General features: G+C 46.0%; 7 protein-coding genes across 9 annotated transcripts; 4 read left to right on the top strand and 3 right to left on the bottom strand.

Moving 5' to 3' along the window:
* The first annotated feature begins 17,028 nt into the window (after window positions 1-17,028).
* Window positions 17,029-22,363, top strand: LOC309332682 (lysozyme C-like). Its single transcript, XM_081845800.1, has 4 exons — window positions 17,029-17,197; window positions 19,802-19,963; window positions 20,649-20,730; window positions 22,175-22,363. The coding sequence occupies exons 1-4, from the start codon at window positions 17,059-17,061 to the stop codon at window positions 22,239-22,241; spliced, it is 450 nt and encodes a 149-aa protein (XP_081701926.1). The 5' UTR covers window positions 17,029-17,058; the 3' UTR covers window positions 22,242-22,363.
* A 19,300-nt stretch (window positions 22,364-41,663) lies between these two features.
* On the bottom strand, window positions 41,664-47,473 carry LOC309332024 (uncharacterized protein). The gene is made up of 4 exons (XM_081844678.1): window positions 47,034-47,473; window positions 45,852-46,284; window positions 42,722-42,785; window positions 41,664-42,245 (listed from the first exon to the last, which is right to left on the bottom strand). The coding sequence occupies exons 3-4, from the start codon at window positions 42,731-42,733 to the stop codon at window positions 41,793-41,795; spliced, it is 465 nt and encodes a 154-aa protein (XP_081700804.1). The 5' UTR covers window positions 42,734-42,785; window positions 45,852-46,284; window positions 47,034-47,473; the 3' UTR covers window positions 41,664-41,792.
* A 9,940-nt stretch (window positions 47,474-57,413) lies between these two features.
* ARAF (A-Raf proto-oncogene, serine/threonine kinase) lies at window positions 57,414-79,461 on the top strand. Of its 2 annotated transcripts, XM_081844617.1 has the most exons (16): window positions 57,414-57,490; window positions 62,294-62,532; window positions 64,407-64,513; window positions 69,242-69,344; window positions 69,883-70,037; window positions 70,146-70,250; window positions 70,947-71,097; window positions 72,168-72,195; window positions 72,956-73,110; window positions 74,000-74,202; window positions 74,286-74,462; window positions 74,975-75,021; window positions 75,313-75,431; window positions 75,590-75,721; window positions 75,953-76,087; window positions 77,084-79,461. In XM_081844617.1, exons 2-16 carry the CDS (start codon window positions 62,302-62,304, stop codon window positions 77,222-77,224), a joined length of 1,989 nt encoding a protein of 662 aa, XP_081700743.1. In that variant the 5' UTR covers window positions 57,414-57,490; window positions 62,294-62,301; the 3' UTR covers window positions 77,225-79,461. The 2 variants fall into 2 exon arrangements, with proteins under 2 accessions (XP_081700743.1, XP_081700742.1); XM_081844616.1 differs by lacking the exon at window positions 57,414-57,490 and having other exon boundaries at window positions 61,364-62,532.
* A 2,930-nt stretch (window positions 79,462-82,391) lies between these two features.
* SYN1 (synapsin I) lies at window positions 82,392-204,738 on the bottom strand. 2 transcript variants are annotated; one of them, XM_081844614.1, is made up of 13 exons: window positions 203,762-204,738; window positions 180,375-180,432; window positions 172,288-172,379; window positions 167,421-167,577; window positions 166,135-166,224; window positions 101,488-101,550; window positions 99,481-99,623; window positions 99,084-99,158; window positions 91,502-91,604; window positions 89,649-89,798; window positions 85,331-85,394; window positions 84,343-85,024; window positions 82,392-82,578 (listed from the first exon to the last, which is right to left on the bottom strand). In XM_081844614.1, the coding sequence occupies exons 1-13, from the start codon at window positions 204,109-204,111 to the stop codon at window positions 82,443-82,445; spliced, it is 2,163 nt and encodes a 720-aa protein (XP_081700740.1). In that variant the 5' UTR covers window positions 204,112-204,738; the 3' UTR covers window positions 82,392-82,442. The 2 variants fall into 2 exon arrangements, with proteins under 2 accessions (XP_081700740.1, XP_081700741.1); XM_081844615.1 differs by having other exon boundaries at window positions 82,394-82,540; window positions 203,762-204,734.
* TIMP1 (TIMP metallopeptidase inhibitor 1) lies at window positions 153,229-163,848 on the top strand. Its single transcript, XM_081844670.1, has 6 exons — window positions 153,229-153,385; window positions 153,918-154,082; window positions 158,386-158,483; window positions 159,284-159,401; window positions 162,271-162,392; window positions 163,572-163,848. Exons 2-6 carry the CDS (start codon window positions 153,953-153,955, stop codon window positions 163,776-163,778), a joined length of 675 nt encoding a protein of 224 aa, XP_081700796.1. The 5' UTR covers window positions 153,229-153,385; window positions 153,918-153,952; the 3' UTR covers window positions 163,779-163,848.
* A 23,446-nt stretch (window positions 204,739-228,184) lies between the features above and the next one.
* Window positions 228,185-239,254, top strand: LOC309332019 (uncharacterized protein). The gene is made up of 5 exons (XM_081844671.1): window positions 228,185-228,501; window positions 233,029-233,197; window positions 237,350-237,527; window positions 237,613-237,684; window positions 239,015-239,254. Exons 1-5 carry the CDS (start codon window positions 228,435-228,437, stop codon window positions 239,177-239,179), a joined length of 651 nt encoding a protein of 216 aa, XP_081700797.1. The 5' UTR covers window positions 228,185-228,434; the 3' UTR covers window positions 239,180-239,254.
* Window positions 239,255-243,000: 3,746 nt separating this feature from the next.
* On the bottom strand, window positions 243,001-269,399 carry CFP (complement factor properdin). Its single transcript, XM_081844637.1, has 10 exons — window positions 269,254-269,399; window positions 262,708-262,858; window positions 255,376-255,548; window positions 254,203-254,373; window positions 253,174-253,371; window positions 252,204-252,377; window positions 248,013-248,207; window positions 244,741-244,852; window positions 243,651-243,790; window positions 243,001-243,543 (listed from the first exon to the last, which is right to left on the bottom strand). The coding sequence occupies exons 1-10, from the start codon at window positions 269,324-269,326 to the stop codon at window positions 243,539-243,541; spliced, it is 1,392 nt and encodes a 463-aa protein (XP_081700763.1). The 5' UTR covers window positions 269,327-269,399; the 3' UTR covers window positions 243,001-243,538.
* Between the last annotated feature and the right edge of the window lie 17,896 nt (window positions 269,400-287,295).

Here is a 287,295-nt window from a genome sequence, read left to right as displayed (position 1 = left end):
CATGATTAAATGGGCACAGGACATAGGTCATAACATTTTGTTTGCTGACTGGGAAAAGTTGTGGACCACCGGTATGAAATTTACGGCATGTAATGCCCTAAGAGAGAATATTATGAAAATGATTTATAGGTGGTACATGACCCCAGTCAAGCTTGCTAAAATCTATCACCTGCCTGATAACAAATGTTGGAAATGTAAAGAAACTGAGGGTACTTTCTTTCACCTTTGGTGGACGTGCCCGAAGATTAAGGCTTTTTGGGAGATGATATATAATGAACTGAAAAAGGTATTTAAATATACCTTCCTTAAGAAACCAGAGGCCTTTCTCTTGGGTATAGTCGGCCAATTGGTGTTAAAGACTGATAGAACGTTTTTTATGTATGCAACAACAGCAGCAAGAATACTTATCGCAAAGTATTGGAAGACACAAGATTTGCCCACCCTGGAAGAATGGCAGATGCAAGTAATAGACTATATGGAGATGGCAGAAATGACTGGCAGAATCCGAGACCTGGGAGAAGAAGCGGTGGAAGAAGACTGGAAGAAGTTTAAAGCCTATCTACAGAAACACTGTAAAGTTTATGAATGTTAAAACGATGTTGGATTTAAAAAATAACACGGCATTAGTGATATAGGTTTAAAAGTTAGGTAAAATGTAAATTGAAAAAAGGTGAAAGGCTAAAGTTATATTATGTCAAAAGTAAATAATATGTTAAAGGTGTTTAAACATAAGGAGGAAGGGTTGGAGACATAATAGAAAGATTTTAACAATCGGAAATGAGCTTTGAAAGTGGGTAAGGATTTGCTGTATTTGATTGAGTAAAGAGGAACACAAAAAAGGGAGGCGGGACGAAGTCAGGAAAGAAAGTTTTGCAAATATCAATTTAAAAGTTGGAATTTTTATTTTTAATTTTTTTCTGTTTTTCTTTTTCTTTTTCTTGATTTTTTTATCTTCTGTAAAAGCAAATAAATATACTTAAAAAAAAAAAGAATCTTTTGAGTGTTATGGCAAATGGAAAGGGAAAAACAGACCAGTCAACTGCTGAAAAAACATTAAGGTCTGGGAGGACTTGGCAGCAACCCAGGAGAGGCTCAACACCAGGCCTCCCTGCTTCTTCTGCGGCTGCTTTTGCACCAGTACACTCAAAACCAAGAACAAAAAACAGAGGAATGTTGACAGAAGAGGCCTTAGCGGTTGCATTAAATAAGATAAATGATTCTGGAACAGCTTAACAAGAAAACAGATGTGATAAATGTGAAAGTGGATGCTGCAACTGTGACTATGCTACCACTCTATGCTACGGACTTGACTATGCTACCACTCAGTGGATTTGTAACTGGCTGACTGACCGAACCCAAAGGGTGCTCATCAATAGTTCCTCTTCATCCTGGAGAAGAGTGACTAGTGGGGTGCCACAGGGTTCTGTCTTGGGCCCGGTCTTATTCAACATCTTTATCAACAACTTGGATGATGGACTCAAGGGCATCCTGATCAAATTTGCAGATGACACCAAACTGGGAGGGGTGGCTAACACCCCAGAGGACAGGATCACACTTCAAAACGACCTTGACGGATTAGAGAACTGGGCCAAAACAAACAAGATGAATTTTAACAGGGAGAAATGTAAAGTATTGCACTTGGGCAAAAAAAATGAGAGGCACAAATACAAGATGGGTGACACCTGGCTTGAGAGCAGTACATGTGAAAAGGATCTAGGAGTCTTGGTTGACCACAAACTTGACATGAGCCAACAGTGTGACGCGGCAGCTAAAAAAGCCAATGCAATTCTGGGCTGCATCAATAGGAGTATAGCATCTAGATCAAGGGAAGTAATAGTGCCACTGTATTCTACTCTGGTCAGACCTCACCTGGAGTACTGTGTCCAGTTCTGGGCACCCCAGTTCAAGAAGGACACTGACAAACTGGAACGTGTCCAGAGGAGGGCAACCAAAATGGTCAAAGGCCTGGAAACGATACCTTATGAGGAACGGCTAAGGGAGCTGGGCATGTTTAGCCTGGAGAAGAAAAAAAAAAAGAGAAGAGGAGGTTAAGGGGTGATATGATAGCCATGTTCAAATATATAAAAGGATGTCACATAGAGGAGGGAGAAAGGTTATTTTCTGCTGCTCCAGAGAAGCGGACACGGAGCAATGGCTCCAAACTACAAGAAAGAAGATTCCACCTAAACATTAGGAAGAACTTCCTGACAGTAAGAGCTGTTCGACAGTGGAATTTGCTGCCAAGGAGTGTGGTGGAGTCTCCTTCTTTGGAGGTCTTTAAGCAGAGGCTTGACAACCATATGTCAGGAGTGCTCTGATGGTGTTTCCTGCTTGGCAGGGGGTTGGACTCGATGGCCCTTGTGGTCTCTTCCAACTCTATGATTCTATGATTACTAAAATTGACTTAATTACAGAAAGTATAAATAATCTGGGACAAAAGGTGAATACCAATACAGAAACCATCCAGAAATTGATACAGGAATCTACTTTGATATGGCAGACTGCGGAAGAAGCCAGGGAGAAAGCCGTTGCTGCTGAATGCAAAGTAACACAACTCAAGAGAGAGAGAGTCCCAGCCCTACAGAGGCAACTTGATGAACATAAGTTGACGCTTGCTATGATTGAACTTAAAGAAAAACAGACGAATTTGAGGATCAGAGCCCTCCCTGAATTGGAGAAGGAAAGCTTGACAGATTTTCTCACACAGGAATTTGCTGACTTTTGGGACTTGGACTTGGGCCAAGAAGAGTTTAGAATTGTGAGGGCCTTCAAACTTGGAAGAGGAGGGAAAAAAGAGAAGAAAAGAATAAGAGACTGCTTGATCACTCTTCGAACTAAAGAAGAGAGAGATAGAATCTTGGGTTGTTATTACCAGAAGAACCTAGAAGTACAACAGTCAAGAGTGGAAATTTTTAAAGACGTCCCGAAATATCTTTTGGATTTCAGGCCTAACTATGGAGATATTGTTGCCCTGCTGAGAAGGAATAAAATCATCTTTAGGTGGGAGTTTCCCCAAGGTCTATCCTTCAGTTTCAAAGGAAGGAAAATAAAAATAAGATCAGTAGAAGATCTCCACCACCCTGCTCTCCGATGGCAGTTCCCTGACATCCACCTCCCCTCCAGGACCCCCCTCACCCCCGGTCCGTCCCCTTTCTTCGTCCGGTGATGCTGGGAACCCCCTGAAGGAGCCTTCCCCATCTTCTGATGACTCGAACACTGCTCTCCACCTGCTACTGTTATTCTAAAGCAGCAATGCTGCAGCAAGCAAAGGCTCTAACAGCTCAAACAGCTGCTAGTGGCACCAAAGCCAGACAGGATGTGTGTGACTGCTGCCATGGAAACAAAGGGGCAGTCCATCCTTATTGAGCACAGGATATGAGCTCAGTGTGTGTCATATGACCTGTACAGGATGTACATGGGTGGAGTTTGGAGTTTCTCTCTGTTTGTTGAAGAGAGCAGACATCTTTGACTGTATGACTGCTATAGACAGGAATAAAGCATGTAGTTACATTTCTGTCTGTGTCTGATTCCCCTCCCTGGGGATATGCAGGGAGGAGGAGAAGGAGGAGAAGCAGTTGGTGTGTTTTTCTCACAGCCTGAGGAAAATCGCCGGAACGGACCTCGTGTTGTTTTTCCCTGCCGGGAGTCGCCGGAGGGAGGTCAAAGGAATTCAGCCGGTGCCTGCTGATAGGCACATACCTCTGACCGAGCCTGAATTCTAACAGTGGTAGCAAGAGCCAGATGGTTTCTTCGATCTATGGGAGTCTGCATCAAGGAGTGGCAGAGCTGCTGTTTCCATTGCTCCATGGGAGCCTGAAGTGAGAAGCTGATTCTCTGCAGCCAGGAGCTGACCAGAAGAAGCTGAAAGCCAAGCTACGGAGCCCAGGTATGAGATTTTCGGGCTTAGAAGTGTGTATGCAGATTGATTCATTCTCTGCTTCGAGGGAGCCGCGTTTGGGAAAAACAGCTCCGAGAGAGAAGGACTCTGCATTCCAAACATTCCTGTGGTTTTCCTGTCCAAGGAAAAGGAATGCAGTTGCTTAGCAACACAGGCCAGTTTCTAGATAAGGGCTGGAAGTCAGGCAAAAACAGCTAGTGTTTAGACTAGGCCCTTAGAAAGAAACTCTTGAAAGCGATTTTGCAAGCAGCAAGTGTTATAGCTGCCAGGTGCACAGAGTGTAAACAAGCCAGCTATTGGATTTTAGAGGCTTGTGTTTGAGAGTCAGTGCAAGGACTCAAAATGGATGCTAAGAAGGGGGGAGCCCTGCCTTCTCCGCCCCTTTTGACCAGTGACAATTATGCATCTTGGTCTATTAAGATGAAGGCTCTGCTGCAGAATCAGAGACTGTTTGGGGTGATTGAGAACCCCATCCCAGCAGCACCAACGCATGCTTGGGAGTCACAGGATGTGAAGGCCAGAACTGCTATAATTCTGTGCGTGTCAGACTCGGAGCTTATCCATATACAGCATTTAGAGCACGCGAGAGATGTTTGGGACATGCTGAGAAGGACACATCAGAGAGATGCAGGTTCTTCAGCGTTGCTGTATTTTGAGAAGCTGACCAACCTGAGGCTTGCGCCTGATGGAGATGTTCAAGCGCACCTGACGGAAATGAAATTTCTGCGTCAACAGATGGTGGAACGCAATTTCCGTCTGCAGGAGGAAGTGTTTTGCTTCATGGTCATCAACAGTCTGAATCGGACTTACAAAACAGTTGCCAGGGTCCCTCCCAGCAGCTGATCTAACGTCGGAGAGGGTCTTTGCCGTGGTTCTTTGTGAACATGACAGACTTGCTGCCCTGGAAGTCAAGGACAGGGGGAGACAAGAACGGAGTTCTGACACCCCCACTGCTACAGCTACTGGAGAAAATGCCGTAGCTTTGAACGTTGTCCGATGCTACAATTGTGGACAGACTGGGCATCTTCAGCGATACTGTAAGAAGCCACGTCAGAACAAGGGAGCCAAGGGCAGCTCCATGAAGTCTGAGGCGTCAGGCAGAGGTCATGCCAAGTCACAGACGAAGCCTGCAAAGGCTTTGATGTCGAAAGGAACCAAGCCAGAAGTGGAGAACGTTTTTATCATAGACACTGGGTGTACATTTCACATGACCCATCGTAAGGATTTGTTTTCGTCGTTTAAGAAGCAAAGCTTTGTTGTACAACAAGCCAACGGTCAAGAGCTGGAAGCCACCGGAATTGGGACTGTGTATCTTAAAAGTCAGAACTTGACTATAAACAATGTTTATTTGGTTCCAGAGTTGAAGTACAATCTGCTCAGCGTATCGCAGATTGCCAAGAAGGGACTAAAACTGTCCTATGATGATCAACACTGCGAGATCTACAAAGATGGAGAGTTGTATCTTTCTGCCGAAGAGAAAGATGGACTATATTTGTTGACTTTTGATCAAAGTGATTACATGGAATGTAATTCTTGTGATTCTAACATGATTTCTTTTGCAGGTGTAGCCAAGAAGAACGCCAACCAGGTCACCTCGAGGGTCGACAAGGCATTTCAGCGGGTGTATGCTGATGTGATTGGTCCTTTAGCACCGTCTAGAGGCAATGCAAAGTATTACCTAATATGTGTTGATTCTTTCACAGGTTTTGTCTGGATTTATCTTTTGGAAAGACCGAAAGAAGCCTTAGAAAGGTTTAAAGAGTTTTGTGACAAGGTTAAAAATATGCATGATGCTGACATAGATTGTCTTTGCACAGATGAGAAGCCAATTTTTCTTTTACAGGATTTCCAGAGGTTCCTGAAGAAGAAAGGGATAAGACACAAAATTGCAGCTTCAGAAGAAGCTTGGAACAGATGTGTCTGTGTTAGGGTGAACAAAGAATTGCAAAAGGGAATGGAAGCGCAATTGCTTAGTTCACATCTGCCACATGAGTACTGGGCTGAATCGCTAACGTCGTTTTGTTATACGTGGTTGAGAAAGTTTTCAAAAGAGTTGGGAAGTTCTCCTTTTGAGAAACTGTTCCACAGAAAACCTTCTGTTGCCCATTTCAAGGTTTTTGGGTCTCATGTGAGGACAGAAGCTCCGGGTGGAGTAAAGAATGCCAGAGGCATTTTTGTGGGTTATGAAAAGGGTCTCTACAGAGTAATTTTGTCTGAATCTGGTAAGGTGATTCTCACAAAATTTCTAGAGAGTGCTCCTGAACAGGAGCAAGTGATTGTTCACACATTTCCCACAGGAGATGATGATGATTCTGATGATGATGATGATGTTGATTTTGTTGAGTTCAGTAGTACTGATGACAGCGATAGCTCAGACAGCTCAGATGTCACAGTCATTGAGAGGAAATCTCACGTAATGACTAGACCCTCAGAAGAGGAGGAAGACGAACCACTGTTTACAATTGGTACTGGTTCTCCTAAGAGTCCAAAGGTTGAACCAGAAAGCAAAGAAGAGCAGCACTTCTTACGTAGGTCTGAGAGAGCAACGAAGGGTGTACCACCCAAGAGGTATTCAAAGGAGTTTGCTAACCTAGCTGTTGCTATTGTAAACGACCAAGGTCAAATTGAAGCTGTGTCTGAGTCAGAGACAAAGGCACAACAGAGAGTTGTTAACCAAGGTAATGCAGAAGCACTCATTCCTTGGAAGTCACATAACCAGAGAGGTACATTGGTAAAACCAATGGCGGGTAGTTCCAAGGGTGGAACTGAAACAACAGGGGAGTGTTACTAGTATAACGACTGTTTGTTTTCTTCTCTGGATGACGCTTTGCTCGCAGCACGCATTGATACTTTAGGGGGAGTATGTTATTCTAAAGCAGCAATGCTGCAGCAAGCAAAGGCTCTAACAGCTCAAACAGCTGCTAGTGGCACCAAAGCCAGACAGGATGTGTGTGACTGCTGCCATGGAAACAAAGGGGCAGTCCATCCTTATTGAGCACAGGATATGAGCTCAGTGTGTGTCATATGACCTGTACAGGATGTACATGGGTGGAGTTTGGAGTTTCTCTCTGTTTGTTGAAGAGAGCAGACATCTTTGACTGTATGACTGCTATAGACAGGAATAAAGCATGTAGTTACATTTCTGTCTGTGTCTGATTCCCCTCCCTGGGGATATGCAGGGAGGAGGAGAAGGAGGAGAAGCAGTTGGTGTGTTTTTCTCACAGCCTGAGGAAAATCGCCGGAACGGACCTCGTGTTGTTTTTCCCTGCCGGGAGTCGCCGGAGGGAGGTCAAAGGAATTCAGCCGGTGCCTGCTGATAGGCACATACCTCTGACCGAGCCTGAATTCTAACAGCTACTACCTCTTCCCACTGGAGAATCTTCCCAATCCGATTCCACCCCTTCAGACACTTCTCCTCCTTCCTGCCCAGACGCTGGAAAGCCCACAAACTCCTCTTCATCGTCCGTGGTGCCAAATTGCTCCTCCCAAAATCTCTCTAAGGGTCTGGGCCTCCTTGGGAACCTGCGGTGAAACTCTTCCAGGAGAAACTCATCCTCGATGGTTTCTGCTGGCACCCATGCATTTTCCGACTCAGGTTCCCCCTCCCAAGCCACCAGATACTCCACCTGTCTTCCCTTCCACCTTGAATCTAGTATCTCCACTATGTGACTGCTGCGCTCCCTCTCCTCTACCTGTGGGTGTACGGGAACCTCTCCTTCTCGTCCCTGAAATTCCCTCCCTCCCTGGTATGGTGAGAGTAATGACCTATGGAATACCGGGTGTAGCTTCATGTTGTCAGGCAGTTTGAGCCTAAAAGCCACCGGGTTCACCTGCTGTGTTACCTTGAAGGGTCCCAGTCGCTTGGGCCTTAATTTCTTGCAACCTCCCTTGAACGGTAACCCTTGGGTTGACAACCGCACCCGGTCCCCCACCCTTATGGTCTCTCCTTCCCTCCTGCTCCTATCTGCCTGCCTTTTGTACACTTCCTTAGCCCTCTCCAAGTTCATCTTAAGCTGTTGGTGTAAGGCTTCCATCTCCTCCACAAACTGTTCCGCTGCGGGCACACTCCATCTCTCCTCCCCTTCCCCTGGGAATGCTCTGGGGTGACAGCCGTAATTGGCCATGAATGGGCTCATCCCTGTGGATACATGCTCCACATTATTGTAGGCAAATTCGGCCAAAGCCAATTTCTCTACCCAGTCATTCTCCCTCTCGCTGACGTAGCACCGTAAGTATTGTTGGAGTATACTGTTCGCTCTTTCTGCCTGCCCGTTGGTCTCCGGGTGCCTGGCCGTCGAGAAGTTGACCTCTACATGAAGTAGGCTCATGAGCTTCCTCCAGAACCTGGAAGTGAATTGTTTCCCTTGGTCTGATAAAACCCTCAAGGGGGCGCCATGCAACCTGAAAATGTGTTCCACAAACAGCTTGGCGGTTTCCTCCGCCGTCACCGCATGTGAGCAAGCGACGAAATGGCACATCTTAGTTAACAAGTTGACCACTACCATGACGGCCGTCTTGCCCCTTGACTTGGGCAAATCGGTCATAAAATCTATGGACACTGCCTCCCATGGTCTTTCTGGTGTGGGTAATGGTTCCAGTAACCCCGCGGGTGCCGCCCTCTCCCCTTTGGCTCTCTGGCAGCAGTCGCACCCCCTTATATATTCTCGTACATCTTCCCTCACCTTTGGCCACCAGAACTGCCTGGTGACTAACAACATGGTTTTGTGTTGCCCAAAATGTCCCGCCGTGGGGCTGTCGTGCAGTTGTTTGAGTACTCTACTCCTCAAGTCCCCCTCTGGTATATACAATGCCCCCCTGTAATACAGTGCCTCATCCTTTTCCTCAAAACCCCCCGGGTTTCCTCCTGCCCTCCTGAGTTCCCTGATCTTGCTTTGGGCGTACTCGTTGTCTGCCGTCCCCTCTGCAAGCTCCCGTCGCCCTACCAACACTCCCCCACACACCCATCGGTCCTCGGGTATCACATGTCGTTCTTCCGGCGCTCCCTCTCCTTCCAGGTACTCTGGCTTCCGGGAGAGGGCGTCTGCTCTGACGTTTTCCTCCCCTGGTACGTAACGAATCTCAAAATGGAATTTGGAAAACTCCTGAGCCCACCGCACCTGTCTCTGATTGTACCCTCGCCGTTCTCCAGTATTCCAGGTTCTTATGGTCCGTGCACACCTGGATCTTGTGCTGCGCCCCTATCAGCAAATGTCTCCAGCGTCGAAACACTTCGTAGATAGTCAGCAGCTCCCGGTCATACACCGTGTAGTTCTGCTCCGACTTGTTCAACTTCCAGGAGAAAAAGGCACACGGTCTCCAACCGGACTGGTTTCTTCCCCCCGGCTGGAGCAGTACAGCCTCCACCGCTCTGTCCGATGCGTCGGTCTCCAGCCTCATTGGCTTCTGCAGATCCACGTGCAAGAGCTGCTCCTCCGAAGCGAACGCCTTCTTTAGCCTTTCAAAAGACTGCTGCGCTTCCTCCGTCCAGACGAACTTCTTCTTGCTACTGAGGCAATCTGTGATGGGTGCCGTTAAGTGGGCAAAGTTCTTGATGAACTTCCGATAGAAGTTCCCAAACCCCAGGAACCTCTGCACGTCCTTCCTGGTCTTGGGTGTCTTCCATTCCAGTACCGCTTGTACCTTGCCTGGATCCATAGCTAGGCCCTTGTCTGACAATCGGTACCCCAGGAACTCGACCTCTTGGGTGTGGAACTGGCACTTCTCCAGTTTGACCCACAGCTGGTGCTCCTGTAGCCTCTTGAGCACTTCCCGGACATCTCTGACATGTTGCTCCTCGTCCTCCGAATAGATCAATACATCATCTAAAAAGGCCACGCAGTTCTTGTACAGCAAGGGCCCCAGAACGTGATGCATGAAAGATTGGAAACCCGCTGAACCCGCTTGGAGTCCGAAGGGCATAACGAGATACTCGAAGGCCCCCAGAGGGGAGAACATGGTGGTTTTCCATTCATCTCCCTCCCTCATCCTGATCAGATTGTACGCCCCTCTTAGGTCCAGCTTGGTGAAAATCTTTCCCTTCCTCAAAATGTCGTCAATCCTGGGCATGGGGAAGGTCACTGGTTCCGACACCGAATTGACGGCCCGGAAGTCCACTACCAACCTGGGTTTATTCGTGTCCTTCTTGTCCACAAAGAACACTGGACTGCCCCCCACCGCCCTTGATTCCCTTATGAACCCTCTTTTCAGGTTCTTGTCTATAAATTCCCTCAACTCCTGCATCTCCCTGTCTGACATGGCGTACAGTTTGCCCACTGGCAGCTGGGCTCCTGGGAGCAGGTTGATTTGGCAGTCAAAGGGTCTATGAGGGGCAGTCTATCCGCTTCTTTCTCACTGAAGACATCTTGCAAGTCAGCGTACTGTGGTGGTACCTGCCCCTTCTCTCCCACCGCCATCCCTGCCACTCTGGCTATTGCCATCCTCGGGGTTCCCCCCCCCCCATGGCAGTGTTCCAAGCAGTGAGCTGACCCGAATGAGACCGTCTGCTGGTGCCATCCCACTAACGGATCATGTAGCGCCAGCCAGCTCATTCCCAGTATAATCGGCGGTCCTGCCAGAGTGGCTACATGAAAGGCAATAATTTCAGTGTGCCTGGCAATCCTCATTCTCATGGGGGGCGTCTGGTGTGTTACCCCCCCCCAGGAGTTCCCTCCCATCGATCGCCGTGACTTGTAAAGGACTCCCTAGTGGCAAAGTCTGCAGCTGGTGTTCTAACGCAAATTCCTTGCTAAGAAAATTGCAAGAACTGCCTGAGTCCAACAGCGCCTTTATCTTGAGTGGGTGGCCGTTAGGGAGCTCTAGCACCACTTCTATGGCAATGGCTGCTCGGGGGGGGGGGGGGCTCTGGCTTGGGCACATTTACTGGTTGTTCGCCTGGCTGCTGGGCCCTATCGGCAGCCAAGCGTTGGCTTTTCCCTGCTCCTTAAGCCCCTCCTCCTCACTCCTGGCCGCCCCCACCATTCCTTGCCATGCTTTCCTTTGAGGGCAGACCCTGGCAAAATGCCCTGGCTGTTGGCAGAGGAAACACTTCTTGGTCGTTTTCCCATCCTTCTTTCGAACTTCTCCAGCGTTTGAAAACCCCCCCCCGCGCGCGCCTCCGATCTCCATTGGCTCCACTGGCGGGGAAGGTTGCTCTGGTATTTCAGGAATGCGGAAGTCATTCCAACGCTCTCCTCTGCCTTCCCGCTTTTCCAGAGCCCGCGCTTCCTGCCTTGCTCCGATGGCAAGCGCAGCCTTGGTTAGCTGATCCATCGACTGCGGGCGGGGCGCGCGGGAAAGTTCATCTTTTACTGCGGAGGCCAGGCCTTCCTCAAATAACATCTGAATCGGTTCTGCAGTCAAATCCCAACCAAGTCGGTGTATGAGCATGGCAAATCGCGACCAGTACTCTCTGACTGATTGGTTCCCTTGTTTGCAAGCCATCAACTGCCTGCGTACCACGCTCTGCTCAATCTGGCTGGAAAACATCAGATCCATGGCTGCAAAGAACTTCCTCAAGTCTTTTAGGGCATCATTATCAGCTGCCATCAGTGGTCTAACCCACTCTCTGGCTCCACCCTCCAGGTGTCCGACCACAAAGGCAACTCTCCCCCCCTCGTCCACAAAGTCGTCATATTGCAGATCCAGTGCATACTGCACCTCTGTCTTAAAAGCCTGGTAGTCCCTCGGATCGCCCCCAAACTTATGCACCAGTCCCGGTACTTTCCTTGAGATGGGGGTGGGTTTCCCCTGCGCATCCTGAGCCCGCCTCTCATCGAGCCGCGCTGCTAGGAGAGCCAGCTGTTGCTCCAAATCTCTGTTTCTCTCCTCCAGAGTTGGTCCTCCCCTGGCTCCCCCTCCGCCTCCGGCTCCTTCTGCGTTGCTCATAATGCCTCCTCCGCACAAACAACGTCGGTGACTGATGGATTGCTGTAAAGGGATTAGGGGTTGCTTGTGCGTAAGCGCCAAACCGCTCCAAGCTGAGTAGTTGGCTAAAACTTTCCCTGACCGGACAGCCTTTACTTCGTGGCTGCCTTAATCACTGGCAGAATCCGTCAGTGGGCGTTTCCTGAACTTCTTCCAACATAAGAGCTCCTTGACAGAAAGTCTCCGCCTGGATTCCCTGCACGACAGCTTTCTGCGCAGAGTGGGCGTCCCCAGGGGAGGTCCTGAGCTCTCTCCAGTTGTCTTGCTGGAAGCGTCCCTGCGCCTTCCCTCCGACTCCTCCTCCTTCCCTTCTTCCTCAGCGGAAGATCTCCCTCTTTCCCTGCTGGTTCCTTCCCCAGCGTCTGAGAGCCTCTCCACCACCCTGCTCTCCGATGGCAGTTCCCTGACAAGTAATAAATATTATTTTCAAAAAAAAAAAAAAAAAAAGGGAAATGCTGTTTAGCTTTCCACTCCAGTGATATCTATTTATCTGCTTGTGGTGGTATGCTTTCAAACTGCTAGATTGGCAGCAGCTGGGACAGAGCAAGGGGAAGTCACACAGATTTGAAACAGCAACCTTCCGATTGGCAAGCCCAAGAGGTTGAGCACCACCCGCTCCCATCTGAGAAAAAAGAACAAGAACGCAAACATTATTATATTTCCCTGACCTAGCAGGCACAAGCTGAAGCAAAACAAAAGGAAACTTCTATTCTGAGACTGGCTGAGACATACACTGGTGTCGGAGTGAGCTTAACCCTAACCCCAACCCCAACCCTAACCCTAAAAGTCTTACTCTAACCCACTAACCCTAACACCTAACCACAAACAAGCAAAACCACCAAACCCACAAACCCATCAAAATTATAAAAGAAGCACAACCACCAAATCCCCCAAACAAGCAAAACCACCCTGAATTGAAGCCAAACCACCAGAAATGTAAAATTCAATCAAAGGAGAGGGGAGAACCAATGGTAGCTCACTGTGACCCTAAACCTAACCATAGCCCATAGCCCTAAACCCACACTGAAATTTCCATGGGGCTGAAAAGCATTCCCCAAGCAACACCCTCTGGGAATGACCATCCAAGTAGGAACTGGAACCACTGCAAAGCCGTGCCACCCACCCCTAGTTCAGACAGCCACTCCAGAAGGATACCATGGTCGATGGTACTGAAAGCCACTGAAAGGTCAAGGAGAATTAACAGGGACATGTTTCCCTTGTCTCTCTCTCAACAGAGGTCATCATATAGGGTGACCAAAGCAGTTTCTGTGCCAAAACCAGGCCTAAACCCTAAACCCCATTTGAAATGGATCCAGAAGATCAGTTTCATCCAAAAGTGCATGGATCTGGTCTGTAACCACTCACTCCAAAATCTTGCTCAGGAAAGGGAGATTAGCAACTGTCCATTACTTAGTAAGGTTTTCCGAATCCAGGGAATTCTAAGGAGAATAACAGGAGGAGTCAGAACCTCATGTCAGCAGCTTCCATGCAAAAGCCACTGTGTCCTCCTTAGACCTTTCCACCTCTGCTTTTCAACTTGTGAAGGAGGATGCCCTGTTTCCCTGAGCAATTTGGCAGAATCTCATCCTCTTCTTGCAAACCATGAACTCAATGGGGTGATATGGATGCCCGAATGGGACTCGGATGAGTTCAGCACAGTAGCCGGCTTTTGCCATCTGGAAACTGCCCTGCTGTAGCAATTTGTACTGGGTAGTGGGAGGATGAGTGGCACCTTGGGACTGTAATAATTGCATCCATAATATTAGTATTGGATTCACAATGCATTAGAACCCAGCAGCCTTGTACTTGCCATTCCTTGGGATTTCTAAGAAATAATAGTAATAATAAAATCAGTGCAGTTTTGCAATCTGCCACCTTGATTCAAAATGGCATTGATCTGCGTGAGAGCATAGATGAAGAACTGCTCCTTGATGTCAGGAATCATCACAGAAAATTTGGTTGTGGGAGTCCAAATGCATAGCAAGCAAACAATTTTCCAAAATATATAGTAGATGGATATATTACAAATATTTTTATCCTGTCTTTCCAATCTGCTCAAGGCAGATTACAGTCTAAATAATATATTCAACCGAACAGTAAAATACAAAATATGTAAGGCTGTAGCCTGTAGGTGGAATGTTCCAGACTCCTTCTGGGCATTCTCAGGACAGCTGGCTATTAATTACAAGAAATCTAAAGTCATGGTGTTTTCAAGAACTATAGGGCCCATAGATGCTATATGGAGAATCAGTTGATCAAACAAGTTAAAGTCTTTAAACACCTTGGCCTTATTTTTCAGTCAGCAGGGTCATGGGGAGCACATCAGAAATATGCAAAGGAAAAAGCATCTCAAAGTGCCAAAATTCTGACACGCTTTTTCCATACAAAGGGTGGCAATCACATACCATCAGCGCTTGAAGTGTTTAAAGCTAAACCCCCAGCACAGTTATTATGTGGGGCTCAGATTTGGACAGGCGTTCACCTTGGATCTACAGAAGCTGTCAATCTAAGTTCCTAAGGCAGTTTTTTTCTGCTCCATCCTGTGTTCCAAGTGCTTCATTGTGCTTACGGGCTAATTTCCCCTCTGTTGAATTACAGATTTGGTGTAGGGCATTTAATTATTGGCTTCGCCTAAATTTAAACCCCACTGGTCTATTACCTTTAGTATCGCATGAGAGCACTTGGACTAAGATTGTCAACTAAAAGCTTTACTTTTCTGGTTGATTACCACAACAGTTATTAACACTGGGCTTCTGTAAAGCAAATAATTTAATTAGACAGTGCCTATATGATACTGAGTGACAGAACACTTTGGTCACAATAAGGAAATTTTGTCCATGGTATGATTATTTTCCACCTAGTCATTTTGACACTTTGGCACCCTATTTGCAAAATGTAACAATTCCAAAATACAGATGCGCTTTCACTTTTGCACTTTTGCACTTTCATCTTCGGCTGTACTTGAGGGTCAGTTTCAAAAAATCCTGCTGGAAAAACAGTCATGTCCATGTGGAGATGGCAGTATTGAGTCAGTGGCCCATGTGCATCTGGCTTGCACTCTTTATAATGATTTGAGGCGTGAGGTTATGACCCCTCTATTATTGTCCATGCCAGGTCGCCCAGCCACTGCCACAGTGTCCTTTCTCTTGGCAGATCAAGATGAGCAGGTGACAGCAAAAACTGCAAGGTTTTTAGCAGGGGTAATTAGAATAAGAGCTATTATTTGATTATAGCTGTAAGCCTCTAGAATGTATTTTGTACAGTTACCTTTTTACCTCTATCTTCAGTACATTGTATTTTATTTTATCGCTGTGGCTAGTGGCTGATGCAAATAAAGATTCTTCTGATTCCGGACTCCTTCTCTTTCTAGCTTTCATTTTACACACCCTCTCCCACCCCAAAAATCATTCGGACAGTACTTTTTCTCTGTAGACAAAAAGCAAAAGTGCAGGCAGTCTTCCACCTAATGGTCCATGTCTATACAGGGCTTCCCTTGTACTTGGTCTGGAAAATCCATTTACTACAGAAAGCTGCTGCTTAACTTCTTTCAGGCCTGAGATCCTGCCTGCATGTTACACCTCTAAGTAAAGATTTGCACTGGCTGCCAATCTGCTACCAAGTTCAAGGTTTTAACATTTGTATGAAAATCCTGGAAACGATGCCTTATGAGGAACGGCTAAGGGAGCTGGGCATGTTTAGCCTGGAGAAGAGGAGGTTAAGGGGTGATATGATAGCCATGTTCAAATATATAAAAGGATGTCACATAGAGGAGGGAGAAAGGTTGTTTTCTGCTGCTCCAGAGAAGCGGACACGGAGCAGCAGAAACAAACTACAAGAAAGAAGATTCCACCTAAACATTAGGAAGAACTTCCTGACAGTAAGAGCTGTTCGACAGTGGAATTTGCTGCCAAGGAGTGTGGTGGAGTCTCCTTCTTTGGAGGTCTTTAAGCAGAGGCTTGACAACCATATGTCAGGAGTGCTCTGATGGTGTTTCCTGCTTGGCAGGGGGTTGGACTCGATGGCCCTTGTGGTCTCTTCCAACTCTATGATTCTATGATTCTATGATTCTAAGCCAGTTTATTTGCACCATAACTGGCCATTTCAGTCTGCAGAAGTTGCACGTTCACACTTGCCATATAATGTTCTGCATCCATGAGGATGCTTCCCTCAAAGAATTCTGGGCACTGCAGTTTACCCCTCAGGGAGTTACAATTCCTGTCAAACTACCATGCCCAGCATTCTTTGAAGGAAAAGATGTGCTCCGAAGATGCTTTAAAGGCAGGGTCATGCCACATAATATAGGGCTGCTTTCTGTTTATGGAGAACTAATGTGCAAGTATGAAGCCGCTTGGCACCCCTCCCAGCGGTGAAGGAACAGTCTGTGCCGCTGGAGCCAGAGGACTCCTTTGCAAACAGCCAGGTGCCAGTTTTTTCACTGGACACAGAATAAGAAGCAAGAATCAAGCCACCTCACTGTTTGCTCTGGGTTCAGAAGGTGGGAAGATAAAAGTCAGGAGGCAATCCTAGGAAAGTCCTTTTGACTAGGTCATGAAAGTTGTCAAGGATAACTCTGCAGGCTCATAGAGAGGTAACCAATCACTATAAGAATAGGAGGAGGAGGCGGCCATGTGATTGTCAGGTGAGAGGCCCCACCCATTTGTCAACATTGGCTCACAAGGCTGATTGTGGTCAGGATCTGACCCACGGAGTCAAAAGGTTTCCATACCCCTGTGCTAGTGCAACGATTTCATTGAATATAGCCTGTTGAAATTAATGAACATGACAAAATGAGGTCCATTAATTTCAGTGGGTCTATTCTGAGTAAGACTTGGTTGAATACCACCCATAGAAAGTTCCCATAAACTGCCTTATTTGTGCATTAAAATTAAAATTCTAATACAGGAATAAAATTGATTATATTGTGAATTTATCAAATATAGTATGGCAATACTTTTTTAAAAAATGAATTAATTACAATCTAGTAATACAACCTGGAAGCTGGAGCTACAGCTCTCAGCCCTCTGCCACAGGGAGGGGGGGGGGGACCCAGGGAGTCCATGCCTGCTGCTTCTTGTTGACACACACACGCTGATTAGCTAAGCAAGGTCAGGGCCAACGTCCTCAAAGGTCTCTTGAAGTCCTACCGACTTGGCTGCTTTCCAGAAGAGTGCCAAAGAGCCTCTATAAAAGTAGGCGTGACACCCTCACCTTGCTCCTTGCCCTCCTGAAGTGCGACGATGAAGGCTCTTTGGCTGCTGCCCTTGCTCACCGGTCTCCTCGCCACAGGAGAAGGCCTGGTCTATGGGCGCTGTGAGCTGGCTCAGAGGCTCCAGCAGCTGGGCTTAGATGGTTATGCTGGCTACAGCCTGGCCAACTGTGAGTCCACTGGGGGTCATCTGGGTCTTGACTAGGTAGGCATGATGAAAAGACAGAATTTATCTGAGAGTGGGGCATGCGGGGTGAGTATTTGATCTTCTGGGTCTCCCTGACCATGTGTCTGGCTGTCCTTATGAGGGGAAGGTGGCCTCCCTCCACATTTCTATAGCTAATCTGCAACATGCTCTGCTGCATCCTGCTAGAGCAGGGGTCCTCAAACTTTTTAAGCAGGGGGCCAGTTCACTGTCCCTCAGACACTGTTGGGGGCTCAACAACAGAGGTGCCAGAAACATGCTCTTTTTCATGTTGTTGTTGTGGTTTTTTTTTTAAAAAAACCTTGTTTCAAAATAATAGCAAGAACAGACACACAACAGGCGCTATCAGTAATAATATAAATTACCTATACCTCACCTTTATACTTCATTTCTTCTTTTGATGTTGTTGTTCCTCATGCATGTGACTTTCTCTGCATTGAAGTTTATTTTCAAACTTGGGGAAGTTTGGGTGGAGAGCTTTATTTTAAAGATTAACCCACCACTATTTACATGGAGATTCCCTTGCACAATAAACTGTTGTGATTCAGACGTCTCTTCTTGTTTTTGGTGCTTCCCTAACTTTTAAGGTTGCCCAGATTGCTGTGTGGGACTTGTGTGCGCAACCGGTCGGTGAGGCGCTGCTCTGGCGAGCATGGAGCCAGCCGAGGAGGGCAAGGGCTGGTGTGGAAGGGGGTCCTTTGCAGCCGTCCCCCCCTCCGGTGGCTTAAAGGGGCCGTGCGCCGTTATCAAGCAGCTGGTGCTGGCAGTATCAACCGCGTTACCAGGCCTTTGTTACATTCACGTGTTTTACCTCAGGGCTCTTCCTGCCCAGCCGTTTCCGAGCCTCAGGCCTTGCAGGCGGGCCAGGTTCAGGACCCTGGCAGGCAGATCCAGTGGCGTAGCGTGGGTTGTCAGCACCCGGGGCAAGGCAAGTAATTTGCGCCCCCTAACCCATGGATTTGTGCCCCCAACCCATGGATTTGCGCCCCCTAACCCGTGGATTTGCCCTAACCCCAGATGTTGCGCCCGGTGCGGCCGGCCCCCCCTGCACCCCCCACGCTACGCCACTGGCCAGATCTGGCCCGCGGGCCATAGTTTGAGAACCCCTGTGCTATAGGGTTGCAGGAGTAGGGTTTAAATGATGGTGTGCCAAAGAAGGATAGAACTTTCTTTATGTATGCAACAGCAGCAGCAAGAATACTCATCGCGAAGTATTGGAAGACACAAGATCTACCCACCCGGGAAGAATGGCAGATGAAGGTGATGGAGTACATGGAACTGGCGAAAATGACTGGCAGAATCCGAGACCAGGGAGAAGAGTCGGTAGAAGAAGATTGGAAGAAATTTAAAGTCTATTTACAGAAACATTGTAAAATTAAGGAATGTTAGAGGGAGGTTGGAATGAAGCGAAGTGGTTTTAGCAATAATCTTATTAAGAGATATGTAAAAACGGATTGTTAACATGTAAAAAATGTAAAGTTATAATAAATTACGATAAAGCAGTAAGATAAATGCAAAAAGGGTAAGGTCTTGCTGAAACAACTATTGAACTAGAATACAAAAGAGGGAGGTGTGAGGAGGTCAGGGAAATAAGTAAATGAAAGACAAGACATGGAAAGATTGAAATGTTTTTAATTGTTTTTTATTTTTTCTGTATTTGGTATTTTTTGCTTTTTTCTTCCTTTTTCCATTTTTGTAATTTTCTTGAAACTTTAATAAATATTATTTAAAAATAAAATAAATGATGGTGTGAATGAGTGAACTGGGGTGAAGAGGATGGCTTGTGCATCCATCTAGGGAGAAGTGGAAAGATGCAGCGTAGAGGTGAACGGGATGAAGCCTGGGGCATTTCTTGGAGATGGAATTGTTCAGAGGTGGAACAAAATTGAAATGACTACTGTAGTAGTCTGAACTCTAACAGCATGATTTCCATTCTGGTTTGTTTTCTGTGTCCTCCCCCCGCCCCAGATGCTGTGTCAGGTGTGGGGCAGGTAGCTGACACAAGAAGCTGCATTTTATGAAATCCCGCCCCCCTTTTTAGGCAACTATGGAAAGGTGCAGGGGTTCTGTCTTCTTTTGCACCCGGCTATTGTTAAAGGAGAATTAGTGGATACTCTCTGGAGACCGGCCCCCCAAAAGATATCTCCCTCAAGGCAGCTGCAGCTGTGGAAAAACCAAAACACCCTGAGTGGCTTCACACACAGACCTGCTCCAAACCGAGCATGATCCCAGGGGCAGAGGGGGGGATGCAGCTCAGCAGAATCCCAGATCCAGACATGCATTGGCCATCTGGTAGCATGAGGTCAGCTATTGCCGTTCCTGCTTGTGAGGAGGAGGCCAGGCTCCTCAACTGTCCTGGAACAGGCGGAGAAGGGTGGGGCAGCAGTGCCCTGTGACTCCTTGCTGGGCAGCTCCCCTGCCCCCCCCCCCCCGTGTCTGGATCACTGACTCTCTGAACAGCTCCTGATAAGGCAGGGTTTTGAAACACCTGCGGGGAGGAGGTGAAGAATGGGGCATACTTCCCAGACTGTGTGCACTTAGCTCTGACCTGATTATGTGTCTGTCTCAGGGGTCTGCACGGCATGCCACGAGAGCAGCTATAATACTGCTGCCATGCACTACAATGACTACGATGGCAGCACTGACTTTGGTATCTTCCAGATCAACAGTCGTTACTGGTGCCAGGATGGCAGTCAGCCGAGTTCCAACATGTGCAGAATTCAATGCTCTGGTGAGAATTGGCTTCCCCTGGAGAGAGTTTTGCCTCATTCAGAGATGGAGAACCTTTGGCCCACCAGATGTTGGCTGGGGCTGATGGAAGCTAGACTCTAACGACATCTGGAGGGCCACATGTTCCCCACCCTGATCTAAATTGTGATGTAAGCCACATCAAACACTTTTGGGAGACAGAAAGGACCAGTTGTCCTTCCTCACCTTCTGCTCTTTGCAGGTGAGGAGTCCACAACCCCAAAGGTAGAAAGTAGGATAGCTGTGGGTCAGCAGTCTAGCCTGACCGTGTTTATACATTGATGTATCTGCTGGCTGGGGCTTCCTCCCTGAAATGCCACCCCCCCCCCAAACCAGGGGATTTCAAGTTACACATATAACTGAACATTGTAGGAGTGAGACCTCAGCAAATGCATTTATTTGACTTGGAATTCATAAGGGTATAGAAATATTGCATCCTTCTTGATGCAACAGGGCATTTCAAATTGCATGCTAATGGGCAGTGGGTCAGTGACAACCATGGATGGGTCAAGCGATATTGTTTGGCCTACTTTACACCCTCCCTTTTTACCTTTTTAATCCTTTTTTTACCTACCTGCACCCACGCCCCGTCACCGCAAAACTTATCCAGACCTCTAGCATCCTAGCAGGGACCTTTCATGTCTGTATTCCATCTTCTTTCCTTGCAGAACTGCTGACAGACAACGTCGCTCCAGATGTGGCTTGTGCTAAGATTGTGGTTGACAACTCAGAGGATGGAATGGGTGCCTGGTAAGAAGTCTGTTGGGAGAAAACTCTTAGTGGCGTTTCCTTGCAAGAGGTGGAGGCGTCTGCCCAGACACCCAGTCACTGCAGAAGCACAAGGTCACGCTGGAAATGGGAAATGGCCTGTAAGATGGTTGTTCCCAAAGTGTGAGCTGGGGAATACCGTGAGGCCATTAGATGATGACCATGGTGTGCAGTCACTGGACTAAGGGGTCTAGGCTAGTCCACTAAATGTTCCCCTGGTGCCCGCGAAGCTCCTGCCTGGTGTGATGCTCACATGTGCAGCGTCAGGACATCACAGTTTCACATGCATGACATTGCCCCCCCCATCTCCCTCACAAGCTGTTGCCTCTGACCCTAACTGTTCCCCTAGGAAAACTTTCAGCGCTCGCCACTGGACAGTGGTGGCCTTTGGGCTCTCAATTTTCAGCAGTGTCTTGTGCTACGCTAACATTTAGGAGGGGGATACCTTTGGCACTCCATTCTACATCATTGTTTTGGTGCCCTGTGTGGTTGAACTGGTCACACTACCAGCCTTAGCATTAGAGAACTGCTACTCTGACACAGTAGGGATGTGGGTGGCGCTGTGGGTTAAACCACAGAGCCTAGGACTTGACGATCAGAAGGTCGGTGGTTTGAATCCCTGCGACGGGGTGAGCTCCCATTGCTCGGTCCCTGCTCCTGCCAACCTAGCAGTTCAAAAGCACGTCAGAGTGCAAGTAGATAAATAGGTACCGCTCTGGTAGGAAGGCAAACGGCGTTTCCGTGCGCTGCTCTGGTTTCGCCAGAAGAGGCTTAGTCATGCTGGCCACATGAACCGGAAACTGTATGCCGGCTCCCTCGGCCAGTAAAGCGAGATGAGCACCGCAACCCCAGAGTCGGCCACGACTGGACCTAATGGTCAGGGGTCCCTTTACCCTTTACCTTACTCTGCCACAAGAAACAAGTGACTGTGTCACCTAAGGGCTTCTCTGAGTCCACATCTGCCAGAGAGGCCTGCCTGCTGTACCTCTGTCTGATTCACTGGTCTTGGTTCCGTATGCAAAGCCTGTCCTGTATTTAGGGGATTTCTGTCTTATACCCATGCGGGGTCTGACCAGATCATTAACATCCCCAGCAGAATCACCCTCCCTCTGCGGAGGCTGCCATTTTTTGTTAAGTCTATTTATATTTATATCTGACTCTTTGTATTAGGGACAATGTTCAGGGCAGCTTGTGTGTGTGTGTGTGTGTGTATTTTAAACCATCATAAACATTTTAATAATAATAATTAGAGAGGGGTGAAAGCAGATAAAACAAAGGCTGAGTTCAACACATTCCTCCAGCTTCAGGTCATGGCCAGCTTCAAGCCAAATTGAGAAAAAAAGAACAACTAGCTATGTTTTAAGTTGGTAACATGTAAACAGCGTGTTGTTGGATGTGTCCTAATCTGTTTTATTTTCATTTCCAGGGTGGCATGGAGATTATATTGTCAAGGTCGGGACCTGTCTCAATATGTTGCAGGATGCAACGTGTAGAGAAACACTGCCCCCTGGTGTCAGCAGCGATGCTAATAAACCAAGTCCACACTCATTATTAGGATTATTATCTGGCAAGAAACAGCTCTGCTGAGTTCCAGAAATAAATGCATTAAAACACAGTTGAGACCTGTCTTTACACTGGAGGAGGCACACCTTGGGAGGAGCTTACCGTTCTAAAAGCTCTTGTGGACCACAGCCAGCCATATGCAAGCTAAAAAAGGAAAAGGTGTATCAAGTTTATCCATGACATTATTCAGAAATTTAGGCGCAGGTGGAACAACCTAGGAGCCCAGCTGCAGTCCCATCTTGCAGAGCAGGCAAATGCACAGGAAGCCCTCTCACCCTTTGCATGGGGCATCTGAGAACAGAGACGACGTGGGGGTGAAGTATGCACCCTTGGGCCACCTTTACCTGGGAGAGGTGGGGTGTGCATCAAGGGTGCCTTTCTTGGGGGCCCTCACTGTGTGACAGAGCACATGCTCTACAAGCAGAAGGTCCCACCTTCAAATCTACACTTAGGACTCAGAGCGCCGCAACCCCAGAGTCAGCCATGACTGGACCTAATGGTCAGGGGTCCCTTTACCCTTTACCTTTTTACACTCATCAATTATATCATTATAACTGCATTATAAACATGTGACACCAGATGGCGGTGTAGAGCTGTGATCTGTCACCAGGGGGATTTTGCATTGAGAGCTTTTATAGCATTTTTTTTCTATAGCGTTTTTTAACAATGTAGATCCAGTCTAAGAAGGGATCACGAGCTGATACTGAGAAAGACCATTGCCCAACACACCTCGGAGAGCCCCTGACAGTAATAATAAGCAACACCTGGTTGACACCACATTTGGGTCCCCTCCACAATGCAAGAACAAGCACCAATGCCCGTCCTTAAGCAAGTTCAGGCCTCCATTTGGAGTGAGCTCCGGGGAAGCCTCACATCTGACCCAGTATCTGAAGAAGTGTGCATGCACACGAAAGCTCATACCTAGAAATAACTCAGTTGGTCTTTAAGGTGCTACTGGAAGGATTTTTTTTATTTTGTTTTGACCATGGCAGACTAACACGGCTACCTATCTGTAATCTGACCCAGGAAAGAGGGGAGTGAGATATTGAGAGGCAGGGGCAGCCCACAGGATTCTGGAACATGGTTCTGTTTCCCAATATACTTGTACAGCGGTCACACTTCTCCATGCATTTTACTGTTTAAATCTGACTTACTAGATTCTATTCATAGAATCCTAGAATCATAGAGTTGGAAGAGACCACAATGGCCATCGAGTTCAACCCCCTGCCAAGCAGGAAACACCATCAGAGCACTCCTGACATATGGTTGTCAAACCTCTGCTTAAAGACCTCCAAAGAAGGAGACTCCACCACACTCCTTGGCAGCAAATCCCACTGTCGAACAGCTCTTACTGTCAGGAAGTTCTTCCTAATGTTTAGGTGGAATCTTCTTTCTTGTAGTTTGGAACCATTGCTCCGTGTCCGCTTCTCTGGAGCAGCAGAAAACAACCTTTCTCCCTCCTCTATGTGACATCCTTTTATACATTTGAACATGGCTATCATATCACCCCTTAACCTCCTCTTCTCCAGGCTAAACATGCCCAGCTCCCTTAGCCGTTCCTCATAAGGCATCGTTTCTAGGCCTTTGACCATTTTGGTTGCCCTCCTCTGGACACGTTCCAGTTTGTCAGTGTCCTTCTTGAACTGTGGTGCCCAGAACTGGACACAGTACTCCAGGTGAGGTCTGACCAGAGCAGAATACAGTGGCACTATTACTTCCCTTGATCTAGATGCTATACTCCTATTGATGCAGCCCAGCATTGCATTGGCTTTTTTAGCTGCCGCGTCACACTGTTGGCTCATGTCAAGTTTGTGGTCAACCAAGACTCCCAGATCCTTTTCACATGTACTGCTCTCAAGCCAGGTGTCACCCATCTTGTATTTGTGCCTCTCATTTTTTTTTGCCCAAGTGCAATACTTTACATTTCTCCCTGTTAAAATTCATCTTGTTTGTTTTGGCCCAGTTCTCTAATCCGTCAAGGTCGTTTTGAAGTGTGATCCTGTCCTCTGGGGTGTTAGCCACCCCTCCCAGTTTGGTGTCATCTGCAAATTTGATCAGGATGCCCTTGAGTCCATCATCCAAGTCGTTGATAAAGATGTTGAATAAGACCGGGCCCAAGACAGAACCCTGTGGCACCCCACTAGTCACTCTTCTCCAGGATGAAGAGGAACCATTGATGAGCACCCTTTGGGTTCGGTCAGTCAGCCAGTTACAAATCCACTGAGTGGTAGCATAGTCAAGACCGCATTTTACCAGCTTCTTTACAAGAATATCATGGGGCACCTTGTCAAATGCCTTGCTGAAATCAAGGTAGGCTACATCCACTGCATTCCCTTCATCTACCAGGCTTGTAATTCTGTCAAAAAACAAGATCAGGTTCGTCTGACATGACTTATTTTTCAGAAATACATGCTGACTATTGGTGATCACAGCATTCCTTTCTAGGTGCTCACAGACTGTTTGCTTAATGATCTGCTCCAGAATCTTCCCTGGTATTGATGTCAGACTGACTGGGCGGTAATTATTTGGGTCCTCTCTTTTCTCCTTTTTGAAAATAGGGACAACATTTGCCCTCCTCCAGTCTGCCGGGATTTCGCCTGTTCTCCAGGAATTCTCAAAGATGACTGCCAGTGGTTCTGAGATCACATCTGCCAGTTCTTTTAATACTCTTGGATGCAGTTCATCTGGCCCTGGAGACTTGAATACATCTAAACTAGCCAAGTATTCTTGTACTATCTCCTTGGTTATTCTGGGCTGTGTTTCCTCTGCTGAATCATTTGCTCCAAATTCTTCAGGTTGGGCATTGTTTTCTTTATTGGAGAAGACTGAGGCAAAGAAGGCATTGAGTTCAGCCCTTTCTGTGTCCCCTGTTTGCATTTCACCATCTTCTCCTCTGAGTGACCCCACTGTTTCTTTCTTCTTCCTTTTGCTACGAACATACCCATAAAAGCCTTTTTTGTTGCTTTTAACCTCTCTAGCAAGCCGGAGTTCATTCTGTGCTTTAGCTTTTCTGACTTTGTGTCTACATGTGCTGGCTATTTGTTTGCATTCCTCTTTGGTGGTTTCCCCCCTTTTCCATTTTTTGTACACATCCCTTTTTAATCTTAACTCAGTTAAAAGTTCTTTAGATAGCCCCCCTGGCTTCTTTAGGCACCTTCCATGTTTCCGTCTCATTGGTATTGCCTGAAGTTGTGCTTTTACTATCTCCCTCTTAACAAACTCCCAGCCATCATGAACTCCCTTTCCTTTTAGTATTACTGTCCATGGGATCTCACCCAGCACTTCCCTAAGTTTTATGAAGTCGGCTTTCTTAAAGTCAAGAAATTTATTCCTTTTTTTAGTTTTAATAGAAATGTTGTTTGGATCATATTTTTATCATTTTATATTTTGTGTTTGTATCAGCGGTGGGTGAACCATCTTTAGTCATAATTTTTTCTGCACCACCTTGATATCAAACATTTAATTAATGAAGGGCAGCTTAAAATTCTTCACAAATAAAGAAAGGTGTCCCACTTCACCTACAACAGCCATTCATTGGAAGCACTGCCTGGTCCCAATCCACTAGAAGAACTATAAGGAAGGAGAGGGCCTTGAAGTTGTTCAACAGCTGGCAACAGCTGGACAGCAGATGAGCAAGCATTTTAGTCAAGGTAAAGATCTCCCCTGCATTCCCAGAAGCCTGCTTTTAAATTTGAAAGCATAGCTTTCTGAATAAACATCCTTGCCGTCATCAGAAACAGATTGTGCCTGAGGAGTGCATGCGAGAGATTATGAAAACCGGGCTAAGAAAGGCATAAACTTACCATAAAAAACCACAGCCCAACTATAGAGGGAATGAGACTTATTCAAGGCTTCAAATTATTAGAGATTCCAGAAGCATCATTATTCAATTAAAAAAAATATTATCACCATTAGCAATACAGTGGTACCTCGGGTTAAGAACTTAATTCGTTCCGGAGGTCCATTCTTAACCTGAAACTGTTCTTAACCTGAAGCACCACTTTAGCTAATGGGGCCTCCTGCCGCCGCCGTAGTTCTGCAATTTCTGTTCTCATCCTGAAGCAAAATTCTTAATCTGGACTTCCGGGTTGGCGCCTCCCGCTAATGGCGGATTCCCTCTGAGTAGCTCCACGAGATCGGGTCCTGCCGCTGCAGCGAAGCGGGGACCTCTGAGAATCACAGGCGGGTGAAGCCTGTGAGCATGGGGGCTCAGCGGGCACCTTTTGCGCCCCCTCCGACCTGAGAAAGAGCCTTTTTAAAGGCTCCGGAACGGATCAGAGTGAGCGGCGCGGTGCTGAGAGCCGACTGTCATTTTCGTGGAGTGAAGCTGCGCAGCTGTGGCCGGAGAGCGCTGACCTTTTCCTGGACAATTGGACGCTAAAATATTCACCCGTGAGTAGGCTTTTTGAATCAAATCGGAGAATAAATTGAAATAAATTCGGTGCTGAAAGGGGAAAGCATAAACAGGAAGTCTGCTTCCCCTGCTTGTAGATAGAACAAAGCAAAAGAGACTTTTAAAGCGGAAACCCTGAAAGAGTTTGCTTTCAAAAGATATAAAATCCAACACCAAAAAGTGGTCTCCCCCCGAGTTTGCAGGGGCGGAGGGGGGAAGATTCAAATTATATTCCTGCATGAAAGCTGACGTTTGAAAGTTAATTCCGCTGTCTCAAAGCCCTGGAAACGGACTGCCTTTTGAAAGGGGCTTGACTTGAAGGGGAAAGCTAAGACCTCTATGCAACTCTGCGATAAAAATACAGTGTTTCTGGACTTCTTCTGAATTTAAAGTAACTCTTTAGGGTTTTACAGTAACTATTTGAGACTCTGAAACTGTGGCTTTGAAAGGCTGGGGGGCTTCTTAAAAGACTACATTTGTTGCTAAAGATTACATTTGTTGCTGAAGTTATCCCCCTAGAGGAAAGTGACATTGTTGCAATAACAATTAAGCCACTGGAAAATTCCTCTCTTGTAATAACATCTACGCCACTGGAAAATTCCTTCTCAAAACAAACTTTTAAAATCTCCCAGGCGTGGGATTTGACCTTGAATTCTTATGAGAAGGCTATGGCAGATGGTAAAGAAAAATTAGACCCAGCACATCATACCAGGTCAGGCAAAACATACCATCAGTGAAGGCCTTCAACCCCGGGAGTAACAGGAGGGGCAGCTGCCACGCAGACTAAATCAAAAATTATGTCAACTGACGATGTGTTAACTCAGGCACTTAGCAAAATTAATGACTCTTTGTAAAATCTAGCAAAAGAAGTGGCAGACACAAAAAAACAGGTGGCGGTAGCATCAGCAAAAATTGATGTGAATACAGCAAGTATTAATGATTTGGTAAAGAAAGTGACTTTTAATAAAGAATCTATTGAAAAATTAATTGAGAAATCAGCTACGACTCGGAAGGTAGCTGAGGAAGCGAAACAGATTGCATCTGCTGCGGAGGAAAAGATTTTACCTGCATATAAGAAATTGGAAGATCACGATTTGGCATTGTCTTGTATAGAATTACAAGCCAAGGAGAAAAATCTGAGAATTAGAGCAGTGCCTGAAAGTGTGAAGGAGAATCTGGTGGACTTTCTTACAAAGGAATTTACAGATTTTTGGCAAGAGGAATTGGGGAAGGAAGAATTTAAGATTGTGAGTGCTTTTAGAATTGGGTTACGACAGAAGAAGAACAGGGTAAGAGATTGTCTGATTACCTTGCGAATGAAAGAAGAAAGAGACAAAATTTTAAACTTGCACTACCAAAGAACTTTGGAAATTGGAGATTCATTTGTGGAGATCTTTAAGGACATTCCAAAACACATCTTGGATATAAGGACATACTATAGAGATCTCGTGGTATTGTTGAGAAGAAACAAGATACTTTTCAGGTGGGAATTTCCCCAAGGCCTATCGTTCAAATATAAAGAAAGGAAAATAAGAATAAGAACAGTAAACGACAAAGACAAGTTTCTGAGAGACTACGGAGAACATCTTCAGAAAGAAGCAGAATCAGAAGAAGTGCCAAAAACACTGGAAAAAGGAATCTTGGGCATAGCAAATCTACCATTTGGACTCCCTAGCCCAGAGAAGGGAAAACCACCGACAGAAGAAGAGCAACTACTTGGAGCAGTGGGAGGTGAAGCGAAGTAATCCCATCATGGCTCTGCAACTTCTAAGTTGGAATTGTAATGGACTGAATTCCCCTCGAAAAAGAAGAAGTGTGTTTCATATATTGAAAAAAGAACAATTGGATTTGATTTGTTTGCAAGAAACACATGTAACGAGGCAACACAGGAAATTACTTACTAACAAGAGATTGGGACAAGAGTTTATTTCATCGGATAAAGTTAAAAAAAGAGGAGTTGTGATATACGTAAAGGAGAGACTTTTACCAAAATTGATTTTTAAAGATGAACAAGGAAGATATTTGGCAGTTGAAATTCAATATCAAGGAGAAAAATTTTTGGTAGTCGGAATTTATGCTCTGAACGAGGGAAAATCTGAATTTTTTAGGAAGTTGCATGAGACTTTACTTGAACATTTGGATTACAATTTAATTTTGATGGGAGATATGAATGGAGTGGTATCTACAAATATGGACAAAGCACAAAAACAGGTAGTCACCAATGATGGTAGACTACCTAAAACTTTCTTTGAAATGACTGACAATATGGACTTGGTGGATATTTGGAGAACAAAGAACCCTTTGGGAAGAGCGGGAACCTTCTTTTCCGAAGCCAAGATGAAATGGACTAGAATTGACCAAATATGGATAACTAGAGGGATGGCACCGAAGATAAAGAAAGTGGAAATCTGCCCAAAAACTTGCTCCGACCATAACGCTGTAAGGATGGAGATGAAACAAATAACAACTGGTTCTTTTAGATGGAGGATGAATGACACCTTATTTAGAGATGAAGAAGTTTACAAAAAGGCCCAAAAAACTCTGAGAGACTATTTTGAAATAAATATGAATACCGATGTTGAAAAAAGAATAATTTGGGACGCAAGTAAAGCTGTTATGAGAGGGTTTCTGATTCAACAGAATGCAATAAAAAAGAAAAGACAAAATGAGAAGAAAGACAAAATTCTAAAGAAAATAGAAGAAGGGGAAAAGAAATTGAGAGTAAAACCAAAGTCTCAAGAAATTCTGAGAGAAATTAAATTATATCAAACTCAATATATGGAATTGATGAAACAAGAAATAGAATGGAAGATTAAACAAATGAGACAAAAGACTTTTGAATCGGCAAATAAGTGTGGGAAACTTTTGGCCTGGCAAATGAGAAAAAGACAAAGGTTAAATACCATTACAAACATAGAAGTGGAAGGGAAGAACATACATAACCCAACTGAGATCAGAAACTGTTTTCAAAGGTATTTTAAACAATTATATTCACAAGGGCCTCAGAAAGATATAGACATAGAACATTTTTTAAAGGTAAATGGATTACAAAAAAATTCACAAGAAAGTAAATTGATGTTGAACTACAAAATATCAGAACAGGAAAAAGAAGGTGCCATTCAAAGTATGCAATTGGGCAAGTCTCCAGGACCAGATGGGCTGACCTCCAGGTACTACAAATCTTTGAAAGACTATTTAATACAACCTTTGAAGGAGGTCTGCAATGAGATTTTGGAGGGGAAAAGGGCGCTGGAGTCGTGGAAAGATGCATATATTACGCTTATACCGAAAGTAGAGACTGAAAAGACTCAACTCAAGAACTACCGTCCCATATCCTTATTAAATGTGGATTACAAAATTTTTGCTGATATTTTGGCCAGAAGATTGAAAAAAGTTTTGATGGATGAGATTCATAAAGACCAGGCGGGCTTTCTCCCAGGAAGGCATCTATCTGATAATTTGAGGAATATAATTGACATTTTGGAAAAATTAGAAGTGAATATAAACACGAAAGCAGTTTTTATATTTGTGGTCGCGGAGAAAGCCTTTGACAATATTTCCTGGAGTTTTATGAAAAAGAATTTACAGGGTATGGGGGTAGGGCGCTGGAGTCGTGGAAAGATGCATATATTACGCTTATACCGAAAGTAGAGACTGAAAAGACTCAACTCAAGAACTACCGTCCCATATCCTTATTAAATGTGGATTACAAAATTTTTGCTGATATTTTGGCCAGAAGATTGAAAAAAGTTTTGATGGATGAGATTCATAAAGACCAGGCGGGCTTTCTCCCAGGAAGGCATCTATCTGATAATTTGAGGAATATAATTGACATTTTGGAAAAATTAGAAGTGAATATAAACACGAAAGCAGTTTTTATATTTGTGGTCGCGGAGAAAGCCTTTGACAATATTTCCTGGAGTTTTATGAAAAAGAATTTACAGGGTATGGGGGTAGGCGCAATTTATTCGGAACAAAAAGCAAAATTAATTGTAAATAATGTGGTTACGGATGAATTTAAGATAGAAAAAGGGACACGACAGGGGTGCCCAATTTCCCCATTGCTTTTTATATCGGTCTTGGAGGTTTTGCTGAACATGATTAGAAAAGACCAGTTGGTCAAAGGGATACAGGTCGGAGCCAAACAGTATAAATTGAGAGCATTTGCAGATGATTTAGTTTTGACGTTACAGGAGCCAGAATCTAGTACGTAAAGGGTTTTAGACTTAATTAATGAATTTAGTCAAGTAGCAGGATTTAAACTGAATAAGTCAAAAACTAAAGTTTTAGAGAAAAATTTAACATCAATGGAAAAAGAAAGGTTTCAGAATGAGACTGGTTTGATTGTGGTTAAGAAAGTGAAATATTTGGGGATTAAGATGACAGCGAAAAATGTGAATTTATTTAAAGACAATTATGAAAAATGCTGGTCAGAAGTGAAAAGAGATTTAGAAATATGGTCAAATTTGAAGCTTTCCTTGTTGGGCCGAATTGCAGTTATAAAAATGAATGTATTGCCTAGAATGTTATTTTTGTTTCAAACATTGCAAATTGTGGACAAGATGGATTGTTTTAAGAAGTGGCAGAAAGATATCTCTAGATTTGTCTGGCAGGGCAAAAAGCCCAGAATAAAATTTAATATTTTAACTGATGTAAAGGAAAGGGGGTTTTTTGCCCTGCTGGACTTCAAACTTTACTACGAATCAGCAGCTTTCTGCTGGTTGAAAGACTGGCTGCTTCTGGAGAACACAGACATTTTGGATTTGGAAGGTTTTAATAATGCTTTCGGGTGGCATGCATATCTGTGGTATGACAAGGTTAAGGTTCATAAAGCATTTAAAAATCATATTGTCAGGAAAGCACTGTTTAATATTTGGATAAGATACAAAGATTTACTGGAAAATAAAACCCCAAGGTGGTTGTCACCAATGGAAGCTAAAGCTTTCAAAAGACTTAATATGGAGTCCAAATGGCCAAAATATTGTGAGATTTTGGAACAAGAGGGAGACAAATTGAAATTGCAGAGTTTTGAGAAACTAAAAAGTAAAGTACGAGACTGGCTTCATTATTATCAGATAATGGAGGTTTATAAATTGGATAAAAAAAAAACTGGTGGAGGAGGACTGGAAGAAATTTAAGGATTATCTACAAAAACATTGTAAACTGTATGAATGTTAAGAAAGATGTAAGATTTGTAATAACACAGCTCCAACAAATTAGTAATAAGGAATATAAATTTGAATGTAATTGAAAGAAAAGACAAATTTTGGATAAACAATATTTTAAATTAAGATCTCGAAAGTGTGATTTAAATTCTAAAATTTGAGATTTAATATTGGATAATTATATGATATGAATGGAAACAAGTAAATAATTTGCTAGCAAAGTTTGTGAGTTCAGAATGCAGGAACAAGAGATGTGAGGAAGTCCAAAGAGGAGAATGAAATGTGGAAATTTGAAAAGACTATGTTATTATGTATGTTTTTTGCTTATTGTTTAAAAAACTTTAATAAATATTATAAAAAAATATATAAATTGGATAAAAAAAATTGGATTCCAGGTGGAAAAATCAAAATTAGAAACAGAATTGTTAGAACCTAAAACAAAGAATTTGTCAAAGATGTATAACTTGCTGTTGAAATGGAATACTCAGGATGAAACGGTGAAGTCTGCTATGATTAAATGGGCACAAGATGTTGGACATAACATTATGTTTGCTGACTGGGAACAGTTATGGACCACCGGTTTGAAATTTACGGCATGTAATGCCTTAAGAGAGAATATTATGAAAATGATTTATAGGTGGCACATGACCCCAGTCAAGCTTGCAAAAATTTATCATTTGCCCGATAACAAATGTTGGAAATGTAAAGAGACTGAAGGTACATTCTTTCACCTTTGGTGGATGTGCCCAAGGATTAAGGCCTTTTGGGAAATGATTTATAATGAATTGAAAAAGGTACTTAAGTACACCTTCTTGAAAAAAACCAGAGGCCTTTCTTCTGGGCATGGTTGGCCAATCGGTGTTAAAGAAGGACAGAATTTTTTTTATGTACGCGACAACAGCAGCAAGAATTCTCATCGCAAAATATTGGAAGACACAAGATTTACCCACTCTGGAGGAATGGCAGATGAAGATGATCGAATATATGGGACTGGCAGAAATGACTGGCAGAATCCGAGACCAGGGGAAAGAGTCAGCGGAAGAAGATTGGAGGAAATTTAAAGACTATCTACAGAAATATTGCAAAATTAATGAATGCTAGAATGATGTTGGACAGAAATTAAACGGTTACCAGCTGTAATGTAAAGGTGGAATAATAAGTTAAAATAAGTTATATCAATGTTGCAACAAGGATTTTGCTGAATCAAGAATTTGAACTGGAATACAAAAGGGGGAGGTGAGAGGAGGTCCGGGATATAAGGTAATGGAAATAAGAATTGGGAATTATATTTGTTTTGTTTTGTTTTAAATGTGTATTTTTTGTTTTTGTGTCTATTGTTTTTCTTTGTGCATAAAATTGGAAAATCTTAATAAATATTTATAAAAAAAAATAATTCTTAATCTGAGGTAATATTTCTGGGTTAACGGAGTCTGTAACCTGAAGCATCTGTAACCCGAGGTACCACTGTATATCAACAGGTACATCAGCTGATTTCCCACAACCCTTAGAGGTAGAAGACAGAGGGGTTGGGGGAAGAACCAAGCTTATTCATTAATGACCTCTATACCTCCCTCCTCAGATGTCCATCAAAGTCAAATAGACACTTGTTGTTTAGTTGTTTAGTCGTGTCTGACTCTTCATGACCCCATGGACCAGAGCATGCCAGGCACTCCTGTCTTTCACGGCCTCCCACAGCTTGGTCAAACTCATGTTCATAGCTTCGAGAACACCGTCCCACCACCTCATCCTCTGTCGTCCCCTTCTCCTTGTGCCCTCCATCTTTCCCAACATCAGGGTCTTTTCCAGGGAGTCTTCTCTTCTCATGAGGTGGCCAAAGTCTTGGAGCCTCAGCTTCAGGATCTGTCCTTCCAGTGAGCACTCAGGGCTGATTTCCTTCAGAATGGAGAGGTTTGATCTTCTTGCAGTCCATGGGACTCTCAAGAGTCTCCTCCAGCACCATAATTCAAAAGCATCAATTCACAGCTGATGGCAATTAAAAAGCCCACACCTTGTCTCTGATGGGAGGTGAATGAAAGGGAGCTCCCCAATGGATCAGTGGTACTTTAGGCCTAACAAAAGATATATACTTCTGTGTCCTTGTCTCACTGCATGTCCAATCCAACTTGGGCATCCTTGCCATTTATTTGGACGTAGGGTGCTGCAACAAAATGTAGCAGTGTGTTCCTGATGTGCATATGTTAGCTGGGCCTGTGGCTGAGGGCCCTGGCAGATAAAAGTTAGAACCAAAGACAGGAGTTTTTGCTCAAACTTGGATCTATTCTTAGTACTGTTACTATTTTGCATTTAAAGTATTTGCCTATTATTCAAAGTCTTATTACAAGGGTACCCACTCTACATGAACTCAACAGAGCATGAGGCTTCCGAATGGAACTGACTACCATATTTTTCGCTCTATTGGTCGCAGTTTTCCCCCTCCAAAAATTGAGGGAAAATGTGTGTGCGTCCTATGGAGCGAATGCAGGCTTGTGCTATAGCCGCGCGCAACCCCTCCAGCAGGGAGAGGCTGCACGGGGCTATGGCTACTTTAGCCCTGTGCAGCCGCTCCCAGCAGGGAGAGGTTGCGTGGGGCTAAAGAGGAAGCCAAAACAGCCAGTGCGATCCATCCCGCTCGCTGCATTGGCTTGTGCCATAGCCGCGCGCAACCCCTCCGGCAGGGAGAGGTTGTGCACAGCCTGTACGCTGCTCTTTGGGGCTGGGGAGGAAAAATATTTTTTTAATTGATTTCCCCGTCTAAAAACTAGGTGCGTCCTATGGTCCGGTGCACCCTATGGTGCGAAAAATACGGTACTTGCTTTGGTCTGGGGGAAAATCAGGGAGGGTTCAACTGTATAACTACTCTCACTGCCCTGCAGGGATGGCATGATGGAATATTAATATTAATTAATTAATTAATAAGTCACTCTTTCCCAACCACATCTGACCTACAGTATGAACTGCATTTGCTTTGGAATTTGGATCACCAGCCTTTTCTTATACAAAGGGTGGGGGCTCCAGTCCCTTTAATGCATATGTAGCAGCAGGAGTATTAGATGATGATGATGATGATTTCTATACTGCTCTTTAGATTTCAGGGCTGTTTACAATAAAAACACAAAGTACCACCTATTGAACTTCTACACAGCTATTAAAGGGACAGGAGTCTTGCCTTCTTTTGCCCCTTGAGATGACTCTATTAATTTCTATGAACATCTCTCACCTCCATCCATTGAGTCATCTCAGAATAGATTCTCAGTGTGGAGTAGGAAATGACCTGGTATCTTTCCCTCTGACCTCCTGTTCCAGCTACTCCATACTATTTTGCCCTGCACACACAGGCCAAAGGTGTCATAGAAAGTTGCATTGTTTTGTTTCTAGGCTGCCAAATGGTGGTAGTGACGTAACTGGAACTTGGGGGAATTGACTGCATTGCTGGACATGCTCACTGCCCTGCCATGATGGCTCTCCCTGCTCCATTGGAATAGGAAAGATGCAGCGGGAACAGAATTGCTCTGAGCAGCAGGAGGGCAAGAAATAAAAAAAAAGCAAGACATTTTTAAAAAGGGGCAGGCTCTTCCTCTACAGAGCTGCTGCAGATAGCAAAACCAGGCTAACTAAAGGATTTAATTCTGAAAACATTTCAGCTGCATGCATATAAGACAAATTATGTTCCTCAAAGAATCCTGAGAACTGTAGTTTTTTAAGGGTGCTGGGAATTGTAGCTCTCAGGGTTGCGGGTGGCGCTGTGGGTTAAACCACAGAGCCTAGAGCTTGCCGATCAGAAGGTCAGCGGTTCGAATCCCTGCGACGGGGTGAGCTCCCGCTGCTCGGTCCCTGCTCCTGCCAACCTAGCAGTTCAAAAGCATGCCAAAAAAAAGTGCAAGTAGATAAATAGGGACCGCTCCGGCGGGAAGGTTAACGGCATTTCCGTGCACTGCTCTGGTTTGCCAGAAGGGTCAAGATAGATCCAACGTTAAAAACTACAGACCAATCTCCCTACTCAATGTGGATTATAAAATTTTTGCAAATATACTGGCCAACAGGCTAAAGAAGGTTTTATCTGAGTATATTCATAAAGACCAGGCAGGATTTCTGCCTGGAAGACATATGAAATACAACATTAGAAGCAAGAAAGAGCTGTAAAGCAATGTTAATGTTTATTGATGCAGAGAAAGCCTTTGACAATGTTTCCTGGAGTTTTATGTTACATAATTTAGAGAATATGGGGATAGGTCAGGATTTTTAAAATGGTATTAAAGCGATCTATCTAGAACAAAAAGCTAAAATTATTGTAAATAATGTGGTTTCAGAGGAAATTAGAATTGAGAAGGGAACCAGGCAAGGGTGCCCACTTTCCCCTCTGCTGTTTATTTCAGTACTGGAGTTCTTGCCGAGTATGATTAGAAAAGATGAACAAATTAAAGGTATTACAGTAGGTTCAAAACAATATAAATTAAAAGCCTTTGCTGATGATCTAGTTCTGACATTACAAGATCCAGACTCCAGTGCAGTCAAAGCACTGGAGCTAATACATGAGTTTGGCCAGGTAGCAGGATTTAAATTAAACAAGAGCAAGACCAAAGTAATTGAGAAAAATCTGGATAATGAAGAAAGGAAACTATTACAAGAAAAAATGGGCCTAGACTTTGTGAAAAAAGTTAAATATTTGGGGGTGAACCTGTCTGGAAAAATTTGAATTTATATAAAGATAATTATGAGAAATTATGGAATGAAATTAAGAGATTTAGAGATATGGTCAAACCTAAAATTGTCATTAATAATAATAATAATAATAATAATAATAAATTTTATTTATATCCCGCCCTCCCCAGCCGAAGCCGGGCTCAGGGCGGCTAACAACAATCAACAATCAAACCATCAGATATTCACACATTCTAAAAATATTACATTATAAAAATCAATTAAAATCAAATTAATGGCAACTAATTAAGCAAGATTCTAAGCAGGTTGCCAGAGGAGGGAGTCAGGCTGCGCCCTGACCAAAGGCCTGGTGGAACAACTCTGTCTTGCAGGCCCTGCGGAAGGATGTCAGGTCCCGCAGGGCCCTAGTCTCTTGTGACAGAGCGTTCCACCAGATTGGAGCCGCAGCCGAGAAGGCCCTGGCTCTAGTTGAGGCCAGCCTAACCTCTCTGAGGCCTGGGACCTTGAGGATGTTATTATTTGCAGACCGTAGGTTTCTCTGTGGGGCATACCAGGAGAGGCGGTCCCGTAGGTACGAGGGTCCTAGGCCATATAGGGCTTTAAAGGTTAAAACCAGCACCTTAAACCTGATCCTGTACTCCACCGGGAGCCAGTGCAGCTGGTATAGTACCGGTTGAATGTGATCTCGCAGCGAAGACCCCATAAGGAGTCTCGCCGCGGCATTCTGCACCCGCTGGAGTTTCTGGGTCAGTCTTAAGGGCAGCCCCACGTAAAGCGAGTTACAATAATCCAGTCTGGAGGTGACCGTCGCATGGATCACAGTGGCTAGGTCAGGGCGAGAGAGATAAGGGGCCAACTGCTTAGCTTGGCGGAGATGAATGGGCCGGATTTCTGTGATTAAGATGAATGTGCTGCCAAAGATGCTTTTCCTGTTTCAAGCCCTCCCAATTATAGATAATGCTCTATAGAGCAGCGAACCTACCTTCGCTTCCATTAGACTGGTTTGAGTTAAAACGCAGTTATAAAGCTTTGATTAACAAGAAAAAGCTCCAGGCACAAAGGGAGGAATGGCAGTGCCTAGTGGAGGCCTCCCGAAGGAAAGATTCTGCCACGTTCTGGAAAACAATTGCAAAAAGCTGGAGAGACTCCCCGATCGAAATCGAATACTCTATACCTGCTGGAGCATGGGAGGCCTTTTTCCTCTCATTATATTCATCAAATCAACTGGTCCCAGCTCTGCTTCCCGCTTCAAGTGAATTTGGCAAGGAATGGCCCCCTGTAACCACAGAAGAAATTACTGGCCACATTCAATCTCTTAAATCAGGGAAAGCCCCGGGTGCTGACAATATCCCACCAGAAATTCTTAAGGCAAATGTTGAATGGTGGGCCCCTGTGCTAGCCGCCTTATTCACTAGTATAAATCAAACAGCTATTATCCCTGAGGACTGGGGTTTAGCCATCATCATTCCAATATTCAAGAAAGGAAACAGATCTGAGCCAGCTAACTATAGACCAATCAGTCTATTAAGTATTATCAGCAAACTATACGCTGCTCATTTATGTGACAAATTAGTGGAGTGGATGGAAAGAGAGCATATTCTATCAGAAGCTCAAGCTGGTTTTAGAGCAAAGCGTTCAACTATAGACCAGGCCCTTATCCTTCAACACCTGGCAGACAAATACTCTAGAAAAGGGGGGTCTTTATATGCAGCTTTTGTGGATTTCAAATCGGCCTTTGATCTAATACCAAGGGATAGACTCTGGGAAAAGCTTGGCGCTACAAACATAGATAAACGCTTATTACGCCTTATCCGTGGTCTATACGAAAACACCAGGGTGAGGGTAAGATGCGATCGGTCAGGCCATCTAACTAAAGAAATTAAAACACACTATGGGGTTAAACAAGGATGTGTCCTCGCGCCAATGCTATTTAATTTTTATATTAACTCTCTAGCAGTAAATATGGCGAAAGAAAATGCCCACCCTCCCAAACTGGCAGGTATGCCCCTCCCGGTGCTTCTGTATGCGGACGACACAGTCCTACTCTCCTTTTCCTGCGTTGGCTTGAGGAAGCTTTTGAGATCACTTGCTGATTATTGTCAAGCAGAACAACTATTAATAAATTACAGCAAATCTAAAATTATGGTGTTTTCAAAAAAAAGAAGGAAACACAAATGGAGAATTAATGGTCAACCTATTGACCAGGTAGCAACTTTCAAATACCTGGGAATAACTTTTCAGGAAAGGGTCTCGTGGCACCAACAGATGATAAACGCCATTGCCAACACAGGAAGGGCCAATGAAGCCCTTACAAGATTCTTTCATGGGAAAGGGGGAAAATACGTTCCAGCGGCCTCCCAGGTTTTTGCTGCAAAAATACTCCCACAACTCACCTATGGATCCCAGGTTTGCAGTTTTAAAAATTTTGCGCCTATGGAGGCATTTCAAGCAAAATTCTATCGGTGTTTATTGGGGATCCCTCCCTGTGTATCTAATATAGCTGTCCGCTTAGAAGTTGGACAACTACCCGTTAACGCGCGTTTGTGGATTCTAAAGATACACTACTGGTTAAAACTTATTTTTTCCCCGGCCGGTTTGGCGCCCTTAACACTCTTAGACACCTTTCATTCTACCTGGAAAGCTTCCCTGTTTGAAAAGATAAGAAGCTTGGGATTCTCCCCGCAGATCTTGATAGCGGCAGGATATGAGAGAGCCAGAAGTCAAGTGCTCCAGCGCATTAGGGACATAGAGCTGCAATGTCATATGGGCAAAATGGATAAACATGCCACAATTAGAGACTTTGGGAGAGGGTTCTCACCCGCAAACTATCTGGCTGATTTACAAATACCTAAGTACAGACATTCCTTTACCCTGGCCAGATTAAACGTTCTGCCCTCTGCCCTGCTGTTAGGCAGATATGAAGGCAAACCATATGAGTCACGTGTTTGCCCATGTGGCTCATCGGAAGTGGAAACAAGTTTGCATGTATTGCTGCACTGTAGCTATTACGAGGATCTACGCCTGACCTTTATTGCCCCAGTTCTACAAAAGCTTAAAAATGAATCAGAACTTCAATGTATGAGAGCCTTGGTAGAAGATAAGGTTCCTGTAATTACGATCAATGTTGCTAAATTCTGTGCAGCCGCTATCAGGCGCAGAAAACAAGAGCTTTCCAATGTCAACATGCAGGCGAAGGCAAATACTTAATCTTATTCATGCTGTCCAATCTTAAATTGTTGTTATGGCCTAATCTGTATTGAAACTGTCCTTTGTTTTTTCTGGTGTTATGTTTCGCTGACTAGCTGTACGAACCAATCTGGTCTGTGACCGTTTAATAAAATTTGATAGATAATGCAAAATGCTTTAAAGAATGGCAGAAAGCACTCTTTAGATTTATCTAGCAGGGGAGGAAACCCAGAATTAAATATAAATTACTTAGGGATTCTAAAGAAAGAGGGGGATTTTCCCTGCCAGATTTAAAAATCTATTTTGAAGCTGCTGCACTTTGTTGGATTAAAGAATGGGTGCAAATAGAAGATACAGATCTATTAGATTTGGAGGGATTTCACAATGTGTTCGGTTGGCATGCATGTTTATGGTATGAGAAGGTAAAGGCTCATAACGCATTTAAAAACCATGTAATTAGGAAATTGTTGTATAATGTTTGGATAAAATATAAAGATCTCATATTTTAGCCATCTCAGATGGCTTTCACCAATGGAGACAAAGGCCCAGAAAAAATTAAATATGGACACGAAATGGTTGAGATATTATGATTTATTAATAGAAGAGGAGGAAGGTTACAAATTAAAACCATTTGATCAAGTTAAAGATAAGCTAAATTGGTTATGTTACCACCAGATCAATGAATTGGATAAATTGGATAAGAAAAATGGTTTTGCTTTTGAAAAATCTAAGTTGGAAACGGAATTGTTGGATACTAAAGGTAAAAAATTATCTAAAATGTACAAGCTATTGTTGGAGTGGCATACAAAAGATTAACAAGTTAAATCTGTGATGATAGATTGGGCAAGAGATGTAGGACATAATATAATGTTTGAGGATTGGGAAAGATTGTGGAAGAAAGGGGTCAAGTTCACTGCATGTACTTTGTTAAAGGAAAATATAATGAAAATGATGTATAGATGGTATTTGACTCCTGTAAAATTAGCAAAGATATATCATAATTATGACAATATATGTTGGAAATGTAAAGAAAAGGAAGGAACCTTTTATCATATGTGGTGGACCTGTCCCAAGGTGAAAGACTTCTGGGAAAAGATTTATAATGAATTGAAAAAAATGTTGAAATATACATTTATAAAGAAACCAGAGGCCTTTCTTCTTGGAATAACAGGTTTGGAATTGCCCAAGAAAGATGTTAAATTATTTTTGTATGCCACAACTGCTGCTCGTATTTTGTTAGCTAAAAAGTGGAAAACCCAAGAATTACCAAGAATAGAAGAATGGCAGATGAAGATGATGGATTTTTCGGAGCTAGCCGACCTAACCGGAAGAGTCCGCGACCAGAAGGAGGAGGAGTATCAGGAAGATTGGAATAAATTTAATGATTATTTATGATTATAAAAAAATTTGGGGGGGGGGAAAGAAGCGGCTTAGTCCTGCTGGCCACATGACCCGGAAGCTATATGCCGGCTCCCTCTGCCAATAAAGCGAGATGAGCGCCGCAACCCCAGAGTCGGCCACGACTGGACCTAATGGTCAGGGGTCCCTTTACCTTTAGGAGTAAATGACAGTTCCCAGGATTATTTGGGGGAAGCCACGTGCTTGAAATTTATGGTTTGTGTGCAGCCAAAATGTTACTTTAAATATTCTCCATACAGCTTTCCCATTGAAATTGGGATGTTTTCCAGCAGCAGCAGTGACCCTTTCCCCCACAAGTGTCCCTACTCTAAACCTATCCACACACACAAAGAGGCAGAAGGCATTTTTTCAGAGACAAAAAAATAATTCACCATTTTATTTAAGTTGCGTTAATTATGCTAAAAAGGCAAGGAGCTCTCTTCCTCTTTGTCGTAAAAAAGGTAGCCATCATTTTCAGGCACCTAGGAGGTAGAAAGGATCTGCCAGAAGACAGCCAGGAAGCAGTCCTTGCCTGCCCTGATAAGCACGAATAATCTTCAAAGTGACAACGGACCAGGATGGTCCAGAATCTGAGCAGCCATAGCTATGTTTCTTCAGGGGTGAGCCACCTGCCATCCAGTCCACGTGGCCCCCTTGGAAGGACACCACTCCCCATAACATCACAGGAGGGGGCATTCCTCAAGAGGTCTGCGCTCACTCAGCTTCCGCTTGGTGATCTCCAGACGGACCCCGTGGTAGACAAGACCCTTCCAGAGCCCACCTTTGTTCAGCATCACCACATCCCCATTTGATTTCACCTTTTGGATGACAGCTGTGAATGACACAGTAGCCGTAGAATTTCTGTGGACAACAAGCTTGGCCAAGACTTCAGTGTGGGGGGGCACCAGCACCTCCTGGGTGAGCCTCTGAGAAATATTCCTCTGCACAAGGACGGTCCGGTCATTGTTCTCCGTGTACTCCAAACGAGGCATTGCATCTTCAACAGTGAAGTGGCAGGAAGTTTCCACACCAAGCCCCCACAGACTGTTCCAGAAAACGGTGTCTGCAACGGTAGTCTCCCAAGTCATGTCGAAAGTGTGCCTCACTGCTGCTTCCCCCCGGTTGGCGTAGACCTGCTTATCCGAGACAGAGTGGTGGTATATCATGTGAGAGAGATCGCTTGTGATCACCCTCAGTATTTTGAACTTTGGGGGGAGGAGGTCTCCAATCAGGGGGCGGAAATAACAGGAATCATCAGCGACCAACTTGGCTGCTTCAACTGAAGTGAACCCTCTATATGTCCTGGTCAAGAACAGCCCATTGTAGGCCTGGAAAGCTACCCTATTGCCCTTGTAAAAGACCTCAAACTGCAAAGATGGATCTTCTGAGTACTGAACAGGCTGGATGGGGAAGTTTACTGGGTTTTCTCCTATAGCCACTGCAGCGAGATACTTCCCTGCCCAGTTTCTCAGCATAACCTTTCCCATAGGCAGACAAGTGACCCAGAATTTGCTAGATGCCAACTTTTCAGTTAGACCCTGTATGGCCCATGTGTATTGGCCATCCAATGAGTCCCAGATCAGGTTGTTATCCATCTGGAAAGCCACACCTTCTTCTGCATCGATGTAGGCTTCAAGTTGGCCCAGGCCTTTGGAGACTTTCCGCAAGCAAAGCTGAAACAATAATAGATGCAAACTCATTTCAGGGGTGAAGTGCAAGCTTGTGGATTGGTTATTCCCAATAGGCTCCCAATCCAGCGTCTGCCATCTCTGGTCTTGATCTTTAAATCAGACTTTGGACAAAAACATCTGGTGCCCTCCAGATGTTGCAGGACTACAACTCCCATCCTCCCTGTCATGCTGGTTGGGTCTTTTTAGAGTTATAACTTGAAAACATCTGCAATGCAGCAGGTTGGACAAGGTCCAACAAACATTCAGTAACAGGTTGTCTTACTGCCATGGAGTTCATTGAGCTCCATGGCCGAAGGAGGATGTAAATCTGGGTGCTCCCCCTCAGGATGGGAGCCCTGTCCCTCCAGTTGTTGTGGGGCTCCAAGCATCCATCAGCTTCAGCCAATATGCACCAGAATGAGTCCACTGCTCTAGTGCCAGTGGGGCAGCTCCCTCCTGTGTCAGCCACGCCTGCTGGGCTGGATGAACCAGTGGGACAAGACACTGCCTCAGCAAAACCATTAAAAGCTATTAGGTTAACCTTCTCAGAAGTTTTGAAACTTACCCTGAGACCCCTGACCCTAGTTCAAGCATGCATGTAGGACACAAGTTGGTGAGTCCCAAAAATGGAGCACTCTGCACATGCTCCACACCCATCAAGTGGGGACACTCCATGATCCCAAACATGCTTACTTGAAATTAAACCTCAGTGAAGAGCAATCAGACCTGCTTAGGTCTGCAGTCTTTAATAGCCCATTTTCAATCTGCCTCAAATTAAGCAATTTGATCTGCTAAGAGCCAAAAAAAAAAAAAAAAAAAGTTTGCCAACACCCTGAAATTGTATAGATAATCACTGCAGATAGGAAGAGGAGCAGTGGCATAACTATAACATGGGTGTCACCAAAGACATGCTTATTCAGGTCACAATTCTTTTCTTTGGTACTCTGGGCTCCACCACGCTTGCCTTTTGTACCGTGCTTTCTAGACGACAGGTCTGTGCTTTAAAGTTCTGTGTCCAAGCGCTATACACACACACACACACACACACACACAAACCTGGCGCTTTCCCCAGGAAGACCTGCTGTTTAATGTTGAATCAGAACACATGACAATTCAGGTTTTTCAAAGATTGCCATTTCCTTAGAATCAGCAGTAAAAAGCGGGTTTTCGTGGGGAACGTGCCAGGGTAAAAAACCAGAAAGCACTTGGAAGCCCAGACCTGTGCCTAGAAATGTGGCACAAAAGTAAGTCTGGGTGAGCCTGAAGACAGAAAACATCGGCTCTCAGAAGCTTTCAACATCCAGGGCCAAACCACATCCTAGACACTGTCTCTCTTGCACCAGAAACCATTCTCCAAACGACTATCAGTAGAAAGGCAAGTGTTTGGTCTCACAGTTCCACCAATTTAGCCAGGGCCGGACTGAGGTTTGATGAGGCCCTAAGCTCCTGAAGGTAATGGGGCCGTTTAAATGTCCAGCTGTCCTTTGTCAACAACAAATTGTCGCTGTTTTTTGTTGAATATGCTATATGGTAATTTATGGACCTAACAGGTATCTAAAGCCATTTGCACATAACAAAATATATTTTATCAAAGTAATTGTTGAACTGAAATACAGTTTAGAAGAAGTATATTAATAGTGGAAATTTTGCGGGGGCCTTCAAGAGAGTGGGGGCCTAAGCTATGCCTTGTTTAGCATATACATAAATCCGGCACTGAATTCAGCCCTCAGTTCACCTTAAAATCAAAGTGTTTTTTTATGTTGTTACCAATTTAGAAGCTTTAATGGTCCCTCTCAGGGAGTCCCTGGTAAGCTAGACAAGAAAGGTGTGTCAGGTTCATCCACAACACTCTTGAGAACCATAATGAGTTGCAGCCCCATCCTGGGCAGCAAGGCAAGCTCCACAGAGCTGCAAGTCTGGGCTTCTGCCATGACTTGCAAGAGCAGGACCATGCTAGCATCCCACTCTGAAAGAGATTGCACCCAAAGATTTGATGCCAGAAAATGGTGGTGGTGGTAAAACCAGGCAGAGAAATTTACAAAGCAGAAGATACCCAAAATAGTACTATAAAACTCCTACATGGCTTCAAAGGATTAGAGATTGCAAAAGCATAATGGGGGGGGGGGGAGGTACTTACCATGAACAAGCTACCACAAGGCCCACCTACAAATCCTTCCTGGCAGAAGACACTGGGTGGAGAGGTGGGGAAACCAAGCTTCCTTATCAAGGGCCTTTTATACCCCTCAAGACCAATTTCAATGAGATGCAAAGGGACACAGCTGATTGCAATTGAAACTACACTCTCTACCTCTGATGGGATGAGAATGAGAGGGAGGTCCCAAATGGATGCATCATATTATATTTTAAGGTTTGACAAAATGTACTTTTGTGTCTTTGTGCAAGGACACAAATGTTGGCAAATCTGACCTAGCTTAGGCATCCTGGCATTAGTTGGGACTTGGATGTTGCAACAAAATGTTGCAGTGTAACAGTAACTGGGCACAATAGGGACCAATGTCAGGTTCTGCACTTAGGCAGGAAGAACCAGATGCACAAATATGGGCTAGGGGACACCTGGCTTACTAGCAGTACATGTGAAAAGGTTCTAGGGGTCCTAGTAGACCACATGCTTAACACGAGTCAGCTGTGTGATACAGCAACAAAAAAAGGTAATGCTATTCTTAGCTGCATCAACATAAGTCTGGTGTTCAGATCAAGGGAAGTAATTCCTTCTGCCTTGGTCAGATCACATATGGAGCCAAGTGTCCAGTTCTGGGCACCACAGTTTAAGAAGGACAGGCTGGAACATGTGCAGAGGAGGGCGACCAAGATGTTCAAGAATCTAAAAACAAAGCCTTATGAGGAGTGCTTGAAGGAGCTGGGTATGTTTAGCCTGGAACAGAAGAGACTGAGAGGAGATATGATTGCCATCTTCAAATATCTCAAGGGCTGTCACATGGAAGAGGGAGCAAGCTTGTTTTCTCCTGTTCTGGAAGGTAGGACTCAAACCAATGGCTTCAAGTAGAAACAAAGGAGATTCCAACGAAACATTAGGAAAAACTTTCTGACTGTAAGAGCTGTTCAGCAATGGAACATTCTCCCTCAGAGGGTGGTGGACTCTCCTTCCTTTGACATTCTTAAGCAGTGGTGAGATGGCCATCTGTCATGGATGCTTTAGTTGAGATTCCTGCATTGCAGGGGGTTGGACTAGATGAACCTTGGGGTCCCTGGGCTTGCGGCTGAGGGCAGGGGTTCCTGCTCTAACTTGAGCCTCCAATTACAATGTTGGGTCCAGGTCCAGAAGTACCCTCAAGCTTTGACCCCGCTCCTTGCAAGGGAGTGCACCTCCTAAACTCAAGTACTTGGAACATATAATGCCTCTGTCTTACCAGGATTCAGTTTCAATTTATATATTATTCAAAGTCTTGTCAAAAGGGAAACTGCTCTACATGAAATCATTAGAGCATGAGGCTTCTGCATGTAACTGATTGCTTTCTTAGGCCTGGGAGAAGAATGGAAGGAACAATTTAACATTTTCTTAAAAAACAAGACAAGACAGTCTAAGCAATATATAACATATAACTATATAATATAATTAGGTTTAAGTTGTGACATCCACAGGCAACATAAATGGCTTTAGCACTGAGATCTAAAGTATTGTTGCACCTGCCCCAATCTCCAAGTGGTACTAGGTTCCAGGGGTTTGTGTTTCCTTTAAGAATGAGTAATTTTGTATGAAAACTGTTCTAATGCAAGTTTACTAAGAAGTAAGTCCTACTATATTCCATAGGATTCACTTACAAGTAGGACGGAGGGAGAAAGTTGATTCAGTACACATTTAAAGGTAAACTTACCTAATTTGCAAACCAAAACGCAGCTGTGCTTTGAAATTCACACTTCTCCACTTCTCCAAATTTGGTCATAAATAATGTGTACAAAAATGCACATACTAGGGGAAAGTGTGCATAAAAATGCATATATTATTGAATATAATATACCAAAATGCATTGCATCAGGGGAAATTGCTTTGCAAAAATGCATATATTAGGAGAAAATTGCATTAAATTGCTGAAGACATTTTTTAAAAATGCAAGATCTGAAAAAAGAAACAATGCACATACTTTTGTTACCCAAGAAAATCTTTAATATTTTTTTTTTTTAATGCAAACTGCTGTGGAAATATGGAGAACATAAAATTGGGAAAATGAAAAAATGAGAGAAACCAAAATTGACAGCTTCATTCATCCTTACTGCATAGTGGACTGCAGCCTACTGAAACCTTTTGGCAAGGATGTTGCTCTTTTTTGGGCACCAGAATTTCTCCTGCCTTAAGCAGCCATTCTTTCCACAACTGAGTCACCTTCCATTGCTGGCTCCTCCTCCTTCAGCTTCTAGTCAGTGTCATTGGAAAAGGCTGATAAGGAAAAAATATTGGGGCGCGGGATTACTCCGTTGCCCAGCTTGTTGGGGTGCCACTCCCCGCGAGTCCCTCTGGTCAGCAAAAGAAGGAGTCTCCAGTTAGATCAAAGAAGCAAAACAGCAGTCAGTAAACCTGATCTTTATTTGTTGCAACAAGGTTCAAATACACAAAGAGTAGGAACCCCGAGCGTGGGGTTGCGTGGACTTTTAAGACTCCCTTCCCCTTTCCCATAATACATTTCCAATAGCAGCATCAATACATCACAGATATGACACAGAAGAGGAGTGGTTGGCATAAAGAAACATGAAACTGTCACTCACCCCTGTCAGTAACCCCAGTTTCCCACACCTTTTAACTACCCTCTTCCTCAAAGAACAATAGAAGTCTTTACTCAAGCCCCCTAGCTGCAAGGCTTTCCTGCGCTTCTCCTTTGAAAGTATCAGGATTCGACCCACCATCCCGATGGGTTTCTGCCAGGGGTATGTGCTGCCTTTGATCGCCTCCTGAGGCAGGGGAGACCTGGATTCCCCCCCTCTTCTGGAGGAGTCATTAGCCCTTGGAGCCAAGGAAATCCGTCAAACCATTGAATTTTACAGTTTTCTATATTGGATCTGAAGAAGTGTGCAGGCACACGAGGGCTCATACCAATAACAAATTTAGCTGGTCTCTAAGGTGCTGCTGGAAGGAATTTTTTTTATTTTGTTTCTATATTGGATAGTCCGAGGAAACAGAGGATACACGGTATCCACTTCAATTTTATAGACGGCTTTTCTGAGCCTCTTCAGGCTCATTGTTCTGACCTTAGTTCAAGGCTGTGGTGGGGACTTGGAATTTTGGGGGAGTTGTTTAACTGCCCTCCCCCATCCCTGGTTTTAACAGTTCCCTCCTTTGGAGAGAAATTTGCTTAGGTTCTGCAGGAACCACAAACATTTTCTCTGCATTTAACTACAGTTCAGACATAGATACTACATTGGAACCTTGGTACTCAAACGCCTTGGTTCCCAAATGCCGAAAACCCGAAAGTAAGTTCTGGTTTTCGAATGCTTTTCAGAAGTCAAACATCCAATGTGGCTGTCGGGTATTGTTTCCGGGCCGCCTGCTCCAGTTAGAAGCTGTGCCTTATTTTTTGAATATTTCAGGTCAAACAGACTTCTGGAATGCATTAAGTTTGACCTTTTTGTTGAGGACTTCCGGGTTGGCGCCTCCGACAATGGCGGAATTCCTCTGATCGGGAGGAATTTGCTCTGTGGAAATCAGGGTCTGGCCGCCACGGCGAAGGCGGAGACCCACTAAAAATCACAGGCGGGAGAAGCCTGTGAACGTGGGATTCGGCTGGCACCTTTTGAGCCTCCCCTACTCGCGGGGAGACCCGGTTTCGGGGATCCGGAGCGACGTGGGGTGAGCGGCGCGGTGCTTTGAATTGACTGCTTCTTTCACGGAGTGAAGCCGCACTGCTGTTGCCGGAGAGAGCTGACTTTTTCCTGTGGACAATTTGATCCTAAACAACTACCCATGAGTAGAACGGAAAATTGGATTTTTAAACGTCTTAATTTGGCACCGAAACGGGGAGGTTTCAAACAGGAAGTCCGCCTTCCCCTTTTGTAAATAGATTGAAGCAAAGAGCTTGCAAGCTAAAGTCTTGGAAAGTCCTCTGTAAAGGATTAAACTTCCATTGGCTAAAATCATTAAACCCCCCTTGGAAGCAGGAGAAGAGGGGGGAAATTTGGGATCGCGTAAGCCTGTAGGAGAGAGTGAAGAAAGTTAAATTACCACCGCTCTGAACCTGGAAACGGGCTGCTAATAAGACTGACGTTTTGGGAAAGTTCATTGACTGTGAATAAAACGTATCTTGACAGCTAGTTAAATAAGAGAAATACATTGTTTCCATTGTCTCCTTCTGCGTTTAAAAAGGAGTAAAAGTAACTGAAAATTGAAACTAATTTTATTGCTTGAACTGTGCTTAAAAGGATTGATACAAATAGAAATTGTTTCCCTCTAGAGGGAGCCTTTGAAACTGTTACAAGAGTTGAGCTGGTGGAATCTCCAGCTGCAAGATAAAAAACCGTGAGAACCAGGGATTGACCTTGGATAGGTTAAGAATGTCAACAGAAGAAGCCTTAGTGATTGCATTATGTAAGATAAGTGATTCATTGGAACAGCTCCACAAGAAGACGGATCTGATGACTATCAAAATTGATAACTTGGGACAAAAAGTGAACATCTATACAGAAACCATTCAGGAATCGATACAGGAATCTTCTTTGACATGGCAAACTGTGGAGAAGGCGAGGGAGAAAGTTGTTGTTGTTGAACCTAAAGTAATACAAGTGGAGAGGGAGAGAGAGCCCCAGCCTTACAGAGGCAATTTGATAAGTTGTTGCCTTCTATGATTGAATTCAGAGAAAGTCAGATTTTGAGGATTGGAACCCTGCTTGGACTGGAGAAGGAAAGTTGGATAGATCACCTCATGCAGGGATTTACTGACCTTTGGGACCTGGACCTGGGTCAGGAGGAGATTGGAGTTGTGGGGACTTTCAGATTTGGAGGGATTTTGAAACACACCCTGAAATATCTTTTGGATTTTAGTTTTAATTACGGAGATTAGGCTGACCTGTCGAGAAGGAATAAAAACATTGTTAGGTCGGAGCTTCCCCAAGATCTACTCTTCAGCATCAAAGGAAGGAAATTAAGAACAAGATCATTGTAAACAGGCTAGACAACTTCTTGGTAACATCTACAAAGAGTATAAAGCCTCTGGGGCAACGGTCTTGCCAAAAGAATATTTCCAAGCAAAATCGGCCTACAAGCAAATTCAAAAGCGAGCCAGACTGGAATGGCAAGCGAATCAATGGCGGGCAATTATAGAAGCCTCATCATCACGGAACTCCAGACAATTTTGGCTCCTGGTAAATAAAAGAACTAAAAGATACCCTCTAACTATCATTCCCGCCCCGGTTTGGGAATCTTACTTAAAAAATTACTTTGCCACAACTGACTGTATTGTTAACACAAGAGACGAATCTCAAGATCAGCTTCCCCTCTGGCCCCCCACCGATCCGGAAGACATCCATGACTTGATCGTTAAACTCAAAACACGGAAAGCGCCTGGGCCAGACCTGATCCCGGCAGAAGCTATAAAATACCACGCGGACTGGTGGGCCAAAGTCCTGGCGACCATCTTTGATGCCGTGAACAACTCTGGAAAGATCCCGGAAGTATGGAAGGATGCTGTTATTGTTCCAATCCACAAAAAGGGCTCACCAGATGACCCGGGGAATTACAGAAACATCAGTCTGCTCTCAATAGTGGGGAAAGTGTATGCCCGCTCCCTGTTGAACAGACTCACCCAATGGGCCGAAGAGAAAAAATTAATTGGGCCCGAACAAGCTGGATTCCGCCCAAAACAGTCAACAATTAATCATATTCTAATTTTACAGCATCTTGCCTGGAAATACTCCACCCCAAAGGGTGGTCAACTCTGTGTGGCATTCATTGACCTAAAGGCAGCATTCGATAGTATCCCCAGGAGCATCCTCTGGGAAAAACTCACCCGCTGGGGCATCGACAGAAGGCTTCTCTGGCTAATAATCAAACTCCATGAGAACTCAGCGGCTAGAGTGAGATTCACCCCGGAGGGTGATCTCACCAATTCAATTTCCATTAACAGAGGTGTCCGACAGGGTTGTATATTGGCTCCACTCCTGTTCAATCTGTTCATAAGCGACATGAGGACTCCCCTAATAGAGGCCCAAAAAAGGATTCATACACCCCGCCTAGCACTTTATCGCTGCCCTTTGTTACTATATGCGGATGACGCAGTCATTCTTTCCTTTTCTAGAGTAGGTCTCAGGAGGGCCTTAAAAATTTTTGGATCATATTGTAACGCAAATTCCCTTACAATTAATTATGGAAAATCTAAGATCCTCATCTTCTCAAAGAGCCGGAAACTCCATAATTGGAGAATTGATGGGAGAGTCATCGAACAAGTCTATAGATTCCAGTATTTGGGAGTTTGGTTACAACATAACCTTAGATGGAAGGCCCACGTAGCCTATGTTACAAATAGAGCCAAAGCTATCTCCTGGGCGATCTTGCGATTCTTCTTCACCGATGGGGCTCTTCATATCCCATCGGCGCTGAAAGTCTTCAAGGCCAAGGTGATCCCGACAATTGCTTATGCCATCTCAATTTGAGGGACTTTTGTCAACCTATCTCACCTGGAGGTTATTCAAAATCAGTTTTTAAGAGGGATATTGAAACTGCCCAACTGTGTAAGTAATACAGCGTTACGCATGGAACTTAATACTGTATCCCTGGAAAATGCTCTGTGGAAGCACATACTTTGTCACTGGTTATCTCTATGGCACAATCTCCCAAACTTGTACTTGATACAATGTATGTGGAGAGATGATTTCCAGAGCCCATGGGTAAAAAATTTACAGCTGAAAATTACGGCAATGGGAATTTCCCCATCCAAATTACTAGAGCAGGACATAGTTCCAGCTAAAAGAACAGTTACCTGTAAACTAGAGGAGATGGACTTGCAGCAGAAAATGGTCTTGGGCAATGGTACCTGCTCACCTCTAAATCTTGGTTTATTACCCCTCTTAAGGCTCCCAAACTATTTGAATTCCTTAACTTCTTCAGCTCATAGATATGCCTTTGTAAAGGCAAGATTCAACACCTTCCCATCGAACGTGCTGAGAAATAGATTCTCCAATGGACAGATATCGCTCTTATGTGATTGTAATTGTGGGGCACCGGAATCGTTGCATCACATAATTCTTGACTGTGCTTTTCACTTACCGGCCAGGAGCAAGTTTCTTGCTCAATATCTAAAGGGAATTGCCGATGATACGATTGAAGCCAAACTGAGATATCTACTAATTGATGATGACCCCCTAAGATCACTCATGGTTGCCAGATTCTTGATCAGCGTCCTATCCCTAAAGAAGAGAAACGGTCTCCTGTGTGGCTCGGATAACCCCTTTAAACCATGATCTATGTTTTAGGATGTAATTAAGTGATATCACCATTGATATCCTTGATTAATTTATGAGCAGAGGGCGATGTTTAGGTTACAAATTTACTGTAATGTATGATGGTGGTCCTTGTTTTTGGTTCTGCTTTGGCTTCTGTTTGTCTTTTGTAAGTTTTAGTGATTTTAAATTTGGAGGTTTAAGTATATTATGTTGATATGAAACTGTCGTGTGACGGGCCAATGGCCGTAATAAAGATTAAAAAAAAAAAAAGAACAAGATCAGCAGAAGACAAAGTAAAGTGCATGTATAAATATGAAGAAGACCTGCAGAAGGGACTTGGAAAAGAGTTAAGAGCCTCGGACAGAAGATCACCAGGTTGATGGACTATATGGAATTGAGGGAAATGACTGGCAGAATCCGAGACCAGGGAGAAGAGACGGTGGAAGAAGACTGGAAAAAGTTTAAAGTTTATTTATAGAAATACTGTAAAATTAATGAGTGTCAGAAAAATGTTGGAATGAAATTATATGGCTTTAGTAGAAATGTTATAAGGAGTTAAGCATAAACAAGTATTATAGTATTAATGGAAAATAAGGTTAAAATAAGTTAAGATAATTATATGACAGAAAATATAGAATGATGGAAAGGAATTGCTGAAACAATTAATAGAAGTGGAATACAAAAAGGGAGGTGAGAGGAGATCGATGAAACAAGGGAATGAAAGATAAGGCACTGAAATGGTATGATGTATGTTTTTAAATTGTTTTTGCTTTGTTTTGTTTAGTCTAATGTGTTAATGTTGCGTTGTGTACTGTTTATATATTGTATTGTATTGTTTTTTTCTTTCTTTTGCTTCTTCATTTTTCTTTTTCTTTTTTTAAATAATATTTATTAAAGTTTCAAAAATTACAGAAAGAAAAAGTAAAAATACCACATTAAACAAAAACAAAACAACACATCACAATATAAAAAAAGAAAAAAGCAGAGAAATAAAACCCATTAAACAAAAACAAAAACACAAAGAAAAATGCATCAGATCTCCTCATTACTAATCTTTCATTAGCTTATTTCCTTGACCTCCTCACACCTCCTTTTTTTGTATTCTAGGTCAATTATCCATTTCAGCAAATCCTTTCCCTCTTTTAAATTTTTTGTCCTGTAAATTGTCTTAATATAATGTAACTTTACTTTTCCTCCTTTCACCAATTAACAGTCAGTTATTCCCAAATCCTTTATATCATTCCTGCTAAAATCATATAATGTTATTCCAACATCCTTCTAACAGATATTAATTTTACAATGTTTCTGTAAATAGTCTTTAAATTTCCTCCAATCTTCCTCCACCGACTCTTCTCCCTGGTCTCGGATTCTGCCAGTCATTTCCGCCAATTCCATATAGTCCATCAACTTCATCTGCCATTCTTCCCGGGTGGGTAAATCTTGTGTCTTCCAATACTTCGCGATGAGTATTCTTGCTGCTGTTGTGGCATACATAAAGAAAGTTCTGTCCTTCTTTGGCACCAATTGGCCAACCATGCCCAGGAGAAAGGCTCTGGTTTCTTCAGAAAGGTATATTTAAATACCTTTTTCATTTCATTATAGATCATCTCCCAGAAGGACTTAATCCTTGGGCACGTCCACCAAAGGTGAAAGAATGTACCTTCGGTCTCTTTACATTTCCAACATTTATTATCGGGCAGATGATAGATTTTTGCAAGCTTGACTGGTGTCATGTACCACCTGTATATCATTTTCATTATATTCTCTCTTAAGGCATTACATGCCGTGAATTTCATACCTGTGGTCCATAACTGTTCCCAGTCAGCCATCATAATATTATGTCCAACGTCTTGTGCCCATTTAATCATAACAGATTTCACCGTTTCATCCTGAGTATTCCATTTCAACAGCAAGTTATACATTCTTGACAAGTTCTTAATTTTAGGATCTAGCAGTTCTATTTCCAATTTTAATTTTTCCACCCGGAAGCCAATTTTTTTGTCCAAATTATATGCCTCCATTATCTGGTAATAGTGAAGCCAATCTCGCACTCTATTTTTTAATTTTTCAAAACTCTGCAATTTTAGTCTGTCTCCATCTTGTTCCAAAATTTCCCAATATTTCGGCCAATTGGCCTCCATATTGAGCTTTTTCTGAGCCTTCGCTTCCATTGGTGATAGCCACCTTGGGGTTTTATTTTCAAGCAAGTCCTTATATCTTATCCAAACATTAAACAGTGCTTTTCTGACAATATGGTTTTTAAACGCTTTATGTGCTTTGACCTTGTCATACCACAAATATGCATGCCACCCAAAAACATTGTTAAAACCTTCTAAATCCAACACATCAGTGTTCTCAAGAAGCATCCATTCAGCAAAATGCAGCTGATTCATAATAAAGTTTTAAGTCCAGCAGGGCAAATCCACCTCTTTCTTTAGCATCAGTTAATATCTTAAATTTTATTCGAGGCTTCTTGCCCTGCCAGACAAATCTAGAAATATCTCTCTGCCACTTCTTGAAACACTCCATTTTATCCAAAATTTGCAATGTTTGAAACAAAAACAACATCCTTGGCAATACATTCATCTTTATCGCAGCAATTCGGCCTAGCACTTCTTCTTTTTTTCTTTTCTTTTTCTTCTTTTTTGTAAGGTTTAAAAGTAATAAATATTATTTTTTTTTTAAAAAAAAGTTTGACCTTTTTGTTTTTGAGGATTTTTTGCTTATTTTGTTTTGTGACTATGTGGAACCCAGTTCGGCTATTGATTGATTGTGTGACTGTGGAAATGGATAAAGGCCCCCCCATCCAAAGAATGACTATCATCATTGTAGGTAAGATTTTTTTAAATTTTTTATCATCTGCAATACTGTCTTATTTATTTTATAGTACAGTACATTTATTATTGCTTTCATTTTATGGATCAATGGTCTTGTTAGTAAAATTCATCTTAAACTGCTGTTTTAGGGGTTGTTTTTAAATGTCTGGAATGGATTAATCCATTTTGCATTACTTTCTATGGGAAAGCACACCTTGGTTTTGGAAGGCTTTGGTTTTGGAACGGACTTCCAGAATGGATTAAGTTTGAGAACCAAGATACCACTATAGATATTTCCCACCCCCCTTTGATCCCATAAGTTATATAGATATTCAATAAATAATAACCTGGTATCCACCTTCCCAGATGTGTGGTTTCATGTAAACCTGAAAGGGACTCACATGTCATGCCTGTTAAGGCTATTTGCAAGTGAAGCCATACCTGTAGGTTGACACAGGATATAATGTACAGTAAAAATGACATATATCACATTGTCTCATTAGATTACATATGTCATTCTAGCACTCTGGGAGAGACATTCTTTCAGTAATGGTCTACCCTTTATGCTTGGCAGGAAGATCCAGTAATAATTGGGAGTTGCAGTTTGGTGTGCTTCTGTTTTCTCAGAACATCCCTGGTGTTAGGGCTTTCATTGACCATGTCACCTCCCACCCAGCACAGGTTTGAACATGTTGTGAGATAATAGTAATAACCAATGAAGGAAGGCGGTGAACGTCCTGTGTGAATGTCTGGAGGTGGTTGGAGGATGATGGTGGCTAACAGACTGAGGTTGAATCCTGACAAGACAGAAGTACTGTTTTTGGGGGACAGGGGGCGGGCGGGGGTGGGGGACTCCCTGGTCTGAATGGGGTAACTGTGCCCCTGAAGGACCAGGTGCGCAGCCTGGGAGTCATTTGGGACTCACAGCTGTCCATGGAGGGGCAGGTCAATTCTGTGTCCAGGGCAGCTGTCTACCAGCTCCATCTGGTACGCAGGCGGAGACCCTCCCTGCCCACAGACTGTCTCCCCAGAGTAGTGCATGCTCTGGTTATCTCCCGCTTGGACTACTGCAATGCAAGGTTATAAATGCAAATATTGGAAGGGGGAAGGCAGGTGGGAGGGAGAGATTTGCAATAGAAAGACTGTGGGTGGTGGAAAGGGACACACTCCCATGGGGACTTCTCTGCTTCAAATGACCTCCGCCCCCAAGTCTCCCTCTGACTGGGTGCCAAGGACAACTAAAATGAAATAGGCATCCCTTTTATGAGCTGCTTGCATCTTTTCCACAGGTTTCTGGCAGCTCTTTGTCAGAAACGTAACGCGGGGCTTAGATGGACATTTGCTCTGGTCCAGCAGGACTCTTCTTTTGCCCTTGAATCGCCAATGCTGTCGTTTCAGCACCGGAACTGAACTAGCTTGCAACTCATTGTGATTTTTTTCTTCCTGGTCTATGTATCGTGCCTGGTAGTGCCATTGTACAGAGGTTGATGACAGGATATCTTTTTACATTTTTTGTTAGTCCGTAACATGGTCAGTGGGTGAGCTGAAGCGATTTGCTCTGCTACCAGCTGCATTTACTAACAGTGTGTTGGCTTCGGTTGCGTATATATAGATGCATGGTTCTGCCATTTGGCAGCGTGGTAAGCTATTTATCATCATCGTCGTGGTCCTGGTGGTCTGGTTTTGCAATGCCCAGGTGGCTCAGCACCCATTATGTGCTCAGTTACTGGGGCCCACCCACGCAATCCTAGCCCCATGCCAGGGCGACTCTCGGGTCTTGCACGAAGCTTTGCAGGTGCCTGCAAACCCCTTTTGGCACAGCTGCATCTTCATGCACCCCACACCTGATGTTAGATGGGTGTGGCTTTGCCACGGGCGTAGCCAGGATATTTGTGGATGGGGCAGGCTTTTGTTAGGGGTGCACCAAGGGGGTGCAGAGTGGGCAGCTGCCCCCCCATTAAGCAAAACAATAGAAATACGTAACTTACTGACCAATCTCGTCGGTTCTGCCCCCCCCGCAACAGAAGTCCTCCCCCCCAACAAAGTCCTGACCCCATGGGGGGCTGACTTTTGTTAGGTGGACACACAACCTAAGATTTGTGTTGATTTGTATTGAATTTTACTGATTCAGTTGCGCCCCCCCCCCCCAAGGGCTTGGCCAGCCTGGCCGCGCAGGCCAAACGGGGGAGGTCTTAGATGGGGCTCGTCTGCCCGGGAAGGGAGCCCATCTCGGAGAAGGAAGACTCTGATCCTAAAACTCCGCCCCCTTCTTTGGGAGAAGAGGAGGCTGCGGAGGGACTGGATGACCCTCGGGGGTCCCTTCCACACCCTTCCGGCGAAGGAGGCGTTAAGCGCCCTTCCCCGCCCCGCCCCGCCCCGCCCCCAGGGAGTTCCCTCCTCGGCTTGCGACGTCAGCGCCCGGGCCCCGCCCACCTCGGAGGCTCGGACAAGATGGCGGCGGCGGCGGCGGCGGCGGCTTCGCGGCGGCAGGTAGGAGGTTCCCTTCCTGGCTCGGGGCGGCGGGGCGGGAGCGCTGCGCGGGGCCTCGGTTCCCAGGACAGGCGCCCCCCCGTCTTCCGCGGGAGGCGCGCGCGGGCCCCTTTCCCCGAGGAGGGCGGCGTCGGGGCAGGTGCGGTGGCGCCGCCTCCCCGTGCCCGGCATGCTGCCCGGCTGGCCCGGGGCTTGGCGGGGCTGGAGCCGCCTCTCCGCCCAGGGCAGCCCGAGAGCTGGCAGCCCGGAGGCCAGCCACAAAATGGCCAAGGGAGGAAGGGCGGAGACCTGCGGATCCTGCTGCGCCCTTAGCCTCGGCTCCTACCTTTCCCTGGCCGGGTTTAGGCCCACGTCGACCTCTGTCTCCGCTGGGATGAATGCTGGTGGCCTGGGCCGGGGCTTCCTGGCACGAGGGGTCCCTCTCACCCCCAGGCTGCCACCCACTCTGCATGTGGACGCAGCTGCATTTCATGCAGAAAGTGTGCAGGGGGGGGGGGGGATTGAGGCTTTCCAGATATTGTCAGACACCAACTCCCATCAGCCCCAACCAGCATGGCCAGTGGTCAGGACAATTGGCAGCTGTAGTCCACCTCTCTGGGAGGCAACATATTGGCTGCCTGTGGACTACAGGATCAAGACTGACAGTTGCCTGCAAGAGATATTTTCTTTCTTCAGTCCTTGCCCTAAAATCAACTGGCGTTTCCTCTCCAAATTAGAGATCCCAATATAGCAATTGCCCTTGTTCCAAAAGCAGTGGCATTTTTGGTGTTAGACAAGAGACCCCTGTATAAAGAGGCAGTTGCATCTTAGACACACTAAGCAGTTGTGTTGCAGCTTTGGTGTTGGTGTGTGTGTGTGGGGGGGGTTGTCAGCAATGCAGCAGGTGCATTCATGAGATGCAGCTTTTTGAGCAGTGGCTTCCAAGGTTTCGATAAAACTTCAAAAGCAAGTTATAGAAGTAAGCAGCCTCTTACCAGTTTCACTTTTTTATTTTTTTTAAAATAATATTTATTAAGACTTTAAAGATTACAAAAAGAAAGAAAAAGAATTAAACAGATCAATATAATACAATACAAAAACAGAAACAAAAACAAAAACACTACATAAAACATTGAATTAACAAAACAAAACAAGAACAATTAAAAACACTTCTAATATTTTCAAGCTTATCTTTCATTCACTTGTTTCATTGACTTCCTCACACCTCCCTTTTTGTATTCCACTTCAATTAACTGTTTCAGCAACTCCTTTCAATCTTCCTCTGTTTTCTGTCCTGTAATTAATCTTAACATATTCTAACCTTGTTTTTTCCCTTTAATACATTAACAGTCTATCTGTACCTAGTTCCTTATAACATTTCTGCCAAAGCCATATAACTTCATTCCACCATTTTTCTAAAGCTCATTAATCTTACAATATTTCTGTAAATAATCTTTAATTTTTTTCCAATCTTCTTCCACCGACTCTTCTCCCTGGTCTCGGATTCTGCCAGTCATTTCCGCCAATTCCATATAGTCCATCAACTTCATCTGCCATTCTTCCCGGGTGGGTAAATCTTGTGTCTTCCAATACTTCGCGATGAGTATTTTTGCTGCACCAATTGGCCGACCATGCCCAGGAGAAAGGCCTCTGGTTTCTTCAGGAAGGTATATTTAAATACCTTTTTCATTTCATTATAAATCATCTCCCAGAATGTCTTAATCCTTGGGCATGTCCACTAAAGGTGAAAGAAGGTACCTTCAGTCTCATTACATTTCCAACATTTATTTTCGGGCAAATGGTAAATTTTTGCAAGCTTGACTGGTGTCATGTACCACCTATAAATCATTTTCATTAAGTTTTCTCTTAGGGCATTACATGCCGTAAATTTCATACCAGTTTCACTTTTAGTCAGGCAGTGATAGTGTTATTCCTGCAAGCTTTTGCAGAATTTCATGATAAATAAATTGAGGTTCGATAATAAATAAATTTGTTCAGATAAATTCAAGATCTGCAGGTGTCCTCTAGCCTACTCTGAAAGAAGTTGTATTTCAAGGTCAAGGGATCCCAGAGCCAGCTTCATTTTAGCTGCTATATCCTCACTTCATAAGTCTTGTAATAATCCCAGTTCCCAGCTGCAAACCTGTGTCGTGTGTTTTCTGTTTCAATATTGGGACAGTAGCAGCATGATGCGCCTAATGCCTGTGATTAATTGGCGCCTGAGTGACGGAAGTGCTAATTTATTTCTTTCAAAAGAACACACTCCTTGTGAACAAGCCTCCCACACTAGCCTCTGAGGTCTATCAGAGAACAGTTTGACAGCCAAGTGGGGAGGGTCGGGGACACCCCTTTATTCTGATGGGAGGTAGCCTGCTGTTGCTGGAGCTGTAATGACGCTGGAGCTGCAGAGTGGAGCTTGCAGCCACCAAGACTCCCTGAGGGTGGACCTGAAGCAAGCTGATACTGGCAACTCCAGGAAGCCCCAATGTTTATTCTCTCTCCACCCCACCCCCCCCCAAAAAAAACTGGAACTGAGCAGATGAAATTATCCAGGGTACAGCTGCTCAAATGTCAAGTTCTCGCTGCTCCAGGGTACTATTCCTGCTCAAACATTATTGCACAAAAAGGAGGAGGAAAAGCTTGTTTGCTGTCACTTGCCTTTGGTTTTTCTCCTCACTTTGCTGGTAGCATTCAGCATCTTCAGGCCCTTCATGGTGATTGGCTGTGTGCATGGGGTTCGTGAAAAGCTGCAAATGACTTGGGCAAAGGAAGGGTAAGCTTGCAAGGGGTAGCTAATGCCGCAGAAGACAGAATTGGAATTCAAAATGGCCTTAACAGATGGGAGAACTGGGTGCAAGCTAACAAAATGAATTTCAGTAGGGACAAATATAAGCTGCTGCAGTTAGGCAGGACGAACCAGATGCACAAATATAGGATGGGGGGTACCTGGCTTACTAGCAGTACATGCGAAAAGGATCTGGGGGTCCTAGTAGACCACATGCTTAACATGAGTCAACAGGGTGATGCAGCAGCATAAAAGGCTAATACTATTTTAGGCTGCATCAACAGAAGTCTAGTGTCCAGATCTAGGGAAGTAATAGTACCACTCTATTCTGCCTTCGTCAGACCACACCTGGAGTCCAGTGTCCAATTTTGGGCACCACAGTTTAAGAAGGTTGTTGACAAACTGGAACAATGTGCAGAGGAGGACAACCAAGATGATCAAGGATAAAAAAACCAAGCCTTATGAGGAATGGTTGAAGGAGCTGGGTATGTTTAGCCTGGAGAAGAGGAGACTGAGAGGAGATATGATAGCCATCTTCAAATATCTTAAGGGCTGTCACATGGAAGAGGGAAGAAGCTTGTTTTCTCCTGCTCTGGAGCGTAGAACTCGAATGGCTTCAAGTTGCAAGAAAGAAGATTCCAACTCAACATCAGGAAGAACTTTCTGGTTGTAAGGGCTGTTTGACAGTGGAATGGTCTCCCTTGGGAGGGTGGGGACTCTTCTTCCTTGGAGGTTTTTAAGCAGTGGTGGGATGGCCATCTGTCATGGCTGCTTTAGCTGAGAATCCTGCATTGCAGGGGCTTGGACTAGATGACCCAACTCTACAATTCTATGGCCCCCACAGGCCTCTGAGCAAAAGAGCATCATGTAGTTAAATAATGGTTAGGTGATTTTATGTGACAGAAACTTCTCTTTAGAACAGGAGTGGGGAATTTTGGCCCTTCCAATTTTCCCTGACACCTGCCTTGGGAAGGTGGAGGTAGTGGGCTCATGGGAAAGTTTTGCTTAGCTGGGAGGTTGGCGTGGCTTGGAAGTAGATATGGCTGTTTGGCTTTAGAACCAAGGCAGGGTTAAGGATTGGCTTGTGCTGCAAGGGGTGAGGGAAGTCTTTTGTGGTGAAGCCAAATGCATAGCAGATGGGGATTGTGAAATTAGATAGTGAAATTTCAGGATAACGGAGGCTGAGCCTTCTCAGACCCCTGCCGTTCCCAAAGTTGCAATCTTCCAATGCTTTTTTAGCAAAACAAAATTGGCTGTTGTGGGGTTTGCATGAGTCTACCTCTCTATGGTAAATGGCACTGGCATGTTCAGCAAAATGTACTATGCAGCACAGGAGCAGAAAATGCATTATAGGAACAACATTTATATGTGTGTTTTCAAGCACGAAAACATTTATGTCCAACACATTTCTTTGGTGAAACTTGGTGCTGTGAGAAGACCAGGTATTTGCTAATACTGTTGCCACCCTGGAGCTGCTTACACTTTAATTCAGAATGCAGTTACTTTCCTCTATATCAAAAGAGAATGTGCTTCTCTTAAGCTGGGAACACAATAAGAAAATGTCCTCTGTTAACATGACTCGTCGGGGTGCAAACGAAGTGTTGTCTTCCTGACTAGCTCAGCACTGTGTGAACACACGCTCCACAACAACAGCTCCACAACAACAGTCATGCGAGGGATGACCCCCAAAAGCGGGGGGGGGGGGGCTTTTTCACATAAAGGAAGTCTTGTTTCAAAACAAGTTAACATATAAAGTGATCACAGTGAGCTTGTTACCTGCTGCCAGCGATATGCTTTTCTGGGAGATTGCGTCAGACAATCATGAGGGGTTAGGAAACTGCTGTTTGTTTGAAAGCTAAATCTGGGAGCCTGTGGGCGCCAGCTTCATGTGCTGGGTAGCAGATTGTGCTCCATATGAAAATTCTGTGGGTGTGCACTTCTGTCTGTTCTTTTATATTTGTTGCTAAAAAGCATGCATACTGTGACAGGGACCTGGAGGCCACCCCTTTCGTTTGCCTCTGGTATCTTCCTCCTTGCAGGCCCCTGGATGAGGCGCAGTCAGAACTCCTCCTGCGGCACGCTCACGAATGGCTTCTCCTCCTCCTCCTCCTCTCCAGACCCCGGCCCTTCAGGTGGGGGTGGGAGGGGAGACCTCCTGCCTCTCTCCCACAGCATGACGACGATGCTTGCCTCTCGCAGGAAAAGGCTCGGAGGCAGAGCCATGGCCGAGGCTCGGAGCACCATCAAGGTGGACCTCCCCAATCAACAGCGCACAGTGGTGAGCGAGACTTTCTGGCCATGAGAGGCTGTGTGTGATCATAGCTATTCAGACAGCGTCTGGCGAGGCAGCGGGGAGGCGAACCTGTGGTCCTGCAGGTGTTGTTGGACCCCCGGCAGCACAGCCAACAGTCAGGGATGAGGATGAGTCCAGCAAGAGGAGCACAGGTTTCCCAGGCCCCATTCTTGCTTTAGGGCAGCCATCTTCCATTGCTGGATCACAACCCAAAACTGGGTCAAGCACTGACCTAAAGTGCGCCACAGTTTAGGGCAACAGAATTGCCATTCTTTTCATGTTTGCTTCCTTTTTTTAAGAGAAGGAAAGAGATGGAGGTAGAGAGAGAGAGAGAGAGCAGGAAAAGAGCAGAAAGGGGGAGGAACAGAAAAACAAAGAGAAGGCATGAAAGTGAGGAAGGAAGACATGCATGGTAAAAAAAAAAAAAGATAAATAAAAGTAGGTCCCGTTGTTTGCAAGTTGGGTTTCCAGGTAAATTTTGCTGGTTTGTTGTGATTTTGTTTGTTTGTTTAATCATCTGCTTTTGCTGTATTTTCATTGCATTCTGGTGTTGGTTGGTTTTTAATGTGCTTGAGGAGTTCAGTTTTGAACTATAAAGGCAGAGTATAAATATTCATACTAAATACATAATCCTGGGTTTGGAAAGGTTGAGGACTACTGCCTTGGAACATCTGTATTGAAAAGTGGGATTTTATTTATTTATTTATTTAAAATAGATGTAATTGGGGTTCTTTAATAAATCTCCAAGTTGAGTTTTTTTATTCCCATTTTATAGGTGGGAGAACTGAGGCTGGGACTGACCATGTAGTGAGTTCAGATATCCTGAACAGTTCCTAACTGGACTATCATATCATAGAAGGGTATTCAACACTAATCTTACTCAAAGCAGACCCACTGAAGTTAAGGGACATGACTACTCTAAGTTCACTAATTTCAGTGGGGTTCCTTGGAGTAGGACTTAGCTGAATATGTGTGCACACTATATTTTTAAAGCACATCCCACCCCCCCAAGAATTATGGATACTTTAGTTTGCTGAAAGTTGCTAAGAGTTGTAATTCTGTGAGGTGGTAGAGCCCAAAACTTTTTGGGTCTAGGCCTCAGAGGCCGCCATGACTGGATTTTAACCAAAGATGGAACATCTGTCAAAGACTATCAGAAATTCCAACAAGTGTCCTTGCATTCTAAAAAACTATTTCTTGTCATCTTTTAAAAGAATATCATTCTGTGTCAGCTGTCAAACGGTACAGAAAATTGAAAACAAATGCTGAGATGATATATAGCAGTGCATCAGATATGGCTCATGTTTGATAATAAAAGCCGCAGAGGAGGATTTAGAGTTGGTTCAGGGGCGGAGGATTTGTTGAAACCAGTTATCATGGATCCTAATTGGCCTGTTGCCATGTAGTAAGTCTCAAAGCAAGCAGGCAGGTGCCAAACCAAGGATCAGAGCCAGAAAAATTGTGTTGCTCAGCCAAGACCCCAGGAAGCCTAATGACAGGCCTTCTTTCCAGGAGAGCCCAGTGGCCAGTCCAGGGCCTGAGAGTTCTTGCCCCAGGAAGATGCTCAAAGGTGCATCTTACAGCTTGCCACATGGGGCCAGTGGCACCCAGAACCAAAGGATCCTGCTTCTTGCCCCGATACTAACCAGATTGCTCTAAGTCCTGGCAATCTATTCTATTCTATACCTGTCCATATTGGGCCTTCTTCAGACTAATGGGAGGAAGGCAGAGACAGAGTGGAGTTCAGAGCTGCATGTTGAGAACAGTGTCTGTAAGGTCAGTTCAGCACCATCTCCCTCTTCACCCAACTGTCTATATCCTGTCTTGCACACACCGATTGCTTCCCTCCTTCCTCTCAGGTGACTGTCCGGCCGGGTACAACTGTCTACAGCTCCCTAGACAAGGCCCTGAAGGTCCGTGGGCTCAACCAGGACTGCTGTGTGGTCTACAGGAAAAAGAGCGATGGGTGAGTGGCTCCCGTCAGGGAGAGGAGGTGGCTGCTGAGGTTGGCCGGGGAAGCAAGGGAAGGCAGGCAGGGAGCTGAGGGTCTTCAACCTGACTGGGTATAGGAAAGAGCAAACGAAATGTAGCACACTGTACCCAAGGCCTGCCCTATCCACACGCAGAAATTCTGCATTATGGGTGTCCAGATCTGAAGTTTTACATGCATCTAGTCCGTCATCCAAAGCAGTCCATCTCTGGAGGCCAGTGTAGATCGAGGTCAGCAGCAGGGAAGGCTGTTGCCTTCATGCCCTTGTGGCAGAATCTCAGAAGCATCGACTTCCGGTCGGCGCCAGCGCTTAATGGCGGTCCTCCCTTCGATCTCCGGAGGAGGACTGCTTCACGAGTTCGGGTCTGACCGCTACGGCGAAGCGGGGACCCCTAAAATCACAGGCGCGGAAGCCTGTGAACAAGGAGACTCGGTGGGCACCATTTGCGCCCCCCTTTACCATTAAGGAGCCTTTTTAAAGGCTTCGGAGTGGCATCGGGGTGCGTGCGGTGCTGAGAGTTGTTACCCAGCCCGTGGAGTGAAGCCGCGTCGCCATAGGTGGAGAGCGCCGATTCCTTCCTGAAATTTGAACTGAAATTGAATACACGTAAGTAGGATTGGAAACCTTACTGGGACTATAAAAAAGTATTTGAAATTTGGCCGAAATCGGGGACGGTAAATAAAGGAAGTCTGCCTCCCCCGGATTGCATGACTCTTAAAGCAACGGAATTAGAAAGCTGCAATTGAAGGAAAAGCAACTCTGAACTTTTTGAACTGTTTAACTTTGACATTGAATTTCAACTCCCCCCCCCCCCAGCAAGCAGGAGCAGGGGGGGAAGAAAAGGGAATTTGGCTTAACCTGCGTGAGAGAAAATTTAAGGGAAAAATTTCTGCTGTCTCTGACTCTGGGAACAGACTGCCTAGGTGAAACATTTTGACAGGGGACTGTCAGATAAGACCTGCTGCAAAGCGGAGACTTTATTGGATATAATTTTTGGGACTCTACGGAAGCAACATTGTTGCAATTAGAAGATTGAAAGATTGTTGTTAAAAACTTTCTCCCTCTGAGGGCTTTTGGTTTCTTTGTTTCTTCTGCTTACTGGATACACTGAATTGCTCCCTCTAGAGGGTTGAAAGGTAACAGATGTAACATAGACTGTCAAAATACAAGTCACTGGATTTTTCCACTCAAGAGCTGTTCCTGTGGGAACGACCTTGGGACATGAGCGGCTCCGCAGAAGAGATAGCAACAAGATCTAAAGCTAAAGCTGCACAAAAGAAAAGGGGCTCAATATCAGGCTTATTGCCAACAGGCACAGCTGGACAGGAAAAAGGAATAGGTGTATTCATGGATTCAGTGACACAAGCACTACTTAAAATAAATGAATCCTTAGAAAACTTGACAAAGCAGAGCACGGAAAACGCTAAACAATTGACAGAACTTACAAAAAAAATAGATTTAAATACCAAAAGCATTACATCTAATACAGAAACTATAAATAAATTGGTTCAAGAAAACGCCACAATCAAAAAAATTGCGGAAGAAGCTAAATTTACTGCAGAAACCACACAGGAAAATTTAATACCAGTTTGCAAGAAGCTTGACCAACATGAGGCGGCCTTGTCTTTGTGGGAGATGCAGAGGAAGGAGAGAAATTTAAGACTTAGATTGGTCCCTGAAAGTGAAGGGGACAACCTAGTGGACTTTCTCACAAAAGAATTTTCAGAATTTTGGCAGGTAAACTCAGAGGAAGAAGAATTTAAGATAACATCCGCCTTCAGATTGGGCAGAAGGCAAGGCAGGAAGATTCCAAGGGATTGTCTGATAACTTTGAGATCTAAAGAGGAAAGAGATAAAATACTAAACTTGCATTACCAGAGAACTCTTCAGATTCAAAATGCTTCTGTGCAAATTTACAAGGACATCCCAAAATACATTCTGGAGGTAAGAACTTTTTACAAGAATCTGGTTGACCTGCTGAAGAAGAACAACATACCTTTTAGGTGGGAATTTCCACAAGGTTTGTCTTTTAACTTCAAAGGAAAGAAAGTTAAAATAAGAACAGTGCAAGATAAAGAACAATTCCTGGACAGAAATGAGGAGGACCTTTTGAAAGGAGTGCTAGACTCGACCTCCGATACAGATCTTGGAAACCTGACATTTGGGCTTAAGTCACCAACGGAAGAAGAACAGCCGCAGGGAGCGGCTGGAGGTAACTAATTAACAATGTCTCTGCGATTTTTAACTTGGAACTGTAATGGATTGAATCTTCCCAGAAAAAGGCGTGAGGTTTTTCATATTTTGAAAAGAGAACAATTGGATTTGATTTGCTTACAAGAAACCCACGTGACAAGGGCACATAGAAGATTGCTTATAAACAAAAGATTAGGACAGGAATTTATTTCATCAGATAAAGTCAAGAAAAGAGGTGTGGTGATCTATGCAAAGGAGAAATTGGCCCCAAAACCGATTTTTAAAGATGAACATGGAAGAATTTTGGCAATTGAGATACAAATCCAAGGAGAAAAATTTTTGACAGTTGGCATTTATGCACCAAATGAAGGGAAGGCAGAGTTTTACAAGAAATTGCATGAGATGTTAATGGACTATCTGGATTACAAGGTGATTTTGTTAGGAGATATGAACGGCGTGGTTTCTACCAATATGGACAAAGCACAAAGACAGGTGGTTTCTAAGGACGGGAGACTACCTAAGACTTTATTTGAAATGACTGAAAATATGGACTTGATTGATATCTGGAGAACAAGAAACCCTCTTGAGAGAGAGGGAACATTTTTCTCAGAGGCACAGATGACATGGACAAGAATAGACCAAATATGGACCACTAGTGGAATGGCTCCAAGGATAAAAAAAGTGGAAATCTGCCCAAAGACATGCTCCGACCATAACGCAGTAAAGATGGAAATGAAATTAACAACAGCTGGTTCCTTCAGATGGAGAATGAATGACACCCTATTCAGAGATGCTGAGATTTACAAAAAGGCCCAAAAAACTTTGAAGGACTATTTTGAGATAAATCTGAGGACAGATGTTGAGAAAAGAGTGTGGGGAAGTCTGAGAAAGAGTGTGGGGAAGTCTGAGAAAGGAGGTTTATGAAAATGAGGTTAAGAAATTATATTTGTGTGTTTGTATTTGTTGATGTTTGTATGTTGTTGCTTTGTCTTAAAATTTGGAAAATTAATAAAAAATTATTATATAAAAAAAAAGAATCTCAGAAGCATCACCCTGGCCCTTTTCGAAAACAAGAGGCTGGACTAGATGAACCCGGAGGTCTAGTCTTCCCCAACCTGGCATGCCCCCCTTCCTGATGCTTTGGACTACAAGTCCCATCAGCCCCAGCTATGATCAACCCAGCTATAATGGCTGTGGCTGGTGGGCGTTGTTGTCCAAAGCGTATGGAAGAGCATCCCAGGTTGAGGAAGGCAGCATTAGGAGTTCTGTCGTGTGCATCTCCTGCAAACCTGCCAGGAAGCCCATCCAGCTGGACAGGGGTCTGGACGCAGTTACTTAGCTTTGTTTTGTTTTTTAATGATGTGCTGTACCTTTTGATCTTTTTTTCCAATCGAAATGTTTTTCACAGTTGGAGTTTACACATGAACTTGCAAAGGCTTTCCAGGTCTCCCCAGACAGACACACTGGTGGGGCTGCAGCCATAGGGGAAGTGGTGGCAGGGCTGGGATAGGCCACGCCCACCCAGTCAGAGCTCGCAGGCCCTTGTGTCCTCCAAAGCTCCCTTGCCCAATTCCCTGTCTTCTCTCTCCATCTGCTCTGAAAAGATGAGCACGCAACCCTTTCCGGAAAAGAAAAGGCTTTAGACCAGAAGGGGTTCTGTGAGTTCCTGCCCAGGTTGCTTGCAGAGCTCAGGTGGGACAGCCTGCTGCCTTAGTGGTAGCATGCCAGACTCATTCCCACCCTTAGCAGTGTAACAGGTTTGTGGGTTGCCTTTTTCACCTGGGAAGGGAGTGGGTGGACTGGCAAAGGAGAGCTCTCAGGTGGGGCAGAAGGTGAGCACCATTTCCTGTGGGTTGGAATCCAATTTGAAATGGACTGTGGCTTTTCAAGCCCAGAGGAATGCCGATTCACGTACCCTTCTGCACGGTCCCCTTCCTCAGCCTGCCCCAAAAAGCTACACCAGTGTCTTCTAGGGTCCATGCAAAGTTTCAATCCCAGCTGATTTGACAGCTTCCCCTTTCTACACAGAATCTGGCTCTAAACATGCTGAAGGTTTTGTTGCCTGAGCTGTTGGAATATTTTTAAATGTTCGTTCCCTGCTCTGCCCACCGGTGGTGGATGCTTCATTGCCCCAAGCCCAGTGCAGAGCAGAGGTGGAGAGATTGCTGTCTTAGTGCAAGGACTCCCTCAGGAACGAGGGAATGGGATGGTCCGAGAACATCACCTTTGTGTCCATTTTCCCCACTATGGAAAATGGCTGATTTCTTGCGTCTTACAGCGTTGCATTATGTTAGGTTTTGCAGTATATTAACCTGGTGTACGTGTGGTGGTTAGCATTAGCAGTCGACTTGGAACTCACCAGAGTGGGGAGAAATTTCATGGGGTTTGTCCCCCCCTCCCCCCCCGTGCAGTTGATCAGCTACAGCAGCATTGTGGCTGTCTCTGGGGAGGAGCTGCAGTAGATGGCGGGCTTTGGGTCACAGCTGCATATGCATTGATTCTCTCTGTAGGCGAAAGACCATCACAGATTGGGAGACGGACCTGGTCAACCTGGAGGGGGCCGAGCTCTCTGTGGAAGTCTTGGAGGACCTGCCGCTTACTATGCACAACTTTGTGAGTCACAGGAGGCCCTCCAGCAGCATGTTTCCTTGCCAGCACACACAAACACAGACACACCCCAAGCCCTGTGGACACCCAGCTGCCCCTTCCCCACTCCAGAGCATCACGCGGCCACTTCCCCCAGCCTGGTGCCCTCAAAGATGTTCTGGGCTGCAACCCCCCCCCCATCCCTCAGCCAGCATGCTCACCAGTGAGGAGTTGTAGTCCAAAACACCCCGGTGGGCACCCGAATGGGGAACGTTCCCCTACAGGAATGCCCTAGACCCAGAGGCTGCCCTGCCTGTGCAGTGGAATCGCACAGCAGAACTGTCCCCCCTGGAGCAAAGGCTTGGAAATACAGGCCACACTTGTTACACCAAAGGGGCGTGTTTTCTGCATGCGGGCGACTTGGGCTCCTTTGCCCAGCCTTGCTGGGTGTCCACGCAGCGTGTTGACAGACACACACACAGGCATATTGGGAACGCTCCGTCCCCAACTCCCCTTGCGCTTCTCCTCCCCTTCCTCTGACCTGGACCTTCTTTCTTCTGGGCAGGTGCGGAAGACCTACTTCAATTTGGTCTTCTGCGATTTCTGCCTGAAGTTCCTCTTCCATGGCTTCCGCTGCCAGACTTGTGGCTACAAGTTCCACGAGCACTGCAGCAGCCGAGTGCCTACGGTCTGCTTGGACCTGGCCACTTCGCATAAGCCGTGAGTATCCCCTTTCCCCACAACCCCCTCCCCCTGGTTGGAGCACCTGCTTCAGTCCCTGTTCCCCTTGTATCCAGTCTTAACAACCCGTTTCTCCTTTTCATGTAGTGTTTACAGCCATGATCCGGGGCAGCACCCTCCATTCTGGCAGGACAGTGTCCCGACTACCCCAGTGCAGCCGAGTCACGAACCAGAGACCCCTCAAGCTGTTGGGTAAGAGTCTTGCTCGCTCCCCACCTGTGCAAGGGATCGTGATCTAGAAATAGCCGCCAGCAGCAACATGGACCCACGGAGGAGCAGGGTCGGGCACCAGGCTAAATCTGCCACTCACAGCGCATATGATGCAAGACCATCCCTGTTGCATTATTGTGCAGGAGACTTTTGAACTGGAAGCATTAAGCTATCACACACCCAGGTTGTTGTGTCCTCCCAGTGCTGTAGTTCATGTTCTGCATGTCAAAGGTTCTAGATTCAATTCCAGGCATTCCCAGGAAGGACTAGAAAAGAGAGCCTTCAGAAAACCTGGGTAGTCTTTGTTGGCTAGATGGACTCTGTGGTCTGACTATATAAGGCAGTTTTCTTTGCTCTTCAAGGAAAGCTTGATTTTTGTTTTAAAATGCAGGGGAGATAAGTTTCTAGTCCTTAAGTATGGGGGACTAGTCCTTAAATATAGAAAAGCATACCCGCACTCTGAGAGGAGAGCAGCTGTAGCCACTATGTCCAGGGCATAACTATCAAGCAATGACTTGTGCTTGATAAACTCAAGCAAAAGTCACTTCGCCTCTTCTTTTTAAGTATAAATCTGCTATTAGACCTGATTATCCTCTGTGCGCCTGAACTGCTGGAGGGTTAGTGTGCCCCCCCCTGGCTTGGATGCCATGTCATCCCTTCCTCCTCCTCCTCTTGCAGCCCAAGAAAGCCGTCCCCCTTCAGCCCAGATGCCTTTGGCTTCCTCAGCCTCCATGGGGGTGGGCAGCAGCTCCAACGGCACCGCTCAACCTCCACCCCAAATGTCCACATGGTCAGTACCACCAGCCCCGTGGACAGCGGCATGCTTGAGGTGAGGCACTTTGTTGTGGGGGGAGGAGAACTTCACTCTGAAGTTTCTGTCCTGGCTCATTGGTAGAGCACATATTTGACCTTGGGGGGCGGGACCCGTCACACTCCAGGTGTTGGCCTTTTGCTCCACTTTTGCATCTGGGGTGGCTCAGGCAGTAAGCGGGAGACTCTAAATGTCAGGGTGGTGGGTTTGAGCCCCACCTTGGGCAAAAGATTCCTGCATTGCAGAGGGTTGGACTAGATGGGCCTCCTGCCCCTTCCAAGTCTACCATTCTCTTGCTTTTGTTTGTTACTATGTGAGGCGTTTTAGTGCCTTTATGTTGTAAGCCACCCTGTGACCCTCAGACGAAGGGCAGTATAGGAATTTAATAAATAATAACCAGGACTCTCCCCACTGGCATTCAGAGATGTAGCCCCGGCCATATGCACAGCAGTGCCCACGAAGTGACAGAGCTACACTTCCCAGGTGGCCCTTAAACTGGATTTAGAGCAGTCTTTAAATACACAGAGGAGAAATGCCATAAGTGATCTGAGGTTTTGTGTGTGTGTGAGAGAGAGTCTCCCAGGTCAGGAGCAAATGTAACCTAGGGGAAGATTCTGTCCCAGCCTGGAATAATACTGATGGGTTGGTCGTTGATGGTGGGCTAATTCTTACAGAGGTGCTAAATCTGTATTGCAGTGGGTTGGACTAGATGACCCTCGGGGTCCCTTCCAACTCTACAATTCTATGATTCTGTGTACCATTTCAGACACCAGGTCTGATGGAATGCTTCTCCATGCAAACAAACGAACGAATGAATCTCTGCACAGAGAAAACTAGTGTGCCGGGGGGGAAGCCAGGCTAGAACACCTCTCTGAGGTGCTGGTTTTATCTGTGAATGGATGGGGCGGCAGAAGGAGTTGTGTGGAAAAGCATTCAGTCATGTGAGCACTCTGAAAAAGTTGAGAGCTGCCCCCAAATCCCCCCGGAGAAAGGGAAGGGGCTGGCAGACCCCTCTCTCTGCCCCAACGCTTTCTTCTCCAGAGATGCCTGCCTGCAGAGCTGTTCATCTTCTGCCTTTTCTCTTCCAGCTCCTAAGCAGGAATCACAACACAGAGGGTGAGTGTCTGCTGGGAATGGGGAAGGTTGGTGGGAGTGGGCAGGGGCAGCCTGGAGGAGGAGGAGAGGGAGCCGGGCCAGAGATCTCCCAGGGCAGCGCTGATTGGAGGCGCCATGGGGGGAGGTACCAGCTAGGACTAGCACAGGGGGGATGGACCAGTGCTAGAGGATCCTTAGTGGGGGACAGGAAAGGCCCCCTCCTGCCAGAGATGCTGCCCGTCAGAGGAGGCAGGCCTGGCCAAGATGACAGACTGGCCTGACGGTTCCAGAGAGGTTGGGCCCCCACTGTTCCCTCAGCACGGGTGCCATGCTCAGTTCCCGCTCCACAGATCCATGGGCGGGGGAACCGGGGCTCCCTCAGATGTTGCTGGACTCCCACCATCCCTGACCGCCGGGTGTTCTGGCTGCAGCTGATGGGAATTGTAGTCCTGCCACATAGGGAAGGTGAGTCACCCTGCTGGGAAAGGCGAAGCCTGTGGCCGCCGCCACGTCCGGTGGCAGCAGATTCTATATAAGTTGCCTGTGCATCTCGTGAAGAAGAGGCCTCTTCCTTTTGTCAGTCCTGAAGCGCCAGTCAGTCCGCTTCCTTGGTGACCCTCCAGTCTGCCCTCCCTCTCTCCACACACCGCATTTTGTTTTACCCACCTTTATCAGAACTCTGCATTTGGAAGCCCCCAAGCACTTTGTAAGGAAATGGTCTCCTGTCCGCCTGCTTGTGAGGGAGCACCCTGCAGTAAGCCCACCCTCCTTCTCGCCACAGGCCCAGGTGCGCTTGAGCCGCCTCCTTGCACCCCGCCGGCTCCCCCCGTTTCCAGCATGGCTGCTGTTTCGTCTGGCCGACGCTCCCCCCACCCCAAGTCCCCTGGCGAGTCCCCCAGGGAGCGCAAGGCCCCTGCCGAAGACAAGAAGAAACCTGTGAGTGGGGGGGGTGGCACTTTGACGTGGGGCTAATGGATGTGCCGTGGGCACTTCAAAGGGCTACCAAATGTTCTTATTGTGAGGCAAGAGACTGAACTTCATTGCCATGACGGAAGGTGACCCCAGATCAGTGGCTGTCAGAGGGTCTGGTGCGCCCCCCTGGTGTGGCAGGAGAGGGGGCCGAGGGTGGAGGGAAGATTCAAGGACACTCAAAGAAACATTTAAACATTTCAGTGTAGTATATGGTATCAAAATATACTTTGGGGGCTTTACAGCCAGAAACAGCACCCCCGCCTCTCTTCAAGAGCATTGGCTCGTCTTCCGCAGTGCTCCATAACATATTGTTGTGAACAGGGATTTTCAACTCTGACAAATATGAGAGATGAAAACAGAGAAGGGCTTCCTTGGGTTGATGAGGAGATGAGGGTTAGTTTGTTTTAAATTAGACCTACTATAAATGGGACTCCTGGCAAAAGCAAGTTCACAGCTCTCACTGAATTTGTGTATATACTTAAGGAGAGGCATATTTATAACTATATTTTTGGAAGGATTCACGTTCTTCTGCAACTTGCACTGCTTTATACTTCCTGGATGCCCCAAGTTATAAATTCTGTGTTATAAATCAAGCAGTCCAAGGAGTTGCTTCTTTTTGTTTCCCCGTGTATTTCTAATCAATAAAAAAAAATTCAGTGTGGGGTGAGCAAATGTTTATTCTGAAAGTGTGCCTGAGGGAAAACAGTTTGGGAATCACTGCTGTCAGGAAATGTGTGGCTAAGCTGCGGGGGCAGAGAGGTTTTGGTGTGTCGGGGAGGGGGGGCAGGGCCTCCTTGTGGAAGGGCTTGACCCTCTTTCTCCCTGTCCCTGGCCTGCCTTTGCCTCCCTGCAGAAATCCCTGGGCTACCGGGACTCCAGCTATTACTGGGAAGTCTGCCATACCGAGGTGACAATGCTGAAGCGCATAGGCGCTGGGTCATTTGGCACTGTCTTCCGGGGCCGCTGGTACGGGGATGTGGCGGTCAAGATCCTGAAGGTCACCAACCCCACCAGCGAGCAGGTGCAGGCCTTCAAGAACGAGATGCAGGTGCTCAGGTAAGCAGGGACCTGTGGGGAGGGGAAGGCAGCCTGGTTGTGATGCTGGCCAGGAGACCTCTGACGCTGGCCTCTCCTTGCAGGAAGACGCGCCACGTGAACATCCTGCTCTTCATGGGCTTCATGACCCGCCCCAACTTTGCCATCATCACCCAGTGGTGCGAAGGCAGCAGCCTGTACCAGCACCTGCATGTGCAAGAAACCCCCCTGGAGATGGTGCAGCGCATTGACGTGGCCCGGCAGACGGCCCAGGGCATGGCGTGAGTGTGCAGGCCGGGAAAGCTCCCGAGTCAGAGGCAGGGTGGCTTCTGGAGTACGGCAGAGAGGGCTGCTGCCTTCATGCCCTGGATGGCACCCTTGCCCTGATGCGGGATTTGTGCTGCAAGAGGGGTCTACAGCCAGGGAACTTTTACCAGCCCCTCTGGGCAACCTCTGGGGCACTGCCAGCAGTGGGTGGAGCCGGAGGCAAAAGCTGGCAGAGCAAGGGGTGCCGGCTTTACCTTTGTACCAGAGGCAGATTTCTCTGCTCGCTCACTCGGTGCTCTGCATCCTCCCCCGGGCAAGTGAGAGGTATTAGGAATTCTGAACTAGGGCAGCCAGATACGGGAAACGAAAAATATACATTGTTTGGAAACAGCCCTCGATGGGTCCAGTTCTCCCTCCCTCTGAGCATGCTGGCACGTGAGAGGCAGGTGTGGCGCCCTTGCAAATGAGCTTGCAAGCCAAGGATGCTGATAAACTATCTCACTCCATCTCTCTCTCGTTCTCCCAGTTACCTGCATGCTAAGAACATAATCCACCGGGACCTCAAATCCAACAGTATCCTTCCCTTCCACCTCGCCTTTTGTGGCAGGGAGTTTGGCTGCCCCACGGGGCTCCCTGATGGGTGTTGCAGTGGACAGGGGAGCGGGGGTTGTGCTGGTTTGACCTGCATGGCTGGAGGGAGTTTCCAAAATGGCAGGTGCCCCGCTAGTAAAAGGGAGGTTTTCAGCAAGGAGCTTGGGGGTAGGATAGTTCTGTAGCTCAGCCCTCCCTGCTCTGGGGCAAATGGAGCGGCAGGTCCTGCCAGGCAGAATCCCACGCGACGCTCCTTCACCCGACTGCCCTCAGACATCTTCCTGCACGAAGGCTTGACCGTGAAGATCGGCGACTTTGGCCTTGCCACCGTGAAGACGCGCTGGAGCAGCTCGCAGCAGGTGGAGCAGCCCAGTGGCTCCATACTTTGGATGGTGAGCTTTTGCCAGGGGTGGGGGCTGCTTCTGGCTGGAATTGGGGCAGGGGGAAGTTGTGAAGCCAGAGGAGAAAAGGGGTTGGGGCGAAGCAGCAGTATCCCCCCCCACCCTGTCCCAGCAGACTTTAATGCCTGCCCTCTCTGGGCCTCCCACAGGCCCCTGAGGTGATCCGAATGCAAGACCCCAACCCCTACAGCTTCCAGTCAGATGTCTACTCCTATGGAGTTGTTCTCTACGAGCTGCTCTCCGGGACCCTCCCCTACAGCCACATCAACAACCGGGACCAGGTAAGGACAGAAGACGTGTTTGGGGGGGCTGGCCAAGAAACCCTCCCAACACTCTCCCCAGGTTTGTCTCACGCTTATTCAGGATGGCCAATCAAATGCACCCAAAGGGAAGAGGTTTATCCAGAGCTGGTGGTGGTTCTGACTGGGCTTAAAGAGGTGGGGGAAAGGGGGGCCTTGTATCCCAAGAGGTCCTTTCTTTTTGTAATGGGTGGTTTATTTCCCTCCTTCCAGATTATATTCATGGTTGGCCGGGGGTACCTGTCCCCTGACCTAAGCAAGGTGCCCAGCAATTGCCCCAAGGCCATGCGCAGGCTGATGGGCGACTGCCTTAAATTCAAGCGTGAAGAGAGACCCCTCTTTCCTCAGGTGAGTCTGTAGGCAGATACAGGCATGGACATGTGCGCTGACTGACAGATCGTCACATTTGTATCCCACCTTCTGAGAACCTCAAGGAACTTTACTTAAAAGTATTAAACCCAAGGAACTAATTCTTCAGCCAACGTCACCATGTTTTATGGCTCCCATAGAATTGCTGTGTGCGCTCAGCACATCTGTTTAACAATGAAGTACACATAGTGGTTTTAAAGAGAGAGTCCTAAGGTTCAAACTGCTTTAGAACCACAAGTCACAAAAATATAGGTACTGGTAAGGATCCTCCAGGAAAATGGCAAGGAACTTTGCACGTACTCAGATGCACCCTTACCTGCTCCTTCCTTCCTTCCTTCCTTCCTTCCTTCCTTCCTTCCTTCCTTCCTTCCTTCCTTTGATTAGCTTTTAGTTTGGAGAGCCTCCGTTTATTTGCATTTAATAATAATCCTGCAAAACGCAGGCATGTTTCCTATACAAATTGGGCAAATCAAGATCTGCGTGTACTACTTTCGTTTGCAAATGTCATTCTGCTTTGGCTAGTTATGAAAAGTGGGAAGGAGCTACGCATTGAAGCACAAGCACACACAGCAAATCCTGAGGTGGCCATGTTGGTGTCATCTGAGGTTGCCTACAATTTTAAAGCAGGGCTGGTAAGTCTCTGGCTGTGCAGCTGCTGAACTACAAGCCCATCATCCCTGACCACCAGCCGGGTTCACTGGGGCTGATGGGAGCCAGTTCCGAAACATTCAGAGGGATGCAGCTCACACCCCATTGCTTTGAAGACCACCATTGCAGCAATAAGGGCCAGAGACGTGCTTGCAACAAAACAAAATGCCAAAGTTGAGTACCTGCATGGGCCCTGAGACACTCTGCAGTTCCCCACACTGCTGATTTAGGCCTAAACCTCCACAGTCCAGAACCTGGGCTTGCTAAGGTAGTGTCTGGTGGGGAGGGGCACAGTTCTGGTCTGATCTCCATTTCCCATTCTTCCAGATTTTGGCCTCCATTGAGTCGCTCCAACGTTCTTTGCCCAAGATTGAGCGCAGTGCCTCTGAGCCCACCCTCCATCGGGTGGGTCACAACGAAGAGCTGACTCCCTTCGCTTTCCCCGCTGCCTTGCGGCTCCACAGCTAACGTGGCGAGACTGGAACTGCTACCAAAGGTCACGTCCCCCTCGAGGCCAGTGTGCAACTCGCGGCCCTCCCTGGGGGGACAGAGGAGCCGTCAGTGCCCGGAGGGCAGCTGCATCCCTGGCATCCGGGTGTATCGCCCAGGTCTGTGTGCAGAGAGACGCTGGGGCTGGGGGTGTCCACCTGGATTTCACTCTCACTCCAAAGCCTGCAGTCCTACTAGGGGGTTGCCAAAGCAGGAAACACATTGAAACATCCCTGCTCTGCAATGACTTTGGCTTCATTGTCCCCAGGTGTATTCTTTTATGGGGCTTATCCTGTTTCCAGGATGTTGTAGGTTTCATTTGTTTGTTTGCTTGGGAACTTCAGTAGGAGAGGAAAATCATGGGAGGGGTGAAAGAAGGATGGTGGTCTGTGGAAAAGGAGCTGGAGATGGTGTAATAAAAAAGGCTAAGCCCTATCTGAATGATGTCCTCCTCCCTCTGTCCAGGCCTGCCAAACCACAACCTACCTATCTGCATCACAGGAGGCTTGCTGTTCTGCTGGCTTGTGGAGAGTCAGTTTCCTTTACACAAAAGGGGGCATGTATCTAGACCTCAAGGACTCCTGGAACTCAGAGGAAGGTGGGATGGCAGCCCTTCTGACAGTTCAGGTGGACACACTCTTCCTCACATCATCCCTCTGGTTTCCAGTTGTCTCACCTGTGTGCACACCCCCATATACATGCAGCAAAGGACATGGGGTTGCGATGGTTGTTCTGCATGGCAATCTACCCATAAAGCTGCACATCAGCCCCATAAATGCAGGGGTGACGTGGACACTGCCTTGTGCTTCCCAGGCATGCGCAGGGCTAGAGCTCTGGTACGCTGCAGCTTTGGCAGCCAGGAGTGCCATATCTTCAGAGGAGCCCCTGAAAACAATCTCTCTCTGCCTTTGACTTGCAAACGAATTGCCTGGGTACTGAAAGTCATGAGAGGAAACTATGTAGGGAGTGGGGGCAGATTTTGGGATAGCTCAGCTGGTACAGCATGAGACTGAATCTCAAGGTTGAGGGTTTGAGTCCCGCCTTCTAACTCTATGGTTCTAAAGTGGGGGGGGGGATACCTTGGTCCTCCCAGGTGCTCTTGGGCTCCCAATCAGTCCCAGCCAGCATGGCCCACAGTCACAAATTCCAGAGGGCAACCAGTCCCCCCCCCCCCGCCGCAGTGCCAAAGGGTGCCCAAGTGCTTTTGTAAAGCGACCCCCAAGCAGTGGGGGAATTGAATACCATAGCTGTGCCCATGGTGGTTTGCCTCTGTGTGCCCACATTCAACATGAAGCATTTTCCTCCCAGGCTTCCTGACTTTCCTTGGCGTGTGGCTGTGAGGTCAGCTCAAAGTCTGAGGTGCCAGGAAACAGCGTAGGTGGATACTGATGCCCCAAAGGAACTGAGGGACCCCTCAAGCAGGGAAGGGGGTTGCTGTACGGAGGGCGGGGGTTGCTTTTCGGCAAATGGTTGCAGGTTCCCCAAGCCGCAGCCTCAGTGCTTTGGGGAAGGGGCCATGACTCAGGTGCAGAGCATATCCAGGTCACAGGCTCAACCCCAGCATTTCCAAGTGGGGCTGCCTGAAACCCTGGAGAGAACCCTGGAGAGGTCAGTGGGGGAAATCTGGAGATAGCTGGACCAGTGGTCTGACTGGGAGGCTCCCCTTGATCCGCTTTGGAGCATCTCTTTCCCCTCTGGGCCAGCAAATCAGTTGCAGAGGAGAAGTCAGATGGGTAGATAGTCAGCGGACCAGATTCACTCTTAAGTTTTTAATCCAGGCCATTGCTGCAAATCACCAGCATTGCCCAGAACTTCTAAAAAGCACCTCTCCATGGGGTAGAAAGTCAGCATCTGGGCTGTTGGGGTTAGGAGACTTACAAATACCTGACTTTGGAGGTTAAGAACGATAAATGGCACAGTAAGCCCTGTGTTTTATTGTGGCCCTCTTCCTGGAGCCAGGGACTAAAATCAACAGGAAAAGCCACCCTCTTTATCGCGTGGGTGAAACTGTACTTTTGCTTTATAACCCCAGCTACCTGAGCTCTAGAATATGTTCATATCTCAAATTGTGAACATCTCTCCCTGCCCCCGATCTTCTTTTTAATAGATAGATAGACTTTAACTTAATGTGTTTAATGAATGCTTATGATTCAGATTTAAAAGATTGTAAGTGAAGGTTTTAACATGTTTGTATTAAACTCAAGATTTCATTTTAAGCCTGGTTATGTTTTTTCAGAGACACAATAACTGATTTTTTAAAAACCCCACATCCAATCTGTTTTGGATTTTTTTCAAAAAACATTTTTTAACTATCAGAACAGATACACAGGCCCCATTCACACATAACAAAACGTAGCTTTAGATTGAGTAGCGAGTGTGGCTTGTTGGGGAGAAACAGGCTGCAGCCCCCGTTTTGGAGGCAACAGGAGTTCAAGGCAACCTGCTTATCCTGCGCTCACCAGGAAAGGAGCAGCGCCATTGGCCAGGGGGCAGCAGCACATGGCTTGCTCCCAGTAAACCATGGCAAGCCAAAAGCTCTGGCTCATGGCGTGTGAACACAACTGTGGACAGGCATCCCTGCAGGTGGGTGCCATGGGGGGGGGGTGGTTTCGACCAGAGGGTGCCATGGGGGGGGGTGGTTTCGACCAGAGGGTGCCATTTGCAGTCACTGAAAACACCTTGGGCCATCCCTTGGAAACAGGGCAGAATCTCTTATTCCAGAGGTACTTTTCGCCTCTTTGTCCCACACCTCCAATAATACACAAATTTCTTCTTATCATTTCTCCAGTTTAATATCTTGGTACATATATAACTCTCTTTCTCTGCATAATATATATATATATATATATATATTTATATATATCTTTCTATTGGTTTCTTTCCAGCCACAAAATGTGTGCATTTTTTCAGCAGGTTTGAGGGTGTTTGTTTTTTTATATTTATATAATATATTTATTTTTGTCTTTTACACCACTGATCCATTGAAACTTTGATCCACACAGAGACAGAATCACAGCAATAGGAAAGGCCTCTATTCCCATGGGAAGAGTGTGGGAAAGGGGGTGCACTTTCCAGACAAGAATAAATAACAAAGATATAACAAGTTAGCACTTTAAATTGCCCTCCCCAGATTCCTTGAGTGGGGAAGAAGGAGCATCTGCCTGGGGAGAAGAGGTTGAGGGAGAGAAAAGGGGTGCATTACGCAGGGGCTGCCTGGACACCCCTTTAGTCTTCTCCCTCCCCAACCCTGGCAATAGGTTGCAAACACAGCTCAAAGCGTCATGTCACAACACGTCTACGACACGCGACTTTGCAGCTACCAGACCACCACGCGTTGAGTGGCATTCCCTCTCCCCGCCCCAGTGTTTCGTTGTGTTTTTTTCAAAGGGGGGCAGGGGGCAGGCAACACAACTTTAGAGGAAAAGGGAATCACAAAAATATAGGGGGGAGTTTCTCTCTTGAGTTTATGTACAAATAGGGAGTGGGAGGAATCAAGCTCTGGGTTTTGGACATTGAATAAAAAACGCCCCCTCAAATGTCCAATGGGTGCTCGTCTTTCAGCCACTGACCCAAGATGGCGAAAGCATCCCTTGGCTACAGCGGCAGTAGTATGGCTGTTGTCTGAGAAGGTCGGATCCATGAGTGGGGATGAGGGACTACGGCCAGGCGGGGAGTGGGGTTAACAAATCTGGGTTTGAGTTAGAAGTGAGGAGAAACCTACTAAACATCTGGACTCCCATGAGAAGTGGTGGGCTCTCCTTCCTTGGAAGGCCACCTGTCAGGGACGATCTAGCTGAGATTCCTGCATTGCAGGGAATTGGACCAGAGGACCCTTGGCGCCTGCCCAGCTCTACCATGCTGTGATTTGACGCTCTCTCCCCATTGGTGGCCGGCTGGCCCTCCAATCCACAGGGGCAGTGGATCAGAGCATAGGCCAGCATCCAGCTCAGACCAGAAGGGAGAGCACGGCTGGTCCTGCCCACTGCCTGGAAGCTCCCTGGCAGCAAGTGGACCTCAAACCACAACAGTCATGGGAACACTGCAATTAGGGGTAGAGAGGGGTAGGTAGGTAAACCGGGTTTAAGGCTTGCCAAGTATACTGTTCCCAAGGGGAGGAAGGTGGGGGGAGGCTGCCAATCGCTAAGGGGTCTGTGTGAAAGGGGGGGGGGGATCTGTAGCCGAGGTGGTGGTGGTTGGCAGCTGGGGAAGCTACCAAGAGGGACACTGGGTGGGTTGGAGGGGAGCGCATTGGCGCTAGGTTGGCTTATTCACAAACAGCAACACAAACACCTTTGTGGCCACAAACACAGACATGGCCCAGGAGGGGTCCCCTCCCTCGTGCTATGTACAGAGATCCCCGGAGACCCCTCTCCTCTCCTCTGGGGACGCCCCCGCCCCCACCAGCATCAGGGCTAGGAGAAGAGAGCCGGGCAGAGTTTGCATATTCATGTTAGAAGAGACGTGGACTTGAGAAATCTCCAGCCTTGGGTTCGAGGAGGACTCCAAGGAATGCAGGCAGGGAGATGCGCACTGCCAGGGGGTGTGCTGGGAAGCATTAATTGTGGGGGTGGGCTCCTCTTCATGGGGAGGAGGCAGCAAAGCATACGGAGAATTGGTTTGATGAAACAGGGAGCTGGGACAAATTGGGTTTGGGTGGGGGGTTCATTGGCAATTTTTTTTATCGGAGGCTCCCTCTGCAGGAAAGTGGAGCTCTTGAAATTGATTTAGGGTGGGGTGGGAAAATATTTCAGAATCCAGCTTTGCAGACGATAGACTTGTGAGATGTATAGAATTATTTTCAAAAATGACTCCACAGTCTGACGCATCACTGGACACACAAAGCCCTGCCATTCATTTGGCCCCGATCCATTCTGGCAGGTATGGTGACCTGTCAGGCTGGCTTTCCAGCCAGAGACGTACCCAGGGGTCTGCCAGTTTGGCTCCTGCCATGGGCGCTACTTCGGAGCGGCCAGGAGCTCCCCCCTCACCTGCGCCAGGGAGCCAGGCGCCCCTCGCTGGCTCCCCCCAGCCCCCCCCCCCGATTCTCCCTGGCCCAAGACGGACAAATGGCAGGGGCTTGTGCGTCCCTTGCGGCTCCTGCGGGGGAGGGTGGGGGGCTGCAGGAACGAGGAAGGGGAGAGGGGGGCAGGGGGCGCGCGGGGGGGGGCCGGGGTCCCAGCGTGGAGGGGGGAGTCTCTCAGTCGGAGAAGAGGCTGGCGAAGCTCTGTCGGAGGCTGCGGATGCTCTCAGCTCGCACTTCGTCCTGACTAAGGCTCCCCCGCGGCACCGGCGCCTCTGCAAGGGGGAAGGTATTGGTCAGAGACTGGGATTTGCTACGGGGCAGCGAGGGAGGGGTGGGGGGGCAGGAAAGAGGGGAGGGGGGAAGGGGGAGGAGAGGCGGAGAGATGAGAAACACACTATTAATATCAGGCCAGGCAAGAGAAACTTGCGTCTTCAAGAAATGCCGGGTGGGGGGTGAGGGGCAGGGAGAGAGACAGAGGGGGGGGTGCGTTTGGGAAGCATCCCCCCCTCCTTCCTGGGAGAGTGAAGGAAACAAGCACCGCGCGCTGAAGGAGGCACGTGGGGGGGGGGGGGAATGCAGTTCTCTGCGCCCCCCACACCTCCCGCCCCCCCTCGAAACTACAAGGGCCAAGGACGGCATGTCCAGCAGGGGGAAGCAGAGAGCAGGGAATGGCCTCCGGCTCCGCGATACGGAGCAGTCCTTCGAGGGAGGTGAATTCTCAGGCGCATCCCTCTAATTCGGGTGCAAGGTTTCTCCAGGTCAAGGTGCGTGTTTTTTTGCAGCTTTTCCAATTTCAAGTAGAACCTGTTGCCTTCAGAAACGTGAGAGGAAGCCCCAGGCCTGCTGGCTTTGTTAAGGGATGCACTAGATGTGCAAGGAAACATTTTTGGCAGGAAGTCAGGCTGGAGGGGGTGGAGAGGTGGGGTGTCCCCTGAAACCCCAAGTGCTCAGCTCTCTGGGTTTGTCTGCTGCCCTGGTCCCAGCAGCCTCTTCACCCTCTTTTATCTTTTGTGATCCCTGGGGTCAAGTAACAGTCGGATTATGTGATGACACCACGGGCATACCCCCCAGGATTTATTGGGGCGGGGGCAGAACTGAGTTATCTGTGACACAATTGGTCAGTTAAGTATTTTTATTTATTTGCTTGATTTAGGGGGGACAGCTGCCCCCCCAGCTAGGCCCATGGATGGCACCACACAGCCAATCAAATTTAGCTATTGTCATTACAAAGCCAGGGCAGTACTTCCCTCACTCTGAACAGGCAAACACTTTCACCTTAGTTCGGGTGGAGGGCTGGAGGCGTCCTTTTCACATGCAGCTCAAGTGTTCATGAAAAGCACCCACCTACCCTGGTTTTAGCTTAACCTAATGCAAACACCACAGCTTAAAACTCCATCAGGCCTGAGCTATGCACTTGGCTTTCTAAAGTTGATTTTCAGAAGCAAAATCTGAAATTCAACATGGACAATGTTAATTCTGAAATGTCACATTTTGAACAAATCATTATTTGAAAGCAGTGTTGCTCTTTAGCAGGGTGATTACATGAACAGGGGAACCCAGTAACTCAGTTCTGTTTCAGGGGTGTGATGGCTTTCCACCTGGAGCTTCCTTGCTCTCACTGATAGCAAAGGAAAGCTTGGAGAAATGCTGTTCCCAGGAGCCCTGGAGGCTTGTGAGAGGGTAGCTGGGAAGGGCTTCCTGTGGGCAAGTGAGCTTTCATTCCCAGCCCCACCCCCCCGCCACTCCATTCTCTCTCATCTTTGTGCAAGTCCCTCCCTCCACCCAGGAATTTCAGATTCATTGGTAAGAGGGCAAAAGCAGAAACTATTCTGCAGCTATATGCAAATGCACTTACTTTGCATAGCTCATTCTGCACGGCATTAGGGTGGCATCAAGGTGTACACAGCTCTGTTGAGGCCCCATAACACCTGAGAAGCTGTCCCCCCCCCAGCATCCTGCCAAGTCACCACACCCAGCTGCCCCCCAGCTAAGCCGGCAACACAGGCAAGGAGCCATGACTGCTTCCAGCTGCCCCTCCCGCCCTCCCCAAGGAGCCCCGGAGTCCACCGCTTACTTCAGCTGGGGCTGGGGGGGAGGCAGGTCTTGGCTGGGTTTCTGGGCCACTTGTGGTTTGCCTTGACTTGGTGGAGGGCGGCCGCCTTGCTGCCCGGGGCCCCCGGGGCCCTGCCCCTGAGTGCTAGGCCTTGGCTGCTGGGTTGTGGGAGGTGCTGGGCGCTGCTGCTGTGCTCCTGCCCCTGGAGGGCGCTGCTGAGGTGGGCCCCCCTGGCTGCCCTGCCGCGGATGTTGCCGTGGTTGACCTCCAGCCGCTGGGGGGCGCTGTTGTGGCGGCTGCTGCTGCTGCTGCTGTGGCCCTGGGGGCCCCCCGGAGGTTGCCTTGGGTGGGCCTGCTCCCCCAGGCCGCTGCTGCTGCTGCTGCTGCTGCTGAGGGGACCCTTGTTGCCATGGCTGCTGCCCGCCTCCGCTGGGGCTCGGACCCCTCTGGGGCTGGGGGGACTGTGGTGCGGACGGCGGGCCCTGCTGGCGAGGCTGCTGGGCCCCCGGGCCAGGCTGGCGTTGCCCCGCCGGGCGCTGCTGTGCCTGCGTCGGAGGCTGGTGGGTGGTGGGGCTGGGCAGGCGCTGGCCCATTGGGGGGCCCCCTGGCTGAGGGGAGAGGCCCGAGAGCTGCTGGCCTTGCGGGGGAGGGCGCTGCTGAGAAGGAGGGCGCTGAGAGCCCGGAGGCGGGTGCTGCGGGCCTCCTGGCAGGAGAGAGAAGGAGAGAGAAGAAACCTGTCACGACTGAAATGGGTCCTCAGAAATCCCAACCCAGTGATTACGCACACACAGAAGGCTTCTGGTAAGGAGAGCCCACAACTTCCCAAGTGAAGCAGACTCCCTGGGGAGGTGGTGGGTTCTTGCAGGGGGTTGGATGAGACGACCCCCGGGGTCCCTCCAGCTCTACGATTCTAGGATTCTAAGCCTCTCCCCCAGCTCCAGACTTATGAGCCCTTCTGCACCCTCGTGTGAGCCCCAGTTCCCTGGCCTTCTTGATGTTGGGTCCTTACCCTGTGGCGGGGGTCTCTGCTGGGCTGGAGGGCCTTGTCGCTGCCCAGCTGGAGCTGGCTGAGCCTGAGGACAGAACCAAAGTGAAAGATTAATGGCAGGGAATGGTCAGAACCACATTCCCATCTTCTTCTCTCAGAGGCTGGACGTTTCCATACCTTCTGGCCCAGCTGGTGCCATTCTCCATGTGTATTTCGCCAATCATCACCTGCCCAACAGAGGCAAGCTTCTCAAGCAGGGCTGGAGGAGCCTGATGGCCTCCCAACATTGTGAAGGTGACAGCTCCCACCACTGCCACTGTGGTCTTAGTCTTGTTCCTGGCTGTGAATCCTTCCCTAGCATGCCCATGGGGCTGCTCACGCCCAGCACCGCCTGGGGATGCCCACCTGACCAAGCTCACCAAGAGAAGAGACATGGGCAGGTGGGTCCCATGGGACTTCTGCTCCATTGGATCTCTTGGGTAGGCCCCCATCAGCAAGTGGAGCAGAACACAGAACATCCCATAATCAGGGAAAGAGCCAAGGGAGACACCTTTCCCCTCTCTCTTGTTTTTGTAAAATACGAAGAAGCTGCTCTTCTATGGAGTCAGAACAGCCGCTGCCCAGAATGGTGCCACAGCACTGCCCTTTGCCTGCCCAACGTTGTTGGGACTACACCTCCCAGTGCCCTTGAACCCTGGCCACGCTGGCTGATGCTGTGCAACATCTGGAGAGCACCAAGTTGGGAAATACTAAGGTGGAGCAACTATCTACTTGTTGGTCACAAAGTGTGGAGGAGAGTCAGAGAGGAAGATGTGGTTTTCTCCACTTCTCCTAATAGCAGAACTTAAGGCACTCCACTGAGCCTGAGGGGCCACATGGCTCAGCCAGCAGGGGCGCCGACTTATAAAAAATATTGGGGGGGCCCATACCGGGGTCCTGCCCCGGGAAGTTTTCTAAATTTTAGATGAAAATTAGTGAGTTTTAAAGTTTTTTTAAAAGTATTTTAGAGTCATATGATCAACATTAGAACCCCGAAAACTCGACTCTCTATAACTCCACACTCCGGGAAACTCGACAAGCCTGAAACACTTTTTGGCTTTGAAAAAAGAAACAAAACATAAACACGCACGGTATTTTCGTAAAAAGCTAATTTAATTTACAGTAACAATTATGCTTATAGACTATTACAGAGCAGTGAATATATAGCTCTGAAAAGATTGAAATGATATTTAAATAAATCCTAAACTATCATTAAAAGAATAAAACATAAAATATTGCTGTCGCACAGTAATAGCACTTTGATTAATAAGTGAAATAGCTAATTTAAGCTTACTTTGAATAAGGCTGAGGGTTCATTAAATAAAAATAATATCTCAAAGTTAATGCTTTAATACAGTTAATAAAGTTAATACAGTATGCCTAATACTGTATGTAAATACTGTAATACTGTATGTAAATAACGGGCTTTAATTGGGTCTTACACTCTAAAAATATTTAAGTATTTGAAAATAACAATTACAGTACTATAGTAATATAGAAATACAGTACTAAACTAGTACTAATATTTCGAAACTGAAAATTTAACATTCTGTATGTATTTAATTCTCTATTTTATAAAGATTTTCAATATCTGACAGTGAGTTTGGAGTAGCCCAATGCAAAAATCCTGAGGATCCATGTGGATCCATGCTTTGTAACCACGTTTTTGCACCACTGTGACCCTAGGCAACAGTGGGTGCGTGATTTTTTTGGTGCAAGATGTAGCCATGGACATGCTATGTGATCTGATGGTGAATTTGGGGTGACCCAATGCAAAAATCCTGAGGATCCATGTGGATCCGTGCTTTGTAACCACGTTTTTGCACCACTGTGACCCTAGGCAACAGTGGGTGCGTGATTTTTTTGGTGCAGGCTGTAGCCATGGACATGCTATGTTATCTGATGGTGAATTTGGGGTGACCCAGTGCAAAGATCCTGTGGATCCATGCTTTGTAACCACGTTTTTGCACCATTGCAGCTCCAGGCAACAGTGGGTGCGTGATTTTTTTGGTACAGACTGTAGCCATGGACATCTAATGTGATCTGATGGTGAATTTGGGGTGACCCAATGCAAAAATCCTGAGGATCCATGTGGATCCGTGCTTTGTCACCACGTTTTAAATGGGGAGGGAAGGAAAAACACAGAAGGGACAAGAAGCACAAGAGGGGTGTGCGGAGAAGCAGCTGGCTAAGAATGCAGGGAAGGAGTTTAACGGGGTGGGGGGGAGGAAAGGAAGGCAAAAGTCCCGGTCCCCCCAAGCCAGCCCTCTCTCTCTCTCTCCCACCTGCGAGTCCCTAGAGCACGGAGAGGAGGAGGTGGTGGGCTGGAGCCGGCACGCAGTGTGACTAGGAAATAATTAGAAGGAAGGACTCGATCCTTTCCTTAACCCTCTGCTTGCCAGGAGGGCAGGGGATTCCCTGCTCTTTGTTGAGTTTGAGCAAACGCAGCAACAGAAGCGGGTGGGCAGTAAGACCCTGAGGCAGAATGCAGGAAAGCAGCAGCTTCCGCCTTCCCTCCGCCCGACTGCCCGATCTTATTTTTGCCTGATTTTTGCCTATTTTTGCCCCTGCGCTCCGGAGTCAGCTCCAGGGACCACACATTCGCTCAATAACACGCACAGACATTTCCCCTTACTTTTTAGGAGAAAAAATCTGCGTGTTATAGAGCGAAATTTAAGGTAATAATTTTTTTAAATTATTGGGGGGGCTGAGCCCCCCCAAACGAATTTTTGAGGGGGCTCGGGCCCCCTCAGGCCCCATGGAGTCGGCGCCTATGTCAGCCAGGGAAGGGTTTACAGCAGGAATGGAAGAACCAGGTGCTCTCCAGTTGTGAAGACCACAACTGCCTCGTCCCCAACCATTGGGCATGAAGACTGGGGCCGAGAAGAGCTAGAGACCATCAGCATCTGGTGGTGTCCACGCCAGCGCCCCCATCCTGCAGCCAAGCAGTGCTTCTCAGCTACTTGAGTCCCCCTCACTCAATAGGGTGACAAAGGTTGTGTACACACCTAACCTTTGAAAAGCACAGGGCTTCTGTTTCTTCACATAGCACTTTTGAACACAGCAGTTTGCAGTTGTGCACTCCTGTGTGTGATAACGTTATCTAAAGCAACAGTGACTTCCATGTTGTCTGCACACAAAGGTGGGCATATTTCTAACTAGTGTGCAACAGTGCGCTCTATTCCCCTCCTCTTGTTTAGTGTTTCCACACAGCTTGTTTTTTCAAACCAAAACCAACAAACACCCAGTCTTTTGAAAGCGTTGCTTTCCTGATGCACCGAGGATATTTTTCAGTATACAGAGGCAGATAAGTTTACCACTTCCTGCTTTGCCTATTTCATTCATAGACAAGTTAAACATGGTGCGGGGAGCTGCGCAGCCCTCCAGCATCAGTAGTTCTGTCCCAGCTGGAGGCGCCCTGAGAAAGCGCTCTCTCTGGGTGGGCTTACATAGGCAGGAAGCGCTTGAGAAGTGCATTCTTGGCGCAAAGCAAAATAGCGGGAGAATGGGGTGACGAAGGGATGATGTGTACAGCACCCCCCAAAGGCACCTGCATTGAGTGCCAAATGCACATGCTCATGCTGTGTGTGTGCAGACACCCAATGACTAGCTGAGAGGACTTGAAGAGGCAAACAGGTTTGCCAGTAGCAAGGAGCCACCGTGCATTGACAGAACCTCTGGAGGTAGCTAGGAGCTCTGGATACCAGGTGCTGGGGATGCTGCTTCTGACTCCCCTTGTAAGCTTCCCCGAGGCATCTGGCTGTCCAAGGCTGGAATCAGGACACTGGGCCAGGTGGACTCTTGGTCAGATCCAGCAGGACAGTTTGTGACTGTGAATGTCAGCTCTGACTGGCAACGCGTCTCTGGGGTCTCCATATCCTGAGCGCCACGTCATCTTGACCCAGCAACCTTTTGACTTGGGAAGATGTCAGGGGCCTTGCAAGCAGTGGCACATGCACTGGGCTGTTCCATGGAGCTACAACACAGAGACCCCAGGCCAGAGCCCCAAGGTAACCACAGCCATGAGTGAACACACACTTCCGCACAGTCCCCTGCTCTGCCATCTCTCTGCCTATGGTCCCTTCTCCTTTGCCTTTGAGGAAGTGATGAATAATCATTACATATATGGACACACACAGTTGTGGTGATGAGGTGAAAGCTGCAATCCTATCCCCACTTCACCTAAAAGCAACTCTGCAGAAGTTCATGAAAGTTACTTCTGGTAAGAGATGCCTGGGGATTGTGCAGTGAAAGCCTCATCTCGGGGAGCGTAAAGGGGAAGAGAAAGGAGGTGCAATACCTGGGCATGTTGTCCTGAGGCCGAGCGCACAGGCGAGGGCACAGGTGTGCGAGGGATGGCCTGTGCCATGCGTGTCAGCACCAGCTCCACTATCAGGTGCTTGTCTTCATCCTGGTGGTCTCCAATTAACGGCATGGAGGATCCCACAACCTGAGATAAGAAGGAGAAAGAGCAGGTGGTGATCTCCTTTCCCAAATCAGGCTGAGTGGGGAAGCAGGAGGGTCTTTTGCAAAAGGTCAGGGGTGGGGAACCTGGATCCCTCCAGGCATTGCTGGACTACAACTCCCATCATTCCTCACCATGGGCCATGTTGGGTTGGAGCTGATGGGATCTGGAGTCCAATAGTACAGGCTCCCCACCCCTGTTTTAAATTAGTTATGTAAGATACACCCAGCACACAGACAATGGGGTTTCCTAAGGCTCAAAGCCAAACATGTAGATGGAGACAATCAGGAAATAAGAAATACAGCCAGGCTTAGCATGTCAAATACAGCCAGGCTTAGCATGGCACAGTAGCAAAGAGGCTGTGCTGAAAACAAAAGGTTCCCAGTTCAAATCATGCATCTGAGGGGGCCTTGCCACACACACACTATCCCTCCCTCCAAGTCTGGAGATCGTGATGATAAGCCACATTACAGGATATTTGAGGAAAGGATTACTGAGAAAATATGTATAAAAGCGCTAAGCAGTAGTATTAACAGAACCGCATGAGGCAACGGGTGGTGACTCAAAAATGCAGCCTGATCCAGGAAGCCAAGAAGTCGCTGGCTGGGATCCACTGTGGCTCCGCTGACTTTTAGCACTTTGTCGCCTTTAGAGGGCGCAAGTGTCCCCCCCACCCCGAAGGCACATGGGTAAGGCAGTGTGGGGCAGAGTGAGGGACACACCACCTCTTGTCATTCTCAAGGATGGATGCGGCTGCAATGGCATCCAATGGACTGGGCAGCTGAATGGATTTTCTCAATGTGCAGCAGAGCTCTCCAAAGCAGGGCAGCACATTAAGCACGGGTTTAACCACATGGGGTAAAAAACAAGACCTGCTACCTTCAATAGATTTAATCAGCAGATTAAAGAGCTCAAGCTTTCATTTGTGTGGTCCCATTTTATTCAATGAATGCATTTTTAATGTAAAACAAAATTTTGGGGGGCAGGCAGCAAATTAAGGACATCTTAGTCTATGGGGAGCTATTTTGGTTCTTGTGTGTTTATGCAATAGCAAATGAAGAACAAAAAAGGTCTTTCATTCTAAGAATGAATGGTAGTTTCAAACTGTGAGTAGTTAATATCTCCAAAACATGCATTTTAGGGGTTGCAGTTTTATCCCAGGCAACATCTGTGGAGCTCAGGCCAGGCTGCGTGGAGCCACCCTCCTTTAACTCACAACAACCTTATGATGTCTGGTAAAGGCAGGAATAGGCCTGAGGCCACAGCCAAGCTTCACAGCTGAGCAGGGATTTGGAGCAGGGCCTTTCAGCCGGCAGAGCACGAGGCTCTTCATCTCAGGGTCATGGGTTTGAGCCCCATGTTGGCCAAACAAATCCGGCACTGCAGGGGGTTGGACTAGATGACCCTCAGGGTCCCTCCCAACTCTACAATTCTATGATTCTATGGTCTGTGGCAGCCTATCCACAATGCCACCCTGGATCTCTGGTAAGGCCTACACACTAAAGGTCTGAAGTTCATTTGCGTTGGTTACAAATAACAGACAAAAGGTAGATTGCTCACTCAAAAGTCTTCAATTAATCAACAGGCTTCCTTTAAAAAGCAATTTGCAAGCTGATTCATATTTAGGGCAAGTGGGGGCGAGAACCATGCACAGGCAGGTGCAGGTGCCCATGTGCCCAGCGCCTCACCTCGATGATATGGTCCCGTCCATCCTTCCCATGCAGAGCCTCCACAGCACAGATGTCCAAACCACCAAAGATTTCTGAGCAAGTGTCCACCCACAGCTTGTACCTGTTGGTGAATCCGGGGGTCGGGGAGGGGAAGAGAGCAGCGGTGACTCTGAGCCCATGAGGGGGAGCAAGTGAGAGCCTCCGTCTCATTACCTTTAGCTCTGGCAATTTTTAGACAGGAAGCCCTCCTCTTTGCCAGACCCTGGATGTAATCCACTCCCCTTCAGTTCCCAGTCATTTTCGTTTTTAATATTATTTTATTTATGATTTTCATTTTGCAAAGAACAAATAAAGACAAAGATACAAATGATTATATATAGCATAATCCCCCTCTTTCTGCGGTTCCCTATGGTTATAATACTTATGCTGCATTTCCAAATTGAACCAAATTCTTCTTTATCCCATATACAGTGGTAACTCGGGTTACATACTGTCAGGGGCTCAGGAGCTGAGGCACAGGGAAGATGGGAGATGGAGAGCGAGGGGGAGGAATCCGAAGGGAGCGTAGGAGGGGACAGTGGTCTGAGGGATTCCATGAGCCTCTCCAGCGAATCGGAAGATTCACAGAAGGGAGCGCCAGTGGCCAGGGGCAGGGGGGTCCCAAGGGGAACGCCCCAGGAGCAAGGGGGCAGCAGGGACTCCCAGAGCAGTAGTTGGAAATCAGGACCAGCTTCCCCACCAGAGCAGAGTGGGGGAGGGAAGGGTCCCAGGCATCAGGGCCAGTGCTTTCCCCACCAGGGAGAGGAGACGAGGCAGAGTCTACCACGCCTCCCTCGGAGAGTCGGACAACGGAAGGGAGGTCAGATCCGGCCAGTGTCACGGAAGAGGGAAGCAGTGATAGAAGTAGTGTAACGGTTAGGAGAAAGGACACTGGGTTGGCGCGAGAAGCAAGTTCAAATGTACAGGAGCGCGGGACAGCAGAGAGTGAGGATTGGGAACCGGGTCCTAAAGCACGCCGGAGGCAGGGGGAGGAGCTAAGCGTCGGAAGAGTCCAGAAAGGGCAATGCCCCAGAGGGCAGGAGGACCCAGAGGAGAAGAGAGCAGCGCAGGAGGTGGAGCAGGGCTAGGATCTTAAACTGGTGTGGAAGGGGTGGAGACTCAGACGGGACTTCGCCGATCTAGAGTCTAGACGTAGGGCTGCATGCTCTGGCTTTGAAATGGAAATTAAACTTCAATAAAGACTTTTGTACATAACATCAGCCTGGCGTTGGTCCTCTGTGAGCTGGGACCTAGAGGCAGCTCTGACAGTAAGTCCCGTCTCAATAAAAACCTTGCAGCGTGAGTGGACACAGCGAGGGGCGAAGATTGGTGCTTCGCGAGCTCACGAAAGCAAGACAAGATGACTACCGAAGAACACATAACAGCCCTGCAAAACGCAGTGGCACAACTTAACGCGGAAATTCTAGCATCTAGGAAGAGGGAAGACGAAGCCGCTGTTGCCTGCAAAGATCTGCAAATCAGGTTGGAAATGTTGACTAAACAGGGGGCGCCGGGAACCAGACCAGAGGGGATTGGGCTGGGAAAGAGAGGAGGCAGCCTCGTGTCTCATTTCGATGGGAATCTGCAGCAGTATCCTAACTTCAGAGCAGATGTGATGTACGCGCTAGAGTTGCTGGAGAAGGACTTTAGAGATGAGCAGGAGAAAGTGGGTTTCATACTAACTCATCTCCACGGAGACGCTAAAGCGTGGCTGCGTAATCTGTGGCGAGATAAGGACCCAGCTCTCCAAGATGCAGAAGCCTTCCTTAAGGCGATGGACGCTTGTTTTTTATCAGCGATAGATGTGGATGTTGCCAGGAAAGAGATACATGGATTAAAACAAGGCAGAGCCACTGTGAGGCAATATCACTCCCGCTATTTTGCATTGGTCAACGCGCTGGGATGGGAAAAAGATTCAGCTGCCGTCAGGGACCTTTTCTGGGAGGGGTTGAATGGGGCTGTGAAAGACGAAATTGCAAGGGGGGAGAGACCCCAGAGCACTCAAGAAGTGGTCCAGAGGGCGCTGACGATTGGGGTGCGTCTGGAAGAACGTTCCTGGAGCAAAGACGAAGGACGTTGGGGACGCACGCCAGCAAGAGCACCTCCTCTCTTTCCCAGGGACACAGCGCGCGCTCAATCCATGCCTCCACTGGGAGGGGGAGAGGAGCCGATGGAGATAGGTGGTGCCAAGGCTCAGTCAGCAGCCAGAGCCCTAACGCCGGGAGCAGTCAAAACGAAGCCTCCTAGAGGGAACAGGAAGTGTTACATCTGCGACAGTGCTCAGCACATGGCGAAAGAGTGTCCCCAGAGGTTGCACAAGCACACTGCAGCCTGCGTGACAATTACAGAAGCAGTTCAGCAGCATGTACCACAGCAGGGAAACGACGGAGTCTGGCTGGAATCATAGGCACTGGGGCCCAGCCAGACGAGTCAGTGAAGCAGTCCCCAGAGATCTTACAGCCCACAGACCCTCTCCCACCCAAACCAGTGGTGCAGCTCACCGCAGCGCTCCAGCTTCCCAATGGCCTCACCATGGAAGTGCCTATTACCATTGACTCTGGCAGCAATGCAGACTTTATAGGAGTGGATTTCATCACGCAACATGGCATAGCACTCCTGCCTGCCACGATGCCCCTCAAAGTAGTGACAGTCGACGGCAGAGAGCTACTGGGGGGACAAGTGCTACAGCAAACGCCGCCAATGGTGATGCAAATTGGAAACCACCGCGAAGTCATCAGCTTCAATGTTACCCACCTGTCAGACACGCCCATAGTGTTGGGCATGAGTTGGCTGGACCGGCACAGTCCGGCATTAGCATGGTACCAGTGCCAATTGACTTTCAGCTCCTCCTACTGCGCAGCACACTGCATACTGCCCACCCAGGAAGATGAAGGGCCGGAAGATGGAACGCAGTTACACTTGGGCATGCTGCAAGCGGTACCCGACAAATACAGAGAGTTCTTGGAGGTCTTCTGCGAGAAGGAGGCGGACAAACTACCCCCCCACAGACCATACGATTGCAAGATTGACCTCCTGCCGGGGGCGACGCTGCCGACTGGAAAACTGTATTCCATGTCTGAAGATGAACTGCAGGAACTCAGGGAGTTCATAGACCTCAACTTGAAGCGGGGATTCATCCGAGAATCCAAAGCGGTGGGGGGCAGCCCCGTGTTTTTTGTGAAGAAAAAAGACACGCCCCAAAAGAGGCTTGTAGTTGATTACCGGGTCATAAACTCGAGGACGAAGCCCACGGCGTTCCCCATGCCCAAGATCGACGACCTGCTGGCGACGGTGTGGAAGGGTCGCATCTTCACCAAGTTGGATCTGCGAGGGGCGTACAACCTTATACGCATGAGGGAGGGCGACGAGTGGAAGATGGCCATGTTTACGCCTTTGGGCACCTACGAATACAGAGTTATGCCGTTTGGCTTGCAAAATGGCTCCCACTGTTTCCAAGCCTTCATGCATCATGTGTTGGCGGGGCTCCTCTACAAGAAGTGCGTCTGCTTCCTGGACGACATTCTGATCTTCTCGGAATCGCAGGAGGCTCACGAGAGAGATGTCAAGGAAGTCCTGCAGAGGCTACGGGAGCACAGACTTTACGCCAAACTGGAGAAGTGCCAGTTCGACATGACAGAGGTGGATTTCCTGGGCTACAAGCTGTCCGACAGGGGTCTCGCCATGGACAGCGCCAAGGTCCGCTCGGTGCTGGACTGGAAGAGCCCGCGCAATCGGAAGGAGGTCCAGAAGTTTGTCGGCTTCGCCAACTTTTATCACAAGTTTATCAAGGGTTTCGCGATGCAAACGGCGGCCATCACAGACACCCTCAGCTCCAAGAAGAAGAAGTTCATCTGGACGGAGCAGGCGGAGAAGTCCTTTCAGAAGCTCAAGCGACTCTTCGCATCCGAAGAACAACTGCTACATGTGAACCCCAGCAAACCCATGAGGGTTGAAACGGACGCCTCCGACAGAGCTGTGGGGGCAGTCCTGTTGCAGCAAGATCCGCAAGGAAACTTTCTACTCCAGGAAACTCAGCAAGTTGGAGCAGAACTACACCATCTGAGACAGGGAACTGCTGGCCATTCATGCAGCCTTCAAGGCATGGCGGCACTTCCTCATCGGAGCCAAACACACAGTGCAAGTTCGCACGGACCACAAGAACCTGGAGTACTGGCGTACGACGCGGTTCCTGAACCAGAGACACATCCGAAGGGCGGAGTTCTTTGCAGATTTCGACTTCAGAATAGAATACATCCCAGGAGACAGCAACATCATGGCGGATGCGCTATCCAGGAAGCCGCAGTATCTCGAGGCAGAGGCACCGGCGGCAGCCAAGCACATTTTCGCACCGAAAGCGTGGGCATGCGCCGCAGCCACGGTGGACCTGGACACAGTACGTTGTGCGCTGCAGACAGACTCCTTCGCACGATCCAAGATGGAGGAGGTGCGAAGCGGCACAGCGAAGGACGATGAGTTTCAGATACGCGACGGATTGCTTATCCGCAAAGGGGCCCTCTACGTGCCGGGAGACGACCTCCGCGCGAAGGTACAGCAGCAGTTACACGACGCACCCAGCGCTGGGCACTTCAGCAAAGAGAAGACGGTGGAATTAGTAGCCAGAGACTTTTGGTGGCCCAAGATGAGGGGAGAAGTCGAGGATTACGTCAAGAGGTGCGACACATGCCAAAGAGCCAAACCAGTACACAGGCCGCCGGCGGGATTGCTGGAACCGCTACAGACGCCCCTTGAGCCGTGGGAGAAAGTGGCCCTGGACTTCGTCACAGATCTGCCCAGCTCGCGAGGCAAGACAGCCGTACTCGTGGTAGTGGACTTGTTCACCAAGATGGCCCACTTCATTCCTTGCGCGAAGGTGGCCACAGCGGAACAGACAGCCAAGATGTTCATAGACCACGTGTTCAAGGTGCATGGCCTACCACGGTCTATCCTGTCCGACCGGGGGCGCCAGTTCATCTCGAGTTTCTGGCAGAAGCTGATGGGCATCCTGAACGTCAAGGTCAACCTATCGTCGGCGAGACACCCGCAGACCAACGGACAAGCGGAGAGGGTCAACGCCATCATGCAGCAGTACCTGAGATGCTACGCGAACCAGCAGCCCTCGACCTGGGTGGACTATCTACCGCTGGCTGAGTTTGCCTACAACAACACGAAGCACGTGTCCACGGGGGTGACACCGTTTTTCGCCAACAATGGGCGGCATCCCAGAACCTTCCCGGGGTTAGAGAAAGTGGGGGAGGGGGAGCCGCAGGGAGCTGAGGACTGGGCGGCGGAGTTACAGGAGGTCCACGAACAGCTCCGAAGGCAGTTGGAGCTAGCTAAACACGCTTACAAAATGCAGGCAGACCGACACAGGAGAGTTGGTGAGGACATACGGGTGGGGGACTGGGTCTGGTTAGCAGCCCAGGCAGTGCCGGCCAGATCGTTAGCTAAGAAGAAGCTCGGTCACAAGCAGCTAGGGCCTTACCAAGTCGAGGCACAGATCAACCCAGTGGCCTTCCGGTTGACACTCCCGGAAGGATCCAGAATGCACCCGGTCTTTCATAGATCGGTGCTCACGCCTTATAAGGCACCTCACAGGTTCCAAGCACCAGGGACAGCTCCTAGCCCGCTCAGAGGCTCTCCCACAAGGGGGGGCCGCCGAGGGAGGAGCCGCTCAACGAGGTCACGGAGATCTTGGACTCGAGATGGGGGGAAGAGGGGGTTGAATATCTACTAGCCAGGGAAGGTACCCCGGCCAGCGCCAACAACTGGGTACCGTACTATGCGGTGGAGGAGCACTACCTCAAAGACGAGTTCCACGCACTGTACCCACACAGGCCCATGCCGGCGGATTATTTCGACGAATATCTTTTCACACCCACACTCTCAACCAGCACATTCCAGGGTTTCTCTTCAGCTGAAGAGGCGTCACAGGAGACCAGCTCCCCAGAGGGATCCCTCTCAGGGTTTGGTACAGGCGGATCTTATTGGTGGGAGGATCAACCTGAGGTGGGCTGGCGCAGAGAACTGCCGAGGGGACCATGGCACGCAGTGTCACCCCAGACAACAGAGGAAGGGGGGGCACCGGGCGAGTTGGGGGTAGATCCAGGTTTCGAACACACCTCCCAAGAGATGGAAGCAGAGGAGATCGCCGTCGACGGGACCATGGAGGACTCCCCGGACTTATCCGGCTGGCTGCACGCCACGGGGGAAGAACTGTACCCTGCACTCACCCCCACAATACTGGAGCACCCAGAACCCACACCGGAAGAAGGGGAGGGGGGAAGGGGGGGCTTCGAGGGGGGGATGGATGTCAGGGGCTCAGGAGCTGAGGCACAGGGAAGATGGGAGATGGAGAGTGAGGGGGAGGAATCCGAAGGGAGCGTAGGAGGGGACAGTGGTCCGAGGGATTCCATGAGCCTCTCCAGCGAATCGGAAGATTCACAGAAGGGAGCGCCAGTGGCCAGGGGCAGGGGGGTCCCAAGGGGAACGCCCCAGGAGCAAGGGGGCAGCAGGGACTCCCAGAGCAGTAGTTGGAAATCAGGACCAGCTTCCCCACCAGAGCAGAGTGGGGGGGAAGAGTCCCAGGCATCGGGGCCAGTGCTTTCCCCACCAGGGAGAGGAGACGAGGCAGAGTCTACCACGCCTCCCTCGGAGAGTCGGACAATGGAAGGGAGGTCAGATCCGGCCAGTGTCACGGAAGAGGGAAGCAGTGATAGAAGTAGTGTAACGGTTAGGAGAAAGGTCACTGGGTTGGCGCGAGAAGCAAGTTCAAATGTACAGGAGCGCGGGACAGCAGAGAGTGAGGATTGGGAACCGGGTCCTAAAGCACGCCGGAGGCAGGGGGAGGAGCTAAGCGTCGGAAGAGTCCAGAAAGGGCAATGCCCCAGAGGGCAGGAGGACCCAGAGGAGAAGAGAGCAGCACAGGAGGTGGAGCAGGGCTAGCATCTTAAACTGGTGTGGAAGGGGCGGAGACTCAGACGGGACTTCGCCGATCTAGAGTCTAGACGTAGGGCTGCATGCTCTGGCTTTGAAATGGAAATTAAACTTCAATAAAGACTTTTGTACATAACATCAGCCTGGCGTTGGTCCTCTGTGAGCTGGGACCTAGAGGCAGCTCTGACACATACGCTTCAGGTTACAGACTCCGCTAACCCAGAAATATTACCTCGGGTTAAGAACTTTGCTTCAGGATGAGAACAGAAATCGTGCTTCGGCGGCGCAGCAGCAGCAGGAGGAGGCCCCATTAGCTAAAGTGGTGCTTCAGGTTAAGAACAGTTTCAGGTTAAGAACTGACCTCCAGAATGAATTAAGTTCTTAACCCGAGGTACCACTGTAATCAATATGTATTTTATACCACTGCACATTTTTACATCAATCCTGCTCATGATTTAATCTGTTTATAATAATTTTGCAAATATTCAATAAATGATTTCCACTCTGTATTAAAAAGTTTACTGTCTTGGTTTCTCATTCTTCCAGTAAGTTTCCATCTTTGGGCAAAAATTGTTCCCAGTCATTTCCACCCAAATCAGAGCCCCATCTCTGATGCTTTGCCACTTACCTGTCCGACATGGCTATTTGCTCCAGCATGGCAGAGCCTGTGTTGGTTTTCCAGTTCCCCGAGACGGAGGTTCTCCTGCCATGGGAGAGAAGGCACTGTTAGTGTCAGGAAGGTTGCAGAGAAAGACAAAGGGACAAGGCAATGACTGTAGGGAGAAATGGTTTTGTTTCTCCACCCACAGGAATACGGAAGAATGCCCAGCAGCACCTCCAATGACTCGTGACATGCCACAGAGGGATCACTGTGGGCACCTGTCTGTCCTGGTTGATGGACTGCATCACACCCTCTCTATGCTCCGGCACTGAGAAGGCAAGCGGGGGGGGGGGGGCGGGAATCACGGGGCAGCATCTCCAAGGGTGCAGAGGAAGGCAAGCAGCAGCCCCAGCCCCAAGCTCACATGTAGGCCTTGTAGTTGTTGCCAATCTTCTGGATGCGAACGTCATATTTGGCATCAATAAAGGGCTCTGAAGTGGCGTAGGTTTTGGTGAGGGCCACCACACTGGCAATGTCTTGGAAGTCATACTGGTTCTCCACCTTGACCTGTAAGCAAACACACAGAAGCTTCCCCTTGCCTCATTGTGCCCCACGCAAGCAAAGCCCACTCCCCAAACAGTGAGCGACTCCTGGGGTTCTGCCCCTTTAAAAACCTGTCCTTGACTTGCACACACACAACAGCCACTTGCGGTCACTTTTCCACAAGCTTCATTCATCCAAAGAATGAGAGGAAATCCAAAGGTGGGCGTGGCCCATTCTCCCAAGCGCCAGAGGCAAATTTTGTTTTATTATTTTAAGTTGGAGGTGGTTTGAAAGAGGGATCACTAGGCCTGATGTGTCTTCATGCTCATCCCACTTTTGCCCTCAGGCCAACAGGATTTCATAGAATGATGGTAGAGTTGGAAGGGACCCCGAGGGTCACCTTGTCCAACCCCTGCAAAGGCAGCAATATTTTTTAAACTGCTTGACCAGAAGTGGCCATGGACAAAAGAGTGGCATTGGGTGTGCAGATGGACCCCATGCGAAGCAAAGCCTGTCTCAAACCAGATTCAACTCTTTTCTAGACTGTTCATCCAGGCACTTCCAGGCTGTTGCTATTTCCAAGTGGGATTCAACTGCATTCCAGCAAATTTGGGTTACAGAAATGTAGCTGACTGAGCGCAACAAACTTGCTTCCCCAAAAGATCAGACTTTTTGCAATAAGGCAAACAGCTGAGAAACACACTGGAAAGTGTAGCAAAACAAATCAGAATGAAGGAAAACCTCCCTGCAAACAAATGCTGATTAAAAGATCAAGCACACATGCCCAGTGCATACAAGTGTTACAGTGCAACTGCAAATGGCTCATCAAATTGGTTAAGGTTCCTTTGGTTGCTCCCACCATTCCTTGGATCGTACTAGTAATTCTAGAGCAAATACATGTTGTCCAATCTCCCTGCAAGCAAATCAGGACGAATAAGCAGGTCATCTAGGAGCAACCTCTGCTTCCAGCCTTTAAAAAGCAGAGTTCTCTGTGAGTTGCAGGGCAATGATGTTGAAAGAGGCAGCAACTACAAAATGTTGCTAAGAGGACAGACTCATATTGGGAGGGGTTCAGGGAAAGAGAGTGGATTCCTGCTCAGCTGCACTCCCTTCTCCTACTGACCTGGGAAAGAGAGCCCTTGGGGACCCCAGAGGCAAACTAGGGAATTATACGAGGTGCCATCGTTTCAGGGGTGTCTGCTTCGGCCATGCAATGCTTTGGAGAGAAAGCACTTTTGGAAGGAAGTGCAAAGGAGGAGCTGAACAGCTCTCTTGTCTGGGTGATGGTGGCCTTTGCATTCCAAGCAAGGCTGGCCCGGTCTAGTCGACAGTACAAAGAGCTGCTTGGAGCATCGAAATTCAAGAGGTAAGCAAGAGGGGAGAGAAGCTACTTTGTCAAGGTGGCCCACCAGACAGGAGTTCAGCTTGAGGTGTATTCTCTAACATGTTCTTGACACAGTAATAGTGCATTTGTGGTGGATTTTTTCCACGCGTTCTGAAATGCTTCCACAACACTAACACATTATTGCTGTGTGCTGAATGAAAGCGGGACAAAAATAAACCAGAACATTTGTGGTATAAAAAGTTGTGTAGTTTCAGCAGGAAGTTACAGGTTGGGCACGGATTGGAAATGATGCAGAGTGACTGCACCCTCAACTTAGGCAGGCACAAACTGAAAGTGGATTCACATGTGACTGTCCTGATAGCATCCAAAGTGCAAGTCACCCTAAGTGCGCAATACACATAACGCCTTGGAAAACAAAAGAAAACATAACTCTCCTTCCAGAATGGGGCAGCTGATAAATCAGCCCACTTGAGGCGTCCCACCAAAGGGCCCTGAGCTGGGCTGCATTCTCGCGCCTCTTGGGAGAGAAGTTATACCACTCACCTTGCCCATTCCGGAATGAGCATGTCCCATCTTCACCACCACTGGGTACTTGGAGGTTGTGAGCTGGAAAGACAAGTCAGAAAAGGGGTGGTGATCAGCACATTTAGCCACAGGACAGCAGTTTGCAGGGGTGAGTACTGCTCAATGATAAATGTGAATTCACAGGCTGACACGAAACAAGGGACTGCAAATGTTACAGAGAAGGTGGTGAAAATGTCATTCAAAGATTACAACAAAATGCAGTTTAGTAAGGATGCCTCACAAAAAACAGCAGAACCAAATGCACAAATGTAAGGTCCAGTCTATGCATCAGTACATGTTGTTTGATTTCTGAACATTGGCAACTGGCAAGCTGACAGCGCAATCTGTTCAGAAGTTCAGTCCCACTGAATTCAGTAGGTCTTACTCCCAGGTACGTGAATATAGGATTTGGAGCCAGAATGTGTGAGCTACGGTAATTCCACTGGAAAATACAGAGTCAGGTGATACAAAACGTCTCCCAGGTTGGATTTTTTTACCCATATGAGTTATCACTTGATGTGGTGGTTGTCTAGTGATGAACACACATGCAAAAATCAGCTCCAAGTTAGGGACAAAAACTTTAGGTAACAGACTGCCCAAGGAAGATTTACAGCAGATGAGGGGAACCTTTGGGCCTCCAAAGGTTGCTGAACTACAGCTCCCATAATTCCTGCTTGCTGGGCTGATGGGAGTTGCAGTTCAGCCATATCCAGAGGACTAGAGGTTCCCCACACCAGATTTACAGCCTCTGTCTGTCTGTCTGTCTGTCTGTCTAGGAAGCCACTTTTGTTATTGCTGGCATCTGTCTGTCTCAAGAGACAGTGGAAGAGTGCACCATTGCAGGAAAAGTCAAGCCATTCTCCAATGGGAGACCGATACAGAAGAGACATGTTTTATTGCAGCTGGTGCAGATCTTGGTGGCTTTTGTTCCTGGCAATTGTAAGGATGCAAAGCATGGAATGGCAGTCCAGCAAAGAGAAATCTTGATGCCATGCTTCAGAAGTGGCTGCCTAAAGAGGTCCCCACCCCACTGCATTGCTGTTTTAGGAACAGCAGGGAACCTGTGCCCCCCCAGGTGTTGTGGGACAACAACCCCTATCAGTCCAAGCCAGAATGGCCAGTGGGCAGGGACGATGGGAGCTATAGCCTACCAACTTCTCTGGAGGTCCATGGGTCCTTCCCCACCCTAGCTTTATATGCTTGCTTTGGGACACCCCCAAAGCTATTCCTGAATATGGTGTGGAGCTGCTTTAATAATCGCAGCACAACTTTAAGGCCTCACTCAGAGCGGTGTGTTCCAGTCCGGGGACCTTGTGGTTCAGGAAAGATGCTGACAGAGAGGAAAGGAGTCAGTGGAGAGAAAGGCTGGAGATGAGAGTAAGAGCTGATCTCCATTGCAAAAGGAAGGAAGGAGGAAGATGACCAAGTAAAAGATCTTAGAGATCCTAAGGAATGCATACAAGAACGAGGGAGTTATCTGTACTTCTTGACGTCTTTCTTGTACTGGCTCTGGCGAAGGTGTTTACAGCACTCCATGCATTTGAAGTGGTGTGTGTGTGGGAGTCTCCCTATCTTATCAGGCCCTGAATATGCAAGCCTGGCTCCAAAGGGTGCCTAGGTTGGGCAAGACCTGGCCCTGTCTTGTACCCAAATAAGGGCAGATAGTGTATAAGAACATTGCGATGTAACGTGTCCCATTTTTTGCAAGCGAAGAGGGCCCACTGAGGATGCCTTGCCTGACGTCTCCCAAAATTTAGGAGGCAGCATTGCAAAGATCCATGGAAACTGAGATCTCACCACCAGATACTCATCCTTTGCTCCAAAAGAGGATGGATTATTTTGCTTTGTGTGCTTCTGTATTAATTATGGGAGAAGGACTTTTGACTTGCAAAGCACAGAGACAATCTTCTCTCTGTAGTTTCTGCATAGCCTGATAACCGAAGGTGTTTTAGGGGCTGGTAGCTACTCCACCTGCCTAAGGGCCCCTCCAGATGGGTCCTTCATTGCGAATGTCTTCTGCACCATGCCCTTGAAACAGTCATAGTGCATGAGTGGTGGATTCATTCCACTTTAGTGAGGGTTCTGCAATGCTCCCCCAAGGCTACCATATTATTGCTGTCCAGAGGAGATGTGGTGCAACAAATGTCTGTGGGGGAATAAACCAGAACATTTGTGGTATAAAAAGATATGGCAATTTCTTGAGAAGTTATGGGATATACACTGGTTTGGTGTCAGGCGGCTGCCAGCAACTCCCATGGCCCAGGAACGTACAAAGACTAGGAATGTTCTCACCGTCCGCTTTTTATTCAGTATTTACAGAGAGAGGCTTTAGAACACAGCCTCTTGGATAGCGGCGTTGTCCCAAGTGACTCTCCACTTCCTCATTCGTCATCCTCATCACCTCCTCTACGGGTGTCGCTAAGTGCCCTCTGTCTTTGAGCTCTTCGGGGGGCTGGGGGCTGGAATGCTTTTTAAAGACACGGAGTCCATCAGCTGTCAGCCCCTGGTGCTTCTTCCTCCTCCTCCTCCTCCTCTGCCATTATTTCCCAGCTTTTCCCCTCATCTGCCTCTCTCTCAACCCCCTGTTGTAATTCTGAACTGTCTTCCTCTTCTCTGGAAGGGTTAGGCTGGGGAGGTGGTCTTCACCATTCCTCCTCTGCCCACTCCCTGACATTTGGACTGAAGCCATGTGACCTCCCCAATACATTTGCAGACACAAACAGCATTGGAAATGGCATGGAAACATGCGATGGCATGTGGCTGCCCCCAAAGCATCATGAGCACAAATCATCACAAAGGTGCAATAACAAGGATGTCTGGAGGGGCCCCAAGCAGAGGCAGAAGGGGTTCAGCAGCGACAGAGAAAGAAAATTGGAGGTTTGCAGGTGGCTGAAAAAAAGGAAGCTGTTGCTTTTGAGGAACTGATAATTTGGCTGTTACAATGGGCCGCCTGGATGCCTGCTTGCTTCTTGGCACCCTCCCCACGCAAACACAGATGCACATAAAGAAAACTTGCGCATTTGTAAATAAATAGATATTATGAAAATGCCACAAGTCTTCCGTGCAGGAAACGGACGCTGAAAAAGGCTGTGCCGTAAAACCTCTCACCATTTGAGGAAGTGGAAAGTGCCAGGCAACTGTGTCATCCTTTCTTTGTACAAATTCAGCCCCATCACTCATCATGAGTAATACTAATAATGAAAAAACTCTGAAGTTTTCTTTCTTTTAAGGCAGTGCAACCATACTTCACAATCATCACATTGACACCCAAAGCATTTTAAAGCAAGGGGAAGCTCTAGGAGGGTGACGAAAACCAAATGACACTGTGCTTCCTAGGACAACCCCCCCAGCGCAGGCTGACAACAGCTTGTGCATAAAAAGCAGGTTGTAAGAATCTGGAGGGCACAAAACAGGAAGGAGCTGGCCTGTGATTCAGGAGGGTCTGACGTAATGCTTAGATGCCAAACTCTGTAGTTAAGGACAAAGAGGGGCAATGTGTTGGTTGCCCAACAGACCTTTGTGTCTAAGCCCCCAACAGACCCCTTTATTTTTTTTCTGCACTTCTCTTAAGGACCCTCCAGACTGGGGTGGGTTTGGGGGCAGGCAGGCAGTGCCTTCTGCAACCTGGCGCTGGTGCAACAATAGTGGACTAGCAGTGGATTTACACTGGACTGTCCGCACATCCTTCTGCTTTAGCAATTGTTCTGTGATGCTTCCCTTTTTTTTTTTAATAATTTTTATTGGGTTTTTACATTTTATAACAACAGACACACACACAAAGACAAAAACACACAGATACAATTTCATACCCTAATTTTCTTTACCCACTTTCATTGACTTCCCCCCACCCCCTCCTCTTACATCCCAGTTCCAATAATTAATTCAGCAAGTTCTTACCTAACCTCTTAAACATATTCATATTGCTTTTAAAAATTTAATTCTTTTTGTTTATCTATATTCAACTTATCCAATTCTCTTATAATCATTAATTTCTTTTTTTTTTTAAGGTTGATCTAACTTCCCTTCCACAAATTTTTCCCTTTATTATATTAATTATAGGTCACATTGACCAAATAAACAAATCATAACATTTTATAGTTCTATTCTCTCTCCCCCCCCGCCCCGGTTTCTGTCCCTTCCCAAACAAATGTCCAAAAAACAAACAAAAAATAGTTCTTAGCCCGGATTCCTCACGTCCGAGGCGTCTGATTCTCTGTCAGTCCCTCTGCCAACTATATTGGTAGTCCTCTTTGTTGGTCCTAAGACCCCGAAGGAGTTCAGTCAGAGTCACATCATATTTTCTTTCATCCAGAATGTTTAAAAGTGGTTGCTGCGAAGGATCATCTACTTTTCCATACTCAAGAGGAAAGTCCCAATCATGTTGCTTTATTCTTTTTAGTTTTAATATTCCAAGTACTCCAGGGACTTCCCTCTTCTTCTTTCTCATCTTTCGCAGGTTTGTAATCCAAAGGTCTTCTTGCTCGTACTCTAACAGTGTAGATTCCTGATTGATATTTTCCACTTGTAGTGTCTGCACTCCTTCTTTCCTCTCTGTCAATTCCAAGAGCATCTCTTCCTGCTCAGCTGCAGAGTTTTTGTCATACGTCTCCTTTGTGCATTCAGCAGAGTTGTTTGTTTCAGAATTTAAGGTCATAAATACTTTGCTCAGAGCCATACTCTGCTCTTGCAGGATTCCCACGAGAAAGAACATTTTTTCTATCTCCGCCAGTAATTTTCCCTCTGCAGCCATTGTAATGTCACTAATTCCCCCTAGGGGGCTTTCAGTTATTTAGTAGTCCTTTTCCAATAATCTGTTACTTTGTTATTATCACTACTTTGTTTCCAATCACCTCAGCTCAAATGTATCACCTTTAATTCAGAGAGTTGTTAAATAACAAAATTCTTTACTTTGTCCGCCCGTTTGACAGCTCCTTTGACAGCTGTCAAACTCCTTTCACTTTTTCCTCCGGCACACAAACAGGACACTCCCGGGTTTTGGGGGGGATTACACACAAAGTTCCAAAGTTCCTCCCTTTCTCTCCAGCACGAAAACTTCTATCAAATTTGTGAAAAACTTTTAAATCATCAAAACAGTATTCATTCCGCCTTAATTCTCCGTTCCTTGCTTTAAATCGTCTATAAGTAGAGGGGGTGCGGACTTCCCTTTAACACATCCCCCGATCGTGCCGAATTCAAAAGGTAAAAATTTTTTAAAGTCCAAATTCCACTACTCACGGGTCCTTTGTTATCCAATCCGAATTTTGGGAAGAAAGTCAGCGCTCTCCGGCCATGGCTCGCGGCTTCGCTCCACTGAAGTAGCGGTCTACTCTCAGCACCACGCCACTCTCCGTACCCTCTCCGTAGCCTTTAAAAAGGCTCTTCGTGGGTCGGGGAGGGCGCTTAAGGTGCCCACCGAGTCACCAAGTCCGCAGGCTTCCGCGCCTGCGGTTTCTGAGGGTCCCCGTGTCGCCGGCACGGCAAGACCCATCTTCAGCGGAGCCGATTCCCTCCGGAGCTTGGAGGGAATCCGCCATTAGCCGTTCGCGCTAACCCGGAAGTCCTGTTCTGTGATGCTTCCCAAACACGATTGCTTTACTGCTCTCTGGAGGGGCGCTACTAGTGCTATAGCGTGCACACACACACACACACACACAAAAATAAAGCAGAACATTGCAGAATAAAAAGTTAGAGGATTCCACAGGAAATTATGGAACATGCACTGACTTGGAAGTACGGTATTATCTCTGCCCTGAAACTAATGCAAGCACAAACAGTACTGAAAGTGGGATCCTGTATCCTCCCCCCTGAACTCCACCAAGAGCACAAATAATCACAAATGCATATTAAAAAGTACTCTTGGTCTCCTGTCTAGGGATTTGCAAAGATGGCAGCATCATTATTCTCTTGGAGTGTCACGGGGGGTGGGGTGGGGGTGGGGCAAAGTGAGGTGCCCAGGTTAGTGTGAATGGGATTGGAGCCTTATCCATGGTGTGGAGGGAAGTTTCCCCAAAGCTTCACCCATTGGGAGTGAAAAAAAAGGAATTACAGGACGTAAAGAGAAAAGTTCTACACTTTCATGCTACATTTTGCAGGCAAGAGTGCCCCAACTTTGCCTGTCTATATGTACAAGGATTATCAGAACAACTCTTTAAGGCAGATCAGGGACACGGGTGGTGTTATGGTCTAAACCACTGAGCTTTCTCGGTGGTTTGAATCCCCGAAAAGGGGTGAGCTCCTGTTACTCTGTCCCAGTTCCTGCCAACCTAGCAGTGCAAGTAGATAAATAGGAACCACTGCGGCGGGAAGGTAAATGATGTTTCCGTGCGCTTTGGCTTCTGTCACTGTGACCCGTTGTGCCAGAAGCGGTTTAATCATGCTGGCCACATGACCTGGAAAGCTGTCTCTGGACAAACACTGGCTCCCTTGGCCTGAAAGTGAGATGAGCGCTGCATCCCATAGTTGCCTTTGACTGGACTTAACCATCCAGGGGTCCTTTACCTTTACCTTTACCTAAGGTAGATCAGTATTAACAGCCCCGCCCATACTGAAGCTTTGGGGAGGGGAGAATGAGAGGCCCAGTTGCTTGAGGCCTTCTAAGAAGTTCATGGCTTAGGTGATCTTCAGAGCTGCTCTGCAGCACAGCCTCTTATTCCCAACTCTCCATCAGCTCCCTAGGACAGTATCAAATTTATAGGTATCAAGGCCTCTGAATTTTATTAATTCTGACTTCAGGAATACCCTGGCCTAAAGGCTGCACTGTCACCAAATTTTGAAGCAGAAGGGTCATCAGCATGAAACCCATTGGCACATTTCCATGACTGACATTTTTATTTCTTATTTTTACTGCAACACATGCAGCAGAAAGGCAGAATCAGCTCCAACTTCTTTAAAATAAATACTGGAATGGGGGAAAAGGTGAGATCCTATCAGATGGAGCTTTGTGTCTCACGTGCAGCCCCAGAACAAGCCCTGCTGAAATAGAAGGCCTGAGTGACGCGCCAGCAGGCCGGCCAGTGGGGGGGGCGGGCAGGGGGGCTGTGTGACCTGCCAGTGGCCCTTCAGTAGGGTTGGGTGAATCTATCCATTTCAGTTCCCCCCACCTTCTTATCTTTCCAGGCTGCAGTTCAGCTCCCCACACTTCCACACCAGTGTCATATATATTACAGTGCTTTCTTCTGGGGGTACTCAAGGGCACTGCTGTAACAACTTCATGGTCAGAACCGGTGCCTTCTCTCTCTCTCTCTCTCTCTCTCTCTCTCTCTCTCTCTGATGTTCTCATAAAAATTCATCAGCATCTTAATGCGAATTTCCCTTAATGTATATATTTATATATATATTGAATTCTGCCCAATACACAATTTTTTGCGAGGGAATTTTCCTAATATTATATGCATTTACACAAACTGTATTGTATTATCATTTCATTAAAAAAATCATTTCATTATATGTGTTTATATGCAGGTTTTACCCTAATATATGCATCCCTAACACTCAGTAGCAAACCTCAGTTTGTTGAGTAATGTTTGAGAAGTCCCAGGGAGGTGCAGCAAAGCCTTGCTCACAGACAAAGCTTCCCTGCCTAGCTTCCAAATGCATTTCTCATCCTCCATACCTGGAAATGGCTGTGCACCTAAAACCCCTTGTGTGAACTACCCCAATGCTCATTTCAACTGAGCAGCTCATCAACATGAGGTCACTTTCACTTGCTGATGGCAAAGCCAGATAACTGACAGTTAAGAGTGAAAGTGAACTATGTCTAACCATTTTAAACTGATTTCAACACTGGTACTGAGCTGACAGGTCAATAAAACATGAAAGTAAAAGATGAGTTGTTGTTCTGAGCCTGCTAGTTAGAGCAAAATCGTAGGTTGTATTCAGTGCTAGTCCTACTCAGCACAGCACCATTGAAATTAATGAGCCTCTATATTAGTCATGTCCATTAACTTCAAAGCGTCTACTCTGAGTAGGACTAGCAGTGAAAACCACCCAATAGATGGAATTCAGCATTGCATTATGGTGAACATTTCATCTGTGCAAGCGTTTCTGTATGCCAGATGGAAGAGCCCCTCTTTCTTCCTTCCCTGCCCTGTTCTGGGGGTTCTCCCAACCCCCACAAACCAATTTCAGGGGGAAGAGGGGGGAATCCCCATTGCGCAAGTGGAAGTCACCTGGCTTGAGAGCAGTACATGTGAAAAGGATCTAGGAGTCTTGATTGGACTTCCGGGTTGGTGCCTCCGGTAATGGCTGAATTCCTCTGATCGGGAGGAATTTGCCCCGTGGGAATTTGGGTCTGGCCGTCACGGCGATGGCGGAGACCCGCAAAAAATCACAGGCGGGAGAAGCCTGTGAGCGTGGGATTCGGCGGGCACCTTTTGCGCCTCCCCTACTCGCGGGGAAACCCGGTTTCGGGGGTCTGGAGCGACGTGGGGTGAGTGGCGCGGTGCTTCGAATCATCTGCTTCTTCCACGGAGCGAAGCCGCATAGCTGTTGCCGGAGAGCGCTGACTTTTTCCTGTGGACAATTTGATTTTAAAGTAATTACCCGTGAGTAGAGCTGAAGCGGGATAATTGGATTTCTAAAAGTTTAATTTGGTATCGTAACGGGGAGGTTCAATACAGGAAGTCCGCCTTCCCCTTTTGTAAATAGACTGAAGCATTTGTGAGGAGAATCAGAACTTACAGGGTTAAACAGTTCTGTGTGACGTCTCACATTCTGAGGCGTGGTTATGTTCACATACGGGAATCTTTCTTTGTGTGTTTCTTCTCTTTTGTTTTTGGCTGAGAGGCGAAAGGATGGTTCGGGTCTGACCTGCTACGGCGAGCGGGGGACCCCTAAAATCACAGGCGCTGAAGCCTGTGAACAAGGAGATTCGGTGGGCACCTTTGCGTCCCCCGGTATCGCGAAAGAGCCTTTTTAAAGGCTCCGGAGCGGCATCGGGTGTGAGCGCGGTGCTGAGGATCGCAACCCAGCTCACGGAGTGAAGCCGCGTCGCCATTGACGGAGAGCGTCGATTCCTTCCTGAAACTACCGATTGGCAACAATACCCGTGAGTAAGAACTGCAAAATAAAGTGAACAGGACTTTTAAATTAAGAAGATTTGGCTGAAAATGGGAAAGGCAAAAACTAAGGAAGTCAGCCTCCCGGAACTGCACGATTGACTGAGCAATGAAAAGAGCAAGCTGTATTTAAAGCAACGCTTCTTAAATTCTGTTAAACCTGACATTGAAAGGGACCTCCCCCCACTGAGCGGGAGAAGGGGGGAAGAAAATTGACTTAATTTAACCCGCTAGAAGAAGAAAGTTGTGAACGGGAAACTCTCCGCTGCCGATACCTCTGGCCAGGCTGCCTGAGCGGTGAGCGCCTGGAAGTGAACTGTCAAAAAAAAAAAAAGGGACTGTGGATACAAAGTAAGACTTTATTTGAAATATAATAACGGGACTTTAGTGGACAGAATCTGCAATACTTCAAATTGCAACAAAGTAGGGCTTTGGGTTGGACTTTTGTTTTTTAGGACTTTGTATCGCTATTTGCTTCCCTGCTTCTTTGTTACTCCTGCCTGGATACAATTTCTCCCTCTAGAGGACTAAAAGAGAGACAGTTGCATTGAGGTAAAGAAAGTGGGATTTTCCACTTGCAATCTTCCTGTGTGAACGACCTTGAGTTATGAGCACTCCACTGGATGAAATATCAACAAGAAGCAAAACAAAACAGGCTCAAAAGCAGGCTCAAAAAAGAAGCTCCATATCAGGAGCAGCAGCTGCACAGGAAAAAGTAACAACAGCATCAATGGATTCTATGACACAGGCACTGCTCAGAATAAATCAATCTTTAGAAGCACTTACTAAGCAATCTACAGAGAACTCTAAGAAACTGACAGAATTGACAACAAGACTGGACTTGAACACAACGACAATATCATCTAATACAGATTCTATAAATCGTTTAATTCAAGAAAGTACGGAAACAAGGAAAATAGCTGAGATCGCCAAGAGCACTGCCGAGGAAACTAAGGGAAAATTTGCGCCTATTGCAAAGAAGGTACACGAACATGATGCAACTTTGGCCCTTATGGAATTGGAGAGGAAAGGTAAGAATCTGAAACTGAGATTGGTACCAGAGGAGGAAGAGGACAATCTTGGGGAATTTCTCACAGACAAGTTTCAAGAATTTTGGACTGATGAGCTAGAAGGAGAAGAAGATGAATTTGTAATAACTACAGCTTTCCGGATTGGCAGGAAGCAAGGCAAGAAACCGAGGGATTGTTTAATCACATTGAGATCCAAGGAAGAAAGAGACAAAATATTGAACCTACATTTCCAGAAGGCTTTGATTATTAAAAACTCCCAAATACAGATTTTTAAAGATATTCCTAAATATTTTTTGGAGGTGAGGACCCAATTCAAAGATTTAGTGGATATATTGAAACAAAACAACACCCCATTCAGGTGGGAGTTCCCACAAGGGTTGTCCTTTAATTTTAAAGGGAAGAAAATCAAAATAAAAACAATTCAAGATAAAGAACACTTTTTGGAGAGAAACTTTGAGGACTTTCAGAAAGGAACTGTGAGTGAGAGGGAAATACCGGATATTGCAAACTTATCATTTGGATTGAATCCAGCACCAACCGATCAGGAACAAGAACTTGGAGCAGTCGGTGGAAAAGATACCCAGTAACAAAAATGTCTCTGCAACTTCTGAGTTGGAACTGCAATGGTCTTAACCATCCCCGAAAAAGGGCTCAAGTGTTTCATATATTAAAGAAAGAATATTTAGACATAATATGTTTGCAAGAAACTCATATTGCCAGGATACATAGAAAACTTCTGACAAATAAGAGATTAGGACTGGAATTTATTTCTTCAGATAAAGTTAAGAAAAGAGGGGTGGTGATTTATGTTAAGGAAAAATTGGAACCAAAAATGATTTTTAAGGATGAACAAGGAAGATTTCTGGCAGTGGAAATTCAAGCCCAAGGAGAAAAAATTTTGATTGTAGGAATTTATGCACCTAATGAGGGGAAGGCTGAGTTCTTCAAGAAGTTGCATGAGACTTTAATGGACTTTATGGACTTTAAAATCATAATGATGGGTGATATGAACGGAGTTGTCTCCACAAACATGGATAAAGCGCAAAGACAAGTAATTTCCAAGGATGGGAGACTACCAAAGACTTTTTTCAAACTGACTGACACTATGGACTTGATTGACATTTGGAGAACAAGGAACCCTCTGGAAAGAGAGGGGACCTTTTTCTCTGAAGCAAAAATGACATGGACCAGGATTGACCAAATATGGATTTCTAGCAATCTGGCACCAAGGGTTAAAAAAACAGAAATCTGCCCAAAAACTTGCTCTGACCACAATGCAGTAAAGATGGAAATGAAATTGACAACAGCTGGAACCTTCAGATGGAGAATGAATGACACCCTATTTAGAGATGAAGCAATTTATAAAAAGGCCCAAAAGACACTGAAAGACTACTTCGAGATAAACCTAAGAACAGATGTGGAAAGAAGAATAATATGGGATGCAAGCAAGGCCGTGATGCGTGGTTTTCTAATCCAGCAGAATTCTATAAAGAGGAAACAACAGAATGAGAAGAAGGAAAAAATTTGGAAACAAATGAAAGAAGGAGAGAAGAAACTGAGATCAAAACCTAAATCTCAGGAGATTTTAAGAGAAATAAAGTATTATCAGACCCAATATATGGAACTGATGAACCAAGAAATAGAATGGAAAATAAAACAAATGAGGCAAAAGACTTTTGAATCAGCAGATAAATGTGGGAAACTGCTGTCATGGCAATTGAAAAAGAGACAAAAGTTGAATACTGTGACATCTCTCGAGGTAGATGGAAAATCTATTAATAAACCAAATGAAATTAGTAATTGCTTTCAAAGTTTTTTTAAGAAACTGTATGCACAAGGGCCAAAAAATGAACAAGAGATAGAAGAATTTATTAAAAAATATGGACTGTCAAAGATTTCGGAAAAAAACAAAAGGATTTTAAATGAGAAAATCACGAACCAGGAAATAGAGGGTGCCATCCAGGATATGCAATTGGGAAAATCACCAGGACCAGACGGGCTGACTGCGAGATACTATAAAGCAATGAAGGAATGGCTAATACAACCATTGAAAGAAGTTTGTAACCAAATCTTGGAGGGAAAAAAGGCTCCCGAATCGTGGAAAGAAGCATTCATCTCACTTATACCGAAGACAGAAACTGAGAAACATCAAGTTAAGAACTACCGCCCTATATCACTCTTAAATGTGGATTATAAAATTTTTGCAGACATTTTAGCAAAAAGATTTAAAAAAGTGTTGCTAGAGGAGATTCATAAGGACCAAACAGGCTTTCTCCCAGGGAGACATATGTCAGACAATGTGAGGAACATTATAGACATTTTGGAACTATTGGAGACTGACATAAATAGAAAAGCAGTTTTGATTTTTGTGGATGCGGAGAAAGCCTTTGACAATATTTCTTGGAGCTTTATGAAGAGGAATCTCCAAGGGATGGGGGTAGGCCAAAACTTTGAAAACGGTATAGGTGCAATATACTCTGAGCAAAAAGCTAAATTAATCGTGAATGGTGTAGTTATGGATGAGATCCCAATAGAAAAAGGGACACGACAGGGATGCCCATTATCCCCTCTATTGTTTATATTGGTCCTGGAGGTGTTATTGAATATGATTAGAAGGGACCAGCTGGTTGAAGGAATACACCTCGGAGCTAAACATTATAAGTTAAGAGCATTTGCAGATGACCTGGTTTTGACTCTGCAAAGGCCAGAAGCCAGTACAAAAAGAGTTTTAGAAATAATTGAAATATTTGGTCAAGTGGCAGGTTTTAAATTAAATAAACAGAAGACAAAGGTGCTGGAAAAAAACTTAATGATGGGGGAAAAAGATAGTTTCCAAAGGGAAACTGGTTTGGAAATAACAAAAAAAGTGAAATATCTGGGGGTGAATTTAACATCTAAGAATGTGAATTTATTTAAAGATAATTATGAGAAATGTTGGTTGGAAGTTAAGAAAGATCTTGACATATGGTCTAGGTTGAGACTCTCCTTGTTAGGCCGAATTGCTGTTATCAAGATGAATGTATTGCCGAGATTGTTGTTTTTATTTCAGACATTACAAATTCTGGATAGGATGGACTGTTTCAAGAAGTGGCAGAAAGATATATCCAAATTTGTCTGGCAGGGCAAAAAGCCCAGAATAAAATTTAAGATTTTGACTGATGCAAAAGATAGGGGGGTTTTTGCTCTGCCGGACTTAAGACTTTACTATGAAGCAGCAGCTTTCTGCTGGTTGAAGCAATGGCTACTTCTTGAGGATACAGACATTTTAGACCTGGAAGGGTATGATAATAATTTTGGCTGGCATGCATATTTATGGTATGACAAGGCAAAGGTTTATAAAGGCTTTAAAAATCATATTGTCAGGAAAGCTTTGTATAATGTTTGGAATCGATATAAGGATTTGTTGGAAAGTAAAACACCCAGATGGTTGTCACCAATGGAAGCTAGAGCGGTGAAAAAACTTAACATGGACTCTAATTGGCCAAAATATTGTGAAATTATAGAATATGATGGTGAAAAGGTTAAATTACAGAGCTTTGAGAAACTAAAATCCAAGGTTCGAGACTGGTTACATTATTATCAGATAAATGAGACTTTTAAGCAGGACAGGAAACTAGGATTTCAGAAGGAGAGGTCAAAATTGGAAACAGAATTGTTAGAGACCAATACTAAGAATCTGTCTAAAATGTATAACTTGTTGCTGAAATGGAATACACAGGATGAAACGGTTAAATCAGCTATGATCAAATGGGCACAAGACTTAGGTCATGATATTATGTTCGCTGACTGGGAACAGTTATGGACCACAGGCCTTAAATTTACGGCATGTAGTGCCTTGAAAGAAAACATAATGAAAATGATCTATAGGTGGTACATGACCCCAGTCAAGCTTGCAAAGATATACCATTTGCCCAATAATAAATGCTGGAAATGTAACGAATGTGAAGGAACCTTCTACCACCTTTGGTGGACCTGCCCAAAGACTAAGGCCTACTGGGAAATGATCTATAATGAAATTAAGAAAATCCTTAAGTGGACATTTGCAAAGAAACCGGAGGCTTTTCTCTTGGGCATGGTCGGCCAATTGGTACCAAAGAAAGATAGGACATTTTTTATGTATGCAACTACAGCAGCAAGAATCCTTTTGGCAAAGTATTGGAAGATGCAAGAATTACCTACTCTGGAAGAATGGCAGACGAAGGTGACTGAATTTATGGGACTGGCAGAGATGACCGGCAGAATCCGTGATCAGAGGAGAGAGACAGTGGAAGAGGACTGGGAAAAATTTAAAATATATCTTAAGAACTGTTGTAAAATTTCAGACTGATAAAATGTCAAGGGATAAGAAACAGAGAATTACAGCTGTAAATGTTTAAGTTAAGAAAACCTGAGGGAAGTTAAATATAAAAATGGAATGAAGGATTGCTAAAAAATTGGAAACAAGGGTGCAGTGAAGGGGAGGTATGGGGAAGTCATGTGTTGTTTGTGTATGGTTTTTTTGTGTGTGTGTTTTTGTTTGTGAAAATTAATAAAAATTATTTTTAAAAAAAAGAGAGGCGAAAGGATGTCCGCTCTCTCGCCGGGCTGAGTTATGTTGTTTTTCTACTCATTAAAAGACTGTTTGAGATTAGCAAGAAGCCTGCATTCAGTCTGATTTATTATCCACACACAAGGCAACAGTTTCTCCCGCTGCTGAACTCTGCTAAGGACTATGCTAAGAGAGCTAAGGGAGCTTACGTTTTCTATCGGCACGGACGTCCATCGGCGCAGCAGAAGCGTACTGGGCGCCATCTTACCTAACAGGTTATGGGAAGCTAGCCAAGCTTTGGAAGCTGTTGCCACATCGTGCCTGTGTGTGTGGGAGCCAGCTGGAGCTCCTGCCTAACGTTTGAGGCAGCGAAGCTTGCTGGGGAGGATCTCATCTTCAGGACCGGGTGCCAAGAGGAGCTGCTGTTACGTGAGTAGGCTCAGCCCCGGGGGAGAAGATGGCAGACAGCCAGGAGTCATACTCCGTCCCTTTCGAAAAGTTAAATGGGAGAAATTGGGAGGAGTGGTCCAGGAAGCTGAAGGCCTGGCTGGTAGCCAAGGGTCTGTGGGAGGCGGTCCGAGGGCCCCCACAGCAAGCTGCAGCAGCAGATGTTGCAGCTGCCCACGCCTCACAGAGGAAGAATCAGAAAGCCCTGGGAGCTATAGTGCTCAGTTTGGAGGGCTCACAGCTACCTTTGGTGGAGGGTCTTGACAGTGCCCAGGCTGTTTGGCAGGAGCTGGAGAGGGTTTGCCGAGAAACCACAGCGGAAGCCAAAAGCCACGTCCCCAGATGCAGTACAGCCTCAAGGAGAGCTGCTGGCAAAGTTGGGGGGGCAGAGAAGACCAAAGGCAAGTTTGCAAAGTTTTCCACTGGTCACTTGTGTGACGAGCAGGAACGCCGTCTCAGAGAGGGCCGAGCTGGCGCAGAGAGCCCTGCCGGTTGCAGAGGGGGGGCCAGGCCAGCAGAAGGCACAGTTCAGGTTTTTTCCACTCATCGTTGTTTTATCTGCGCGTCCGTTGACCATCTGCGTCGATCCTGTCCGCGGAGAGCCAGAGAGGCCGGGCAGGATGTCTCCAAGGTCGCTTCCCATGGCAGCCAGCGAGGTTTCCATGGCAGCCAGTCTAGAAGAGGAGGCCAGCGTGGGAATGTGAAGGGAGGACGTGACACAGGAAGTGAGAAGGACGGTTCTTCTTATCACCTAGCTGCCTCCATGGCAACGCTGAGAGACAACTCCAGTGAGGGCAGCATGCTGCGTTGGGTCATCGACTCAGGAGCCAGCCACCACCTCATGCCAGCGTCACCTAGTGGTGAAATGTGGAACTGCAGGGCTGTTTCAATTGGGAAAACAGTCACTCTTGCTGATGGCTCACAGAGACAATTAACCACTGTTGGCAATGTGTTTGTTTCTTTTTTACAGGCAGAGCTGGAGGTCTACATTGTGCCAGGAATGAAATGTTGTCTTTTATCTGTATCTGCTCTTGTACAGGATGGTTATAAGGTTTGCTTTGAAAATGATGTCTGTTCTATTTCCAGGGGTGGGGAACAACTGGTCAGTGTTGCATGTCAGAACAACCTCTTTGTTCTGGAGACACCTCTGGAGGGTAAGGGGGACGCTGAGACAGCACAGGCGAAGTGTGCTAATGTTCCCACTCATGATTCATGTGCTCACTTGTGGCACAGGAGAATGTCGCATAGCTGTTGGAAATATATCCAAAGGTTGCCTGAATGCACTGAAGGTTGCAAGTTGCAAGCATGTGATAAATTCCTAGATTGTAGGACATGCAAAAGAGCAAAGGTAAAAAGGTGCAGTTATCCCAGATCGGAGAGGGTAACCACAAAGCCTTTTGAGCTTGTGCACACAGACCTTTGTGGACCCATGCAAACGCCGAGTCTGGGCGGGGCCAGATTTGTGCTCACGCTGACAGATGATTTTTCTAGGAACGGCTGGGTCTTCTCACTGAAACGGAAAAGCGAGGCAGCGCAACTGATCAAAGACTGGGTTGCGGCAGTGGAACTACAGTTTTCCACCAAGGTGCAGAGTTTCCAGAGTGACCGAGGCGGAGAGTTCACTGGGTCTGCTCTGCAGAGTTTCTTCCGCCAGAAGGGAATACGTCACAGGTTGACGGTTGCTGCTTCTCCTCAGGAGAATGGCGTAGCAGAGCGCAGGAACAGAACGCTAGCTGAGGCAGCTGACGCTCTACTGTTTGACTCTGGTTTGCCTCAGAGGTTTTGGGCCGAAGCTTGGAAGACGGCGAACTTCACGTTGAACAGGTCCTATAGCTCTATTGTAGGTGACACACCATACTTCTTGCTGCACGGAAAGAAGCCGAAAGTGCATTTCTTCCGTGTGTTTGGTTGTGAAGCTTGGGTGCTTGTGCCAAAGGCTCAACGAAAGAAAGGTGACCCGAGGTCCCGGAAAATGATCTTTTGTGGATACGAGCCTGCGACAAAAGGGTGGAGGTTTGCCTATCCAGAAGGTGATCAGTCCAGAATTCTAGTCAGCAGAAGTGCTGAGTTCTGTGAGCAGAATGGTTGGTCAAGGATCCATGCGAATCCTGATGTTCTCTCAGAATGTCTGTCTGATTCTGATGAGGAGGGAGATTTAGAAGCTGAACCTGTTGATGAGGACCAGGTCTCTGACCAGGGTCAAGAACAGGGATGGGCATCTCCACAGGTTGTTAAAAGAGAGCCCAAGAGTGAGCCTTCGTCTCCCGTTAGCAAAGTGCAGAAGGCCCGAAGACGCAGTAAGTCAGAGGGGGAGTCTTCTGGTGTCAGAGACACACTTGCTGGCCCCAGTGAGTCAGAGGGGGCACCTGAGACAGTGCTCAGACGTTCCGCACGCACCACAAAGGGGGTACCACCTGAGAGGTTTGAGGTCACCAGCATGTGGGTTGGTTTAGCGCAGTGCGAACCTGAGAGTTTTGAGGAGGTTCAACAGTTGCCTGAAACAGAAGCCAGGAAGTGGCAAGAGGCAATGGGAAAGGAGTTGAACTCAATGAGGTCTTTAGACGTGTGCTCGACCACGAAGCTGCCAGAGGGCAGGCAGGTCGAGAGCTGTGCACAGACAGATAGACAGGTGCAAGGTTTTGCCAAAGAGCTTGGTAAGAAGTTTAAGCTCAAAAACCTTGGTCCCATTCGGGTTTATCTAGGCGTTAAGATAGACAGGTCTGAGAACGGGAGTTTCTTGCTCAGTCAGAAAGGCAAGATTGAGCAGTTGCTTGAGAAGTTCCGGATGTCTGACTGTGCAGGGGTCAGAACGCCCATGGAGTCCAACTCTGTGAAGGGTTGTGTTTGGGGTGAGTTATACTCACAGTTTCCCTCAGGATGCGAGACGAGAGGGGGTGTGAGGAGAATCAGAACTTACAGGGTTAAACAGTTCTGTGTGACATCTCACATTCTGAGGCGTGGTTATGTTCACATACGGGAATCTTTCTTTGTGTGTTTCTTCTCTTTTGTTTTTGGCTGAGAGGCGAAAGGATGTCCGCTCTCTCGCCGGGCTATGTTGTTTTTCTACTCATTAAAAGACTGTTTGAGATTAGCAAGAAGCCTGCATTCAGTCTGATTTATTATCCACACACAAGGCAACAGTTTCTCCCGCTGCTGAACTCTGCTAAGGACTATGCTAAGAGAGCTAAGGGAGCTTACGTTTTCTACCGGCACAGATGTCCATCGGCGCAGCAGAAGCGTACTGGGCGCCATCTTATCTAACAGCATTGAGGCTGCAAGCTGAAGCCTTGGAAAGCCTATTGTAAAGGACTAAATTTCCATCGGTAAAGAACATTAACCCCCCCCCTTGGAGGCAGGAGAAGAGGGGGGGAAATTGTGAACTGAATATGCCTGCGGGAGAGAGCGAAGGGAGTTAAAATACCGCCGCTCAGACCCTGGAAATGGGCTGCTAGCAGGACTGATGTTCTTTGGAAGGCTCACTGACAGCAATTAGAACGCTCGTTGACAGCTACCTAATAAGAGAAATACATTGTTTCTACTGTCTCCATCTGCTTTTTAAAAGGAGTAAAAGTAACTGAAAATTGAAACTAACTTCATTGTTTGAGCTGTGTTTAAAAGAGGACATTACTGACTAATATAAACAGAAACTGTTTCCCCCTAGAGGAAGCTTTTGAAACTGTTACAAGAGCTGGGCTGGGGAATTCCCAGCTGCAAGATAAAAAACTGTGAGACTCTGGGACTGACCTTGAATCAGTTAAGTGTTATGGCAAATGGAAAGGAAAAAACGGACTAGTCAATTCCTGAAAAAACATTAAGGTCTGGGAGGACTTGGCAGCAATCTAGGAGAGCCTCAATATCAGGCCCCCCTGCTTCTTCCGCTATTGCTTTTGTAACAGTATATTCAAAATCAAGAGGAATGTCGACAGAAGAGGCCTTAGCGGTTGCATTAAGTAAGATAAGTGATTCACTGGAACAGCTTAACAAGAAAATAGATGTGACAAATGCAAAAGTGGATGCTGCAACTATTAAAATTGACTTAAATACAGAAAGTATAAATAATCTGGGACAAAAGGTGAATATCAGTACAGAAACAATCCAGAAATTGATACAGGAATCTACTTTGATACGGCAGACTGCGGAGGAAGCTAGGGAGAAAGCCGTTGCTGCTGAATGTAAAGTAACACAATTGGTGAGAGAGAGAGTCCCAGCCTTACAGAGGCAACTTGATGACCATAAGTCGACGCTTGCTATAGAATCATAGAATCATAGAATCATAGAGTTGGAAGAGACCACAAGGGCCATCGAGTCCAACCCCCTGCCAAGCAGGAAACACCATCAGAGCACTCCTGCTTAAAGACCTCCAAAGAAGGTCTTTAATGATTGAATTGCTATGATTGAATTTAAAGAAAAACAGACAAATTTGAGGATCAGAGCCCTACCTGAATTGGAGAAGGAAAGTTTGATAGACTTCTTCACACAGGAATTTGCTGATTTTTGGGACTTGGATCTGGGTCAAGAAGAGTTTAAAACTGTGAGAGCCTTCAGATTTGGAAGAGGAGGGAAAAAAGAGAAGAACAGAATAAGAGACTGTTGGCACTACCAGAAGAACCTAGAAGTACAACAGCCAAGTGTGGAAATTTTTAAAGACGTCCCGAAATATCTTTTGGATCTTAGGTCTAACTACAGAGATTTGGTTGCCCTGCTGAGAAGGAATAAAATCATCTTTAGGTGGGAGTTTCCCCAAGGTCTATTCTTCAGCTTTAAAGGAAGGAAAATAAAAATAAGATCAGTAGAAGACAAAGTAAAGTTTTTGTATAAATACGAAGAAGATCTGCAGAAGGGACTTGGAAAAGAGCTAAGAGCATCGGACAGAAGATCACCAGGTTGATGGACTATAGGGAATTGGCGGAAATGACTGGCAGAATCTGAGACCAGGGAGAAGAGTCGGTGGAAGAAGATTGGAAAAAGTTTAAAGACTATTTATAGAAATATTATAAAATTAATGAATGTTAGAAAAATGTTGGAATGAAGTTATATGGCTTTAGTAGAAATGTTATAAGGAATTAGGTATAAATAGATTATTAGAGTATTAAAGGAAAAATAAGGTTAGAATATGTTAAGATAATTATAGGACATAAAATAGAGGAAGATGGAAAGGAATTGCTGAAACAATTAATAGAAGTGGAATACGAAAAGGGAGGTGTGAGGAGGTCGTTGAAACAAGTGAATGAAAGATAAGATACTGAAATTGTATGATGTGTTTTTGTTTTGTCGTGTTTAGTTTATTGCGTTAGTGTTGTGTAATCTTTTTATATTGTATTGTATTGTCTTTTTTCTTTCTTTCCTTTTTTGTAGTGTTTAAAAATAATAAATATATATTATTATTTTTTAAAAAAGGATCTAGGAGTCTTGGTTGACTGACCACAAACTTGACATGAGCCAACATTGTGACGCGGCAGCTAAAAAAGCCAATGCAATGCTGGGCTGCATCAATAGGAGTATAGCATCTAGATCAAGGGAAGTAATAGTGCCACTGTATTCTGCTCTGGTCAGACCTCACCTGGAGTACTGTGTCCAGTTCTGGGCACCACAGTTCAAGAAGGACACTGACAAACTGGAACGTGTCCAGAGGAGGGCAACCAAAATGGTCAAAGGCCTGGAAACAATGCCTTATGCGGAACGGCTAAGGGAGCTGGGCATGTTTAGCCTGGAGAAGAGGAGGTTAAGGGGTGATATGATAGCCATGTTCAAATATATAAAAGGATGTCACATAGAGGAGGGAGAAAGGTTGTTTTCTGCTGCTCCAGAGAAGCGGACACGGAGCAATGGATCCAAACTACAAGAAAGAAGATTCCACCTAAACATTAGGAAGAACTTCCTGACAGTAAGAGCTGTTTGACAGTGGAATTTGCTGCCAAGGAGTGTGGTGGAGTCTCCTTCTTTGGAGGTCTTTAAGCAGAGGCTTGAGAACCATATGTCAGGAGTGCTCTGATGGTGTTTCCTGCTTGGCAGGGGGTTGGACCTGATGGCCCTTGTGGTCTCTTCCAACTCTATGATTCTATGATTCTATGATTCTATGATTCTAAGTCCTTGCTCGGAGCTTCCACTGACAGGGGTCATTAGATGAATCCCGCTCAGCTCAGACCTAAAAACATGGCACTTCTGCAAGCAAGCAATTAAAATGCAGGCACGGCCCCCAATGTGACATCCCCAACTAGGGTGCAGTAGGGTGTGGTAGTGGATTGAACCGGGGGTGGGGGGGTGGGGCTTCAACAAAGCACTTGGTGTCAGTCCTCCATTTGTAAAATGGGGGCATTAATGGCGTCTCTCCCTGAGTGATTAGAGATGTCGGAGATAATCACTGTGACGACCTCTGCATTCCTACCCAAAAATTCGCTTCACAATGTTTATTACGGTAATGAGATTGAGCTGGTGCCACAAGCCAACCTGGAAACACATGAGAATGGGCCAGCAGAGCCACCTCCACAAAGCCGTTGGGATTAGGATGGCCTTTAACATGGAGCAAAGGAATGAGCAAAATAAGCAGAGTGTTGCACACTCAGGAACTGGCCAAGAAGGAGGTGGTGGCACGGCAGGTGTGGGATGGCAGAGGCTGGGTCATCTATGCACCATCACACAGGTATTTGGCAGAGACCAGGCTGACGAGTACTGCTCTGATGAAGAACGGTTGGAGCCTCCCCCTCTTCCTGCTCCTGGCCAGGATCCTTAAGCTGCACAGGAGCAGGAGAGCAGTATTGATTTGGAACAATGGTTTGCTGTGGGACACAGTTCGGAAGACAACAGTTGGGAAGAACTGGGGTGGGGGGAGACAGCTAGAAGAGGAAGAAGAAGTGGATGCTCTCTGGAAAGCATCCAGCCTCTTAGTCCAAGGGCAAGGAGATTAGATAAGGTGGCTGAACAGAAGGCCAGGTGGCGGAGAGATCAAGTTGCAAGGGGTGGAAGTGACGGGAGTAACTAGGGGGGAAGTGGGTGTGAACGTTAATTGGGAACACCGTCATTCCGAAAATGGTTGCTTTGTAATCAGTTCAAGACTTATGATTAGCATGATTCCTGAAACCTGTATCTCCACTATTACATGTCATAAATTGTCTATTTCACCCCCATAAATGCTGGCTAGATCCTAAGCCTTGGCATTTGGTATGTCACACATGGTGCACAAATCATTGCCTGCCAGAAACAACAAGCGTAGCTCAGATCTAGAACAGAAACAAAATGCTAACAGTGTTTGAAATTTGATGAATTATTCAGATCTTAAAATGGAGGTTTTGGTTTCAAGATTTGGTATCAAAATTTAACAGTCATGTTTCAAAATAAAAGGCTCTCGTACAAAATACAGCAGTCAACTATTTGAGGATTTTTACCAAGCCAGAATTAAGATTGCTGGAAGAAATATCAACAACCTCAGATATACAGATGACACAACTTTGATGGCAGAAAGTGAGGAGGAATTAAAGAACATCTTAATGAGGGTGAAAGAGGGGAGCACAAAATATGGTCTGAAGCTCAACATCAAAAAACCGAAGATCATGGCCACTGGTCCCATCACCTCTTGGCAAATAGAAGGGAAAGAAATGGAGGCAGTGAGAGATTTTACTTTCTTGGGCTCCATGATCACTGCAGATGGTGACAGCAGCCACGAAATTAAAAGACGCCTGCTTCTTGGGAGAAAAGCAATGACAAACCTAGACAGCATCTTAAAAAGCAGAGACATCACCTTGCCAACAAAGGTCTGTATAGTAAAAGCCATGGTTTTCCCAGTAGTGATGTATGGAAGTGAGAGCTGGACCATAAAGAAGGCTGATCGCTGAAGAATTGATGCTTTTGAATTATGGTGCTGGAGGAGACTCTCGAGAGTCCCATGGACTGCAAGAAGATCAAACCTCTCCATTCTGAAGGAAATCAGCCCTGAGTGTTCACTGGAAGGACAGATCCTGAAGCCGAGGCTCCAATACTTTGGCCACCTCATGAGAAGAGAAGACTCCCTGGAAAAGACCCTGATGCTGGGAAAGATGGAGGGCACAAGGAGAAGGGGACGACAGAGGACGAGATGGTTGGACAGTGTTCTCGAAGCTACCAGCATGAGTTTGACCAAACTGCGGGAGGCAGTGGAAGACAGAAAAGTGCCTACCGTGCTCTGGTCCATAGGGTCACAAAGAGTCAGACACGACTAAACGACTAAACAACAACAAACAACAACCAGTTCAAGATAATGTTTTCCTGTTTGGATGCATGAATGAAGGACTGAATAAAGGATGGATGAGGTTTGTACAAAATGCACTGAAAGCAACTGTAAGGGCTCATTCACCCTTCCTCTGGTCCTGCTGCTTCTCCTGGGGAAAACCATTCTTAGCACTCAGTTGGAACAAATGACAATTCGGGTTTTCTCCAGATTGATGTTTGCTCCCATTTAGCACTAAAGAGTGGGCTTTCCCTGGGGAAGGAGTGGGGCAAGGGGGAACCTGCTCAGACCCTGTGCCTAGAAAACACAGGAAAAGCAGAGTGTGGACGGGCCCCATGTCAGCTGTCTCATACTGGTAAATACTGACCACCACTGCCTGGCACTGGTGATAAACCAGATTGCTGATCAATGTCAAATCCTAATATTGAATACAAAATAATAGCTGGGTGCCCACACATTTGGAGGATATTCACAGAGGGTCACTCTTATGGGCAGGTTTCATGTCCTGTCTGTTCAGAATCCCTTCATTTACTTTCTGTTTCAAAGGTTGTCTTCCTATCAAGCACATCAATTTGTTTCCCCCCCTTTTTTTCAGTAAAAGGGAAGTAAGTGAGTCCTATCCTGGGGGTTAAAGTAGGACACATTCCAAGTGGAGAGAAGTTGCCAGTTCTTAAAAACGGAAAGGGATTAATCACAGGCTGCTCAGAGAAACAAGGAATTTCCCATCAAGACCAGACATTCTTTTGAGGGCAGCAATTTTGAAACCCACATGCTAACATAATACTAATGATCCCTGTCATCAGTGGGTCCAGAAAACTGACCCAACAATAGGTAGTTAATTAGCAGTTTTGGAAAGCAATCAAGGTATTTGACAAAGTGCTCAGACTATAAAACAGCTGGACCTATGATGCTCTATGTGGTGGAGTCAGATGTGATCCAGATCAGCTGACAGTGAAGCAACACAGGCTGCAATTTGACTGTTCCCTGTTCTGACCACCAGGGGCAGTGACACATTGGTGGTAGTTTTCTTGTTTGGCTTGAGAGTAAAAGAATGAAAGCCCCCTTGAGCCTCTCTAGCACCAGCAACTCTGCAGCCCTGGCGCCTGAAAGGGTCAGCACCACCTTTAATAGCTAGATAAATGACAATGAAATTACAGATTTATTTCCAAGAGAACAGTAAAACAAAACAAAAATGCAAGTGTCAAAGGAATCACATGCAACATTAGAGTCACGCTGTTGGTGTCAGGTAGTGATGCTGCTATTATGAACTGCCATTCTATTATTATATTCCAGTGGGCATCAGGGCTTATAGCTCCCTACTTCCTGGAAATCTAGGGACTCAGCTGCAATGCAAATGTAAAGCAGTGGGGGGGGGCTGGACTCCCCTTCTAGTTCTGGATCTCCCTTCTAATTCTGGGGTGCCAGACATTGACTTAAGCATACTAAAATTTAAGCCATGTTAAAAAATAAGATGTCCCAAGGGTGGTTGCTATTCTAAGAACCCACCAGCCCTTTGGACAGAATGAGCATCTCTCTGTGGTTAAAAAGCTAAAGCTAAAGGACCCCTGGATGGTTAAGTCCAGTCAAAAGCGACATAATATCACACCAGTGTATTCTAAAATATACAGCTGTATCTAGAATACATTGATGTGATGATACACAGTGTCTGAATCATTCTTTGTTAAGTTTTCAAATCCCACTGTTCATTTAGTTCCTTGGCTTTATTTGCTCTTTTGTATCTATTGATTGTTCAGGGAATATTCTCTAGGTTTGCTTTTGCAGTAGATCTGCAAGGATTCCTGACTCCTACTCATTTCTCCAACAACTTTCCCCCACTTGAACCAAGAGGAATGGACCTCCTTTGTGTTCAAGGGCTGAGAATTCGCCACCCCGTTTCTTCCCTTCTGCTGCACCTTATCTTCTATCTATTAAATCAGAACCATTATATTATAATCTAATTATTTCTGTTACTAACAGCTCCAATCCTGCTCATGAAGTATGGTGGCATCTCGAGAAAGCAGAGAGGGTTACTCTTTTTGTCATACCATCAAATTTGTGCACAGCTGGGCAGGATTCAGCCTCTCTGCACATGGTTAGATTTGTGGCACCACATGCAGCACCCAGAGGAGCGCAAGCAGGATCTCATTCGTGTGCTCAGTGGACACATGCAGGCAATGAATAAAGTCATTTAGCTCAGTACTGCCTACACTGACTGGCAGCAGACCTCAAGGCTTCCAGACATTCCCAGCCCTGCCTGGGGATGCTGTGGGTTGAACCCAGCCCTTCTGCTCACAAGGCAGATGCTCTACCACTCAGTCCTGCCCTGCTGCTCCCTGTCTCAGCTCTGTCTGCTATGTCGATGCCCAATGAGAGCCACAGAGGGCTTATCAAACTTACCTTTTGCCCCACTTACAAGCTCTGTATCCAAGTATGGTTGGTTTTTTGTTTTGTTTTGTTTTTGTCCTGGAGCTTTCCCCACAAAAACCCACTTAATTGGAGCAGACGCCAATTTGGATTTTTAAGCTGATTGCTGTTTGCTCCAATTGAGCTGGAATGAGAAGGGTTTTGTGGGAAAAGCTCTAGAGAAAAGGAAAAGCACTTGGACACAGAGCTTTAAAGCACGGATCCTGCCGGGAAAGAGCAGAGGAAAGGCAGGAGAGCTGCAGATAAAAGGCCAATGGGGATGGGAGCCAAAGGGGCAGGAGCTCAGAGGCATGTTTGGAGAGCCACCCACACCCCGCATTTAGTGCATGTGGCTTTCCCACAAAGACTCATGGGAACAGTAGTTTGCTAAGGGTGCTGGGAATTGTAGCTGAGTGAGGGGTAAACTACGCTTCCCAAGATTATTTGGTGAGGGGCGGGGGGGGGGGAGCCATGACTGTTAGTGCAATAAATCTGCTTAAAACAGTGCAGTGCCGGGTATTGTGAGAGGCTCCTGGCTCCTGCCATGCTCTCTGTCATGCCTCCTTCCATCATCCCTGCTCCCTTCAGGGTGGTGATGCTCGGTGCCAGTCTGTTGGTGGTGCCTGTTGGCCTCTGCGCTCAAGTGCAGTATTGGCTGGGGAAGGAATTTGGGGTGGGGAGGGGGGAGATGGGCAGCCTTCCAGCAGACAGAAGGTTCACAGCTGGGGCAGCCAGGATTCCAGAGAAAAGGTGGTGAGGGAATGAATCTGCTTCGACAAAACTTGGGTTGCTGCGTCACAACATCCCATCTGATCCAAGCAAGCAGACCAGAGAGGAGCCCACACAAGCAGAAATATATACACAAAAGCCCCACTGATTATCTTCCCCTCTGTGCCATTATCCCATATTTGGCATCCCTGGCCCCATTCCCAAAGTGACGCCATCCTCTGGTGCATCACCCCACCTCCAAATCCCAGCCCCCGTCCTTCCCTTGTCTCAGCCTCTCTGTTGCAACTCTGACCTTTCCACCCAAATATGCCCACGCACGCACGCACACACAGGAGCCTCTGGCTCTCCCTCTCCCTCTCTCTGAGGGTGAGAGAGGCATGTGGTTCCAACTAAGGCCTGGCTCTTAGCCCAGCCTGGTTTCCCCACTTAGCCAGAGCTCTGGCTCTTCACTCCCCCACCAATCCTGGGCAACAGTTTCCAGGAATAATGGAGCATTCAGGAAAAGGGAAAGTGGATCGCCCCCATACAATAAACACACTCACAGACTGTTTCACTCTGTTTCCCCAAGGACAGCTGCTCCCCCATCCCTCCATCAAAGTGGAATGAGTTTATTTAACACTCCACAGGGCTGCAAACAGCCACCTCTGCTTTCTTCTCTCTAACCTCACTGCCCACCGGTAGCCAAGATTAGGACCTGGGATTCCTGGGTTTGAACCCAGCCAGGGCCAGCCCACGCAGAAGGCAAGAATAGAAGTCAAGGGGAGCTCTGAAACTCCAGTCCCACCCTGTGACTTACTCTATGGATTTGGGATTTCTATCCTGCTTTTTAACCCTGTCCCTACTCACAAGGGGAAGGCTCAGCATTAGGAATGGCATGCTCTGTGTGCAAAAGGTATTGGATTCAATCCCTGGCCCTCTGAGGCCCCATCCTCAAACTACGCTTAAAGTAGTATCACACCACTTTAAACAGTCATGGCTTTCCCCAAATAATTCTGGGAACTGTAGTCTATTAAGGGTGCTAAGAAGTGTTAGGAGACCCGTATCGTGCTCTTACAGATGCACCATGGCATTTCATCTCTCAGCACTCCTCGCAGCGGTCATTTTTCCTCTGGTCACTGCTGTGGATGCACAACCTGACTGTTTCCAGACACTGTGGTCATCTGCAAGGAATTCCCATATGGCAGGATTAATGTTGCCAGCCTTCGTGTCACATCTGCAGACATCTTTATAACACAGAGTTGGTCTGCCAGTAGGCCTGGTGCCTGAAGCCAGTGGCCCAAAAAGCACATCCTTTGGGATCCTGCCACCTTCCATTCTGTGAGCATGACCAAGCCAGTGTAGACATTGCAAACATGCTGGGAATGCGGGCTTCAGAGAGCAGATCTTTGATTCAAACTTTGTTTGTTTCAAACTTTGTTTGTTGGCATCTTGTACTCCTCCTTCTGGCAACCCCTGCAGCCAAGCTGGTGCCCAACATCTTACTCTGCTTTCCTTTGGACCACATCAGTGAGGCCAAGAGGGGAGTATTATCCTCTGAGCAGCCCAGAACCTCCATACACACTGCCAGAGCTTGGACCCCGGGGAGATCACTGTGGTTTTGCTAACACTCTAGTTTGATTTCACTCCCATTGTCTTTTGAGACAGATGGATGCCAACGTGTGTGTGTGTGTTTGTTAAGTATTATTTTTTCTATGGTTTAGCTGTTATTTTATCTGTCAGCCACTTGGAGTCCCTGCCAGGAGAAAAAGGCTGGGTATAAATAAAGCAGCAGCAGCAGCAGCAGCAGCAGCAGCAGCAGCAGCAACAACAACAACAACAACAACAACAACAACAACAACAACAACAACAACAACAACAACAACAACGGGGTCTCATAACAACTCTCAGCACCCTTAACAAACTACATTTCTCAGGATTCTTTGGTGGAAATCATGACTGTTAGAAGTGGTATGATCCTGCTTATAATGCAGGTGGGGCCCAAGTTATAAATATTAGGAAGTCGGTGATGGGAAAGACCCTTTCTGTGCCTGACAGCCCCTTTCATCAGAGGGGGCACCGATTAACTAACCGTCTGCTCTATCTGCTTTTCACTCACAGAGCTGGAGGAGAACACTCTAACCTTGGTTCCCAGCACCACCATGTACTGATTGAACTTACTGTATCACACACTTACTCAGTAGTACACCCTGATGAGTTCAGTGGAAATGCCTTGCTTAAGCACATGCTAGATTGGAGACTTAAGCCAACATACACCCTGAACCGTCAAAATAAGAGCTAAGTCTATTCCATAGACCAGCAAGTTTGAGAAGCTTATTGTGTCCTGACATTTATTTTTAAATCAAGTTTCTAGCTCTCATTAGTCATTGAGAAATGTCTGGAAATGTGCAGGCAATGGGTAATGGCCTGACTCTATGAGCCATTGCAATTATGTAGTCATTCAAAGGATAGGGCTTAAGAGCAAAGCCTTCACATTGCATTTGCTGGGATCTCTCCCCACCACTCAGGATAGCAGAGCAGACATTTTAACGCAGATTCTGAATAGTACAGCTCAGCGCCGGATTTGGGGCAGTGTGGAAGAGGCAGCCTCGTGGTTGGAGTGGGCGCAGCTCCAGTCGCTGCTTCCTCCTCCCACTCTCTCAGGGTTGCTGCAGCAGCCAGGAGACCCGCTTTTCCAGACCAGGCTCAGGTTGCACTTGGGGGAGGTTCTGATCCAGGGGTGCTTCCAGAGGCAAGAGAATAGAGGAGCCACAGGATTCAGCCAGGGTGGGTTCCCCCAACACCACGCATCCTCTCGTGCATCCTAGGCACATCAGGGCTGAAGGAGTCCCGTGGTGTCTCCGTATGGACCCTGCGCTTACTAGGCTCCGGGAGGCTCTCGCAAGATCTCACAAAGCCATCTGAGTTCCTGTGAGATCTCACCAAAGCCCATGCAAGGGTCTCCCAGAGCTCAGTATACAAGGTGGAGAGCTTAAGAGCTCTCTGCTTTGCTTGGTAGGGAGAGCTAAGACCCATTCAGCACACCAGGTCAGATTGCTTGCATGGGGCAGTTCCAATGGCAGCTTGACTACACGTGGTTTTGGATCGATGCACCTCCCCAGAAGGCAACCCCCCCTCAAGATGCAGGTTGCCAGTCTAGCAAAAGACACAGAGAGCTAGTTTATACTGCCAGTGGAATCGAGTCTCTGCTGTCAGTAGAATCAATCATATGCTGGGACTGGATCACATCAAGCTGAAGGGGGGCAGAGGACTGCATGTTTGAAACTTCCCTAGGGGAGGAAAGAAGTTTCCTCTATGAAGAAAAGAACTACTTCAGGGAAATGAGCAATGCTTTCTTGCTGGCATGCTAAGATTGGGAAGTTGATTGGGGTGGGAGAAGTGTTCCAATGTTCAACCCCCACCCACCTTTTCCTGAGGTGATACAATCCCAGAAAAGCTTTCCCACTTGATCCTATCAAATGTACATGCTAACCCTCTGAAGGTGTTTTTCACCGATGCTCAGGATGTGACTGATGCGCAGGTCCACTTGAGAGGGCGGTACAGGAGGCATTGGTATGCCAGGCTGACAAATAACAAGGGTCCCTACCCTGAACTTTCATGGGGAGGGGGAGTCTCTAGTCCACCAAGAATGAAAGTTATGAAGCAAAATGTGCAGGCAACTTTCTAAGTGATTTCTGTGAGATAAGACTGCCTGGCTGCTCCCACCTACCAGTGTTTTTAGCTAACAAGTGATAAGTGAGTTGTTTCAACACCAGGCAATAGGAAGCCCTGGGTCCTAAAGAGCTGCTGTATTCCCCTCCCCCTAGGTGCACTTTTACTGCTTTGGTCTCATTTTCTAATCCTTGGTATCCACACAGCTTAACCTTCTACAGAATCGCTGGGGAAACCCAGCCTGATGGGCGGAGTATAAATAATTAAAATAATAATAATGATAATAATGATAATAATTTACTAGCAACCATGATGCATCTTTCCTGTGGCAGGTTCATTTGAGCTCAGGGATTCCCTAGAAGTTATTTTATGCAAATACTACTAGAGAATAAGTGTCCTAGAGGACTTCAAGAATCCACCCTGCAAAAAAAAAATTGCAAATAAAAAGCATGAAAACTTTGCAAAGAAGCTTAAGCGTATCTCTTGCTGTGCAGGAGCTAAAGACCAGGCACCCATTAACTGACAAGACAATGGTATAGGTGTCTGTACACAGCTGTAAGTCTCTTTGTCTCAATGGGCCTTACTCCCAGATAAGTGAACACTGCATTTCAGCCTAGACTCTGGTTTATGGTTATCATTGGGGGAAAACAGGATTCTTGTGCCTTTAACAGCTGTGCAGCAGGCAGAAAAAGACAGCATACATTTGCATATGACCCAAAGCATACACTGATTTTATGCAAATCTGAGTCCTCTTTCGCAAGTGAGTCAGAAGGCTCAATCTATCTACAGCTTACTGGATCCAGAAGATCCTGTTGGAAGGCAGCTGTGCTCACCACTATACCAGGGCTTCTGGTTCCTGTCTGTCTTAATGGAGGCACCTCCCACAACAGTGGGAGATTGTTGAAGAAAAAAACAAAGATGATTGAGGGTAATTATCCTTGAAAATTTTCCTCCAGGGGGAACGGGCTTCACTTGCAGAACCTCTCGGTACCTGGTTCTCGCTCCAGCATGGAATGCAAGAGGCAGGGAGGCGCTGAGTGCAAAAGCACTTCACCTGTTGATAACCCTCCTACGCCGCCATTAAGAAGCAGAGGTTCTTCTATTCATTAGATTTTAATTTGGACTAATGTACAGACGTGTGCTGGAAAAGATGAGACCAAAAACTGCACAATCGAAACAGCTGCAAGGTTGTTAAGTTTTGAACTTGGAAAAATGATTTCATTTGGTGTAAAAGACAGTTGGCGGGGAGGGGGGCCTTTGGCTTCTTTACATTTTGATTTTTTTATATTTATGATTCGGCAGCCTCCCCTGAAATACATGGATGTACATTTACTTTGCTAAGTTTGAAGTTGAAATTATGGAAGTACAGGTGGCAATGGTGAAAAATTGATTGCCGATATGAAATATAAAATCAAATGGAACTGTGTGTGTAAAGAAAAAAAGGGGGGAAGGGAGAGAAGCTTTATTTTTCAAAGGTTTATGAGGGAAACTCAGAGCGGACTCTTCCCTACTTTTTATCATCCTCGGACTGAACTGAATAATGCTAAAATGTTTTGGAATTGAATTTAATTGGATCTGTAACTGCTTGTCAGCTGAATGGAGAGATAAGAGGGGGCTGCGAGCTTGCCAAAGAAGGTTCATTACTGAGTTACTTGAAATTTGATAGCTGGCCCTCCTCTCCTCCCCAGGCTGAGAGAAAACAGTGTATTTTTGCAGCTGATGCTTGAGTTGCAAAACAATGAGGCTTGGAACGTGCAATGGAGAACTTATGAAACAGCAATGGAATACTAGCTCCGCCCAAGGTATGATGGAGAAGAGCAACAAGTGACAAAAGATAGAGAAAATACAGTACAAGGACGGGAAGAAACAGCACGGACAGAAAAATAGCCACACACAAGAAGAACAAAGAGAGAGTTTGAAGGCTTTGCCTGTAGGACTGTAAATTATTTGACGTGTTAATGCAAATGGAAGTCATTTAAATTGCAGCTGCAGTATAAAGGTTTGTTATTCTGACTGGTGTGTAATTGGAATTTATAAGTTTTTAGAATGCAGAATTAAAGTAAATTATTAAATCATCAATTCTAGGACACAGGAGGCCAACAAAATAATATCATTTGATATCAGTTGATATTATTAATTGTATTATAATTTGGTATTATAATTTGGTATTGACAATGCAGCTTTATTGGGTTATTGTAACTGAAAACTAATAAAAATTATTACACAGAAGATCCTGCTGGCACCCCTGTAGATGGGATGCGGGTTGTACTGTGGTCTGTTACGGCTAAAATCTGGGTGCGGGGCTACTCTGCCACCCAGCTCGTCAGACTAAGTGTCCACGGGTCCCTGCGGAAGAAAATGAGCTCAGCCGGGCACAGGAGCAAACTACAGAAGATCCAAGTTTATTGCGCAACAGGTTCAAGACCAGATTGAACAGCGAGAAAGGGGTGACATAAACTTTTGAAACTTCCCTCCATGTCCCAGAATACAGTGCAAAATACATCCCAGTTACATCATGAATATATTAAAGAGAGGTTGGGTTACACAGATTACATCATGAATACATTAAGAAGAGGTTGGGTTACACGGATTAACATATGGAGGAGGGAGGGGGGAATATGCAGAGCTGGAGATATGCGCAGATAAACATTTCCTGAGTACCGGGGATGAGAAGACAATGGTCCCAAATATGCATAGTCTGCCACCTGACATTGCCTGGAGGAAAGGCTTGGCAGGATTAGGGTCTTGACACCTTACTTGAGGGATTATGGAGGACAGGGGAGGTGTGATGGAGTCCTAGAGAAATTGAGCAAATTGGCACATTGAGTTTCTATGAATTTTATAGATTTTAGTCCCTTTTGACATTGACAATTGGGAATAAATGGATATATTGTAGCGAAGAAGAAGGTAAAGAAGACATGCCCCCCCTTCCGTATCAGGTCCAAACCACTGAGCCTCTTGGGTTTGCTGATCGGAAAGTTGGCAGTTCAAATATGCACAACAGGGTAAACTCCCGTTGCTCTGCCCCAGCTCCTTCCAACCTAGCAGTTTGAAAGCATGCCAGTACAGTCATACCTCTTGTTACATTCTGTTCAGGTTACATCTTTTCAGGTTGTGTCCTGTGGCGACCCGGAAGTACCAGAAAGGGTTATTTCTGGGTTTCGTTGCCCACGCATGCGCGCAAAATGACATCACGCGCATGCACAGAAACGGCGAATCTCGACCCGCGCATGTGCAGACGCACAGATGCGGGTTGCATTCCTTTCAGGTTGCGAATGGGGCTCCGGAACGGATCCCATTCACAACCAGAGGTACCACTGTACAAGTAGATAAATAGGTACTGCCGTGGCAGGAAGATAAACAGTGTTTCCGTGTGCTCTGGCACTCATCACGGTGCGCCAGAAGCAGTTTAGTTCTGCTGGCCACATGACCTGGAAAGCTATCTGCAGACAAACACTGGCTTCCTTGGCCTGAAAAGTGAGATGAGCACCACAACCCCATAGTCGCCTTTGACTGGACTTAACTGTCCAGGGGTCCTTTACCTTTCACCTTTACCTAGATGTATATATATGGGGGTTAGGAAAACATTTCTCCCACTCCTGGTAAAATTATCAGCTGCAGAATCTGAGAGGTTTGGGGCTTCCCAGGTGGCCTGGGGTGCAAGGAAGCCGGATCCTTCACATGCAGCATGCCTACACCCCCTTTTTCCATTAGACTGGCTGTGTATGAACCATTGCAATGCATAAACTTTCCAAAACAAAGCATCTCAAAAACAGGCCCTGAATCTCGATCAGCGGGACTTCTGGTTTGCCACGGGAAGGATCGTGGTGCGGGTCTGAGCTCCAGTGAGAGACTCGAGCATCAACAGGCTTTGAGAGGGGGTGACCTGAAAGCTACGTGCACCCCCAAACACCCAAGAGGTAGCAAATAACATTCTAAATAAAGGCAAACTACCAGAATCATGGGAGGAGGCCTACATAACCCTGATTCCTAAGGGAACAAATCCAACATCAGTGAAGAACCACCGACCTATATCTCTTCTTAATAACGACTATAAAATATTTGCAGATATTCTAGCAAATAGATTGAAATGCATACTCAAAGACTATATTCATGAGGACCAAGCAGGATTTCTTCCAGGACATCATATGAAAAATAATATAAGATATGTAACAGATACTCTAGAGTATCTGGAAGTCAGAAATGAAAAACAGGCAGCATTGCTGTTTATTGATGCAGAGAAGGCATTTGACAACGTCTCCTGGAAGTTTATGGAAAAAAACACATTAGAGATGATAGGAGCGGGAGAAAATTTCTATAAAGGTATAAATGCAATATATTCGCAACAAAGAGCTAAATTAGTTATAAATAATAGCCTAACAGAAAACTGTAATATTAAGAGAGGTACACGACAGGGGTGTCCTTCATCCCCTCTGTTATTCATACTGGTGTTGGTAGTTTTGAATATGAACATTAGAAAAGAAAAGAACAAAAAGGGTATAGTTGTCGGAAATAAGACTTTCAAAATAAAAGCCTTGCCAATGACCTGACTATAACTATGGAAGACCCAAAAGAAAGTGTGCCAATAGTGATAGAAAAGATTACAGAATTTGGGCTAGTTGCAGGCTTTAAACTTAATAAAGAAAAAAACCAAAATGTTAGTCAAAAATATGAGAGAAGAGGATAGATGAGAACTACAACACCTTACAGGACTGACAACTAGTAAGAGAAAAAAATATTTAAGAATTTGGATTTTGGCAAAGAACATTAATCTATATAAAGACAACTATATACCAACTTGGAAGGAGATAAAAAGAAATTTGGAAATGTGGGACAGGTTAAGATTATCATTTTGGGGTAGGATCTCCACAATAAAAATGAATGTTTTGCCTAAAATACTTTTCTTATTCCAAGTCATCCTAGTAGTGGACAGTGCAAGACATTTTAAGACCTGGTAGAAATATGTAACAAGATTCATTTGGCAGGGCAAAAGGCCGAGAATAAGTTATAAACTTTTGACAGACAGTAGAGAATGAGGAGGCTTTGCACTGCCAAATCTTGAGTTGCATTATGAAGCCGCATGCCTATCTTGGACCAAGGAATGGCTAGTATTGAAAAACACTGACATATTAGATCTAGAGGGCTTTAATAATCATTTTGGCTGGCACACTTACTTATGCTATGACAAGGTGAGAGCCAACAGAGATTTTATGAATCATGTAATAAGAAGATCTCTGTATGCTGTCTGGAGAAAAAACAAGGGTATCCTGGAACAAAAGACACCCTGGTGGTTGTCACCAACGGAAGCCATGACAGTAAAAAAGGTCAACATGATGAATGATTGGGTTACATATAAAGACATTCTTTGTGAAGAAGGCAACCAATTAAAACTCAAAAAATTTGAAGAAATAAAAAGTAGAATCAACAATTGGTTCCAGTACCATCAAAAACAAGACAAAAAGGGTTTTAGCAAAGAACTTCCAATGTTCGAAAGAGATTTGATATATAATGATGAGAAAATATTGTCCAAAATGTATAAAATCTTATTAGAAAGGTCAGTGAAGGACGAGGAGGTAAAATCAGCCATGATAAAGTGGGCAAGAGATTTAGGTCGTAACATACAAGTCTCAGAATGGCAAAAATTGTGGAGGGAACATCTTAAGTTCACGGCATGTTATTTTATTAAGGAAAACTACATGAAGGTCTTCTATCGCTGGCATACAACACCGAGGAAATTAGAGATAATGTACAAAAATAATTCAAACCAGTACTGGAAATGTAAGGAGGTGGTGGGATGTACCATGTCTAGTGGACCTGTACAAGAATGAGGGAATTTTGGGATTCAGTCTATAACAAGTTGAAAAAGATACTCAAAATTTCATTTCCCAAAAAACCCGAGGCATTTCTTTTAGGGATTATCAGGAGGGAAATTCCAAGAAATTTAAATAAATTATTTATGTATGCTACCATGGCAGCAAGAGTTTAGATTGCACAGAATTGGAAAAGTGAGATGATACCATCAAAAAAAGATTGGCTGATTAGACTGATGGAATACGCTGAGATGGATAAACTGACAGGACAGAGAAGGGATCAAGTGAAACAAAAATTTAGAAAAGACTGGAATATATTTAAACAATACCTGAAAGACCACTGTGGAGGATTAATTTTTTTGACTGGTTTAGATTAACTCTTGTAATGAGAAACATCAAAAAGTAGTGAAAAATTGGTTACCAATAAAGGATCCAAGTAAGAAGGGGTGGGAATTCAGAAGTAATTAGAATATTAATGATTCAAATGATTAAGAATATATATTTGTTTTTCTTTATTGTGATTTAGAAACACATGTACATCAACAAGAAACTGAAACTTTATACTGTGATCTTACATTAAGAAAGCACTTCTGTTGTTAAAAACCAATAAATATGAACTGGGGGGAAAAGAAACCAGGCCCTAGATGTCAAATGACACTTGCAGAAACAAAGCTCTCCATTACACTTTTACGTCAGCACAACACCACACCTGGCGCAATCCAAAATGGTATTCCCTGGGTACTCTGAGTCATTTATATGAGTTTCGTGATGTACTGTTGCAACTGGATAGCAGGCCAAGCTTTGGCTTTTACAACTTCTTAGAAAGAGTTTATGCGCCTTAATTAACAAGATCATGAAGGCCAAAGCAAGGTTTACATCTCAGAGCTTGAAGAACCAGGGGCAGGCAGCTTCCTGCTCAAAGTCCTAGAGCTGCATCGGAAATGACACAGTCCAGAAATGACTAAAGGCCAAATCTTTTTTTGCCCAGAGCAAAACCTGCAGCCAGCTCTAGGGTGGAGCAGTAGAACACCTACACAAAAATGCACCACACAGCAATGGCTCATCCAGTGATGAGGTGCAACTCTGTACAACAGCTATTAAATAGGATTAGTAGCAATAACAGTAATTGAAATGCTAAAATATCTTTTTAAAGTATGGTAAACTACTACTACTAGAGCAGTACAGTGGTAGTTTAATTTGCTTACTGCTGCCGTTGTTGCTGTTGTTTTCTTGCACCTCCCAACAGTATCCTAGTCCAGCACACTAACCACTACATCACACTGGAAGTAAAACTATAATTATTTCACTTTTGTCATATGAAAATGAGCAGGTGCTCATGCCTAAATAAATAAATGACCCCAGGAGGCAATCCATTCATAGAATCATAGAATCATAGAGTTGGAAGAGACCACAAGGGCCATCGAGTCCAAACCCCTGCCAAGCAGGAAACACCATCAGAGCACTCCTGACATATGGTTGTCAAGCCTCTGCTTAAAGACCTCCAAAGAAGGAGACTCCACCACACTCCTTGGCAGCAAATTCCACTGTCGAACAGCTCTTACTGTCAGGAAGTTCTTCCTAATGTTTAGGTGGAATCTTTTTTCTTGTAGTTTGGAACCATTACTCCGTGTCCGCTTCTCTGGAGCAGCAGAAAACAACCTTTCTCCCTCCTCTATGTGACATCCTTTTATATATTTGAACATGGCTATCATATCACCCCTTAACCTCCTCTTCTCCAGGCTAAACATGCCCAGCTCCCTTAGCCGTTCCTCATAAGGCTTCGTTTCCAGGCCTTTGACCATTTTGGTTGCCCTCCTCTGGACACGTTCCAGTTTGTCAGTGTCCTTCTTGAACTGTGGTGCCCAGAACTGGACACAGTACTCCAGGTGAGGTCTGACCAGAGCAGAATACAGTGGCACTATTACTTCCCTTGATCTAGATGCTATACTCCTATTGATGCAGCCCAGCATTGCATTGGCTTTTTTAGCTGCCGCGTCACACTGTTGGCTCATGTCAAGTTTGTGGTCAACCAAGACTCCTAGATCCTTTTCACATGTACTGCTCTCAAGCCAGGTGCCACCCATCTTGTATTTGTGCCTCTCATTTTTTTTGCCCAAGTGCAATACTTTACATTTCTCCCTGTTAAAATTCATCTTGTTTGTTTTGGCCCAGTTCTCTAATCTGTCAAGGTCGTTTTGAAGTGTGATCCTGTCCTCTGGGGTGTTAGCCACCCCTCCCAGTTTGGTGTCATCTGCAAATTTGATCAGGATGCCCTTGAGTCCATCATCCGAGTCGTTGATAAATATGTTGAATAAGACCGGGCCCAAGACAGAACCCTGTGGCACCCCACTAGTCACTCTTCTCCAGGATGAAGAGGAACCATTGATGAGCACCCTTTGGGTTCGGTCAGTCAGCCAGTTACAAATCCACTGAGTGGTAGCATAGTCAAGACCACATTTTACCAGCTTCTTTACAAGAATATCATGGGGCACCTTGTCAAATGCCTTGCTGAAATCAAGGTAGGCTACATCCACTGCGTTCCCTTCATCTACCAGGCTTGTAATTCTGTCAAAAAACGAGATCAGGTTCGTCTGACATGACTTATTTTTCAGAAATACATGCTGACTATTGGTGATCACAGCATTCCTTTCTAGGTGCTCACAGACTGTGCTTAATGATCTGCTCCAGAATCTTCCCTGGTATTGATGTCAGACTGACTGGGCGGTAATTATTTGGGTCCTCTCTTTTTCCCTTTTTGAAAATAGGGACAACATTTGCCCTCCTCCAGTCTGCCGGGACTTCGCCTGTTCTCCAGGAATTCTCAAAGATGACTGCCAGTGGTTCTGAGATCACATCTGCCAGTTCTTTTAATACTCTTGGATGCAGTTCATCTGGCCCTGGAGACTTGAATACATCTAAACTAGCCAAGTATTCTTGTACTATCTCCTTAGTTATTATGGGCTGTGTTTCCTCTGCTGAATCATTTGCACCAAATTCTTCAGGTCGGGCATTGTTTTCTTTATCGGAGAAGACTGAGGCAAAGAAGGCATTGAGGAGTTCAGCCCTTTCTGTGTCCCCTGTTTGCATTTCACCATCTTCTCCTCTGAGTGACCCCACTGTTTCTTTCTTCTTCCTTTTGCTACGAACATACCCATAAAAGCCTTTTTTGTTGCTTTTAACCTCTCTAGCAAGCCTGAGTTCATTCTGTGCTTTAGCTTTTCTGATTTTGTGTCTATTTGTTTGAATTCCTCTTTGGTGGTTTCCCCCCTTTTCCATTTTTTGTACACATCCTTTTTTAATCTTAACTCAGTTAAAAGTTCTTTAGATAGCCACCTTGGCTTCTTTAGGCACCTTCCATGTTTCCGTCTCATTGGTATTGCCTGAAGTTGTGCTTTTACTATCTCCCTCTTAACAAACTCCCAGCCATCATGAACTCTCTTTCCTTTTAGTATTACTGTCCATGGGATCTCACCCAGCACTTCCCTAAGTTTTATGAAGCCGGCTTTCTTAAAGTCAAGAAATTGGGTCCTAGTATGCTTGGCTGCTCCTTTCCGCTGTATAGTAAACTTCAGAAGAGCATGATCACTCGCGCCTAATGATCCTTCCACTTCTACCCCACTAACCAGGTCACCAACATTGGTTAGGACCAGATATAAAATGGCTGTTCCTCTTGTTGCTTCTCCCACTTTCTGGACAATAAAGTTGTCTGCAAGGCCAGTGAGGAATCTGTTTGACCTTATGCTCTTGGCTGAGTTTGACATCCAACAAATATCCGGGTAATTGAAGTCCCCCATTACTACTATCTCCCTTCCTTTTGCATGCTTGGCCATCTGTTCCAGGAAGGCATCATCTATGTCCTCCGTTTGGCTTGGGGATCTATAGTAAACTCCCACAATGAGTTTTCAGTGTATCTGAAGAAGTGTGCATGCACACGAAAGCTCATACCAAGAACTGACTTAGTTGGTCTTTAAGGTGCTACTGGAAGGAATTTGTTTTGTTTTGTTCCCACAGTGAGGTCACTGTTATTCTTCTCTCCCTTAATTTTGACCCAAATGCTCTCACTTTGGCTTTGAGGTTCTAAATCTTGGATCTCTTGACAGGTATACACATCCCTGACATATAACGCCACTCCTCCTCCTTTCTTGTCTGGTCTGTTTCTCTGAAATAGATTGTATCCCTCCATTATTACATTCCAATCGTGGGACTTATGCCACCAGGTTTCAGTGATGCCTATTATGTCATATTTAGTTTGCTGTACCAAGAGCTCAAGCTCATCTTGTTTATTTCCCATGCTTTGCGCATTAGTGTACAGACATTAAAGTCCATTAATCATTCCCCCGTATCTCTTATTTAAGGATTTTTTCCTCCCACCACTAGGTCTGTGTGCTGTTTGCTTCATTTGGTCTATGACATTTGGATGATCATCTTCTTCTTCTTTTTTTAAATAATATTTATTAAAGTTTCAAAAAAGTTACAATAATAAGAAAAAAAAGAAAAAAAGCAAAAAATACAAAATACAGAAAAATAAAAACAATTAAAAACAAATCAACCTTTCCATATCTTGTCTTTCATTTACTTGTTTCCCTGATCACCTCACACCTCCCTTTTTTGTATTCTAGTTCAATTAGTTATTTCAGCAAATCCTTTCCATTTTTACTTTTATCTTAACAATTTATCTTAATATATTATAACTTTACATTCTCACCTATTAACAATCCATTTTTAGATACCCCTTTGTAACGTTACTGCTAAAGCCACATAACTTCATTCCAGCATCCTTCTAACTTTCCTTAATTTTACAATGTTTCTGTAAATAGTCTTTAAATTTCTTCCAAACTTCTTCTACCGACTCTTCTCCCAGGTCTCGGATTCTGCCAGTCATTTCCGCCAGTTCCATGTACTCCATCACCTTCATCTGCCATTCTTCCCGGGTGGGTAGATCTTGTGTCTTCCGGATGATCATCTTCATCAATTGATAGACTCCTACCTTCAGGAGCACTGTCTCCCTCCCCCACATTAGTCAGTTTAAAGCCCTCCTGATGAGGTTTCTGAGATTTTTGGCAAAAACATTCCTCCCAACTGTTGTGAGGTGCAGCCCATCGCTTGCCAGAAGTCCATCTTCAAGAAACTGCAGCCCATGATCTAAGAATCCAAACCGTTCCTGTTTACACCATTTGCGAAGCCAGCTGTTCACTTCCACTATTTCCCCCTCTCTCCCTGGGCCACGTCGTTCAACTGGGAGGACAGATGTGATGACAATTTGTGCATTTAATCGCTTCAATTTCCTGCCCAGAGCCTCATAGTCTCTTTTGATCTTCTGGAGGCTATTGCTTGCAGTGTCATTGGTTCCCACATGAACCAAGAGGAAGGGGTATTTGTCAGTGGGTTTTATGATTCCTTGCAGTTGTTCAGTTACATCTTGGATCTTAGCCCCGGGGAGACAGCACACTTCCCGAGACATCTTGTCAGGCCCACAGATCACTGCTTCTGTTCCCCTCAGTAGGGAATCCCCTATCACCACTACATGCCTCCTCTTAGATTTGGTCGGGGTTCTTCCGTGAGCTGCCCGTTCCAAGGTCGCCTGCACATTCCCTGAGGACTGACTTTGCTGCTCGTCTTCATTCATCTTGCAAGCGCAGGGATCCTAGACTAGCAAGGGCCACTCATCATCACTGGTCCTGAGACGGCATTCTCCAGTCATGAGCCCCCTGTCAGCTGAGCACCTCCAATCCCTCCAGTCCATATTAGCTGTTTTCTCCAGGAATCAATGCAGTTCATTCTACTCAGGTTTTCCATAAAATCTAGGTCATGTATTCAAGCAATTGCCGACCCAAAGCTAAAAAAGCAGGACAGGGAGGGGGAAGAAGTCTGGATATTTTGGTAGCGGGGGGGATTCACAGCATGGCTCAAACCAGGGTTTAGATTGCAGGGAAAAAAACAACCACCCCACACTAACATATTTTAACAACACTTCCAGGCCACTTGTTTACTGAGCATATGTACTAATTTGTTTTGCAGGGAGAATGGAAGCTGTTGGCTATTTAAAGTGATCATCCATTCTGATTTGCTTGCAGGGAGGTGAGACGATGCTGCATCAAATCCAGCAAGCGCTTAGATCCTGCCTGCAGGCTTCCCACAGCCACTGTGCGGACCAGAATCCTGGGTGAGATGGGCCATTGGCCTGATCCAGCTGGGCTCTTCTCATGTTCCTAATGGTACCCCACATGTCCCAGCACATTTTCCTGTCACTTTTATTACTGCAAAAAGTCTGATCTTTGGGGCAAACACAAGACCCCTCAATCAAATCTAATTGTGCAACTTGCATTTGCCAGCAGGTGACAAAGGGCTCAGGCAGACTTCCTTTGGGGCTGCATTTCTAGGCACAGGTCTGTACTTTAAAGTTCCATGTCCAGGCGGTTTTTGTTTATTTGCTGTTTTTGTTTTACCGCGGTGCTTTCCCCTCAAAAACCTGCTCTTTATCGCTAAATCGGAACAACTGGCAGTTCACTGAAACCCCAAATAGGTGTTTGATCTCATTCAGCACTAAAGAGCAGGATTTCCTGGGGAAACAATGGGGCGGCAGCGACGAAGACTAAAAAAGCACTCTGACACTGAGCTTGAAAGTGTGGACTTCTGCTTAGAAAGCACAGAGCAAAAAGTGAGTATGAATGAGCCCCGAATCCCATCAAAAATAGTGAAAGCCTTTAAGCGCCCCAAGAACATTTTGTTGTTCTTATTCTGTAACAATGAAACACATCACATAAAGTCAGAAATATGGAGATGGGGAGGGAAGATGGCCCCTTCCTTTGACTTCCCCAAGGGGCCCATTTGTAAGGCAGACCAAAAATATAATAAACAGAGCCTTAAGTTACAAAAGAAGCCCATGAGTTCTTGAAGTGGAAAGGAAGGGTGCTTCATCGAAGCTGATGTAGGTCCTTTCCAGCCCTCCTGGGGCCCTGGATCAGGGAGAGGCCATCAGGCAGGCTCCTATGAGTCACTGTGGACTCTAGAAAACAGCTCTGGTCCTTTGATGGTGTGACTGGCAGTCATAATAGAAGCTGTGTTGTAAGAAATCTATTTACTTTTAGTAATTTGTATTACCTTTTGTTTTTCATTTGTTGACTGTTTTTTCTTTTTAAAACTAATAAAACATAAAAAAACCAACAGATTTGGTCAAGAGTCAGTGAGACACGCCACTTCTCCCTACCCCTTGAACAACAGATGCATTCATGCACATCACATGCTGCTTTTGACCCCCCCCCCCATTTTCGAAAGCGTGTTGCTGTGCAGTGGGGTTGATGCTCAAGAATCACAGGTGCCACTGGACATAGAGGGATAACTGCACAGTTCTCTCTCGACCACAGTCCAGGGAAGCAGCACTGACCGCTGCAAAGACACTTGGTCACTGCCTGCACCATCAGTGGGTGTGGGTTGCAGCACTGCGTCAGCAAAGGCATCCATGCAGGGGAATGCAAAGGCATTGCATTTCCTGAAATGTACATTCATAACATGTGTAACTTGAAAATAAGACAGGCAGCATTATAATGCCCTTATAGAGATCTAAGGAGCAGTTCCATTTTTAATTCTGTTTGTCTCTCCTGCTTCAGAAAGGATAGCAAAAAGAAGTGAAAGGTACGGCAAATGGCAAATAATCCACAGGGTTGGAAGAGAATTTTCTGCATATGAAAGGGTTTGGGGATTTTTAGTTTATGGGTGTGTGTGCAATGAGGTGGGGAGATATGATAAACATGATATATGAAGGAAGGAAGCAGGCAGAGACAGAATGGTCCCTCTCCCATAATACTAGAAACTGATTTGGCAACAGATTTGGGAGGCATGAATGTAATCACCCCTCCATATAAGGCATTAACCAGCTTGTGGGATTTGGTGCCCAGAGGAAGTGGTGATGGCCACAAGCTTAGATGGCTTTCAAGGGAGATCAGACAACTCATGGAGGAAGGAGACTTGCTCTTACAAAAGGCTACTAGTCATGATGGCTACAGGCTGCCTCCTAGATCAAGGCAGCACGTCACTGACTACCAGTCTCTGGAGAAGAAACAGCAGAGAGAGGAAGGATCTCGCATTCGTGTCCTGCCTTGGGGTGAGAAGTCTGACCCAGCAGGGCTCGTCCCCTGCTGTTATGTTCTTTTACTACTATGAATGATGGTGATGATGATTCTATCTCCTTTCCACAAAGGAGTTCAGATGGTACACATGGTTTTCCCGCTCCCCGTTTTATCTTCACAGCAACCCTGTGAGGCAGGCTGGTAACTCACCCAAGGTCACCTAGCCAGTTTCATGACTGAGTGGGATTTGAACCCAGGTCCTAGTCCAACACTCTAACCACTACACCACACATTATATGGATGGAGACAGAGCATAGCATGATGGGACGTAGCTAAAGGAGGAGTGGAGACAGCTCACTCAACAGGCATCCCAAAGCCCTGATGGTCACTCGTGAGCCAGCCGTTCCTCCAGCTAAGATTTCAAGGGACAGCACCCCAAGCTATCACAGATGAAGTCAGCAGAGGGCAGGAACTAGTGAGCCTGTTAGGGCTGAATGTGGGAAGCAGGTTGGAACCGCTAGACTTCTGTACTACCAAGTAGCCTAGCAGGTGCCTTCCATCACCAGGTGGCCTATGAATTAGAATTCTTAGCATTAGCATTCATATCCCTCACAAGGCAACTCAAGAGACTAATGAATTATTATTATTATTTTAAAAAACATAATGAAACACCATACAGTTTGTGAATATCTAAGTCAATTTACCTAACAATAAAATAAAGCAGCAGCATAGAAGCAGTATTTGCAAAACAGTTCAGTCATTAAAAACCTGTGGCACTGAGAGACTTTGTTTAAGAAAAGGTAGTTCAAATAAATGACGTTTTTCAAAACACACTTAAAAACATGTAATGTTGGAGGGACCAGCATCTCAGGGGCCTGAGGGCCACCAGAGAGAAACCTCCTTCTCCCTGGTGGCAGCAGCAACCCTCCAGGCAGGGACATGGAAGGAATACGGGGAGGGAACTCAACCAGTTCCCTGCAGGGCCTCTGTTGGTTGTCATGACAATCACTGGCAAAGCCCCTCAAACTGACAGGCATCTGGCTGCAAACTGACATTTTTGAAAACAGTCTGGAAGAAGAGGCCAATCAGCATGTTACAGAGAACATTTGTGTACATTGTATATGTCACATGTATATACTTGCATAGTTATACCAATATATTGTTGGTATGCGTCTTTCTCAAGAGAGAATGGAGTGCGTCTTTGGGGGTGAAGTCAAACCACTTTATTAGCAGCACCGAAGTCACCTTCCCCGGGGTACAAGCCTGGGCCATGTGTCTGGAGGTTCTGGGCTGGCCAGACAACAAGACACCCCCCCTCAGTCTTGCTGCTGTGGGCCAAAGGAAAGCAGAGCAAGACGTTTGGCACTTGCTTTGGCTGCAGGAGTTGCTGAGAGGAGGCATCCCAAGCACAATCCAAGCGCCTCAGGGACTCCACTCTGGATTTGTGCAGGGTTTACTTCTTAGCATTTTATTACCCCAAAGATATCCCACAAGGCAGCAGAGGTCTAAGATCAGAGTTTTAAGTTGAATAAGTTGAAAACTAAGGTTTTAGAGAAAAATCTAACAATGATTGAGAGAGAGAGGTTTCAGAAGGAGACAGGATTAACATTGGTTAAGAAAGTGAAATACCTAGGGGTTAACATGACTGCTAAGAATGTGAACTTATTTAAAGATAATTATGAAAAATGTTGGATGGAAGTGAAAAAGGATTTAGAAATATGGTCAAATTTGAAGTTATCATTGCTAGGCCGAATTGCTGTGATAAAGATGAATGTATTGCCAAGGATGTTGTTTTTGTTTCAAACATTTCAAATTTTGGACAAAATGGACTGTTTCAAGAAGTGGCAGAAAGATATTTCTAGATTTGTCTGGCAGGGCAAGAAGCCTTGAATAAAATATAAGATACTAACGGATGCTAAAGAAAGAGGTGGATTTGCCCTGCCAGACCTTAAGTTTTATTATGAATCAGCCACATTTTGTTGGCTGAAGGACTGACTACTTCTTGAAAACACGGACATTTTGGATTTAGAAGGCTTCAATAATGTTTTTGGGTGGCATGCATATTTTTGGTATGACAAGGTCAAAGCACACAAAGCGTTTAAAAACCATATTGTCAGGAAAGCACTGTTTAATGTCTGGATAAGATATAAGGACTTGCTTGAAAATAAAACTCCAAGGTGGTTGTCACCAATGGAAGCAAAGGCTCAGAAAAAGCTCAATATGGAGGCCAATTGGCCGAAATATTGGGAAATATTGGAACAAGAAGGAGACAGATTAAAGCTGCAGAGTTTTGAAAAACTAAAAAACAAAGTACGGGATTGGCTTCATTATTACCAAATAATGGAGGCTTATAATTTGGATAAGAAAATTGGTTTTCAGGTGGAGAAATCAAAATTGGAAACAGAACTGTTAGATCCTAAAACTAAGAATTTGTCAAGAATGTATAACTTGCTGTTGAAATGGAACACTCAGGATGAAACGGTTAAATCTGTTATGATTAAATGGGCACAAGATGTTGGACATAACATTATGATGGCTGACTGGGAACAGTTATGGACCACAGGTATGAAGTTTACGGCATGTAATGCCTTAAGAGAGAATATAATGAAAATGATATACAGGTGGTACATGACACCAGTCAAGCTTGCAAAAATTTATCATTTGCCCGATAATAAATGTTGGAAATGTAAAGAAACCGAAGGTACATTCTTTCACCTTTGGTGGACATGCCCAAGGATTAAGACTTTCTGGGAGATGATCTATAACGAAATGAAAAAGGTATTTAAATATACCTTTCAGAAGAAACCAGAGGCCTTTCTCCTGGGCATGGTCGGCCAATTGGTGCCAAAGAAGGACAGAACTTTCTTTATGTATGCAACAACAGCAGCAAGAATACTCATCGTGAAGTATTGGAAGACACAATATTTACCCACCCGGGAAGAATGGCAGATGAAAGTGATGGACTATATGGAATTGGCGGAAATGACTGGCAGAATCCAAGACCAAGGTGAAGAGTTGGTGGAAGAAGATTGGAAAAAAATTAAAGTCTATCTACAGAAACATTGCAAAATTAAGGAATGTTAGAAGGTTGTTGGAATGAAGTAATGTGGTTTTAGCAGAAATGATATAAAGGATTAGGTTAAAATTGATTTTTTAATTGGTGAAAGACGAGAATTACAGTATATTAAGATAAATTATTAGGATAAAAACAAAGTTGGAAAGGATTTGCTGAAACATCTAATTGAACTAGAATACAAGAAAGGGAGGTGTGAGGAAGTCAAGGAAATAAGCAAAAGAAAGAAAGTTATGTAAAGGTTTGACTTGTTTTTCTTTCTTTGTCAATTGTTTGTGTTTTTTCTGTCTTTTTTATTTTTCTTTTTTTGTCCTTTTATTCTTTATCTTTGTAATTTTTAAAATTTGAATAAATACTATTTAAAAAAAAAAAGATCAGAGTTTTTCTTCTCCTAGATGGGCTTCCTTCTCAGGTAGATGAGCCCCTGAGGCGTACAGCTTCCGGGTCATGTGGCCAGCATGACTAAGCCGCTTCTGGGGAACCAGAGCAGCGCATGGAAACGCCGTTTACCTTCCCGCTGGAGCGGTCCCTATTTATCTACTTGCGCTTTGACGTGCTTTCAAACTGCTAGGTTAGCAGGAGCTGGGATAGAGCAACGGGAGCTCACCCCGTCGCGGGGAGTCAAACCACTGACCTTCTGATCGGCAAGTCCTAGGCTCTGTGGTTTAACCCACATTGCCACACACGTGCCAGGGATGATACTAGTCTTCCTTAAAAAATAGTTGTTAAGCCTACTAAGTTGGTGGGTGTAAGGTGTTGTCAACCCCCTTAAAACGATGTATAGATGCAAAGTATCTCCTCATTATTAATGATAACTATGATGTAAGACCAGAGTAGGGTGAGAGGATGAGAATTGCGAAAATATGCAGTATGGCCTGAGGCACGACACACATCATTCAGCTTCTGCCCCACCCATTCAACAGTCACTGTGTGGGCCCATTCTCCTCCTCCTCATTCCTGACCTTCACCTTTTGGTTCCCATTCTGTTCCCCTTATGTCACAGCTCCTCCCTGACTCCTGATGCCCCGAGGGGGTTTTGCAAGAGAGAAATGGGGGCAAACCAGGCAGGAGACAGGAGCCCTGGAGGGATGGGGAGTGAGGAAGCAGGAGGGAGCTGATGATGCTCCATCGCCAGGGGCCTTCCCTGCCTATCTCACTTTCCCAATAACTTTTACTCATCCTTAAACACTGCAAATCAAACATAAACAAAAACACTGCCTAATTTCCTGCTGGTGATGAATGGAAAATCTCACTTTCCCTTTTCATTCAGCCGTTTCTTTGACCACAGCCTTCCTCCTGACCTTTCTCTCCTCAAACCACGGAGACACACAGGATAGAAATAGAACACAGGTGGCTCTTTTTCCAAACCCAATCTACTTTGGCCCATTAGATCCCACAGACATGCTGGAAAATTTGTGACTAGTAGATACCTACAATCCAAAGAACCGGCCGGTGAGTTTGAATTCCAGCCAAGAGGACAGATCTTCCTCCCCTCACACAAGCTGGACTGCAAACAGTCTGTTTTCTTTGTTCCTTGAGCAGAACATTCTGTGCCATCACCCACTTCACCCAGTTGGAAGCACCCCAAGCTCAAGGCAGGATGGAGTGCACCTTAGGCTGTGTCATCTGTGTAGTCCATGGATGAAGAGGTTGTTCTTGTAACCCTTGTAACCTCACTTCTGTCAGTGAGGGAACCGCCAGAAGGCCCTCGGAGCAAGATCTCAGTGTCTGCTGCCCAATCTCTTAAAACCATGAAACTAGAGCATTGGGGACCTTCACACTTCTCATGCACCCTTCACTCTTGCAAATTAATTCCACACTCTTTTTTATTTTTGGTGCAAACTGTGGTTATTGCTAGGTTTGCACTGCAGCTTGAGAACCACGCTTAACCTCCATGTTGTAGTTTTGAACAAACCACAGTTAGGAAAAAACCAGCAATGCTACCCATGGGTAGCTCTGAAAATGGAAAGGAGAGTTGGAAGTGGGAGTAGTACCAATGCCCTCAGGGTGATCTCACTTTCCTAGCTGTGGTTAGAAGACTAGGCAGCATCCAAACTGAGCCTCCGTGTTTTCAGCAGAAATGTCTGCATATTGAAGGAGAACTCTTGCCAAGTTCATTTGCCCAGGCCTGCCCGTTCAGTTTCCTACAACCAGATCTTCTAGTCCTGGTCTTGGACTACAACTGGAAGGTTTGCACCCAACTTTGGAGCCAAGATAGGAAACGTGACCCCAAAATCCCCACACTCTAATGGAGCAACATTCAGGGCTCTTTATTTGCTGAGTTGTACTTCTGAGCAGTGGTGAAGAAAAGACCTAGGATCCCCTTTCCTGAGTCATACACCAGCATGCAATTGTATGAGCCACCCGGTGACCTTCTGCATGGTCCTTGAGCTCAGCACCAGAAGTGGGGGAACACGAAAGTCAGTAGCAGCAACATGTGCTGTAGAGGAACTTAGTCTTGTGCCATCACTGAGGCCAAACCAAGGTCAGGGATAGCTATGCAAGCACCACTTTTTCATATTATTTCTACAGCAATTAGCATCCTGCACTTTCAGGTTCCAACAGGATTCCCAAGGCGTCTTACAAAACAATGCAAAGTCCTTTTAATTTCACATATCAAAACATTATTGGGGAGGTTATACACAATCACATTTCCATTATCATTTACACCTGCAAATGTTTCAGGTGATCACACCGCTTCATTTCTATTTGCTGCATGCCCCGTCACTTCCTGCTAAAATCCTGTAACCTTTTTATACCATAAAAATGCCGGTTTATTTTTTGTCCCACTTTTGCTGCACTAAGAGGGCGCCTCCAAACAGCAATAACACAGTAACATTGGAGAACATCATAGGACAAATAACAGAGCGGAATGATGTGCAGTCATAAAGCCATCCATCATTAATGCACTAATATTGAGTCAATTACATGTTGCAGAATATACCTGCAATAAACACACACACACACACACACGGGGGGGGGGGAGAGAGAGTGTGTCCTGGCTTCCCCCAAAGAATGCTGGGAACTGAAGTTTGTTAAGGGTGCTGAGAGCTGTTAGGAGACCCCTCACGAGGCTACAATTTCCAGCACCCTTAACAAACTACAGTTCCCAGCATTCTTTGAGGGAAGCCACGATTGCTAAAGTGGTGTAAGAGGGATTCAAAGGTAAGTGTAGCTGTGACCTTAGCTAACTTGAAAAGACATGCTTGTGAGGTTCTATGAATGGCACAGAAGTTGCACACACATTCCAGCTTGATCAGGGATAGTCTTGGGGCTCATCCTGAGAGACAGCAGAAGAGGAGTAGCAGAGGTGAGGAGACGTCATGGGGTGGTTTGGAAATGAACTTAGCTGCCAGTGTGACCTTTGGCCCTGAAGAAAGCTAGGAGCTCAAAGGAGGTGGAATTTTTTGTGTTTGCATAGAATTATTTTCACAGGGCTCTTCAACACTCTTCTGCACTTTCCAGAAACATCTTAAGACTTATTATTACTGATAATAATATTTAGTAGTCACTCTTCCCACAAGTGACCTAAAGCAACTTACAAACACAATATAAACTCTAAAACTAATTACAAAAAAACCCAATGAAAACCTTAAAGAACCCCACAACTATACAATTAAAAGACATAACTTAGAGAGCCTGCCCCACTAAAGGAGGCCACAAGGACTTGAGATTCTTAAGGGCCTGGCAACTAAAAATAAAGTTTGTAGCAGGCAAGCCTCCCTGGGGAAAGCACTCCACAAGCAAGGAACACCCTGAAAAAGCCCGTTTGCATATTGCGAAACTTGCATCTGGAGCTCCTGGCTTGTTTCCGTGCAAAAGCTCATCTTGTAGCCAAGTTATTTTCCAAACTACCCCATTTCTGTTCTGACCAGTTTTCCCAACTGGGTGAATGGTTGTCTCTGCCATGCTTGTTTCAGTTCACCTGCAGTTATTTTCTCTGCTATTTTTGCTATACTATGTACATCGCCTTGAGACATATATGCGAAAGGCAGTTAATTAAGAGGAGGAGGAGGAGGAGGAGGAGGCAGCAAACGGAGCTTTCAGAGTCTCCAAAAGGTGCAGAAAGCTGCCTCGCTCCCTTATGAATTGCTTCCTGCATTCTCCTGTCATCGGAATGCTTATTTTACCAAAAGAGAAGTTCTGTGAAACTCAGAAGCTTGCCCAGACTTAAAAATCACAGACTGATTCGTTCAGTAAGAAATGCCATCTGCATGGATAGCTCAGTTGGTTAGAGCCTGGTGCTGATAATCCAAGTTTGCAGGTTTGATCCTTGCATGGGACAGCAGCATATTCCTGCTAATTCAAGGGGTTTGACTCTGGAATTAGATGATCCTCAGGGTCCCTTTCAACTCTACAGTTCTATGATTCTGTCTCACTTATTCAGTATGCCAATTTCTGTGACACGAAGGTAGTTACCAACACACTGTAAACTGGAAGAACAAAGGAGGAAATTTCAGTGATCAAACCGAGAAGGAAAGAATCAAGAGTAACACTCTGGGAGCTCCAGAAGGATGTGTGTCTTAGAAGCCAGCCGTCGAAACAACCACCATCACTTTCTTTCAATTAACCGAGTAATCCCAAACTTCCGCTCACCCTTTTTGGGGGGTGGGGGCTGCAGCGGCTCCCTCCCGCCTTCCCCGTCTCTCCCTTAAGAAAGATTCTTGAGGCAAGAGGCGCTCCACCCTGGCATGGCTCGCTCAAAACCACAGGCTGCTGCTGCTGCTGCTGCTGCTGCTGTCACGCCCATTTGGCAGCCCAGACAGGAAAAGCAGGGGGAGGAGAGGCGAGGGAAAGTGGGGTGAGCTTTAAATACCAGCCCGAAAGCCCAGGAGCTGCAGGCTGAACGGGCAGCGCACGCCTAGAGAGCAGCGGCAGAGAGCAAGGTGAGCGAAGGGCCCCAGGCAGAAAGACCCCTCAGCCCCCAGACCCTGTGGAGGAAGGAAGCCGAAGCCCGTCTGCGGATTCCCAGCCCTCTTCACCCAGCGAAGTGCCCTCTTCTGCCGGCCCCGGTTCCTCCCAGCAGTTTCCTACGCTGGCACAGGAATCTCAGGCGCTTGACTGCCCTTCCTGCTAAGGCTTCCCCCTTTCAACCCACTGCCCCAGCCCGGGTGGGGTGTCCCCATAGGGAGAGGAATCCACTGCACAGCTTGGGTGGCACCCACCCAGGGTGGAGGGAGCTGCCCCGGGGGTCCTTCCCACCTGTCCCCAGGCCAAGTGGTCCTTCTCTCCTCCCATCCCTTATTTTCGATCCTGCCCAACCCACAAAACTGGGACACAAAGAGCTTTGTTCAGCCAGGGTTAGAGAACTCCCTTGCAGGTGCTACTCTGTGGATGATGTTCTCACCCCGTTTTCTGAAGGTCCCTCTCCTGAAACAACTCTCTCTCTCTCTCTCTCTCTCTCTCTCTGCCTTCCAGGTCACGACTGAGTCACTTCTCTCCTTGGGTTAAAAATGGACACCTCTAAAGTGTGTGGGTTCCTGGCGGCCAGCTTCCTCCTTCTGGTTCTGCTGGGGGATCCAACTGCAGCCTGCTCCTGTGCCCCCCGGCACCCCCAATCCGCATACTGCTATGCTGATGTTGGTGAGTCTCTGGACGCTGCTGAAGTCCACGCACTGCCCTCCTCTGGGCACTGTCTGACTTCCTCTGCCCTTTGGGGCACAGCTTCCCCTTTGACTCCTAATGCTCTCCCTGTCCCTGCATTGTGGGGGGGGGGGAGGCTCATGCTCAGGCATTGAATGAGGCGCTCGTCAGCCCTCTGGACTCTTCCCAGGACCACACCCCTCATTTGTGCTGCTCCACGTATTCCTCACATGTTTTTGCCTGGCTATTCTGTGTCCTTAAACAGTCGTAATGCCTCTTGCTTGCCTGGCTAGAAGTATGTGAATGTGTAGATGTGGCAGGAATGCACCTACTGTAAAAAGGCAAGCCCCGCCCACTTTTACCTCTAGTCCCTCCTACCACTAGGTCATGCAGCCCCCAAGAAGGTTGTCCATGAGGGAATGTGGTCGTCTGCCTCTGTCCTAGATGTTTGGCAGTGGAACAGATTCCCACAAGAGGTGGTGGACTCTCCTTCCTGGGAGGTTTTTAAGCAGAGGTGGGCTGGTCATCTGCCATGTATGCTTTAGTTGAGTTTCCTGCTTGGCAGGGGGTTGGACTAGATGACCCTCGGAGTCCCTTCCAGCTCTATGATTCCATGATTCCATGATTCTGTGAATTCTATCCATCACTCCCATAAACTGAAATTCACCACTATGCCCCAGGGTTGCAAATAGCCACTTGCCTGGTAGACCTAATACAAAGGTATTTTTATAAAAGGGAAGACAATTGTTCTCTAACATGTCTCAGGCTACATTAGGCTGTAGACAGGTCACAAACTATATAGGTGCATAAACAGGCTAGTAACTAAGTTGGCAAATCTACACATTTTCCCCTTCCTGTACCAACAGCCTGTGTGTTCGTATCCAGTCATTTAAAGGGTTTGATGGCATACCAATGCCACTTGAGTAGTCAGACTTCAGGAGTGTGATTTGAAGTCACTAGCAATGCTTTCACTCTGGATTACTTCCCTGTGGTGAGTGCTTATACCCAGAAGAACCGCCCATCATCTCAGCATGCCTAGGGCAATTGGATTCATAGAATCCTAGAGTTGGAAGAGACCACAAGGGCCATCGAGTCCAACCCCCTGCCAAGCAGGAAACACCATCAGAGCACTCCTGACATATGGTTGTCAAGCCTCTGCTTAAAGACCTCCAAAGAAGGAGACTCCACCACACTCCTTGGCAGCAAATTCCACTGTCGAACAGCTCTTACTGCCAGGATTGAGGGGGGCTTCCAGACTCTCATTCTTTTCAGATGGGAGACTTGCAAATTTTGGTTGCACAGTTGTAGTTGAAAGTTTGTAGTAAGGAAAGTGAGGAGGAAATGCACTGGAAAGCGCAGAACCACCTCACTTTGGTGCATTGTCATCTAACATCCTCACAGAAGCCTCTGAATAATTGCTCATTAAATAGCCAGTGTCATCTAAACTCCCTGCAAACAAATCAGGACACAGAGTCAATAAACAGGTTATCTGGAAGCGCCCCAAGATGGTGATGAGGATGTTGAAGATGAGGATTCTAGCAGGGCTCTTGGGTCTTCCTCATCTTCAGCTACCTGACCTGGATAAGTTTGGCAATTGAACCTTCCCCCAACAGTTCATCTCCATCCCAGAAAAAGCTTCACATGCGAAATTTCTGCAAACCAGGCAGTTGTTAGAAGTGCAGGAACCCAAACACCACACAAACCAAAGGTTGGCAGCGCAAATGGAAACTTGGTCATATATGATGGTATGCTGAGGTTTTATCCCCTCTAAACGCTCCTGGAACTGTTTCAATACTTGTGCTTGCTAACACCCCCTTAAAAGTGCTTCAGAAGCATTTTTAAGTCCTGCAATAGTGCGCACTTGATAATAAGTAAATATGCCCTGCACTGCCCCCTGCTGGCAGTATACAATCGATACGTATTCCCTTATGTACCTCAGCTACAGTCAGTATAGAATCCGGCAATTAATTTCGCCCCCCAGAACTGTCACTAGGAAACTTTGACCCTGTCACTGAAATAAATTAGGCAAATGGGCATGTTTAGCTGGTAGGCTAGAGTCTGATTTCAAAAATGTGCCTCTTTCTTTTCTTGTCTCTTTTTTAAAAAGATTTTTAACATAAAATGATTCTGGGCTGTTTTATTTTATTACACATTCTAAATCTGGGGTGGGATGCAATGCCCCACTATTATAAATCTTCCATCTGCACAAGCACTTCAGCCAGATGGAATGACACCCCCTCTTGTCCCTTCCATCTGCTTTTCTGCAGTTCTCCCAGCCTCCCCGCCCCCAGCCAGTTCCAAGGAGAAGTGGGGAGCTCTTTTGTGCAAGCAGAAGTCCTTGCACAGGGCTTCCTCTAAAGGGGCTCCTTAGGTGATTCACCCTTTGAATTTTTAAGATTTCTGTTCTTTCCTTGAATGAAAGAAAGTGGTTGGGATTGAAAGAGGCTCAGGACTCGTATAACACTGAGGTGGGGAGCAGGAGGGCAATTGCAGACAAATATCACCAGTGTGACTGAATACAAGAGAACTTATTTGGTTTACATGTTCTAAACCCTGATCTCAGCTGTTACCAATATATTATTATGCCACTAGTAACAAAAATTGCAATCATAGGTCTTTTATCAAGTCAGACCAGTGCTTTTTTCAGGGGGTCCTCAAGGGGACACAGTGCCAGCACCTCTTTTGTTGTTGTTAAAAAGTGTGACACTTACTGTAACAACTTCATGGTGAGTGCCAGCACCTATTTTTCTAGAAAAAGGCACTGGGTCAGACTATTTGTCAACCTTGCCTAGTATTGTCTACTCTGATTGGCAGCAATTTTCCAGGGAGGGTTTTCCCCATCACCTGCTCCCTGATCCTTTTAAACTGGAGGCACCAGAGACTGACTTTGGGACCTCCTGCATGCAAACATAGGAAGCTGCCTTATACCAAGTCAGAGTACTGCACTATCTAGCTCAGCTTTGCCTACACACTGACTGGCAGCAGCTCTCTGGGGTTTCAGAGACGGGACATTCCCAGCCCTACCTGGAGATGCTGGGGATTGAACTGGGAACCTTCTGCATGCAGAGCAGATGCCCTGCCCCCAGCGACAGTCCCTCCAAGGACCTAATCAGAGGAGAGCACTAGCTATGCCCATCACAAAGCGGTAGTAATTTGAGTCCTCTTTGGTTGCAGACTCACAACACAGCACAGAGAAAGCAGCTTCCCTGGCTGGACTAGGGGGAGAAGCTCAGAGTGGGATTTCCACTTGCAGTCCAATCAAAACACACACACACACACCCCTCCCTCCTCCTGCTCAGGTTCCTCCAAAAGCCTGCTTGGAGGGAGATTATGGGAGAGCCTACAAAGAGGATTACATCTCACTTTGCATTTCCTAGCAGATCTATGACAAAAATGTGAATGATCTACAGCCGAGGGTTAAAATGCAAGTGGTGTTTCAACAACTCCAGTACATGAACATACCTGCAGGAAAATCTCTCCAGTGGCTTTTTAGGAACTCTGAAAAGCGTCACCAGGATCCCCCCCCCAAAAAAAACTACTCAAGACTTCCTTGTTCCAGCGAGCTTTTGTTTTGTTTTTATAATTTGGTTTTAATGGCTGAATTTGCCCCCTTCTTCATTGAGCCTTTGTATTGCTGTTTGTAATGCAGTTTATTGTGGTAAGCTGCTCAGGGTGGCACATTTTGCACTGAAAGAGCAGAATCTAAATGTCTACATAAAAAAAACCCCCAGGTGGTCACAGCCCGCTCTCCACTTTTTGTATTCAGGGGGCTTTTGATATCAGATGGCCAGCACAGTCAGAGGTGAGATGATGGGAGGTAGCCCGTATGGAGGGCATCACTGACTTAACTCCAAGGGGAGGCATCCCTGTTAGAAGCTGGACTTCAAAACTCTGACCCTTACAAGAGAAAGAGGGTGTAGTTTTATGGGGAAATCGAGTGTGAGGAAGGGGAACCTGTGGTGTCCTCCATATGTGGTCAGGCTCCAAAGCCCATCCACCTCAGCCAGCAGAGCCAAGACTTAGGGGAGATGGGACTTGTAGTGCAGCAACATCTGAGGGCCAATGGTTCCCTGCTGCAGGCCTTGTGAGAAGAGCAGGTCTGGGTGTAACTCTGAGGCTGCAGAGCAGACAAATCGCAGAAGAAACCGTAGCCGAGGTGACAAGATTCCCAAGCATCCTGCACCATCCCTCCTTAGGGTATAGCATAATGGGAGAGAGGTGTATGAAAGTCAAGGTCAAAAGCCAGGAGAGCTGGGGAGAATGGAAGAAAAGCTGTGATGCAATACCGTTTTTTCCTCTGCAGTGATCCGGGGTAAATTTGTGGGAGTCAGCAAGCAGCAGGTGAACATCTCCATAGGGGAACCAGTGTGGTGGATGCGACACGAGATCAAAACCACCAAGGTGAGCTTCTCCCGCTACTATAATGTAACCCAGAGACTTGCCAGTGGGATCCCCTAAAGCCACCCTTATGCTGGTGGGCAGGACCAGCTGGTGGAGATCCCATTCCACAGCCAGTGAGCCTGCTTGGATCTACGCAGCAACAAAATGCAGCAGCCAAGTGTTCCTCATCCTCAGTAGCTCCTTTCCTCTTCCCTGAAGATGCTGCGTTTGCTGAGCCCACAAACTTCCCATGCAAAGGGAACACTTCACCTCTCTTCCTGCGAGTTTTTGCAGAGAGATGCAGCTATCCAGGCTCTGCACTGCCACCCAGTACGCATTCTCAGAACAGCTGGTCCCCCCCCCCCGTTTCCTTTCCTTTGTTTTCATCCTCACCTCCCACTCCCTGCAACACCCTCTAGACGGGAAGGGGGGCTGCAAGGTGCCCTTGAGCTCTGAGGATGCTTGTCTGGCAGGAAACCAGCCTGCAGCACAAAGGCAAAATGTGCAGCCCTCAGGTTCCCTGCCTCTGAAGGGTGTCTGCACCCCCGAGGCCTCCGCAACACACTGACAGGTACTCCCTTCAGCTCACATGAGGTGGCAAAAGATGGAGCCTTCTCAGCAGTAGACCCTTCTTCAGCATTCATCATCATCATCAGTTAAATTTATGGGGCTTGAACAATCATGAATGCAAGACATGTGCTCCCCCTGAGCTACAACCTCTTCCCCACTTCTGTAAGAGCCGGGAAGAGTACTGTCCCTTCACCTGTCCCTCTATTGGCCCCTTCCTGGTCACTGACCCACCTCCCCCCCCCCCTGCACAGGTGTACAAGGGCCCTGAGGAGATGCAAGATGTCCGTTTCCTCCACACTCCTGCCATGGAAAGCCTCTGCGGCTATGAACACAAGGGTCCTCTCAAAGGAGAAGAATATGTCATTGCAGGTATGGTGCACCGTCTTTTTGCCAGGGAGCACTTGGGGCAAATTGAAACTCACAAATAACCCTGAGTGAAAGAAGGCCTATGCCTATGCTCACAGTCATTTGAGGGCAGCATGGATTTGTCAAGAGGAGCGCCATATCACCGAGGCCTAGATATGTGGGGAGTGGCTATGGTCCCCTTTGCACATGCCCTTTGCACATGCTCAGAGGCACCCCCTGCCAAACTGCACAAGAAAGGATAGACAGCTCTAGGGCCCTTCCAGGATCAGGGCCAGCCCCGTCACAGGAACAAAAGCCTTTGGCAGCAGGTTTGAAGTTCCCACTGAGAAGGAGCAAATTGTCACTTGCATGCTGTTTTGCTGGAGCAGGCACCAATGAATTTTCTCTCTCAGGTGTCTAAATGTCTTGAACCACTACGAGTGAGAGAATAGGGAAATATACAGGGGTGAAGAGGCTGTGATGGCCACCAAGTCAGATGGCTTTAAAGGAGAATTACACAAACTCATGGAGAATAAAGTCATTAGTGGCTACTAACCAGGATGGCTATGGTCAGACCACTGGCAGAAGAAGAAGAAGAAGAAGAGTTTGGATTTGATATCCCGCCTTTCACTCCCTTTAAGGAGTCTCAAAGCGGCTAACATTCTCCTTTCCCTTCCTCCCCCACAAGAAACACTCTGTGAGGTGAGTGGGGCTGAGAGACTTCAGAGAAGTGTGACTGGCCCAAGGTCACCCAGCAGCTGCAGGTGGAGGAGCAGAGACGCGAACCCGGTTCCCCAGATTACGAGACTACCGCTCTTAACCACTACATCACACTGGCAGGCCTCTGAATCACAGTTGCAGGAAAGTGCAGGAGGGGAGAAGTCTCTTCTGCTCAGCTGCTGCTGCTGCTGCCTGGTTTGCATCTGGTTGGCCACTGTGAGAACAGGATGCTAGACTAGATGGGCCTGATCCTGCAGGGCTCCACTTACGTTCTTAGAAAGTGCCAACCAGTGTAAGGGTTTGGCGATATCCTGGATGGTTTTGTTCTGCGGTTGCTTTGACACCCATCTGAATCTTCTCCTCTTTCTGGACCAGCCACAACCAGCCCAGGGCCTTCGTGACATCCAGGACTGTGTCCCTCACAAAGCTTCCCTCTTAGAAGAGAGGAAGAACAAGTCAGCCTCATGCAAGGCCTCCTTGGGAGCGCTGGGTTCTGGACATGAGCACACGAAAACGGGTTTGGGGAGGTTTTTCAAGGGAAGGCTATGAAGTTACAAGGAGGAAGTTACGAAAAATCACCAATAAGAAACAAAGCAGTCTTGAAACCTTTCCAGGTGCAAATCATATTGAAATCCTGTGTAGAATCATAGAATCATAGAGTTGGAAGAGACCACAAGGGCCATCGAGTCCAACCCCCTGCCAAGCAGGGTAACCTCCCTGATACCATCATGAGCACAAACCATCATGAATACCCAACAAAAAGGGCATCCAGAGTAGCCCTTATACTGTAGATTTTGAACATTTTAATCCCAGCTTTTGTCAGAGAGCTCAGGCCTGATCTAGACCAACAGCTTAATTCAGGGGTGCCCAAACGTTTTCCACAGATGGCCAGATTTGATGAAGTGAAGAGGCATGAGGGCTGACCAAAGTTGCTGCGCTTTCTTTTAGGACTGAAGTTGTTGAGCTAGGATTTAACCCCAAACTTGATGAGCTTTTTAAAGAATTTTACCTCAAGGACATATATTGCCATGGGGCCCGGATTAAATCAACCGGTGGGCCAGATTAGGCCCCCAAAACAGACTTTGGACATGCACTCCTATGTGGACAGCACCTCTTCAGAATACAGGAGTGGGATTGGTCAACTGAATGCTCTCCCATGGAGGCAGGTGGAATAGTTACTGCACAAAGGATGCCAGCATCTCATGGATAGTTTTAAGGCAGGCCAGAATGCCTCCTCCCGCCAACAGCCATTTTTTCTATGTGCAGTCAGTGAGTTGTTCTTTTAAATGGATGAGTAATCAAGAATGTGAGCACCCCTACAGTCAAAGATGACACCGCCCAGGAATAGTTTTATCTCACAGTGAGCGCCTTGTCTAGGCTGGCCTCAAAGCTGCTTGTAACAAAAGAATGTGAACAATATGTTTTCTGCTCTAGTGGCCAACCCCCCCCCCCAAAAAAAAATAAACACAGCATGTCTTTTTGAAAGGGCAGCTTAATAACAGAGTAGATTGCCTAGGAAACTAATGAAATATCTTTTCTTCCCAGGGATACTTTAGCTATGGGTCATGATTCCAAAGAAACACAAGAAAACACATAATGTCGTTTGGGGCATGAAATTCAACTGACTGAGAATATCAGCTTTCATTTAATTAAGAAGAAGCAGTGGCAGCAGGTTTCTAGCCCTTGTGTTTTTAAAGATCTGTTATGACAGCGGAAATCTCAAAAAGCAGAGGGGATGCTGAATGAGATGCTCAAAGGGGTTCAGTACCTCACGTGGCTTTCTAAGCTGAGCCATGACTACCAAAGTCAGAATAAATCTGGCAAAACTAAACAAATGATGCAAAAAAATGACTCAAACAAAATGGTCTCATATGAATTATGTACTCAGGTGACACAATTCAATTTTTGGGGAGCATGGAATTTGCATTTGTCCAGGAAAATATTTTTTTATTACACACATACACACCAAAGGGCAGATTATGCACAACCCTGCTTATGGTTGCAAAGATGCGCGCCATTATTGATAAACCTTCAAACCTCTCATCAGGTTACAATTTTAGTTATGAAAGCAAGGTCTGGGGGTGACAAGGCCTTGTCAGCAAGTCCTCTATATTCTCTTCCTCCATATTTCACTTAACTTTTCTCTCTTACCTGTTTTTCCACCTCCCAACAGGCATGCTGGAAGGTGACCGTGCCATGATCACGGCCTGCTCCTTCATCGAGCCGTGGTCTCAGCTGTCCTTTGCACAGAAGCGAGGCCTGAGTTCAGACTACAGCAAGGGCTGCAACTGCACAGTAAGTACCTGACCCCTAGCAGACCCTTTCAGAGGGACCCCCAGGGACATCTGCTTGCAGATGGGGCAGGCCCTCCAGGAGAAAGCATGCACCCTCTGAACAGCTCTGTCTAGCTCAAAAGCCAATGTCATTGGCAGCAAAGGGTCTAATGAAAGACGTGCTTCCTTATCTGTTAAACGTATGGGCTGCCATACGTCTGGGATTACAAAGGCAGAATTGATGTCGGGGGGGGGGGAGTTCCAAAAGATGGCACTTTGTTCTGGGGTGTCCTGGTTTTTATTTTTTGAAATATGGCAACCCTATTTGGACCCTAATTTATTTTTTAACAGGAACCATATTTTAAACTGAGCAAGGATTGAGGGGTCAGCAGCACTGACTCCACCCATTCACCCTCTCTGACATGACTCAGGGCTCCTTCATCCCCTTTTCTCCAGTGTGGAGAGCAAGGGAGTCTTTGGCAAAACTCTCCCCCATTTGATCTCCCTGAGTGGAAGAAAATGACTATGAATTGTTGGGAACTATGGGCTTCCCCATGGGAAAGCCCTGTGGGGCCAGAGTGAGTCCTCAAGTCGCTGGTGGCTGGTCCTCACTATTAGAGCAAGGCAGAGCTAGCACATCACTAGCAGTGATGGCTGGGGTGCAATGGAACTGGTAGGGCAAAAGGCAGGGAGACCAACAGTAGGTGGCGCCAGAGCCAATGACAGGCACAGAGACCCCCAATAGGATGTTAAATTTTATAGTTCATTAACAATCAAAGAAGAATGGATGGAGGCAGCATCCAGATCTTCATTTTTCCAAAATGTAAGTAAGAAGCCAGGCAAGTGGGGGCTGGCTGAGGGCAGAATGAGGTTGGTGGAGCACTGCCCCATCTGCCCTCCTGCAAGACCGGCTCACCCATGAGGCAAGGTGAGGTCGCTGCCTCGGGCAAGACGATTCACAGAGGAAGCAGATCCAGATATGGATCTTCTACCACCTCACTTGTCCCCCTCCCCCTTCTTCCTTGGTGGGGAGGGGGTGCCATTTTCTGGCTCACCTCGGGTGCCAAAATGTCTTGGGCCGGTCTTGTCCTCATGGACCAGCTTCCACTGGTCAACAGAGGTGGGGAATGGGATGTTGCTGTGATGCATGAGGGGACCTGTCCACTCATGTTTCTGTGTGTCACTCTTCCTTCAAAAAAAGGTTGTGCCTTGCAATTCCATGCCGTGCTCCATCACTTCTGACAGCCAGTGCCTGTGGACAGATGGGATCATGTCCAGGATATGGGACGGCTTCCAGGCCAAACGCTTGGCTTGCCTGCCCCGGGGCGAAAGCACCGGCCTCTGCACTTGGCAGTCGCTGAGCACTCAAGGGCCGGGCTCCCTTCGCAAAGTTCTCCTGAGGCAGTGATCTCTTTGTGGACCCTTCCCTTCCTATCTCTGGATTGTTTCTTTTAAAAATAAACATCAGTTCCAAACCACCTTCTCTGCCCCTGCCTGTTCTTCCTTGTTTGTTCTTTGCCTGGAAAATCTGAAGTTTCTGTTAAGAGCAAGCCTCTAGTTCTTTTTCTGGAAGAAAAACCAGAAGAGCCAAAACGTTTTCTGCAAAAGGCATAGAGCCAGGGGAAGTTGTAGATGTTGTTCTTCAGTGGTCAGGGAGAGAATCTTCTTCAAAATGAGCCGTAGAGCCCTTCCCACCTTGACATTTTCTGCAGGCCCTTCCAGATGACCTGTTTATTGAGCCTCCATCCTCATATGTTTGCAGGGAGATGAGCTGACCCTGGCTATTGAAGGAGTTGTTTGGGAGGAGGTTAGGTGATGTTGCACCAAAGCAAACGTTATACCACTTTTCAGTGCATTTCCCTGTCACCTCTTCAGGCAAAAAGCCCAGTATTTGGGGAGAGTAGGCTTGTCATGCAAGATCTCCCCATTAACCATAACTGCACAACCTGAATTGGCCATCATGTGTTTGAATCCCACTACAAGATAGCGACAGTCTGGAACTGCCCTCTGACTCCTGGCCCTTCCCCATAAACCTGAAATGCTGCCCCCTGCCAAAGCATCTGCTTTCAATATTAATCATTAGCCCCATGTAGCTTCCAAGCTGTTCAAATGCGGCTCCTAATGCTGGAGAGGTAGCTAAGGGGCCTTGTCCCTTGTCCCTCCTCCATCTCCAACCATGCAGTGTACTCAAGAGAACCTTGGAAGAGGAGGAGAAGGAGGAAACAAAGGCAATAAGGCCACTCTGCAGGGTCTCAAGCACGGGCAGTGGAGGACTGTTCCCTGCAGATTGTGGCTCAGCTTGAAGAGGAAGGAATGGAGCAACTGCTTACAGCAATGGACTGTTTGGAGGTCAACCACCCCAGCACCACCACTGTGCCTAACAATTATACTAGGTGTTGAAAGAAGAGTTTAAAATAAAAACTCCCTATCTGCAGCTCTGTAGTTCATTGTTTTAAAGGCAAGGAGGAAACAGAAGGAAAGGGCGATTGGGAAGGAGGAGGGTTGCTAGATGATGATAGCAGATGCTAAGGAAAGAGGAATGACTGAAGCAAAGCAAAGCAAGAAAGAAGAGAAGCTTTTGGTGTTCAGAGGTGTGTACTACCTCTGACTGTGTGAGTAGCACAAAGCCATTGTGGCTAGCAGTCATGGCCCTAGTTCCAGTAACAGCAAATGCAAACCATGGGTTGGGAAACCCCAGTCCAAGCCCTTATTCAAAGTCCTAGCCGCAGTCTCCTGACCAGCAAGGTGTGTCCATGGGAATACCATATAAGGAAGCATGTGACATATTTTGAATCTGAAAGCTGTGGGATCTCACCCCATGTCATTTAAATCCAGTGCACAATGAGAGCCAGCCAACATTTAAGCCCATGACAGCCCCATTTGAAAATGGCAATGGGCCAAAACCATCAAAATGAATGTCAATAGGGACAAATGTCAGGTTCTGCACTTAGGCAGGAAGAACCAGATGCACAAATATAAGATGGGGGATACCTGGCTTACTAACAGTACATGTGAAAAGGATCTAGGGGTCCTAGTAGACCACATGCTTAACATGAGTCAACAGGGTGATGCAGCAGCAAAAGAAGCTAATGCTATTCTAGGCTGCATCAACAGAAGTCTAGTGTCCAGATCAAGGGAAGTCATAGTCCCACTCACTTCTGTCTTGGTCAGACCACACTTGGAATACGGTGTCCAGTTCTGGGCACAACAATTGAAGAAGGATGTTGACAAGCTGAAACGTGTGCAGAGGAGGGCAACCAGGATGAACCAGGGTCTGGAAACTAAGCCTTATGAGGAGTGCTTGAAGGAGCTGGGTACGTTTAGCCTAGAACAGAGGAGACTGAGAGGAGATATGATAGCCATCTTCAAATATCTTAAGGGCTGTCACATGGAAGAGGGAAGAAGCTTGTTTTCTCCTGCTCTGGAAGGTAGGACTCGAACCAATGGCTTCAAGTTACAAGAAATAAGATTCCAACTAAACATTAGGAAGAACAGTAAGAGCTGTTTGGCAGTGGAATGGTCTCCCTCTGGGGGTTGTGGACTGTCCTTCCCTGGAGATTTTAAAGCAGAAGTTGGGTGGCCATCTGTCATGGATGCTTGAGTTGAGATTACGGCATTGCAAGGGGATGGAGTAGATGACCCTCAGGGTCCCTTCCAACTCTACAAATCTATTATTCAAGCCTCTCTGATCACTGATCTAGCACAAAAAAGGAAGAAGAAATATGGTATCTCTAGCCCTCCCACCACACTCCAGCCCAACTTACCATCTCCTTGTGATTGGGGTAGAAGGTCTGGTCAATGAGTGGGAATTCTTCCGGTCCAAGTTTGCGAAAGAGGCGAACCATCTGGGCAAACTGTCAGGAGGACACCACAGGTAAGAGACAGAACAAGAAAGAGACCTTCTAAATCTGTTCTCGTTTGCCTCTATTGCTTCCTTGAACCCCTTTCCCCCTCTGGGAGCTGCTGCTGCCTTCACAGGCAGACATTCAAAACTCCACTTGGTGCAGGATGCTGCTGCCCAGCCACCACCAGAAGTCCTCTTTGGGCATAGCAGCACCAGCTGCCCATCAGCTGCAGGCCAAAATCAAAGTGGTGGTCATAACCTTAGCCTTCCTTCTTATGACCTTCTGCTCTGTTTCCCTTCTATTTATGAAGCAAGAACATGAGAACATAAGAAGAAGCCTGCTGGGTCAGGCCAAGAGGTCCTCTCCCATGCTGCTCCCACAGTGGCCAACCAGGCCACTGCCTGTGCATTGCGCCCATGGCATCCCAATAGCTGCTCCATGCCTGAGGCGGGCTGCCATATCCTTGCCTGGATCTGGTGAGCTTACAGCAACGTAAGAAGAGCCCTGCAGGATTAGGTGCCTCTAGTCCAACATCCAGTTCCCACAGCAAACAACCAGAAGCCCATGGGAATCCTGCAAGCATAAGCGGAGCAGAACAGCACAGCACTCTCCTCACAGGTTCTCCACCCACTGGGATTTAGAGGCCTAGTTCCTCCAATACTGGAGGCAATATAGCCCTCATGCCTAGTAGCCCCGCAAGCCTTATCCTCCAAGAATGGTGTCATCTATGCTCTAGAACAGCCTCTCTGCTTGAATCCTGCCAAGCCTGTTGCCCACAATTTAGTTAACACTTCTCCTGTTTATCCAAGGCTTTTAACTGGTTTTCACTGGCCATTCAAGTTTTAGTGTCTCAGCTTTATGTCAATTTCTTTTTAATTTAGTGATGGTTCCATGGGAAGAGAATGAGCAAATGAGCCCTGTGTACACATGATACTTGTAAAGTACATTCAAAACACATCCAGTCTCTCCAGGAATCCTGGGCTTCTTCATGCATTAAGGGTTTTGGATAATTATAATTCTCTAAGGGGTAAACAACAGTGCCCACAATTCTGTGAGGGGAAGAGTATGCTTTAAAGATAGAGTGTGTACACACCCCTAGTCCTTCAACTTGTGGGTATGCCAATAAACACTCCACTCCTTGTCACCACCTAGTCCAAAGCCTACAGTCACAGTCCTTGCCCCAAACATCGGCTCCCCCCACTCACCACCCAGGGCTTGTCGCAAAAGTTGTACACAGAATGCAGGGAGTTGACGCTGGGCACTCCTGCATACTGCAGTCCTATCACGATGCCACGATGGTCTCCTCCACGGGCCATGCTGAAGGCGTGCTGACGGACCAGCACAAAGTCGGGCTTCAGGCTCCTAGAAGAAGAAGAAGAAGAAGAAGAAGAAGAAGAAGAAGAAGAAGAAGAAGAAGAAGCAGCGTGATAATGAAGAACAAGGGTGGCCAGGAAAACCACTCTCCCCCCATCCTTGCTCATAAGGCCTGCTTCCTAGAGACACCAGGATCCCAGAATCTTGGCTCCCAGGTCTGTAATCTCTAATCTGCTGCATCTCAAAGATGAGACCAGGTGTTCTCTTGGACCATGTGCTTGCTTTCCTTTGACCACTGAAGGAGCCACAGATTCTTTTCCAGGGCTAAATCAACCAGAATGCATCTGCTGAGTCCATACATTGGTGTTGTCTAGTACAATGGGTAGCTCAGATTCTCTTTTATCCTACAGCCCTCCTATCTCCTTTCTGTGGGATGTAATCCACTGGAGCAGTCAAGTACAACATTACTTGTTTTGCTAGAGTGCACATGCAGGGGATGTTGGTCCAGCCAGTCAAACCTCCTGTTACACCTGGCTGGAGCATCCTTCCTTTGCATGTGACCAGTAGGGGGCGTGACCTTTCCAGACCTGGTAAAAGGCCAAGTCACGTAGCTACCTCCCTCCCCTCTTTTTCGTCCTGTCTGCTTCCTGCTTCACCTGGACTGCACTGCTGCTCTCAGCCACCAGTCCCTGGGTTATCTCCCATATGGGGTAAACCTATTTGTACTTAATTGTATCTGAAGAAGTGTGCATGCACACGAAAGCTCATACCTAGAACTAACTCAGTTGGTCTTTAAGGTGCTACTGGAAGGAATTTTTTTATTTTGTTTTGACCATGGCAGACCAACACGGCTACCTATCTGTAACTGGAACTATTTGTACTTATTTGTAACCTCAAGCCGTAAGCCTGCCTTCAAGGATCACACTGTGCTCTGCCTGATCCTGAGTAAACTTATTTTTGTTATTTATGAATAAAGACTGTGGTGTCTTTATTCTTTTAGGAGGGATAAAGGGGGTCTTACCAGGAATAAAAGAACTTAAGAGATTCTAACGAATCTGCAACCAGCTACCTGTTGTGTAAAGGGGGAATCACTCTGCTATCGCGAGTTAGGAAGGATAATATTCATCAATATATCCTCTCCTGTTACCCACAACATTCCCACAAAGGGTTATTGGCCCCAGTGTTGCGTATTTTTGAAGGATTGCAAAGGATTGAGATCCTAAGCTGAAGAGTATTTTTCTTTGTCTATTTCCTGGTAAGAACATGGTCTATTGCGCCATTGTGTGAGGGAATTAAGCACACCTCCTTCCCTTGGAGTTCACAGTACCTAAGACAGTAAAGAGCTGTTTTCACTTTTGAGATTTTTGAGATTTTAATTTTGAAATTTTGGCAAATTTTTGACATTTTAAATATTTTTGAAATTTTTGATTTTTAAGATGGCTAGTGTGGTTTTTGATGAAGATGCAGGGCCAAGAATGCCCAAGCTGAATGAACATAATTTTGTTCACTGGAAGCAACATTTGATAGTACTCCTAGAATCAAGAGATTTTGGATGCTATTGAAAGTCCTAAGCCTAGTGGCTCGAGTGAAGAGGATTTAGCAAAAATTTGATTATGGAAGCTACAAAACAGCAAAGCCAAGACTATTATTTTTGATGGACTTAAAGATAAACAGTTATCACAGGTTAACTGCAGAGATGATGCGTCTCAAATTTTAAATGATTTAGAGCGCATGTATGTGTGGGATGTGAAACACAAGAGCAGTCAAGTACAACATTCCTAGAGTGAACATGTTTACACATGGGGAGGGATGTTTGTCCAGCCAGCGGGTAAACTTCCTGTTTCCTTCTGGGCTGGGACAGACTTCCTCTGCATGTGACTAGAGGTGGGTGTGGCCTCACCTGTGCAGGTAATGACAAAAGCACAGGGCAGGGCAGCCATCTCTCTCTTTCACCACATGCATCGAAGAAACAACATCTACTGAGCCAAAGATGCCCTCTTGGCTTCCAGCCAAGAGAGGACAAAGGGACTGTCTTCTTATAAGATAGATTCCAAGTGTATGTTACTTCATTAAGCTAAGTCTGCCTTCTGGGATCTGATTGTGAACAGAATGTGAGTAAACTCTTTTTATACTTTTGTAAAAGACTGTGTCATCTCTTATATTTTATGAGGGAATAAGGGGAAATACCAGAACAGTTATTATAGAGGCTTTAGCGAGCCTGAGCAAATGTATTGGCTGCAAATTTAAAAGAAGGGAATGTTACTCTGCTGAAATTGTGGAACTTGTTAACACAAGTTGGATAAGGATATAATCAGACAATATATCCTCTCCTGCATCCTTGAACATTCCCACAGTATGGAGATACCATGAAATGCTCTCATAGGATGCTGTTGCGTGAGCTTTTTAAACTGAGGATGAACCATAAAGCAGAATTCTCAAAGCATATAAATGAGTTTACTGCTATAGTACAAAAGATTCAACTCATGGAATGTCCACTCAGTGAAGGTATGAAGACTTCTTTCTTCCTAGCATCATTAGGATCCAAATTTGATGTATTTGCTTGATTATAAAGAAGGTTTAACTTTTAAAGATCTGACTGCATATTTGAGACAGGAATGCAAAGCAAGAGCAGAGTCTCCAGTCCAAAATGTGAGGAGTAAAGACACTAATTATGCGTCTAGACAGTTTACAAAGGCCAAAGACACACCCAAGAAGGTTGTGTGCTTTAAGTATAACAAAGAGCGCCACATTGCAAGGAACTGTAAGGATCCAAACAAGAAAAAGAAAAGAAGGGGAAATGTGAACACACCTTACTTTTGCAAGAAAAGAGTTTAACTGTTCAGAGACGTGAAAATAAATCAAACAAATGGATTGTTGACTCTGGAGCTTCTTCACATTTTGGATATAAAAAGGACTATTTTACTGATATTAATGATATTGTTGAAATTCATATTAAAATTGCAGGTGGCAATGTTGTTAAACCTCAAGGTGCAGGTTCTGTAACTTTGAAATGTAATATAAACAATGAAGCAATGGATACTATTGTGGAAAGAGTTTTATATGTTCCACAACTGAGTTGTAATATGCTTAGTGTGTCCAGTTTGGACAGAAAATGTTTTCAAATAACGTTTGGTAATAGAGAATGTAATGTGACTAAGAATGGTGAAGTGTTTGTTCAAGCCAAGCTAATAAATGGCATATATGAGGTTGATCTTTCAGAGAAGCAGTCTGCTAAGGTGGCATACTCAAACCATAAGCATGAGGCGGAGCTGTGGCACAGAAGACTTGGACACAGAGACACCAACACCATTCTGGATCTACAGAAAAGAGCTTGCAAGGGGACTGCAGGTAACAAAGAGCAACACAACACCAACAAAATGTATAAGTTAAACTTTCATTTCCTCCTTGGACCGAGCAGAGAAGCAACAAAGTGCTTGACATAGTCTACAGTGACTTATGTGGACCTAAGGATGTTCCCTCAATGGGGAAGAACAGGTACATACCAATATTTCTTGATGATTTTTCAAAGTATTGTGCAGTGTTATTTCATCAAGGAAAAGAGTGAAATGCTGGAAATGTTCAAGGACTAACTTGCGATGGTGAAGAACAAATTCCAGAGAGCTCCAGCTATGCTAATGACTGACAACAGGGGTGAATATTGTTCAAATGACATGCTATCTCTCCTAGCGAAGGAAGGAATTGAGCATGTAACCACAATTCCTGATACCCCACAACATAACTCCATAGATGAGAGAAAGTTCAGGTCCATCATAGAGATGACAAGGTGCATGTTAAAGGATGCATCCCTGCCCCATAAGTTGTGGGCAGACGGGGCATGCACGGCAGTGTAACTCCAGAACAGATTGCCAACAAAGGGAGCTGAACGCACACCTTTTGAACTTGGTCATTGCAGAACTCCCAACCTTAAATAAGTTGGAGTTCTTGTTATTAAATGTACCAAGAAAAAAGGACACCAAGAACTCAGGCCAGTGTCAGTTTCAATAGTGGGAGTGGTCCCTCAATCAATAGTCAACAGTAACAAAAAATAATCAATTCAAAAGTATGTATTCTGACAAGGATTACAAACTCAAATAGAGATTACAAACTCTAACAGAGATTACAAACTCAAACTCATAAAGATATGTATAACACAATAATTCGTTACAAAGATTTTCTCTTTTTCACTCAACAATAATGTTGATCCTTATAATTTATCAGCTTGCAGGTGGAGACTCAGTTTCAAGCATAGAGCAGAAGTCAGAAGTCAATTATGGATTAGAAACCAGGACAGGGCCCTGTTTCGATGTATTCACCTTCATCAGCTAATTTTTAAAGGGTCGTGTAAGTCTGAAGACTTTCGGATAAATATATCCTGTTATTTACGTTTCTCAGGGATAACAAGTACATGTGAGTAGATCAAGGTGTGCGCACAGAAAAGCTCAAGATACACGTTTGCCTCATCTTAGAAAGGAAAGCGCTTCCAAGGGTGCTTCCAGATGACCTGATTTTTAAGCATTCATCCTGCTTTGTTTACATGGAGATTAGGTGACATTAGATATTTAAGGAGCATTCATCCTGAATTGTTTGCAGGGAGATTAGATGACAGGACCACCAACCTTTATTTGCTGTGTGGGATTGGATCCCACTCTAAAATACCCACTGTGTGGAAGTGCCTTGAAACATGAGCAGAGAAAACACTTGGACACCTGAGTCAAAACAAGCTGAATGAGCCACCGAAGGACAGGCACTGCCACTTACCTGACTACCTTAACACCGTTGCGTATAACCTCCATGTCAACGGAGAAGTTGCCATTGGCATGAGCCACCAGGTTGAGATCGGAGAACTCTGCCTGCAGGAGACACCCACAAGACCTAGTCATGGACCAAGCAGCACACACAGTACAGTCAGCAGCCCCCCTCCTGACTCTATGGAGGGACCAGGGATACACAGAAAGCCTGAAAGACATAGGCAGGACAGTTCACAGGTTCGCAACTGGAATGGTTTCCTGTGCTGACTTAAGTCCCAGGAAACCCCGTGGTCCTTTCAAGAATCTCTTCAGTAAGAAGATCAGGAATTTTATTTATTTAGAAAAGGTTTTTAGACTGCCTTTTGTGGGATGTAAACACAGGAGCAGTCAATGACAACATTCCTAGAGTGTACATGTTAGAACATGGGGAGGGATGTCTGTCCAGCAAGCAGGTAAACTTCCTGGGGACGGACTTCCTCCACATGTGACCAGAGGTGGGTGTGGCCTCACCTGTGCAGGTAATGATAAAAGCACAGGGCAGGCAGCCACTCTCTCTCTCTTGCCTCTTGCCTCTTGCCTCTTGCCTCTCTGCCATCTTCATCTTCTGAAGGAGCAACATGCCCTCTTGGCTCCCAGCCAAGAGAGGACAGTACTATCTTGCTACAAGATAGATTCTAAGTGCATGTAACCTTTTTAAGCCTGCCTACCTTCTGGGATCATATTGTGAACAGAACGTGAGTAAACTCTTTTATACTTTTATAAAGACTGTGTCGTGTCTTGTATTTTAAGAGGGAACAAAAGGGGAAATTACCAGAGTAATTATTATAGAGGTTCTAGCGAACCTGTGCAAGCGTTACCGTTGCGAACTTAAAGGGGAATGTCTATAAACTCTGCTGATATTTTGGGAACTTGTTAGCACAAGTTGGATAAGGATATAATTAGTCAATATATCCTCTCCTGCACCCCAGAACATTCCCACAAAGGGTTATGGGCCCCAGTATTGCATATTTCTGCGTATTTTTGAAGGATTGCGTTGGATTGTGATTTTGAGTTGAGTAGTATTTTTCTGAGTTAACTTCCTGGTAAGCACATGGTCCTTTGTTCCATTGTGCAGTGGGGATTAAGCACCCCCCCCTTCCCTCAGAGTTCACAGTGACCCAAGGCAGTGAAGAATTGTTTTGTATTTTGAGATTTTTGAGATTTTGATTTTAAAATTTTGAGAAATTTTGAAATTTTGAAGAATTTTCAAATTTTTGGATTTTAAGATGGCTAGAGCAGCTTTTGATAGTGATGCAAAGCTAGGAATGCCTGTGCTGAATGAACACAATTTCATACACTGGAAGCAGCGCTTGATAGCATGTTTAGATTATAAGCACATTTTGGAAGCTTTAAACCCTCAACCTACGGGATCGTCTGAGGAAGCTTTAGCCAAGATAAGTGCTTGGAAACGCATGAACAGCGAAGCTAGACACATAATTTTGAGTGGACTTCGTGATGAGCAGCTATCATTAATAAATAGTACAGATGATGCATCTCAAATCTTAAGAGATATAGAGCGCGTGTATGGAGAATCTAGCATAAACTGCTTCAGAAACTTGGTGTGTAAATTAACCAGAGTGAGGATGAATTCAAAAGAGGAATTCACAGAGCACATCAACAAGTTTACTGAGATTATTCAAAGAATTGATCTGACTCCCAAAGCTTTTGATGAAGACACAAAGATAGCATTTTTGTTATCATCACTTGGACCACGCTTTAGCGCATTTGTAAGTTTGATGGATCATAGACAAGGTCTGACTTTTAAAGACTTGATTGGTTATTTAAAAGAAGAATGCAGAGATAGAGCTGAATCTCCAGTGAGAAATGCTAGAAGCAAGGACAGCAGTTATGCATCTAGGCAATGTACAAAGTCCAAAGAGATGCCTAAGAAAGTGATTTGTTTCAATTGTAACAAAGAAGGACACATTGCAAAGAATTGCAGGGCTCCTAAAGCCAAGAAACCCCACCCCTTTCAGCCAAAAGGAGAAAAGAAGGGGAAATGTGAATGCACATGGCTACTGCAAGAAAGGAATTTAACTGTCCAGAATCGTGAAAATAGACGTAATAAATGGATAATTGATTCAGGTGCCAGCTCACATTTTTCATATAAAAAGGACTATTTTAATGAGATAAATGATGAAGAAGGATCTGAAATTGAAATTGCAGATGGCAACATTGTTAAAGCAAAAGGTGCAGGTTCCATGAGTCTGAAATGCAATATAAACAATGAATGCATTGAGAACACAATCTCTAGAGTTTTGTATGTACCAGAGCTGAGCTGCAATTTAATCAGCGTGTCCACACTGGACAAGAAAGGTTTCCAGATCACATTTGGAAATGGAGAATGCAAGGTGACTAGAAATGGCAAAGTGTTTGCTCAAGCATCAATGGTGTATATGAGCTTGATCTTTCAGAGAATCAGTCTGCAAAAGTGGCACATTCCAGCCAGAAGGATGAAGCCGATCTGGACCTATGGCACAGAAGGCTTGGACATAGAGACACCAACGTCATTCTGGATCTACAGAAAAGAGATCTTGTAAGAGGTTTGCAGGTAAAGCAGAGCAACAAAGCTCCAGCAAAGTGCATAAGCTGTATTACTGAGAAGGCTGTAAAACCTTCATTTCCACGTTGTGCAGAACAAAGAAGCAACAAAGTGCTTGACATAGTGCACACTGACATATGTGGACCCATGAGTGTTCCCTCACTGGGAAAGAATAGATATATTTTAATATTTCTGGATGACTTTTCAAGATTTTGTGTTGTGTATTTCCTCAAAGAGAAGAGTGAGACAGTGGACAAGCTCCAGGAATACATTGCCATGGTCAAGAACAAATTCCAGAGAGCTCCAGCTGTGTTAATGAGCGACAATGGAGGTGAGTACTGCTCAAATGAAATGCAGGCTCTCCTGGCCAAGGAAGGAATTGCACACGTAACCACAATTCCTTACACACCACAGCAGAATGCCATAGCTGAGAGAAAGTTTAGGTCCATTATGGACATGACAAGGTGCATGCTAAAGGATGCATGTTTGCCACAGAAGCTGTGGGCCGAAGGAGTGTACACATCGGTCTATTTGCAGAATAGACTGCCAACTAAAGGTGCAGAGCGCACACCATTTGAACTTTGGCATGGGAAAGCTCCCAATCTGTCGCACATACGTGTGTTTGGAAGTCCGTGTTACTTCCACGTGCCCAAGGAACACAGACACAAGCTTGACTCCAGGGCAAAAGCAGGTATCCTTGTGGGATACGCCTCTGGAGGCAAAGGATATAGAATTATGGACTTACAAACTGGTAAGACAAATGCATACCATGCGGTTTATGTTGATGAATATGGAAAGGTAGACACTAAGAACACTGTTGTGGATTCTTCAGATGAGTCAGAAAGGACTCAAGAGTTTGTATATTTCCCTTTTGAGACCCCACAAAGTACTAATCTGCCTTCGAGTGTTACAGCGCCCCCTACAGGCGACGCACCAGAAGACGCAGAGGACCAGAACCCTGGCGGCACCAGAGACGAAGATGAGGACTCAGATGGGGACATGCCTGCGTTGGAGGAGGATGAGGAAGCTGATGCGGTCGCAGAACCAGAGGTCAGGCGCTCGTCCAGAACCAACAAAGGTGTCCCACCATTACGGTTGTCCTACTTTGCAGGGTCGGCGTTTCCACAAGAACCTTCCACTTGGGAAGAGATACAGGAGATGCCAGCTGCAGAAGCCAGTCTCTGGAGGAAGGCCGCGCAGGAGGAGATGGATGCACTGCATCAGAACAAGACCTGGACACTCACTGAGCTGCCTCCCGGTAAGAAGGCCATTGGCAGTAAATGGGTTTTCAAGGTTAAGAAGGGGTCAGAAGGAGAAGTGCAGTGCTACAAAGCTAGACTTGTAGCACAGGGATTTTCACAGCGTTTTGGTGAAGACTATGATGAAGTTTTTGCACCAACCGTGAGGTACAGCAGCGTAAGAATGCTTTTAAGCATTGCAGCCTCCAAGAAAATGAGAGTGAAACACATAGACATTGCTACCGCTTTTCTACACGGGCAGATTTCTGAAGAAATCTATATGAAACAGCCCAAAGGTTTTGTGAAACCACATGAGGCACATTTAGTGTGCAAACTGCAGAAAGGACTTTATGGACTTAAACAGGCTGCTAGAGCCTGGAACCAGAAGTTGCATAAAATGCTGACGCAACTTGGGTACAAGCAAGGCGACGCTGACAAGTGCTTGTACAGTAAGTCAAATAATGGACAATTCTCATATATCTTAGCATTTGTTGATGACCTGATTATTGCCACAGCAAGTGAGAAAGACTATACACAGATAGTAAAACACCTTAGCAAAGAGGTGGAGGTCAAGGAGCTAGGAGATGTCCAGTACTACCTCGGGATCCAGGTGGAAAGAGAAGAGGACGGCTCATTTCTTCTCAGCCAAAGACAGAAGATCCACGAGCTAATTGAGCACATGCAGATGCAAGACGCACATCCAGTCGCTACACCGATGGCTACTGACTTCCTGAAGAATCAGGAGGATTCGAAGCAGTTGCCAGACAACAATGACTACAGGTCGGCGATTGGGAAACTTTTGTATTTAGTTACCACATGTAGACCTGACTTAGCTAATGCTGTGGGGATTCTTAGCAGAAAAGTGAATTCTCCCACTGAGCATGATTGGGCAGGTGTAAAGAGGGTGGTGCGATATTTGAAGGGTACCATGAATTGTAAATTAAGGTTACCAGCCGTCAGAGATCCTAAGTTGGTTGGGTATACTGATGCGGATTGGGCTGGGGATAATGCTGATTATAAATCAACAAGTGGTCATGTTTTCATGTTTGGTGATGGACCTGTTTCATGGGGCAGTTATAAACAGAGCTGTGTAGCATTATCTTCCACAGAATCAGAATACGTTGCAGCAACAGAAGCCTGCAGAGAGATCGCCTGGCTCGATCAACTCATAAAGGACTTTGGGTTGGTGAGAAAAGGGCCTGTCAGCTTGCTAGAGGACAATCAAAGTTGCCTGAAGCTGACGCAGAGTGAGAAGTTCCTGGCCAGAACAAAACACATTGGGGTTAAGTACCACTACATACGCCAGATGATCCAGGATGGACTTGTGGAACTATCCTACTGCAGCACCCAAGAGATGACTGCTGACATCCTGACGAAACCCCTACCAAGAGAGAGTTTCCAGAATCTACGTGTCAAGCTGGGACTCTGGGTGGTTGAATAAAGTTGTTTATGTTTTGTATAATGTTGTATTGCCTGAGAAGGGGTATGTGGGATGTAAACACAGGAGCAGTCAATGACAACATTCCTAGAGTGTACATGTTAGAACATGGGGAGGGATGTCTGTCCAGCAAGCAGGTAAACTTCCTGGGGACGGACTTCCTCCACATGTGACCAGAGGTGGGTGTGGCCTCACCTGTGCAGGTAATGATAAAAGCACAGGGCAGGCAGCCACTCTCTCTCTCTTGCCTCTTGCCTCTTGCCTCTTGCCTCTCTGCCATCTTCATCTTCTGAAGGAGCAACATGCCCTCTTGGCTCCCAGCCAAGAGAGGACAGTACTATCTTGCTACAAGATAGATTCTAAGTGCATGTAACCTTTTTAAGCCTGCCTACCTTCTGGGATCATATTGTGAACAGAACGTGAGTAAACTCTTTTATACTTTTATAAAGACTGTGTCGTGTCTTGTATTTTAAGAGGGAACAAAAGGGGAAATTACCAGAGTAATTATTATAGAGGTTCTAGCGAACCTGTGCAAGCGTTACCGTTGCGAACTTAAAGGGGAATGTCTATAAACTCTGCTGATATTTTGGGAACTTGTTAGCACAAGTTGGATAAGGATATAATTAGTCAATATATCCTCTCCTGCACCCCAGAACATTCCCACACCTTTCTGTGTACACTCATCCAGTGCAGCTACAACAGAATATATAGAGCCAAAAAGCTACCACACCCCTCACTCAAAGGCATTGGAGTGGTATTAGCAGAGCCATCTTTCCCATAGGGATTAGTGGTGCGTCGCGCCAGGGCACCAGCCTCTCAGGGGCGCCCCAGCAAGTGGGGGAGCTGCGCGGCTTTGCCGGCAGCCTCCGCTTTCCCTGCACACCCACCAGCTGCCATATTGCTCTCCCGCGGTGGCATGGGGGAGAGTTGCCCTCCCGATGGCTGACAGTTCGCAGCTTCGCCATCCCCCCACTATCTGTGGTAATTTGGGGGCGCTGGGTGGATATTTGCACCCCTGTGCCACATCTGCTAAAGACGGCCCTGGGTATTAGCTAAAAATAATCATGCCTGGTCCAAGGGGGAAAAGCACAATTTCACATCGCAGCAGTTAAAAGAAGCCCATTTTTAACCAGGGCTTGAGCTGATTGACATCCAACGCCTTTTAAAAATATGTTGGGGAGGGGGAGGTTAATCGTGTTGTTTTTGTTTTTATTAAGTATTGTTTTTATATTGTGATTTTATGTTGTAACTGCTCTGAAATGTGCAGGTATAGGGTGGTGTGCAAATTTAAGAATAAATGAAATTAATGAATAAATGGTGTATGTGCATTTTGCACAAGGTCGGTAGACTTTGGGGTTCAAGTAAAAGAAGAAAGCAGCTCCAACCAGCCTGAATTCTGCCTCCCCCATTGCAAGGCTCATTCTCAGTTCACATGGGTAAACCAAGACCTAAGCAACTGCCCTGCATGAACTCAGTGTGCACCCAAAACACAACAGACTTCACCATAATGCGCAGAGGTTCCTCCAATGACAAACCAACAATTAAATGCCAATGCATCTATCAATCTTCAGAAGAGATTCAGAATATGATGCACAATTGTTTGAGCTGAACACTTTTCTTATAGGGGTTTACATAGGTCTGCTTTCCATTGCATGTTGTGTGTTTTTGTATGTGTGAGTCTGCTTGTTTGTTTCCCCTTTGGAATAAAAAAGGGGGAGACAAAGTGATGTTAAAAGGATTCTCAGAAAGTAAGACTTCTTGGAAACTGCTGACCTAAACCATCAGCCCTGAGTTTCACTTCCTGCTCGCACTGTGGTTGTTGCGTCCATTATTTCTGAGTCAGGCAGAGGTTTGCGCCAGTGGCTCAGCCACAAAAGCCGCCTCAGGACCTTGCCCTGGGCTCAGCCTCAGGCCGGGGGGGGGGGGAGAGAGTAAACAATAAATGGCAACTTTGCCTCCCCCAGGGAGGACAGAGAGGGTCAGGATGAGGCCGGAGCTTCTTTCATAAATGGGCAGCGTGCTCACCTATTGCCAACTGCAGACACACATGGTGTCTTCAGGGTTTAAAATGTGAGCTTCCTCAGTGACAAATTTTGGCGATGTGCATGCAGGCGACTAGTGTCAGTCTGGGGTCACAAACAGGACCACAGGTTTGAGGAGTTCTGCTCTTAGATCAGTTGGCCCCATAGGGAGCTGGGGGAGGCCCAAATTTGATGTGCATTGCCATTCAAACGATGTGTGTGCACATCACGTGAACAATTATGCAGGGTAGGGCTTAGCTGGCCCACCCATATATTATTCACGTTGGCACCCTTGGTTGGCCTCAAGGAGTGCTCTGGATCAGCTGCAACACCAAGAGGCAGCCATTTATATTTCCCACAATGCCACAAAAAGATGCTACCTTGAGGACATTGTGGAGATTTAAAATGGCAGCTCCCGGACCAAGCCACCCATCACTGACTGAAGCACCAGCTGGGGTGGGGCTGGTAGAGCAGGGGCCAGCAGTGGACTAGGCTGCAGGTCGAGGGCTGCCATAGGTACCCAAAGGTGGGTGCTGCTTCTGGGTCTAGACAAATGTGCTTTCCAGCTCAAGATGGAGGAGCTGCAACCACAGCAAACAGAATACACCATCCTGTTAGCCAAGCCCAGGCCAATGATAGCAAGCAAAGCCAAGTCAACTGCTCCACTCCGCCTGCTGGTCTCAGGTGCCAAGATGGTGCACATCCCTATTCTTGTCAGAACCTGTGGAGAGTGTGGACTGTGGAGAGTCCTCACTAGGTTCCAGCCTGAGCCCATAAGGCTTTTGGCTCTTGAGTCCCCCACACTGGACACTGGCTTACCTGCTCAACTTTGATGTCCATCTCCCCATGAAGCTTCTTCCCCTTGAAATATTTTGCCCTAGAAGAAGAAAGGCATTGTTAATGTCTCTGGTAGTAAGCAAAACACCACATTTAGCTCAGTTGGTAGAGCAGGAGACTCTTAATCTTGGGGTCGTGGGTTTGAGTCCCACGGGTTGGACTAGACAATCCTCATGGTCCCTTCCAACTCTACGATTCTACAATTCTAATCTTGTCTGCATGGCCACACCACAGCCACAGTACAACAGGGCTGGATCCGAGCTAGGCCTATGAAGCCAAAAAGTATTGATCCAATTCAAAGCACAAGACCCGCTTCCTCAGAGGTGGGGCCCCTGTGGTCCTCCAGATGCTGCTAGATCCCCAACTCCCATCAGTCAGCATGCACAATGGTCTGGGATGGCGGAGGCTGGAGACCAAAAGCCTCTGCAGAACCACAGGTTTCTCCCTGCCTTGAACTGGAGGGAAAAGAAGTCCTGGGGTGATATGCAATGTGAAGTAGTTCTGTCAGCAAAAGGATTTCTGCAGCACAATGGAAGCCCCCCCCCCCTTCACACAGCCTAAATCTAGTCTAGGGGTTCCCTCCAACCCTCTAGAGCAGATCTGGAGTGGACTCAAGGCACACACAGCTGGAAGGGAAGGGGAAATCCTGCTGCCCAGTGGTAATCCTTGTGCTGACAGGACGGCTTAGTACAATCCTGACCCTGGAAACTGAATTTGAGCAAGGATGGAGCATGAATGTGTGTGGCTATCTGCTGTTAAAGAATATTCCAGCCTTGGTCAGCATCTTTTCTGAGCACAATCATTCCTGCCTGCTCTGCGCTGCTTTATTGTATTACTGACATTTAAAACAGAATCCCTCTATCTTCAAGATCGGTTCCTACCCAAAGAAACATATGGAACACGGCCTCCATCTCTTCCAAAACGCATCAAGGCCTTCCAGAATCTAAAGATGGTTGGGTGCACTAAATGTGCAGTACTTAGTCATCTGTCACCAAGGAACCAGGCGTATTTTCTCCCAGCAGCGCTCCTGGCATGGGGACATCACATCATCAAAGCTCAGTATTTTGTTCCTGGGGGAATGAAACTCTCCCTTCCTCCTCCCACTTCCCATATTGCTGTTGTTTGTTTGTTTGTTTATTGAACTGCTGTGTAAAGTGTGGTTGTTCAAATTATGGCAGTCTCCAATCTCCCCACAACTCTTGGTATTTTGCTGCCTGCAGCGGAAAATCAAAATTTGACACTCTAGGTACATATATTTTTAGCACCCACTCTAGTTATGGTTATAATTTGTTTCAAGCTGGTTCTAATAATGTGTTCTAATACTGCTGCGACCTGGGGCCTGCTGGTGGATAATAAAACTAATGATAATAATAGTAATTTTAAAATGGTGGTCCGCCTTCCACTCATTAACATGGGGCTCATGAATCCACCAGGACATTCACACAACCCTCACAGAGGCGCACGGGAGCCACACAACCCTTCTGTTTCCAAAAGCAGTCAGAGATGCCACTGGACTTTCACAAACAATGCATGAAACGGAGGTTCATTCCCTGACCGGACTCAAGGATTGACTGCCTGTGAACATGGAAGGTCCATGCAACCATCAAGGCAAACAGCTACCGACGGACCTTCCATTGCCACTGTTTCCAGAGTTAGCCATCACAAATGTCTTTAACGTGGAATCATGAAGAGCCACAAAAGGCTATTTTCTAGCCTCACAGTCAGAGCCAGTCCACCGCTATATACCAGCTGCTGAGAATTGAATGTCAGGAGAGAACTCAAGTCCTGCTGGCAGGCGTCGCACAGGCAGCTGGCTGGCCACTGTGAGAAGAGGGTGCTGGGCTCTCTCCTATGTTCTCATCAGCTTGGGTGACTAAATCCACTGGCGGTGTCCTTTAGTCCACAAAAACTGATGCTAGAATGGGTTGGTCTTTAAGGTACCACAGCACTTTGCAGTGTGCATATTTTAAAACCAGGACTCTGTTAAATCTTATTTTACAGCCACCTAACCTAGAGGCTTGTGGTAGTGAAATCCACCACACCTAGTGGCAATGAATTCCACAGGCTAGTTACATGTTCTGTGAAGCAATATTTCCTTTTGTCTCTCCTGGTCTCCTATTGAGGCCATCAATGGCTGCAAAGGCAGTTAACCCACAGGCACAATCACAGCTGGTCAGGGCCAGGGCTTTGGGGTCCATTTTGCAGCCCATTCTAATCCCCTTTCAGCAAATCCAGTTCTTGTAATATGGCGCCCCCTCGTGCCCACACACAAACATTCAGGTTCGTGGGAAATGGGCAGGGTAGGCAGGCAGGCAGGGCAGCAGGACCTTTGGAATTTTGCTTCCAGCTCTGAGGGAGTCTAGACACACAGCAGCTAAAAATAAGAAGCTTTCCCCTCCGTTTACAGCTCAGTCTCCTCTCACCAACCAAATGCCCAGCAGGGACAGGACGGCGCAAACTGAAAGACGCAGCAGCAGCAGCAGCAGCAGCAGCAGCAGCGAGGGAGCCCGGCTGCAGACACACAGCTTAGAAGGGGAAAGCCAGGACCCAGCAGAGGGGCTTGCGCATCGTCCAAGCATAAGCGCACCTGAAAGCATTCCCTGACAATGCTACTGGAACTTGTCATCCCCAGGGATCTTCAGCAACGGTTGTGCAGCTCTGGTGCCCAGCAGGGTCAGAATGAAGGGTTTCCCCACCCTCTGCTCATTCCAGCCCCGCAGACCAACCTTTGCCCCCTTGCAGTGGTTTGGCACTGTAGCTGCTCGCCAGTCAGCGTGCCCATGGCTATGGCAGGTGGGGGGTTTAGCCCCAAATGGCTGGAGGGCACCATGTTGGCAAAGCCTGCCCTAAACCCCATATTTCCAGCACAGTTAGAGGAGAACCTAGGAGTCCCTGACTCCCTCAATTCACCAAGTCGAGCTTTGCCTTCCCAGTTTGGGAACAGGTAGCCCACCAAAACGTCCAGGCATCATTCCTGTCAGAATTGGGCTGAGAATCTCATGACCCTTCTTCCTCTCAAATCATGAGACCAGAGATTCTCAAACTGCCTCCCTTTACAACTAGACTCAGACACCCGACAGATGATTCTGGGGTGCTTTCTAGGGCACACATTGGGCTCCCTCCCACCCCCCTTTTTTGCAGGGGGAGGCATGTTCCAGTCAGTCCTATTTGACCTCCCTCTTTCTGGCTGAATTCTGCCCCGATAAATGCCCCTTTTTCTGGCTCAGTAACACCCTACTCTGCAATTAGAGCCAGGGACAACCCAGGAGCCACCCCCTTCCGGATTACAGGGCCCTGCTGGAGAAAAAAACCTACCTGAGCCAACTCTCCATTGCCCCTGCCCTTCTCCCCACCAGGCCCTTTTCTCTTCACAGGGAGAGAGCCGACTCCTACACCCACAGCACCCTTTGCACCTTTCTCCTCTGACTCCCAACTTCCGCACAGGGCAGACCTAGGGGCTGGCTATGCTGGCCCCCACCAAGGGCACAGGCTTGGGGGGGGGCATAAAAAACCCTCTCCACTCTGGCTCGGAGTGGCTAGCGGCCTGTGCGCCCCACATCTCCTCGCCAAGGGCGCAAGGGAGCCCAGATATGGCTCTGTTTCCGCGCTTCATGTTTAAAGCAGCGCCACGCCATTTCTAAGCAGCCTGGGCTTCCGCCAGAGTGTCCTGGCGACGGTAGTGCTAGAAGCGACGAGAGTGGGGAGACCACCCCACCCTATTCCCCTCAGAGAGTTACAACTCCCGTAGTGCTTTCACAGCCTCTTTGCAGGGAACTCTGACAATTGTTCTCTAGGCTTCTCTGAGTCGAGGGGCAGCGAAGTGAACTATGCCCCGCTCCCCTTCCGGGATCCCCTAGGCGCAAAGATTATGTTTAAATCCTATGAAGCGGCTATTTGGAGGGGGCAGAGAGAGATTACACCTCTCGACCGGGCTGCGATGCTACGGCGTGCCCTCCTCCAGTCTCCGATCCCGGAGCGTTTTCCTCTCCCCCGCTCCATTCTGTAGCTGGAGCATCTCTGAGGCGCCCCCGCAACCTCCTGACTCAGTCGGATGAGAGAGGGAGGAGAGAGAGAGACGAGGATGCTTCAGCCGTGCGCACCGCGAGAGGAGCTGAGCGCCTGAGCGCTTCCTCTCTGCGGATCACAAGATCCTGCCTAGCGTATTCCTTCCATCCCCCCGCGGTGCGAGACCATCTCCCTCGCGAGCTATTCTGGAGCCCGAGCGGCTGCAGAACTCCCAAGCTAAAGGCCAGCAATCGGTGGAAAGGAACGCCTGGCAGGGCATTTGCAAAGCACACTGCCTTGGAACAACAATGGTCCCTTCTTAGCATCGAACTCTGCACCAAAATCCCTTTCTCTCCCCCGGCCAAAGATGGTTGCATCCTAAAACTCAGACTTTTCCGCATCACAAAACAACAACCACCACCCCAAACTCATCCATACGGAAGCATACACACACGTACGCATTGCAACTAAAGTCTGCGTGTCGAAGAGTGCAGCTGTCTCTGCTAAATAAATCCGCATTCCCTTCCCCGATCTCTCTGCAGCAATGGAAAACTGCGCTTGGGGAGAGAGAACGTGTGAACCTTCGGGAGACTGCAGCCTGCGGTGCTACGGGTGCGTGTTTCTTCCGTAGATGCACTTTTCTGTACAAAACGCGACCTGGTCTCCCTTCACGATTTTTCAGCCTACTTATGAATCACTCCCCCCCGAAAACTACTGAAATCTGCCCGACGGAGAGTCTCTTGCTAAAAACTGCAGCGAAAACAAGGGGACGTGAGCTGTTTTCGCTGCAGTTTTTAGAAAGTTAATGGGCCTCTCAGGAGGGCAGATGGCAACAGCTTTCTGAAAAAGCATTTCACAGGTAGGCTGCAAAATCCTGCACCATTCCAAATCACCTGTTTCCGGACTCCTCAAGAAAAGTACAAAATCCTATGGTAGCCTGCACTGCATTCCTGACGCCTTCGATTTATGCAAAGCCCTGCCTTGAAATTTTGGGTTTACCCTCCAGGAGGCAGGACCCTGTTCTTCTGCTGCAGGATGCACGCCCTGCTGGATAGGATGCTACCGTATTTACTTACAGAACATAGCAGACTGCTTTGTTACACAGTGCTGCATCTTCGGCGCAGCAGTCACCTTGCAAACCCGCATACCCATCTGCATTGCAACATGGACAGCTTCTGCTGCATGACTGCAACATGTTCTTACAGGCTCCTCTTCTGTATTATCCAACCCAAACCCTCAAAAGCCCCCAAAATGTGTACAGCTCAGTTGGTAGATTCTTAATCTCAGGGTCATGTGGTCAAGCTCCACATTGGGCAAAAAGATTCCTGCATTGCAGAGGGGACCTTCCAATTCTACAATTCCATTATTGTACAGTGGTACCTCAGGTTAAGAACTTAATTCGTTCCGGAGGTCCGTTCTTCACCTGAAACTGTTCTTAACCTGAAGCACCACTTTAGCTAATGGGGCCTCCTGCTGCCGCCACTGCGTGATTTCTGTTCTCATCCTGAAGCAAAGTTCTTAACCCGAGGTACTATTTCTGGGGTAGCGGAGTCTGTAACCTGAAGCGTATGTAACCCGAAGGACCACTGTATGCTGCTTGGGTTACAGCCATTCCATTGCACACTGCCTCTAACTCAAGTTGTGTGGAGGGAGTCTGTTCTGATGTCTGACAAACAACACAGCAACATTTGCCTAGAGGTGAGGGGACTTTTCACCCCAAGGGCCACATTTTATCTGGGAGCCACATTCCATTCTGGGAGGCAAAAGTTGGAAGAGAAAGTCATGTGAATTTTACCTTTGTACAGTAGGCTGGTTTCTACCCACACATCTTTCTGTCCTCCCACAGGGCAAGCAAAATGCATGATCAGACTTCCAAGGATCTATTCCAGGCAGGCAAAGCCATTAAAGAAGGAGGGAAAGCAGGACCAGTATGAGGTGCGGCCAAGTGCAGACAACACCCATGAAGCCCTAGTCTTCCAATGAATGCCCACTTCAGTTTTCAAAAAAAAAATATGGTTTGTCAGGCTGAGCATTTCTGAACATGTGCATGTCCACACATGCACATATCACTGAAAGGAACAAAGTGGGCTTCTTTAAGAAGAAGATGTAAGGGCACTTTAAAATTAACTGCTTTTAATAATCTTTAAAAACCTCTTGAAGAAACTTCAGCTGGTGCAGAATTTGGTGGCCAGGTTGCCCACTGGGGGAAGATGGTTAGAGCATATATATACATCACCAATCCTAGCCTGACTGCACTGGCTGCCAAGTAGTTTCTGGGTCCAATTAAAAGTGGTGGTTTTGACCTATAAAGCCCTAAACGGTGCAGGACTGCAATACCTCAAGGACCACCTCTCCCCATATGAACCGACCCAGACCCTGAGATCATCCTCTGAGGCCCTTCTTCCTGCGCCTCCTCCACGAGAGGAGCAACATGAGAAGGGGCCTTTTCTGCGGTGGCCCCCATTTGTGGAATGTTCTCCCCAGGGAGGTTCAGCTGACGTCTTCAATATGTACCTTTAGGAGCCAGATGAAAACATTCCTCTTCAACCAGGCCTTTGGCTGATTAATATCGTAAAGGTAAAGGGACCCCTGACCATTAGGTCCAGTTGTGGATGACTCTGGGTTTGCGGCGCTCATCTCATTTTACTGGCCGAGGGAGCCAGCGTACAGCTTCCGGGTCATGTGGCCAGCATGACTAAGCCGCTTTTGGCAAACCAAAGTAGCGCACGGAAACGCCGTTTACCTTCCCGCCAGAGCGGTACCTATTTATCTACTTGCATTTTGACGTGCTTTCGAACTGCTAGGTTGGCAGGAGCAGGGACTGAGCAACGGGAGCTCACCCCGTCGCGGGGATTTGAACCGCTGACCTTCTGATCGGCAAGCCCTAGGCTCTGTGGTTTAACCCACAGCGCCACCCGTGTCCCATCGATTAATATCTTATACCTTTTTAAAATGTATTTGTGAGGGTGTGGTGAAGGGGTTTTTTTGGTTTGGGGTGTTGTTCTTGTTTTTATTACGTAATTTGTGGCTTCATATTGCATTTTTATGTTGTGATCTATGGGTGAAGGGTGGTTTAAAAATAAATAACTATTTCTCATATATCACCTTAAGATGGTTGTTTAAAAGGCAATGATGATGGTCACAATAGTACAAATGAAAATAGGAAAACAGTGAAAATGCTCACCACACCTTCTCCAGCCTTCTGCTTTGTTCTTTCCCTCCCTGGCTTGTTATCCACCTGTTCCAACAAATGTTCACAAAGCAAGAATTTCTGGTTGCGCCTGTAAAATTCATTTTAGCTAACAGCTCCTAGTTCTCTGATAAGAAAATGTATTTCTTACTGCAGGGCACTGCATTCTACACTGCTAACAAGCAGCACTGCTTATCATGAAATAGTCATTGGATGCACATCTTGCTCCTTGCAATTCTGCAGCAAAATCAGAGGAGGAATAAGACTGCAAAGCAACTCCCCCAGCATCTACCTTGATAGAGTTTTACTGCACAAAACCTGATAATATAGCTGCCTTTTGCTTTTGACTTGTGCTTGCTAAAACCATTGCCCTCTGCAATGCACCACACTGTCCCTGCAGTCTTGTACGGGTACTCAAATCCACCGTGCTAGCACTGATCTGCTTTCCCGTAGACTGGACCTTGTCTCTGCATTGCTGCAAACCAGATTTCCTCTCTGCTCTGCTGCACCTTGGTGTGCCTGCCGCCCACACAACGGAGGAGCACATCTCGGTGCTCCACTAATTCCCCACATCCTGGCCAGAAATCCATCCCATCCAGGAAGGAGATGGTGCATTTAGACATATAGATAGACGGGTGTCCTCTTGAGGTAGCTTCTTTTTGCAGAGGAACTGCCCCCCACATCAACAGGACTAGTGTCACATCGAGACCATGCAGTCAGAGCACATGGCTTCCCCCAAAGCAGGGAAGTGTAGTTTACCCCTCACAGAGCTACAATTCCCAGCTCCCCTTGGCACATTACATTTCTCCGTATTTTTTGGGGAAGAAGTCAAGTGCTATGTGACTGTCTGCTGGGTCTCAGGGGTGGATCTGAACCTGCAGATTCAAATCTTCTTCTCAGGATCTCCAAGGGAAGGAGGGAAGCAGCAGAGAGAGGGGGGCCAGAATCGAGGGGACATGGCATTTTTTGCTTGGCTGGAGAGCTTTCGTTTATTTGCTCTATGCCCATCAGTTTCCACACCTGAAGCTCCAGGTACAACCTGTGGGGATCAACCCACTGAACTGCCAGGACCACCCTTTCATTTCCAGGCTCTGCCCACTGAGCCCCAAAACACCTGGCGACTCCAGGTGGAACACATTGGCAAAGCACAACCTCCATGCAACACTGCTGCCAACCACACAACACTTCACACCTGCAGAATCAAGTGGTGCATTTCCAGGACTGCAGCACTTCAAGATACAGATGGGGTCAAATGTCTGAATGATCTCTCCCTGGGTGAACCTCCCTGCACATGGAAAACCACCCTCTTATAACTGTTCAGTTTTACCCCTGCAGAGAGCCTGGTTTCTTTTAACAGGGGTGCATTCAAAATACACACACACACACACACACACACACAACCCAGCTGCAGTGTAATGTGGTACAGTCCAGAAAAAGTTTTTATTATGTAGTTCTGCTTAACTGAATGGGTTGCCTTTGAAGAAGAACTCTCCTGAAATACAGAGCACCACCTCTCTGAATTGTCCAAGCCCCACCTCTAAATATAACAATGTTCTGTGATGCTTTATCTGTGTGACAACTGCAAGCAACAATCCCATGCAATGAAACAAGATGTTGTAGCCTACCCTTGTCCATCTTCATTACATTTTCTCCCTGCAGCAAAGACGTCAAGACAGTCACTATAACATTTTTTTCAATATGCTGTCTCAACTGGAGTTGCCAGCTTTTCAAACTGCCACAGTAATTACACCGTCAAACAGCAGCTTAACGTGAGGCATTAGCCAGCAGTGATGTTTAGCTCCATGTTATGAATTGCAAGGCCTACCATTTCCTCCAGATCAATCTGCTTTTAAAGGCAGAGAAGCAGGTCAGGTCAGTTGGCAACCCTACCCTCTAACCTAGACTCCATTATCAAATTGCAATCCACTCTCCTGCTCTAAAGAGTCTTCACTGCCGGTAGTTTTATACCTTCTAACACATTATGGAAGCATTAGGCACCACCCTCAGGGAGAAGACAGCACATCAACACCTCCTGGATTGCCACATGCTGCCTCCTCTTATGTCAACGTGCCTCACAAGTAACATTCTCTTCAGTTCACATCTACAGCCACATTTTGCTGCATTTTACTGTCTTCAGAGAAGGGAGACTAGCAGAGACTCTCCTGCAGATACAGTAGGGAGGACAGGGCTTTTGATAATTTCTAATAATTGTGCAGAAGAGGAAATTTCAGGAGGTGTTAAAGATGCAGGAGCTCTGTCCTCTCTGACATCTGGCAACCCTAGCATAGAGCAGTGCTGCTGATCAGAGCTTTACCCTGGATTCAAAACTGGCATCTGTTTAAATGCCCCAGCTCACACTTGAAACATAAGGAACAATAATAAAAGTACCTCTGAGCATGTGCAGAGTACATTTCCCTCCACACCAAATATCACCCATCTGCAAAATTGTCTGTTTTTGGAATTAGAATGAACATATTCCATGCTGGAAGATGTGACACTTTACTTAATAGAAATTGAGTGTTGTGTCAGTGTTTGGCTGCCACATGCACTATTATTCAAAGCCTGACTCTAACGTGAAAATGCCCTCTTCCCTTTTTGAGAAAAAGCACACATATCCACCCATATTACACTGCAAGAAGCTCCCTATCCTTCAAAATTGGTTAGGGAGGGGGCTTATTTGCCTATAACAACTCTGTGATAGACAGAAATGCAACAGGTATGTTGCCACAAGAACAGCTTTTCCTCTACTGTACAGTACTGGAAAAGGTTTTGCCTGTTGAATTTCTTCCTGTCACACCTGTTAAAGACAGATTATCCCTTCCAGGAAAAGGCAGAGGTGCTACTTTACCTCCAGACGTTTTGGGACTACAACTCCCATCATCCCTAGCTAACAGGACCAGTGGTCAGGGATGATGGGAATTGTAGTCCCAAAACATCTGGAGGGCTGAGTTTGGGGATGCCTGCCTTAGAACCTCTGAGCCCTCCCAATTCACTGTCCCCTTGGTCATGTGGGGTGGGGTTGGTTACCTTTTTCTCCCTTGAAGAAGGAAGTTGGGAGAGTGGTGCTCTTTCCCACTTACGCTTTCTACTCTATGGGCTTTTCAAGCAGATTAGTTCTACTAGATCCAGGTTTTACGGAGATCCCGTGGGAAAGTGAGGTGAGGATGCATGCACATTATGTCTCTCTGCAGGGGGCTCACTGGGTAGCGAGCAGTAACTAGAGAGGGGGTGGCACCCAAGGCACTCACTCAAATACACACCTGCGCCCACAGACCTAAAGGGTGGCAATCACTGTATACGCAGAGCGTTAAGGGACCATTCATAAATTTGCTCCATCACCTCCATCATCGCATTCTGTAGCATGTGTAGACAGGACCTCCATTTCTGCAAGTAGGCAGGAAGGAGGGGTGCTCTGGAAAGGCTGAAGCGATCTAGTTAGACTGCTGTTCCAGTTGGCTGGATGGAGATAAGGTGCACTGTTTGCGCAACGGGAATTTTTTGAAACAAGGGGTGGGTTCCTTCTAGCTAATGCCTCCCCATAAAAGGAGAGCTTTCCTTGAGGAATCTGAAGAAGTATGGAGTTTGACTGGGCCTTCAGAAAACTTTGATATCAGAAGAGAGGTTTCTGAACCCATAGAGAAGACTCCAAAACTTCCGCTGCAACATTAGTTTTCTAATTACAGGGAATCTTTCACATAGGGGAGCCTTCAGTCCATCCAGAGACTGAAGAGGCACAGTCCATTGGATTCCACGAGCTTATTCCCCACTTGGTTCTACCTGCATGTGGAAAGCAGATGTATGGGATCTTAGTCCCCTCAAACACAAGAGATCAAGTCATGAAGGCTTATGCATCCTGCTGTTGTATATGCTGCAGCTCCCTCCCCTCCTCCCCTCAAGTTTCCTGCCTCTTTGACAGACAGAAATTCAACAGGTGCAACTGGCAAGCAATAAACAAAGCAAAGCAATGCTTTAGTTATTATTAGGCCAGGTAAAATGAGGGTAGGAAGGGAGTGTGCCTTTGAAATACCAGCTGAGCGCTGGTTTTTACTGGTGAGTCACAAAGACTGCCCTAAGGCAGGATTTCAAGAACTGTGCCACCACAGCCATCTTTTGGAAAGAGAAAGCAAAAAGAAGGACTCCAAATTTAATCAGCAGGCATATCAACTAAAGTAAAAATGGGGGACCTGGTCTCCTCCAGATGCTGTTGGACTCCAAGTCCCACTAGTCCCAGCCAGCATGCCCAATGGACAGGGATGATGGGAGCGACAGTCCAGCAATATATATGAAGTGTCACAGGTTGCCACCCCCTCCCCATACCCAAGTTATGAACTGGGGGGGGGGCAAATTTAGTTAGGACTGAGAGCTGAAGGAACATATTTCTTTTAAGAGGCTGTTTTGATTTTGGGATGTTTCTGTAATCAGGCTTGACAAAAAGCAAATATTGCCTTCCAAAAGGAAACAGTAAAACAGAGAGCTTCATTCATTCAATTATCTTGCATTTCCCTCGATAGCTCAGAAAGGCCCTTAAATAGCAGTTTTTACCACTGAAATTATTTACATTGAACTTTGTAATTAATTCTTCAATTGCTTAAAAGGTGGGTGATTAGCCAACTAAAAAAATATTTAATTGGCTTCCTAAGAAAGGAGAGGGGCAAGATGGATAAAGAGAAGCGGGGGGCCAAAAGAGAAGGGGGAAGGGGACACAGAGGCTCAGTGTCTTGTTTTTTGCTTGGATTTTAAAATAGCCACAGAGAAGCTGCCATTTTGATCTGCGCAGCAGCACTGGGTGGAGCTGTTTAGCCCCTGCATCCCCACAGTGGTGTTTCCCTGTCCTAGATGCCCACCCGCCTGCCACTATATTTCCCCCACCTGGGTGGAATTAGCACAGCTTCAGGTGGGCATGAGTTTGGTGAGGGAAATGGTACAGCATTTAATAGTCTAAGACACCATCAAAATTAGAGATCTCCTGTGGCTGCAGTAAAGTAAAAACAACAACAGAAAAACATCAGGAGATCTAATATGGATCTCTTGCATCACTTCCATTTGGCCTAGATCAGGGAGAGGGGAACCTGTGGCCTCTGATATGTTGTTGGACTCCACATCCCACCAGCCTCAGTCAGCATGGCCAAAGGTCAGGGAAGATAGGACTTTTTGAAGAAGAAGGGGGGGGCAGATAAAGACAGACAGAGTCAGAGTAAAGGCACAACTTATGTGTGCTTAGAAGATTGATCCACATGGTTGTGCTCAGCCCCAACAGGCCATTTCACAAATGGCTGCATGCAGAGCAGCCCAAGACATTTTGCTGCCAGAGGCTGAAGACAAGATCCTTCACTCCACCCACATTTAAACTGGAAAGGCAGCTGAATTTTACTTCAGCACTGGCGAGGGGACAGCATCCTCCTCTGCGCTAGAGCGGAAGCAAGCTCGCTCTTCAGGGCATGCGCAGCTCTGGCGTCAACATCTTGCCTGCTTCCCTCCCCATCTGCTGCCAGAGTTGGCAGCCTCACTCTGCCTCATAGCAGAGCCGCCTCTGGCTACACGAAAGAGATGGGGGTGCATGAGTGTGGTCCCTCAGCATCCTATAATAATAACAACCCTCCACAGGCTCTGTTAAGGCCAAGGTAAGATGAGTGGGTTACAGAGCAAGAGAGCATCTTTACTTTACTTTACGTTGCTTTAACCACCATCTCTTTGCACAGCTCATTCACCCTGCAACAAATTCTACGCAGGAGCGCAACAATGGCTGCAGCACTGGAGCAGCTGCTTTGCACGTCCAGGGTCCCAGCCTCAGTCCCCAGCACCCCCATGTCCTTTGTTGCTGCCAGTCAGTGCTGCCAGTACCAGGCTAGACAGACCAATGGTCTGGCACAGTTCAAAGAAGCTTCCTAAGTCCCTAGAGGCTTAGTCCACTTTATTTACCAGCACCAGACATAGGAGTTGTTTTATTATTATTATTTAAATATATTTGCTGCTTCTGCTCTTGTGCATGAGGCTTCCCCGCTTCCCCACCCAAGTATCATTATTTTTAAAATAAAAATGGCCACTCTAACCTTGGCAAGCATGGGCTGCCTACATGTCTCGGCTTCCCTCAAAGAGTCCTGGGAACCATAGTTTGTTGAGGGTGCTTGTAGCTCTGTGATGGTAAACTCCAGTTCCCATTATTATTTGCAGTGTGGAGCCATCTACATTATATATATGGTTTGCATGCAGCCTTAACCACAGAGCTGGGATATAGAAGCCTTTTATGTCTTCCAGACAGAGAAGCTCTAGTCCCAATTATTATTTTCTTTCCACAGCCTTTATAACCTTACATTTTCTCTCCCCACCCCCCATCACTGCTTCCTCTCCTGGAGCATCCTGGGAATTGTAGTCTTCAGAGCCAAGGCCGGTTCTCACTACCACTTTAGCAGTGTGGACTTCCTGCCTATGGAAAACCAGCCCCATGCGCATCCCCCAACATATGCAGGACTTGTCTTCTTAACCACATGCTGGGAAGATTCATTTCCCAGGCAAGCACCTCCCAATGAGTGCTTGAAAGCAAACTCTGCCCATGTCAGCCAGTGCTTTTTACAGGCCATGTTTGTATCCACACTCCTGTTTACTGTGCCCTCACTACATTTCCAGTTCTGGAGATCTAAGCCCTGTTCACACAACAAACTGCATCTGTATCCCAAACGGTTATAAAATATTGCTGTCTCACATGTTGTTTCTCAAACCAGCTTCATGCTAATTGAGGTCCTTAGCTGATCCTAATTTGTTGATAGCCAAGGTGTGAACACCTTGTGTAAACACATTGGTGCCCTGGAGCGTACACAAGCAGCAGCAACAAATCTGACCCTAATGAAGCCATGCTGATGTGAACAGCTAGCGGGGAAAGACCTGTGCAATGCTTGGGGGTGGGGACAATGTCTCTTGTAAGGCAGGAATGTGAACAAACACTAGGAATAATAAACTTTTGCACACAGCTGTGGCACAACTAAATGGTTGTTACAGGAATAGGCCCTTAGACTGCAGATTGATACCTCTTAGCTCTGCGGGTTTCAAGCAGTCTTTCTCGGAACTGTAGGATTTCTTCTGTGTTTATCAGAGGTTCCTTGGAAGAATGATCAATAATTATAGACAAATTCCTCCAGAAACATCTTCTACTCTAAGGCAGCCCCCCTCCCATGCCTCAGTGCTCAGCAGTTAGAGTTGTCACATTTTGCCTATAACTATTTTAGCATATGGGAGGGGTGAGTGCTTCTGAACACCCGCAGAGTTTCTTCCACCACCCCTCTTGGCATGAGCAGAGTGTCATTTGTGAGCAGAATACCCTGCTGCCTGCCCAGCAACTGCCTGGGTGCCTGGAATCTGGTGCCTGGCATCCTGCTCTCAGGGGAGTTTGGTACCCAAACTGCTGCACTGCCTGTGAAGCCGCCCTGGCAGAAGACAGTAGGTGGCCAAGATGGCTGCGAGGGAAGAAGCTCAGGCTCTTCCTTCAGCTACCTGAACATCCTTGGTGAAACAATGCTCCCTGTTGCCATTTTGCCATATGCCTCCTGCAGAAATGGTGCCAGTATACTCTCCGCCAGTTCAGAAAAGAAAGCAAGACCAGGCTTGCAATCCTCTCCCCTCACATCCTGTTTTTTCATGGCATGCATCATTATCCTCCCTGCACCCATCATTCCATGCTGCCAAAGGCCTTTCTCTGCCTGCCGCCTGCTGTATCCATTTGCTCTGCACTGACTTAAAAGCCAAGATGGTGTTTCTTCTTTTGGTTTTACAAATACAGTAGAAAAAGAAAGAAAGAAACATGTTTGTTCTGTAGTAAGTCATTGGCAGTCCAAAATAGACTTCAGCAGGTGCAGTGGATGGAACAGCAGGCTGTGTGGTGTATAGTGACTTAGTGTTCATGCATGCACATGCCATCGCATGTGCACTAGAGACAAGATATATGCTCTGCTCATTATGTTCACTTGCCCCCTGTTCAATGTGCCACGGGCAAATTTGTTGGGATCAATCATACAGAAACTAGAGGGTTACCCACCAAAATTCCACCTTGCCCAAATCTTGCAGGATAAGGATACTCATACGACCCTAAATGTGGCTAGGTTCCTGGTCGCTGTCCTTACCCAAAAGCGACGCCAAGGAGCACTACAAGCTAACTAAGGCGTAGTATGCCATTCTATCTTATAGTATTTTATTGTCATAGTGGTGTTTTAGCGGCTGTTTTTCCCACGTGCACAAGTTGTTATTTATGTGTCGTTTTTACCTGTATGGGCCTACGGCTGTAAATAAAATTACTTACTTACTATGCTCTGCTCAGAGATTTCCCTCCTGGGGAGGGAACTCAACACTACAGAACAGGCTACACCAACCTGGTGCCTGCCGGCTGTTTTGAACTACAACTCCCATTGATCCCAGCACAGCTTAGGGAAGACTGCTGCAGAACTATAGCTCTTGCATTTTCTACTAACAAAAAATATTAAAAATATTAAAAAAGCAAAAATAGGGGGCATTGGTTTACCTGGGACAGGAAAGCAGAAAATAAAAGCTGCCCCTAGTAAATAGGAATAACTGGAATATGATTTTTAAAAATATTTTTTTAAAGACTCTTAATATAATTTTCAAAATCATTAAGCATCTTACAATAAAAATGGATTTGTACCCCATCCCTCCTCCCAACCACTCAGGATGTGTAGCGCACACATTCACAACACTGTGGAATCAGAGCACACACATGCTCATGCCTGCCTTCAATTGTAGCAGAAGCGTGGAAATGCCTTGTGGCTTCTGAAAGACTAACAGCTCTACCACGGCACAAGCTTTTGGTGGTTGCTGAGTCCATGGAAGGATGAAGTGTAATCCTCAGGAGGCACAAATATATCCATGTGAGTATAAAAGCGGGTGGGGAGGGAACATAATGGCTGGGGTTTACGGGGAAAGAAATGCAAAAAAAGGCATTTTGTGACAATAAAATTCAAGCTGAAAGGTTTGGCAAGCAAACACAGTGACCCTTTGCAACCACTTTTGCCAACCTGGTACCTTCCAGGAGTTTCAGACTACGTCTCCCCTCTGCCCCTGCCAGCATGCTGGCAAAGGATAGGTGATGCTAGAATGAACCTTCAGCGCAAGGATTGGGGAACCTTGTTCTCTCCAGATGTCTCTGGTTTACAGTTCCCTTCATCCCTGAGCACTGGCCATGTTGACTGGGGCTGAGAGTTCAACAGCATCTGGGGGGTGGGGGGTAGCTTCCCCATCTCTGCATTAAAGATGACACAAAGTGTTTGTTGGTTTTGCTGCTGCCAGAGACTAGCATGGCTGCCTCTTTGGCTAACAATTAAAGCAAGTAGAAAGGAGAACTATGCAGTGGTTCAGTCAAAGTCAAGTTGGGTGGCAAGTATCCTTGCAAACCAACAGGCCATTCATTCCATTGAAAGTGATCCCGGGAGCACATGGACCCGGGTGATTCAAGCAAGGCTCAGAGGCTGTGGCTTAGGACAATGAGCTGCCATCTCAGTGCAAGAGATGGCAGCATATACAAGGCAGCCTTTTGATCTTCTGTTCAGCATGGTGCTGCACACCCAGTGGGAGACAGCTGGGGAGCAGGGCTTTGGCTGCAGCTGCTTGGGGCTGCTGTGTGTCTGCCGCAGCCTTCAAGGCACTGACACCCTCTATCTTGCCCTGCCGTGAAACAACAGCCTTTGCATCCTGACACATCATCCCCAGCAGGGATCCAGAGCCGCCTGCGACAAACATCGCCAATCCATGCTCCCTACGGCGCACGCATCCTGAAGCTGCAATCTCTAGGAGAAAGCAGGATGCCCAAAGCATGCATTACGGTTGGGGGTACGATGCGGAGGAAGCCAAGTGGAGCGAGTAGGGCAGAACACCTACCACCCCACATTGCCCCTGCTTCAGCCAGATACTGTCGCTCTTCAGCCCCCTTGCTTGCTTGCATAAGAGGTCCCTAGAAGGGAAATATATTTGTAGCTCATTTCCCCAGCATGCACATCGGCCACATTAGCCAGCCTCAATTCTGCTGGGAGCTGAATGTAAGCCTAGGCACTTAACTTGCTGTGCTATTATAATAACCCTGGTGATACCATTGGGGTGTTTCTGAGTCACCCTGTTAACCAGCTGGCCTCAGAGACCCAGAGAGGCTCTACAAGAACCAGTCATTCCAACAAGAGAGAGTGCTACTCTGTGCTTTTTATTAAGGACTCTTTCCTTTTATTGAGGGCTTCTTACCTTAAGAAGTATTTGCGCAATTGTCCACCAAATTCAATCATGTCAAATGGGGGAAAATGTGATATGTATGTCATTAGGAATATTAGAACAAATCAGATGAAAATCCCATTTTGGCCAGCATTTTGTTTTCCAATAACAGCCAGCAATCTGTATCTGAGAACCTCATAGGCAGGAGTTAAAGGCAATAGCCTTCCCCTATTCTTGATCACTGTTATCTCATATTATACAGGTATACTGCCTCTGTACATGGGGTCTCCATTTCCTGACCATGGCTAGTTGCTGTGGATAAACATATTCCCACCCAACCCCATGGATCTGTCTCATCCTTTTGTTGAGCCAAATGCCATCATCCACTCCATCTTGCAGCACTGAATTCTGTAGGTTACATTTGTATAAAGGAGGTAACTGATTAACTACTCAGAAGTTTGGAATTTCTATGCTATTTGCTTGCAGGATAGATGATGATAGATGACAGATAGATAGATGATAGATAGATAGATAGATAGATAGATAGATAGATAGATAGGAGAGAGAGGGGGGGGGAGAGAGAGAGAGAGAGAGATATGCAAATTCACAACAGATGGCCAATTGGCCTACTGTGACAATCCTCAACATTGGCAGCCTGGGATTTGACACATTCAGGCTGCAGAAATCACATCTTGCTAATTCACATAATAAACTTAACTGGCATGCATGTTTACATTCTTCCCTATTGAGTATCCTGACCTCTGTCTAAGTGAGGTTCCTCAAATCTCACGCACCTTCACACATACCTACAACAACTGCAACCACACAAGGGCTGGCATCCCCATGCCCAAAACCTCCGGATGGCAACTGGCACATGGACCATGCAATGCTGGAGTGATGGGTTTGGGGGGCCTGTGCCAATTGGGAACAGAAGGAGCAGGGGTGGAGTGAAAGAGCGAGTGGGAGAGACTATACCATGAGAAGAAAGGGGGTAGCTGAGTGTAGCAGCATATTCTGCCATGCACAGGCAATCACAAAACACAGATACCCAAACCTGATATATCACAGGTGAGTGAAGGCCAGTCATAAGTGAGATAGAGCCAGGCAGGAAATCAAATGGCTACTAGAGGCTATTAATAAAAGGATGATCTGGTAATATATAAATCAGCATTTTTGCTTAAGGGACTTGTAGCAGGATACTAAATCCTCCTTCTTGGAAGTCAAATGGTTAAAAATATGCTTAAAAACACTCTCACTGAAGCCAAGATTTTAAAATGGTTTGTACATTGTGTTTGCACAGAATCTTGCCAATCTTGCCCTTGGTTTATTTCAGCCTTGCCTTAACCACAAGTTGTCCCACAGATGATCAAATAAACCATGGCTTGTATCTCCAACATTTCTTTTCTTTTCCAACTGCTTCTGCTTCATGCCTTTGTAGGCAAGGACCTAGGGTGGGTTGGTGTTGGGTTCACAGATAATGCCAAGCCATAGTTAAAACAAGCCAAGGTTATGAACAATAACAAAAGGATAGCTTCAGCAAATGATTAAGCCACTGGGCAGGGTTCACATAAACCATGGTTTTAATGTCATTCCACCAGGGCCTGCAGGTATAAATTCAAAGAGTCAAAGAAGCACCTGCATATAGACCAAATGTACACCAACAGTAAGCCTGGTTACTTCAGAATTGCACCCAGAGCAATCTTATCAACAGAGACTGTCTCATGGTGCCCCACCAGAGAAAGACAGACTGGTAAAACCCAATCCACTAAAAAGAAGTGTGAATTAAGGAGCCCCCTGCAATCAGCTCTGCAGGGATGCACCACGACTCCCCTAAGGTCACCAATGTTTTTCTAACAAGACTTCCTTTGCCTGTGCCTGGGATGTAGAGCGTGAGCAGAGAAACCACATGGCCTGAGATTGGGAGCTTGCCTAGTGAACCACCTAGGAATGTGGGTGTGCCCAAGCCACAGTATCCTTCTCTGACACAGAAGGAAATAGGGCTCTGCCATAGCCATGATGGCGAGGTGACTAAAAAGTGGCAGAGATTGATCAAGCTGGAACCCAGGTAGGTCTCCATTGGTCAATAGAGCTAACCACCATCTGTATTGGCATTCTGTTGGCCTCTGAAGACACACCGGTTTACGCAGGCATTCCTTTGATGTCTCAACCCAAGTTTCCTGTTTCAATTGCTGTATTGTTTTAACAGGTATGCTTTAATTTTAATTTATTTTAATTTATGGATTTATAGCTTGATGTTTTAACACGATTATTTTGTTTTGTATTTTAATCAATTATTTTTATGTGTGATAGTACTCACTGAACTGAATTTCAGCCACCTCTTTTTCTTTTTTCCTTTTGCTGTTCATGACAACCATTGGGTGTTGGCACCCACTGCATGTTTATCAAAATATGAGTACCAGCACCTTATGATTTTGTTTTGTTTTTAACCAAAAAAAGCACTGTTTTAAATTATGGTTCTTTACATTTTAATTTTCTGTGTAACAAGTTTTTTATACTTTATGCTAGTTTTTTAAAGTGCTTAGGAGCCTATTTTTGCAGTGGGAGGTGTTAATAACAACAACAACAACAATAATGATAACACAGCTTTCCTTAGTCAGTTCATTTTTGTTTTTTTGGTAAGGCGCATGCTTGCAGTCCCTCTTTGTTGCTTACAAACAGGTGCCCCCTTTTCCCTCAAGTGTTTGAAAGTGAAGGACTGTTTTGAGTTAATCTGCACATCCAATTCTGCCTTCACACAAACACACGGCGAACAGGAGCAAACTCTGCCCATAACTCTGCCTATTAATTACAGGCAGAGTTCTTGAAACATGAACAGTCCATAGCAATGACAAAGAGGCAGCAAGGCCGGCACCTGCTCTGCCTGGCAACTGCAGGGATGATGGAGGACTGAAAACCATTGAGGTTGCAGACCAGAGTAGCCCCACAGCTGCCAGAAATATATATACTTCTTTTCCAGAAGATCTTCCTCTGTTTATGAATAACACCCAATGTATAACTCAAAGGCATGAAAGGGCTGGGAAACCTTGAACGATCTTGGGAAATGCAGCTTCCTGTGGGCCACTGGGACATAAACATGCTGCATGAGAAACTGGTAGAATTCATAGAATCATAGAAGTGTAGAGGTGGAAAGGAGCCTGGCTCAAAGGTCATCTAGTCCAAACCCCTTGCTTTGGTACAGTTCGTTTTGGGGGCCCAATCCAGCCCCCATGGCAGTATATGTCCTTAAAAAAAGCTCAGCAACTTTGGTCGGCCCTCACACATGTTCACTTCATCAAATCTGGCCCTCTTTGAAAAAAGTTTGGGCACCCCTGCTTTAGTATAACATAGTTACTGATGTATCCTAAGGCTTAGTATGTCATGACAACCAATCATCTATTTTAGCCAGTATCCTGTTATGGACAGTTGACAGTATCAGGTGTTATAAAGGAGGTATATAAAACAGCTTACACTCCTTCAGTTTACACCCATTCTACAGGTTAATTAGACCATCATTCACAAAACCATTATTTAACTAATGGTGAAGTCACAATGAATTGGCTTTTTCCTTTCCTCCCTCCAGGGGATTATGGCGCACTGGCAATCCTCCTGAATTCTCTGAGATGGACTGAGCTTGCAGGTCCTGACTCAGCCCACTTGTGTTGATTTCCCCACATTAAAACAAAAACAAAACACAATTCTACAAACTGGTGCTGTCCTAATATTCCTGCCTGCCATCAATTTGTCTAGCTCATTTTCTAATCCAGTTATACAGTTGACCATTAGCATATTCTGGGGCATTCAATTCCAAAGCTCAGCAGTAGTGCTGTATTTTCTAGTTTAAAATCCCTATTTATTTTACATTATGTGCGCATGTGCTCATTTCATCTGATCCAATTCCATGCACAAGGACTGATCCCATTCATAATGGAAGCATTGAGTTCTCCATCTTCTTACCCATCAGTCTTGTCCAACTAGCCCTTCTTGGTTATCATAACCTCTAAAAATCATGATTCCCTTGGGAGAGTTCACAGAGTCCATTCTCACCCTGTAATGTTGCTCTGATAGAGAAATCAGGGGCAGGCGAGAGAAGGCTCTCGGGGGATGCCTAGCACAGGAAGCTAGGCATGATTTAGCTCCATGCCATATAACATGCCTGTCCCCAGCTGTTGTCCAGCCTGGGATTTTGGCACAGGAAGCAATGCTCAAGGGACTGATGCCTTCATAGGCTTGTGCTCCCTAGCTGGTGGGTCTCAGAGTCCCTGTATAGAAACCACAGGTAAATGGAGCCTTCCCTTCATGTTGGCTTCTGGAAAACTGGACAACCATGCCACTTACTGGCCAGAGTGGCCCAACAGCTGTGGGTAGAGAAGGTCACCCAGCCAAGGAAGCTGGAAGGTTGGGGGGAAAGAAGGCAGAGGACAAGTGTAGGCTCTGGGAGAGCCAGGAGACAACTGGTGCTTGTGCTGTAGCCTCTGAAGGGAGGGGAATCTGGGTGAAGGCATGGTGGGGGCAGGAAGGTGAGTCTGGAGGGACTGGGTCTGACTGGTGTGTCAAACCAGAGAGTCACACATTCTCTGGAGACTTGGAACAAAATTAGACCATGCAGCCTTAAGAACAATCCTGGCTTTTGGTTGTGATCATTCCCTAAGGGAGTCTCCTTGGGGAAGTGCAAAATTGTTTCACCAAAAAGCTGAAGGATGAACCCACAGTTCCCCTTCCCCTTCATCTTCCATGAGCCTGGGGAGGGGGAAAGGCAGACACAGAGAGAAGCATCTTCCATTTTGCCCAGATAACTCCCTGAAATTCCTGTTCAATTATTCAGACCTCCTCCATACCTTAGCAAGGCCAGCCAACCCAAGATGCAGACTGGGAGGGCAGCCAAATTGGCACTCGTCACCCAGCTGGTATTTTTGACTTCTCAGCCTGATACAGGTTGGGGCTGCAAGACAAATGCTAGTTGTCCATCCTCTTTTCTTTTCTTTTCTTTTCTTTTCTTTTGGTAAACCGTTTGTGTTAGGAAAACTAAGCACCATTTCTTTCCCACAACTTCAGCACACACCAACCTGTTTCACCTGGAAATCTCTCCCCTTTCCTCCTCTTAATGAAAACATGGTCTACAATGACCCTGGGCTGAGTTCACCTCTGGTGCAGGCCAAAGGGTACATAGCCTGGTGGCCATCAAGGTCCACCTGCTGTCTGACACCTTCCTCCCTCTATCCCTTTCTTTGTCACCTCTCACAGCCCTGTCAGACGGGCAATAGATACTCTGCACAGAGACAGATGGGGCATGCGGCAACAGAAAAGTGCAAAGGGAAAATAAGAAGAGAAAGTGAGGGGGTGATGCAATAGCTGAGGGGGAATGGATTTTGGGATGGAATGACAGGTCGGATGAAGAGGTGGAAGAGGGATGGGTGGGTGAACTCTAAAGGAAGGTGGGAGCCTGCAAAAGTGAGAACGCTGGCGGGAATGAAGAGAGGCACAGCAGCGCATGCATGATAGGGAGCTGCCTGCCTTGTTGTGCGCTGTGACAAAAGAACAGGGGGGAACGGCAGGGTTTAAGAAGCTTTCCCACCTAGTGCCCTCCAGATGTTTGGGCAGTGCTGGCTGGGACCAATGGAAGCCGCAGCCTGAAACACCTGGAGGGCACCAGGTTAGCCAGGACTGGGCTGAAGAGCAGCTACCAGGTTGCCAGCTTCCCCCACGCTTGTCACAAAGGTGCGGGGGGGGGGGGCGGCCTGGAGGAAGCATCTGCCACATCTTGGTGCCCCGACACTCGAAGTGGCCAAGGCTGGGGGAGGGGAGAAATAATAGGGATGGTTGGCCCCCTCTGGAGAACTGGGAGCGGTCATGGGGGGGGGGGGAGTAGCTAATCCTTTGTCTCCTTCAGGCAGAAGGAGGAAGGAAGGGTGGATGGATGATGGAGGGATAAGCGGGGCGGGAGGGGCGGCTTCCCCATCTCCCCTTGCCAGCTCCTTACCAGTCTGTCCCTGGCTCATCCACCACCAGCAGCACTTTGCTGCGCCCCGAGGACCCTCCGGAGCCGGCGACCCCCCCGACCTGCTCGCTGAAGGTGGCCGCCGCCGCCGCGGTCGTCTGCTTCACGGCGTTGGAGAGGGAGGAAAAGAAGCCCCCGGCCCCGCCGCTGCTGCCCGCGCCCGGGCTGGGGGCCGACGGCGGCCTTTCGGCGGGCGAGACGCTGCCGGGCGACGGCGAGGTGGCGCTGGGGGGCGGCGGAGGGGGCTGCGGGCGCTGCAGGTCCGTCATGTAGCCGTTGGGCAGGTTGGCCATGAAGTTGCTGTCCGAGAGACGCCTGCGCAGGTAATTCATGTTGGCGCCGGGAGGGGGGTCGCAGGGGGTCGGCGGTGGGGCAGGGGGACTCCTAGGGAGGGGACCCCCTCGAGCGCTGCGTCTCTGGGTGGGGTGGGGTTTGCTAAGCCTTCCAGGTGGGATCCCCACCACCCCCACCCCCGGACGGCTGCTGCGGAGATCTCAGGGGTTGCCCAGCTAAAGGAGGATCTAGAGAACGACCAGCCTGCCAGGGATTTCTCGGGGGGGGGGCGACTAACGGGGAGAGGCTCCCTCCCTGCAGCAGATCTGTCTCCTGCAGGGAAGATGAGGCTGCTCTTTTCCTTTTAGCCCTCTGGGATCCTTTGCTTCTGAAGGGATTTGCAGGAGGGATCTCTCTCTCTCTAGCCGGGAAAGGGTCCTCCAAAGCGCTTTCTCGGCGCGCCTGCCTCCTGGGGAAAGGATCTATAGGGAAAGATGGGTGCCCTTGTTCCCCTGCGCTTTGGGAGCGGGAGATCGCTCGAGAGAAAGGAACAGCCAGCCCGGCGCGGCTCCTCCCAAGTCCTTCTGTGAGCCTCAGCAACCAGCCCTGCCCAGTTAAGCGGCTCTCCTGCGCGTGGACTCGCCCAAATGCTTCCCTTCCCCCCTCTGCGGCTGCAGTGGTAGGCGCCTTGCCTCTGCGAAGCGAATCCCGGGGTGGACCATTAGGCGACAGGAGAAGGGGAGGAGCTCGGCTGCTCTCTCCTCCGCCCCCCTCCCTGGCGAGTGTGAATGGTACGGCCCGGTACCCAACAGCGGAGATGCAGGGACGGAGGCAGAAGGATGCTGATGATGCTGTGCGCTCTGATGGAATTGATGCTGGTGGTGCCACTGCCCTTAATGCTGAGGTTGACGTCATGGTGCCAGTGTCGATGATGTCACGAAGCTGGTGGCAAAGAAATCCCAAAGCTGATTTATATTCCCACTGGTTCCACTGCACTGTAGGATGTATCAATGGATATCGGAATAAGTGGAAAGCCTCCCTTGAGGGCTGCAGGGAATGGGATACAGTCACAGGGAGAGGCGGGAACTTCCCTCTTGCCCATATTTTGATCCTTCAATGAATGGGCCAGAGACAGACAGCCAACCACCACCCAGGACTCTGAGAAAGCAGAGAAATGGGAGGTCTGTTTCCTACCTGCTTGAAGTGTGACCTGGCCGTTATGTGGACTTTTAATTGTAGAATTGTAGAAATGGCATTGGTTGTTTCTAGAGGTAGTTTGATTGTTTGCATTTAATCTTATTTTAGCTTATCAAATGCCACTCCAACAGCTTCTGGCCTTCTGCCCCTGAATGCCAGTGCCTGGGAATGATCTGTGAGCCAAGCGCTGTTGCTGCATCCATGCCCAGCCTGCAGGCTTCCCACGGGCACCCGATGGACCCTGTGAGAACAGGATGCCATGGACTGATTGGGCCATTGGCCTGATCCAGAAGACTCATCTTGTGTTCTTATGCAGTTTATGAATCTGTAAAATAAATAAATAACAATTTACCTACAGAGCTATGAAAATAAGCAGAGAAGGGAAAGGTGCACACCACCAAGCAAAAAGAAAAAACCAAACCAATAATAATAATAATAATAATTATTATTATTATTATTATTATTTATACCCTACCCATCTGGCTGGGTTTCCCCAGCCACTCTGGGTGGCTCCCAATAAAATATTAAAAACACAATGAAACATCAAACATTATAAACACCTTCAGGTGTTTTCTAAAAGTCAGGTAGTTGTTTGTTTCCTTGATATCTGATGGGAGGGCATTCCACAGAGCGGGCGCCACTACCAAGAAGGCCCAACAAGATGAATTTTAACAGGGAGAAATGTAAAGTATTGCACTTGGGCAAAAAAAATGAGAGGCACAAATACAAGCTGGGTGACACCTGGCTTGAGAGCAGTACATGTGAAAAGGATCTAGAAGTCTTGGTTGACCACAAACTTGACATGAGCCAACAGTGTGATGCGGCAGCTAAAAAAGCCAATGCAATTCTGGGCTGCATCAATAGGAGTATAGCATCTAGATCAAGGGAAGTAATAGTGCCACTGTATTCTGCTCTGGTCAGACCTCACCTGGAGTACTGTGTCCAGTTCTGGGCACCACAGTTCAAGAAGGACACTGACAAACTGGAACGTGTCCAGAGGAGGGCAACCAAAATGGTCAAAGGCCTGGAAACGATGCCTTATGAGGAACGGCTAAGGGAGCTGGGCATGTTTAGCCTGGAGAAGAGGAGGTTAAGGGGTGATATGATAGCCATGTTCAAATATATAAAAGGATGTCACATAGAGGAGGGAGAAAGGTTGTTTTCTGCTGCTTCAGAGAAGCGGACATGGAGCAATGGTTCCAAACTACAAGAAAGAAGATTCCACCTAAACATTAGGAAGAACTTCCTGACAGTAAGAGCTGTTCGACAGTGGAATTTGCTGTCCAGGAGTGTGGTGGAGTCTCCTTCTTTGGAGGTCTTTAAGCAGAGGCTTGACAACCATATGTCAGGAGTGCTCTGATGGTGTTTCCTGCTTGGCAGGGGGTTGGACTCGATGGCCCTTGTGGTCTCTTCCAACTCTATGATTCTATGATTCTATGATTCTGGTTCACAGGGGTAGAAGGAAAAAAGGTTCATGGCCCTTGGTTATTTATTTGTATGTTGCTTACATGGCACTATCAGTGCTTTACAGACCAACATTAGGAAAAAGAAATAATGGTGCCTTCTATTAAGCTCCTAACCTTAAAGACTGTACAGGTATCTAGTTTATCTCAGGCTCACGTAACAAGAGGGACCTTTGATTAGCAGGGGCTTTCCAGCATGGCCCCATGCTGCAAAAGCAGATGCAGACACACTTTTCAGGCAAGAAGATGATCATGAGGCATTCAGATGGTTTCTCTCCATGGCTTCCCAACACAAACTGAAGGGGTTAAGTATGCAGGATTAAAACTGTATATATTTAAATAATTTTTAAAAAAAATTTAAAGAGCAAATGTGTAAGGAAAATGAATGCATAGCACAGCCATAAGGTATGGCAGACAGTAAACAGGGCTAGAATTTTTTCTGTAAGGGAAGGAGAAGCCTCAGGCCCCATCACAGCATTGTTAGTAAAAATGTTTTAAAAGGTTTTTGACTAACTGGGTCCCCCCCCCCCCCGCTTCTGCTGAGTTACCTCTAATGTTTTAGTTTTGGGGGTCTCTTTTGAGATTTGTTGCTGAGAATTTTGATAGGAATGGGAAAACTGTTATAGATTTTATAACAGTTGTTATTTTTTATTTTAAAATGAGCTGGGGTATACATTTTAAAAAATTAAAAACAACAAATAAAACACACAAGCAGAAGCACTTTACATGCAGCATCATTTCATATGGAACTATACAAGCACACAGCTGTAGTCTGAGAATTTCCTTGAGGAAGCTGAATGATCCTGAGCATATAACAAATAAAATGCAGCCTCCTATGTACCTCACCTGAGAATAAGCCCCACTGAATATAGATGGGGTTACTTCTAAGTAAACATGTCAAGAACTGGCCTGTTAAAGTAGCAGCCAGGGCATTAAGCTTTGCTTGTGTGTGTGCACATAGTGCTTTACAGGATAATGCTATTTACTCAAAAGTAAATCCTATTGAATTTAAGGGGTATACTCCCAAATAAACAGGATTAGGGTTGCAGCTTAAAAGCCTTAATGAAAAAAGTAAAAAATGGTGACACAAACTGTGGGAATGTTCTGGGGTGCAGGAGAGGATATATTGACTAATTATATCCTTATCCAACTTGTGCTAACAAGTTCCCAAAATATCAGCAGAGTTTATAGACATTCCCCTTTAAGTTCGCAACGGTAACGCTTGCACAGGTTCGCTAGAACCTCTATAATAATTACTCTGGTAATTTCCCCTTTGTTCCCTCTTAAAATACAAGACACGACACAGTCTTTATAAAAGTATAAAAGAGTTTACTCACGTTCTGTTCACAATATGATCCCAGAAGGTAGGCAGGCTTAAAAAGGTTACATGCAGTTAGAATCTATCTTGTAGCAAGATAGTACTGTCCTCTCTTGGCTGGGAGCCAAGAGGGCATGTTGCTCCTTCAGAAGATGAAGATGGCAGAGAGGCAAGAGGCAAGAGGCAAGAGAGAGAGTGGCTGCCTGCCCTGTGCTTTTATCATTACCTGCACAGGTGAGGCCACACCCACCTCTGGTCACATGCGGAGGAAGTCCGTCCCCAGGAAGTTTACCTGCTTGCTGGACAGACATCCCTCCCCATGTTCTAACATGTACACTCTAGGAATGTTGTCATTGACTGCTCCTGTGTTTACATCCCACATACCCCTTCTCAGGCAATACAACATTATACAAAACATAAACAACTTTATTCAACCACCCAGAGTCCCAGCTTGACACGTAGATTCTGGAAACTCTCTCTTGGTAGGGGTTTCGTCAGGATGTCAGCAGTCATCTCTTGGGTGCTGCAGTAGGATAGTTCCACAAGTCCATCCTGGATCATCTGGCGTATGTAGTGGTATTTAACCCCAATGTGTTTTGTTCTGGCCAGGAACTTCTCACTCTGCGTCAGCTTCAGGCAACTTTGATTGTCCTCTAGCAAGCTGACAGGCCCTTTTCTCACCAACCCAAAGTCCTTTATGAGTTGATCAAGCCAGGCGATCTCTCTGCAGGCTTCTGTTGCTGCAACGTATTCTGATTCTGTGGAAGATAATGCTACACAGCTCTGTTTATAACTGCCCCATGAAACAGGTCCATCACCAAACATGAAAACATGACCACTTGTTGATTTATAATCAGCATTATCCCCAGCCCAATCCGCATCAGTATACCCAACCAACTTAGGGTCTCTGACGGCTGGTAACCTTAATTTACAATTCATGGTACCCTTCAAATATCGCACCACCCTCTTTACACCTGCCCAATCATGCTCAGTGGGAGAATTCACTTTTCTGCTAAGAATCCCCACAGCATTTGCTAAGTCAGGTCTACATGTGGTAACTAAATACAAAAGTTTACCAATCGCCGACCTGTAGTCATTGTTGTCTGGCAACTGCTTCGAATCCTGCTGATTCTTCAGGAAGTCAGTAGCCATCGGTGTAGCAACTGGATGTGCGTCTTGCATCTGCATGTGCTCAATCAGCTCGTGGATCTTCTGTCTTTGGCTGAGAAGAAATGAGCCGTCCTCTTCTCTTTCCACCTGGATCCCGAGGTAGTAGTGGACATCTCCTAGCTCCTTGACCTCCACCTCTTTGCTAAGGTGTTTTACTATCTGTGTATAGTCTTTCTCACTTGCTGTGGCAATAATCAGGTCATCAACAAAAGCTAAGATATATGAGAATTGTCCATTATTTGACTTACTGTACAAGCACTTATCAGCGTCGCCTTGCTTGTACCCAAGTTGCATCAGCATTTTATGCAACTTCTGGTTCCAGGCTCTAGCAGCCTGTTTAAGTCCGTAAAGTCCTTTCTGGAGTTTGCACACTAAATGTGCCTCATGTGGTTTTACAAAACCTTTGGGCTGTTTCATATAAATTTCTTCAGAAATCTGCCCGTGTAGAAAAGCGGTAGCAATGTCTATGTGTTTCACTCTCATTTTCTTGGAGGCTGCAATGCTTAGAAGCATTCTTACGCTGCTGTACCTCACAGTTGGTGCAAAAACTTCATCATAGTCTTCACCAAAACGCTGTGAAAATCCCTGTGCTACAAGTCTAGCTTTGTAGCGCTGCACTTCTCCTTCTGACCCCTTCTTAACCTTGAAAACCCATTTACTGCCAATGGCCTTCTTACCGGGAGGCAGCTCAGTGAGTGTCCAGGTCTTGTTCTGATGCAGTGCATCCATCTCCTCCTGCGCGGCCTTCCTCCAGAGACTGGCTTCTGCAGCTGGCATCTCCTGTATCTCTTCCCAAGTGGAAGGTTCTTGTGGAAACGCCGACCCTGCAAAGTAGGACAACCGTAATGGTGGGACACCTTTGTTGGTTCTGGACGAGCGCCTGACCTCTGGTTCTGCGACCGCATCAGCTTCCTCATCCTCCTCCAACGCAGGCATGTCCCCATCTGAGTCCTCATCTTCGTCTCTGGTGCCGCCAGGGTTCTGGTCCTCTGCGTCTTCTGGTGCGTCGCCTGTAGGGGGCGCTGTAACACTTGAAGGCAGATTATTACTTTGTGGGGTCTCAAAAGGGAAATATACAAATTCTTGAGTCCTTTCTGACTCATCTGAAGAATCCACAACAGTGTTCTTAGTGTCTACCTTTCCATATTCATCAACATAAACCGCATGGTATGCATTTGTCTTACCAGTTTGTAAGTCCATAATTCTGTATCCTTTGCCTCCAGAGGCATATCCCACAAGGATACCTGCTTTTGCCCTGGAGTCAAGCTTGTGTCTGTGTTCCTTGGGCACGTGGAAGTAACACAGACTTCCAAACACACGTATGTGCGACAGATTGGGAGCTTTCCCATGCCAAAGTTCAAATGGTGTGCGCTCTGCACCTTTAGTTGGCAGTCTATTCTGCAAATAGACCGACGTGTACACTCCTTCGGCCCACAGCTTCTGTGGCAAACATGCATCCTTTAGCATGCACCTTGTCATGTCCATAATGGACCTAAACTTTCTCTCAGCTATGGCATTCTGCTGTGGTGTGTAAGGAATTGTGGTTACGTGTGCAATTCCTTCCTTGGCCAGGAGAGCCTGCATTTCATTTGAGCAGTACTCACCTCCATTGTCGCTCATTAGCACAGCTGGAGCTCTCTGGAATTTGCTCTTGACCATGGCAATGTATTCCTGGAACTTGTCCACTGTCTCACTCTTCTCTTTGAGGAAATACACAACACAAAATCTTGAAAAGTCATCCAGAAATATTAAAATATATCTATTCTTTCCCAGTGAGGGAACACTCATGGGTCCACATATGTCAGTGTGCACTATGTCAAGCACTTTGTTGCTTCTTTGTTCTGCACAACGTGGAAATGAAGGTTTTACAGCCTTCTCAGTAATACAGCTTATGCACTTTGCTGGAGCTTTGTTGCTCTGCTTTACCTGCAAACCTCTTACAAGATCTCTTTTCTGTAGATCCAGAATGACGTTGGTGTCTCTATGTCCAAGCCTTCTGTGCCACAGGTCCAGATCTGCTTCATCCTTCTGGCTGGAATGTGCCACTTTTGCAGACTGATTCTCTGAAAGATCAAGCTCATATACACCATTGATTAGCTCTGCTTGAGCAAACACTTTGCCATTTCTAGTCACCTTGCATTCTCCATTTCCAAATGTGATCTGGAAACCTTTCTTGTCCAATGTGGACACGCTGATTAAATTGCAGCTCAGCTCTGGTACATACAAAACTCTAGAGATTGTGTTCTCAATGCATTCATTGTTTATATTGCATTTCAGACTCATGGAACCTGCACCTTTTGCTTTAACAATGTTGCCATCTGCAATTTCAATTTCAGATCCTTCTTCATCATTTATCTCATTAAAATAGTCCTTTTTATATGAAAAATGCGAACTGGCACCTGAATCTAAAATCCATTTATTACGTCTATTTTCACGATTCTGGACAGTTAAATTCCTTTCTTGCAGTAGCCATGTGCATTCACATTTCCCCTTCTTTTCTCCTTTTGGCTGAAAGGGGTGGGGTTTCTTGGCTTTAGGAGCCCTGCAATTCTTTGCAATGTGTCCTTCTTTGTTACAGTTGAAACAAATCACTTTCTTAGGCATCTCTTTGGACTTTGTACATTGCCTAGATGCATAACTGCTGTCCTTGCTTCTAGCATTTCTCACTGGAGATTCAGCTCTATCTCTGCATTCTTCTTTTAAATAACCAATCAAGTCTTTAAAAGTCAGACCTTGTCTATGATCCATCAAACTTACAAATGCGCTAAAGCGTGGTCCAAGTGATGATAACAAAAATGCTATCTTTGTGTCTTCATCAAAAGCTTTGGGAGTCAGATCAATTCTTTGAATAATCTCAGTAAACTTGTTGATGTGCTCTGTGAATTCCTCTTTTGAATTCATCCTCACTCTGGTTAATTTACACACCAAGTTTCTGAAGCAGTTTATGCTAGATTCTCCATACACGCGCTCTATATCTCTTAAGATTTGAGATGCATCATCTGTACTATTTATTAATGATAGCTGCTCATCACGAAGTCCACTCAAAATTATGTGTCTAGCTTCGCTGTTCATGCGTTTCCAAGCACTTATCTTGGCTAAAGCTTCCTCAGACGATCCCGTAGGTTGAGGGTTTAAAGCTTCCAAAATGTGCTTATAATCTAAACATGCTATCAAGCGCTGCTTCCAGTGTATGAAATTGTGTTCATTCAGCACAGGCATTCCTAGCTTTGCATCACTATCAAAAGCTGCTCTAGCCATCTTAAAATCCAAAAATTTGAAAATTCTTCAAAATTTCAAAATTTCTCAAAATTTTAAAATCAAAATCTCAAAAATCTCAAAATACAAAACAATTCTTCACTACCTTGGGTCACTGTGAACTCTGAGGGAAGGGGGGGTGCTTAATCCCCACTGCACAATGGAACAAAGGACCATGTGCTTACCAGGAAGTTAACTCAGAAAAATACTACTCAACTCAAAATGACAATCCAATGCAATCCTTCAAAAATACGCAGAAATATGCAATACTGGGGCCCATAACCCTTTGTGGGAATGTTCTGGTGTGCAGGAGAGGATATATTGACTAATTATATCCTTATCCAACTTGTGCTAACAAGTTCCCAAAATATCAGCAGAGTTTATAGACATTCCCCTTTAAGTTCGCAACGGTAACGCTTGCACAGGTTCGCTAGAACCTCTATAATAATTACTCTGGTAATTTCCCCTTTGTTCCCTCTTAAAATACAAGACACGACACAGTCTTTATAAAAGTATAAAAGAGTTTACTCACGTTCTGTTCACAATATGATCCCAGAAGGTAGGCAGGCTTAAAAAGGTTACATGCAGTTAGAATCTATCTTGTAGCAAGATAGTACTGTCCTCTCTTGGCTGGGAGCCAAGAGGGCATGTTGCTCCTTCAGAAGATGAAGATGGCAGAGAGGCAAGAGGCAAGAGGCAAGAGAGAGAGTGGCTGCCTGCCCTGTGCTTTTATCATTACCTGCACAGGTGAGGCCACACCCACCTCTGGTCACATGCGGAGGAAGTCCGTCCCCAGGAAGTTTACCTGCTTGCTGGACAGACATCCCTCCCCATGTTCTAACATGTACACTCTAGGAATGTTGTCATTGACTGCTCCTGTGTTTACATCCCACACAAACATTGGCAAAATCACTTCACATATGAATACCTGCAGCAGCAATTCACAGGAAAACACACACAGAGCAGCATTTCACAAACACACATCCATCTGCAACAACTTCCCTTCCCACATCTTCTGTCTTCTGCAGCTGCTGCCTGCTCACTCTGACAAGGGCCATTTTTCTTTTGGGATTAAGGCGCCATCTGGGAAGCTTTAATCTGGCAGTGATCATGTGCTGAACAACCATAGCAAGAATATAAATAAACGTGCCTTTATGTAGATAACCTATTGCAAATGAAACCTTTGAGACTTTATAATATTAAGAATACACACAGATGTTCACCAAGCCAACACAAAGAGAACCTTTGCAGTACCCTTGAACCTGGCAACTCCAACTACTAAAAGAGAAAATTAAGATTTAGGCCACATTCACACCAAATGTTTAAAGCACTATGATGTCACTTTTAAAAGTCAAGCCTTCCTCAAAAGCATTCTGTAGTTTGTTCAGGGTGCTGAGAGTTGTTAGGAGATTCCTATTCTCCTCCCAGAGCTACAGTGCTGAAACTGATTTAACAATCAATCCTTCCCAGGGAATTCTGCAGACTGTAGGTCTGGGAGGGGAAGAGGTGTCTCTGAATAACTTTCAGTGCCTTTAACAAATGACAGCTCTCATAACTGGGAGGAGGGAGCCATGACTTTTTGAAGTGGTATCATACTGCTTTAAAGTCTGGTATGACGCCACAGTTTGAGGGCCCCCAAAAATGGTAGGAAGCAGGGGACAGCTGCACCAGAAAACAATATTTGAAGCTGCAACACAACCATTATTTATCAACAGCTTCTGAAATGTGTCCAGATTTTACCCCTTTCCAGGTAGATCAAATTTCAGAAAAAAGCATCTTGATGTTATGATGACTAGAATTTTCAGTCTTTGTAAGGACAGAATGCTGAAAAGGTGAATGCTTTATAAAGTTTCTCCTGTGGCTTGGCTGTATCATTAGACAAAATTCCTACTGGAGACAACTTGATACTAAGGCTGCCCCTTCTCTCCTGAGTGCCAGAAATGGGGAGGGGGGTGAATGAAAGGGCTTAAACAAGCCCATAACGTCCCTGGAACTCATAATGCCCTAAGTGCGGGCGGGCAGAGGGCAACTAGAGCACTGCTCCACTAAGCTCAGCCTGCCCTCAGCCTGCCCCACCTGCCCCACCTGCCTGCCTGCCTTCCTACTCACTAACCAGTCTAAGGGTTGACATTTCCCGCTGGCTTCCTCCTCCTTAGTCTCAGTCTTGCCCTTGTAGATCACAGCAGGGAGGAGGTTGGGGGCGAAACTAGAATTAGTTGACTCAGCCTGGCTCCACCTGCTGTTGGCCTCCCAGCCTTCCACTTTAGCAATTCCAAAGGGCACCAGCTGCCACTCAGCACTGGAGGCAGGACAATGGCATAAGGTTTGACCAGGCAATATTTATCACGATGGGTGTGCTGTCCATAGTGCTGAAGATGCTGTGCCTTTGTCCATGGTGCTGATTGAACCTTACAGTCATGCCCTACCCTGCATATGCTGTGGAGCATGGGTAGACAAACTAAGGCCCAGGGGCCGGATCCGGCCCAATCACCTTCTCAATCCACCCACGGACAGTCTGGGAATCAGCGTGTTTTTACATGGGTAGACTGTGTCCTTTTATTTAAAATGTATCTCTGGGTTATTTGTGGGGCATAGGAATTCATTCATTTCCCCCCAAAAAAATATAGTCTGGCTCCCGACAAGGTCTGAGGGACAGTGGACCAGCCCCCTGCTGAAAAAGTTTGCTGACTCCTACTGTGGAGGGAAGTGAGGGGCAGATGGGGCTCCTCAACCTGGGAAGGGAGCCCATCTAGAAGAAGGAAAACTCTGGTCCTAAACCCCGGCTGCTTTGTGGAATATCTTCAAGAGAAGGAAACTCCATGGAGTAACCGCCACACAAATCCAGAGCCGAGTCCCTGAGAGGGTTGGGTGGCACCTTGTATGCCTCCTTTTGGAAACTCCTGCAGCTGAGTGGTACCAGACCTATTGCTCTGCTTTCCTTTGAGCCACATCAGCAAGGCTGAGAAGTGAGTCTTGTCATATGGGCAGCCAAGGCTTGTGCCCCAGGGAGGTCACTTCGATGCTGCTAACACAGCAGTTTGACTTCACCCTGGAGGCCCTCTTCATTGTCTCTTAAGACAGACAGATGCCAACAACTTCCTAGCTCCTTCTCAAAACAGCAGCTGCAAAGACACTTTTAATTCCCCCACATCTAAGATGATCCAGTGCACTTTGACTCAATAAATACTATCCTTTTTCTCCATACAAGCCTCATGACTAATGTAATGAATCAAGGAGAGGTTGGTGCTCTTTCCATGTTCAGAGGGGGTTTAAATGTTGAGTTGCCAAGATAGCAGATTAGTGTTCTAGCCAGTTATTTCCTCTCAGCATCCAGATCCCAGGTTCACCTGTGCAACTTTGAGATCTGTAAATCTTTACAGAAAGAGAAGAGAGGATTGGGGGCATTGACTGCTTTGGCCCCCACTTCAAATTATTATTGGATCTGAAGTCCAGGGAAATGGCCAGGATCCATATATAAATTTTATGAAGATGTTTAACATATCCCTCTCCCACCAAAAAAAGGCCAGTTAATGTGACACTGGTGATGGTAATATGTAGCAAAGATGCCTGTGCATCTAGCCATGATGACTCACATCTCCCTTTCAACATTTGCTGAAACTGGACTAAGCTCAAATACATCAAATATAAATTAAAGCCCTTGGTGTCAAACATTCTCTACCAAAATAATTCGGAGGGAGGGAGGATTACATCTTATTTTCTCTTTTTGCTATTGAATAAGTAGGCTGCAGACCTAGCTAGAACTATGACAGAGGGTCTCCACCCTCTCAGCCCTCAGGGTGTCGGTATACCACTAGCTTGTGTTTCAGGATGTATCTGGGGCAATTCATGCTGTTCACAGCAGATTCTGAATAGTCACTGATGTGTGCTCCCCTTTTGGCGTGTGTGTGTGTGTGTGTGTGTGTGTGTGTGCACGCGTGCTGAGGATAAACTTTCCCCATGGTGTTCCTTGCAGTGAATTTCTCAGCACAGAATTTTGTGTGTCTTTTCTTCTTCCTTTTTCTTGAAGCATGGAGCCAGGTCAAAAAGTGTCTGAACTTGCTGTGGTTTTGATTCTAAAAGAAAGTAGATGTTGAGGTTAAATTCAACTGCATCTCCCACAGGCCTGGTGGAAATAGTCTCTTGTTCTGGCATTGTCTCCTCTTTCTTTGCTAAGTGCTGTAATTGCACGTCTCAGTTCCAGACCTGCCAGGGGTTCTTTAGGTGTTAATAACACACTCGCCTGGTTGCATATCTGCAGGGCCTGGCTGTATTCTAAATTACACCTTGTCATGCTGCTCCAGTCTCGCTGAACATAATTGTACTGCTTTGAAGAGGAGGGGGCAGGAAAAGACCTATTGGAAGTGTGTGTACCATCCAATTCCTACTTCTGCATGTGGAAAAGCAAATGTACATGTATCTACCTATAGAAGTTTGTGGAAATCCCTGATAAAGTACTGAATGTGACATATACATTGCTCATGTGTATTAAGTCTGCAAGGACATGCCAGCATTTGATTTGGCAGGCCTGTTTCAGGCTATATGAGAAATTGCAAACATGCATGACTTGGTATGATGGTTTCTGTTTTAATGATTTAATGTGCATGTTTTTGTATATTTTGTGGTTTTGCTGCCTTGGGCATTCCCCAAGGTCCTAAATTCAACAAATAAATAAAGCTGGAGTTGTCATATTTGCCAGCATCAAAAGTGCATTTCTGTATGTGTTCCTGCATATTAGTATATTTCTGCAACAATTTGACCAATGCAAAATGGCCTGCCTGTCCTTGCCTGCTTGCTTGTTTTTGTGGCCCCTTGACTTTCCCCCTCACATTTTCACATGAGGGGTTATGACTAAATGAGGCAGCCTCAGAAACTGTGAGGACTTCGGCTGCTGCAGTAGTGCAGGGGGGAGGGAGAGATGGAGAGGGGTTAGAGGATTTTCTGCTCTAGCATCACCATGACAACCACACTGAAAGAACCCTAGAAATCCCTTTCTTTCATCTAGGCCAATCCTGGCCTTTCCCAGTGCTGAGAGCGGGGGGGGGGGGGGATGATGGAGGGAACAAAGAAAGAACAGCAGCTAAAGAGAAGCTCTTGACCACTCCACTCGCTATGGGGATGTCTAGGATAAAGCTAGGAGGTAAGAGGGTAGATTTCCCCTTATTAGCCTGAGCATCAGCTGGGGCCCAATTGAGCTAGGATGTGCCACTAGGTGTCGCTGCCGTCTTGATTTCATTCCACTCAGAAAGGGGCAAGATATCCCAAGATATTTCCCTTAACCCAGGGGTGGGAAGCCTGTAACCATGAAGATGTCTCCAGACTAATCTAACTCCCATCAGGCCTCACCACTGGCCACTCTGACTGGACCTGATGGAAGCTGGATTCCAACACTATCCAGAAGATCACAGGTTCCCCACCCCGGCCAGATGGGTGGGGTATAAGTAATAAATTCTTATCATTACTATTATCTATTCCCAGGTGCCTCAGAGGTAGGGCTGTTCCGCCAGAGAGTCAAGGTGCGGTGACTGCCTCAGGTGGCAGGATCCACAGGGGCAGCAGAGCTGGTCTCCCTGGACTGCACCACCTGCTGCTGCCACAGTGGCAAGAACAGCTGTGGTCCGCTCCTTGGAGGCCAGATCTGCTTCCTCCTTGGCAGCCCCCCCCCCATGCCACCTGTGCAGTGGCCTCTTGACACATAGGAGGTCTGCTAGTTTTCTCCCACCCTTCTTCCCAATGATGATATTTCTTCCCCCCTTGTTCCTAATGTAGATCTTCACTCATTCCTTCTTCCCTGGTTGGGGGAGGTGCAGAGAAGGACAGAAGGACAGAAATGAAGCCCATGTCAACATTTCCAGCCGAGAGCATGGGAAATAATCTGCCTGAGTTTCAGTCTGTTGTGCCAGGGTTAAAGATTCGCTGACGTGGTAAGTGGGGAAGGAAAAAGAAGCCTGACCTGACCATCTATATCTGTCATATTTCATACTGCTGCTGAGACCCTTTGTGGCTTTTGCTGGTATTCTCAAAACAGCCAGCTGCACTCCCCCCCCCCAACACGAAGCCCTCTTCCAGGCTTCCCATGCTGGCTTCCTGCTCCCTCCCCACCCAAACTGAAATGCTCCTCAAATATAGAGATTATCATCCAAAGAAAGATATACAGTGGTACCTCAGGTTACAGATGCTTCAGGTTACAGACGCTTCAGGTTACAGACTCTGCTAACCCAGAAATAGTACCTTGGGTTAAGAACTTTGCTTCAGGATGAGAACAGAAATTGTGCTCCAGCAGCGCGGCGGCAGCGGGAGGCCCCATTAGCTAAAGTGGTGCTTCAGGTTAAGAACAGTTTCAGGTTAAGTACAGACCTCCGGAACAAATTAGGTACTTAACCCGAGGTACCACTGTAGTCTCCCTGCATACAGTTGCACAGCCTCCAGTTTCTCACTGATGAAAATAGGGACACTTGTGCATGCTTGCAACATCACTAGACTCACACCAAGGACACCCTCCCACATCAAATGTTGCTGAAGGCACTTCACCACAGGGGGCATGTTTTAATGTGATGATTTGTTGCTTTAAACTGATTGTGTTAATTGTTAGCAGCTCTGGAAACCCAGAGAGGTGTGTAATGCATGTAAATAAATTAATATTAATTAAATCTGCTTTAGTCCTGTTCTGCACTGGCTGCTTCAATAAATCACTCATATTTTTCTTCCCTTCAGAGAGAAGCATAATCCCAATATATGTCTACTCAGAAGCAAGCCAATTGAGTTCAGTGGTTCTTCCTCCCAGATAAGTGCGTATAGGATTGAAGCCGAATAATATATTGTAGACCATTTCAAGTCACAGTGGATCTGGTTGTACTTTCAGAATAGTTTCCAAGCATTTGTTATGTGACAAGTTGATGGCAGTTGTGGGTGGGAGTTTTTCATAGACAGAGAGTGAGAGAAATAAAGATAGAGATCCTGTTTTGCTCTACAAAATAATTATATTCAAAATAGCTTACAAAAGCTAAAAAATAAAAGTATAAACATCAACTCATTCAAGCTGCAATGAAAACATAGAAGTATACAGTGGAAAGGGTTTATAATGTACAAAGACACAGCAACAAGCAACCAGGTTAAACATGGGGAGGACCTGCTAAGCATCAGCACAGCCTGATTAAGTAAATGTGCTTTAAGTGTCTGCCTAAGCACAGGAAGAGAGGGACCCCAAGAGACCTCTCCAGAGAAGGAATGCCATCGTTTTAGAGGAAAGGAAGCCATGCTCTGAAAATGTGTGCACCAAAACCAAGATGCATTTTCATTTCAAGGTGGACTTGTGTGTGTGTGTGTGCGCGCGTGTGTGTGTGTACAGCAAGGCTGCAATCCTACCCTGAAGATTAAAGTCACCTCCACACCTTACATTTAAAGCACAATCAAAACACACAGATTTTCTGCAAAGATTCCTGGGAACTGTAGCTTGCCCTTCACAGAGCTACAATTCCCAGCAACTTTAACCAAACTAAAGTTCCCAGGATTCTTGGGTGGGGGGCTGCCATGTACTTCAAACGTATGGTGTTGATGTGACCTAATAGAATATGATGGATCCTTGTGGGCTCTGAGGTATTTTCTAATAGAGAGAACTGGCGATCCTGTTGAGATCCTGTGTTACTGTGCAGCTTATCATAGACCCCATAGGAGCCAACCTCCAGGGGTCAAAGGGTCTTTGGTGCCCTAGTAAAATATTTGAGGGGGCCTCCCCCCCAAGTTGATGAGCATTGCCATTCAAATGGTCAGTGGCGTAGCGTGGGGGGTGCAGGGGGGGCCGGCCGCACCGGGCGCAACATCTGGGGGTTAGGGAAATCCACGAGTTAGGGGGCGCAAATCCACGGGTTAGGGGGCGCAAATTACTTGCCTTGCCCCGGGTGCTGATAACCCACGCTACGCCACTGCAAATGGTATCCATGCATTGCATCATGTGGTCAATTATGCAGGGCAGTGATTACTTGGCCCCCCAATATTTTATTCAGGCCTTAGAAACTGCATATGCTCCAAGTGCCCCGATTTTCCAGGGATAGTCCCGGAATTATGAAAGCCATCCTGCTTTCTGATTTGATCCGAGAATGCCCCTATTTCACCCACCAGCTCCTCCAGCACCGAGCTCAGGGAGGGGGAGGAGGAGGAGGAGTTGGTGCTTGGCCCAAGCCATGGTGGGGGCAGTGGCAGTTGTGAGGGAGCATCCCCTGGCCTCTCCATGGCCACTGCTGCCAGTCTCCTCACTTGGGCAGCTCATGGCGGCTGTGGGTGAGGAGGGGGAGAGGCTGCAGCCGCCAGGGCCCAGCCCTGGGCCACCTTGGGCAGGTAGAAAGGGGAAGCAGAGCAGAGCTCTTGTTTTTTATTATTATTTTAAAAATGCTTTGTGCATCCACATCCTATATTGCCCCTTTCTAAAATTTATTTGTGTGTGTGTGTGTTTGTTTTTTTGTAAATCTACCAAAGAATAAAATAAAATTGGGATTAAGGAGTTTTCTCAGGGCATGGTTACTATGTCCCATTGGGGTAGTGGGGGTGGCACTCCCCCTTCTTCTGATAGGAAATGCTCTGCAGGTGGGGGGAATGGGGGGTGAGAAAGGTCAGTTGGGGGAGTGAGAAATGTCCCTATTTTCATCTGTTGGAGGGTATGGAGCTGTGTGCAATGAAAACTCAGATGGTGCAAGGGTCACTGCAAACCTGATCAAACACGTGTTGGAGCACATTATTCTGCCTACCATGTATCTATGAAGGCAATGAAGAAAATCTACCCCGACGTGTTCATTGTGTCCTTTTCTGAGTGACTCAAACTTTGTTAACATGGATTCCATGCATATGCAAGGCACTCGGTTACCCAAGAGACCAACACTCCGGCTACAACGTGGCCCCTCTGTCACGGGTTGCTGAAGAGGCCCAGCTGACCTCTGCAAAGAATTGGGCCTTCAGAGTTGTGGGACCAGATCTTTGGAACTCTCCCCCCCTTGAAATATGCCAGGATCCTACCATTTGTGCTTTTGACAAATGCTGAAGGCATTTTTCTTCACTCAGGCTTCTTTGGTATAATCTTGTTAATTTGTCCACAACCACTGCTGAAAGCCAGGGGAGGAGGAAGGGTATGTGGTAGGGGTGGTCCGCCCCGGGTGTCACCACTGAGGGGGGTGACAAAAAGCCGGCTGGAACTCATCGTGGGGCCTGAAACAAATACCCCAACACTGAGACAGTCTGGGACATATGCAGTTATGGAGCGATGCAGGATTTAGGATTGCCAGGTTGATTTCTGTCTTTGCTCGTGAGCCCTTAAAGGGCAAGGTGTGACAAGTGGAAATTGAGAAAGTGAAGCTTTTCCTACCCTGTTAATGTGTGCTGTGGTGGGATACCTTCTTTAAAGGTCTTTAAAGGGACATAATTCCAGATGGTGGCAGAGGCAGGAACACCCAAAGCAATCCTAATGCATTCCTTCTGTGTGGTGACTTCTGTTGTGACGCTAAACCCTTTCCTTGAGCTATAACAAAGCAGCTCAGCTCCTCAGCGCCTTGCTGTTTTTCGTGCTTCCACCTGTAGCACCACCAGGGAGGAGCAAGACAGGCCTGAACGCAGACCACTGCAGCACACTCCCGGCTAGTTGCAACAAGCCCGGCATGAACTCCTGGCCCAGATGCACCACAGGCCTCCCAGATGCTTCAGAGGCCCAGGCAGCACCAGCTGGAGTGCAAAAATGCAGCTGCCTCTGGGCAGGGATTGTTGAAGGTGTGTTAGAGGGGGATTTCCTCTTGGGAGAGGGAGACTCCGGCAGAAGGAAGGGAAGAGGCAGTTTCACTTAAAGAGGGGGGAGGACAAGCAGAAGGCAGCCCAGTTTTGCCTTCCAAGATCTGTTCTTGAGTCTCCATCGTGGTGCCAATATGTGCCACTCAAGAAACCATTAACGATGCCTTCTTCTTCCCTCTCACTCACTTACTGTATGTGATTCCAGAGCACTCTCAGGATCCATCCAAACTGGTGTCTCCCAGAGCTACTTTGTTCCTACTTTACGGCTGTAAGCTGTGTGTGGAATTGCAACTGACTTTCTACACTTTGCGTGGGGTAGCACACTGTGTGTGCACTCACTTGCTCGCTCGCTCGTTATTTCACTGTAACACCCTCTTAAAAGGTTGCACACTTGTGGAGCTCTATGGATGGAGAAGGGGCAAACATAGTGACAAAACAGCACTGGCTGTTAAAACCAGAAAAGGAAGTGTGCTTTAAGAAGGCAATACTTTAATTTGTACCACAGTGCTTTTTCACCTAAACACTATTCTGTGAATTTTTCATTTTTTAAAAAAAATGGCAAAAGGTGTTTTAAAAGCTTGAAGAAAAAGCCCTAGTAAAATGGCACCATTGTGTCAATAGTAGGGTTGGCATATCTGGACACCCCCAAAATTGTTAAGCTTTTTTCGCAAATTCCTCCCACCTTTGAAATCCCAGGTGTCTGGCAGCCCTGGTCAATAGTGAAGGTGTGCCTAAGAGTTTTAACATATGGCCTGTTTATTCATGCATCCTGATTTACTTACACAAAGCTTATGTGGTTCTTACATCATTATATCCAATATTCATTGAGCATTTGCTCTTATTTGTTTCCTGGGCTGTTATATGGCGGTGAGCATTCAGCCTGCGTTCATCCTGATCTGTTTGCAGGATGTTTACACATGTTCCCATTAGTAATTCCTTAGTCCCACACTTTTCTGTGCAATTCCTCATCATTTTCCAAACCCCAAACATCTGTTTGCTTTAAATGGATTTGTTGCACCTGGGTGACAAAGCCCTGCAATCTACTTTAATCTTTCAAACCTACCAGTAATGTTCTGGTATGCACTGACAGTCTGGAGGCTCTCAAAGTAGTTTTGTAGGCAAGGCTTATCTGTTGCTCTTTCTTTCTGGGGACAATGCAGCATTCATTTCAAGTTAATTGGGAAAATGGGAGTTGTTGTCTCTTCCCCTGAGACAAGCACTGTTAGTTTTCTGACACATTTAAAAAGTCGTTTTCTTATGGTCTCTCTGAGTGTCCCTTATTTTGGAGTTCTTCCCATAGCTCACCTGCCCATTATTTCACTGCACTTGCCAAAATGGAAGGGGAACCCCAGGCTTCTGGGATTCAGGCCTTAGCACGGAAAGTGCCCAGTGCTCCTGACTATGTAAGTGGTGTGATTTTCAAAATGCACATAAAATCCAAAAACAAATAGGCCCAGTTCATGATGGCTGGGAGTTTGTTAAGAGGGAGATAGTAAAAGCACAACTTCAGGCAATACCAATGAGACGGAAACATGGAAGGTGCCTAAAGAAGCCAGGGTGGCTATCTAAAGAACTTTTAACTGAGTTAAGATTAAAAAAGGATGTGTACAAAAAATGGAAAAGGGGGGAAACCACCAAAGAGGAATTCAAACAAATAGCCAGCACGTGTAGACACAAAGTCAGAAAAGCTAAAGCACAGAATGAACTCAGGCTTGCTAGAGAGGTTAAAAGCAACAAAAAAGGCTTTTATGGGTATGTTCGTAGCAAAAGGAAGAAGAAAGAAACAGTGGGGTCACTCAGAGGAGAAGATGGTGAAATGCAAACAGGGGACACAGAAAGGGCTGAACTCCTCAATGCCTTCTTTGCCTCAGTCTTCTCCGATAAAGAAAACAATGCCCGACCTGAAGAATTTGGTGCAAATGATTCAGCAGAGGAAACACAGCCCAGAATAACTAAGGAGATAGTACAAGAATACTTGGCTAGTTTAGATGTATTCAAGTCTCCAGGGCCAGATGAACTGCATCCAAGAGTATTAAAAGAACTGGCAGATGTGATCTCAGAACCACTGGCAGTCATCTTTGAGAATTCCTGGAGAACAGGCGAAGTCCCGGCAGACTGGAGGAGGGCAAATGTTGTCCCTATTTTCAAAAAGGGGAAAAGAGAGGACCCAAATAATTACCGCCCAGTCAGTCTGACATCAATACCAGGGAAGATTCCGGAGCAGATCATTAAGCAAACAATCTGTGAGCACCTAGAAAGGAATGCTGTGATCACCAATAGTCAGCATGGATTTCTGAAAAATAAGTCATGTCAGACTAACCTGATCTCGTTTTTTGACAGAATTACAAGCCTGGTAGATGAAGGGAACGCAGTGGATGTAGCCTACCTTGATTTCAGCAAGGCATTTGACAAGGTGCCCCATGATATTCTTGTAAAGAAGCTGGTAAAATGTGGGCTTGACTATGCTACCACTCAGTGGATTTGTAACTGGCTGACTGACCGAACCCAAAGGGTGCTCATCAATGGTTCCTCTTCATCCTGGAGAAGAGTGACTAGTGGGGTGCCACAGGGTTCTGTCTTGGGCCCGGTCTTATTCAACATCTTTATCAACGACTTGGATGATGGACTCAAGGGCATCCTGATCAAATTTGCAGATGACACCAAACTGGGAGGGGTGGCTAACACCCCAGAGGACAGGATCACACTTCAAAACGACCTTGACAGATTAGAGAACTGGGCCAAAACAAACAAGATGAATTTTAATAGGGAGAAATGTAAAGTATTGCACTTGGGCAAAAAAAATGAGAGGTACAAATACAAGATGGGTGACACCTGGCTTGAGAGCAGTACATGTGAAAAGGATCTAGGAGTCTTGGTTGACCACGAACTTGACATGAGCCAACAGTGTGACGCGGCAGCTAAAAAAGCCAATGCAATTCTGGGCTGCATCAATAGGAGTATTGCATCTAGATCAAGGGAAGTAATAGTGCCACTGTATTCTGCTCTGGTCAGACCTCACCTGGAGTACTGTGTCCAGTTCTGGGCACCACAGTTCAAGAAGGACACGGACAAACTGGAACGTGTCCAGAGGAGGGCAACCAAAATGGTCAAAGGCCTGGAAACGATGCCTTATGAGGAACGGCTAAGGGAGCTGGGCATGTTTAGCCTGGAGAAGAGGAGGTTAAGGGGTGATATGATAGCCATGTTCAAATATATAAAAGGATGTCACATAGACGAGGGAGAAAGGTTGTTTTCTGCTGCTCCAGAGAAGCGGACACGGAGCAATGGTTCCAAACTACAAGAAATAAGATTCCACCTAAACATTAGGAAGAACTTCCTGACAGTAAGAGCTGTTCGACAGTGGAATTTGCTGCCAAGGAATGTGGTGGAGTCTCCTTCTTTGGAGGTCTTTAAGCAGAGGCTTGACAACCATATGTCAGGAGTGCTCTGATGGTGTTTCCTGCTTGGCAGGGGGTTGGACTCGATGGCCCTTGTGGTCTCTTCCAACTCTATGATTCTATGATTCTATGATTCAGATGATTGCTAGATTACCATACTTTATTCAGAAAATCCACTCTACCAAAAAGAGAGAGAAATCCTAAATATGTTGGAATATGCCTACACATGTTGTACGTGAATGTTACATCCTTGTGTGGCCATCAGGGGTATCAAGAGTGGAGCAGGCACAACCTCACTCCCCTCCACACATCATAGGCCAAATCGGGAGAGATATTGTTTGAGACAGCCTTTTATCCCCAACTAAGATCTTGAGATCTTGCCTGCTGCTAAAGGCTCTGGGAGGTAGGGGCACTTTTGCTTCTTGTTTTTAAAGGGTAAGTCTCCAGGTTAGTAGCAGAAACAAAGCGTATTTAAGTGCTGGCCAGGAGGGAGAATTTCACTGCTATTTTTCTCTGCCTCCCCTGGTTGTTGTGCATTCAGACACGCAGATCTTCTTCGCTAGTCCTCCTCATGCATGTCTGGAGGGAGATTTTGTTCTTGAAAAGGAAACTGCCATGCAGGTGGAGCGAAGCTAGATGAAGAAGAAAATCTCTGGATCTGTGCCTCTGGGGCAAACCCGGGCAAGCCCAGGAATCCTGCCCCGCAGCCTGCTGCTTTAAACTTGCTGGTTCCCTTCCCCACCTCCTTCCCAGTCCACTCAAAAGTCCAGACTTCCAGACTCCTCACCCTCACCCACTAAACTCCACTCCTTCCTAACAAAACAGCTGCCTCTGGGGCAGGATGGGGCGTGCCAGGGGAGACAGGCCTGCTGGTCCAACCCAGGCCTGCCATCTTCCCTCCCTCAGGCAAGCCAGGGTGGAGAAGGCTCATGGAATGCAGCCCGACTGCTTCCAAGGGTGTGGGGCAGCCAGCCCTGACACGCGCCCCAAGTCATTGGGCTCTCTTGGCTCGTGGCTTCCCTCACGCCAGGACTGGGTGGGGCCCCCTCCCTTTAACCTCTCTGTTGCCAGAGCCTGTCACCCTTTCCTGGGCTGTTTCCACAAACTTCCCTGAGCTAAGAAACATGGAGCCCCCTCCCCCTGCTTGGACCCTGTCCGCTGCCATGAATTCCCTCTCCGCCTCCACCCTCCAGCTGCTGTGGGTGCAGAGTCTTGCCTTACAGGGTTGTTGGGAAGGCTGCAACCAGATAATGCAAGTGAAGCTGCTTGAACATTCTGCAGTGCAGTAAAAAAAAAAAAAAATCAGTTTCCAAAATACAGGTACCCCACAAGCTTCCCACAGAGCGTAAGCCAACTTCTCTTCTCTCCTCCGATCTCTTCTCTTTCTGTCACACGCACCTCTATTCTCCCAGTGCAGTAGCACCCCAGATTTCCACCCAGAATTCAACCCTGCCTCCACCTCATTACATACATTCCCATCACCTCATCACTACCTAAGTGGTGGGTGGGGGACGCATAGCACATGCCTTAGCTCAAAGCAGATTACAGGGGAGGGGGTTGAATTTGGTTTGACACAATCCTCGTGCCTGCTCTGATCCCCTCTAGATTCTCAGAAGCACACATCTCGAACATTTCTCCCAGGCTTCAATGCCATACCCACTCCCATGGGGGTAGCCAAAGGGGACAGGGAGGGGCAGCTGCCCCCCATCAATAAAAATCAATAAAAATACATAGCTAACTGAGGTCCTGGCTACGCCCATGCCCACTCCCCATTCTTCATGCATTCAAAGGATGGACCTCTGAGACCCTTTCCTGCCATCCGTCCCTTTATGTACAGTGGTACCTTGGGTTACATACGCTTCAGGTTACAGACTCCGCTAACCCAGAAATAGTACCTCGGGTTAAGAACTTTGCTTCAGGATGAGAACATAAATCTGGTGCTCTGGTGGCACAGCGGCAGCAGGAGGCCCCATTAGCTAAAGTGGTGCTTCAGGTTCAGAACAGTTTCAGGTTAAGAATGGACCTCCGGAATGAATTAAGTACGTAACCAGAGGTACCACTGTATTTGACTGATCAGCTAATACCAAATTAGAAATGAAAACTGATATAGGCTTTAAAAAGTGTGAAACAAGTAAATTGCTTGTTTTGAGATCAACCGTATGATGTACAAAGCAGCAATCAAAGTATAAAATGCAAACTGTAACACCCCCACAGACACTGAGATTAGCAGATCAGAATCTCCCCAAATTTATGCTCAAACCCCTGATCCCCCCCCCCAAAGTGCTTCCTTGCTCTTCCAGCATTTGTCAACGGAAGCTCTGTACAGCTCAGCCCCTTGGAATATCCGCCCCCCCTTGCCATCTGCTGCACACCTGCCTCTTTGGGGGGCACTGCACTCTCTTCCCCCTCCCCACAAGGGTGTGACATAGTGCACAGACACACACACACTTGCCCTGAGGGGCTAACAAGAGAGGGGAGAGGAGGGTGTCGGGCCTGTTAGAACTGGCCAATTCTAGCCCCACCTCTCTGCCTCTGCTAGGTAGAAATCCAAAAGTTCAAGAAGGGATGCTGTGGGTGGTGACGGAAAGTTGCACTCTTCGAAGAACAACCTGTTGGGTCCAGAGAACTGGTGGTCCCCTTCAGCCCTGGGGAGAAAAGGGGGCGCATTCAGAGCCTTCCTTTGCTGGAGTAGGGAAAGATCTCGAAATACCCACAGCTTGGGCAGATTAAACATCTAGATTCAGGGTGGCCCTGATTTTTGCAGCGAATTTCTCTCGAACAAGCGGCATCTCTCCTGTGAGGACCTCCTAGCAGAGATGGCCTTGGCTGATCTTCACTACACCACAGGCATCAGCAGTGGATTCAAGGTCTACATCTTGGAAGGTGAGTCCCACAAACCCTTGCCTTTAATGCAGTTTGTGTGCAACTTCCAGTGCTCCCTTTTGCAGCCGCAGAGGCAGTGGGATGTAGCGGTTAAAATGAGCACATCCCCTTTAACCTGGCTGAGTGCTGAGCCTAATGCTGCACACGGATCCCTGTTCCTGCTACACCACGCATCAGCCATATCCTGAGGGCATGAAAAGCAATTGCAGGCTCCAGCTGTGCTCGGCCTGGGAGAGGCAGCATGCTGCCTGCCACCATCTCGGCTCTTCCAGGTGTCCCCACTTAGATTCTCCTCAGTGGCCCACTTCACAGGGCTGGCCACTCTAACACTGCCTTGCTCCACCCCCCCACCCCCACCCCCACACTCCCAATTCACCCTTAGAGGTGCATATTAGAGTGGAAGTATATTGGGGGAGAGAAAATTTTCCATTTTTAATTTGAATCTGCTTGCAGTATTTCATTCACACATTCACCTCCTTCTGATTTTTCAATATGCATACTTTTATTTTTATTTGTTTTATAGGTTTATAGGCTGCCTTTTGAAAAAGGAAAACAGTTTATCCCCACCAGCTGGTGGTTCCTTTTAGATTTGCACACATTACTCTTGTCTGTGTCTATCCTCCTTCCCCCACTGTTGTCTTCACAGTTGGAATTTGGATTGTATGCTCTCTGGGGCAGAGGCTTCTGTCTTTTACAGTGATTATGGTAACACACCATGTGCTCATCTTGACTGCAGCCCACAAAAATAAGGGGTGTTAGAATCCCCTTTGGGTGGGGGAAGTGTTCTGTCTTACCTGCCTAGAGCAGGAACAATGGGTTCAACTAGGGAAGGGGGTCAACAAAGGGTCTCTTGGCACATTGAGACCTATCAGATGTATTGCATCAGTAGCTTTCATGGACTTGAACTCACTTTGGCAGATCCAGGCAGTATTGTCCTCAGTTTCACGCATATGATGTGAAGTTGGCTCTCATCCCCAATAGCTTTCCCCACCACAAATCTGGACAAGCGCTTTGAAACAAGCGAGAACTGGCATGAATATGGGACAAGGTGCACTGCTAATTAACTAATCCCACAACCTACGAACGCAGGTCTAGAGGCACATTGCATACAGAAGTGGTGTCGGGTGCCACACCAGTACCTGTCTGAACAGGAACCATTAGTCAATGCCCTTGCTCCACCCACTTTGAAAAAAGGAAGGAGCATTCAGCCCAGACATTTTCTTTGAGGTCCAGACTTATGCGCTCAGAAAAGGCAAGTGGCATTGCCTACCTAGAGCTGCACATAGAATGCAGATGGAGGGAACTGCGTATGTATTTGAATGGTTGGCCTTAAAAGGGATATCAGGGATGGGAAAACTGTGGCCCCCCAGATGCCTTTGGAATACAGCTCCCATTATCCCCTAACCTTCGGTCACGCTGGCAGGGGATGATGGGAGCTTGAGTCCCAACAACCTCGGGGGGGGGGGCTACAGGTTCCCCATCCCTCATCCCTGTTTTAAATAAATAAATAAATGGATGAATCAATGAATGAATGAAAGCCAAGTCTCCCTGCACATAGACACCTAGCATGGCTCAGCTAGGCTCTTTTCCCAAATGTGCTCATTTTTTATGGGTATAGGATTTTTAATTCCTTTTTTTCTTTTTCTTTTTTGAATGAGGGGCATTCAGAATGGGATCTGCACCCTGAGGCAGTTCAGTCCTAGAGGGCGATAACAAGTCCTTTTCTGCATCTGCCCTAGGACTTAGAGTGTTGCCGTTCTCAACAGGCTCATTCAGAGCAACTGATCCTCACAAGCCTCACGTGCAGCCCAGACAGCTGCTCTAGTCATCATGGCAAACAGGAGGCAGCCCCACATGGGGAGTGGAGAAGTGCTGCTGCTCAAAACTCCCCTGGTCTTTTGGGTCTGTGGCCAAGCAGGAGAGCGTAGCAGTGCATTGCTAAATCAGACTGGCCCTGTGGCATTGTCTAGAAGCCTAATAAAAGTGAAGATCATGTTCCCTGTGTGATTATACAGGAGTGGGTGGGGTGGGGTGGTAAAGCTTATATTCTGTGAACTGCCTGAGACTGCTGGGTATAGGGCGGTATATAAATTTAATAAATAATAATAATAATAATAATCCCTGACAGGTGCCAGACAAAGTCAGTTTAGGAGTTTTTTAAAAAAGTTAAACGTCTGCATCTCAGGGGGGAAAGCATCTGAAAACAGAACTTGGAAAGGCGGTCATTTTGTGGAATTTGTTGACACCTGAGTATCTTTCCCTTTTGTTTCTGAAATCTTCATGGCTACAAAGTCAGCACAGGACTATTCCCTTTATCTTCAGTCTTGGAGAAAAGCAGAAGGGAAACTTGAAGGAAGTCCAGAGCTTTCATTCCAGCCATCTCTGATTAAAGGATTCTTGGTAGCAAGATTAGAAAGACCCCTCCTGGACAGCTGCTACCATTCAGTCCACACCATGTAGAGAGAGACATGCACACCAGAGCAAGGGCTCTGTGACCTCCGCACTAAACAATAAAATAAAATTCTGCATCCAGACAATCTGAATCCTACATTTTAAAAAATGAATGTTGATGCCTGATATGTTGCTTGTGCTCTTTTTTTAGACTCTCATTTAGCATAATTTATTCTTCAGTGTTTCCCTTCCTGCATAGTTTCTAGTCATGGGGAGGAGCGATGTCAGGCACCACTTTTAACCACAGGAAATCAAGGTTAGCCACTTCTCTGGCATTTCCAAATGTGCTGCTCACACCTGTTTTTAGATGAAAGCAGAGATTCTCCAGATGTGGTGCCCAGTGCCATGTTATGCGCCTTTTCTGTGCTCCTGTGGAATCATGGCAGGCACACACTCAAGAAAACAGATACACGCTTATAACATGGCTGCTTTTCGTAATAAGGATCCCTGCCAGAGCCACAAAGCCTGACATTATTGTACACTGCTGAATGCTCTAGTCTGCCCGCTGCCTTCATTTGTTCTGCGAGAGCCTCTTCTGGGCAAAAGCCCCGGTGGTGTTTGTCCTTTTGGTTATGGATATAGCAGATTACACAGGATGTTATCAACAGTTCAAAATTGACTCCCCCCAGTGCAGTATGTGAAGCAGCACTTTAGTATTCATGCTCATGCATGTACTTGCACAAGCACTTGAATCAAGATGTATCCAGCCCTCTGCTCCTTAGGCCCTCCAATCCTAAACCTGCTTACCTGGGAGTAAGTCCCATTGAATTCAATGGGGATTACTGCTGAGACAACGTGTAGGATTGCACAGTTGCTGGACTCCCATTTCCCTGACTGTTGGCCATACCTGTGGGAGTTGATGGGAGCCGGAGTGCAATAGCGTTCTTTGCTCCAGAGGCTCTGAGAAGGGGGTTCAGCCTTAAAGACTGACAGCTGTTGCCGATTTCCGCCACCAGCGCTCTAGCCGTCTCAGCGATTGTTTCATCACCCTCAGCTCCGGGAGAAACTGAGGGAGAAGACGCTTCGGAGCCAGACAGTCAATAGCCCTGCTTAACTCCGTATTCCAGCGGACCACCAGGGAATCAGCTGAAAGGCCATCAACATGGGATAAAGCATCCCCTACCACTCTCTGGAAACCATTTGGATCCATTAAGTGGTGGGGGTGGACCATCCGAATTGGTCCCACCTCCCTGCAGAGGGGAAGGGTCTCAGAGAAATCCAGTTGCACCAGGAAGTGATCTGACCATGGCACTTCTTTTGTTTTGCTTTTACTTAGTGTCAGATCACCAACATCCATAGAGGTAAACACCAGGTCCAAGGCATGTCCGCGGCTATGAGCTGGGCCAGACTTATTCAGGGACAGCCCCATGGAGGCCATGCTTTCCACGAAGTCCCAAGTGGCCCCTTGTAAGGTCGTGTCGGCATGGATGTTAAAATCCCCTAGGATAAGGTTACCAGACATCCCCATTTCCTGGGGACAGTCCCTGGATTTACAAATCAGTCCCCATACAAAATCCATTGAAGATGACTAGTGCCCCGGATTCATTGAAAACAATCTGGTAACCTTACCCTAGGACAACCAAACTAGGTGTCTCCAGGAGCACATCCATCACGACCTGAAGCAGCTCAGGCAGGGAGTTCTTGATGCAGGATCCTTGACCTTCTCTGGGTCTCCATGCCTTCTGCCCAGTCACCATTGCATAATGGGAAACCCACATTTGCAGACACAGCCAACTTGCTTGCTGCCAGTGCCAGGTCCATTTTTGCTCTCATGCCTAGTCCCAAACCACAACACCCAGGGCCAGCCCCAGACATTTTGGTACCTGAGGTGAACCACAAAATGGTGCCCCCTTCTCACCAGGAAAGAAGGGAGTGAAGCTCAACACCAGGAGCAATGGGGGGGGGGGTAAAGATCTACATTGGGATCCACTGCCTCCGGGGACCTTGCTGCCTGAGGCAGTTGCCTTGCCTTGCCTCATGGGTGAGCCATCCCTGACGGCACCCCCACGCAAGCGTTCCCGTCCACCCTGCTGTCAAGTTGCACTGCAAGATGTATCATTGGCCCTCTCTTTCCAGGTCAGTCATCTTTCGAGAACGAGGCGAGGTTCCCCCGCTTCCCAGCCCATCGGTTGCCTGTCTATGCCATCAAGCGCAAGCCCAGTGTGGATGTGAGAAGCCCTGAACGGAGCTTGCATGGGCAGAGGGCGTCAAAAGTCAAGCGATCAACCTGCTGGCCTGTGGCAGCGTGAGTGACCTTGAGGACCACCAGGGGGCGTTGTAGCATAAGGGCTCAGCATTTTTGAAGCAACTTTTGAAATGTTTGGGCTCTGGGCTCTGGCAACCCTTAAAAGAGCCCTGCAAGGTGTGTCAGTCTGCCCCTCACCATGGTGCTCATGGCCAGCCAAGGGTGACACAAGACCTGCTGATTTATAGGGTTCTGACATCCGGTTGCGTCACAATCTCCAGGCACAGCTTCGCTCTTTAAAGCTCCATGTCCAAGAGGGTTTGGGTTTTTGCCCTGGCACTTCCCCTAGGAAAACCCCCGTTTTACCAGTGAATCAGAGCAAATGGTTCTCCATAAAAAACTGCTGGTTTTGCCAGGGTAGGGGCAGAAACAATGGCTTCAAGTTGTAAGACAGGAGGTTCTGACTTAACACCAGAAAGAACTTTCTAACATTAAGAGCTGTTTGACAGTGGAAGAGTCTCCCTCGGGAGGTGGTGGACTCTCCTTCCTTGGAGCTTTCTAAGCAGAGGTTGGATGATGCTTTTCTTGTATGATGATCTAGTTGAGAGTCCTGCCTTGCAGGGGGTTGGACTAGATGACCCTTGGGGTACCCCCCCCACGTCGTGATGCTATTATTCTCTCCCAGCCCTACCTGGAGATGCTGGGACTGAACTAGGGGTCTCTGCATGCAAAACAGGTGCTGTGGCACTTCCTCTAATCCCGCCAGCTCCCCGAAGAGTGAGCCCAGACTGCACAGCCCAGAGGCATCTGTCCCAGGGCAGGGTTTCCTGTGTGCCTTCTGGGCGCTCTGTGCTGGGTGCTGCCCAAGTCACAAACAGATTCTTGCCACTTCCAGGTTGACGGTTGAACAGCTAAAGCTCTGAACCGTGCCTAGAAAATACTGTCTGCAGTCCCGGTGGAGCTATGTGTAGTGGGGATGTTGTTAGGAGAAGACAACGCAGGAAGCAAAATGGGTGTAAAAGCGTAGATATATGAACATACAGGATTTGATTTATTATAATTATGAAGACAGCTCTCTCAGTTCATTGACCAAGTACTTTACCACGTTTTATCCAATTTCTCCTAATGTTTTATCCAATTTTCCCTACTCTTGTGGAGTAGGTCACTGTTATTCCCATTTCATAGATGGGGAAAATGAGCCTTGAGTCCAGAGATCATGATTTGCCCTCACCTAGTCCATCTTTCAATAAGCACTGAAGGCCACTACTTTTGCAAAACATGTTTTTATTCTGAATTAATTTGCTCTAACATCTGCTTTTAGAGCTATGCAGTTGCTGGCATACGTTAGAATCCCTGATGCACTGATAAATGTGAGAGAAGCAGTGCAGCACAGTGGTTAGCGTGCTGGACTAGAACTTGAGAGACCAGGATTCAAATTCTCCCTCAGCCATGAAGCTCACTGGGTCACCTTGGGCCCATCCTATTTTCAGACTAACGTACCTCACCAGATTGTTGTGAGGATAAAATGGACGCTGTACTCTGTAAAAACCATGTGCACTGTCTGGAGGCCCTTGGAGGAAGGGTGAGATATAAATGTAGTGTAGAAAGTGAAAAGCCCTTCCTTATCCCCAGTGCTATTTTTCTAGAAAAAGAGGTGCTGGAACTCACCACACCTTGTTCTCTTAGCATGGTAAAGGCACCACCTGAGTTGTGGCTGGAAAAAAAGCCCTGCTCATTCCCACTCTTCAGTCTAGGTCGCCGTGTTAGTCTGACACAGTCAAAATATATAAAAAAATAAAAAAATTGTCCAGAGCCACCTAAGAGACCAACTAAGTTTGTTCTTGGTATAAGCTTTCTGAAGAAGTGTGTATGCGCACAAGAGCTTATACCAAGAACAAACTTCGTTGGTCTCTTAGGTGCCACTGGACAATTAATTTTTTTATATATTTCCACTCTTCAGTGGTTAGAGTATTGGACCCGAGAGACTAAGGTTCACATCCTCACTCACTAACTAGTCATCCTCAGGCCAGTCCCAATCTCTCAGCCTGACCTACCTCACAAAGTAGTGGTGAAGATTAAATGCGCAGAAGGATAGTCATGTTTGCCACAGTGCGCTTCTTGGAGGAACAATGGCCTACAAATGTACAAACACACAACTTTATCAAATGTATTCAGAGTAGAAGACTAAATTTCTTTTGTAAATTAGGCATTATATTTTCTGTAGTTAAGCCTACGGGTGCACATATTTATAGGCATACCAATTGTCTGGAAACAATGGTTTCCTATTTTAAAATGGTCCCAGTTCCATGGGGACCAGGCGCATTTTAACTGGGAAGGAAGAGCCTTGGGCAACTCATTAATTTCTCAGCTTCAGTCCCTCAAGTGTAGAATGAATAAGCTGTATAGACTATTTTATATTAATTGTATAGGTTGTGCTTATATTTAAAACAAAACTGGGGGTAGGGATGAATACAAGCCGTAGTTCTGTCTGTGGGTATAAAGCTGTAGTTAAAATGACTTACAGGGTGACACCCACATTACTGGGTGGCCTCTTCAAGATGCTCTGAGCCATATTCTGAAGTCTTGTTTCTCCAGATGCCTCCTTCTCCTCTGCCAGTGCATGAAGACTAACAGAGGACATGGGTTTCTGCTCTCCTCCCAGTTTATTGTCACAACAACCCTGTGATCAGGCTGAGAAACGGGACTGGTCCAACGTCTCCCAGAGAGCTTCATCTAGCCACCTCCTGACCAGCAAGTTCTAGCACAGGGTCACTGCTTAGCCTGGCATCCAAGTGGCAGAGAATTGCCAAGAGATCTAGTGTGGGGTCAGGCATGCCTCCTTCCGCATTGCAGACAGGGCTTAACTTCCACAGGGAAAGTGTCAAAGTGCAAGACTTTAAGGAAGAAACATGACGCTCCATCCCTAATCCCTGAAGTGGGGGGGGGGGGTTGGTGGGTGAGGGGAGAGCACTTTGCACCACTTCTTCACAGCTGTTTCCTGTGATGTGAGGCTAAGACCCCAGATTCCAAAGAGAGACTCTCTAGATTATTATTATTAATTAATTAATCAAATGTACGAAGAATGGATGCTTTTGAATTATGGTGCTGGAGGAGACTCTTGAGAGTCCCATGGACTGCAAGAAGATCAAACCTCTCCATTCTGAAGGAAATCAGCCCTGAGTGCTCACTGGAAGGACAGATCCTGAAGCTGAAGCTCCAATACTTTGGCCACCTCATGAGAAGAGAAGACTCCCTGGAAAAGACCCTAATGTTGAGAAAGATGGAGGGCACAAGGAGAAGGGGATGACGGAGGACGAGATGGTGGGACAGTGTTCTCAAAGCTACAAACATGAGTCTGACCAAACTGCAGGAGGCAGTGGAAGACAGGCGTGCCTGGCGTGCTCTGGTCCAGGGGGCCACGAAGAGTCGGACACAACTAAATGACTAAACAACAACAAATATGCTATCTTTCATCCATAGATCTCAAGGCCCTCAAATAGGCTGTGGCTCCGTGCAGGAGCAGATTTCACATATGGATTAATCTAGCCCTGTAATCCAGTATCATTTGTACAGCGGCGGAGCATATGCCCGCGCTGCCCAGGGCGGGTGCACTCCTGAGGAGGCGAGGCACAGAGGGGGCCTCCCAGGTGTGGGATAGCTGCTCAGGTGCACAGAGCGGCGCACACACCCTCCATACTGAAGTGGTTTTCAACCAGTGCGCCATGGCACCCTGAGGTGCCTTGAATGATGGTCCGGGGTGCCGCGGGCAACACTGGCCTCTGTCCCTCTTTCCTCCCCTCTGATGCCCTCTCTTGTCTCTGCCTCCTAAAGGCTTGCACAGCTGTTTGTTGCAGCAGCCCTGGCTACAAGCTCCCCAGGTGAAGGGTGCCTCTTGGGGTGGCCAGGGGGTGCTTCCCAGGCCCCTGTGGGGCAGTGTGAGGAGGCACCTCTCTTTGGGGCAGCGGGGGGGGGGGGAGTAGTTGCCCCGAGGATTCCCAAGGAGAGGAGGCTGAGGGAATACTCCACAAGGGAGGGTGTTTGAAAAAGGGTGAGGGTCTGCCAGTTCTGTGGACAAGGGGTGAGATAACTGGGCTCTTGAGCCCCACAGGGGTGCCGCAGAAAGAATGTAGTTGGTTAAGGGAGCCATGGACTCTGAAAGGTTGGAAACCTCCAATATACTGTATAGGTGACTCTCTCTATCTCTCTCTTCAGCTCCCTGGAACAGAGGGTTCCTCCTGCTGCACAGATCCCGATTGCTGTTCCCTGTGTCACCACGTCCAGACCTGAGCCTTGCAGAGACTCTCAAGTGCTTCACCCATCCTGCCCACATAAATGCCCCCTGCGGAAGCCCCTCCTGGAGCCAGCCCTCACTGTCTCCCAGTTGCAGCAGGTAAGTCCTGGCTCAGCGCTCCTTCCACCTTCACCCTGTCGTTCCTCATCTCCAGCTCAAAACACCTCTTTCCCTGATCTTTCAGATGCGGCCTTCAGTTATCACCTGCGCACCCCGACGGAGCCAGCCAGAGAAACCTGAAAGCACCAGTCCTGCAGTGAGTCCCCATTTCCCCTTCTCTCTCTCTCTCTCTCTCTCTCTCTCCTCTCTCCTCTCTCGCAGTCTCTTCCCCAACCTGCTGACTAAGGATTGATGGGAGTTGTAGTCCAAGCCACAGAGAACTAAGCTTTTCTTAGGCGGGAAGAAGGGGGTGCTTCTATTTATTTCTATTTATTTTCTATCTATTTTTGTAAAGTTTTACATTATTATTTCATGTTATAATGTATATAAAACAGAGATGCCAATTATAACACCAAATGCTTATTGAGCATTCATCCTGATTTGTTTGCAGGCAGATCATACAATGTTGGATATTTAGTAAGCATCCATTCTCATTTGTTTGTGGGAGGATTAGAGGATGGTTGCATCAAACCATCAAATTCCTAACCTGCTACTTTCCTTATTGCAAAAAATCTGATCTCTTAAGTGGGTTTGTTGTGCAAGACCTCCCAATCAATTATAATGGTGCGACCTGAATGTGTCAGTACAGTGGTACCTCAGGTTACATACGCTTCAGGTTACAGACTCCGCTAACCCAGAAATATTACCTCGGGTTAAGAACTTTGCTTCAGGATGAGAACAGAAATCGTCCTCCGGCGGCGCAGCGGCAGCAGGAGGCCCCATTAGCTAAAGTGGTGCTTCAGGTTAAGAACAGTTTCAGGTTAAGTATGGACCTCCGGAACGAATTAAGTACTTAACCTAAGGTACCACTGTATGTGATTGAACCCAACCCAAAAACAGGAGCTGCCTGGAAGTGTCCTCAGGTGACTTTTATGTCACTGTAACTGTCATGGCTTCTCCCAAAGGATCATGGGAATTGTAGTTTGGTCACACTGCTGAGACCCTCAACAGACCCTCAACATAACTGCCAGACCCTCAACATAACTGCATTTCCCAGGGAATTCCCAAAATCTGTATATGAGGCCCCCTTTTACAGCATAATGTCAAATATTTGTTTGTGCAGAGTACATGCAGTCCTGATTCTAATTCGCACTCAATTCCCATATATATTTGCTCAGATAAGCGTGCTGTGCATTTGGAAGGCAGAGAGGGGATGGTAGAGAAGGACCTAGAGGAGAAGTCACAGAGTGGTTACTCCCCCCCCCCACAGAGCACCCTTTAACCACCCTGCTGTCTCACAGCTGGGGGGGAGAGAGGTTGAGGGTTACTTTCCATACATCTGTTCACCGCCTGGTTTTCAGTTCACATACGGGATTATGAGCACAGAACCAGATGCTGAGGGGGCAGGAGAGCAGGCCAGGTTATGGCTTTTTGCAGGTGTCATCAGAAGCCCATATTTCCTGACCAAACCTGTTTTTCCCCAACAGATCACCCCATCAGACCGCAGGAGCATGAGCTCTGATCCTGCCCCTCCACAGAGGCTCCATGCATGGACCACGGGCTCTGTGGGGCCTTCAGCACAAGTCAGCAGAGAAGCATCTCCCAAGCAAAGAATCCAGCGTGCAGACAAGAATCCCATCCCCAGCGCTTGAAGTTCTTTGGCTTTGACCTAGCAGGTCCCTCCTGTGTCCCTGTTGTCCAGCAATGAGGAATCCTCCAGATGTTGCTGGACTCCCGATTCCCATCAGCCTCAGGCAGGGGAGCCAGCAGGGAGAGACGATGGCAGCTGCAGTTCATCAACATCTGGAGGGCCACAGGTTCTCTGCCCATCTGTATTGGCTATCCTTGGACCCCTAAGCCCAACCCCCATCCCTTTTTATGGCCAAGTAGCTGTCCATATTCCTACACCATGTCCCTGGCTCAGTGCCCTCCTTCCCTACACCTTGTGTTCTTATTCCCCTTCTAGACCTGCAAATTGAACTGCCTTTCCTGTCTCAAACCCATTTATGTGAAAACCCTTCTAAGTCAGCATCCTTCTTTAACACAAGAATTACTCTTGCCCGGTCAGATACCATGGAGGGTCCATTCCAGTCCCATTTTGCTTTCAGCAGGAGCCAGGCCAGTGCTCCTGGGAAGTGAAGATGGAGCAGGGGCAAAGGCAAGAGCGCTGTAGTGACCCAGGTTCCAGAATGGTGATGTGTACAAAGCCTAAAATTCCAGCCTCTGTGCTGTGCACAGAGACTGGAACTGGAACTGAGAACGGAAAGTCTGAAAACCTCATACACTCCAGGAGTCCAGGTGATGTGTAGCCAGCAGGTGATGGCTAGAAACTTCCCACCTTGGTTTCCCCAGTGCAAACAAGCAGATAAATTCCAAGAAAGTACAAGAAAAGAAGAAATAGTGCCCGATCCAGCACTCATAGTGACAGAGGAACCAAACTAAGACAAAATATGGACCCTTTCCTACGTGGGACTCAGCCCTGAAAGTGGAGGAGAGCCATTTTAAAAAACACATCATTTTATATTTCTCTAATTCATGAGTGTCAATAAAGTAGCGTTGAACTGTGTCTTGTGTGTGCAGTAAGATTTCTGCTTGTGGTGCTTTTGGGTTTTTTGGCCTCAAAGCACTCTCTGGGTAAAGTGTTCAGGTTTGGTAACCAGCGTTGGATCTCCATTCACTTTGTAGAAGTAATTGTTGCCAATTCTGCCCGAAATTAAACCTAATGTTTTAGTCCTGTTAAGCCTGTTCCATTACCATGGGGAAAGCAAGCCCTGAATTCTAGTTTATTTACACTGAGAGGCCTAATAGAGACTGATGCAAAACCCAGAGGTCTCCACTTTATTGTGTCAGGGATATGTGTGTTATATGAGTCCAGATGCAACAACCCAAATAGATGATTGTCTACTAGGACATCCCTTCCTACTCAGCTAATCACTACAATGGAATGTTTGTGGATGCAGAAAAGGCCTTTGATAATGTGATTTGGGAGTTTATGCTGAAAAATTTAGAATATATGGAAGTGGGACAAGAATTTTTCAATGGCATAAAGGCAATCTATACTGAGCAGAGAGCAAAATTGATTGTAAAGAATGTGATTACCGAAGATATAAAAATATCTAAAGGAACAAGACAAGGCTGCCCACTATCGCCATTGTTATTTATAACGGTTCTGGAAGTCTTACTAAATGCAATTAGACTTAACAAGAAAATAAAAGGGGTAACAGTAGGGCTAAATGAGTATAAAGTTAAAGCCTTTGCTGATGATTTGGTAATGACTATGGAAGAGCCAATAGAAAGCATTAAGGAAGTATTAGAAGAGATGGAACAATTTGGAAAGGTGGCGGGATTCAGACTGAATAAGCAAAAGACGAAAGTGATTGCAAAAAAATATGGAACAGAATACGATTGAACTAATGCAGCAACAAACTGAGATAGAGGCGGCGGAAAAAGTTAAATATTTGGGAATTTGGTTAACACCTAAGAATATAGATCTGTATCAAAATAATTATACCCCGGTTTGGAAGGGAATAAAGAAAGAGCTGGAGGTGTGGGCCAGAATGAAATTATCATTTTGGGGAAGAATATCTACGATAAAAATGATGGTGCTACCAAAGATGTTATTTTTGTTTCAGACTATACCCATATTAAAGGGTATAGGAATCTTTAAAGAATGGCAAAAAGTGATCTCAAGGTATATCTGGCAGGGAAAGAAGCCTAGAATAAAATTTAAGTTATTGATAGATGCTAAAGAAAGAGGAGGTTTCGCCCTGCCAGATATGAAACTGTACTATGAGGCAGCATGTTTATGCTGGATAAAAGAATGGATAAAATTAGAAAACAATGAACTACTTGATCTAGAAGGCTTCGATAACAGATTTGGATGGCACGCGTATCTTTGGTGTGATAAAAAGAGGATTCACAAAGGATTTGGGAATCACATCTTCAGGGGTTCTTTAATAGAGGTATGGGAAAGATACAAAAATATATTGGAACCCAAAGTTCCACACTGGTTGTCTCCGTTAGAGGTAATGTGTGTTAAAAAAACTAACATGAGGAAAAAATGGGGTACGTATGGTGAACTGGTGACTAATGAAGGAGGGAAATGGAAATTGAAGCCATATGAACAAGTAAAAATGCTTATGTATGACTGGCTGCATTATGGTCAGGTAAATGAAATATTTAAAAAAGATTTGAAGGAAAAAGGCTATGTGGAAAAGGAATCGATTTTCCAAAAAGATATAATAAACAATGAGTATAAAACTCTGTCAAAAATGTATAGGATATTGCTGGAATGGCATACTAAGGACGAAGAGGTTAAATCGGTAATGATACAATGGGCAAAGGATTTTGGGTATAATATTTAATTCGATGAATGGGAAAAACTGTGTAAAGAGAATATGAAATTTACGGCATGTACGTTATTGAAAGAGAATGTAATGAAAATGTTTTATAGATGGTACATGACTCCTGTAAAATTAGCGAAGATGTATAAGGTTGATAACAAATGCTGGAAATGCAAAGATAAAGAAGGGACGTTCTTTCATCAGTGGTGGGAATGTAAGAAAGTTAAAAGTTTTTGGGAAATGATTTATAATGAGATGAAAAAAATATTAAGATACACTTTTGTGAAAAAACCAGAAGCTTTTCTTTTAGGTATTGTAGGAAAGGACATAAGAAGAAAGGACTATAAGCTTTTCCAATACGCAGCAACGGCAGCCAGAATCCTGTTGGCCCAAAAGTGGAAACAAGAGGAGATACCGACGATAGAAGAATGGAGATCAAAATTGATAGACTATGCCGAACTGGACAAATTAACTGGGAAAATTAGATATACTAAAGACCAAAAGTTCATCGAGGACTGGGGAAAATTGGTGGATTATCTGAAAAACATTTGTGGTATAAACACAACGTTAGTGGGATTTCAAGAGGCACTGTAAAAATACAAATAAGTATTGTTTATTTTAAAAAAATGGGAATAAGGAGGAATAATGGCAATATGGAAAAAGGGAATGTGTACTAAAGGTATAAATACGAATGATGTCAGAGGCGCTGAAGGAAGTTCAAAACAGGTATAATATGTTGTATTCGATATAAAATGTACAACTGGATGAAAACTAATAAACTTATTTACAAAAAAAAAATCAAAAAAAAATCACTACAATGGAATGTATTGCCCTACTATTACCTCTGCAACCTCAGCACACAGCCCAGCCCAGGAAATGCTTTTCACTCTGGAACACTTAGAACCTTTAAGAGCATTCCAGGACAACAGGGCAGGCAAGCAAATAGCTAGAGAGGTTATTGCCTTTTTTACAAAGCTCCTGTCATTGTTACTAATTTTTTAGCATAATGTCAAAGATACTGTTTTTCAGCAAATCTACATAGAATAATAGAGTTGTAAGTCCAAGCCCTTGTAATGCAGGAATCTCAACACATGGCTTCCCATCACATTTGAAACCATACTGGACCCTGCTTAGCTTTGCAAATGTGTGAGCAGTTTTATTGCTGCACCACTAGGAGGTACATACTTTTACACCACATTCATCTGTCTGCAAGCAGAGCTCTCAACATACAGCCTAAAACATCCAGATGCAGAGTATGGTTGCTTTTACAGTAAATGAAAACAGTAGAATCCATAATGTGATTAAAATCTCCCACCTAGGACACACACTGGCCTGATATGCTAAGCATTTTTTTTTTAATTTCAAAAATAACAATCATATATTAAACAACAACCAACAGGCATACAATGAATTATATCTATGTGAAAATGAAAAAATGCTTATGAAATGGGGGAAAGCTTATATGAATTAATATCCACATTACACAGTGTGCTGACATGTAAGTGTGTTGACATATAAGGCAACTTATTGTACTGATTATTCCTCAGTTCTCAAGGTCACCATTTCAAAAAGAGGAAGCAGCTATTGGGGGTTGCAAAGATGAAAGGAAGCTGACATTAGCCTGGCTCCTGGTAGTCTCCAGCGCTGAAACCCACAGTTTCTTCAAAATCAGTCTAGGGGTGGGGGGCGGAGAGAAAGAGAGAGAAACGTGGTTAAATCCAGGGGAAATGCTGGGCTCCCCCATCGTTTTCTCCTCCCCAGAAGATCGCCACCAACTCACCTTCACAGGGGGGCACATTTTGGCATGGTGTTTGCTCCTCCACCACCAGCCCCTGTCCATCCAGCGGCTGGCAGTTGGGTCTTGGGCGCCCCCAGAAGCTGACGTTCAGTACCTTCCCGTTCTCTCCTTCCACTGTCATTCTGCAAGCCAGAGAGAAAGGATCACAATGAAGGGGCTGCTTGGCTTAGGAGGTCACACTCCCCTCCCCTGTTCCTCCAAACTGGCTTCTCTGAGACAATAACAACACGACAACTCCAGCAGGATATGTCTTCCCCCACCTCCCAACACAGCGTGTGGTACCACTGCACATTTAAGGCTGTGCCATACCACTATATACAGTCATGGTGTTCCCCAAAGAATTCTGGGAGCTGCAGTTTTTTAAGGAGCGCTTGTAGGAGACCCTACCCCATTCCCCTCACAGAGCTGCAATTCCCAGAGTCCCCGGGAAGACCAACTGACTGTCCTACAACTCTCAGTACGCTTAGCACACTTCAGTTACCAAGAGTTGTGTTTTTTCTAAGGAAGCCATGACTTCACCCCACTGGATTCCAGCTCAGAGCACCCCAGATATTGTTGCTAGCTACCTTTTGTACTGGTTTTGCATGTGACTGTGAAAGGCTCAGGATAATCCAGCAATGGAATCCTCCATTGGATTTTAACCCTTGCTGCATCCAGGACCCCAGGAATTAGAAGGGACTCAGTCATCATACAGCCTAACCCCTCCCTGCTCAAACTCACAACAGCCTATCTGTTTCCAATCTGATTTTATTTATTTTGATAAATTGTATGCCCATTTGTTTTTCATGTGTGATTTTTATCAGTATTATTAGTGAACATTCTTTATTGTTTTGTGCAACCTGCCAAGTAGTTTTTGCCTACTAACTCTTGTCAGATAAATACATGAATTCTGCACTAGCTGCAGCTGGCCAGTTAAGCAAGTCAGAAAATGGTTTCGCAGGCTTGCCCTTCAAAAATGAAACAACTCCCTATTTCTCTCTCCCTCAGCTCAGCGCTCTCTCTCTCTCTCTCTCTATCACACACACACACACACACACACACACACACTGCCCTTCCCTCATTTCATACTCACGGGTAATTAGGGTAGATGGCTTTGCACTCCCTCTTGCGAGATTTCATGGGCTTCTCCCCACAGGGCGGGTTGCAGAGGCCCCATGGGCTCCATTCTGTCCAGGCTCCTTTCACTGAGAGAAGCCACACAAATCAGACCCACAGGCTTGGCATCCCTTGACTCCACCTCTGCCTACTGAACAACTACCATGAAGGGAACTGTAGCTCTGTAAGGGTTCTCCCAACAGCTCTCAGAACCCTTAACAAACTACAGCTCCCAGGATGCTCTGGGGGAAAGCATTACAACTGTTAAAGGAGTATCAATATGGTGTCAATATGACAAGTAGAGTATCTGAAGAACCACTGGGGCATGGCAGTGAGAGCCTCAGAAAGGGACCAGAAAGACATGGGACTCAGCTGCATGGTAAAAATAAAATGTTATAAATGCATTATAACACGTGCTACCAGATGGTGCTGTAAAGCTGGAATCAGAACTATAAAATTTTCCATTATGAGCTTTTAAAAAAAATTCAGAGCATTTCTTATAGTTGTGTAGATGCAGCCCTGCTCAACCTGAAGCACACAGAGTGGCTTTGGGCCAGGCATTCAAAAGCAAGGGGCAATAATCAGGTAGGGAGAGGCGGTTGGCTCACCTACCCTCTGCCATCGTGCCTCATGTCTACAGCTCACTAGGGCTGTATCTGTTTGGAAAGAGATATCAGATACTACACTTGATCTTAACCAAAAGGCCTAAGAGATGGGAGTCTGTTACAGAGAACTCACTTGTGAGCGGACAGGTGTCAGGTTGCACTATATGAGAACTGAAATTTTATGTTGGAGATGCACAACTTGGATCCGGGACTGGATAAAATTAAAAAACACAGATTTATTAGATTTGAAAGGGCATGACAATAGATTTGGTTGGCGTGCGTATTTGTGGTACAACAAAGGGAAAATACATAAAGCATTTTAGAATCATATAATTACGAGATCACTTTTAAGGGCATGGGGAAAACATAAAGAACTATTAGAACTAAAGACCCCATGGTAGGTTTCCCCTACAGAAGTAATTTCAATCAAAAAAATAAATAGGGAGAAAATATGGCCTACATATAGAGATTTGCTAATAGAAAAGGAAGGGAAGTTAATACTGAAAGAATATGAGATTAAAGAATATGTGTATAATTGGCTGCAATATTGTCAATTAAATGAGGTATTTAAAGAAGATTTTAAAAAGGTTTTAGCTTGAATATTTCAAGATTCCAAAGAGAAATTATAGAAGATAATACCAAATTGTTGAAGAAAACAAATAATTTATTATTAGAATGGGAAACAAAAGATGAAGAGGTAAAAAGTATAAAGATTAAATGGGTGCAAGATATAGGACACAATAAAGAAATGGAAGAATGGGAAAAATTATGGAGAGTAAATTTGAAATTTACTGATTGTATTTTAATAAAAGAGAATTATATGAAAATGATGTTGTTGTTTAGTCGTTTAGTCATGTCCGACTCTTTGTGACCCCATGGACCAGAGTATTACACCAGAAAAAAATAGCAAAAAGGTATAGAACAGGTTCAAATAAGTGTTGGAAATGTAAAGAAAAGGAAATGTAAAGAAAATGAAGGCAACTTTTTCACATGTGGTGGAATTGCAAACTGATTAATAAGTATTTGGATATGATTTGTAATGAAATTAAGAAAATATTTAAATTGACCAGAAGCTTTTTTATTAGGTATTACAGGTTAAGATTTACTAAGAGAAAAGAAGAAACGCTTTATGTATGCTACAACTGCAGCTAAGAGGTTATTAACCCAAAGATGGAAAAGCGAAGAAATACCAACTAAGGAAGAATGGCTACAAAAATTAATGGAATATGCCGAACTGGACAAATTAACTGGGAAAATTAGATATACTAAAGACCAAAAGTTCATCGAGGACTGGGGAAAATTGGTGGATTATCTGAAAAACATTTGTGGTATAAACACAACGTTAGTGGGATTTCAAGAGGCACTGTAAAAATACAAATAAGTATTGTTTATAAAAAAAAAATGGGAATAAGGAGGAATAATGGCAATATGGAAAAAGGGAATGTGTACTAAAGGTATAAGTACGAATGATCTCAGAGGCGCTGAAGGAAGTTCAAAACAGGTATAATATGTTGTATTCGATATAAAATGTATAACTGGATGAAAACTAATAAATTTATTTACAAAAAAAAAGGAATATGCTGAAATGGCGAAGTAAACAGAAAGACTCAGAGACTCAAGAGAGAATTTAAGAAAGAATGGGAACTTTTCATGTTGTACTTACAGAAACAATGTAAGAATGTAAAGATCTAAACTCACTACCAGGATTTGAGTAAACATTTACAATTAACAACAGAAATAATAATTATCAATATGGACAATATGTACAATATCTGAAAGCAGGCAGGGTTTAATGGGGGGGACGGGGGACCGACCAGAAAAGGAAGTTGAGGGAAGTCGGGGGGAGGGGGGAAATTGAGGGAATGTATTTTGTTGATTTTGATATGTGGCAATGTGATAAAAATGTAAAATCCAATAAAAAAATTTAAAAAAAGGAAAGAGATATCAGAAAGTAGAATCTTTGTTGCTGTTGTTTTTAAAAATCCACATGATAGAGGAATCATGAATGGCCTTATTAGATTGCACCATCTATGCCCAGCATTCTGCTTCCAGTGGAGGAGCCTCTGGGCTCTCAGAAGCAGGACACAGCCTCTTGTTCTCCACCCAGCAGCTCAGGAGTATTGTCCAGGAGGCCTGAGCCTGAGGTGTTTGGCACTTTCCTCCCTTCTACCTGAATTGAAAATCATATATATATATATATATGGCCACTTTCCCTCAGTGCTCACATCTGTGCACATCTATACATCAGCATATGCTGGTTTTAGCATATGTGTGTCTTTGGGGGATCTAGCAACAGCCCTATGGCAGCCTATTCAAAGAAATATGGCTTCTTTAATATGGAGGTTCCATTTAAATATCCTGGCTAGTTTTTAACAGAGTGACCTATACTCAAAACAAGTGCCTAATTCTTCTTTCTTTCTTTCTTTCTTTCTTTCTTTCTTTCTTTCTTTCTTTCCTTTCTTTTTAAACAAGCCACCCAAGAAATGGCCATCAAATTGTGGGTGGGGAAGACAAAAAGAAAACTCAGATCACCTGGGGCTCCCAGCAGCCTCCCATCCTCCAGGCTCACCCATAAGTGGCATTTCTGAAGCTTAGCCTTTCATATGGGCAGCTCCTTCCACCTCTTTTTATCCCCAATACTCACAAGAGCATAACTGGATATTGTAGCAGCTTCGGATATCCATGGTTGGCCCCACACAGCGTTTGCCCTCATGTGCTCGTCCAACGCATGTCCTGGTTCTCCTCTGAAGTCCAGTCAGCTCATCGCAGGCAATCCTGATATTACTGGCTTTATTCTCACAGACACTCCATTCGGACCACTCCCTCCAGCGCCCGTCCACTGTGTGGCATTGCGGGAGAAGGAGGAGGGTCAAGAAGAATGCCAGCCAGCTTTGACGGTGGGCAAGGGCAGCCAGCCCCACAGTCCGGGGATGGGACTTGAGGGCCACCCCCCACCGTAGTCAGACACACACACCCATCCAGGGAAATGAGAGTCACCATCCCAGTTCAAGGACACAGCCAGGCAAAAATCGCTACAGGAGACAACAGAAAAAGAAGGGGCATGTTCCGAGCAGAGCAGGAGCTATGTGGGGTGCAGCTGGAGCATTCCAGGGACCAGATAGAGAAGTCTGGGGGGCCACATTTGGCCCAAGGCCTGAAGTTGTCTACCTTGATGTCAAGCAGATTCACAGGGAGGGATAGAATCATAGAGTTGGAAGAGCCCACAAGGGCCATCGAGTCCAACCCCCTGCCAAGCAGGAAACACCATCAGAGCACTCCTGACATATGGTTGTCAAGCCTCTGCTTAAAGACCTCCAAAGAAGGAGACTCCACCACACTCCTTGGCAGCAAATTCCACTGTTGAACAGCTCTTACTGTCAGGAAGTTCTTCCTAATGTTTAGGTGGAATCTTCTTTCTTGTAGTTTGGAACCATTGCTCCGTTTCCGCTTCTCTGGAGCAGCAGAAAACAACCTTTCTCCCTCCTCTATGTGACACCCTTTTATATATTTAAACATGGCTGTCATATCACCCCTTAACCTCCTCTTCTCCAGGCTAAACATTCCTCATAAGGCATCGTTTCCAGGCCTTTGACCATTTTGGTTGCCCTCCTCTGGACACGTTCCAGTTTGTCAGTGTCCTTCTTGAACTGTGGTGCCCAGAACTGGACACAGTACTCAAGGTGAGGTCTGACCAGAGCAGAATACAGTGGCACTATTACTTCCCTTAATCTACCAGGCTTGTAATTCTGTCAAAAAACGAGATCAGGTTAGTCTGACATGACTTATTTTTCAGAAAACCATGCTGACTATTGGTGATCACAGCATTCCTTTCTAGGTGCTCACAGACTGTTTGCTTAATGATCCGCTCCAGAATCTTCCCTGGTATTGATGTCAGACTGACTGGGCAGTAATTATTTGGGTCCTCTCTTTTCTGGGCTGTGTTTCCTCTGCTGAATCATTTGCTCCAAATTCTTCAGGTCGGGCATTGTTTTCTTTATCGGAGAAGACTGAGGCAAAGAAGGCATTGAGGGGTTCAGCCCTTTCTGCCTCCCCTGTTTGCATTTCACCATCTTCTCCTCTGACCCCACTGTTTCTTTGTTCTTCCTTTTGCTACGAACATACCCATAAAAGCCTTTTTTGTTGCTTTTAACCTCTCTAGCAAGCCTGAGTTCATTCTGTGCTTTAGCTTTTCTGACTTTGTGTCTACACGTGCTGGCTATTTGTTTGAATTCCTCTTTGGTGGTTTCCCCCCTTTTCCATTTTTTGTACACATCCTTTTTTAATCTTAACTCAGTTAAAAGTTTTTTAGATAGCCACCCTGGCTTCTTTAGGCACCTTCCATGTTTCCATCTCATTGGTATTGCTTGAAGTTGTGCTTTTACTATCTCCCTCTTAACAAACTCCCAGCCATCATGAACTCCCTTTCCTTTTAGTATTACTGTCCATGGGATCTCACCCAGCACTTCCCTAAGTTTTATGAAGTCGGCTTTCTTAAAGTCAAGAAATTGAGTCCTAGTATGCTTGGCTGCTCCTTTCCGCTGTATAGTAAACTTCAGAAGAGCATGATCACTCGCGCCTAATGATCCTTCCACTTCTACCCCACTAACCAGGTCATCAACATTGGTTAGGACCAGATCTAAAATGGCTGTTCCTCTTGTTGCTTCTCCCACTTTCTGGACAACGAAGTTGTCTGCAAGGCTAGTGAGGAATCTGTTTGACCTTATGCTCTTGGCTGAGTTTGACATCCAGCAAATATCCGGGTAATTGAAGTCCCCCATTACTACTATCTCCCTTCCTTTTGCATGCTTGGCCATCTGTTCCAGGAAGGCATCATCTATGTCCTCCGTTTGGCTTGGGGATCTATAGTAAACTCCCACAATGAGGTCCCTGTTATTCTTCTCTCCCTTAATTTTGACCCAAATGCTCTCACTTTGGCTTTGAGGTTCTAAATCTTGGATCTCTTCACAGGTATACACATCCCTGACATATAACACCACTCCTCCTCCTTTCTTGTCTGGTCTGTTTCTCTGAAATAGATTGTATCCCTCCATTATTACATTCCAATCGTGGGACTTATCCCACCAGGTTTCAGTGATGCCTATTATGTCATATTTAGTTTGCTGTACCGAGAGCTCAAGCTCATCTTGTTTATTTCCCATGCTTTGCGCATTAGTGTACAGACACTGAAGTCCATTAATCATTCCCCCGTGTCTCTTATTTAAGGATTTTTTCCTCCCACCACTAGGTCTGTGTGCTGTTTGCTCCATTTGGTCTATGACATTTGGATGATCATCTTCATCAATTGATAGACTCCTACCTTCAGGAGCACTGTCTCCCTCCCCCACAGTTTAAAGCCCTCCTGATGAGGTTTCTGAGATTTTTGGCAAAAACATTCCTCCCAACCGTTGTGCGGTGCAGCCCATCGCTTGCCGGAAGTCCATCTTCAAGAAACTTCAGTCCGTGATCTAAGAATCCAAACTGTTCCTGTTTACACCATTTGCGAAGCCAGCTGTTCACTTCCACTATTTTTCTCTCTCTCCCTGGGCCATGTCGTTCAACTAGGAGGACAGATGAGATGACAATTTGTGCATTTAATTGCTTCAATTTCCTGCCCAGAGCCTCGTAGTCTCTTTTGATCTTTCTTTCTTTCTTTCTTTCTTTCTTTCTTTCTTTCTTTCTTTCTTTCTTTCTTTCCTTTCTTTTTAAACAAGCCACCCAAGTCTCTTTTGATCTTCTGGAGGCTATTGCTTGCAGTGTCATTGGTTCCCACATGAACCAAGAGGAAGGGGTATTTGTCAGTGGGTTTTATGATTCCTTGCAGTCGTTCAGTTACATCTTGGATCTTAGCCCCGGGGAGACAGCACACTTCCCGAGACATCTTGTCAGGCCCACAGATCACTGCTTCTGTTCCCCTCAGTAGGGAATCCCCTATCACCACTACACGCCTCCTCTTAGGTTTGGTCGGGGTTCTTCCGTGGTCTGTCCATTCCAAGGTTGCCTGCACATTCCCTGAGGACTGACTTTGCTGCTCGTCTTCATATACCTGATCGACTGTAATGAGGGAGAGATCCTCAAATGGAGTCTGCTCTTCGTCTTCCATGCTAGTCAGCATGCAGCATCCATCCGCAGCACCCCCATGTTGGCTGCCCTGACCCCCAAATAGTGTCACTTCAGGGCATGGTAGGAAATTTACATGGCAGTCCCCAGACGTAGCCACAGGCAGGGCAAGGGAGATATAAGCAGCACACCGCCAAAGGAGACCCCCTCAAACCTGGAGCTGGCCAGGCCTCATCCTCATTGGTTAGCAGGCAGGAGCAGGCTGACCTCTTAGCAAGCAGCTAAGCAGAGTATTTGCATGATCTCTTTTTAAAGGGAAGCTGAATAACTCACAGAAGAAGCCTGGCCACAGCCCAGAGATGTACAGACAGACCTCCACAGTCTCCTCAATATGTGACAGCTCAGAGTGGCCAGAGTTTTTTTGGGATCTGGCAACAATCCCAAAGCTCCTTATTCAAAGCGATATGGCCTCTGTACACGGAGGTTCCATTTAGTTCTTCTGGCTAGTTTGGGAATAAGTGGGGGCTCCCCTTCACCTCTCAATTCCTGAATTTCACAACATGAGGGACACAAGCCTTCTGAAGAAGGGGCAATATTCACCAGCAGAAGAAAGCCAGAAAGTGGTAGCAGGAGGGCCGCAGATGGCAGTGGGCACTGGGCGCTGGAGGGAATGGAAGCAGCCAGGCAGGAGCAAGCAAGCGGGGCAGGCTTTGCGGTCTGGCTCTAGATTCCCACCCACAAGAGCTGCCCCTGCCATATCTCCTTCCTTCCCCATTACCTGGGCAGGGCATCCTGGTGTTACAGGTGTCGGTGTGGGTGTCTGGACCAGGGCAGAACTTCCCTCCATGCTTTGGCGCAGGGCTGTCACACAGGCGCTTCTCCACCGTTCGGCCAACCCCGCAGGTCACCGAGCAAGAGCCAGTGGGCTTCCAGCTGCCCCAGCTGCCGTCCTCTGTGGGGGAACACAAAGAACTCTGGATCCCCAGCCAGACTTGCTCAGACAAGCACAAGCTCTAAATGGGCATCGCTGTGGCCCATCAAGTGTGGAACTACATTGTCCAGGACACAACAGAAATTCATTTGGAAACTCCCTGCAGCAGGGCTACGAAAACTGTGGTCGTTGAGAGTTTCTTGGACTCCCAGCAGCCCCAGCCATCAGCATGGACAATGGTCAAGGGTTAAAGGGGTCTTCACTGCTACATCCATCCCCAGCCTATAAACTAGGTCTGTCGCTTTGGAAAGCATTGAATCATAGAATCATAGAATCATAGAGTTGGAAGAGACCACAAGGGCCATCGAGTCCAACCCCCTGCCAAGCAGGAAACACCATCAGAGCACTCCTGACATATGGTTGTCAAGCCTCTGCTTAAAGACCTCCAAAGAAGGAGACTCCACCACACTCATTGGGACAGGCCAGTCTCTTTGCCCATTTCCTTTCTGGATCACGATCCGGCTGGCCAGAGACAGCAAAGAATCTAACATTCACATATGCATTAATGTAACATTTGTATATGTTAGCTGTACTTTTGTAATATTTTCTGCTCTTTGCATTGTTGTTGCTTTAGTTATCTGTACACCGCTAAGAGATATTTTTAAAATACACTTTGTGCTATAGAACTGGCACAAATAGGTACACACTAAATAAATCCATAAGGGGGGGGGCTTGTCTCTTCGAGGCAACAGGGTCATCACCTGCAAGCTGCTTGCAGGAGGAGGGCTGGCTAAATGAGGCAGCTTTCTTTCCTTACGTGGACAGAAGGGCAGTCCGCTGCAGGAGTGGTAGTCTTGGTCAGCTCCAGGGCAGGGGTTTCCAGGGGGGTCTCTGGAAGGTGGGGGGCTGTTACACTGACGCCGGCGCTGCTGCCTGGGCTGTGGCCCCGAGCCCTCGGGAATGCAGGTGGCAGGGCAAGGTTCCCAGTTGCCCCAGTTGCCCCAGTTTCCATGGGCTGTGTGAAAAGAGAAGCAAGCACAGAAAGATGAGGGGTGTGAGGGGGAGGCGGTGTGGGTCAGGATGGGCTGTGCAGAAAGAAGGCAAGCAAACCTCACCTCCCTAAGACCTGTGTCCCCTCCATCCTTGCTCCAGACTGTCCCGTCTCTCTTCTCCATCAGATCATCCAGTCCCAGCAAAGCTCTACCAGCCATATTTCCTTTAATGCGTTCAGCACCCCAGCCCCGCACCCTCATTCCCTCTCCTCCATCCATTCCCATCGCCTTTTTAATGGATCAAAGGAGTGTAAGAACTTACACTTTTATGTATAAGTGTAAGAACTTATACATAAATGCTGCCACTCATGGACAGAAGGAAAGATTGATTTTACCATTTTCATTTTTTGTACTGTACCACAGTAAAAAAAAAACTCCCCCAAAAGTAAAACAGCCTTTTAAAAAAACACCACTATAACCATTTCTTGGATCATTTTGTATGGCTACCTACCAGTGAAATTCTTTTGGTGGCTTACAAAATAAAAATAAGCATCCAGTATTTTTTAAAAGTCAAGATACAACAATTGAAACAAAACAAAAAGTCAAAAAGCCATCATAATATTATGTCCAACGTCTTGTGCCCATTTAATCATAACAGATTTTTTTTGTCCAAATTATATGCCTCCATTATCTGGTAATAGTGAAGCCAATCTCGCACTCTATTTTTTAATTTTTCAAAACTCTGCAATTTTAGTCTGTCGCCCTCTTGTTCCAAAATTTCCCAATATTTCGGCCCCCTTCCTGACATCCTTTGACCCAGTTCTTATTTTCCAATATTTCTGTCAAAAACCTACTTGGGCAGATCAGGTTGGTGTCACAGGACCGTTGTTCGGCGCCGTCTCCTAGGCAACTGCCTCCACAGTCTGGTGCTGGATTGGTGCAAGTGCGCTTCCTTGTCTGCAGCCCTCTGAGGCAAGTCACAGAGCAGGGACTCCAGGCAGCCCAGGCTGACCAGCCTCCCACCCCTGCAAGGAAATAAGGGGCGGCATCAGTGAAGGCTGGGATGAATAGCTTCCTGGACATGCCCTGAATTCTCTTCATGAAGCCCAGTCTTTTCTGCAGAAATGCTCTTCGGAAGCAAGCAAGCCTGCCCATCTAACCCACTGTTGTCCACAGACTGACTGGCAGCCGCTCTCCAGATAGCTGATATATTCAGAAGACAGAAAGCGGGAGCTATTAGCGAAGCTGAAAGCTGAAGATTCATCTCATATATTTAAATCAAATCAGTCTCCTTCTTTGGAGGTCTTTAAGCAGAGGCTTGACAACCATATGTCAGGAGTGCTCTGATGGTGTTTCCTGCTTGGCAGGGGGTTGGACTCCGTGACGTGGGGTTTGTGATTTCATAGAATCATAGAATCATAGAGTTGGAAGAGACCACAAGGGCCATCGAGTCCAACCCCCTGCCAAGCAGGAAACACCATCAGAGCACTCCTGACATATGGTTGTCAAGCCTCTGCTTAAAGACCTCCAAAGAAGGAGACTCCACCACACTCCTGGACAGCAAATTCCACTGTCGAACAGCTCTTACTGTCAGGAAGTTCTTCCTAATGTTTAGGTGGAATCTTCTTTCTTGTAGTTTGGAACCATTGCTCCGTGTCCGCTTCTCTGGAGCAGCAGAAAACAACCTTTCTCCCTCCTCTATGTGACATCCTTTTATATATTTGAACATGGCTATCATATCACCCCTTAACCTCCTCTTCTCCAGGCTAAACATGCCCAGCTCCCTTAGCCGTTCCTCATAAGGCATCGTTTCCAGGCCTTTGACCATTTTGGTTGGCCTCTTCTGGACACGTTCCAGTTTGTCAGTGTCCTTCTTGAACTGTGGTGCCCAGAACTGGACACAGTACTCCAGGTGAGGTCTGATTTTGAATTAAAATTTTAAAATTTGAATTATAACTTTGAATTAAAAAGTTTTTTCAAAAAAGAGAGAGAGAGAAGAGCCACAATAGCAGAGCCGAGATGCTTACTGGGGCAACAGGCCATCAGGCTGCAGGCCTGCATCTCCCACTGGCGGGTGCTGGCCTGACAAAAGCCGGCCGGGCCGTTGCGCCCATGGCATGTCCGGTTGCGCCGTTGGACACCTTCCCGGCAGGAAACAGAGCAGGGGCTCCAGGGGGACCAGTCACTCCAGTGGGCTGCCCTGTGCAAAAAGAAAGAGGAGGAGGAGGTTACGAGTCCTCCCTGCTAGGGGGAGTCATAAAAATCCCCCAGGGAAATTCCACAGATAACCCAGGGCGGAATTAAAGTACAGTGACTCCCCACTTGCATGGGGGTTATGCATGCCCCCACGCACTTCAGTGAAACTGCGTTAAGTGGGGAGCACCCTCTAAACACCCTTCAGAAGCCCTCTCTCCCGCTCTCTCTTCAAACCAAACCCAAAAATACCGCATCCAAAAATATCCGCAACTGGAGTTGAAGCTCTGCTTCCTGCCGAGAGCCCACAGGGCCAAAGACTCTGGAGGACTTCCGGTGTAGCGCGATCTCGTTGCAAGCGGGGATTCTTTCCGTGAGGGGAATCCCGGGCTATTTTGGAGGACAAAGGGTGCCACAGGGTGCGGTGGCCCCCGAAAATACCACTGGTGGGTGTCCAGAGGGTCAGGATCCCAGCGGACCAGGAGCGGTCAGCCTGGCCGTCAGGTAGCTTCGATAAGAAGTGAAGAGAACGGCGGTGCGGATCCGCGGGTCGAGGGAAGCCATTATCCACCTCCAAATAGCGAAGCCCCGAGCTTGCCGAGGAAGCGCTATGCTCTCAAATTAAAGGAATCCGGCTCCAAGCAAGTTAAAATCCGAAGTTATAAAATAAGGAAGTCCCGGAGTGTATAGGAGAAGTTTGCGGAGTTCAGCTGACAGCCGAAATCAACTCTGACACAGCACTACTTGCAGAGCGCGGAAAGTGAAAGTGAGTTGCCCTAGCGGACACCGTTTTTCCCCTTTTCGGGATTTCTTAAAAAATAACTCTTGAAGAGGATACGTTATATCAAAGTTATTGTTACAGTGAAAAGGGGAACAGAAGATTAACTGTTTCTAACTGAGTCCTGGGTGAAACGGAGGGTGTAAGCGATAAGAAGGGGCACTTCTCAATTTCTACTTAGTAACATAAGGACAGTGAAACGGAAGAGAAGGCTCCGACGCCATTTCGGACATCTTATGCGTACACGTACTGACACATCAGTTGAATACTTTTGAGCAAGATAGAGCATTATTATTTGGTCGGCGCAAACCGTTTCGTTTTTTTTCTATTACAGACATTTCACTTTTTCTTACTTGTTGGGTTCTTTTTATGGAACTTGGGGCAGAGAGACTGACGGAGATTGATATTTTTCGTTACTTCTTTTTCTCCTTTTTTTTTTCCTCCTCCGTTGGAACACATGCTATTCTAATATAGATTCAGACCTCTAGTGGCTAAAGCGAGATAGTACAACTGATTTTTTCTTTTTTTTCCTCTTTTTTGGCGGAGCTTCATTTTACACTACCTATTTGATGGACTTTGATGGTTGTTAAAAGTTAGACAGAACACTTGGATATAAGCTGATCGTTGGACATTTAAATTGTTTCTCCTGAACGTATATTTGGAGTATCCCCCACTATAAGGGAAGAGGGTTTCGAGACACTCTTTCTTCAATCTCTTCAATTGAACTGGATAACTAGTTACTGAACTGTTAATTCAAATATTTTACCTCTCCCTTTTGTGTTCGGCTGGACCTTACTAAGAGGACAACATTACTAAAAGGATTAGCCTGAGTGGAGGCAAGAAGATAACTCAGTGGGCTCTTATATGAACACTTGGTGATATACATATATATAAGTTATAAAGACCAGTTGAATTTGAATAACTGCAAATTTGGAATTAACGGTGAAATAACTGTGAAAGGATAGAATTGGGTTGAATTGATATATTTGGAATTGATATATTTTGTTGGGAGGGGTGCGTGGCTGGGGCCTTGGCAAGTAGGGGTTGTTGAGTGGAGAGAATTATTGGGACAAAATGTCAAACCCAACTAAGAAAGGGGCTGATGGGGGGACACCTGTCGAGAGTAAAGGATCTAAACAAGAGATAGACTTTAGGGCAGATATTCTAAGAATGTTTGCGGAAATTAAACAGAGTGAAAAGAATTTAGAGTCTAAACTAGAACAAGTAGATAATAAGATTGGAAAAATGGATAAGAAAATGGACGAAACAGTAAATGAACTGAAAGGGCAAATAAAAGAAGTTTTCAGAAGAACACAATCGGTAGAAGAGGGATTGAAGAAGACAAGACTAGAAATGAAAGATGTCAAACGGGAAGAGGAGAAAATAAAAGTAGAAATGATGGAACTAAGCAAAGCTCAGGAAGAGATGAAGGACGTGATAGCGATGAATGAACTTCGGTTGAGGGAGGTGAATCTGAGATTCAGAGCTGTGCCAGAGACTCAAGGAGAAAATATCAAAGATAAATTGATAACAGAATTGGCAAAGTGGATGGAACTATCTGCAGAAGAAATGGGAAAGGCGATCCAAAGTGCATTTAGAATGAAAGTGAAAACAACTAAGACAAAAAGATTTACAGGGGACTGCCTGATTACATTCAAAGATAGAGATATGAGAAATATGATTCTACAGAGGAACAGAGAAAAAAGATTGAATATAGATGGGAATTTCATAATTATCTTTAAAGATATACCAATTAGACTGCTTAAACGGAGAAACAACATTGAGTTTAGGTGGGAGTTCCCAGAAGGAATTTCATTCATGTATAGAAGTAAAAGACACAGACTGACAAACCCAGAAGAAACTGGGAAATTTTTGAGGAAATACAAAGAATTAAAAGCAGATTCGGAGGAAACCAAAGGAGCAGAGGGAAGAACATTAGGACAACTAAAACCAGAGGAGAAAGAAGAAGAGAATGGAAAGAAAATGGACAAAGAAGAAGAAGAGGAAGAAGAAGAGGTAGACAAATTATAGGCAAATAATTAGATCTTATTTAAATTAAGACATCATGGCGTTAAAAATTTGGAATTGAAACATAAATGGGATAAACGAAAAAAGAAAAGGAACAAAATCGAACAGTTTCTAAAAAGGAAAAATTTAGATATCATTTGTTTACAAGAGACACACGTAGCCAGAAGACACAAAAAAATATTAATCAACAAAAGATTGGGAAATGAATTCGTATCTCTAGACAAGGAGAAAAAGAGAGGAGTGGTCTTATATATTAAAAACCAAATTGAAACTCAACAAATTTTTATGGATGAAGAGGGAAGGATAATAGCGGTTCGAATTAACTGGCAAGGAGAAAATTTGATAATAGTCGGGATCTACGCACCGAACGGAAGTAAGACTGAATTCTATAAAACTTTAGAAGAAAAATTACTTGAATATATAGACCAGAAAATCATCTTAATGGGTGATATGAACGGAGTGATCTCATTAGAAATGGACAGACTTAGGGAAGGAACAAGTAAAGAAGGGAAACTACCAAAATCCTTCTTCTCTATGATAGAGAGTTGCAACTTGATAGACATATGGCGCCTCAAGCATCCGTTAGATAAACAATTTACGTACTACTCTGAACCGAACAAGTCAATGTCAAGGATAGACCAGATTTGGATCTCGAGTGAACTGATACCAAGAACCAAAGAGATAGAAATTCAACCGAAAGTAATTTCTGATCACAACCCAATAGTATTTGATCTAAGAAGCCTCGAAGAAAGAACTTTCAGATGGAGATTGAAAGATTATCTCCTAGACGACCAGAAAATAGTTGAAAAAGCGCAAAAGAAACTAACAGAATATTTCATAGACAATTGTAATAAAGGTACAAGAACTAAAGTGGTCTGGGACGCCAGCAAGGCAGTAATGAGAGGTTTCTTCATCCAGCAAAACTCAATTAAAAATAAAAACAGAGAAAAAGGCAGAAAAGAAATTCTGAAGGAAATCATGGATAATGAACAAAAATTAATTAAGAAACCAAATAACTTGAAGATAAAAGAAAAGATTAAAGCTCTACAAGCACAGTTCGCTATCATAATAAATAGAGAAGTAGAATGGAATATAAAGAAATTGAGACAAAGAAATTTTGAATTTGCGAACAAATCAGGAAAATGGCTTGCATGGCAATTAAAAAAAAGGAAGGAACAGAGTACAATAAATAAGATTACAGTAGAAGGAGAAGAGGTAACTAATCCGAAGGAAATTAGAAAGGAATTCTTGGATTACTATAAAAGATTGTACAAAAACAGAGAAAGAAATAACTTGAGGAAGATAGAGAGATATCTGAAAGAGAAAAAGGTACAAAAGATCCCGACCGGAAAAAAAGAGCAATTGAATACCCCAATTGAATTAGAAGAGATAAAAGAGGCGATCAAAGAACTAAAAAGGGGGAAGGCTCCTGGGCCGGATGGATTCACTGCCTGCTACTACAAAGAAATGGAACCTATTTTGACAACGCCATTGAAGGAAGTGATGAACAATATTTTAAGAGAAGGAGAAATCCCCGAAACTTGGAAGGAGGCATATATTACATTCATTCCAAAACAGGATTCTGACCTAACCCAAGTCAAAAATTACAGGCCGATCTCACTCCTAAACTTAGACTACAAGATATTCGCTGCGATTCTTGCAAAGAGGATGAAAAAGATGCTATTAGAAATTATACATAAAGACCAGGCGGGCTTCTTACCAAGCAGACAGATGAAGAACAACACAAGAACTATAGTTAATATGATGGAATATCTGTCTGCTAGGATTGATAAACAAGCTGCAATGATGTTTGTCGATGCCGAAAAGGCATTCGATAATATAATATGGGACTTCATGTTAAGAAATTTGGAACATATGGAGATTGGCAAAGAATTTCTTAATGGAATAAGAGCAATCTACACAGAACAGAAAGCCAAATTGATTATAAATAATGTAGTCACAGAAGAAATTAGGATACAAAAGGGAACAAGACAGGGATGCCCTCTCTCACCGCTACTTTTTATAACGGTACTAGAAGTTCTTTTGAACTCGATCAGACAAAATAAGGAAATAAAGGGAGTGACAATCGGCCAGAACGAATATAAGATCAAAGCATTTGCAGATGACTTGGTAATAATGATTGAAGATCCAATAAGTACGACAAAAGCAGTTTTGGAGGAAATGGAGCAGTTTGGAAGTATGGCAGGTTTTAAACTAAACAAGAAAAAAACAAAAATGATTGTAAAGAACATGGATCAAGATCAAATAGAAGTAATGCAACAACAAACACAAATAGAGGTGGTTAAAAAGGTGAAATACCTGGGTATATGGATAACTTCCAAAAATATAGATTTATATAAAAATAATTATGAACCAGCTTGGAAGGGAATTAAAAGGGACCTGGAGGTGTGGGCGAAACTGAGATTGTCATTTTGGGGAAGGATCTCTACAATCAAAATGAATGTGCTCCCAAGGATACTGTTTCTATTCCAGACTATCCCCAAAATTAAAGGAAGGAAGATCTTTAAGGAATGGCAAAGAGTGATCTCAAGATACATTTGGCAGGGCAAAAAGCCGAGAATCCAATTTAAGTTGTTAACAGATACAAACGAAAGAGGAGGCTTTGCCCTGCCAGACTTGAAACTGTATTACGAGGCCTCATGTCTTTGCTGGACGAAAGAGTGGATTAAACTGGAGAATAATGAATTGTTGGACCTAGAGGGGTTCGACAATAGATTTGGATGGCATGCCTATTTATGGCATGAGAAAAAGAGAGTCCATAAGGGTTTTGAGAACCACATCTTCCGGGGTCCTTTAATTGAGGTATGGGACAGGTATAAAAACCTATTAGAACCTAGAACACCACGTTGGTTATCACCTCTAGAAGCAAAGAGTGTAAGGAGAATTAATATGAGAAGCAAATGGATAACATATGACCAGTTGTTGTTTAAAGAAGGGGGAAAGTGGAAAATAAAACCGTATGAACAGGTGAAGGAACATGTATATGATTGGATGCACTACTTCCAAATGAATGAGATGTTTAAGAAAGATGGTAAAGAACGAGGTTTTGCGGACAAGGAATCGATATTTCAAAGTGAGGTTATAGATAACGATAGTAAAAATTTATCTAAAATGTATAAACTGTTGTTAGATTGGAATTTGGAAATGCTCTTCGGAAGCAAGCAAGCCTGCCCATCTAAGCGGGAGCTATTAGCGAAGCTTCTCCTCCCCATGCCCACCACCACTGCTACCCCAAATGGGCTCTGGAGGGTCAGGAGAACTCCCCAAACAGCATGCAGCAGGAGGGAGAGGGGAGATTCAGGCCAGCAGGATTGCTGGTGCTGACAGAGCAATCTGCCTAAGGCTATACTAAATTCCTCCCTTAGCTGCGCACTCACAAAGTCTAGGTGCAAATTTGTATTACGGTGAGCTAATTCCCAACACACTAGTTAGATCAGCAATGAGGGCGGCACCCTACTTAGATTTTCTGTTCACAAGGAAGCCATATCGTTGCGGGGGAAATATTTGCCTATAGCAAAGTGCTTATTTGCATTTAACACACACACTATCACAGTCAAATTGTGGTCTCACAAAAGCTGTACAAAAAACAGAGGATGTCATGCTGGTTGATTAACCAACATTCCAAATTTAACAGCAGGACAATACCTTTACAGGGATCCCCCCCCCTCCATGTTGTCTGTGTGTAGTTAACCTGGTACTAGGCAAGGCAGCTACAGCCACACCAGGGACTTATGGTATGTAATTATCCCCTGTGCTTTAAGGCCCAACCCCTGGCGTAGTGTCTGGGGGGGAGGGAGTCCCATTGGGGATAATGAGGTTGGTGGCTGAACCAGCTGAGCATCCAAACATACTTTTAAGGGAGGCCAGTGTTTGGCCCCCCGGAGCCCAGGGGCCTTGGCATTTTCCAGGTGCCTCGGCTAGGGTGGTAGAAAGAAAAAAAGCGAGCATCATGCTGTAACCACTTATACACAATCCATTGACAGCATATTTGGTGCACATTAAAAGCACATGGCTTCCTCCAGACAATCCTGGGAAATATAGTTCACCCCCTCATACAACAACTGCAATTCTCAGCACCCTTAGCAAACTATAGTTCCTGTGATTCCTTGGGGGAAATCCATGTGTTAAATGAGCATATGGTGTGAGTCCTGAGCACAACAGCATTCTCCCTACTTGTGATCCCGAGCAACTGCTCTTTGGAGGTAGAGTATGCCATTGTGGCTCGTAGCCACAGAAGGTATTTGGGGATCTCCAGCAAGAGCGATTGGGTGAGCTAGAGAAGGTCCTGAGTGAAACATGGGTACAGTGGTTCGTGATAAGATTCTGGTGTGACACTCACTGGCAGGCCTGGCAAGGCCCATTCCTGTCCAGCTGGAAGCCGTATTGGTGGTTTAGGCAGCAGTCGTCCTGGGCAACCCCTTCCCCCAGCAGGTCGTTGCACTTCCCTGAAGTCACATCAAATGCCCCGTAGCAGAAAACGTTTTGCGCTCCTGAAATGAGAAAACCCAGCTGAGAGCAGGCTGCAAGCATGAGGATAGGAATCCCCCTCCTAAGCACAAACGGGGAGCTGTGACTTCCCTATGTGGCCTTGGGGACTCTCTTCAGGCCACACCCTCCTTGATGCCTCCCACTTGCCTGGAAGACGAATGGACAGAGGTGTGTGCATAGGAATCTCTGGCTTTGACACAGTTGGGGTGTCCCTACAACAGGTAAGGTTTGCATCCAGTGCTGTGCCTGTTTCTGCATCTGGGCCCCATCCATCACCCCGGGGAGGTAGTCCCAGGTAAGGCTTGAAAAGGTCAGCCAGATAACAAACCCTTATCGACACAAGAAATACAAGACAAACGAGGTGACACCCGAATGCCCTGGCTAACACACCAACTACATGCCCTCTTAAAATCAGCAGCAACTAGGCCCCTGACAACCTTTGAAAACCTCCCCCTAACAACAAAGGGACACAGCAAAGAGATGGTGTCCACGATGTACAAATACTACTCCAAAATCCCAAAAAACCCCTAGACGTAATCAAAAAAATTGGGAGGACGACATTAACCCCACCCAGTGGACTAGAATATGGTCTAATATGGCCCTTTAAATCCATATCAGTGAAAAGGAAAGAACTTGCTCTGAAACATACTTACAGATGGTACCTAACACCAAGGAAACTAGCACTAATACGCCCAGGAATGTCCCCAAAATGCTGGAGAGGATGCACTTCCATAGGCATATACATCCACAGGTAGTGGGAATGCCCCCAAAACCAACTATTCTGGACAACAATCATACAAGAAATATGCAAAATAACTAAGCAAGTATTAGAAGTCACCCCAGAACTGGCCCTACTAAACATCTTCCAAGATAATAATGCCCACTCACATCATAAAGAGCTCATAACCCACCTACTCTCAGCAGCCAGAAACATCATAGCCAGACACTGGAGAGACCTGTTAGGAGTAAACATGGACCAGCACCAATGGTATCAAATAGTATAGGAAACAGCCTTATTAGAAAAACTAACCAACAAACTGAAACTGACACAGGGACAAATAAAAGAAGACGCCTTCACCCTTTATCACATTCACAACCCAACAAGACAGCAAGAAGAACCCACCAACAACAATCTGGATAATCTGTGATCCAAAAACACACACACATGGAAACAAAGTTCACCACAGCCAATCACAACCAACCAACCACACCCTAGGCCAACCCCAACTTCTCTCCCCACCAAAGAAATACAAGTGAATAGTAAAGGGAACCCACACGTGACGCTGACACAAAACCCCACATATACACCACGTAGAAGAGAGGCACTGCACCCACTCACCTTCCCCCTCCACCTTTTCCCCCCTCCTCTTCCTAATGTAACACTAATGTCTCAACAAATGAAACTGATCTGTAGAAAATGTAACTTCAAAAAAGAGACATTGCACATGTTTTTGTAAACCAAGAAATCTTTAATAAAAATATGTGAGAGAAAGAAAGAAAGAAAGAAAGAAAGAAAGAAAGAAAGAAAGAAAGAAAGAAAGAAAGAAAAGTTCAGCCAGCCCTGACCCAGAGCAACCTCACCCACCCTCCCATAGCAGCAACTGGTTGCCAGTTTCCCAGTGGCGTAGCGTGGGGGGTGCAAGGGGTGCCGGCCGCACCGGGCGCAACATCTGGGGGGGCGCACTCGCCGCCTCCAGAGTCGCCGAAGAGCCTCAGGGCTCAGCTCCTTTGGGAGGAGGGGTCGGGCTGGGCGACCAGGGGGAGCAGCAGGCGCCAGCAAGGAGGTCCGGAGCCGGAGCCTGGCCAGGATCGCGCGCAGGACGGGGCGCAAGAGGGAGGGGAGAGTCGAGCCTGTCCCCCCCGCGAGGACTGCTGCGAAGAGGCGGGAGGGAGAGGAGGCCCCTTGGGAGGAGCGGGCAGGTGCTGGGGCGGCAGCGCTGGGCGGGGGCCGAGGGGTGGGCGCCCCCCTGCGCGGGCATCGCCGCGCCACCGCCGCGGGCTTGGCTGGGCCGCCGGCCGAGGGGAAGCACCAAACAAGGCCAGGATCCAGGCCCGCCCCGCTCCCCTTATTTGGCGCCCGGTTCCGGCTCCCGGGTGGCCTCCTCCCACCCGCTCTCGCTACCAGTGGAAAGAGAGACGGAGGCGCAGCGGAACCCGCAGCCTTTGCAGGCGCCGGCCGGGGGAGGGGAGCGCGGAGGAGCCCCGCGGGGCCTGGGCCTGGCCAGCCAAGCCTCCCGAATTGCGCCCCGCAGCCAGGATCTTGTGGCGAGGAAGGAGCCCAGTCTGCGCCCTCCTTCCCCACAGAGCTGCAGAGGGAAATCAAGGTTCTCCTGCTAGTTTCTCTTCTTCTCTTCCCCACACTGCGTTGCAACCGTGCCCCCAGCGGTGGCAGGTTAGGGGTTAGGGGCGCAAATTACTTGCCTTGCCCCGGGTTATGGGGCGCAAATTACTTGCCTTGCCCCGGGTGCTGACAACCCACGCTACGCCGCTGCAGGTTCCTCCACCTTAGAATAGTATTATAAATATTTAACGAGATAACTTTTTAACTTTTTTTATTTTTATAATAAAAAAAGAGAGCACATGGTGGCGGATCCAAAGGACCATGTGTCTTCCTCCATGTCACTCCAACTGGTACTAAAAGCCTGAGAACTTGCAGTTGGAGGGGGAAATTGTAGAAGCCCACATAACTGCTTAGGTCGTTGGCTCTTGACTGTTTTCACATACAGTGGTACCTCGGGTCAAGAACTTAATTCGTTCCGGAGGTCTGTTCTTAACCTGAAACTGTTCTTAACCTGAAGCACCACTTTAGCTAATGGGGCCTCCTCCTGCTGCTGCGCCGCTGGAGCACAATTTCTGTTCTTATCCTGAAACAAAGTTCTTAACCTGAAGCACTATTTCTGGGTTAGCGGAGTCTGTAACCTAAAACGTATGTAACCTGAAGCGTATGTAACCCGAGGTACCACTGTACTAATACCACATCCTGTAGAATTCTTTCAGTTATATTTTATCTGCACAATCAGAATGCATTTGAGGAACCAAAATATTTTTCTGTGCAGCCTGAGCAGGGAACAGCGTTATAGTGATTGCAGTAGCTCGTCTTTGTCCCCCCACCCCCGTCCTGCTCACAGTTGTGAAGAATATTCCTACGTTATGAATGGTCCATGTCGCCATTAAGAAAAATAGGTCAGAACAGGCAAATATATATGTGGACAGTCCCTGGAGCAAGTGACTTTTCTTCTTTAAGTTCTCAAAGCTCTTAACTTAGCTCAAGGTTGTCATCTGAACTGGCCAGATGTTTAACTGAGAATCGATCAGAGTCAGTCCAACATTTGGAAAACAAGACTTTAGAAACATTTTGCCCCAAAATGGCAACTAAATGTTCCATTTTGGCACTGGCAGAGGAGTGCGGGGGGGAGTGCACTGCCCCCGGCAGCGCCATCCCGGTGGGGTGCCATCACAGCTCCCCCCTTCCCACGCTGGGCACCATGCTCCCAGGACACATGCCACGCCCCCGGGACGTGCGCCAGCCCCGCCCCCACCTGCTCTCCCCCCCTCCGGTGCCAAAGCATGAAGCTCCGCTACTGCATTTTGGTGACTGTAACCTTGGTTTAAGGAGCCATTTGGTGCCTAGCTTATAAATCTGAGTTTCTAACACTGCTTATGGACGTCTGCCAAGTGAAGTTAATGCTTCATGCAGCTGCCGGGTCTGCAGACCCTAATGAGGTGAACTGTTTTGCTAGCGTGCATCTGGCGAAACTACCAATTGCCCATGACCACTTGTGCCATAGTAAACATCAGGAAGCCACGGGACTCACTTGTCATTTCTCATCGCTTCAGGCCAGAAAAAGTTTCTCTGACTCAACAGCTCCCTGCCGGGAAGCTGTTATTACTTTCACAAAAGCTCTACCAGGAAAGAAACCTGGAAACCCTATGAAGGATGGAGCAATTTTTCAACTACAGTGGTACCTCGGGTTACAAACGCTTCAGGTTACAGACTCCACTAAGCCAGAAATAGTACCTCGGGTTAAGAACTTTGCTTCAGGATGAGAACAGAAATTGTGCAGCGGCGGCAGCGGGAGGCCCCATTAGCTAAAGTGGTACCTCAGGTTAAGAACAGTTTCAGGTTAAGAACGGACCTCCAGAACAAATTAAGTTCTTAACCAGAGGTACCACTGTATGGGTAAAACCTTTGTTGTTTCAGTTGGCCCTTGAGAACTAACAGCTATAATCTTTGCACAGGAAGGACTGTCACTCACTGGCAGAACAGCTGCTTGGCATGCAAAAGCTCCTTGGTTTGATCCCTGGCATTTGCAAGGAGGAGGTGCCTGAAGCCCAGCCTGTTTCTTGACAATACTGATCTAAATGGATCAAGAAATGGATCTAAATGGATCTGACTCAGTATTAGGGCAGCTCCCTATGTTCTAGTATTCCTATGTTCTAGTATTCTTTGGTTCATATTGTTTTGCTGCACCCGCCTCTGTTATTGGTGTTCAGAGGTGAGTGGTGCTGCTTATGTAGCCAAAACAGCACCACCCATGCACAAGATGGATGCATGACAAAGCATGAAAAAAGCTTTAGTGGGAAAATAACTATGGGGAAGCCCCGCCCCCAAAAGCCCAATGAAGACTGAACTGCATTGCCATTAAAGACTAACTGTTGGGTTGAGGAAAAGGATCCATTGCATTGTATTTTGGTTTGGGTATTTTATTCTAATTTTGTGAGCTGCTGTTTATATATTGCTGAATAGCAACATATTTATTATTTAAATAAATGCCTCAAGTTATAAAGGGATTGTTCTGCATCAGTCCTCCTGGGCAACAAAAGGTCTCTGCTGAAACCACATGATAATCCAAGCCCTTCCAAGGGAAGATTTGGTAAGAAGCGATAAGTAATTTCTATACCCGTGGGATACTTTGGCCACATAATAGGCAGGTTTCACACTATTTACGGTACCTTTCACATCTCAGGTTGCATGGAAATGTTTAAGCCAAATCTGTGGCTTAAAGGGGCCTGAAAGCTTCCTAAGCACCCCTAGGTAAAGGTAAAGGGACCTCTGACCATTAGGTCCAGTCGTGGAAGACTCTGGGGTTGCAGCGCTCATCTCGCTTTACTGGCCGAGGGAGCCGGCGTACAGCTTCCGGGTCATGTGGCCAGCATGACTAAGCTGCTTCTGGCGAACCAGAGCAGCACACGGAAACGCCGTTTACCTTCCCGCTGGAGCGATACCTATTTATTTACTTCACTTGACATGCTTTTGAACTGCTAGGTTGGCAGGAGCTGGGACCAAGCAACGGGAGCTCACCCCATCGCAGAGATTCAAACCGCCGACCTTCTGATCGGCAAGTCCTAGGCTCTATGGTTGAACCCACAGCGCCACCCATGTCCCCAAGCACCCCAGATGCCGCCTAAGTCTGCTACCCTTTTCCCATGGTGAGGGTCCTGGGCTTGACAGGCAGAAATCTGCATGACAGGCAGAAATCCAATAGGCAAAGTATTCCCTATTGCATATACTGGGGAAAGGATTGTGTGCACAGAATTCCTGCCTGCTATGCAGCTGGTAAAAAGGCAGGGCACTGCTGCTGTGGAAATAAAAAGTGGCAACTAAACACAACCTATGTCCAGGATTGTCACTTAGCTACCAGTACACAAAAGTTAAGGACATCAAGCTTTCCCCAGAATGCAGCTCAGAGGAGTCTGTGCGCATGAGGACATTATTGGCTTAATTTCTGCTTGCTTTGCAGGCACAGGAACAGGCCCTGCCAGAGAATGGTGGCAACTCTCCCTCACTACTAGGGGTGGGTGATTTTGTCAATTTCAATTTCTCTAATTTCTCAGTTTTCTAATCTTTAATTCCATTCTCCACATTTCCACATCAGTTTGTAATGATTTTTTTTTTAATTCCTCATGAAAATTAATCTTCATGTTGGTGCATATTTCTCCTAATATTTTATTTTTATTCTGAAGCATTTATAAACCAGTTAACACTTCGAAAACCTCCAAGCAGTCACTGTTATAGACATTCTTGTATGCAGTTTTGCCTAAGGTACATATTCTTGCAAAACAATTTCCCCAAATACACTGATGCATGTTATTTTCACAAATATATGCATTTTTGTGCACAGTTCACCCTGTTATATGCAGCATTGTACACATTACTTGGCAGGAGAACTGCCCTGCAAAATTTGGAGAATCCCAGATTTCAAAGGATAGTTGCATTTCAATTCACATATTGTTTCCGAGAGTGCAGATTAGGCAGGTCAGCCTTTAAATGCAGAGTGAAGCAAGACACACAGACACACAGACACACAGACACACACACACACACACACACACACACACACACACACACCCCGCCGGCAACTGATACTCATTACCAAAACATCCCTGTCCCCTTTACCTGCAGGAGCCTCCAGGACCCCAAACCACCAAGACACGACCACCAGGAGCCGGAACTCTTTCCCCCCAGCCATGGCTGCCTCTGGAGCAGAGTGAAAGGAACCAAGAGAGAGAAGATGACATGGCCAGCTATTGGGGAAGTTTGGAGCAGGGGAAGTCCCTGGGCAGCCCCTCCTGCAATAGTCCCTTGGAGTGACTCAGCCCTGATAGGTGGGGCAGCACCCTGATCAGATACCTGCAGCCGAAGAGGACGGAGTCCAAGGAGAGCAACAAAGCACTCAGAAGGAGGTGCCTGGATAGCTCCATGTGTTAAGAGTGTGGTGCTGATAACGCCAAGGTGGCAGGTTCAAACCCCATGTGAGAGAGCTGCATATTCCTGTATTGCAGGGGGTTAGGCTAGATGATCCTTGGGGTCCCTTTCAAATCTGTGAGTCTATGATTCCATGAAGCAAAGACCCCCCCCCAGGAGATCTCAGGTTTGCACCAATATAAGTAAGGTGAGAACATATAGACCAGTGGTTTTCAACCAGTGTTCCCTGGGGTGCCTTGAATGATAGTCAGGGGTGCTGCGGGCAACACTGGCCCTTTTTCCTCCCCTCTGATGTCCTCTTGCATCTCTGCTTCCCAAAAGCTTGCACAGCTGTTTGTTGCAGCAGCCCTGGCTACAAGCTCCCCAGGCGAAGGGTGCCTCTGGGGCTGGTCAGGGGGTGCTTCCCAGGCCCCTGTGGGGCAGTGGGAGGAGGCACCTCTCTTTGGGGCGGGGGGGGGGGAGTGGCATCAGCAGTTGCCCAGAGGACTCCCAAGGAGAGGGGAGAGGAGGCTTAGGGAACATTCTACACGCGAGGGTGTTCAAAAAGGGGTGAGGGGCTGCTGGCTCTGAGGGCAAGGGGTGACATAACTGAACTCCCGAGGCCCACAGGGGTGCCACAGAAAGAGTGTAGTTGGTCAAGGGAGCCACGGACTCAAAAAGGTTGGAAACCTCTGATATAGGCATATGTACACCGACCAGCCAAGGACACCATTTCCTGCATCATCTGTCCATTCATTATGGACCCTGAGATTCATCATGCCTTAATGAATTCATTAGTCTTTAAGGGGTTGCAAGACTCTTTGTTCTCTGTAGGCAGAGCTGTGGATCAGTGCACAAAATCTCAAGCATGAAGGAGGAAACTGTGGCCCCCAAGCCACTATAAACCCCGAAAGCCCCAACCAACATGAGGAATGGTCAAGAATGGCCACAGGTTCCTCACTGCTGATGTAGAGCATAGTCTGTTGGGGAGGTGGCAGGAGTCTGTAACATCAGAGCTGGGTATTGTTAAAGGTTTGGGTGAGAGTCAATCTGGAAGATACCCCGGGGTCCCTTCCAAACCTGTGTAGGTGCAGTCTGAATCTATAAGAGGAAACCAGTCAAACCAGTTGGCCTTAGCCTTCCATTTACATTAGAGAGATGTTGCCCTGTTGCCATGGAGACAAACGGGGTAGCTACCACCATCACCACCCATCTAGCTGGAAGCAAGTCACCTTTTAAGGTAGAAGAACACTAGCCAGAGTTACTTACTGTGAGTTTTTGGCTGATGCTGGAAGTTGGAGACAGAGACATGACTTGCACTGTGCTGGACCCAAAGCTGAGCTTGGGGCTTCCCTGGAAACCTCATGGGGAGTCAATATCTCTTAGAACCCCCTAAGTTTCTCACCCCTCTATGATTGGGGTGCACTGTGTAATGACAGGAACCCCAATAGCCTGACAGCCGCTAGACAGAGCAGACACACCAGGGCTCTGAAAGGCAGGGGTGCAGGTTAGGCAGAAAGGGTAACCTCTTCTCAAGAAGAGAAGGGGGTGCACCTGGTGATACATTAAAGGCACCCTGTCACACAACACCCAAAGTCAGGAGTGGGGAACCTTTGCCAGGTAATAATAATAATAATAATTTATTATTTATACCCCGCCCATCTGGCTGGGTTTCCCCAGCCACTCTGGGCGGCTTCCAACAAAACACTAAAATACAATAACCTATTAAACATGTTAAGGAAAAATCTAGGTGTGAGGCTGCTCAGTCACCCAGCTCGTCGGGCAGAGCCCACGGGTCCCTGCGGAATAAAGGAAGGAGTCCAGCCAACCGGAACAAACAGCTGTAGACCAAAGTTTATTTATTTGTTGATGCGGAAAAGGCATTTGATAATATTTCTTGGGAATTTATGTTAAAGAATCTGGAATTTATGGAGATGGGTCATTCATTCGTGAATGGTGTAAAGGCAATATATTCTGAACAAAGAGCAAAATTAATTTTTAATAATGTACTGACAGATGATATTGCTGTAACCAAGGGTACAAGACAAGGGTGTCCCTTATCACCATTGTTATTCATATCGGTCCTGGAAGTCTTGTTGAGAGCATTAAGAAGTAATGATTATAATATAAGGTAATGATTATATAATAATAATATAATATAATTATAATATAATTAATATAATTATAATATAAGGTAATGATTATAATATAAAGTAATGATTATAATATAAGGAATATAAGGTAAAAGCCTTCGCTGATGATTTGGTTATAACAATAGAAGACCCTGTTAAAAGTGTTAAGGAAGTGTTAGAAGAGATAGAGCAATTCGGACAAGTTGCCGGATTCAAATTAAATAAGAGTAAAACGAAAATAATGGTTAAAAATATGGACCAAGAGATAATAGAAAGAATTCAGCAACAAACATATATGGAAGTGGTTAAGAAAGTTAAATAACATGGGATTATATTAACTCCCAAGTGTATTGATCTTTTTCAAAATAATTATGTACCAGTCTGAAACAAGATTAGGAAGGACCTGGAAGTGTGGGGAAGAATGAAGTTGTCATTTTGGGGAAGAATTGCAACGGTAAAAATGAATGTGCTACCAAAAATGTTGTTTTTATTTCAATCAATACCAATAATTAAAGGTGTTGTGATATTTAAAGAATGGCAAAGAGCATTATCAAGATATGTCTGGCAGGGCAAGAAGCCTAGAATAAAATTTAAGATTTTAACGGATGCAAAAGATAGAGGAGGCTTTGCCCTGCCAGACCTAAAGTTATATTTCGAGGCTGCATGTCTTTGCTGGATGAAAGAATGGAAAAAGTTGGAAAATTCAGAACGTTTGGATTTAGAAGGATATGATAATAGATTTGGTTGGCACGCATATTTATGGTATGAGGGGAAAAAGAGTGCATAAAGGTTTTGAAAATCACATTTTCCGAGGTCCGCTGATTGAAGTATGGAATAGGTACAAAAATTTATTAGAGTTTAAAACTCCATTCTGGCTGTCGCCATTGGAGATAATGAGTGTTAAGAAGATCAATATGACGGGGAGTTGGATTACATATGAGAATTTAATTATAAAAGAAGGAAATAAATGGAAATTGAAGCCATACGATGAAGTTAAAGAATATGTGTTTGTTTGATTGATTACACTACTTCCAAGTGAATGCGATGTTTAAAAAAGAGATGCTGGAAAGAGGTTTTCAAGATGAAAAATCTAGATTTCAAAAAGAAATTGTGAATAATGATGTTAAAATTTTATCAAAAATGTATAAATTATTACTTGAGTGGCATACTAAGGATGAAGAGGTTAAAGTTGCAATGATTTTGGTTATAATATTCAATTTGATGATTGGATAAGATTGTGGAAAGAAGGAATGAAATTTACTGCATGTACTACAATAAAAGAAAATGTTATGAAAATGTTATATAGATGGTATGTTACACCAGTAAAACTTGGAAAGATGTATAAAGTGAGTAATAAATGTTGGAAATGTCAGGAGAAAGAAGGAACATTCTATCATATGTGGTGGGAATGTAAAAAAATGAAAGGTTTCTGGGAAATGATTTATAATGAATTAAAAAAAATGTTGAAATATACCTTTGTTAAAAAACCAGAAACTTTTCTGTTAGGAATACTAAAAAATGACATAAAAAAGAAGGATGAGAAGTTGTTTCTATATGCAGTAACAGCGGCAAGAATTTTGGTGGCACAAAAATGGAAACAGGAAGAAATCCCGACGAAAGAAGAATGGAGAATGAAGTTGATGGAATACGCAGAATTAGACAAGCTAACGGGGAGAATTCGGAACCGGCGAGACCAGAGATTTACCGAGGACTGGAATAAATTTACAGAGTATATTAAAAATATATGTGAAGGTCAATTAAGGTTTGTAGGTTTTCAAGAAGCTCTGTGATAATAATGGAAAGAAATATTGTTTTATAATATTGTTAAGATTAATTTGGTTTAAAAAACAACAACAATACAGATGCAAGAAATGTGAATAACTGTGAAAACATGAAAATTCCCAGATAGACTGAAGGAAGTCTGAAAGTGGAAAGATTAGAATTGGATGTATAATTCAATTGGAATGTTTTTCTTTTATTGTTATATTTGAAAATTTTATAAATAAATTTTTAAAAAGTTTATTGCACAATAGGTTCAAAGAGCAAATTTGAACCCCGAGAATGGGGTGACAAAGACTTTTAAAACTTTCCCACCATATCCCAGAATACAGTTTCCACAGCATCATTGCTACATCATTGCTACATCACTGACATGTCACAAAAGGGGAGGGGTTAACCTTGGCAAACATGTCCAGACAAGTCCTTGGTACAAGATTAGCATAAGCAGACATGGCAGGGCAAGACTCAGGTATAAGATTAGCATAGACAAATATGTCTTAAGTGCCCACCACCCAAAAGTACAATAGAAGTTCCTTTGCTTGTCTGGAGCCTGAGGCAAGTCAGGTGATGAGATTTGGCTTCCTTTGGCTAACAATGAGCCCAGCAATTGTCACCTCTGGGAACTTCCTGGAGTCCTTTTTCAAGGGGAAAATAGCTTTGGAATGGGGGGAACTGGGAAAGGAGATGATTTTATATTATTTTTAAAGCTAGGTAACTTCCCTGAGCTGTCCCGTTGAAAGGATACATTCAGGCATAATATTTGTAATATTTAACTTTAAAGATGTGCCCCCCCCCGGCAATTTCCGTAACAAACATTAAAAGCTTCCCTAAACAGGGCTGCCTTCAGATGTCTTTAGGTTGGACTACAGAGGCTGTTACAGGTACTACCATTCTGGACCATTGGTGGTGCTTAATGAGGCTGATGGGAGCCCAACAACATCTCAAAGGCCATAAGCTCCCTTATGCACCAAATGAGGGGAAATCTGAATTCTTCAAGAAACTGCATGAGACATTGTTGGACTATATGGACTGTAATATCATTATGGTGGGAGACATGAACAGAGTGGTGTCTACAAATATGGATAAGTCACAAAGACAGGTAGTTACCAAAGATGGAAGATTACCAAAAACTTTTTTTGAGATGACAGACAATATGGACTTAATTGATACTTGGAGAACTAAAAAACCCCTGGGTAGAGAGGGGACTTTCTTTTCTGAAGCCAAAATGACATGGACAAGAATTGACCAAATCTGGATAACCAGAGGAATGGCTCCCAAGATTCGAAAAGTGGAAATTTGCCCTAAAACTTGCTCCGACCATAATCCTGTGAGAATGGAGATGAAACTAACACCGATCGGTTCCTTCAGATGGAGGATGAATGACACCCTGCTTAGAGATTCAGAGACTATCAAGAAGGCCCAAAAAATAATAAAAATTCCTTCCAGTAGCACCTTAAAGACCAACTAAGTCAGTTCTTGGTATGAGCTTTCGTGTGCATGCACACTTCTTCAGATACCTGGTATCTGAAGAAGTGTGCATGCACACGAAAGCTCATACCAAGAACTGACTTAGTTGGTCTTTAAGGTGCTACTGGAAGGAATTTTTTTTGTTTTGACTATGGCAGACCAACACGGCTACCTATCTGTAACCAAAAAATAATGAAAGACTATTTCGAGATAAATATGAACACCACCGTTGAAAAAAGAGTAATCTGGGATGCAAGCAAAGCCGTTATGAGAGGGTTTCTGATTCAACAGAATGCAATAAAAAAGAGAACCCAAAATGAGAAAAAAGAAAAGATTTTGGAGAAAATAAGAGAAGGTGAGAAGAAACTTAGAGTGAAACCAAAGTCGCAGGAGATTCTGAGAGAAATAAAGCTATATCAAGTACAATATATGAAAATGATAAACCAGGACATAGAATGGAAAATTAAACAGATGAGACAAAAGACATTTGAATCGGCTAATAAATGTGGGAAACTGCTAGCGTGGCAGATGAAAAAAAGACAAAAGTTAAATACTGTTACAAACCTCGAAGTGGAAGGAAAGAACATACAGAATCCACAGGAGATCAGAAACTGCTTCCAGAGATATTTCAAACAACTTTACACACAGGGGCCACAGAAAGAGATTGACATAGACCAATTTTTGAAAACTAATGGATTACAAAAAAATTCTCAAGAAAATAAGCTATTGCTGAATTATAAAATAACTGAACAGGAGGTGGAAGGTGCCATTCAGAACATGCAGCTGGGTAAATCTCCAGGGCCTGACGGGTTAACCTCTAAATACTATAGATCCTTGAAAGACTGGTTAATTCAACCACTAAAGGAGGTTTGCGATGAAATTTTGGAGGGGAAAAAAGTGCCAGAGTCGTGGAAAGAAGCCTACATTACACTTATACCGAAAACCGAGTCTGAAAAGACACAACTTAAGAACTACCACCCCATATCCCTGCTTAATGTGGATTATAAAATTTTTGCAGATATTTTGGCTAAAAGACTGAAAAAAGTATTAATGGAGGAGATACATAAAGATCAAGCTGGCTTTCTCCCGGGCAGACATTTGTCTGATAACACGAGGAATATAATTAACATTTTAGAAAAGCTCCAAACGAACATTAACACTAAAGCAGTTTTGATATTTGTAGACGCGGAGAAAGCTTTCGACAATATTTCTTGGAGTTTTATGAAGAAAAATCTTCAGGGGATGGGGGTTGGTCAAGGCTTTGAAAATGGTATAGGTGCAATTTACTCAGAACAAAAGGCTAAACTGATAGTCAATAACGTGGTGACAGAAGAATTTAAGATGGAGAAAGTGACACGACAAGGCTGCCCAATTTCCCCATTACTTTTTATTTCGGTCCTGGAGGTCCTGTTAAATATGATTAGAAGGGACCATCTGATCAAAGGTATTCAGGTCGGAGCTAAACAATACAAACTCAAAGCTTTTGCAGATGACTTAGTATTGACATTACAGGAGCCAGAATCTAGTACTAAAAGGGTTTTGGAATTAATCCAGGAATTTGGTCAGGTGGCAGGTTTTAAGTTGAATAAGTTAAAAACCAAGGTTTAACACCGATCGAGAAAGAGAGGTTTCAGAAGGAGACAGGTTTAACATTGGTAAAGAAAGTAAAATACCTGGGGGTGAATATGACTGCTAAAAATGTGAATTTGTTTAAAGATAATTATGAGAAATGTTGGTCAGAAGTGAAAAAAGATCTTGAAATATGGTCAAGCCTGAAGCTTTCCTTGTTTGGCCGAATTGCTGTTATCAAAATGAATGTATTGCCAAGAATGCTGTTTCTGTTTCAATCACTGCAAATTATAGACAAGATGGACTGTTTCAAGAAGTGGCAGAGAGATATCTCTAGATTCGTCTGGCAGGGCAAGAAGCCTAGAATAAAATTTAAGATACTTACTGATGCAAAGGATAGAGGTGGATTTGCCCTGCCGGACCTTAAATTGTACTATGAATCAGCAGCTTTTTGCTGGCTGAAAGAATGGCTGCTTCTTGAGAACACAGACACCTTGGACTTAGAAGGTTTTGATAATGTTTTTGGGTGGCATGCATATCTGTGGTATGACAAGGTTAAAGCACATAAGGCATTTAAAAATCATATTGTCAGAAGAGCATTGTTTAATGTTTGGACAAGATATAAAGACTTACTTGAAAATAAAACCCCAAGGTGGCTATTACCTATGGAAGCGAAGGCTCTGAAAAAACTCAATATGGAGGCCAACTGGCCAAAATATTGGGAGATTTTGGAACAGGAGGGTGACAAATTGAAATTGCAGAGTTTTGAGAAACTAATAGATAAAGTGCGAGATTGGCTTCATTATTTTCAAATAAGGGAGGCCTATAATTTAGATTAAAAAATCGGCTTCCAGGTGGAAAAATCAAAATTAGAAACAGAACTGTTAGAACCCAAAGCTAAGATACTATCAAGAATGTATAACTTGCTGTTGAAATGGAATACTGAGGATGAAACGGTAAAATCTGCTATGATAAAATGGGCACAAGATATCGGACATGACATTATGTTTGCTGACTGGGAACAGTTGTGGACCACAGGTATGAAATTTACGGCATGTAATGCCTTAAGAGAGAATATTATGAAAATGATATACAGGTGGTACATGACTCCAGTCAAGCTTGCAAAAATCTATCATTTGCCCGATAATAAATGTTGGAAATGTAAAGAGACTGAAGGTACATTCTTTCACCTTTGGTGGACGTGCCCAAGGATTAAGGCTTTCTGGGTAATGATCTATAATGAAATGAAAAAGGTATTTAAATATACTTTCTTGAAGAAACCAGAGGCCTTTCTCCTGGGTATGGTCGGCCAATTGGTGCCAAAGAAGGATAGAACTTTCTTTATGTACGCTACAGCAGCAGCAAGAATACTCATCGCAAAGCATTAGAAGACACAAGACCTACCCACCCTGGAAGAATGGCAGATGCAAGTGATGGACTACATGGAAATGGCGGAAATGACTGGCAGAATCCGAGACCAGGGGGAAGAGTTGGTGGAAGAAGATAGGAAGAAATTTAAAATCTATCTACAGAAACACTGTAAAATTATCGAATGCTAATGACGTTGGAATGAAACAAAGTGGTTCTAGTAATAAGGCAAAATAAGAATATGCAAGAATGGATTGATATTAGACGAAAATTTGAGGTTATAATATGTGAGGATAAACAATTAAGGGTACCGTATTTTTTGCCCCATAGGACGCACCGCCCCATAAGACGCACCTAATTGGGGGGGGGGGAATAAAGAAAAAAAATTTATTTCCCCCCCAGGAGCGGGGCTGGCGCGGGGGAAGCCCAAGCTTCCCCCGACCCCAGCCCCCAGAACAGGCTGCTGCCTGCAAGCCTTGCGAGCCCGGCGGGACCTCCTGCCGGGCGCAGGAGGCTTGCGGACACCTTCCCGAAGCACAGGGCGTCCTCCGGAGGGCACCCCGTGCTTCGGGATGCAGGCTGCCGCCCCAAGCCTCACGCGGGAGGCTTGCGGATAGCTTCCTGAAACCTGGAGAGCGAGAGGGGTCGGTGCGCACCGATGCCTCTCGCTCTCCAGGCTTCAGCGAAAGCCTGCATTCGCCCCATAGGACGCACACACATTTCCCCTTCATTTCTGGAGGGGAAAAAGTGCGTCCTATAGGGCGAAAAATACGGTAAATTAAGAGGGTATGAATTTGCTGAACAAATTTTTAAATGGAATACAAAAAAGGGAGGTGTGAGGAAGTCATGAAAATAAGTAAATGAGTGGTAAGATATTAGAAAGAGTGATTTTTATTTTTTATTTTTTATTTTTATGTTAAATTCTGGTTTTTGTATTTTTCTTGTGTTTTTTGTTTACTGTTTTGTAACATTTTTCCTGTTAAAAATTTAATAAATATTATTTAAATCATAAGCTCCCATATATATATATATATATATAAACGTCACCTAGACACCCCAACTTTTACACGGGAAGACACCCGAGGACACCAAAACCTGCATTCCTGTACCCGTGAAAATCTACGAAAGCAAATATATATATATATATATATATGAATATATGCTTTCGTAGATTTTCACGGGTACAGGAATGCAGGTTTTGGTGTCCTCGGGTGTCTTCCCGTGTAAAAGTTGGGGTGTCTAGGCGACGTTTCGACGAGGTCTCACTCGTCATCTTCAGGCTGGTGCTTTCGGCTTCTTGTTACTGGAACAGAGCAGGATCTCAGTGTTTGAGTTCCTATAAATACTGTAGAGGGGGTGTGGTGTATAGCCTCCAATGTTCTGGGCAGAGAGGAAGTTCCCAGGCTAGTGTGCCTTTTCTTCTTTTGTTCCTTAATTACTTGAGAGATATCTTGAGTGATTTCTTGAGTGATATCCTGAGTACCACTTAGGTGGGTCATTAGGTGTGGATTAGTTGTTAAAGTCTTTGTGTCTTGACCTCTTGAACTTTGTGAAGAGTTTTCCTGAGAAGATGGCTGTACTGTACTTAGTTGTGCTCTGGCTTGGCTTCGTGTATAGGGGCGAGCTGTGGTTTTGTGGCTTGTGTCAGCCAGATCTGTGTAGGGATTGCAGGGGGGTGCAGCATCCGGAGGTGCCACCATGGATTGGCTACTGGATGGTGTCTGTAATTCATCTGTGGAGAGGGTCTGGGTTTGGGTCTGGTGTGGTTGATTGGTGTTGGCGTTCTGTGTGCCTCTGGATCTGGTGTCAGTTTTTGTGGGGAGGGCTAATTTCCAGATGTCTGGCAAGCGGGATGTGTCGTCACGCTTGTTCATGTTGTGAGGGTGTTTCTCTATCTCGATGGCTTCCATGATTATTCTCTTGTGGTGATGTTCCGTGTTAAAGAGCAATTTGGAATCTGCAAAATTAATTTCGTGTCCTGTTTCTTTCATGTGTTGGAAAAGAGAGGAAGTTTTTTCTTCTTTTTTGACGGCATTCTTGTGTTCTGTGATACGTGCATTTATTCGTCTGTTTGTTTGTCCAATGTACGTGGCTGGGCAGACTTTGCAGGGTATTTCATAGATCCCTTGGTTTTCCAAGAATGCCGTCAAAAAAGAATGCCGTCAAAAAAGAAAGGTGCTGACACCCGAGGACACCAAAATATGAATATATATATATATTCACATTCAAAGGTAAACACAAAAGCAAATAACAGTAACAATGGAGAGCATAAATTTTATTATAAGATGTAAGATGCCTTAGAAAAGACAGAAGGCTCTTTGGCGTGAGCTTTCATGGGCCAAATCCCAAGTCATCTGGTGTCACCAACACACACAGACTGGGCTTATTTTAACCACCAGGCTCCCCAACTCCCAGCAATCATAAGAGGAACCACCCTGGCTCACACAAAATGCCCATTTCAGTTCAGCAACGTTGTGTCACAGTAGATAGTCAGATGGCTGTGGAGAACCCCAGAGCAGAGCACAAAGGCAGAAACAACCCCCACAGGCTTCTGCTTTTCCCTTTCCTTGCTTTCTGAGAAAATTCAGCTTTTAAAAAATGCAATAGAGACATGGATGACCCTTTGGACCCTTCAGTAGTTTGGTCACTTATATGACCTCTAAGTGAAGGAGGACAGGACAGGTTAGGATACCTTTTGTCTTCTAAAAATCCAGAGCTAAAGTTTTCCTCTGTTTTCTCACAAGATGCTGTTGCAAAGGCAAACCGTTACTTTTATCAGTATGAGAAGGCTTCAAAAAAGCTAATGAATAGGCTCTGTCAGAGCAAGCCTGAGAACTGACTTTTATCTCATTCAGTTGCAACATCTTGGACATGCTGAACCACAAGGCTCCTCGACCCCCTTGGCTTCTTTCCTTTCCTGGGAAGAGTCCAAAAGTGTCCCAAGACAGGAGCTTTCTGTTCATGCTCAGGAAACTCAACATGGGGCAGGACTCCGGAGAAGGAGGAGAAAGGGGGGGGGGGACTAGAAGGGGAATATATGTTCTGTGCAAATGGCTGTGAACTCATGCTTGTTTTGTGAATCTATCACACTTGCTCCTTCTACCAGTTCATGGATGGTAGAAATAAAGCTTTTTCTCCCAAACTTTTCCTTGAGTGTCTGTTGACTCCCATTCTCCCTTCCCCGGGTGCAATACTTTTCCCACCCGAGGGCAAAGCCTCATAAGGCTACATAAGTACATAAGGATAGCCTGCTGGCCCAGGCCAATGGCCCTTCCAGTCCAGCATCCTGTTCTCACCCCAGCATCAGAAGCACGGCTGCCCCAACGGTGGAGACAGAGGCACCATGGCTGGTGGCCATCAAGGGAGTGTTCTAACCATTTTGAGGCTGCGTCCACATTCTACCTCTAAAGCCCATTTGAAGCCCATTTCCCCCCTCAAAGGAGTCTGGGCACTGTAGTTTGTTAAGGGTTTCTGGGAATTGTAGCTTGGGGTGGTAAACTACAGTGCCCAGAATCCTTTGAGGGAGGAACCATGCTTTGAATATGCTTTAAACAGAGCCAGCCCACCCATGAGGCATGGTGAGGTGACCACCTTGGGCAGCAGATCCCAATGTAGATCCCTCTGACCCCCACAGCAGCCTCAATTAAAAACACCCCTCTCCATATTTTGTGCAGGGGGGTGTTGCTCACTTGGCTACAGAATGTTACTGTATTTGAATTACGAAGTCTGGAAGCAGAGTTGTTATTTCACTTTCAGCTTGCAGAACAGCAGCTGTTAAATTGCCCACAGTCTTAAGTGGTGGCGGCGATAACTATTTCCTTTCCAGTTTCATTTTGCTCAAGATCACCTCTCTGTTTCCAGCTGCCTTTTTCCTTGAGAAGTAAAATATTCAGGGAAACAGATATCTATGTAAAAGAGGGGATTGTGGAAGGTGCTCCTCATAAGTGCCACAGCACTCCAGGGGTGGGGGAAGTTGCAATGGCCTACAGGTGCATAGCCCCAAGGCTCTGTTGCTGTTTCCCTACTCTGACACCACTGATGTTTGTATAAGCGGGGAAATGAAATCAACTCTGCATTCTTGGAATCTGTCACTGCACTTCAGTCTCAAGGCTGTTTTGTTTTTAAGGCAAAATCGTGTACCGCTATTAGAGTATTTGCATATCTAGCTTGGGCAAACTTTTGCCAAACAGTCCAGACCAGATTTCAAGCTCCTGGCACCAGTTACCAGATCAAGAAAAAATAAATCCAGGACCCCCAAAAAAGTGATCATTATGTGTATTTAGCAGGGAGTGGGGTAGGCACTATTTATATTCTCAAAAACTATCTGTGGTTATTATTATTATTATTATTTTAAGTGACTGTGTTGGAATAGAAAGACACACTGTACATGCTGAGAAACATTTTGTCTTTAAACTCTTCTTTAAAATCCCACTTTGGCAAAATGCATTTTGCATGTCCTCAAAGGCACTTGGCCCGAGGTGGCAGCATTAATATTCATTGTGCCTCCACCTAAGATTCTTGAAAATCTTAGGAAACCTTTATAGGAAGTCTTCTGCCTTCTTTGTTACTTAACCAGGAGGTTTTGTGCTGACTCTGTTTACTGCAGAAGCTTCTGCCATTGCACCCTTATGCTTCCACCCTGCTGATTCCGCCTAGTGTGCTGTTCCTTGCTATGGGATTGTTCGACCAATGAAGATAAGATTACAATTGAAATAAATGATTCCTTTTTGCAAATTCATGATCTCCAGAGTACAAAGACTCAACCAGCCCCAAGTGCTGGGGATAAATATGCAGCAAATAGTTATTTCTGGCAAGAAGTTCATAGAATAGAACTGAAGAGTTGGAAGGGACCCTGAGGATCATCTAGTCCAACCCCCTGCAATGCAGGAATATGCAGCTGGTCCATACAGGGATCGAACCTGCAACCTTGGTGTTATCAGCACCATGGTCTAACCAACTGAGCTATAGATGACCTTTGGGACCCCCATTCCTTTATGCTCTGGTTGTGACACATCCCAAAAGCAACTGGCCGACTGCTGTTGGAAACAGCTTGCTTGTCTGATCCAGGAAAGCAACTGCAATTTGCTATTACATTCTTGTTGCAGTGGAAGAGCTGGGCCTCAGGACATTGGCAGCTGAGAAGGACAAAGTGAGTTGGCCTGCTCTTGGGCCTTTCACATCCACTCCATGTGCAAATACAGTGGTGCCTCGCAAGACGAAATTAATCCGTTCCGCGAGTCTCTTCGTCTAGCGGTTTTTTCGTCTTGCGAAGCAAGCCCATTGACGGCTTAGCGGATTAGCGCTATTAGCGTTATTAGCGGCTTTTAGCAGCTTTTAGTGGCTTTTAGTGGCTTATCGGCTTAGCGGATAAGCAGATAAGCGGCTTAGAAAAAGGGGGGGGAGGAAAAAAAACCCGCAGGAACTCGCAAGACATTTTCGTCTTGCGAAGCAAGCCCATAGGAAATTCGTTTTGCGAAGCACCTCCAAAATGGAAAACCCTTTCGTCTAGCGGGTTTTCCGTCTTGCGAGGCATTCGTCTTGCGGGGCACCACTGTATCAGCAAGTGAGGCTGTCTACAGGATGTGCATGAACATTAATCCCGGCTGATGTCTGCAAATCAAGCTGGTCGTAAATGCAGAGCTGCAGTGGAGTGACCCCTTGGAACAGTGACCACTCTACGGCTGTGTACCCTGACTGAAGACAGTGAGGTCATTTCCCCGTTGCATTTCAAATTGCAAATGCACATCGTTGTGCGCATCAGTATGATTGAATGACTTTCCAAGTCGCCTATTGTCTGTTCACCATATCACTTACATTTTCAAATTGGATTGAAGCTTGTCAGGGGGGAAATACATCAAAATGCAGTATTTCCAAAGAAACCAGGATAGCTGTGGATTGTGGCCAATATTGTCACCCGTAGTGGGAGAGCACCAGGTGCAGAATAGGCAGCCAAAGGCGCAAAAGCCCCTGTTCCTGGGGTGACCCAAGAGCCAAGAATCTCTGCCAGGGATGGGGGAAAGATGATTTCAGGTTTATGTGAGAAAGGCACAGATGTGCTAGCATACACCAAAATTCTGCGCACCATAAAGAGGCATGAAGTTCATATTTATATGATTGTTCTACCACGTTTCATGTGAACACAACCTATTATGAATACACATTGGCTGCTTGAGGTGTGATCAGCACATGTGCACATTTTCATTGGTTAATAAAAACATGCTCCTATCTGCATAAGCATTACCATGGCAACAGGCAACTTCAATCAAAGCTGCATTTTTTAGCTTGGCCTACTGTCCATACCAGCTAGGTATGAACTTCTACTTTGATTTAATACTGCCTTTGAGTTACTGTTTCTCTTTATTTGAAGCCTCCTGGTCTCCCTCTGAAGGTCAGCTCATCCCCGCTGTTGTGTGCCAAGTGATAATGAAGCAAAGGGTCCAAAGACAGAAAATGTCATTTCTATTCACAGATGGGAGTGCGGAGAGAAAAGGAAAGCTGCAGTTTAAGCAACATGGGGAGAAGACAGCTTATCCACTTGGCCCTCCCCACTCCATCACCTGGGCTGCCAATCAGCTACCAGGCCGGGTTCAAAGTCTTATTGTGAACTCTGGGAACACGAGGACCAGGTTCCCTGAAATACCACCTTCCCTTGTACAGACCTGTGAGATTTCATTGGGTGGGACTCAGCTAACCAACACCATCCTTGTGTAAAGACTTCTTGCTTGCACATAGAGACTTTCCCCATCTACCCCCCCCCCCCTTTTTGGCTTCTTTGGGGGGGGGTGTCAGCACACAAGTTAGAAGAGGGGGGTTGTTCAGTCCAGCAAGCCGAAATGCATGCCCTGATGGAACAATCATATAGGGGGAATTCTACTCCTGGCACAGAGCCCTGTACCATTCCCTGCCATTGACCCTGTATTACAGAATGGCCTCGTTTCTGCCTTACATGATGCTGCAACCATCAGCTGCTTCATACATCTTGTAAAGACTTACCAGTATCTTTTAGCCCAGGCTTTGACCCATAATTTCAGATCGTATCTTATGCATTTGAATTCCCCAAATCCCTGTTGTAATGATTTTATAGGTTTTTACATTACTGTATTTTAATGAGTCCCTTCCCCTCCAATAGTGTACACCACTGAGAGATTTTCAAAATTGTAAGTGGCCTGTTATATTGCCAAACCAGTCTTCAAGGCTCGGTTTCTCTAATAACCAGCCCATGTACATTGAGATCTTCCTCAAAGGCACCTTTCTCAGTGGTGTTGCCCAGTTTATTGAATGCTCTCCCCCAGGGAGGCATGGCTGGTACCTACTTTGTTCTGGTGGTTACATTTTAGTACATTTTAGCAAATGTCTTTAAGTTTAAACAGCATGTGTAATGGGTTGTTTTTAATTGTTATTGCTGTGTTATAGTTTATTGGGCATTTTGTGGTCTGTGGTTTGTTAGATGCTCCAGGAACATTGAGAAATGTTCAAATATTATAATTGCTGTTGTTTGTTTTATTGATAATAGTATTAGTAATTAGTCTTCATTCATTCATTCATTTATTCTTAAGAGCTGATAACAACGAGCGCTGTTTATTAATATTTGGGCAAAAAAGGGGTTAAAATGTCACCACACGGCATTTGGAAAAGAGGTTTTTCTTTTCTGTCTTGCACAATGGCTTCTGGGAACAACCTTGATAATGATCTAAATTAAGAGGCAAGAGCTGAGGCTGAAACTGCAGCTGGAAATTTAACTTCTTCTTAAGAACTGAAAGGGGATTGGAAGAGCTATTCAAGTCAAGGAAATAAGACACATTATTGGAAGAATGAGGAAGCTAGCAAAGACCAAAAGAGAGGGGGGCGGGGAGAAAAATCTCCTTGGCAGATAAATCTCTGCTCTGCAAAAAGAAAGAGACGGGACCTCTTCATAGCTCAAACAAAGCAGTGAATGGTAAAAAGCAGCTTGGGGGGCTGATACCCCCACAGAACTGCAGCAGCAAAGAGATGCTTTTCTTTTTTTTCTTTTCTTTTTTTAAATAATCTTTATTACTTTTCAAACTTACGGCAGACAAGAAAAAAGAACAAAAGAAGAAACAATACAATAAACAATACAAAACACAACCTTAACACTAAATTAAACAAAACAAAACAACAACAATTTAAAAAAAACATATAGCATACCATTTCATTAGTCTATCTTTCATTCCCTTATTTCATCGACTTCCTCTCACCTCCCTTTTTGTATTCCACTTCTGTTACTTGTTTCAGCAAATCCTTTCCATCTTTCTCTATCTTTATCATTATGAATGTCTTAACATATTTTTAACCTTATTTTCCATTAATACTAAAATACTTATTTATACTTAACTCCTTATACCATTTCTGCTAAAGCCATAAAGTTTCATTCCAACAATTTTCAAACACTCATTAATTTTACAATATTTCTATGTACAAACTTTAGACTTTCCCAATCTTCTACCACCATCTCTTCTCCCTGGTTTCCTGTATCAAATCCTGAGCAATTTCTGTATTAATGGTCACTTTTTGTCCCAAATTTATCACTTTTTGTTCCAAGTTCTCAAGTTTGGAATTCATAACATCCGTCTTTTTGTGAAGCTGTTCCTGCGAGTAGCTTATCTTACATAAAACAGTCACTAAAGCTCCTTCTGTCAACATTCTTAAAGTCCAAGGTCAATCTCTGATTCTCACAGCTCTTATCTTGCAGCTGGAAAAAACCAACTCTTGTAACAGTTTCAAAAGCTCCCTCTAGAGGGAAACAGTCTCCACTTGTATCGATCCTTTCATGCGCATTTTAAAATATAAAGTTAGTTTCAATTTTCAATTACTTTTCCTCCTTTTTGAACGCAGAAGAGGACAATGGAAACAATATATTTCTCTTATTTAGCCATCTGTCAACATGCTATCCGTTCACAGTCAATGAACTCTCCCAAAACTTTAATTCTGCTGGCAGCCCTTTTCCAGGTTCAGAGCAGTGGTAATTTAATTTTTCACTCTCTCCTGCAGGCTCACTAAGTCCAAAATTTCCCCCCTCTTCTCTTGCTTCCAAGGGGTTTTTTAACAGTTTTAACCAATGGAGATTTAATCCTTTAAATACTTTCCAAGGCTTTAACTTGCAACGTCTTTGCTTCAATCTATTTACAAAAGAGGAAGGCGGACTTCCTGTATAAAACCTTCCCGCTTCGATGCAAAATTAGTGAATTTAAAGATCCAATTTTCCGTTCTACTCATGGGTAGTTGTTTAAAGTCAAATTGTCCACAGGAAAAAGTCAGCACTCTCCGGCAACAGCGATGCGGCTTCACTCCGTGAAAGAAGCAGTCGATTCAAAGCACTGCGCCGCTCACCCCACTTCACTCCGGATCCCAAAATCAGGGTTTCCCCGCAAGTAGGGGAGGCACAAAAGGTGCCAGCCGAATCCCAAGTTCACAAGCTTCT

Source organism: Podarcis erhardii (assembly GCF_964252035.2).
Source record: "Podarcis erhardii genome assembly, chromosome: 17".
Lineage (NCBI taxonomy): Eukaryota > Metazoa > Chordata > Lepidosauria > Squamata > Lacertidae > Podarcis > Podarcis erhardii.
Note: the sequence above shows the minus strand (reverse complement) of the source record. Positions and strands in the feature narration are given on the sequence as shown.

Coding starts and splice junctions, on each gene's coding strand:
- LOC309332682 (XM_081845800.1), top strand. CDS start 17,059: ATGAAGGCTCTTTGGCTGCTGCCCTTGCTCACCGGTCTCCTCGCCACA. Junction 17,198..19,801: donor TGGCTACAGCCTGGCCAACT/GTGAGTCCACTG, acceptor TGTCTGTCTCAG/GGGTCTGCACGGCATGCCAC. Junction 20,731..22,174: donor GAGGATGGAATGGGTGCCTG/GTAAGAAGTCTG, acceptor TTTCATTTCCAG/GGTGGCATGGAGATTATATT.
- ARAF (XM_081844616.1), top strand. CDS start 62,227: ATGCATACTGTGACAGGGACCTGGAGGCCACCCCTTTCGTTTGCCTCT. Junction 62,533..64,406: donor CCAATCAACAGCGCACAGTG/GTGAGCGAGACT, acceptor CCTTCCTCTCAG/GTGACTGTCCGGCCGGGTAC. Junction 75,722..75,952: donor ACATCAACAACCGGGACCAG/GTAAGGACAGAA, acceptor CCCTCCTTCCAG/ATTATATTCATGGTTGGCCG.
- TIMP1 (XM_081844670.1), top strand. CDS start 153,953: ATGGACACCTCTAAAGTGTGTGGGTTCCTGGCGGCCAGCTTCCTCCTT. Junction 158,484..159,283: donor ACGAGATCAAAACCACCAAG/GTGAGCTTCTCC, acceptor CCCCCTGCACAG/GTGTACAAGGGCCCTGAGGA. Junction 159,402..162,270: donor AGAAGAATATGTCATTGCAG/GTATGGTGCACC, acceptor ACCTCCCAACAG/GCATGCTGGAAGGTGACCGT.
- SYN1 (XM_081844614.1), bottom strand. CDS start 204,111: ATGAATTACCTGCGCAGGCGTCTCTCGGACAGCAACTTCATGGCCAAC. Junction 180,433..203,761: donor GATGAGCCAGGGACAGACTG/GTAAGGAGCTGG, acceptor TTCTTCTTCTAG/GGCAAAATATTTCAAGGGGA. Junction 172,380..180,374: donor TGGACATCAAAGTTGAGCAG/GTAAGCCAGTGT, acceptor TGTCTCCTGCAG/GCAGAGTTCTCCGATCTCAA.
- LOC309332019 (XM_081844671.1), top strand. CDS start 228,435: ATGGCCTTGGCTGATCTTCACTACACCACAGGCATCAGCAGTGGATTC. Junction 233,198..237,349: donor ACCTGCTGGCCTGTGGCAGC/GTGAGTGACCTT, acceptor CTCTCTCTTCAG/CTCCCTGGAACAGAGGGTTC. Junction 237,685..239,014: donor CTGAAAGCACCAGTCCTGCA/GTGAGTCCCCAT, acceptor TTTCCCCAACAG/ATCACCCCATCAGACCGCAG.
- CFP (XM_081844637.1), bottom strand. CDS start 269,326: ATGGCTGGGGGGAAAGAGTTCCGGCTCCTGGTGGTCGTGTCTTGGTGG. Junction 244,853..248,012: donor CAATATCCAGTTATGCTCTT/GTGAGTATTGGG, acceptor GGCTTCTCTCAG/TGAAAGGAGCCTGGACAGAA. Junction 243,791..244,740: donor GCCATCTACCCTAATTACCC/GTGAGTATGAAA, acceptor TCTGGCTTGCAG/AATGACAGTGGAAGGAGAGA.